Here is a 210,020-nt window from a genome sequence, read left to right as displayed (position 1 = left end):
TACTTCTTCCCCCCTCACGAGAATGAGGGACTTCGAAGGAGAGGCGATTGCGTTTCATAGAGAGGCAAGTCCAGGAATCAAGAAGGGAAAGGAAGAGATGCCCCACCTCGGCTCTAACCAACCCTTAAGCAAGGGCATCATGTCAGAGGTTCCACCAGAAAGGTTTCGTATCCCATCCTTCAAACTTTATGACGGAAGCACAGACCCTTATGATCACGTAGAGTTTTTCTCCTCTCACATGTTGGTGCAATTGGGGTCAGACACGATGTGGTGCCGGGCATTTTCGGCTACTTTGGGAGGTCATGCCCGGACTTGGTACTTCTGTTTTCCCTATCGTTCCATCAACAGTTAGGAAGAGTTGAAGACCTGTTTCTTAGTCCATTACGCTCCCTTGAAGTGCCACCGGAAGTCTTACATGGCTCTAGTGAACATCAAGTAAAACCAGGGTGAATCCCTAAGGAATTTCGTGGCTAGGTTCAATGAGAAGGCATCGAGCATTGACGAGTTCGATCAGCGGATTGCAACGGTGGCTCTCTAGAATAGCTTGAGGGCTGGGCCATTCGCTCAGTCCTTGGCCAAGACTCCACCTCGTATTTTCACAGAGGCCCTTGCCCGGGCTAATAAGTACATCAATGTTGAAGAAGTGATGAAGGTGAAGCGGGCTGAACAACCTGACAGGAAGAAAAGAGAAAATGAGAAGAAAAAGCCAGTGGTGGAGTAGAAGACGGACTATCGCCCTTCCCGAGCTCCAGATCACCCGGGTTTCGGGGGTACGCGTGGAAGCCTAGTAAGTTACACTTCCCTCAACGCCAGTCGAGCAGAAATTCTACTGGCATTGGAGGATAAGGATTATCTGCGGCATCCTCCACTGCTGAGGTCTCCACCCAATACTCGAAGCAAAAAGAAGTATTGTCGATTCCACCGTAACCGCGGCCATGTTACAGAATACTACATCCAATTAAAAGAAGAGATTCAGGAGCTTATCAACCGGGGTTACCTCCGGGATTTCGTTGGCCAAGAAGGCACGAGTTTGGGTAGAGTTGAGTCCAGGTCGGATAATAGGAGAAGGTCTCTTACTCGGGATCACTTCCGAGAGCGAAGTCAGACACCGCCCCGGAGAGAAGGAAAACAGCTCGCCGGTGATGGATGAGCTCCGAGACCTGGAAAAATTCGACAAGACGGGTATAATCAGCGCATTACTAGGTACAATAATCGACGAGTCCACGCTAGGAGTTTCATGCTAGGAGATCTTGTACTATCACAGATCGACGTGAGTCATCATCAGGACGCGAATAAACTAACTCCGAATTGGGAAGGACCGTATCGGGTGGAAGAATCCTTAAGTCCGAGGGGCATATCGACTAGAAGATATGGAAGGCAAACCCTTGAAGCAGACTGGAATGTCCAAAACTTAAGGAAGTCTTATCAATGAGGAAGGGAATTCTCCGAACCTCTTTGTACTCTTTTTTACGACTAATGGCAAGACTTCAGATTCTCTCCATCTAATAGTAATCTCACAAAGGTCGACACTTAGCCAAAGAAAAATCCAAGGGTCACGAGCCCTAGGCCATCTCCAAATGCGGACTAATGACCAAGGAAAATCTTTAGTCTAACAACCCTCATCCATGAGGGAGTGGCTAAAACCCAAGGGTCACGAGCCCTAGGTCGTCCCCAAAGATGGACTAATGGCCATGGAAAAACTCATCCAAGGGTCACAAGCTTTAACCTGTCTCCAAAGGTGGACTAATAGCTCCGAAAAAACTCGTCTAATGGTCATGTGCCCTAGGCCGTCCCCAAAGGTGGATTAAGGGCCAAGGAAAAACTTTCGTCTAACACCCTCCTCGGTGAGGGAGTGGCTAAAATCCAAGGGTCACGTGCCCTAGGCCGTCCCCAAAGGTAGACAAAAGGCCAAGGAAAAACTCTTGTCTAACACTTTCCTCGGCAAGGGAATGGCGACAATTCAGGGGTGAAATGCCCTAAGCCGTTCACAAGCTGAAAATGGACTAATGGCTGGAAGAAACTCAACACTCTCATTCGCGTGGGAGTGGCAACAATCAAAGGGTTAAGTGCCCTAAGTCGTCCCCAAGTTGAATGTGGACTAGAGGCCAGAAGAAACTCAATACCCTCATCGGCGAGGGAGTGGAAAAAATCCAAGGGTCAAGTGCCCTAGGCCGTCCACAAGCCGAATGTGGACTAATGGCCAAGGAAAAATTCTAGCCCAACACCCTCATCCGCGAGCGAGCGACTAAAATCCAAAGGTCATGAGCCCTAGGCCATCCCCAAATGTGGACTAATGGCTAAGGAAAAATTCTAGCCTAACACCCTCCTCCGCGAGGGAGTGGCTAAAATTCAAGGGTCAAGGGTCCTAGGTCGTTCCCAAGCCGATGGTGGACTAACGGCCGGAAAAAATTCAGAGCCCAGCACCCTCTTCTGCGTAGGAGTGACTGAAATTCAAGGGTCAAGAGACCAAGGGATCCCAGCTTGACTAGAGGATATCTCAGCCTAATCAGCTAGACCAAGGGATTCTAGCTTGACTAGAGGATATCCCAACCTGATCATCCAAACCAAAGAATCCCAATCTGACTAAAGGATATCCCAGCCTGACTAAGAGAGGAAAGACAGAGGTCAGAGAAGGAAAATCACAGTTGGACACGAGCCAAAGGGAGCTCAACAGACGCGACTTAGCTTGAGAAATCTTGAACCACACCTGTGACAAAGAAAAGCCAAATAAATTGGTTAGTCGACTTATTTTGTTGTTATTAACAAATATATATATGTATATTAAATAAATAAATAAATAAAATGGGCAAGTGCCCCAAGGTTAGCCATAGCCGACCTTAACATACATATGTATATGCATTTACATTAAAGTACATATATATGTATATACACACATTTTTATTAAAAAACAAAAAATATATATAAAAGGAAGAAAGGGGGGCAAGCGCCCCAAGGAGAGTCGGCCATGGCCGAGAGCTCAGCCTCGCCAAAATCTGGCGAGGCCGAGCTTGGCCAAGAGCCTTGGCCATGTCCGAGAAGCTCGGCCTCACCTAGATCTGGTGAGGTCAAGCTCGACCTTGGCCAAGATTTGGCCAAGCCGAACCTCGGCCAGGCAGAAATATGCCTGGCCGAGGAGAAGATGCATTAATTTAACCAAAAAAAAAAAAGAGACAAAAAACAATCAACAAATAATGAGCAAAATAATATAAATAAAAAAAGCAAATGAAGAAATAAAAAAAGGAAAAAAAGAAAGGAAGGGAGGGAAAAATTAATCTCAAAAAGTTGAGAGCTTAACGGTCTCATACTTAAAAATACTCATGTGCATCTTAGGAAAATCTACAGTCGAATAGTCTCAGAAATTAAGATACTCCTTGACCTATCATGATTTTCAGTTCAGCTCAAGGAGTGAGGGGCAAGTGATGTGGCACCACCTAAAATTACCAGAATACCCTTACGCGCTAATGGTCTCACTTGCCATATGGATCGCTTGAGAGATTGACACGTGGCAAGTCAACAATCTGGAGCGGAGCCCAAGAAATCTGGGTCGGGCCACGAAACTCATTCCAACTTGACCGGAATCATCGGGAGTCGTGCTCACTCATCACAGGTTTTATCTCGGGTACCCCATAACGGGTCCGCCTATAAAAGACAAGAGTCCTCACCAGGTATGACCAACCTCTACAGCTCTTACATTTATTACGACTTGCATTTATTCTACTGATTTGAGCGTTGGAGTCTATCCTAGGGGACCCTAGCCCGCCACTCCGTTGTCTTGCAGGTTCTATCACCGAGGTCCAACATCCCCAAGTTTGAGGTTCAATTCTCGATGTCCATTCACATAAGTGACACGTGGTGGTCGATCTCAAAAATCATCATAAAAAACTAAACCAAAATTTTCGACTGAATTATTTGATTATTTCCAAATGTTGATCACCTTGGGTTGATTGTTTCTTGAAATGCATCTTTGTTATAGAATGTTTGGCAGCATTTAATGCTTCACATTATTGGCATGGAGGCACATTTATATGAATTGATTTTTTTTGTCAATTATTAAATTATTAAACACTTAAATTATTAAAGGATTTATATACTTAAATAATATGAAAAAATGATATTTGAACAATTTTATTTTATAGGTATATTAATGTGTTATATTTTATATTACATTAATATAAATATGTAACACATTAATATATAAACATTATCAAAAGTGTCATGAATAAGTGTTCAAGTAATATTTTTCATAAATATTTAGACAAATGACATTGTAAACTCTTCATTTTATAAGATTAATTAAAAAATGATTATTGTACAATAATTTTATTTTCGGTTATAAATTACATTTATTTTGAATCACATATGAATAATTTTATCTTTTGAATAGTGGGACTTAATAAGGATGAACATTTGATTGGTTTGAAAAATACAAAAATTAAATAGATCAAAATTTTGTAAAAAATCAAATTAAACTGGCTGAACAAACAAAAAGTTTGAAAAAACCAATGAACAACCAAAAAAATAAACTGGCCGAAAAATCGAATCGAATCAAAATAATAAAAATTGCAAAATGTGATAACCTAAACAAATCGATCCAACCTAACTTTTAACTAAAACCAAATCAAATTGACAATTTTAATTGATTTAATTAAGTTATTTGGATTAAATTAAATTTTTACACACTTAGTAACAAGAACTCTTAAGGTGCATTTAATGCATTTTATCTTAAATATTAAAATATTTTTACTAAGTAGTTACAAATACATCTCATTTCAAAATATTTTATAAATTAATAAATGAGTAAAACTAACCATTGCCTAGCATCAATCAAATAATGTATATTTATTACATTTTACTTTTAACATCTAAACAAATGTATTGCCTGATAATAAGCCTATCGTATTTTAAATAATTTAATTACTTAATAAAATTATTTAAATGTAAAAAACAATAATTACTATTAGCCTCAATTAAAAGGATTTAAGTATTGAATTGGAAGAACCTTGGCCTTTAATATTTACATTATTATATTATTATTATTATATGCAGATGAGGATAAAGTAAGCCTAATCTAAAGTATAATGTCTAAGATGTAATGTATAATAATGCTTAATTAATAATGGATTAGTTAATTAATCACCCCCTCAAAAGCATCATTATTACTCAGAGGACCAATAAAAGCAAATTAACGACGCAACGCGGAAGCGGAGATGGAAATGGAAATGGAAAGGCGATCGAGCTAGAGAAGGAAATTGAAGTGGGTTTGTTGGTTCATTGATTGATGGAGGAGTTTCCATCGTTCGTCGAGGAGAAGAACGTGTGGGGGAGAGAGAGGGAACAGGCAGTGTAGTTTGCTAAATGTACGGGACGCGTAAAGCGATAACCGCCTCAATATGTGTTGGTTGCGTGCTTGCTTGCGTGCGTTGAATTCGGGAAGTGTCTTTACCAAGTCTTCCAGTTGAAAGTCGGGGATTGTTTGTTTGTTTGTTTATACCTTCACCGATTTGTTTGTTCCCATCTGGGTTTTCGCCACCGACCAGAGCCCAGGCGGTTCCCAATTCTTCATCTCCGCCTCTTCCCACTTTATTCCTTTATTTTTTGTTCAAACCCAAAAATAAATTAAATAACCCAGACAGATTGGATTGGATTGAACTGGGTTGGATTGCTTTCTTGTTTTGGTTTCTGGGTTCTCTTGATTATGAGACAGTGATGGATCTCGGAAGAAGGGGAAGCATGGCGGTGGCGGTAGGAGCCGTGTTGTTGTTCGGCTGTTTGGCGAATCTGGGATCGGCCAATTTTGTGTTGAACGTGAAACACAAGTTTAAGGAGAGCGAGCGGAGTTTGGCTGCTTTTAAAGCCCACGATGCCCGCCGCCACGGCAGAAGCCTCGCCTCCGTCGATCTCCCTCTCGGCGGCAATGGCAGCCCCACCGATACCGCGTTAGCTCCCTCCCTCCCTCTCTCTCTCTCTCTCTCTCTATATATATATATATATATATATATATGTACATGCTTTTAAAATTTAGTTTGTTCTTTAAGTTTAATGATTAATTTTGGTTTTACTGCTCCTAATGTTATTGGTTTCATAGATTCTTTGAAACTGCTGTAATTTTTCTTTCGTTTTCTTGATTTCCTTTGAAGTCTTTAGGGCGATCCAACTTTACTCTCTATAATATACGCATACATGTTAAACTCTGAAACGGGATTACTGCGAGTGTCGAGCTGTAATTTGTAATTTGTGTTATTCATGTTGCCTTAACAGTATTTTGTATATACATCAATTTGTGTTATTTGTTTGGTTGTGTTTTTGTTTATGTTGCATAAAAAATAATTAGACAGAAAAGAACTGATTTTTTAGTTTGGTTCTCATTAGTGATAACTTTCGTCACTGTATCGCTGCTATTATTATGTTATGTAGCATGTGGCAAAAAGTACATGTCTAAATATATCACGTGATTATTGAAGTTTGGGGTTTACTGATCATTTGGCTGATTGATGTAGGCTATACTTTGCTAAGATTGGGATTGGGAGTCCTCCGAATGACTATTATGTACAAGTAGATACAGGAAGTGACATTATGTGGGTGAATTGTGTTGGCTGTGACAAATGTCCTACAAAAAGTGACCTTGGGGTATGCCCTTCTTTTACAAAAATGTGTTTCATTTTACCAGAGGATTTAGTATTGTATTTGTTTTAAAAATATATTATTGCGGTTATTCGATAACAGGTAGAACTGAAACTTTATAATCCGAGGGCCTCCTCAACTGGAACTTGGGTTACTTGTGACCAAGACTTTTGTGTTGAGACATTCAATCCTACTACATGCAAGGTAGGGGAATATTGTTTATACGGTGTAACTTACGGAGATGGGAGCTCAAGTATGGGATATTTTGCTAAAGATAATGTACAATTGGACCGAGCTTCTGGAAATCTTCAAACCACACCCATGAATGGCAGTGTATCATTTGGGTAAGTTCATCCTTCTACTTTGGGAATGTAATTCAACATTTTATATGAAAACATGGAGATGTACATGGTTGGCTTCGATCTCAAAGAATTGCTATATACATATGCAATCAGTTATTAAACCAACATGTTACTTCAGCACAAGAAACTATAATGACATGGCTGAATGGCAACTTAACCAAAGCAGTTCTTCTGTGAGATTGTTTTGTTGACTGCAGTTTCTATCTGAAATTATAATACAAGATTAATCACAAAAGAAAACCTAAAAGGTCTGCTTAGTTGTGGAAAACGTTTTCCAGTTTTATATCCCAATATTCTATAAAATCTCTAGTTCTTGTCTTCTATAGAAAATTTGAAAAATGCCTTAAAATGTTAGAAGTAGAGAAATTTAATTGCCAATTTAGAACACTGGAACATATGTTCAAAAGCGAGAATGGGAGAGGGATTTTTCTTTTGTGTAACTTGTGTTAGAGAAGGAGATGGAGGTGATTTAGGGGAAATTTTGTGGAGAACCATGTTTTCCAAATCTCCAAATTAGTAAGGAAAATTTGGAAAACTCATTTAGGGGTTTTCCAAGTTTAGTTCAATTTGGGAAGCTGCATTTTCCAAATTTCCATTTTCTAATATTTAGAATTTGTGTGTATTTGAACAAGTTTTCTAATTTTCTTTTTCTGTGGAGTGATTTTCCAAAAAACTGGGGCTGTTTTCGACAATAAAATAGGCCCTAAATGTTTCTAAACAGTTCAGTGATATCTCTCCTTATTTGGAAATTGTTTGCCTAATTATTTGGATTCTACGTTGATTGTAAAATTATCTTGCTATAAGTTCTTATTTTACTGTTCCACACATATAATGCAAGGTTGCATTATATCTCTCACTACCCATTCAGTTTTTTCAGTTACTTTCCTGTAGCTTCTACTACATTATATTGAGAGTTGTGCTCTGAAATAAATATGTCCTATTTAACAACATAAGCTTCTGAATGGTATTAGAGCAGGATGATCACATGTTTGAATCCTGCTGCTAAGTGATGAAAATAATGCTTGCACTTGTTTTTCCCACTTATTTGAGTATAACGCGACACTTGAGATCATAAATAGTATAGATCACTATGACAAATTAAGCTTTTAGCTGAACTAATCATTTAACAAGTTAGTTTTACTTGTAATATTCATATTAACCTGTAACCTTTTTTTTCAACTTCTGAAATAATCATTTAATAAGTTAGTTTTACTGTCTTACTGGGTTCAAATTTGTGCTGATAATAGAATTATTATTTGGGACAATTCATTTATAATGCTGCATCTATCTCTTATAAAAACATATGCTTGTCTAAGATAGGTGTGGACGTAAACAATCTGGGCAGCTAGGTACATCTTCTCAAGCACTTGATGGAATCCTTGGTTTTGGACAAGCAAATTCTTCCATGATATCACAGTTAGCTTCAGCTGGCAAGGTGAAAAAGATGTTTGCACATTGCTTGGATGGTACTAATGGAGGTGGGATCTTTGCTATTGGACAACTTGTACAGCCAAAACTAAAGTCCACACCAATTGTTCCAAATCAGTATGTGGTTATACTTATCTTTCCTAATTTGCAGTGAATAATTGGGATTTTTGAATTGTTCGGTGAGATTTATTTTCATTACAAAATAGACGTTCTTAGAATTTTCCATCCTTTTGGTGAGCCATAGAAGCAGTAAATAACTTTGCCATATTATGTAGTTTTATTGTTGGTCCATGATATTTTTCTCATCCAGGTCCGTTTTCCTATTATGGCATGTGATTCCATTATCTCTAATTCAAGGATATTTTTCTAGTTCTCCTTTGTCATTTAGTCAGTGTTTAAATGTATTTCTTATTTCCCTTTTTTACTATTTTTAATGTGAATAAATTACACAACTCCCACGTTCTTGTCTCAAGAATGGAAAGAGACAGACCTGACATTATTTTTTATCAGTAATAGTTTATATTTAGGGAGTTAACTATTTAAATACTCTACCTTGCTTTCCTATGAAAAAAAATAATATTAAAAGAGATTTTTAGTAGAACTATCATCTGTTTCATTGGGTTCCCTTTCCCTTGCCCCCCCTCTAGTGTTGCCCACATTGTTCATAGTGTTCATTTCTAGTTGGGGCACTTACTGGTCTTCTTTATAATACACCATTTGAACTGAGTTTCTATCATTTTATCATCAATAAATGCTACCACAAGCATTATAAAACAGGGCTAGTTTTATATGATAAGATTTTGTCATTAGTTTCACATGTATGCAAGGGTTCACTCCTTTTTGACTTGGAAGTTCACAGGTTTGAGTAGTGGAACAACCTATTTGCAAAGAAGGGTAAGATCGAGTACAAAAAGGTCGTTATGTGACCCCCACAAAACAGGCCTTGTGCACTATGGATGCCTTTTCTTTTTAGTTTCACATGTAATCATAAATGACAAAAAACACTTGAAACACTTGTTCCCATACTGCCTTAATTCTATTATTCAGATCAACTCCAATCTCTTCATCCTTAAGTAGATGTGATCTCTGCATCCTGACAATATGACTCTTCGGTACAGTTTGCCTTCAGTACTGACTACTGTTTCTCGTTTAGCTTCTATCCCTTTTGTGTCATTGAATAAAACAATTTGTCAACTAATAGCATACTCAAATGGCACCTTATTATGTTCACCTACTACTAGTGCATGAAGATAAAGGGTTTAAACCTATATTATACCAAAAGTATTAGGTTTTTCTATTGCTGATCTCACTGTGATCATACTTCATTATGAACGGGTTACATTACTTAAATATATTTGTACAGGATGCTGCTCTTTCTGAAAGTCTGTTGTATCAAATTGCAATGAACCATGTTGTGTGATACTATTATTGCCCTATGTCTACAAAAACTATATTGGTATCTTCTTCATTTTATGTATATGTCTCTGGTGATATACTTAGTGCACGAATCTCTTACATTGACATCCCAAACATAAACCCAAATTTGTTATCAAAGATTAGGTGGTGTTCTCTTTGTGTTTCAGTTTTGTATTTTGAGTTTTGAATTCATTTTGAGTGTCCGTTTTGAAATTTTTGAAAATGCGTTCTTTTTGTCATTCTAAAAAATTATTTCTCAAAACAGAAAACTAGAAAACGCGTTTACTTTGAAATTTTAAAACGATTTTTTTTTGTTATTATGATATTTTATTTAATAAATTTAATTTAAATAAATAATAAATATTTATTAATAAATTATAAATTTGATTCAAATACTTTAAACTATAAAATAAAATTCAAATAAAAAAAATAAAAAAATCAACAACCTTAGAAATATCATTTAAAAAAATTAATACAAACAAAATATATCACATATTAAGTTTAATAAATAAATAAAATAAATTAAATTAAATAGCACAAAAAAAATCAAATCAACCGCAACCCATCTTCTTCATCTAGGGTTTTCTGGGGAGGGGGGGCATCGCGGTGGCGATGGCAATGGGGGGTGGTGGCGATGGGGGGCACCGGTCGCGGTGGTGGAGGGGGGTGCTGGTCGCGGTGACGGTGGTTGTGGGGTTGAAGGTCGATGATGGTGGTTGCGGTACTGGTCGCGGTGGCGTTGAGGGGCGTTGGTCGCGGTGGCGGTGGAGTTGAAGGTCGACGACGGTGGCAATGGCGATGGCTATCGATGGCCAGAAAAGGAGAGGAGAATAGAGAGAAGATGGGGGGGGGAGAGAGAGAGGGGGGGGAGTGGGTCTGTGCGTGTGCCTGGGGGGGGGGGTGTGGAGCCTGTTTTCCGCGTTTTGCATTTGGTTTGTGTTTTCAGTGTATTTTCACTGAAAACGCCCAAAACAACAAATGTTGTTTTGGGTTTTCTTAACAAAATTTTTAGTTGTTTTTGAAAATGCGTTTTGAAAAATAACAAAGAGAATGCATTTTCAATGTTTTCAAAAACTGAAAACAGAAAACGGCCCAAAAACGGGAAAGAGAACAGGCCCTTAGTGTTTTAAGTTTTTACATATGGTTTATCACTTTTTCCTTATGAACTTTATATTCTTAGGCTGTGTTCATTTCATTAGATAAGGATTAATAAGCAATCTGCATGTTAACTTTTTATTTTTTATTTATCTTGGTACGACTTTGAGAGGTGATATGCCGTGTGATGACTCAACGTCATATAGGATTTTATGTGATATGCATATGCACATGGTAGGGGTTTGGTATACTACCTTCTAGGATAAAGATCCTTGGAGTAAGGTGCATATTACAATTATGAATAAACTTATATCCAAATTGCCTAACTGAGTAATGGTTATTGATCTTCTCATATTTTTGTGTGATGTATTCTATTTTATCTTTCAATGGAAGAAAAAATAAGTTTATTGACTTAGAAACATTTGGATTACGTATAAAAACATCATGGTTCTTACATATCCCTAGGCGCCCCCCATCCCATAAGGAAAAAAAAAAGTCATAGAGATATCAAGGATTTATTGGCAGTGTGGTTATCTTTTCCCTGTTTCTTCTTCCTAATTCCATTACCATGAATAATGGTTTGAATCTCCTTATGTAGTATCATCTTCTTTTATGAAGTTTTATTAGTTGCCGCACCCTTGTGTGATGGGGTAGATGCATATTTGGTTTTATGCTCTAACAATTAGATCATAAATGCCTGATTAGATAGATCAAATAATGGAATATGAACTTTGGCACTATCAGCGGCAGAGTGACAGCTCCTGTTGGATCAACCGAACTCACTGATATATTAGGAAGTATTAGTTAGTTGATCCTGCTAAAATATTTGGAAAAGAATGAAATATGGTAGCATGGATAAATTATAAATGATGAGATTTATAGGTAAGCTTAAGAAAAGTTCCCAGTTTTTTTTTTTCTTCCATTTTTTGTTGGTTATAAGGCTTTTGTTTTTTTCCCTGTTTTATTTTGGTCATTAAGGAAAATAGTTCTCTTATTACCACATGCATAAATTTTCATTTCTTTTGAACTTGTGTTACAATTAGATGCATCAGTGCAAAATTTTTTAATTTGAACATTACATTGCACCATACAAAATTGGAAAGTTGCTCTAATAATAATTGAGGAAAATGTTTGATTCCCAAATTTCTAGAGAGAAATGGAAAAATACAAATAAAAAAGGAGAATTAAAAAAATAAAAGAGAAGAAAACAAGGAGCACGGCATATCTTGCTTTATAAATATCTTTCTTTGAAGATGTTAACATGATTAAGAACATCATAGATCTTAGGTAGTAATTAATAATTATTAATTTTACTTGAAGGAATCAAATAAAAAAGAAAGAATCATGGGTTACTCAAGGAAGTTGTCTATTACCATTAGCAATGAGATCACAAGGTACAATTGACCAGGTGTGTCTATTTTATTTCTTTTATTGATTAAATTTGATTCCCTCTGTTTTTAAATGGGAGAATTACCTTTTACCCCGTATGGTTTGGATAAAAAATACACAACTCTCTAGTACTTAAAGAAGTTGACAGACAACTCCCCTTATTTTAGATTAAAGTGAAGCATGAACTGAATCTATTAAACTTAAGAGCACATATATTCCTTGTGCTAATTTGACCCGTAAAATATTTAAACTGGAGGGGCTTGTGTGTTTCTTATGAAAACTGCAAGGACTTGTTTTTCATTTGTTTACCAAATCCATTAAGAACCGTAAATGGTTGTTAATTTTCTACTTTCCTCTAAAGTAAAAATCCATTATTTTCTGAATTTTAAAGTATATGGAGGTTATGTGTTTTTTGTATTGTAATTATTTATTTTTTAATTGTATTGGTTATTATAATTATTGCGAATTTATATTGTTGGACCTATTTCCTATTAGTTTAAACTTCTAGGACAAGTGGTAACATAATTTTGTATCTGACCTCTAGTTGGAGGATGTCTTGGATTCAAAATCTAGTTGCATGTGTTTGTCCTCCATTATTCATGTGCATGGACACTCTCGCTTTATACATTGGTGTATATAAATGAAGTCTGTCTGCATGCAACTACATAGTTGCACGAGAGGGAAAATGCTAGAAAGTTTGGCGTATACTGTTGGACCATTTTCCCAACAGCTTCAGCTTTTAGTAGCAGTAGTAAATAGCAGTTCCTTTTGTTGATACCATTAAATGAAGAGCCAATTGTTAATTGGTCGCCAGACTTCCTCTCAAGATCTGGCTCCACCACTGTTCACTGTGTTAAGTAGTGCTACTAATCATCTTCAAGTAATATTATGAGGTTTCTGATATCCTTTTCATATCTGTCAAATTTAAATCTGTTTTTAATTGACTTGCTGCTGCATTGCATTTTATTTACATTTTACTTCTGCTTATACTTCCTCTCTCAGATTTGATCATGTCTTAAGAACTCTGTCTAAATTAAAGTACAATTATTATGTTAGGGCACATTACAATGTTGTCCTGAAGGCACTTAAGGTGGGTCATGAAGTTGTGCAACTGCCAACAGGCTTCCTTGGATTGGACGTTGGGAGGTCAATGGTAATTGATAGTGGTACAACCTTGGCATATCTAGAAGATGATTTGTATAACCCACTAATGAAAAAGGTAAGACTAGTATTTCAAAGCATATTCATCAGAATTTGTGTATCACAGGACTCATGGGCTGCGTGCGCGCGCGCATATATATCCTCCTTGTAATCAGATTCTGGATGCACAACCAGATTTGAAACTGCATACTGTTGAGCAGCAGTTCACGTGCTTTCAGTTCACTGGAAAGTAAGGTCTTTTACTGGGAATATTTTCTTCTTTTAGCAAGTCATTTGAAAATTTTATTCAATAATTAGTAGTTTCACCATTATTTAACCTCCCATGGTTAGAGGGTGTGGCATGTATCTTTATCTAACACATGGCTTTTCCAATTGTTTAGCAAGGAAACATTTCAATCATGCTATTTCCTCTTGATTATTGCCCGTCACCACTGTTTCATCTGCTTATGCTGACAATAATAGAATCCTCACCTCATTTCGTGAACACAGTGTGATACCCACTACTTTGCTGAAATTCAAAGCTTAATGCAGTTTTGCAAATGGTTGAGACTGCTTAAGGCCTTATAGAGCTTTCTTGAATTTGCAAAATTTCACTTCTGTCTCCCAACTATCAAACCCTGGATGTCTCTGCATGCATACTTCCTCCTCTAAGTTATCATGAAGAAATGCATTTTTTACATCTAGTTATAAATCCCACACATGGCTTCCTTCCATTTAGGATCAGCTAATGCCTCTTTCCAGTTTTGAGGAATAAGAATAGAAGACAAGGAAGAAACAAAAGGTTTATAGGATGGGTTAAAGAATCATATGAAATATAGGGTGTTGAATATAACAAAAAGAAGATTTAAGTTTATTAATAACAGTAGAAGCATTTTGGAGGGCAGGATTATTTCCTGGAAGAAAAGATTGTTGATGAACTGGTTCTGAGGATTTGTGGTTGGCTATGTGAACATTCGTGATGGTCTTGTCTGCTTCAAATCCTTGTTCTGCTTGTTCTTTCACTTTCTCAACCTCCTCAGTTTGATTTATTATTTATTCAACAACAGGAAAGTTATTGAATTTACATGTTTGTTAACACATTGTTATTTTTGTTGCATCATTTATTTTGTTTAAAATATTCAGTTCGATCTTTGTTTTTCTTGAAAACAAATCATTTAATTTAAGATCGATTATCTCAATATCTTACTTGATTTTTTTTTTCTGCTCTCACAGTGTAGATGATAGTTTTCCAGCTGTCACATTATCGTTTGACAATTCACTTTCCATGACAGTTTATCCTCGTGAATATCTGTTCCGAATTAATGTAAGTTACCTGGGACTCAGATCTTGATGAAATTCTCAACTGTTCTGTGTTCCTTTAACATTATTGATTTTAGAAGTGAACGAATAATTAGTAGCATAATACAAGAGATATCTAATCTTGAGTTCATCCAATATTTCATGATCCATGTCAAAAGTTAAATACTACTTGCCAATTGCGCAAGCTTTAGGATCCTACTTATTTCATCTAGTTTATACCCTAAATTGTAGGAACAAATTTGTTGTCTTTACTTAAATTTATGATATGGGAGCTTAAAGGAATCTAGATTCTTTAAACTGCAGTAGATTGATATCTTTCAAATACATACACACATATATATTTCAAATATATATGCACACACACACACACACACACATATATATATAGCTCTGACAGGATTGACATAAAGTCATTAATATTAGTAGGGCTTTTTTGTTGAAGATGGGAATTAATAAACTACTCAGTAAAATAAACTCATCTGAGATTATGAGGATTCTAATGCAGATTTGAGCAAAACACTAAGGGATATAAGTTTTGGAATGAATTGAGTATATGAGATGATATAGGTAGCATCTCCTGGAGATACAATAGGAGAAAGATGAGATGGTTTTGGCCCATACAGAAAAAAACAAAATGTAGCTTGGTTTAGAAAAGTGACACGTTCTACCTTAAGGATAGCATGATAATGGATGAGGGGGCCAACACTTTCCCTGTTTTAATTGAAGCTTACGCCTTGATAGAATGGAATGGATAAAAACCCCTGTAGTAATTGGATAAATGCTTTGTTGAATTGAGGATCAAAATGGTGGATATTACTAAATTTTGGTTTTGTCATCTTATCTTTTGTGAAAATTGTATCTGTAGATTCTGGCCAGCCCAAATCCCTTTTACGACATTTTTTACATATTTGTTTGGGGTGTCAAACCCACACAACAAGGACCATTCATCTAGACTTGTAAAAGGACTCAAATTTGTATAACGAGATGTTTTATGTTGTCCTCTTCACCTTTATGGACTTTCCATCTAGATTTTGGTTAGTCAAATTTGAGGCACTGCCTGAATCTGGTTCTGTTCTTAATGCTAGCTACAGCATTGCATAGGTATTACAAAGAATTGGGAAGCAAGATTATAGAAACATCAGCTGACACCTGGAAGCAAAAATTAACACGATTTAGTTAGCTAGTGCCTTCTATGGAAACATCAAGCAATGAGACCTACAAAAAAGTAAAAGAAGAAGATAGAAACATACTTAGCCAAGTAGCAAAAGTTATTGGCTATTGTGGGTATCAATAATGAAGTTAGCTAGAAAGTTTCTTTCAGAGATGAGCTTTAGATGTAGGATATTTTGGAGATCCAAGGATACTTTTTCTTAATGTGGTGAGTTATAATTCTATATAACTGGAACGTCTAAGGATAAACATGTTGACAGATCTGGACTAGCAGCCTTAATTTATGGTTATGGAATTATGAAAGCTTAAAAAAAAGGATTGTAATTGATTGGTATGATTTGTGCACATTGATTTGTGTTAATTTATTATTTTCCCCTTTCAGTTTCAGTTGTTTCTATATATAAGGGTGATTGATCAATGAAATTTTTTATTCAGCTTTTTCATCCTGTGTTCATCTAAACAACATGGCACCATGGAGACAACATTCTCAACATAACCTAAAGCTGGATGTGCTTCAAAATTTGAAATTCAACCCCCCAGCACTATATTCTGAGATGTCTTCTTCTGCCATTAAACTGAAACATCTATTTGAGAAACTGATGCTGCCATTATAGTGTCCAATTCTCGTAAGCCCTAAGCCCCCTTGCTGATTGGAAGGGGCATGAACCCCCCAACCCCCCCAACCCCCCCCCCCCCCAAAAAAAAAAAAATACAAAAAAAAAGAAAACCCAGTGATTGAGCCATTTTCAAAACAGGGATTTCTTCCCCTTTCAACTGCACCGTAGCCTATCATATGTACTGCTCACGATTTCTTTGTGGATGTTCATGTATCACACCTATGTGGGCAACCCATGAACCTTTTCCAATATGAATCTAGGACCAGCTTGTGGTATATACCACCACATCCCATTGCCTGACAATAACTGAGAAACCATCCAGCTATGCGTAATAATGGAAAGGGTTTACCCTTGCAGGGGCTGAGAAAAATCACTCATGTTAAGCAGGGATCCTTCTAGCCAATCCCAAATGTACAAAGTTATAAGGCTTGTTAATCTCTTATTTTTCAAAAAAAAAAAAAGAAAAAGAAATGTGGGTTATGCACTTAATACACATCAATGATGTCTGCTTTATTGCAGTCCAGAAATCATGGTCTTCTATTCATTGTGTACTGTTAGAAAGCTTGATTTCGTTGCTGGGCTCCTTTCCTAACAGTTCAAGTTTTTGGGACAAGTGATAACTGAACATGAATGAGATTCCTGGTTCAAGTCTTGCTAGTGTCTGTCCTTCATAATTCATGATTGTTGGGTATAGAGTTCTCTGTCTGTGTTATGCTATTTTTTTTTTTTTTTCCAAATACATTTCCACATGCAAATTGCATGTGAGGTGGAGTATCGGAAAAGTTGATATTCAGGCCTTTTCTTAAAAAATCAAGCTTTTGAGAGAAGTGGTAGCTAATACTTATAATTATTTGAAATGGCAAGACATCACTACCAAAAGACCAAACATATCAAGGCATAAATGCTAAATGGGAAAGGGAAGTGAGGCTGAAGACAAAGCATCCTAAAACATGGGCACCACCCGTCAGTTCAAATCTATGTAACACGAGGCTTGTCGTAACAAGTGTAGCGGAAGATCACTTTTTATTTATATTAATAAATTGTTTTCAGATGTTTGGTCATAATCGTCCTGAAGATATATTTATTCATAATTTCCTCATTAATTTTGCAGGATGATGTGTGGTGTGTTGGCTGGCAGAGTGGTGGGATGCAATCAAAGGATGGGAAGGAACTAAATCTTTTGGGAGGTATCATTCAATTTACTTGTTGAATTGATAATAATTCTAGAATGACGAGGGGCTCTCCTAAATTTGATTGAAAATTTGAATCTTGTCTCTCACAAGTAGAAAAAAAAAAAAGAAACAAAAAGTATTAAGAGTGGTGAGTTGTAGGTATATTATTAATGTGATCCTTCTATCAAAAATGCAGATATGGTGCTTTCGAATAAGCTAGTTTTGTATGATCTCGAAAATCAGACTATTGGGTGGACCGAATACAACTGTGAGTATAACAATATGCTCTGCTTGATAACAAATGAATTAAACACAGTTTCAACTAAAACAATTTACACACCTTCTTGTGGTTGATGATTTCAGGCTCTTCAAGTGTTAAAATGAGGGACCAACAAACCGGTGCCGAGTATCTTGTTGGACCCCACGATCTCTCTTCAGCTTACACTTTGATCCCCGGCTGGACTTCGATGTTACTGTTGCTACTGGCAATATGGCAGAGTTAAGACTGACATCGATTTGTTGGTTTTTGTATACTGTAATTCGGTGAATGAAAATTTGTACTTCATATGATTCTTTGACTGTCCCAATATGCATTGTTCTGTTCGTGTGTACTTGCACTTCCCCTTTTCTTTTTTTTTCTTGTTTTATATTTTTTTGTTAACTTGCTTGTATTTTGGGCTTCTTAGTTTTGCTTTCTTGATGGCTAATTGTATGTAACGAGTTCATTCTTCAGGTTTTCTGTAAGGAACACCATAATAATTCCAATATCCTCAGTTCAAGCTGGAAAATGGGATCGAGATACTTGGCCTGTGGATTCCTAATTTGTAGTTATATGAATTCTTATAATATTTTCTGTATAGATGAGCCAGGTGCCAGATAATATAACAATATAAGGTACAAGAGTTAAAAATATAGAAAACTAGGCCTAGAAGAGTCAAGAAGCCAACAAGAACAATGAGCAAATAAGTGTTTCAATACACAATTCAATACCTTGTAAACCTAAAACAGTTTGCATTTCTGCAGATGTGGGATAGGAAAGTCTTGTAGCTTGCCACCTACATCTCCAGTGGATTTGTGGCAAGAGGGAGCTAAGCTGGCAACTGGCATGGTTCCAACAGAGCCTCACACTTGCAAAAATTAAGATGAATTGGCCCTCTAATTCTATCTTAGCTTCCTCAGTGGCAGTGCTCCTCCAAAGAGTTTCTCCACCTCGGTTGCTTCCATCTTAAGTTCACTCAGAAGATCCATCTCTTCCTTGCTCAGCTCCTTGAAAAAGTTCTCTTCATCTTGTTTTAGCTCTCGAAGCCCTTCAGCCAGCCTCTCTAACAAGGTCATCTCAGCCTTCCCCAACTCCTCCACCTCCTCTTCTATTTCTTCAACCTCCCTTACGATCGTTCTTTCCCCTTCTTCCACAGTCTTCTCCAGTCTCTCTACAAGGGGAGGTTCTGGACCACAAGTATTATCGGTTCTGATAAACTTATTGAAATCGCGTCCTATCCTTTGAGCCGCCTTTTCTAATTCTGGTACAATGCTGTCAGGCAAAACTGCACTTCTAGTGTACACAACAGCCCCGCCATATCCATCCCATGCATCATTCCTGCCCCGGTAATATACAAATACGTAGTCATCCGGTTTATTCTCCACTTTGGAGGACAATATATACCTGCACAGATCATTAAAGTAGATCCCTAAGATATTAAGTTTGGAAGTTGAAAAGGCAGGGGCTAAATTCATGCGAGGAGCAAAAATAGGTGAGAAGTTGAAGCATAACCACGAAAGCACATCAACAGTAGGTTGGACAAATGTTATCTCTTCTTGATATTATCTATATGCAAAATGGTATGCAACTCAAAAGCCTTTTTTCTTTTCTTTTTTTTTTTTGGTCAACATTGTAGGGCTTCTGAATTTCAACAGAAGAAAAAAAAAAGTATTTTTCATGTTTGCATTCTATCTTCTCTGTGCTACAATAATTGGAAGAGAAGTGCTTCACTAAGACAAACTTCAATGAAATATTAATTTTGTAGGATAAAAAAACCGATGCATCATAGTATCATATTTATTTGGGCCAATTTATTAGTTGTCAAGAGTGTTATGGATGTTACTTTTGATTAAATAACTGAGAACTTGCATACATTCAGATGAGGAGAAAGACTGCAGTGAAGATAAGAGGGATACCAGTCGTCTTGGTAGTGAAGATACTCATTGTCATGATTGTAGAGTATCCCTGGTTGTGTAGGATCTTGCACGAATCTCTGAACAGTTGATCGAGTGAAAAAACCACCATCTGGAGTCCGTATTCGCCAGGTCAAGTTCCCAACAAGTTTGTTGGATTCTACATGGAACTCATGTAGTTGGCAATTAAAAGTATCGAAGGTTGGATTTAAGCCACTTGTTATGAACCACTTCCCGCTGAAATCTTTCATATTAAAGTTTCCGACCATACCACTAGGATCAGGGATAGGAAAATCCCCAAGATCAGATTTCCGGGGAACGCATTTCTTCCTTGAAACTGCACATTCATTGAACTCATCAACAACATTGTTTTCAAACAAGTCTCCGCATTTGATCTGCGAAAAGGAGAACCAAGGGATTGCTAAGAACTGAGTTAGTGTCCCTTAAGCACAAAGTGCTCCAAGGAGGACATAAGGGGCATAATTTGTACAGAAAACCTGGCATTCAGTCTCGTCAGGCCGATTGTTGCATGTCTGGAGGCAAGCAACATTAGCTGCACACGATGGGTTTGCAATGCACTTGGCAAGTTCCACTCTGAGAAGATTAATAGGTTCATTAGTGCAGACGAGGATAGCTGTAAAACCTTGGAAAACATAATTCAAAGATACATACAGATAGAATTTCTTACCAAGATATCCGGATCTGCAATACTTTGCCTCCCCTTCTGTTCCATTTTATTTTTATTTATTTACTTTTTTGGGTGGATTATGAGATGCTTCTTCTTGTTCCGCAGATCAAACTTTTTAATGACGCGGACATTTTAAGCATTTCATCCTCCTCCATTTTGGGTGGATGAAGTTGATAGATAAAAGAACTTAACTGAACAAAGAGGAAAGCTTCGATACTCATCAAGAATGCAGTGGGAAGCAACTTCAACACCATCGACGTCACTAGACTTCTTAAAGTGACACGGACTAAATATGAAAGGAAAGATTGTCTGTGAATAACAATAGGCCATCATTTGTATTTGGGGTCAACCTTACAATAGATCGGCAAATCCTACCATATTTCCATCACAATCATCTAATTTTCCTCTGCATGAGCCCATCCATCGTATAGTTGGTTCCTCCAGAGGTCGGGGCAGGGGGAGTTCAAAACCTTAAAAGAAATAACTTACCAAGACAAGTGGCACCAACCTCTTATCTTTTAAGGAGTCCAATAGCAAAAGCATTTCAAAATCAAGTTCTCACAACAATTTCTTTTTTCACTGCTATGATTCTTAAAAGGTGTCCTCAATGAACAAAGCTCCTCACTTTGCAAGGGTTAGGGCAGATCATATTTGTATGTAGCCTTTCTCTTGCTTTTTCACAATGAGGTAGTTTTCACAACTCAAACCGTGACCTTTCGGTCACAAAGAAGGCAACTTTACCATTGCTACTAAGGCTTATCCCTACTAAAATGATCCTCAAAAAATAAATCTAGATGACATTTGGGGCTTTTTTCAACTACATCCAGAAAAGTAGTTATTGCCCCCAGCGCTGCTGTCTTCTGAAGAGTTTGATTAAGACGAAGGCATGTAGCTTGCAGAAGTATAGAACTGGTTCAAAAAAATATGGGGGCCATTTGATATGCATTATGATGTAAATGCAACAAACTGACAAAGTTCTGGATTTTATTTGCACTTTACAGTTTCTGCTAAATCACCAAGATTAAAGGGGCCAAGCATACAACCAAAGTTCCTATCTAATAATTATTTTAGCCAGAATAGGAATAACCGTTGGGTATGGTAGTGGTGTATCTGTAACATTTTTAAGCAATCCTGCTGAAGTAATCGAACACCAGTTAAACTGTTTCAGCAGCACATTAAGCAATTTCAAATAAGTACCTGCACTCTTTCAGTAAGCAAGTACAAGTCTTAAGAGCATCTACAGCATCAGCTGCTGGAATAACCAAGAACAAACAGGCCACCATGGCAGCTATTTTGATGAATTGGCTCTTCAGAAGACTAATTATCATTTCCCTTTGAAATTCAACTATTCCTTTTTCCTAGAAACCAACCAAATAAAGGAACAAATTAAAGAAAGAAGACAAAAGATTCACTTTTTTTGAAAAACTAGAAGAAATGAGAAAGTTAACAGGCAGAAAACAAAGAGCACATACATTGAAGAAGCTACCTCATGTATACTTGCACGGGTCCCCCTAACTGAACAGATCTTCAGAGACCAAGACGAAAGAAGATCTGAAAATCTTGACTCCAACCAGCAAGATATTCTATAAGATCTTAACAAGCCAGGGTATTTTCCAAATCTCCTGTTGGTTTGTGTTTTCACATTGACTAAGCAACAATAAGAATCAACGGCTCTCCTGTTCGACCATCCAACACTACTAACTCGTGGTTTGGAACACAAGCCTATTCTTCCAGCATTACAGAGATAGAGTAAATGCGCTGAAAATGCCATGTTCCAATGTGTAAACTCCTGAATGCGACCTGTGAATTGATAGATATCAGTGGGCGTCTAATCTGCCGTTTCCTTTTTCTTTCCTTGTTTTCTCTCTCTTATGTTACAATGGTCTTATATTACATTCAAGTATAGATCAACCAAAAATCAGCTTAAGCAGACCTCCGTTTTCCACATCTGAACCGCCTCAAATTAAAAAAATATATATTTATAATGTAAATGCCATCGGAATGTTTTCATCATTCCTTCAAGTACAATGATGCACAATATCAGTAACCCATTACTGTGGATTCTGAATTATGGTTTTGGATGCAGGACCCTTAGAAAGATATCATAAACTTGAGCTCCCTATAACTGGTTTAGGTTCAGATCTGAATCCAAACAACAATAAAGGTCCAACTTAAAATCTAACTGTACCGCTTGCTTCTTAGGCTTAACCTCCGGTGTTGATGTCAGTGGCTATCAGTTTCCCAAATTCTGCACAATGAAATTTGTATTCATAAACCAGAATTATAAAAGTACTAAAAAAATAAATCACTACTCCTAGAGAAAAAGTTCCTTCCAAGAAGCTAATGGCATTAAAAGTACGGTTGCACCATGAGTAAATGAGTGGTTTAAAAGCAAATAGATGAGTTCTAATAAAAAATTTACATGGCCGCCTATATGTTCTTCCGAGGACCAACACAACGTGTCCTCAGTCCTCAATGGAAATTTGAGTTATGCTCTTAAAAAAATTGATGGAGCCAATTCTAACGAGAACTTTACTTCTAGACACCTTTCCCCAAACCTAAACACAAGAGACCACTCCATCTTCAAATAGCAACAAATCGATGTTAATTATTGAATGATTCTTCAAGAATCACACAAAGAAACTCGAACAAATTTGAGTATAGTGACACACGCCTGATTCTCAACTCAAGCAATGCGGGAAAGATTGAGCAGGTTTTCTGAAGGTGTCTAACAAGAAATAAAGAAAAAGCAGGTTCGGATAATAAGTAAAAGTCCATAAAAATGGAGACGAAGCAAACCTCGTGAAGATGGTGAAGCACAGGAACGCGCAGATGACGAAAAGGATAGGAATATGCTTTTCATTGCAGCAAATGGTTACAGGGAGAATCTCGAACCAGCGGATGGAGAGAGAGAGTTCATACAAGTCGGATAAGACATCGTGTGGAAACCAGACCGGTAACGTATAACCAAACGCGCCGTTCGTTTTAATGTGTCCCTATTGTCACGGACCGGTCCTGCAGGCCCCCAACCCGTGTGTCCTTATCGTCCGAATTGCTTGAATATACTGAATTTGTGACAAAATTTGAGTTTAACCTAGTAAATACATTCTCAAATTGAATAAATTAAAAAATAGAAAAAAAAATCAAACCTACCACAAAACAAAAAAAATTAAAATAACAAAGTAAAAAAGGACATCATTTTTTTATATTTTGATCATTTCAATTTTTTTTTAATACGAAGATCGAACCGAACTGAAATAATTAAAATTATTAAACTTGAAAATTGAAGTAAACATATCTACAATTTAGATAGAACAAAACTGATAATTTTAACTAATTTAATTTAATTATTTTAATTTAATCAAAATATTATTCACCCTTATATTAAACCAAAAACTCTATTAGAGTCTCTACTCCAAGCTTCTCATAAATTGAAGTCTCGAATTCATTGTCCATCGACTAAAAGGGGTTTTGTCACGTTGAAGTCTAAAAAACAAATTTAATTGAGAGTATTTTGCTCGTAGATGTCAATTGAATTGGGCTGCCCATGGACTGCTACAACTCAATATGCCTACTAAACTAGTCCAACGCAGCCCATTGTTACAACGAGTCGTGTCAACCTACCCCAAGCTTATAGGGTCATGTTGAGCTAAAGGTATATGACTTGTAGCCCCGCGCACCTGCAGGCCAACTCGTGACATAACCCAACATGCCCATTTGGCTAGTTTCAAGAATAATTTTTGAAAAAGTTATCAAAATTAAATAAATCAAATGTTCTTTGCAATATTTAATTATTTAGTAATTATTTATTAAAACTAGTTCTTGACCTGTGTGATGCATGGAATACAATATTCAACAAAAATATGTATAAAATAATAATTTAAAATATAAAATATACATTACAACAAATTTAATATACTATATGAATTAGCAAATAAACAATAATTTTATTTTATTGTGATTAAAATAAATTTGGGAAGACTTATTTGTATACAACATTTATGATCAAAGTTGTTTGTTCAACCTCTTTATCACATATTAGTATCTTCAACCCACTGCATCTTATGCCTCTTGATATTGCAACATACAGTTGCCCATTTATCTGCTTGAAGAATTAACGTTTAAATCATCATTAACCATATTTATCTGTTATTTAATGTGTCTAAGATATATTTTTTTATTTTTTAATTCCTAAATATTTATCTGTTGTATTCAACAAATTAAATAATTTATTTTTGATGCATTTGAACTATTGTATTCAATAAATTAAATAATTCATTTTTTGATACATTGAAACCTGTTGTATTCAATAAATTGAATAATTCATTTTTTAGTACTTTGAAACTTGTTTTATTCAATAAATTGAATGCAGACACATTCGGTAATATTTATCTGCTTGAAGAATTAACATTTAAACCATCATTAATCATATTTATTTGTTATATTCAATAAATTGAATAATTTATTTTTTATTGCATTGGAACTGTAATATTCAATAAATTAAATAGTTTATTTTTGGCTGCATTGGAACTTGTTGTATTTAGGGGTGTTCACGGTGCGGTTTAGAGTATTTTCAACACGCCAAATCGCACATGCAGTTTGGCATTAAACCAAACCACACCGCAACCGTAATTTGCGGTGCGGTCTGGTGCAATTTTTGCGGTCTGATGCAATATTTATCAAAAGCAAGCAACAACCACATATCTAAACCAAATCCATAGCATAGTCATAAAGCCTGAAACTCATAACCCAAAAAAGCATTAAAGGAGATAACTTATAGTGGTAGTGAGGGAAAGCGAGCGCAAAAGAGAGGCATGGGTGATGGGCAGCCCGCATAATAGCGACTGCCGACCATTGAGCGGGATGCAACGAGTCAGCAACCATCGGCTACAGCGTTGTGGATGGCAACAGTAGGAAGGCGGTGGAGCTCGCGGCGATGGGAGGCAGTTGCAGCGACGGAATAGAGGCTATGGGAACAGAGAACGATAGAGATACTGTGAGAGAGAAGTGAGAAATTGAGGCATCACTTGTGCCGAGTAAAGGGAGCGCGAGAGATAATGGTGGGACAAAGAGGTTGTGGGAGCAGAGAGAGAGAAATATGAGGGCGTCAATGTGTCACTTGTGCTACAAGAGAAAGAGAGAAAGGTTGAGTTTGTTAATTCAAAATGGCTTAATGGCATTGGCAGTGGCACCTGCGCAACTTTAATTAATGCAAAGGAGATTAATGGCATTGGCATCCGCGTAAGTATCTTTAATTAATGCTAATGACGGTTCTTTATTAATTTAATAATAATTTATATAATTTTTATTTTTATTATACGCAAAAGTATGAAGAATCCGGCAGTTCGATTTGAAACTGAACTACCAAAGGCCCAAACCGTGTAAATCGCGGTTTAGGCATACGACAACCCGTTTCTGACTACTCTAATGAAAAAATTGACCGGTTCGATGTGGTCTGGTTCAATTTGGCTAGTTTTCGCAGTGTGCTGGTTTTTTTGCACACTCATAATTGTATTCAATAAATTGAATAAATCATTATTGAATAATTTATTTTTTGTTGCACTAAAACCTGTTATATTCAATAAATTGAATGTAAGCACATTGGATAATATTTATCTGTTTGAAGAATTAATGTTGAAACTATCATTAACCATATTTATCTCATGTTTAATGTGTTTAAGATATATTTTTTTACTTTTTAATTCTTAAATATTTATTTTTTGTATTCAATAAATTGAATAATTCAATTTTTTGTGAATTAGAACCTGTTATATTTAATAAATTGAATAAATTATTGCTGAATAATTCATTTTTTAGTGTATTAAAACTTGATGTATTCAATAAATTGAATGTAGACACACTAGGCAATATTTATCCGCTTGAAGAATTAACATTTAAATCATCATTAACCATATTTAAATGTTATTTAATATATCTAAAATATATATTTTTTATATTTTAATTCCTAAATACTTTTTGTTGTGCATTGGAACCTGCTTATTCAATAAATTTAATAATTTATTATTAAATAATTCATTTTTTTTACATTGGAACCTCTTGTATTCAATAAATTGAATGTAGGTAGAGTAATAGTTTGGGGAAAAAAAAAAATTAGCATAGTCAACTTATTAAGTCTCCATCTTCATGGTTTTAATTGATAGTTATACATCCGAAAATATTTATCTACTTGAAGAATTAACGTTAAAACCATCATTAACCATATTTATCTGTTATTTAATGTATCTAAGATATATTTTTTTATTTTTTTATTCCTAAATCTTTATCTATTGTATTAAATAAATTGAACAATTCATTTTTTAGAATATCGTGTATTCAATAAATTGAATAAATTATTATTAAATAATTTATTTTTTGGTGCATTGGAACCTGCTATATTCAATAAATTAAATATTAAGCTTTGGGAAAAAAAAATTAAATTAGCACAATCAACTTATTAAGTCTTCGCCTTCCTAGTTTTAATTGATAGTTATACATTCGATAATATTTATCTACTCGAATAATTAATGCTGAAACTATAATTAACCATATTTATCAAACTGAATAAATTTCAAAAGCTTTTCATCACTGTTTAATGTGTCTAAGATATATATTTTTATTTTTAATTCCTAAATACTTATCTACTGTATTCAATAAATTGAATAATTTATTTTTTAATGCATTGAAGCTGTGTTTAATGTTCTAAGATATATATTTTGTATTTTTTAATTTATAAATATTTATTTGTTGTATTCAATAAATTAAATGTAGGCAGAGTAATAGCTTGTGAAAAAAAAAAAATTAACACAGTTTAAGTGAAAAATTGTATTAACAATGACTATCTTATTTTATATATATAAAGATATTATATATTATTATATTATATAATGATAAGATAATTTTGTGTGACTTAATTAATACTTCAAGTGTCTATTCATATTCTTCATAAATACTATTTATTTTTGATTGATTGACGGATTAATTAAATATTTAATATTATTGAAAAACTCATGATTAGTATTAGAAAACTTATGTATTTAAAATCCATTATTAATTTTAAAGTAATTAGTACTTATTATTTCAAAATAATTAAAAAATTTAAATTATTAATACAAATTACTAAATGCAATAAGTACTAAATGTAAATTATTAATGCAAGTTTTGGGGAGAATTTTTTTTTTTACTATCATACTTTTATATATATAAAGATATTATATATTATTATATTATATAAAGATAAGATAATTTTTTATAACTCAATTAATACTTTAAGTGTCTATTCATATTTATCATAAATAGTATTTATTTTTTATTGATTGACAGATTAATTAAATATTTAATATTCACATAATAATGTATTAAAAAACCCATAATTAATATTGAAAAACTCATATATTTAAAATTTATTATTAATTTTACAATAATTAGTACTTATTATTTCAAAATAATTGAAAATTTTAAATTATTAATGTAAATTACTAAATGCAAATTATTAATAGTATTCTAATAAATTTAAATTATACTTGTAAAATTATGGGTCTAATTCAAGACTTAAAGATACAATCTTGTAAACTTAACGATACATGTCTAAAATTTAGTTTTACTAATATTTGGATAGTTTTATGTCATAAAACTTACAACTTAACTTGTTATTATGTATATAATAAATATTATATTTCTATACGTTTCAAATTGTATGCTACAATGTCGCACGAGTAACCTTGCATACGTGCTTATGTCTTGTTTGTGTGCAATTTTAAGATATCTTTAAAATCTTTCGTGTTTTATCTTATACGTGATTTTAAGCTCATTGTCTTATTTGCCCAAAGTCATTTGTTGCGTTGCATGCCTCATACTTAGTTAAATCTCTCATATCACCTCAATGTGTTGCCTTTCTTGATTGGATTATTGTGTACGATTTGTCTTGAAGTTTAATTATTGATCATCACATTAGCACCTTATGACAATGTGAATTGTTCTATTTCAAAATAATTTATATTTAAAATTTTAAATATTTTTTGATATTTTAAAACCAAAACCAACATATCAACTAAAAAATAATAGATGATCCATAGTCAATATTTAGTTAAGATTTAATTATGTTTGGTCGCTGTCTCTCATAACCGTTATTCCATTTCGTTTATTTCCATTTGTCTATAAGTTCTTTTAATAGAGGGATCTAGTGTCGATGGCATAACGGTGATGAGACGGTGATCAATCACTATTGATATTTTTTTATTTATTTTTAGATTAAAAAAAGATAAAAAGGTATTTTGAACATTTACAATAAATTAATAGCCATTTACTAATAATTTTTTGAATATCAAATAGCGCGGAGTGTGATTTATCTATTTATCTAATATTTGACATTTAGGATGCATTTAATTGTCTATATTTTTCATAAAAATTGACTAATTTTTACTCAAATTTTAATTTTATAGTGTTTATCGCTTTTGCTGGAAATGGCAGCGAATTCACTCACCGCGTGTTGCATCCGTTCACCCAAATTCCATTGCTTCTGTCCACCTCGATTTCTCTAGGGTTCTCCCCTCCCATTCGCGCCGGCTTTGTCCCCTTCCTCTTCGTCGCCATCCACCGCCGAAGTCGAGCCCCGACTTGGGCTTCGTCGCCATCTCCGACTTCCTGTGAGTTGCAATCCACCGCCGAAGACGAGCTCCGTCTTGGTCTTCGTCGCCATCTTCGCAGAGGACCAGCCCCGACTTCGTGTTCGTCGCCATCTCCGATTTCGAGTTTCAGACCACCGGCGCATCTTCATCTTCTTCCACGGTAAGGTTTCCGGCCACGTTCTGTTATTATTTCTGTAGATCCGGCGAGCGATCTTGGTCTTCGTCCACCGATCTTGGTTTTTCTCTCTGTTTCAGCGAGCGATCTTGGTCTTCGACCATCGATCTGGAGTCTTCGTCCACCGGAAGCGATCTTGGTCTCTGTTTCAGCGAGCGATCTTTGTGTTCGCCATCTCCGCCGAAGTCGACCTCCGATTCCGACTTGCAGACCGCCGTTCATCCTCGTCGCCATCTTCGTCCACGGTAAGCTTTCCGGCCCAACCCTATCTGGTTTTCGGCCACCTTCCGATGGACGGCCGGCGGTCTTCTATTTCTGGTTTTGCATTTTGGTTTATCCTTTGTTTTCAATATCTATTTTTACCTTTTCTTTGGGGTTTAATGGTGTAATAATTCAGTCTTTACTATTTAGTTTGTGTAAAATTATGTGAGTTTTTGTTCACTTTTAATGGCGAAAATATTTTGTATGTGTCTTATGTAATTACATTATATAATTTATATGTTGATTTTATTGAATTTTTATTTTATACGTGGTAGTGAGTAACATGCCTTCAACAAGGAATCAATGTTGATGGCAACTACAACGTTTGGGTTTATTTTGGATGATGGTCATGCAAGTGATTGTGATATATAATGATATTAGGCGTCGCAACCAACATCTCCCAAGGGCTTCTCATATAAATTGGGATTTTGAAAGACAAATGACCCTTGCACGAATGTTTGGAATAAGTGATAGAATCCGTCATAACCTACTTAGGATGAAAATAGATTCGTTTCATAGATTATGTGCTCGGTTACCAACATATGGATTGGTTGATAGTAGATCTTTCCTAGTTGAGGAACAAGTGGCTATTTTCCTGAACACGGTCGGGTATGACGAATGTAATCAAGTTGGAAGTTTTACTTTCTTTAGATCTGGACAAACAGTGAGTTATTACTTCCATAGGGTCTTACACGCTCGTCTTGAATTGTATAGAGATGTTGTCAGTAATAACGCCACTGTTCACAATTCACCATACAAGAAAGAAAATGTCAAGCCTTGGTTCACATATTTTTAGGTTAGGGGTCGAAATTATTTCATTATATATTTTGTAAAGATTCGATATTCTAAAGTAATTTTATTATTAAAAGTATATATATATATTTTTTGTTAAAGGATGCTGTAGGGGCAATAGATGGTACACATATTGTTGCGAATGTCCCCTTAGAAGAACAAGCTAGGCATCGCAATAGAAAGCAAGTGATTTTCGAAATGTTTTAGTAGCTTGTACATTTGATATGAAATTTACATATGTGCTTGCCGGTTGGGAGGAATCGTCACATGACAGTCGATTGTTAGGGAGTGCAATATTATGGCAAGGACATAAGCGTTCTTTTGGGTAAGTTGTACCACTGGTTTGATAACATTTTTTTCACAAGGTTACCAATTATTTAATAATGATTATGTAACAAACAATTCTTTGATAGGTAAATATTATCATGTACTATAACTATCACGTCATGAATGAAAGTTAGATTCTCTGGGGAAACTACTGTTTTCCTTTTTGAGAAAAGGTAGAGCGCATATCAATATCAATACAATATGATCTCAACATAGTAAGATCTTATGTCAACTGACTGCACCAAGGCAAACTGCTACCTTTCAAAAGTATTAGACATAGTTCGAGTTTCTCAAAATTTGAAACTATTCTTTAAAAAAGATTAAACAAAATAAAACTTAAACCAAACTATTTGCCAATTCAAAACTCTCACTCACACTCACTATACAATGATCTAATGTTCTAACTCACTAGCCTTGTCAAATATGTAAAGTTTGGCACGACAAAAAAGGAAAAGATGCTGTTGTGGTTTATGTAAAAAATGAAGAAACTGCTTTTGCAGTTTTGTGCAGAAAATGCAGAAAGCAGTATTATGGTTTCTGCACAACATTTGGCAACAGCAAAGAAGTTTTTCTGCAGCAAAGTGGTTTTGCTCTTTCAGTAAAATCGCAAAAGCAGTTTTTCAACATTTCAGCATTACCGCTTTTAGTAGGTTTATCTTTTGCCAAGGAATGGAACTCATTTGTCGGTTTCTGCCCAAGGGCAGAAACCAGAAATCGCACAAAGCAGTTTTGCTCTTTCAGTAAAATCGCAAAAGCAGTTTTTCAACATTTCAGCAATACCGCTTTTAGTAGGAATAATCCCTGCCTAAGGAATGGAACTCATTTGTCGGTTTCTTCTGCCAAGGAATGGAACTCATTTGTCAGTTTCTGCTTAAGGGCAGAAACCAGAAATGTTCCTTTTAAAAATAAAGCACAAGCAGATTATTCCCTTTTAATACCACTTCATCCATTTATATATAAAATGTAAAACTGCTTAACTGGTTTTCCCTAAAAGCATCACGAAAAGTTAAACTGTCAAAACGGTTTATTCTGCAAGGCTAATGATTAATGAGGTCAGAGTTTTAGATTGGGAGTTGGTTTGGTTTGAGTTTTATTGCTATTACAAATATATATACATATACATGGATTTAACTTTTGAAAAACAAAAAAACCTCAACATATTTATTTACTTACATTATTGAACAAGAGAACAAAATATGAGTAACCATGACAAAGGATCAAGTATATCTAGTAATCAAGTAGACTGAGAGACTATATAAACAGACAGAAAAGAACACCAAAACCAATTTTAAGTATAATCAAATAATAGAATTCTCTATTCAATCCTAACACAGAAGCATCAGCATGTAAATAGAGCGCCACAAAATGACTCGAGCACGGAAATGAAATCACCTAAACAGTAAGAGAGAATAATCCTTTAGTTTCTAAACCCGACAACCTATATTCTAGGGTACTAATCGGACAAATTCACCCTCGACTTTCCAAACCCTAGAAAATCTAAATAGAAATACAATCAAACAACCAAATCCATATATGCAATATGCAAGCACATAGAATATACACAGAAAGCAGGGAAGAGGGAGAGACTGAAGATACAACCAGGGAGAGAGAGAGAGATGGACAAAGGAGAAACGACGAACCGAGCGGAGTAGCGTCGCGGCCTCTACAGTACAGATCCAGAAACAATGTTGAACTGCTCATATATATTTCGGATCTGGTTTGATCATTCGAGTAAATATATTTGAAACCAAGTGAAATTACAATTATTATTGTTGTTGCACGGTTACAACAATAAATTTATGTATAGGAAACCACCGATGGAAGAAACCGACAAATGAGTTTCATTCCTTGGCAAAAGAAACCGACAAATGAGTTCCATTCCTTAGGCAGGGATTATTCCTGCTAAAAGCGGTATTGCTAAAATGTTGAAAAACTGCTTTTGCGATTTTACTGAAAGAGCAAAACCGCTTTGTGTGGTTCTTCTTCTTCTTCTTTGCTGTTGCCAAATGTTGTGCAGAAACCACAATACTGTTTTCTGCATTTTCTGCACAAAACTGCAAAAGCAGTTTCTTCATTTTTTACATAAACCACAACAGCATTTTTTCCTTTTTTGTCGTGCCAAACTTTACATATTTGACAAGGCTAGTGAGTTAGAACATTAGATCATTGTATAGTGAGTGTGAGTGAGAGTTTTAAATTGGCAAATAGTTTGGTTTAAGTTTTATTTTGTTTAATCTTTTTTAAAGAATAGTTTCAAATTTTGAAAAACTCGAACTATGTCTAATACTTTTGAAAGGTAGCAGTTTGCCTTGGTGCAGTCAGTTGACATAAGATCTTACTCTGTTGAGATCATATTGTATTGATATTGATATGCGCTCTACCTTTTCTCAAAAAGGAAAACAGTAGTTTCCCCAGAGAATCTAACTTTCATTCATGACTTGATAGTTATAGTATGTGGTTAAGAAAAGCACAGTGATACCCCAAAGCGCTAACAAATGCTATAACTTACAAGATATATTCACTTGAACATCGATGTTATACTGGAAAACAAGGTTATTTGAGAAATTGCAAAGAAACCAACAATCTTGTGAATTATAGAGAAACTAAAATCTGGTCAATTACAAAGAAACTTTCTTTGGGGATGTTTGGGTGATTTCATTTCCTCGGTTGGTGGGAAGTATCCCATTAAGATTCTCGAGTCATTTCCTTGGTTTGTGAGTTGATATTATTGTGTTTGGCCCTGGTGGCCCACTGATGGGCATATTTTGTTATGTGGAGGGATGTCTCAAAGGTTTTGGAGGAGTTTATCAAGTTTGTTGGTTATATAGTTAATAATGGCTCCAGGATAATTTTCACTAGATACTTGAGATCAAACACTTTGTGCAGGATATTTTCAAGATTGTTTTGGTTAACTAGGGGATATGGGGGTGGTGCAGTTGACAGTTCCCTTTTGGCCTTTGATGGTGGTGGGCTCTTTGACTGCATTATTTAACATGTGAAGGGTACCAACATATTAATTAGTGCTTGATGCCTTCTTGTCAAAATCTTAAGAATGCCTTCATAGCAACTCGTCCAATTTTGATGCTATCTTAGTTTCTGATGAGTGCTTGGATTCTCATTAGAAATATCATTTATTCTTATTTGTAAGTTAGGTGTAGAAAACTTATAATCATGTGTTCTGATTTTCTACTTTATGTGGCTAACGAAATGAGGTTTTGTTTCAAGTGACAAGGTTGGGTCAAGTTTTGCAAGTTGACAAACCACCACCAAGTCTTAATCTCATTAAGCTTTGCATATTTACCACTAATGTTTTGATATTGGTTAAATATATTGCTAACGGAATTTTCATGGTTCAAGAGGTTTGAGATAGGTTGACCCCTTCTTTTGTCCTTTTGGTTATGGAGGCATTTAGTCTTCCATTGCTCGAAGGCTAGGATTGGTGGTTTTAAAATTAGCATAAGGGAGGCTATTACTATTTGGGTGTGTCTCTTAAGAAGGATGAATATGCATGGGTACAGATATGGGTATGACACCCAGATTAAAGTGTCTGTGCTTCCTAGGTTTCTGTCAAATGAAAATAATAGTGAAGGTGGGGAACGAGTCTAGTGTGGGTTGCTTCAAATCATGTGCTTATTAAACATCTTTGGGATTCCAAATCTCTGCTTAAAATTCTTGGTTAGAGAGTCAAATTAAAATTTCAAATTGGGGATTTCTAAATCCTTTTTGAAATATTCACTCAGACATATGTTAAGTAGAGTTATTAGTTTTATATCATTTGAGGATGATATAAACATTTTGTTTTTTCCCACCTGCTTCTATCAATCAAATAGCTATGAATTGATTGTAATGGTCAAAACAATATGTAGTAGTTGAGATATGCAATCATTGTAATTTAATCAAGATAGAAGAGGTATGTCCTGCATTCTACTTGATTTTTAGATGTATATTTTTCAACTAAATAGCTATGAATTGATTGTAATGGTCAAACAATATATAGTAGTTGAGATATGCAATCATTGTAATTTAATCAAGATAGAAGAGATGTGTCCTGCATTCTACTTGATTTTTAGATTTATATTTTCAGCTAAATTGCTATGCAAATACAAGATATCAGTTCGCTTAACTTTTTTTTTTTTTATATTCACCATGAAACTTGAAATTAAAATTTGACTTCCATTAGACATTAAATATGTGTAAATGGATTGTATAAGATGCATTTTGGATATTTAAAGAATTTCCAAGAAAGACTCTGGTCATTAATTTTGTCTAGGCTACAGGAAAAAAACTTTCAGTGATGCCCTCCCTCAAGTTTCATCCTCTGTATTTATGACCATCTTTCACAGTTTAAAGTTATTTGTATTCCAGTGAAATTATCTAATGAATTTAATTAATCCTTATTATTGGCTTCCTGATCCTTCTTTTCTTGTCATTGAACAGGTTGGTACATATTAAGTGGGCAAAAATAGGACACATTACTTTGAAGGAATATTGAATAAGCATATGGTTGTGTTTTAGTGACGTAAGAAGAGATGCAAAATCAGGACGGTCCTCTGTCTAACAGAGAAATGGAACCCACAGCACCCATCCAAGCATCAGAAGTTGATGATTGGTCAAAGTTCAAGGATGATGGTGTTATGCAAGAACAATCTGCCAGTTGTTACGAGGATGTGGAGAAAATTCCTTTCGTAGGTGATAAGGCAAGAATATACCATTCCTTATTTCAGTTCTATGTGTTGTCAAAATTTAGATTCTTTTTGGTAGTTTATGGTCTTGTCTAGCCCTAAGTTCAACTATGCTTTGATAACTGCTCTTTTAATGAATTTCACATAGAATAACTTGTGTTTTAAATCTTAAATCACTATGTGAAGTTCTTTGCCTATTTATGTTTATGTTGTTAAACTATAGCTACTTTTTGCTTACAGCTTACTAATGCCACTTTTTTTTTTTTTTTTTTTAATTTCACTTTATTTATTTGCTTACTGTTTTTGGATTAAGTATTATTAGTTTCATTTTTTTTTTCTCATACTAGTTACTAAGGTCTTACTCATGGTAAAAGTTATTGTTAAGTCAGTAGTAGTCCCAAAAGTTTAAGCTATTTTTAGGAAATAGGCATAATTATGTGTATCAAGCTTTTCATGTGCAAACATGTTTTTTGCATGTGGATGGCAGAACCAAGGTACAACCCTCATAGAAGTAGAGTATATAAGAAGTATATCAATAATGAGGACCAGACACACATGCATTAAGTCCACATTTGTCCAAAAGCTTACAGTGGAATAAAAGTGATCTTTTTTGTAAGACTGAATAAAATTGAAGCTAGAAATTTCTTTTGTTGCATATTTCACTGAAGATCATGCTGTGTACTGCACATAAAGTGTCTTCATGCTACAGTTTCACCACAGACCATCATGATGTTACTTTTTGCTTAGTAATGTTTTAGTGTGGCATTCCTTAATACCATTAGGGAACAGTTGATGAGAGTAACGACCCATTACAATACTGTTATACATCACGCCTAAGTTTTAGGTTATAAACTTTGATTTTGCAGAAATTGGTAGTAGTAGTTGCAGCTGTAGTGTTAGGAGATGTGGAAACAAGAAGGATTGAATTGTCACTAGATGAACCAGCTTGCTCGGAAGGTTTTAATTCCTTAGTAGCATAATATTCTATGATTTCGTATTGCTGTAGCTCTTAGTATCTAGCTGTATTTTTCGGTTAAGAGTTAGTTTTAGGCCCCACATACTATGGGCGAATAGGACAAAAAGGTTTGTTGTAACCGCATGAGGGAAGGAATCTGCTAAGGCAGATTTACCCTACCTCTGGCTAGTATATAACCTCCCCAAGGTTCTCTGGAGAGGATATCAATGAATAGAATCTGAATTTCTTCCTGCTTCTCATTTCCTCCCTATTACTCTCCATTTCCCCTCTTCATTTCATTCTGCTATCCTTCTTGCTCTGTTCCTATTTTCTTTTTATTATCACGGAGCTAAAATCAACTTGTCACAAATCAATTCGTGACATGAATAAGAGGAGTTAGAGGTGGATAAAAAACTTGATTTTCTTATGGTTTTAATTTATCTCAATGACTTGAGCTCATTTCTTTGGAATTGGAATGAGGTAGAGATGGCATCTTGGCACGGGGGCTTAGATTTTTCCATTTCATCTCATTCGTCTTGTGTTGAACGAGATGGCATATTGGTGTAAGGGCTGAGAAATTTCTGTAAAGACCTTGGGTGTATACTTACAAGAGAGCAGTGGTTGTAGCAGATTAGTTCTCAGGGGAATAACAATTAGCCGTTATTTTTGTTATAACTGGAAAACTGTATAAGGAGTAGCTATATAAAGCTACTCGAGAACTGTATGGAGGTTGTTGAGAAATAAGAAACTGAATTCTTTTCTCCCTCTTCAATTCTCTCTCTCCATTCTCTCTGTTTCTCCCTAATTTTTATCTTTTTTTTCTCCCTCTTCTCTTTCTTTTCTTCTCTCGTTTACAGTTCTGTTCTTAATAAAACCCTAGGTCAGGACAGGTTCCTGACAATTTCCTCTGCAGAGTTGGAAGAGAAATGTTTGTGTGATTGACTTGGCAGTAAAGTTGTTTGATTGTGTCTTGGGCATCTTGGGTTTTTGAAAATTGAAACAGGGAAACAACCTCCCCATTGTTGCCATCAGGCAAGGCTATAGGCATTTGATGTGTTAACCTTTTTTATATGTTGAGCCTGCCTTCATAGAGTGAGCTAATATTCTTATATGTATCTCTAGGGTTTGATGTGTTAACCTTTTTTATATGTTGACCCTGCCTTCATAGAGTGAGCTAATATTCTTATATGTATCTCTAGGGTTTGTACTTGGTTTGGGTGAAAAATTTTGCTAATTAACTGTAATCTGAAAGGTTGGAAGGAAAACTGAACGGAGACAACAATGCTAGGTTCAAAGTTTTGAATCTCTCTATGATTTTGGAAGCTTGTTATAGCAAGTACTTCCCCAACTTGTTCCAGAATGATTCTCGATTTAGGTTGTGTATCCACAAAAACGGATATATGTATATTTTTGGTTTAGAACTACATTGCTTGGAAGGGAGATCGTATAAGTGGAATGTGAACTGGAAAAGTGGTACACTAGCGTTCTAAAAGCTTTTAAGAGTATAGATCACTATTGGATGTCAGGTGCTTTTAGAGCAATATTCTTTTAACAGCTAGGCTTCCAATAAGGTTAGGTAAAATGATGTTTTCCCCCCTTAAAAGTAATAACGTGAAAAACAAATTCTTGAAACATGGTGGCTAATTTTATTTTACTTTTTAAAAAAAAAAGAAGTATTTGTGTTATCAGAACTCACCTTCTCTTGATTTTAGTTCTTTATATTTGAATGTTTCCTAATATAAAAAAATTGCTAAGGAAATAAATAGGAAAAACCTTTAGGGTTTATTTGGGTCAGTAAGTTCATATTTTGGTGCACCATGTTTTAGAATGACCCCACCAAAATTGTACTTCATTTTTCTGTTTATCATTCTAGTAAGACATAGCATCATTTTTTTTTTTTTTTTGTGAATCCTTACATGCTTGTCACCTTGTGTGATTAATGCTTGATGTTGTTGTCATTGTCATTGACTGATGCCAGGTTCCTTTATATTATATTATATTATGCACACTAACACAATTAAATAAAAGGAATCCTGATGTGTTGTAAAATTTGATAATTTGACTCGTGGTCAAGTCCTTGCTGTTAAGGCATGGTTTTAAAAATATGACCAGGTTCTAAAGAGAGGAGTGGGCTTTAGGGGCTCTATCTCCAATTCTTTCAATTAAAAGATAGTGTTATAGTATGCAATGAGTAAATAAATATATGCGATGAATAATTAGCTTAATTTTTTTTGCTCTTTTTGTTGGGAGATTTTTTTTTTCTTTTTAAATTTTGGAGATCTTATATGAGATGTACAATATCTTATTCTAAGAACACGCGACATCAGAAAAGTTGTGTGTATTTACTTCACCAACTCAACAAACCCTTTAAGAAGATGTGCAACAATAGTATGCACTTATCTTTATGAAATTAGTTCAGCATGTTTCAACTTTCAAGTTTTTTCTAGTTAATATATGTTTTTATGTGTTGATTTTAAATAGTAATGGGTGGATGGTTACTTGAACCATCATTTGAAGTGATGGCACTCAATTTTTAGTAGTAAACTAAAATAGCCTTGATGGTAATTGAACTGCAGGAGCCTATTTCAACATTAGCAGCTGAATATCAGTCAGGAAGCCCTATTTTACAGGACAAAATAAAGGTATCTTGGCATGTTTGCCTTGTAGTTTGCATCCTTGCGTCCCCATATTTCCTCTGGAGTGAATTGCTTTTGACATCATTACAGGTGCTCAATGAACAATTTGCTGCCCTAAGGCGAACAAGGGGTGATGGTAACTGCTTTTTTCGAAGTTTTATGTTCTCATACCTGGTATGCCTTCCACATTTGCATAGTAGACTTATCCTTGGTTTCTGACTTAGTAAAAGAGGGTGAATAATTAAATTTAGCTTCTAAAATTGTTATTATTGGTTGCCAATAGGAGCATGTTTTGGAATCACAAGACCGCGGAGAAGTTAATCGTATTACAATTAATGTGGAACAATGCAGAAAGACACTTCAGAATTTGGGTTATCCAGACTTTACGTTTGAAGATTTCTTTGCGGTAATTTCTAGCTTCCTCCTTCTTCCTCCTGATCAGTACATTCACTTATTTGACATATTGGGTGAGTTTTATGCAAACAAACAAGTCTTGACACTCTGTAAAAATAGTTGATTAAAAGTCTATTGTAAATAGATGCTTGCATGTGTCACTTGCGTTGCTTTCTTGTGCTCTGGGCTCAACTTTAGCTGCTCTATCTGTTCAATTCTAGTTCTTTTACTAGAGAGCTCATATGTAATGTTGCTTCCAAAGTGGAAAAATAGTACGTCCAATTCCTCTGTAAGACAGTTGGATGATACTTTGGAAGCAACAGATTGGCAGGGGGAGCCTGCAAGTCTGTTTGGTACTTCAGTCTTGTATGGATTTTTATAACATGCAATATGTTCTGAGTAGGTATCTCCACAGTTGTCATGCACATGAATGCAAGCTTTCTGCATATTGGAGTACTTTTTTAGTTGGACATTGCTGAAATTACCGACAGTAATGGCCTGAATAAAATTGTTTTAAATTACCAATGGATTAAAAACCTTGCACTTTAAATGCTGTTGATACTCAAACATGCGGAATGTTCTGGTTTGTGATTTATCTAATTGCCAGGCACCAAGTTACTCTTGGACTGACCCAGGATAGGAGATTGACTATTTTCCTCTGAGGATACCCTGACCAACATTCTGGCCAGTTTTCATCTTTTTAGTTCATATTTAAGATTTGTTCACATAAGCTTTTCAGCTCATCCTTTTTATTTCCCCGGCTATACTCGTTAAGATACTGGGATAAGAATGTTGTTAACAGTATCTAAGATAGTATGAGAGAATGGAGCAACATCCTCCCAATTCAGTTAGAAAACCTTTGGTATCTTGTGTCATGTACTAACGAGATGGGGGGGTGCTATTGTAATTACAATATACTAATGGTAGGAAGTAGCATGTTAGAAAGTATGCAGTAGGTGGTATCTTGGTACCTTTGGTATCTTGTTTGTTACCACATTAGGGAGCTGGTACATTCCCAGCAACAGTAAGTGGTTACCGCACACGGGAAGGGATGGGGTCAGCTATATATACGAGCTGATCATTCTCAATCATTATGCAATGAATGAATATTCTCTAAATTTCTAAACTCTCTCTCTCTCCTTCCTATACTCTTCTACTCTCCCTCTCGATCATTCAAGCGATCGAGTAATTTCCAGTTAGACCTTTGGGAGCTAACAATTTGGTATCAGAGCAGGGCTCTTGGGCGTTGATTGAATCGTGAGAAATTATCGCCATGGTCGATGGAATGAGGATGAAGCAAATGGAGTCCCAGCTGTAGCAAGTGACCTCAGTGATGATGAAGATGCAAACAAGAATGGGGACTCTTGAATCCTCTGTTGGAGTAGGGGTTGATGCTCGCATTGATCAGACGATGGAGAGGCAGTGGGGGGAGAATTGGGAACATAGTGCTATGCTTTGGGAGCAGATGCACCAATTCATGAGGATGTTCGCATCCTAGCAACGGTAAGACTCTCACTTGAGTTTCCTCATAGGGAGAGGTTGGAGCCTATTCTTTTCGGAGTGGGAATGGAGCACCGACCAGTGGGGACATCGGGGTTTGAGTTTGAGTTTGAAGTAGAGGTGATAGGAGAAAATATACAGGAGAGGAGGCCAGGAGCTCAAACTAATCGTAACCAATCGAGCTTCCCTGTGCCCCAAATTGGAGATTCCGTTTTTTGACAGAGAAAATCCAAGATGGTGGGTAAAAAGATGTGGGTGGATGTTCGCCCTATGTCAAGTACAGGAACAATAGAAGATTACCTTGCTTTTGCTTACCTGAACGATATGAGTGACGCATGGTTCCAAGGGTGGATTGCGGTGAAGGAAGGAAGTCCATGGAATGTGTTTGCTAATGACTTATGTGATAGATTTGGTGACAGGAGTATGAGGGATATAATTGAGGAGTTCAACAAACTCAAGCAAAATGGTACAATGCAGACCTATTAGCTCAAGTTTGAGGAGCTAAGGTCCTTAATGATGGTGCACAATCCCTAGGGGTGTCAACGGTTCAGATTTGTCCGGTTCTATTAGAATCTAGTTACCGAAGCATTTTTAATGGTTGCGAAAAAATAAGAACTGTAACCGAATCATTACATATATAAAACCAAACCATAACCAATCCGTCGCATTGGACCGATTTTGGTTCAGTTTCGATTCTATCCAATTAACATTTAGCTTCTAAACATTTTCGCAAAATATGAAATTACAAACAAATTTGTTAATTAAAATAAACTCATAACTTCATTAATGCTTCAAATCTTGAAGTAGAACAAAATAATTCATAGACTACCTTATCAAATGATATTAAATCGACTGTTTAGTATAGCAATAGCGCATAAAAGTCTAGAAATAAAAGAGTTTATGAATAATAATAGCCAACAATAAAAAAGAAATAAATAAAAACTAGCAGATTAAAATTGCAAGTAATAATATATTTATGTGTATGTATATATATACCCAAAAAATTATAATATATATACAAGTATAATATGGGTTTTGGTTCGGTTCGAACCACGGTTTGAAAAGGAAAACCAGTAACCAAACCAAATATATCGGTTCTTAATTTTTTAGAATCAGAACCTAATCGTTGAACCATAGAACCAATCCAAAAGGCACGGTTTGGTTCGGTTTAGTCTGGTTCACCGGTTTTCGGATATTTTTTGACACCCTTAACAATCCCCATTTGTCGGAAGAACACTTTGTGTCAAGTTTTATTAGTGGCTTCGAGGATGAAGTGAGGCCCATGGTGAAGATGATGCAACCTGTGACAGTTAAGCAAGTTGCAGAGAGTGCAAGATTGCAAGAAATGACCATGGAGGCATTGTTGAAGAAGCAAAGGAGTCAAGTGAAGGGAGTGATTATCGGGGGTTGGCAGTTAGAAAACAGGGCAGTTCGAAAATAGGGCAATAGGAAAGGAGATAGGGCACAGTGGCAAAGGTGTCCTGGCATTACCCCCTACAACCCCTAATTCAACCGATGGAGGGAGGTTAATAGAACATAGGCGTTAAGTAGCCCTATGCTATAGATGTGGAGATAGATACTCTAGGACATAGGTGCAAGCGCCAACTCTTGTTACTAGAAGGGGAAGATGATGAAGAAGAAGTAGCAAAAGAAAACTCCGAGGTTGAGGGGGAGGATAAAGGAGAGATCTCCCTACACGCATTAAAGAGATTGGCACACAGTAAGATTATTAAGGTGAAAGGAAGAGCCCACAATTGTCCCTTAATGGTACTCATCGATAGTGGGAGTACTTAATAGTTTTTTGAATAAAACCATGGCAAAGAAGTTGGGGTGTGAGATCTCGAATTCTCACCCTCTTTCAGTAACAGTGGCAAACGATAATAAGGTTTTAAGTTAGTCAACATGCTTGGGGTTTTGTTGGGAGATGAATGGAGAAGAATTTGTGGTAGATTTGAGATTGTTGAAGTTGGGGGGATGTGATGTGGTGCTTGGAGTGGACTAGATGAGAGGGGTGAGCCCTATTAGCTTTGATTTCAATAAAATGGAGGTGACCTTTGAGAAAGATGGGAAGAGAAGGATTCTAATTCGCAGCCAAGAATTGGGGGTGTGCAAGATGATATCGGGGAAGAGGCTATAGAGAATGCCCAAAAGCAAGTTCTCCCAAGTGGCATAGTTGTTCTGCATCCATACCTTGGAACCCACTGAGGGAAGGCAAGAGCAAGAAGGAGAATTGGTTGTAACTGTGAGCAGCCACTCACATGATTAGTGGAAGGTACAAGAAACTAACTCTCTCAACATGCTTTTAATTGAGTTTAGGGACTTCTTTTTCGAGCCTAACTCCCTGCCCCCTAAGAGACCTTGTGACCACAGTATCAACCTTAAACCCAACTCTGAGCCAATTAATGTGAGATCCTACCGTTACCCACCTAAACAGAAAATTGAAATCGAAAAGCTCATTAAAGGCATGTTGCAAAAATCGATCATCCAACCTAGTCATAGTCCATTTGCATCATCTGTGTTGCTTGTAAAAAAAAAGAATGGTTCATGGAGATTTTGTGTTGACTATCGTCAACTCAATGCCATAACCATCAAGGACAAGTTTCCCATACCCATTGTGAAAACTTGACGAATTGAAACATGCATCTGTTTTTACTAAGCTAGACCTCTGATCAGGGTATCATCAAATTCGAATGGAGCCCCAAGACATTCTTAAAACAACTTTTAAAACTCACCAAGGGCACTATGAATTCAAGGTAATACCCTTTGGACTCACCAACGCCCCAGCTACCTTTCAGGCGTCGATGAACCAAATCTTTGGACCCTACTTGCGTAAATTTATTCTAGTCTTTTTTGATGATATTCTAATTTACAACCCCTCATTTTCCAAGCACCAAGGCCACTTGAAAACCACCTTTGAGGTCCTTAAACTCAATAAATTGTATTTTAAGGAGTCCAAGTATGCCTTTGCACAAAGACATGTATTTAGGCCATATCATATCTAATGTAGGGGTAAGCACTGACCCTACAAGGTAGCAACAATTGTGAATTGGCCAAGGCCTCGGAATGTTAAGGGTTTTAGGGGATTCTTGGGGTTGATCAGTTACTATCGTTAGTTTGTCAAAGATTACGGAGTAATCAGCTGGCCATTAACAGAACTACTAAAGAAGAATGGGTTTCAGTGGAATGATAAGGTAGAGGAGGCCTTCTGTAAGCTTAAGCAGGCTATGAGTGAGGTGCCAACCTTAGAGCTACCAAATTTCGACAAGCCATTCATTTTGGAGATAGATGCTAGTGCTAATGGAATTGGGGCCGTGTTGGTTCAAGAGGGAAGACCTCTGGCCTTTCTTAGCCAAGCATTAGCTCCTCAACATCTCGGGTTGAGCATATATGAGAAGGAACTTCTTGCAGTGCTGTTGGCTGTAGATAAGTGGAGACATTACTTAGAAGGGAGCAAATTTGTGATCAAAACAGACCACGAGAGTTTGAAGTTTACACTACAACAGAAGTTACATACACGGCTACAGTGCAAGGGGATGACCAAATTAATGGGATTGGATTATGTAATCCAATACCGGAAGGGGAATGAAAATTTGATTGCGGATGCATTATCTAGGTGCTACGGAGAAGGAAACTCTGCTGCCCTCACAATAGTAGTTCCAAATTGGTATCGAGAAGTGGCCTCGAGCTATGAGATCGATGAGAACATTCAGGAGCTTCTACGGCAACTAGTGGTGGATCCTAATGCCAGGAAGGGATATACCTTAACCAATGGCCTTATCAGGTACCAAGGAAGGCTGGTGATAGGGAAGGATGAGAGTTTGAAGAGGAAGATTTTGGAGATGCTGCACAGTTCACCGATAGGACACTCATACATAGTTAATACCTATCACATGTGTTATACCTAGGCACACTTGTAGTCGCTAGATCCCACAAGAAAACCGATCAAGACACACTTAGATGAGAATATTTAGGCAAGAACAATCCTCTCACACGCTCACAAACCCTCTCGGATTTACTTGCCAATCACGCAACAAAAAATTATATGAAACAGAAACAAGAAAAAACGGAATTGAAAAACAGGACAGAAATGCAAACCAACAAGAAGAACAAGCAGATTATCCTGGTTTGGAATGCCTTTGGCAAACCTACATCTAGCCTTCAAACATCCACCAAGAGCAGCATTCTTTATTATCAATAATGATCAATACATCAGCTTGAGTAATTTTTCCTATTCCCAAGTACATCCAACACTCATTCTCCAAGATTATAAAGCTATCTTGCTCACTAGCGTCTCTCTAAAATGAATGTCTGCCCGATACAATAGAATGAGAAATCTACCTCTCTTGCTACTCCTTGCCCTCTATTTATAATAGTGGGCGAATATCCCGATAAAGACTATTAGATATTTACAGTTTAACCCCCCAATATCACTAATTACATATTGAAAAATAAACTTCTATTTAATACTTCATTGGCCCTCAAAATACACTGCTTTCACTAATCTTCTTATCCTATACTCTAAGAGAACTTTTAACAACAGGGTCAAATAGCTCTTCCATTGGCTAGGGTTAAAAAGGTATGTGATGAAATTTGTACTGAGTTGTGATGTTTGTAGAAGGTGCAAATCAGAAACGGTGACCACTCCAGGGTTGTTACAACCCCTGGATGTACCAAGAGGACCTTGGGAAAGTTTCTCAATGGATTTCATTGAGGGCTTACCCAAGTCAGAAGGTCGAGACTGCATTATGGTGATAGTGGATAGGTTTACAACGTACGCCCATTTCATAGGCTTGACCCACCCGTACACAGCTCTAGAGATAGCTAAGGCGTTCTTGAATCAAACGGTAAAATTACATGAGTCCCTAAAGCGATAGTGTCCGACCGGGACAAGATTTTTTAGGAATTGATGAGCTTATTAGGAGTTAAACTCAACATGTCAACGGCCTATCACTCAGAGTCTGATGGCCAAATTAAAAGCGTAAACCAATGCTTGGAGACATATTTGCGTGGTGCTTGTTTCCGACAATATAAGACTTGGCATAAGTGGCTTGCGTTGACTCAGTGGTGGTATAACTCCAACTACCATAGCTCCATCAAGAAATCCCTTTTTGAAGCCCTGTATGGGTATAAACCACCCTTGCTACCAGAATTGGGAAGCTCCTCTATAGTGGCAGCCCTAGATGCCTACCTACAACAAAGGCAACAGGCCTTTCAGGTGCTCAAAACGGAATTGGCCAATTCCAGGAACCGTATGAAACAATTTGCTGATAGAAGGAGAAGTGAGAGAGAATTTTAGGAGGGTGACTTGGTATATTTGAAGCTTAGGCCAGGCCATCTGAAAGCCCTACTTCAAAAGCCTAGCTCAAAGCTCAACCCGAAGTTCTATGGCCCGTTTCCAATTTTAGCACGAGTGGAAAGTGTGGTCTATCGACTACAGATACCGGAAAACTCCAACATACGTCCGGTCTTCCATGTATCACTCCTCAAGAAGGCAGTGGGAGTGCAACCAGGCAGCCTAACTCTACCCTCCTTTCCAAATTCTGATGGCAGTGCAAGGGAGCCTAAGGCTATAATTGATAGAAGGGTCATCTATAGGCAAGGGGCTCCAATCGTTCAAGTTCTCGTTCAATAGTCTAACCTCCATCCCGACAACAACACTTGGGAATATCTCCTAGATATTCTCAAGCAATTTCCTCAAGCAGCAGGTCTTCTCAGCATTTCTTGAGGACAATAAAATTTTGAAGGGAAGGGTAATTGTCATGTACTAAAGAGATAGGGGGGTGCTATTGTAATTACAATATACTAAAGGTAGGAAGTAGCATATTAGAAAGTATGCAGTAGGGAGTTGTATTTTGTTTGTTACCGCATTAGGCAGCTGGTACATTCCCAGCAATGGTAAGTGGTTACTGCACATGGGAAGGGATGGGGTCAGCTATATATACGAGCTGATTGTTCCCAATCATTATGCAATGAATGAATATTCTCTGAATTTCTGAACTCTCTCTCTCTCCTTCCTAAACTCTTCTGCTCTCCCTTGTGGAAGCATCTAAAGTTTTGTTATAGTATTGTTTGCTGTTGCTGTTTTTATTTCTTATGTTTCCTGCTGTTATTTTCTTCTTTGTTATATTAGTTATTGATGTGATGAGGCGGTGCCTCTTTCAAGTGTAATGAGCTGTCTATTTAAGCAGCTCTTATATTCTTTCTCTAGACAATTCATTTTTCTCTCTGCAATTTGATTCACGACGTCTCTCGTTATTTCTTCTCTCCAGTTTTGTTTCTGTCATTTCTTTGTGCCCTAGGGTTTCCTTTACATCCCTCTCGATCATTCAAGCGATCGAGTAATTTCCAGTCAGACCTTCAGGAGCTGACATCTTGTTGGAAGCTCTTCACATGACCACCTCATTTGTTAAAATAGGGTTTAGCAAGGTTGGGCAGATTCAGAAACTGAAGAGAAGGTTTAGCTTGTTTTGTTTGTATCTGGAATCCTTACTCTTTTTTTAAGGATAGGGAAGGATGCATCTCAAGATCAAAAGCAAATTCAGAGAGCGTTCAGGAAGGGCATTGTAGGGATTACTTACAGAAAGATGTTGTCAAAACCCTTTAAAGACCTACAAGGCCGATAAAAGGGTTCAAAACAGTAGTTTGTAAAGTCATGCTGTACCTTTATTACTGGTAGTTTTCATCAAGCATTCTGTCTAAATAAATCTGGAGATAGAAGCATCTTTTCAAGGAAAGGGCCTCTGTGTTGATGCCCGAAGTCTTGGAGGGGTGCTTTTGAATAACGAGACCTTTACAGTTTGGGTTTTCTCTATTCCATTTTTATGGTGTTATTGTTTTGTTTAAAGTAATTGAATGGTGGATTTATTGAAGAAATCAGGAAGAAATAAAGATGTTTTGGCAGCAGTTAGTTAATAGGACATAAATGTAACTAATTGTTTTATTAAGGGTAGATTTGACTTTTATAAAGTTAGTTATTTCCCCTTAGGTATTTCCGCCCCTCTAGTCTATAAATAGAAGGGTGTGGAGGCAAGTCTTTATTATCATTCATTCATATCTTTCATTCCTTGGGTTCGGATACAGTGAGAGGCGAGAGTAAGAGCTGTGCGATATTAGTTCTTGTTGTCTTCATTAGAGTATTGTATTCGAGAGGCAATGTGGAGTGAAAGAGGGGTATTCTTGTACTGGTTTCTGATTTGTTTCTAGTGGATTGGTTGCTTCTTGGATTGCTGGATGTAGTGCCATGTAAATGGCATGAACCAGGGTATATCTTGTGTGCTGCAATCTGGTTTGATTTTCTCTACTTTTAATTCTGTTTTTATTTTCTACTTTCAGTATTCAATGTTGGTTTGAATTCGGTGAGGTTCTTGAGTGATTCTTGAGAGATCATAGTCTCGGTTTTAACATATGGAACTTTCTTTTTTGATCCAGATCTTAGGCAGAAAAATTTTGCTGTATACTTTTAAGAAAATAGGGGCACTATCTTTATGTACTTTTTTGTCAATTATTTTTATTTAAGCCGTTTTAGTTTGTTTTCTTAGCATCTTGTTCTTTCAGATGTGGAGCTGTTTGCAGTAACTTATGTTTATCTGCTTCTGATCTCCTTTTCCACTTGCCACTTGTAATCCTTTTCTTGACATTCATGGTTTGAAAACTTTCAGTTATTTTTCGAGCAGCTGGAGAATGTTCTTCAAGGAAATGAGGTTTCTATAAGGTTTTGGGACTCGCTAATACCTTTAAAGTTTATGTTGATTATACCTTTGAAAATGAAATGACTCCTCAACTTATGGTTTCAGTCATGACGAGCTTCTACAGAGGTGCCGAGATCAGTCTGTGTCAGACTATGGTGAGGATATTATGCATGTTTCTAGCATGTAAAAGAATGAAGACATTGAGCATAATATTTAATGTCCTTTCTTTATTACTTTTTAAACAGTTTCTTGGGTAGTTGTTATGTTCTTCAGATTTGTTACCTCTGGTGAGATTCGAAAACGCTCAGAGTTCTTTGAACCCTTTATTCTGGGATTAACAAATGCAACAGTAGAGCAGGTTCGTTTGATATCTACAACTTGTATGGCTATCTATGTCATGCATTTTTTTTTTCTGAGCAATATTGTTTGCCGTGTAGTGGTTGGTTATTTGAGGTAGCATTCCTTTGTTTCTAGTATATTTTTGCTTATGCTTTGGGTCAAAAAGCAGAGTGTTCGTGGTGACAAATCTTATTACATTGTAATTTGAAGAATGATATTTTTACAAAAATTACGTTTCTAGTGATCTTTACTAAAAACGTAATGAAGATCACTAATGGATGGAATGATTACAAGTATTGAGCAAAACAGTAGTGAAGACCAAGAAAAACTTGGTGGGAGACACTTAGGTTTGGTATTAATTCCAAATGAGCCTTATAAAAAAGATAAGGCCATAGATAGAAATGAACGGAAAATTAGAATTCATGTAGCTGACCAACATAGTCGGAAGGCTTGGTGTGTTGTTAGTTGTCTGTCTCTAGTGATCTTTACAAAAATTATGAATAATTTGTGTGTTTGGGCACAAAATTGTTGGGCGTTATGGTAAGATTTTCAGTGTGGTAGAAATTTTTTACCATGCAAATTCTTATAATGTTGCTGATTTATTATTTTAAACTCCAACAAGCATGTCTAGATCATTATGTTTTGAGATTTTCACATTTACTGGGGATGGTCATTCCTCAAAGCTTATTGGAGATTTCTATCCTCCTAGAAGCATCTAACTTTCTGTTTTCTTATAGTTTTGCAAGTCATCTGTGGAGCCAATGGGTGAAGAGAGTGATCATGTCCACATAACTGCCCTATCAGATGCACTGGGTGTCCCCATCCGTGTTGTATATCTCGACCGCAGTTCATGTGATACTGGTGGTGTCAGCGTAAATCATCACGATTTCATTCCTGCTTCCAATGATCTTCCTGTCGGTACTGGTGGCGGCTCCGAGACTGTCAAACCATTTATCACCTTGCTATACAGACCGGGTCACTATGACATTCTCTATCCCAAATGAAACACTGCCATCTGTAAGTTCTTGCTGTTTCTTTCCTGATTCAGGTGCCAAGCTAAGTTGATAAATTGCTTCTTCAATATCACTTGCAATTAAATGTTGCTCACCAATCAAAATGACGCAACCCATTGTTGATCAGCTTTTCATCTCGCCATCAAAACCTCCTGAAGTTGTGGTTCTGTAATGCATTTTGAAGTTGCCGTTTTGATATTCTGATTGGAGCTTCCGTGATTAGCAGGAGCTGACCAATGTCAGACTTATCTGGAATACTTATTTCTTACAGATGGTTAGACTGTTGCTCGAGTATGCTGATTATCTAGACCGCTTCTGTCTGTTTGCCTGCTTTTGTAATTCATCCATTTGTGGTTCTTGTTGGCTGTGAATATATTCAACAAACTCGGGGGGGTGGGGTAAGTAAAGCTGGCCTTTTTAGCCATATGCATGGTTGGCAGAACTTTGTCATCTGAGAAAATGCTTTAAAACAACTCTCCATCTGTTTTGTACTCTTAACTCTTAAGGGCCAATGACTTTCCAAGATTTTTTGAGTTTGAAATTGCTGGATTGTTCAAATGAGACAATGCCCATATTCTCTCCCCCAGTCTTTACTTCATTTGGACAATTATGAACTTCTGAAATAAAATTCTCCACTCTTAGAAGTTTCCAGAAATTCTCATCTTGTGGTGGTGGGTGTCATTTGTATATATCCCCTTTTTAAGAGAATGGAAGAAGGAAACTAGAGATGAGAGAGATTGTAATTTGTCTGAGTTCACTCCACTCCACTCAACCCCACCCCCACTCCACTCCACTCTCTTAAATGATTTATCTATTAGGAAATTTTATACCCATTAACAAGATTGACAAATAATTTTCACAAATTAAAGTGACTTAAATTTATAATAATTTTATAGTGAGTGCCAGCCCTTCTACCAACTGCAGTTCAACTAACAGCCCTATCATCTTCATCTTCTGACCTTACAGTCAATTGTGCAAAAAAGGCTTTTCCATACAGTGAAAGATCTCTTTGCAGTTTCGCGTAAGATGATTTTTTTTCCTGTAGTTAGCATTTTTAGATGTGCAGGGTTACACTAAATACACAAAAGAAAAGACTTGTTTTAAACATCCTGAGGTCAAACGTAACAATGTGCCTCAAATCATATCCCATCCATTTATCAATACGATATTGCCAATTATATGTACTCTTATTTAGACCATTCAGTTTACTGAATCTTTTCTTAATATTTTGAAAACAAACAAATCCCACATAGTAAGTTCAAAAGCACTAGTTTTAATAGAATTGAATATTGTTACACATATGAGGAGCGCAACGCAATTATCTCAAATTTCTTTTTAACCAAGGTGTGGAGGAGAACCAGAAGCCAGACTTGGACCACCATTTACTAGTCTTGCGTAGTAAGTAGTAGTATCCACATATCCCAGATTGTGACTCGTCCCAACATGCTTTGCATTGCATTAATAGCTCACACCCACATTTCGAGCCAAGCAAAGAGACTAACTTGTGGGAATCAAGACTTGTATCTATCAATGGGAGGATAATTAATAGCTTCACTGCCACGAATTCTTCCACCTTCAAGACCTGATTTATGGCAAAATGTCACGTTCCCTTTACTACTTATAGAAACTAAATTCCACAAGATTTTATGGCAAGACGGACGTCCATATGTTTAAGTAATAGCACAGACTATTTCTGCTAATTCCACGATTTATTACGGCACCAAAATGAAAACAAACATCTTTTTAAAGTTTACACTATTTCTAGTCCAAAAAGAACAAAGAATACGAGAACATGCCTTTCTCCATCTGAACTACTGTTCCTACAAATATCATCCCTCTCACCCACCCTAGAGCTAGAACAAGGCCTGATGCAATGTCAAATGTCATTTCTCACTCAAGTAACATCAACAAAAGATTTCAACAAAATACACGGTCTCAAGCACCACCCATCCATCTTGAATCATTTTCATCAAAGTAAATAATAACCAACAAAATCACTCAATTTAAGCAATAGTTTAAAACAGATATTACTACAAAATTCCAATTTTACTCGCAGAAGAGAAAGGATCATTTCCCAGACACTAATATAGCTGGGCTCACCACTCCTAGTCCTGAAAACATCAAATGGTCAAAAGATTTAATTCCTTTTACAAATTCAAGATCATTAAAAAAAAAAAAGAAAAAAAAAAAGCAAAATAAAACATAGAAAATAACCAGACTGAGGAGCCAGTGAGAGAGGAACTTGAAAATTTAATCAAGAAAATCAATTCCCAAGTAACTACACCATAACTTCAGCGCTTCCGAGCTTTTGTCTCTGAGGAAGCAATCTCTTCTTTACCAGGGATGTACCTCGGCAAAGTCAATAGTGTGTTTACACGAGACACACCTTCCAGTGCAGACCAATCTATCTCCGAGTCCATTTGCATATCTTCCACTTGCTCTTTGTTTTCTTCAAGAAGAACTCCCTCGCCACTTTGAACGGTTCCACGGCCATCAATACCTACTGGGGTGGAAGGATCATCTTTCATGCTGTTAAAGTTGCCTTGCTCCATTGATGAAATATTTTCTTTGGGAAACATATTGAAAGCAGTACTTAAATTGTTTGAGCCTGCATCAAGGTAGAGGCAAACCACAGCACAATCATCAACTTTGGAAGTAGGGTACTTGAACCTCCATGCTCGGACTGCAGACTCGACAAGGGCTCGTGCAGCAGAGGAACGTGCTGGGGCAGAAGCTACAATCTCTACCACTTCTTCATTTGAAAGAACATCCCAAATCTGTGATAATTGTCCAAAAAGAAGAGATTTCTTAGGTTCAATAACTCACTAAAAATTGTGAAAGAAGTTAAATGGGATACTCATACCCCATCTGTTGCCAAGACGACAAACTCATCCTTCTCAGTTAGATATCTATGAGAAATTTCAGGCACAGAGATTAGACCATAATCCTTGAGGCAAAAGTCTCCAAAAGCTCGGGCCATAGCAAGTCCAGGCGAATCATTGTTTGGCAGCCAAACCCGTGCAACTTCAGGCTCATCTTTGAGAGCAAAAACTCGTCCTCTATATTTTCTGATCCTCTCTGCTTCCGCTGAAAGGTAAAAGAGGACAGGTGAAGTTAAGATATGTAAATTAGATTTGTGTCTCTGGAAAAGGTTGAAAACCAAACAAAAAGGTTTAGCTCATAAAAAGCACCCAATTTATTTGGAGTGTCTTTGATTCCTTGGCATCATCACATCATCACATAGATATCAGACCAGCCATTTCTAAAAAACTGCCAGAATACAGGCCCATCCAGTCTCAGTTTCTAGGTTTTCAGAGCTAGGCGTCAGAGTTGGTTAAAAAAATACCTTTCTAGTGGTGAAAGTTGAAACTGTATATATACAGGAAAGTTTGTCTGAAATCCGGTTTCAGAAAAAAAAACCTGGGGTCAAACATTTGGGTGGTGATTTTTTTATTGGAAACCAGTGAAACTGCATTTGGTGAATGGTTCCAAAACCATAGGATAGAGAAAGAATAATATGCAGAACACATGGTCAACACGTCTATGAACCATCCATAGACCTTAGACACTAGATATGGTCCTGCATTGAAACCATGGCAGCATTTCAACCCCCCCCCCCCCTTTTTCTCAAGACAAAAAATAAATATAGACCTTGTAAAAGATAAGGCGCACATGAAAAATTAGGCCAGACACACGTAAGTTTAATATTAATTATATGGGTCTTTCAGAAGATAAGGCCATAGAAAGAAATGAACAAAGAGAGCTAAAATCATGTAGCAACCCAAATAATAGAGTAAAGGATTCGGTATATTCTTGTATGACAAAAATCAATATGATAAATAAATCAATACTTTTGAAGATGTTTCAAGCTTGTGGCATCCAATGATATTCATACTTTGATTAAACAATCTAATGCTTCTCTCAACACAAAAGACTTATCACCAGAAGGAATGCCTGGCTAAGTATCAAAAAAACATCTACAAGAAATATTAAATTAAAATGCTTCTACATAAAAAGCAATACACAGACCTCCAAAGACAATAGCATCACCCTCTCATTCACAAAAATTGCAAGACGATCCATACCCAAAACAAAAACTACAACATTCTACACATCATTTCTTATGTGGGAAGTGTTCAAGGGGTCTAAGTTTGACAAGGCAGAAAAATATATTCCTTTGGGTCACTTCCTTCACTATGATGTGGTAAAAGATGATTAACCAATGACAAAAGGGATGCCGAGTTAGCACGAAGAAGAGGATTTTAGATGTGAGCAGGGAGTAGCAGAAGCAAAGTAATCATGCCGTAGAAGATGCAGACAGGGGAAACTAGTTTTTTTTTTATACAAAGGGTTTGTGAGCCTTGGTGCAATGTAAGGTTACTCCATCGTGACCTGGAGGTGACAGGTTCAAGTCAGGAAATAACCTCTTTGCTAAGTAAGGCAAGGCTGCGAAGAATAGACTTTGCCGAATGCAGGGGCCTAGTGCACTAGGTTCACCTTTTTTTTTTTAAGGGCTTAAGCCTCTGCCTAGTGACTTACAGAAAAAGAAAGGGAAATAAAAAACAAGTGTCCACCTAGTGGGATTAAGGCTTGGTGTGTGTTGTTAGGCTTAAGTGGTATATTGTGTTTCCCATGGTCTGATCAAATGGGTTTGAAAATCACAGAGAACACTTCTTTTGTGCATTTCAAATTGGAGCTCTATTAGGTACTAATTCAGATTCTTTTATAAAAGGATGGCACTTTATTAAAATTCAGACTTCAACAGGTATCCTAAAACAACTATTATATATCAGGCTTGCTCAAATTTGGCACCATGAAATACTAATCTCAGTTTTGCTCTTTTCAGTCATTTAACTGTAAATTGCACCATTCATAGCCACATTAACTTGGCATCCATATCATTGTAAGCATTCTGATCTAACTGATACACACACAAACACGCACCCCACATTTTATTCAAGTAAAAAATCTCCTTAAAGCAAAAAGGAAAGTTAAAACAGCTATAAGATCCTCTCTGGTGCATGGTATAGAATCTTTGACAGGTATGTACCAATGTCAGCAAGATATCGTAAAAGTTAACTAGTTGAGAATGTTTCAGTGAATATACAGCCATAAGATATGAGAAAAGGCAGAATTAAAAATGAGATTATCCATAATGAGGTTAAACTAGAGCCTATTGAAGATAAGGGCAGAATTAAAAATGAGATTATCCATAATGAGGTTAAACTAGAGCCTATTGAAGATAAAACGTGAGAAGCATTTAAGATGGTTTAAACATGTGAGAAGAAGATTAATAGACATGCTTGTGAAAATAATAAATAAAATGAAAAAAAAAATTTGTAGTAAAAGAGGTAGAGGAAGATTAAAACTTGGCAAGAAATTCTTGGGCATGATGACATAAGATATAATGGCCTTACAAAAGATAAAATTATGATACAGTTAATTGATGATTTAAAATCCATGTAACTCAGCCCATACAATGGAATTAAAGTTTGGTATTGTTATGCTTATCCTACCCAGAGCTGCAATGTACTTCACTAGATATGATTATTACGGCATTGTGTTTTCCCAACAAAAGTTCACATAAATCACAGTCAACCCTGTGCATAATATATATTGGTTACACAACAAAATACAGACTCAGCATATCAACTGACAAGAATTCCATAAATGCAGGACTATAAATAGTAAACTAACGAAATTTTCAATACTAGTTCCACCTTCCAAGTCCCAAAAGAGGCCTCTTTGTCATATGAATCAAGAAGACATGAGAATACCAGGGAAAGTGTTTAGATGGCATATCTTTGTCTCAAATCAAAACCTCACAGTAAATACTGGTCCTCATTTCAGAAAGCATGTAGAAATTGTGAATAAGATGGTATGCGTATATCTAGTCACCTTGGCAAGCACACCCACACACAAATGTGCACAAAGAATCATATTGTAGTTCTTAACAGAAACTCCGCAGTCTGGAAGTGTTTCAAGCCCTAGAACATTATTTTTGCATCAAGACAAACCAACATAATTTTTTTTTTTTCCACCTGGAACTGCTTCAGTCCCAGACATTATGTTCACAAAAGTTCATATCAACAGTTGGCATGTAGCTTAAAATCTTACAGCCTATAATGTACAAGCATCATAGCATACCAGGCAGAGAGAGAGAGAGAGAGGACAGACAGACAGACAGACAGACAGAGACATAGACAGAGTGCCATACCAGGAAGATTTGGTTTGAGGTCCACGGTTAACTGAACCGGAACAAGATAACCATTTTTATCTCTTGTGCCCAGTACAGCCCTTGAGTCCCCAACATTTCCAAGCACAAGATACTGACCCTACAAATGCAGTGAAACCATTTCTAAGTTGGAAGAAATTTCTACGTCGGTGTTGGATTGAATTTTATTTTTTTATTTTTGCTGGAAATACCTGTTTCACCAGTGTTACTGCTGTTGTCCCACTGCAAAAGCAGTCAAAATGTGCAAACATTTTTAGTTCCCTGTCCATGATTTTGAATGCTTTTAGAAAGGACTCCTTCAATGTTTGAAAGATCTCTGGCTGTTTTTCTGTTTCTTCAACATCAATGGAGGACCTGGATTCCTCATCAGCAGATACAAGGGAAGTCCCTTCAGAATTAATGCTTCCGGTGGTGTTAGGGCTGATCTCTCTGAGAACTTCATCGTTCTTTATGTTGTCCCATTGCGAACTCAATTTCAAAGGTAGGGAATCTCTCACCCTCTTTGCAACCATGTGACCGTAGGGCCCATGGCCATCAAAAACACCACAGAAGACTGTGTCTGTTCTTGAGCCAAAATTCTAGAAAACGAATTTGGTAAAAGTTAGGTATCCATTAGCATAAAAAAGAAAAGGGAAAAAAAATACAAAGACAGTGCTGTAATGTAATACATGTAATTCAACAGAACTCTATGGAAGATCTTTTCATTTCCTCACCTAATGTATACACATAAAAGACACCATATAGTTGAGGTACCCAAAAAGCATAACCAAATATTGATTTGACAGCCTTGTCCGATTGAAAACATGAAACAAAATCCACACCAGAAACTTATCCAGAACAATAAAATAATATCCAAATCGAGAAATGTGCCCATTATGATCAGAGTGTACATCTTTCACATGTTATCAAAGATGATAACTTTGCTTTTTTATGAACATAATTACCTGATACCTTTGTGCAGCTGCTGCCATGCCAGTCATTTAACTGTTTAGTACATGGCATCCAATTGGACTGAGCACAAGGCTTTGTGAGCTTATGGTACTTGTACAAAGATGCTAAAAGGACGAGCAATCAGAGCAAATATTCATGGTCAATAACTGAGGCTTGAATGGAAAAGGTGTGAAAAATATAATCAGAAATCAACATAAGCACGCAATTATCCTACATGTATACTACATGAAGTACAAGCACAAAAGACTTGTTTGAGTTTTGACATAATCGAGAACAATTTTTTTTTAATGTCAACCTGGAACCATGACAATTAAGGTGGCTTAATTTTTTTGTTGCTGAAACACAAACTCAAAATAATGAAGCAGACTAGAAGAGAATTGTTTGGTGAACCAATTGAAATATTGTATATTTATTCAAAGAATAAAGTAAAAACTGGAACTGATTAATATGAAAATGCTGTTTATTGATCTACAGAAGTAGATTGCCAGTCAGATACATTCCAATGAAATGCAACCACGAAGAAAGAATGCATATAGCATGACAGGTAGAGTAAAGATGGAATTACTTTTCTAATACTAAATAATTCCTATTAAGAGCTAGCCATCTTGATAAATTCAACTTTACCAGCTTTTCGACAACAATCAATGCACAGTAATTTCTGGAAGATCATTTGAACAAAAGGACATTAAACAGAAAAAAAGAAGACGATCCACCAAGTTATATTTAGGTTGCAGCGCCAAAAGCCAATCATATGTTAATATTAATATTCACTAAGAAATGGACGGAGATCTACTTCGACGATTCTAATAAAACAATAAGAAAGTGAAAGAGGAGACAAAAGCCCAACCTCCCAAACAATCATGGCATCTTGATTGGTCCCCTTCTTGCCTTGCTGGGTAAAGAGTGAAGCAACATCGCTGGACCCATTCAAGAACATTCGCCCCGGAATCCTATGCAGCTGCTCTTCCTTCCTATAGTCAGACGAAGAATTTCGAGGGCCAGGCCTCTTCTTGGGGGTCTTCCTCTTCCTAATCCCCAGAGGGGAACTGGGCCGAGGACTCCTGCTTTCAGCGGACAAGCAGGACCCCATCCTCAGGGCCCTGATAATATTGAATATGCAATCCAGACCAGCCAAACAATTGCACCCCCGATTTCCCGTAGAAGGATCCGTTGCAACACCGTCGGAAGAACCCCGTTGATTTTGCAGTTGTCCAATTGTCAGATTGATCCAGAAATTTTTCACCCTTCACTTCTTTCACTCGCTATGCAATCAAATGCCCAATTAACACAATCCTGCTAGACGATGAAGAACACTGGAATCCAATTCCTAAATCTTCCGCCCTTAAAAAGGAAAAGCACTTTCCAAATGGATATACTCTAAATCCAAATGGGTGGAAGCACAGGGCAACACACACAACAGATAACCTTTTCCTTAACGGGGAATCACAAAGATATGCAAAGGCTAAAAAATATATAAACAAAGCAGATCTGCAGGCTCTTTGCCTTGATGCTTTATTCGATACTTTCTGAAAACACAATTCCAATTCCTTCTCCCTCTTCTTTATTCTAGTAGAGCCTCCTTGGAGCGAATGCAAATCCAGATACCCAACAACATCAAATTACGCGAAAACCCCAAAATCAACAGCAATTGCAAAAGAAAGAAGGAAAAAGATCGCACAAATGGCCTAAAATCCTTAAGCGAATCAAAAAACTGATCGCTCGGAAGAACGCCAAAAGCACAGCAGCTAGAAAAAAACCTAGACCTCTCCACCAGATCGAGCACGAATCAGTCCCAGAAAACCCGAGAGCAACGGAATGTATAGAGAGATCCGGAGAGAAAAAGGTGTGAAATGATTGACAGGTTCAGTGAGAGAGAGAGATAGGGGGGGGGGGGGGGGGGGGGGGAGACGGTGGAAAGAGAGAAAAGCGCCAGTAGACACAGAAAAAGGAGATCACAGGAGACGCAACTGACAGCTTTAGAGAGAGAAACCATCGAAGAAACAAACAAACAAATATAAAAAACCCAATACAGCACCGATCGCCACCACCGGCTCAACCCTTTTCCTCCCTATCAAAATCATCCTCCCAGAGATGAAAAGTAAAAAATCAAAACCAAATGGGTTGCACTAAATCATGAACCCCAAATCAGAAAACTAAAAAAAACGTTGAAAATGGGGGGACGCGGAAAGAAGCAGAAACAGAGGAAGCCCCGAAGCTTGCAGGCAGCTAGCTAGCTAGCTAGCTGCAGAGAGAGAGAGAGAGAGAGAGAGAGAGAGAGAGTGGGTTCCATTCATTCCTGTGATCCTAATAATTCCATTTCATTCTCAGCATTTTCCATCTCTCCTTTGGCCTTTGCCTTTTCGGCTTCTTATGTTTATTTTTCTTTCTTTCTTTCACTCTTCTCCCTCTTCTCCTCGCTCTTTGTGTTGTGTGGCTGTCTTAAGTTATACCTTCCTTCCTTTCAATTATATATATATATATATATGTATTCTTAGTTCTTATCTCTTAAAACTCCTCCTCTCCCCCAACCTTTTGTGATAAATTTTATTTTTAAGTGGCTGAGATGTTTGTTGTTTTTCATTACTTTTTATTTTAAATATGTTTCCTCCATCATAGCATAAATATGTTTGTTGTATCTTTATGAGTTTTTAAGTGAGTTTCTATTATTATTATTATTATTATTATTATATATGTCTATTATTAATTCTTAATCTAATAAATAATAATATCTATTCATGATGCCTTTTTTAAAAGATAATAATTTAAATTGAAGTTCTAATTTTTTTTTTTTTTTGCCGCAAGAGAGGGAGTTTTACCTCTAAAATAATATGTCATCGAGGTACAAATTAGATCGATTAGATTTACCTCTAAAATTTGTTAAGTATATATAGGTTCAACAAATTAGGGTTTATCCATCCAAATAATTTATGAGATATAAATTAAAACATGAAAGCCAAGGAATATATATATATCTCTCTCGACCAAGAGAATATGAATAATCTTTCAATTCACTTTCTTAGTTTCAATTCTCTCGCTTTTGCTAAGCATTCCAAGTTTGACTTAATTATTGTAAAAGCATTCTAAAGACTCTTAGGACAATTATTTTTTGTAACAAGAAGGACTTCTAATACTTTTCTTAAAGATATCACCCAACCTTATAAGTTTAGTGAAAAAAGAGTTATTGATGATGTTGTTAGAACTTGATAATATATGGTTGGAGCTAATCATTATCGAGTTTATCTAAAATAGAGTTCATCTAAGTTGTATAAAAATGAAAATGAGAAATAGATACAATACGAAACTGAAATAAAAAAAAATGACATTAAAAAAAAGAAAAAAAGAAAACAGATACATGGAAAAACGTGTAAATAAAAAAATAAAAACGTGTGAGGGGAAACACTTTTCTAAATTGAAAACGCGTTTTTGATATTTTTTGAATACTAAAAAACGGTTTTAAAATGTTTCTAAAATTACAGAAATGACTAAGAAATGCCTTTTGGCATTTTTAAAACGAAAACGTTTTGAGAATGCTGGAATAGGGCTCCCAAGACATTTTTGTGCATCATAGGAGTGTTTTGTTATCTAACCTCGGCCTTGAACTTGTCAAAAAAACTTACTCGACTTGCAAATGAGAGAGTCAGTTCCATAATATATTCTCTGATCAAATTAGTCTCAATACGAGAGATAATACAAGGTAATCACACGGAATAAATAACTAGTCTGTCTCTTGAAATTCATGCCTGTTATGTAAGCGTGTATAATGAGTCGAGGCAAGTTACAAGCGTGTCATGTGAAAGGTCAAATCTAAACCAACGACTCAATCACGATAAATGGAAATTTGAGCCCATATTAGGGCAAATTCAATTATTTAAGTGGAGTCTTTTACAAGGCAAGAACTTAAAGTTCTAATTTAAATATTTTAGAACACATTATTACAATATGCGATGGACCTTTTTGTAGTTTAATCAACAAAAATATTAAATCAATCATATATAAGTACTTAAGGGGTGTTTTTATAAGGGACCCTCACCCTTGAGAAGTTAACCCTTAATTTAGTAAATAAAAAAAGAAAAGAAAATAAGAGAAACATTTCACGTGTAAGTTGATTAAAGTATAATTATGATATGATAACAACCGCAAACTTAAAAAAACATTCGCGTGGAATCCGTTATATATTAAAAAATTCTTATTTTATAAAGTATTTGATGAATCAATCATCACAAAATTTTAAAAAATATGGCTCATTTTGGTGGGCTATTCCTTTTGGATATTTATATATTCTTATTGCTTAATCGTTAGAATCATAAATTTTTGTAATTAAATTGTGCATTAGTTAGAAGAGGAAAAAAAAGAGAGAAAGAAAATAATAATAATGGATCAATAGAAGTCAAGAGCTCTCCAACCTACCCATTAATAATTTAGGTAATGTAATGGCGAGTTATCCATCTAAATGATTAATGATTGAAATTTAAAAACAAACCCACTTTATTATTTGAGTTATGATGTGATTTTTTTGTCATGTTTTTATATTAGGTTATTATAGGAGTAAAAGCACTATTCAAGTATCCCTTGATTTTTAGGTTTGAGCTCATTATTAGGATTTGACTCGATTAAGATAATTTAAAATATAATTTTTTTTTTTTTATGAAGAGTTGTGATTGTAATTGAGAAAAACACTAAATAGGCATGTATATAACATGTCTTATGTTAGACAGTTTTCTTCAAGTGTGAGATAGGCTGCTATTGGGCGTGTTGGAATTTTTGGGTTTGTGAAATTTGATCGATCGTGTTATTTTCTTCCTCTTTTTTTTTTTTGACTTGAGTTGATTTTTCACCACAGATCGTGTTATAGTAATCAGTATTTGGGCAGGGTATAATTCGACTTTACCTAACTTAATAAGCGAATAATTCTCAACTATGTAATGATCCTAGTTTAGTTCAGCCTAGGCTTTGAGCTAAAAAAAAAATCAAAAGAAATCTCTATTTGTTAAAGTAAGAAGAGGGTTGGGGGTGTTGAAATGTGATGGTCTGTGATGAAACACGAGGGAGGCCGAAAGTCAGAGGTTTGATCGCAAGCAAAGCAAGCCACGGAGTGAGTGACAACTAAGCGGCTGGCTAAGGTCTAGAATGTGAATTATGAAAGGGGCCCATGCCTTTAGAAAGAAGATTATCGGGCTGGCCCGTTGGACTATTCGGGCGGGTAGTTGGAGATATTCCATGACGTGGGTTTTTCTTTTTTTTTTTTTTTTTGATTGGGATGTGATTTTGCGAACGTGTCGTCATAATGTGAGAAGATTATCGGGCTAGCCCGTTGGAGTATTCGGGTAATTGAGATATTCCATGACGTGGCCTTTTCGGTTGGGGAAGTGGTTTTGCGAACGTGTCATCATAATGTCGCAGTTTGCGTGTCTAAGTTGGATTTTGATTCGCAGGAGGAGGATTCCTCCTCTTTCGTGTAATTTTATTGGTCTGCATCTTCAGTTCAGTTTGATAGATGATACACAGCTTACCCATCTGATCTGATCTGATCTGATCTCCTCTGGGAAGACAAATGATTAGGTTGATAGAGGTTTATTTTTACAAGTTTTTTTTTTTTTGTTAATGAATAGTCGATCTCAATGCACTAAAAACAAGTGAATTAAACGGATCCCAACGGGTGTCTAATACTAATCATTATCTTAAGAAGGACAATGGAATGGAAATGGTTAAAACTACAATTTGTATTCATTTCATTTGCATCTTATTTTTTATTTTATAAGGATTAATGGGTCTTTGTTAGTCGAGATAAGAGTAAGAAAATGTCATATATAAAAAAGTATTTCAGATACTTGGTCTTTCCAACGTGTTTATTAAGTTTATCTTACCATTTTCAAAAAAGTCATCACATGACTTCTTATTTCTCTATTTCAAGATAAATTTATCCGACCTCCTCATCAAATAAATTTATCTAACTTTTTCAAGATAAGATTCAATTACTTATATGCCCCTTGTAAGATAGTTAATGCCATTTAATACATTTTAAAGATTTAAATTTATTAAAAAATTTATTTATGTAAATCTTATAAAGGAGGAGGGTTGTGTTAGGTAGCCGACAGCCAACGTAAAACTTAGTCGGATCCAAAACATGAACTTTAGACAAATTATGAAAAAAGTTTGGGTGTGGGCGTAACCCTTCATAGCAACGCGCTACACTGCCCACGTGTAGTGTCAAGTGAGCTAGGGCCGTTGCATCGACGCCCGGATGTAGTGACAAATGAGTAAGGGTTCCTGCATTTGCTTGGACGGATGTGGGTAAAGAAGTTAGTCCAACATCAAAATCAAAATAAAAAACAAAATCAAAACCAAAATAAAAAACAAAATCAAAATAAAAAACAAAAGCAAATTCAAAGTCAAAGCCAAAAACAAAATCATAGATTAATGATTGGGTCATGGAACATAGGAACATTAACAGGAAAAACTATGGAAGTGGTAGATGTGATGATTAGGAGAAAGATTAATATTATGTGCCTTCAAGAGACGAGATGGGTAGGGAAAAAAACAAAAACTTTGTCAGAAAATGGATATAAAATATGGTACACAGGAAATGATCGAGCAAAAAATGGAGTAGGGATCATTATGGATAAAAGCTTAGTAGATGAGGTAGTGGATGTAAAGAGAATAGGGGATATGATTATTATGGTGAAGTTTATTCTAGGAAGAATGACTATGAATATCTTTAGTACATATGCACCACAAGCGGGGTTAGGTGAGGAGATAAAAAGTAAAATTCTGGGAGGACCTAGAGGGACTCATACAAATGATACAAAGAGGAGAGAAAGTGATTATAGGAGGTGATTTAAATGGTCACGTGGGTAGAGATGGAAACAACTATAGAGAGGTACATGGAGGGTATGGATTTGGGAAAATTAATAATGAGGGTAAATCTATTCTAGATTTTGCAATGGCATATGGACTCATCATAACCAATACTAGGTTCAAAAAAGAGACGAACACTTAATCACATATAAAAATGTCACATCAAGCACCCAAATAGATTACTTCCTCATGAAACAAGAGGACTGGGTATGTTGTAGGGATTATAAGGTGATACCGGGAGAGTGTTTGACTACTCAACATAGACTTCTAGTACTTGACGTCTAAGTAAGAAATTGGAAGAGAAAAAATCACATAAAACAAAATCCAAGAATCAGGTGGTGGGATTTAAAAGGGGAGAAACAACTAATCTTCAAAGAAAAATTAAGGGGTAGAAGAGAATGGAATGAAGAAGGACAGACAAACCAAATGTGGAGAGAAATGACTAATGCCCTGAGAAACACAACAAATGTAGTGCTTGGAGAAACAAATGGTAGAGCCCATAACCTTAAGGAGTCTTGGTGATGGAATGAAGAAGTGCAATTGAAAATTAAAAATAAGAAAAATTGCTATAAGGCTGTATATCAGTGCAACAATGAAGAAAATCAAAAAAATTATAAAGAATCAAAAAAGGCAGCAAACAAAGCTGTTCGTGAAGAAATGTCAAAAGTATACGAGAATCTATATAAACGACTTGATACAAAAGATGGAGAAAGAGATATATATATATATATAAATTAGCTAAAGCAAGAGAAAGAAAAACAAAGGATTTAAATCAAGTGAAATGAATAAAAGATGAAAATCAAAATGTATTAGTGAATGAGGGAGCGATTAAAGAGAGATGGAAGGAGTATTTCACAAAATTATTCAATGATAATGGCGACACAAGAGTTAGGTTGGGACATCTTAGTAAGTCCGAAGGGAACGTGAGCTATACATTTTATCGACGCATAAGTCCAAATGAAATAAGGCAAGCATTAAAAAAGATAAAAAATCATAAGGCGGTGAGACCGGATAATATACCAATAGAAGCATGAAAATGCATGAGAGAAGAGAGTATCTTCTAGTTAACGAAATTATTTAACGCGATTCTTAAATAAAAAAAGATGCCAGATGAGTGGAGGAAGAGTACTTTGATCCCTATATATAAGAACAAAGGAGATATTCAAAACTGTGAAAATTACAGAGGAATTAAGTTAATGAGCCATACCATGAAACTCTGGGAGAGAGTAATAGAGCAGAGGCTCAGAAAAGAAACAGAGGTCTCAAAAAATCAGTTTGGTTTTATGCCCGGTAGGTCAACAATGGAAGCTATATACCTATTGAGGCGCCTAATAGAAAGGTATCGGGATCATCAGAAGGACCTACATATGGTATTTATAGATCTAGAAAAGGCCTATGATAGGGTCCCTAGAGAAGTATTATGGAGGGTTTTAGAGAAGAAAGGAGTCCGAATAGCTTATATATAAGCCCTTAAGGACATGTATCATGGTGTAGAGACAAGAGTCAGAACATGCGGAGGGGATACTGAACCGTTTAAAATTACAATAGGATTGCATCAAGGTTCTGCACTAAGTCCATATTTATTTATTTTAGTAATGGATGAACTCACTAAAGATATTCAGACAGAGGTGCCATGGTGTATGCTATTTGTAGACGACATAGTGTTGGTGGATGAAACAAAAGAAGGAGTGAACACTAAGCTTGAGTTATGGAGAAACAATTTAGAATCTAAGGGATTTAAATTAAGCAGAAAGAAAACAGAATATATGGAATGTAAATTTAGTAAGAATACAAGAGTGGAAAATATTATAATAAAATTGGAAGACCAAATCTTACAAAGAAAAGACCATTTTCGATATCTGGGATCAGTGATTCAAAAAGATAGAGAAATTTACGAGGATGTCACACATAGAATTAAGGCAGGTTGGCTAAAATGGAGAAATGCATCGGGGTGTTATGTGATGGTAAAATCCCATTAAAATTGAAAGGAAAATTCTATAAGATAGCTATAAGACCAGTTTTGTTGTACGGCTCAGAATGTTGGGCAGTCAAATACCAACATGAGCAAAAGACGAGCGTAGCGAAGATGAGGATGTTAAGATGGATGTGCGGCCATACAAGAAAAGATAAAATTAGAAATGAAATTATTCGTAATAAGATAGAAATAGTGCCAATAGAGGAGAAGATGAGAGAGACTAGACTAAGATAGTTTGGTCATGTGAGAAAGAGACCAAGAGACGCTCCCGTGAAGAGAGTTGATGAAATGGAACAATTAATCAAAAAAGAGGTAGAGACAGACCTAAAAAGACTTTGGGGGAAACATTAAAGTTTGATATGAAGTATATGGATCTCAATGAAGATATGACAAAAGACAGAAATACATGGAAGTCTAGAATTCATGTAGCTAACCCCACATAGTGAGATAAAGGCTAAATATGTTGTTGTTGACAATTTTTAAAATTTAAATGACATTATTCATTTCATTAATTTTTAAAATTTAAATTTCTCTCTCCATATATATTTTATTAACTAATACAATTTCTTACATCAATTTTTAAATTATTTTATTTAATTTTATATTTTATTATCTATTATAAAAATATGTTTGGGCCATTTTTAATTATTTAGGTAGAATTATTGTAATTCTAATAATAATTATTTTTACTTTTTAACTCTTTTTTAATTTATTTTTAACATAAATTTAAAAAATAAAACATTTTTTTATTTTTAATTTTAATTTTAATTTTTTTGACAATTCATATTAATTATAAAATATTATTTTAATCATAAATTTGGTAATAAGAATATTTTAATAAAAAAAAACTCTTATCTTGATACTTATCATATGCATTAACAAACACATAAAAAAAAAAAATATCAGTGAATTTTAAAAAATTTAACACTCTATAAAAATCTTGAAATACTTTCCAGCCTTATCTTGATCATTTTATATCTTGATCCAAAATATATTTCAATCTTATCTTGATACCTCTTATCTTGTCCATTTTAACAAACGCCCCCTAAGTGATTAATGAATAGTTTAAAATAAGATACATTTATTATCTATTAATAATAAAATTATTTAAAATTAATGTGCATTTAATGCTGATTAACTATTTTACAACCTTATCACTTTTTTTTAATTTAATTTAATTTAAAAAATAACAATATAATTTAGTAATCTAAGGTTGGGCTACACCAATATACGCATATTGATTGATTGAATGCTACAGGAGCAATTTGTTTAGTTGGTGAAGACTTCATGGTTGGTTGAACCAAAGGTGGAGAATTCATCCACATCTAACAAAATACAAGATTGCCGCCAAGTGTTGCAAGCAATGTATACATATATATATATATAAATTAAAGAAAGACCCCACTGAACTGATTGATTGAAGTAGAGAATTTAAGTTAGAAGAGCACAGCCAGCCAGCCATTCACTGTCATTCTACATTTTAACACTTTCCAAAACTTAAAACTCTTTTGACTGACTCACTAATTGGTCTCTTTCTAGAAGAAGAGTCTAATTTGCACCTAAACCAAAACCAAAATGGGAGGAGGATCCGGTACCAAACGAAACGGGAAAAATAATATTTAAAAAAAAAAATAAAACACAAAAATGCAAGATAATGCGTAAATAACAAAATATAAAGTGTCTTTTTATAAATATAATTTTTAATAAAAATTATAAAAAATAATTATTTAATTTAAAAATAAACATATATAATGCTTTCAAATAAATTTTAAATACAATTTTAAAAAAAATAAAAAAAATGTATCTCTAATCTTTTCATAGACAGCAAACGTATTTTTAATATTACAAAATAATATTAAAATATTTTTAAAATTACAGAAATGATCCCAAAAACATCTTTTGGTCTTTTTTAACGTTTTAAAAACGAAAATGTTTTGAAAATACTAAAACGTCACTCTCAAGACTTTTTCATGCATCATGGAGTAGAGTTATAGGGTGTTGATTGGCATTGAAGAATGTCTCCCATTAAACCTATGGGGGATTAAAAGATTCTATTTTTGGTCAAGTCTTGTAGGGCAATAAGTTAAACTGGGTTTGATCAGTAGAATTTTTGGGATATTTAAGAGACAATCTTGAATTTTATTAATTTTGGAAGAAAGGACAAATTAAGCGGGGGGGGAGTGGAGGGCCTTGTATGTGGCTGAGAGAGATTAAGAAGGTGGCCTGAACCTGAACCTGAAGAGTGGATTGACACTGGATGGCTTCGAGTACTTGGCGGGTCTAACTGATGGTCTCTTCCTCCATTTTGGAGATGGTGAATGATATCCGTTAATAATTTTTACACAAAAATAGATTTAACCTAATGATTTATGAAAACGAACCAATCGTTCATTATCATATAATTTCTAACTTTTAAATTCTATTTCTTCAACAAGAGGGATGAACCTTCCTGAAGATGTGTTGGTTGAAATTCTATCAAGGTGCCCGGTGAAATCCCTGGTCAGATTCAGGGCTGTGTGCAAATCATGGCACATTCTCGTCAACAACCAGTCTTTCGTCTCCACCCACCTCAACCAGCAGCTCGCCGCCTCTTCCGGAGGCCGTCTCCTGGTGAGCCACCGCGACAATCTTACCAATAAACGCCTCATCTCTTTCTCGGCTGACGACAACCTGGACAACTTCGCCAACCAGCTTGATTTACCGCCGTTTCTGAACCAAAACTTCAGCCATGTAAGACTGATCGGTCCATGCAACGGCTTGGTTTGTTTGTATGGTTTTCCAGACAACATTGCTCTCTGGAACCCGGCAACCAGAGATTGCAAGGTTCTCCCGATGTCCTGGGTTCCGAGACCGGCGATGGCCCGAGTTCTCGGCGGCGACCTCGCCTTTGGTTTTGATTCAAAAACCGGTGATTACAAGGTGGTGCAGATCCTGTTCTGCTCCTCCAACCAGCTCGGAGTGGCTTACCAGGTTGAGATCTACACACTGAGAACTGATTCTTGGAGGAAATACGAAGGAACTCTGCCGGCACACATAATGTATCTCAACGTCTGGAGCATGATATATAGGCCGGAAACTTTCTGCTGGTGGGCTAAGGACAGTGAAAACACGGAGATAGTCCTCTCGTTTGACATGGGAGATGAGACATTTCAGAAGGCTGCGTTGCCATCGGATGCCGGAGATCTTGGGGGAGAGCTCAAGAATATCCGAGCAATTATGCCGATGAACGGAGCCTTAGCCCTGGTGGTGTATAGATTGAAAGAAGTGGAGAAGGTGTTTGATCTGTGGGTGTTGAGAGAAGTTGGTGTGGAGGCGGCTTGGACAAGACTTTCGAGTATTGGGCCTCTTCTGGGAGTGGAGAGACCATTAGGGTTTTGGAAGAATGGAGAGTTTATTCTGGAGAATAGTTGTGGGCAGCTGGTTCTTTATGAGCCTCGTTTCCAGAAGATTAGAAATCTTGGACTTCAGGGAAAAAGGGACAGATTAGAGGTTCTTGTTTACAGGGATAGCCTAGTCTCCCTCACTAACATATGAATATGTGTTAGTTTTGTGCATCAAACTACCTTTTTTTTTTTCATCATTGGTTCTCCCTGATATCATCATTGTCACCACAAGCTGCAATCCTTTTAAGTAGGGTTGATTACATAAATTTTAACACGCCATGTTTGTAAAGCCATTATGAGCTTATTCGATATTGTTGCAATTCTACTATAATTCTATTGTAATGAAATCAATTTGATTGAGGAAATTGTCTACAAAATTTTAATTTATTCTTCTAATTTTGTTTCACAACTCCTAAGTAACAACTTATCAAATATTTATCCCATTATGTAAGGTTGGATACATGCATTCTAGCTAGTCATCTATTTCTATCTATAGCTTTATCCTTTGCAAGGCTCTTATAACCTATATCATATCTATGTGTTTCCAACAACTTTTCCCATCTTCCTTTCCCTCTTTTGCTGGATACTTATTCCATTCCATCCACTCTATTGGTAGAATCATTCTGTTTAATCTAACGAGTTTTATGTTAGCGTTGACTACCTACAGAACCCTCCTTTATTTGAGCTTTGGGGGTTACCTATAGATTGGAATTCACAATGAAGTTTAGCTTCACAGCAGAAGCTTCAGATTTTTACTTCTCCATGACAGAAAAATAGCTTCTACTATTATATAAAAACAAGCTGAATATTACAGTAATTTATCACCACAAAAATGTAATAGAAATACATTTCAATCTAAGCCAGGATTTAACTCATAGGCAGAGATTATTTTAGTGTATCTCAAATGAATTCAGGATTCCATGTTATGCTATTAATCAACACATCTATAACTTATATAGAGGTAAAAATTAGAGTGATGACAAATCAAAAGCTTGGAATTCCAGTAATAATTCAATCGAAGTAACACATTACAAATGACATGCCACGTCTTGTGGGAGAAATCCAAGGCCTTTCTGACTAGGGCTTCAAAATGTGTCACAAGATCACTTCTCACTGCCTCATTCTACAAATGAAACCTGCAGTTATGTATTCCCCCTTCATGACGTAGCGTGTAGCGCGTGTGTGAAAAAACACACCAAAATAAACCCTTGAAAGAACAAACTTCAATAGCCGAAACTTGGCTTTCAAGAAAATGCAAAAACAATACTGTTTTGCTAAGAAAACCCAAATAAATTGTTGAAATTTGATTGAGAAAAATTTGATTACAAACTCTAGATCCTAGGCATATTTATAGTATTTAGCTAATCCAAATCCATCTAATATTTGTAAACAAAATCCAACTAGAATCCTAATAGAAATAAAACTCTAATCAAACATGAAGTAGAATCCTAAATCAAGTAAAAACATGAAATAGAATCCTAAATCAAGTAGAATCTTAAAACATACGAAGTATTAAAATACTATTCTGGCGCTACTATTCTGGTGATATTGTTCCGGTTTGGTTGGGTCGGCCTTGGGCTGAATCTTGATTGGTGATCGCATCATTCACCTCCACTTGAGAAAAAAATTCAACCTCGAATTTTGATTCGGGTAGGACAAATCCACGTCCGGTAAGTACAAAGAGAGACTAGCCACATTATATGTTTGGAAATACCCATATGATTAGGCAAATCCACAACATAAGCATTATCATTGATCTTCTTTGTAATCTTGTAAGGATCATACTTCTTTGGCTTGAGTTTGTTCTGTTGTTCTACTAGAATCCGTTCCTTTTTCAAGAATATCATGACTTCATCTCCAATATCAAATATCTTATGCTTATTATGCTTGTCAGCTGTCGCCTTGTACTTCTTATTTGTGCAACTTTTGCTTGGCATTTTCTTGAATCGCTTGAACTTTTCTACTAAGAGAACATGAGCAAAGACATTCCTCCCCCTCTTGGCCTTATCTTCGTTAGCATGGGTCCAACCATCGCCATGTTTGTTGCCCTCTGCCTCCATTGTATTATTACTGTTAGATTGAGGACGTTGAACATTCCATTTTAAGCGCTTCTCTAATCTGATAGATCTTATCACAGGTTCTTCTCTTTTCATAAGCTTTCTTGATTTTGACTCCTCAACAACTTCCGAATTCATCCGTAGATTTTTCTTGTCTGGAGAAGCATTCTTTTGCAACTGTTTCGAATAAAGGCTTATTCCATGACTACCAACAATCTCTCCATCACTTAAAATATTGATGCTTGAATCTTCTTCTGGTCTAAGCACTTGATTAGCTATAACAGTAGCTGTTACAGCATTCTTAGTTTTGGAATCTAATTTCAGATTAATATCAAAAGCAGTTGCACTACCCAAGTTGACTAGCCTAGGAGATCCAACACCCCTATCCACAAAGAGACCCATGTGACCATCTTGCTTTTGTAATCGCGAAGATGAATATGTTCCTATTGCCTGCGATTCAACAATGCCAGAGCTTGAATAAACTGTAGAAGGATTTGCTACCATAACCTCTATCTCCTTTACAGTTGCAAGCCGATCAGAAGAAACACCACCATCATTGGGTTGCGAAGCCATGCCTGAGCCCTCGGGACTAAAAAATACCCTAATATGAGTCAATAACCTTGGAGTTTCTGTTATGTTAGCAACAAAAATCGGACCTGAGTTTGCAAATGTTGAGATTGCAGGGACGACATAATCTTCAAAATCAAGCTCCAAACTCATCGAAAAGCCATTCTTTAGTTTATACTCATCGTTTCCCTAATGGTTGTGTTGCTGCGCATTCTTCCTAACCCTTTTACTACTAGGGTTGGCTATCATATGACTAAGAGCATTTTCATCGTCGCTATCATCCATCATTGGTCTTCTAGGATTAATGAGGACAAGATTAATGGCTAGTCTTCCTGGTTTAACGTAACTGGCTTGATTCATGCCATTAGTACGGTTCCAATTATCCTTAACTCGTTGTAAAACGCCCAATTGGTTGCGGATTCGCTTCAATTCCTGCTCCATTGTACGAGTTATTTCCCGTTATTCTTCGATTGCTCTCCAAATCGCGGGCAGCCCCCGATCACCGTCACGAGGCTGGTTGCTACCGTTACCTTCAAGATTGGCCATCTGATTGGGTTGATGAACTGCTCTGATACCACTTGACGCAATGTGTAGCGCGTGTGTGAAAAAACACACCAAAATAAACCCTTAAAAGAGCAAACTTCAATGGCTGAAGTTTGGCTTTCAAGAAGACGCAAAAACAAGACTGTTTTGCTAAGAAAACCCAAATAGGTTGTTGAAATTTGATTGAAAAAAACTTAATTACAAACTCTAAATCCTAGGCATATTTATAGTATTTGGCTAATCCAAATCCATCTAATATTTGTAAACAAAATTCAACGAGAATCCTAATAGAAATAAAACCCTAATCAAGCATAAAGTAGATCCTAAATTAAGTAGAATCTTAAAACATATGAAGTATTAAAATACTATTCTCGCTACTATTCTGGTAATACTGATCCGGTTTGGTTGGGTCGGCCTTGGGCCGAGTCTTGATTGGTGATCGCATTACTTCATGAACATTATCATGTTAAAAGCCAGCAACAACACAATCTGTTCTACAAGAATTACTGTCCATTGTTTGTAGGATGATGATGACTCAAGGAACCAAACCAATAATCCTACACAAAAGACTTGGTGCAACCTCAGTAGCAGTTGATGAGATAAGAGTATAATTGTTAAGGGAGAAACTGAAAACTAGGCAAGTAGGGCGAATCTCAATGGATGAGAAACTAAGAAACAGACATCATTACGAGTTAATCAGTATTAGATCCACATACCACATTTCCTGGTCCAGGTCCATTCTGATCAACAAGGGCATTCATCTCTTTCACTGCCTCCCAATTCCTTGGCATAGTGAACAGTTTCAAGGCTCTATGAAATCAAACATCCCTCAGAGAGATTTCCAGTTGCTCTATCCTCTTAGCCAGATCATGCTTCCCGTTGTTCTTCAATCCATCGGTGACCATATCAAAAGTTCGTGACAATGGTGACAAGTTCAGCTCCGTCATCTCCACTAGATAATTTGCAGCCTCTACAAATCTACCTCCACGGCCACACATCTTTATCAACATGGTGTAGAGGGGCCGGTTTGGCGGGTGGCCCTTCACCTTCATATCACTGAAAAAGCTGAATGCATCGTCAAATTGTCCCCTCCGGAAAAGTGCTTTCAGAATCGGAGCATAGAAACTGGGAAATGGCTTCTGCCCTTCTTCTATTGATCTGTGGAGATTTGCAAAAGCCTCGTCCAAACTGCCCACTTTGGAAGCAGCAGTTATCATAATCTTGTAGGTCTCCATGTTTGGGCAAAGCCCTAATCTACAAACATTATGGTAAAGTTCAATGCAAAATTCAACTTCCCCGGATTTACATACAGCTTCTGCCAAGGAATTGAAGGTCTGGATGTCTGGCAAAAAGCCCTCTTTGGTCATCTTCCTAACCAAATTTTTGGCTGCTTCCAGATAGCCGGCATTTAGCAAGCCGTCGACCAGAAGATCGCGGCCGCGAACCGGCGGATTGAAACCCTTCCGGCTCATTTCATCTAGAAATTCTTGAGCCTCCCGGAGCTTCCCTGCCGAGCACCAGCCATTAACGAGAATCGCGTAGGTCCGTTTATCCGGAACTTCGCCTTTGCGAACCATCCGCCGAATCAAGGCGTACGCGGCCTGGAAATTCTTGACCTCGCATAGGGCGAAGAGGAATGAATTGTAGATTGGCGTCTTTTGGGCGCAATTAAAGACCTTTGGTGCTTTATTGAAGAGGTCGACCGCTTGATCAACTAGGCCTCGATTGCCGTACTGTTCAATGATAAACGAAATCAAGTGAGGCGGAATGGCGAGGTTGTGATCGGCGTTCTTCATCTGCTCGAGAACCTTCCACATCGTCTGCCAATGCTGACTCCGAGCTAGGGTTTTAACAAGCTCCTCGAACTCAAGAGCAGTAGGGTTGTACGAAGGGAAGTGGCTTCGCGCCCAATTGAAGAAGCGGAAGGACTCGGCGCCGTTGTGGCAGCAGCTCCGGAGGACGCGGTAGACCAGTTCCGAGTTGACGATGGAAGGGGAGATTCGCATCTTGTTCAGAGTCCGCTCCATGTAGATGTCGCGGCGGACTATGTTGGATATATGGTGGATCGACGCGAAGTAGTCGTCTTTCGACTGGCTTCTGCCGGCGCCGGCGTGGAAGCCATGATCGACGGCGGTGCTTAGGGTTCTGAGGAGGAAGCCGGAGGTGGCTGAGGGTTTATGGAGGGGAAAGAGAAGTGCAGAACGACGGAGCATTTGGCCCAGCCGAGCGACCGGAGAGGGAAGGTTGAGCCGGACTCCCGACTTAACGGCTTAAAGTGAAATTAAGGGTTGGTTTGGCTGCGCGTTTTAGTTTGAAGTTAAAAGTAAAATAAATAACTTTTAAGCTATTTAAGTTATTTAAAATAGTTTTTAAGCTATTTAAAATTTAAAATTAGATAGCATTTAAATTGATAACTTATTTGAATAAATATATTTTTAAATTATTAGTTAAAAGTTATGTGTTTGGTTTGTAAAAACTAATAAATTGTTAAAATTTGATAAAAATATTAAAATAGACATAATATTGAATAATATAAATAAAATTTATAAATTATAATTTTTTAATAAAAAAATTTAAATTGATGTCCAATTGCTAAAATATTTACAATTACATATTGATAAATTATACATAATTTTTAAAAATATATTAATATAATATTTTATTTATAAATTTAAATTTAATTCATAAAAATCTTCAATATTATGTTGAGACATTATATAAAAACATTTATTAATTCATATCAACTATTAATATTTAAATAAAAGTTCATATTTAAATAAATATTAATACTTAAATGTATATTTTTTTTGAACATCTAAAAATTTGATATATATTACAAAATTACAAGATTAGACATGACACAATAATTGATAATCAAATAAATTTGATTACTATAAAATTCAAAATTAGGGTGGCAATGAATGCTTGCAGCGCTGGGCGATGGAGGCTTGTTGCGCTAGCGATGGCGGTGATATGCTAGCAGGGTAATACTAGGCAACGATGGCGACTTGTGGCGATGACAGTTATGGGTGACAGTGTCGGCTTGCGACGTTGGCGATGATGACGATTTGCTAGCAAGGCGGTACTGGGCGGCGACAACAACCATTTATGGAAGAGGCAATGAAAGAGAAGATGAGAAGGGAAGATGGGAGAAAATGAGAGCAATGAGATAGAGAGTCGGGAAGATATAAGGATAGGAGGTGTAAATTTTGATATTGTTGAAAGGTAAAATGGTAATTCAATTGATCAACATAAAAACTCTCGAGAGCTTTTTTGCAAAAGCGAGTGGCTGATAGCTTTTTGAAAATGCTGTTAGATTAGCATTTAAGTTGCATAACTTGTAAACTGTTAATATATCTAAACATGTAAGAAAATAAATTTAATAACTTATAAGCGATCAAACCGTATTGTCAAACTAATTATAAATATACTTTGTCACCTTACCTTACAATCAATTTTTTACATTAACATCCTAAATTTAAAAAAAAAAAAAAACTACAATGTTACAAGTACTTGTGTAATACAACCAATGTGTTCTAAAACGCGGCCAAAGCGATCGCCGCGATTAAGCCCTAACTGACACCCTAGGCGCTGGATTGATTAATCCAGCTTGATCGGTGCCTAGTCGCCTGGGTTGGGCGCTGCATAGGTTGCCTACCTACCTAAGTCGCACGCGGCCTGGCCGCTTCGATTTGTAAGAGCTGTGTAGAACGAAGATGGATGAAGTGTCCTCGCTTTGAAGTTCAAGAACACACCATAATTATTGCTGCTCCATTATGAGATCTTTTGTTAACTTCGTCTAGGAGCAGAGAAGAATATAACTTGTTTGGGACTAGGAGAGGAAGACTAGAGATTTAGGGGGGAAGAATGGAAGATTTAGAAGCAGACTAGAGATTTAAAAGAATTGAACTCGTCTGGAACTGGAAGACGAGATTTAGGAGGGAAGAATGGAAAATTTAGAAGGAGATGAGAGATTTAGAAGAATGGAACTCTTCTGGGGGGAGTAAGTCAGAGCAGTGGTCAAAAAATGGGCAACAGCTGAAAAATTTGAGAGAAATTTACGAAAAAAAAGTTAAGAAAAATATATTTTATAGATTAAATTATTGTTAATATATAATTTAATTGGTGTGTGATTTATTATTAGATGAAAGTACAAAATAATGAGAGAAAGCAACAAATGCTATAAAATAATGCAAGTTTATGTGCTAAAAATAACAATTTTTCTAAACTCCACCTAGGCACCCTAGGCCTCGATCTGACTCCCGACTAACGCCTTTTAAAACACTGAATACAACACAAAATTACTTTATATAAAGTCCTTTTATGTTATTCAATACATCACTTCTATTATACAAAATAACATGTGTACCTTCTGATATCAAAAAAGTCTAAAAGATTTGTGAAAAAACAAAAAAAGTTTGGCCAACTGCACATCCAGTCAAATGTTTAATTTTTATATTTTTATGTATAAAAAAAATAACAAAATATACATTATATTATCACACAAAAAAAGTCAAAAAATAAGAATTAAGTCGAGAAAACAAGTTCAGCAATATAATTAAAATAATAAAAAATTTAAGTGACCACACAAAAAAAAACATGAAAACAATAAAAATATAAGTTTTGCCAACTGCACATCCAGTCAAATGTTTCTTTTCTTGATAAAAAAATATTATATTTGAGACATTGAGCTTGTTAGTCTTAAGAGAAAAAGACAACATCACAGCAACATTGAGAATTGTGGGTCCTCAATGACAAAAATAGGAGTTCAACCAGTAATGCCATATAAATGACAAGGACACAAGTTAACCAGCTCCAACATGTCATACAAATGACAAAAGTAAACGTTAGCAACAATGATAGCTACACCGGTGGAAGGGGAATGCCAAATTGATAGCCTGAGCAGAAAGAGAGAACAAAACAATTGTCTTCAATCCATAACTCACACTAATCCTGATCCCACCACCACCAACTCTGAACATCCGCAGCACCAGAACTCAGCAAGGAGAAAATTTTCTAACCTACTTAACTTAAGCACATAAATAAACTTCCAGTATGATGTCGGGGAAAACAAACCATCGCAGGAAGGTTGATATATATGAAGCAGGACATCACATCCTTCGGGTTTTACTACTGGCTATAGCTCGCTCAAGCCCGGAGATTCAGCCCATCGCATTCATATATGTGAACAAACACATCGAACAAGCATAGTGTGATAGTCGAACAGTTTCTTAAACAAACCAGTGTACAGGTTTTGCTTTTATCTACAGTCCCTTGTGCTGCCCCTCCTACCGATCATAAGGAAAGTCCAAATCATTTTCAGTAACCTTGAAGTGATCTGGTCGGCGGCCTGAGCAATGAAGATTCCACATCTTAAAATATGCTCTCTCCAGGTTCCTCACCTGTGAAATTCAAAGGGACCAGACTCGTGAATCATTCATGCTCAATGCACGACAGAAGATGAACATCGTCCAAGCTTACCCAGCGTGTGGTGTCGAAGAGAGGACAACTCAAACGACAAGCCTTGAGTTTATTTGTGAGAGCCATAAGTTTGGGGCGATCCAGTGCCAAGGATACAGCCAACTCTTCATATTCTCTCATACTGTTTGATAACCAAATATCAAACAAGTGAAGATAATGGCAAAACAAACAAATAAAATTTCAAGAATATGCTAGTGTGCATTCAAGCGCAGACTATAACATCTTAATGGTCTGATTGCTGCATTCTTGTAGACGTAGCACGTGGCAGGCAAGCCTGCTTGAGAAGAGTAAGTTCAACAGGCGGCATCATTGCATGGTTAAAATAGCATCAAGCAGTTGGACAGACAAGAAAATGTGGATTTGTTTAAATAGTATTGTCTATTAAAACAATTTGCACCATGCTGTACTGCAATGCACAAGGGGTTGCGCTTTTTTTGTTTTCAATTCAGTAACATAAACAAATACACTTGTATGGGATCATCTTTTCTTGGTTAATCTTAATTACTAGTTTAGTAGAAAGCTTGCACTTCAAGTAATGGAGCTTGCTTGGATCATTTCAATTTGACAAGGATTAGATATAGCACCTATCCTAAGATACAAAATTTATGCGCTTCCTAATGAAATAAATAGCAGGAGTGCAAAAATGATACCGCACTGCTCAAATTCCTAAAATGGGAAGTGTGGCCCAAAAAACTATCATTTTTTTTTGTGTGGCTAATCTAAGTATCATTGCCATCTCAATAGTGAAGCATACTTTGAAATGTGCAAGCATATATATTCAATTTATGTGGAATCAAATTGAAATGCCTACCTATTGACAACCATGTGTGACCCCAATCCAGTGGCAAAGCAAAGTGATCCAGCAACCCTTGTGGCCATTTTCTCAAGGGGAAGTGTCACCATTGGTAAACCAGCCCATAGAATATCTGTACCAGTCGTGTGTGCATTGCATAGAGGCCTAAAAATAAATAAATAAATAAATAAATAAAGAAGATTAATAAAGTATTAGCACTTAAAAAGCTTCAGCAGCAAGAATAACTACCTGGTAAATAGCAAGGTTCCAAAATAAAAGAAAAGGAGGACCAAAGTGCCAAAAAAGAAATAGTCAAAGCAAATGAACAAGTTAATATACGTGTCAAGGAATAGATCTGCTAAAGCACTTCGTCTAATATGCTCTTTTTTCATGGCAACATCTGTGAAAATAATTCGTTCAGGCTGCACTCCCCTAGCAGTAGCATCTGCAAAAGGCGACAAGCATTAAAATTTTTCACAAAAGAAACTGCAGGGAACAGATTACCAAAAGAGAGTTTACAGTGATCCCCATACATGCACGCACTCTCATCTCGCCTGCAGCTGGGAATCTAAGCAGCCAAAGCACACTATTTGGCACCCGTTTGAGTATGTTACACCTGGTAAAAGATTGAAACATACACAAGTAAATCTGCTACATCATGGGTGCACATCTCCTTGAAGTTAAAAATTTGAAACTGTCCTAAAAGTACCAAGTGTTAAAGATTTCTGGATCCATCTTGTACAACTGGTTGAAGCATGCAAATATAAATTTATCTTCAGGCAACCCATAATCTGATCGCTTGTGATGGCAGTTTGTATCCAATACATCAAGATTTTTCTGACCACAAAAAGCAACAGGAAAAAGAGCAATCACATCTAGTGCACCTCAATATAGATTAGCAGCTACTATCAACGCTCTATTCAAAACGACCAACCTGTTTATAGTCATTCACAAAATAGCAATGGGGTAGGTGGACAAGCTTCTCAGAGTAGTAGTGTGAGAAATTCAAAGGTGAAACAAACTGCAAAGGAAGGTGACAATTAGAGACAAAAATAACAGGTACAAAATTGCACAGAGTTTTCATTAGGTCTATTCATCACCTCATCCGTAACCAAGTAATCGATGTAAGATGCCCCAGTGGTCCCTGGGAAACCCATATAGGAAACTTGAATTGGCGCAGGCTGCATGGCAAATACTTCATTCCTGGCCCCCTGTGCAGTCATGGATGTCATTACCTCAAAAATTGAGACAAATGCACCTTGTAGGAATTCCACATTTACAGAGACAAAGGCAGAGGAAGTCACTATCAAGGGCAACAACACAAACAAAATTTGCCAAAAGGAGCATTTTTTAAGGCCAAGGATAGCCATGTGAATGTAAACCACATGAAAACCTTCTGAATCTAAATTGCCAATCAACAATCTATTATATTCACATATTATACAAAGTACCTTAAATCTATAAAAAGATAATATACCTTGGTATAGCCATTAAGATTGACTAGGATCTGTATTTTGTGCTCATTAATCAATTTAGCAATCATGTCAGATGACATGGCAGAGACATCTATGAAGTGCTCAGCTTCAGATTGTGTTCGCAGCCTCCACTCAGTGCCATCATTTGGACTCAATGCATAACAGAACACCTACAAATGCACTCCCTCAGCAAGTGATATAGCATGAGTGAGAGAGAACAGTACACAAGGCTCTCACACAAGGACAAACATGTCTTCCAAGTTTACTTACCTGGACATTTTCTCTGTTGTGCATGCCAAATACAGAGCCCATAAGATGTGACAGTGGGTGATTACCAAAATCACTGCTAACATACCTGCAAGTTCAGATGTGTGTCAAAATACACACTTCAATTGGTTTGCGCATGCATAATCCATATTAAGGATCTCAAGACTCACCCAACTCTCAGTCTATAATTTCCTCCACTATTAATTGGTATTGGAGAGGGATGAGAAAAGGGGGGAAGCACGTATCGTGAAGCAATTAAGGAGCACTGTGCTGCATATTTACAACTGCAAGACAGAAGGTCAAGTGAATTAGATAAAAGAAAATAAAAATGAAGGACAAGCATTAGCTCATTATTGTTTCTGACATGCCAAGCTAGAGTTCTTACCTAATCTCAAGGGCAAGCAATGGATCAAGTGGATATGCAATTGCATGAAAGGGTTGCACGCTAGGAAGAACTGACATCTGAAATACAAATATCAATGTGCGGTAAAAAAGATGAGTAATGAATTCAATTGAGTAAAAGTTCAATTGTCCTAAGACTTCACAACTATCATATATATACTTGCTATCAAGCATCTGTCCATCCCGAGGCTCAAAGACACAATAATAAGCGTGCACGGGCGCGCGCGCTCGCGCGCGAGAGAGAGAGAAAGAGAGAGAGAGAGAGAGAATAAACCTTAATCTGCCTCTTGATAATCCCTTCAACTTCAGTGAACATTTTTTCTCGATCCTCCCAACTGCAAACACACTGGAATACGTATCTTGATTTCAAGAGTTGTTGCCAAATTTAATTTAGTCCATTTAGAGTACAAAGCCATGCAATTTTTTTTGTCTTGTATATTGGAAATAAAACCAATTAAGAAACACATGCACAACTGACACCCAAATATATCAAAACAACACCATTCAATAGGACAACTCCACCTGGGGATGTTATCCACTACCGGTCCCAAACCCGGATAAATGAGGAGGGTTGTGTTAGGTAGCTGACAACCAACGTAAAACCCAGTCGGATCCAAAACATGAACTCTAGACAAACTATGAAAAATTGTTGGGGCGTAACCCTTCATAGCGATGCGCTACATTGCCCGCGTGTAGTGTCAAATGAGCTAGGGATCTAAACCAAGTGAAATGCATAAAAGATGAAAACCAATATGTATTAGTGAATGAGGGAGCGATTAAGGAGAGATGAAATGAGTATTTTACAAAATTATTCAATGATGGTGGGGACACAAGAGTTAGGTTGGGACATCTTATGTGAGCTATACATTTTATTGATGCATAAGTTCAAAAGAAATAAGACAAGCATTAAAAAAAATGAAAAATCATAAGGCGATAGGATCAAATAATATACCAATGGAAGCATGAAAATGCATGGGAGAAGAGGGCATCTCTTGACTAACGAAATTATTTAATGCGATCCTTAAATCAAAAAAGATGCCAGATGAATGGAGGAAGAGTACTTTGGTTCTTATATACAAGAACAAAGGAGATGTTCAAAACTGTGAAAATTATAGAAGAATTAAGTTAATGAGCTATACCATGAAATTCTGGGAGAGAGTAATAGAGTAGAGACTCAAAAAAAAAAAAACAAACGTCTCGAAAAATTAGTTTGGTTTCATACTTAGTGGGTCAACTATGAAAGCTATATACCTACTGAGATGCCTAATGAAAAGGTATCGGGCTCATCAGAAGGACCTGCATATGGTGTTTATAAATCTAAAAAAAGCCTATGATAGGGTCCCTAGAGAAGTATTATGGAGGGCTTTAGAGAAGAAAGGAGTCTAAATAGCCTATACACAAGCCCTTAAGAAAATGTATCACGGTGCAGAGATGAAGGTCAGAACATGCGGAGGGGATACTGAACCATTTAAAATTACAATAGAACTGTATCAAGATTCTGTACTAAGTCCATACTTATTTGCTTTAGTAATGGATTAACTCACTAAACACATTAAGACAAAGGTGCCATGGTGTATGCTTTTTGCAGATGACATAGTGTTGGTGGATGAAACAAAAGAGGGAGTGAACACTAAACTTGAGTTGTGGAGAAACAATTTAGATTCCAAGGGATTTAAATTAAGTAGAAGGAAAACATAATATATGGAATGTAAATTTAGTAAGAATACAAGAGTAGATGATGTTATAATAAAATTGAAAGACCAAATCATATAAAGAAAAGACCATTTTCGATATTTGGGATCAATGATTCAAAAAGATGGAGAAATTCACAAGAATGTCACGTATAGAATTAAGACAGGTTGGCTAAAATGGAGAAATACATCGGGGGTGTTATGTGATGGTAAAATTCCATTAAAACTGAAAGAAAAATTTTATAAGACAGTTATAAAACTAGTTTTGTTGTCTGGTTCAGAATGTTGGGCAGTCAAATACCAGCATAAGCAAAAGACGAGCGTAGCAGAGATAAAGATGCTAAGATGGATATGCGGCCATACAAGAAAAGATAAAATTAGAAATGAGATTATTCGTAATAAGGTAGGAGTAGTGCCAATCGAGGAAAAGATGAGAGAGACTAGACTAAGATGGTTTGGTCGTGTGAGAAGAAGACCAAGAGATGCTCCTATGAGGAGAGTTGATGAAATAGAACAATTAGTCTAAAAAAGAGGTAGAGGCAAACCCAAAAAGACTTTGGCAGAGACATTAAAGCTTGATATGAAGTGTATGGGCCTAAATGAAGATATGACAAAAGACAAAAGTACATGGAAGTCTAGAATTCATGTAACCGACCCCACATAGTGGGATAAAGTCTGGATATGTTGTTGTTGTAACACCATTCCATAGGACAATATACACAACTCTGAAAGCGAGTGGCATAGAAGTTGCTGATATTCCAAAATTTTTGCATCAAATTCCTGAGAAATAAATACTCATTCTGGTTACATCAGCTCATGTTATAATTGACCATTTCAGTCGATCTAGTCCTTGCTCTCCATGAGAATAGAATTTAAGTTGTACCTAAACTCTTGGTGACAAGAATTTTATATTACCAGCAGATGCAGACAGTTGTCATCTCTGAAACCAAAATGTTTAGAGAACTAAGAACCAAAGGAAAATCTAACAGAGAGAGAATGTTCAAATTTAATGAACCTTAACTCAGGGAGAAAAAGTTCAAAATGCAGCAAAAAAAGGTTGGGAACAAAAATTAAAGAAGGGCAGCAAATTTGGGAGGTATAAGTTAGTTAAGTTAGTATTTATATCAAAATGCTCACCAAAGACAGAGGAGGACACCTTTACTTGAAATATCAGGGTGGATATGTTACATTTATATCCAAAATGTATATATGAAAACTATTACTAATCAGCCACACCTTAACAAGTCTTGGCACCCACATCCACCAAATGAACAAAGAATTTGTTGGTTCCAAGAGGCAAGAAGGTGCCTTCATGCTGACAACTGAGGGAAAGAAAACAGAAGAGAAGAATATGGCATTCCATACAATTCCAGTTGGACACTTGGGCGCATGTATAACTATTACTTCAATTATATAAATCTGAAGTGAATTTTCATTCACAGAATTGCATCCCAGATATTTACTTTCGGTTAACGTCAATAACTTCACAAAGAAGTTTCTTGGATGCATGCTAGTTTAGACCAGAGTGAGCCACCGACAGGATTTTGCATTTGAATCCACCAAAATCTGATGATACCTGTAATGTGTGCAGAAGGTTGCACGTTGCTTCAGGAAAGTCAGAGCGTAAAACCAATGCCTGTCTATAGCATTTTATTGCTTCTTCCACGAGTCCACTGAATCATCCAAGTCCAAATATAGAATTGTTAGAAACGAACATGCATATGTAACCCAAAAGTCATAGCAGTACGATGATTACAATCAATCACACCTATCTTTGTAAGCTGAAGCAAGATTGGCATGTGCTTCAGGCATAGTCGGTCGGATGGTAATTGCACGTATGTAGTCCTGAATTGCTTCACTTACTCTACCAATCTCCTTGTATGTGTTGCCCCTATTGACAAGTCCATCTGCTGCCAGTGGATCAATCTGGAGCACTTCATTGTAGCAAGATATAGCATCCACATAGTTCCCCTATCACGATAAATAAGAATCAGAACCACACAAAGCGCCAACCAAAATTAATCAAAGATGTAAAAAGCCTGCAAAAACAAACAAGGATGCATGGCATCCATTTAGTTGATAAGCTATCCAAAATCAGGCATCTGATCCAGATTGGAAAGAGATCAGGCTGCAGTAACCTGCTGTTTATAAATTATTGCAAGATTATTGAAAGGAGCAGATAAGCCTGTAGTCACGGCCAATACCGCCTTGTAATATGTAGCAGCAGCAGCCATCATATTCCTGCATGTACAGAAACATCTCTTATGAGCTTACCAAGCATCAGAGACCTTACCTAGTCAAATAAACCAGAATCTGTTATCAGTAATCATGACATACCATTCCATGTATATGTTCCCAAGGGTGGTCAGTGCCTGAGGGTGACTAGGCTGTAATGAAAGGCATTGCTTCAGAAAGGAACGATAAAAGACGGAACCCCAGGGGAATAGAGTAGATTAAAGTTAGAACACAAACAGGAACCATAGTAAAACCTAAAAGAAAGGAACCACATAAGAATTGATTACTAACATGATAGCATTGGATGGCTTCATCCACTCTGCCTACATCTTTCAGTGCATTTCCCTTTCAGTGGCATCAAGCAAAAAATAGAATTAGTAAGCATAAGTTTCTCAAACTCTAGACAAAATTATCATGTCAACAGCCTTTCATGGATGAAGAGGACCAACCAAATTATTATAAGCCTCCAGAGATCCAGAATCACATGCAATGGCTCGCTTATAGTGAAAGATTGCCAAATCCAGCTGACCTCGCTCATAGAAAATACTTGCCAAATTACCTGCAACATAATGACATCATAACAACATACAGTTTCAAGAAACATAGTGCAACATCATGTTTATCCTCTTCCAGGATCTATGAGATATGTATGCTGGGCAAAAATTGAGCTAACAAGACAACAATCTAACAAGAGAAAAATTAATCTATGAGATATGTTTAATGATTGGTGTTTTACTTTATTGTACTTGAGAAGTTCTGCTAGAAACAAAATAACATGATAGAAACAGTCTTTTTTTCCTTTTTTTTTTTTTTTTTTTTTTGGGGGGGGGGGGGGGGGGGGGGAGGTTGTTGACTATGGAAAACTTGGTAGGAGACTCTTAGATTATGATATGAATAAAATTTACAGATGACATGACCATAGATAGAAATGATTGGTGATCTAGAATTCATGTAACTTACCCTACTCAGCAGTATAATATCTTCTTCAGTTTTCCTTTCGATTTTGGTTTTTTTTTTTTTTTTTTTTTTTGGGGGGGGGGGGGTGGGTGTGCTTAGTCATGAGGGTAATATTTTGAAGCATCTTATTTGAATGTTGATATGATCAGACCAGTGCAGCACAAAGGTTAAGTTACTATATAATGCGGCGTGCTGACCCAAATAAGCAATGAAAAAGTTGGACATGTCAGAATGCACAAACCCCATCAATAACTCAAGAAGCATATGTGAGGGACGCCAAAAGGAACATCATTAAAAGCTACAAGGGAATCAAATAACAAATACAAGCGCTCAGAAATATACAAGATCAGCAGCAATCTGAGTCTATAGCATATTAGCACTAACCAAAAGCCATAGAATAGTCTGGCCGCATCAGGAGAGCACGTTGGTAGCACAAAATAGCTTCTTGAGGCATTCCCAAAGCCTGAAAAACACAGACGAAATTCTTTGTTTCTCTCCTAAACAAGTTCTGCCACATGCAGCAAACAACATTCATTGGCAGAAGGCATAACAGTTTACCTTATAAACATTTCCAAGGTTTAGATAGGCATCAGGAAATGTCGGTTTAAGTTTTATTGCTTCCTGCAGACATAGGAATTAAATAAGATAAAAATAAAATCAGTTAATTCAGACAACAATCAAGAATGCGGAAAATAGCAACAACTATTACCTACCTTATAATATTGAACAGCTCTGCTAAGATCACCTAAATCCATGAAAAGACCCGCAAGATTTGACCATGCAACGGCAAATGTTGGTTGTATTCGTAGAGCCTCAACATAGCAACTGTATGCCTGCACAAAATGTTAGATGCTGACAATGTTGGGAGTCCTGGACATGGAAGTTACAACAAGACAAACCATCTGAGCCTTGGCTTGTACGTGACAACGTGACATCTGTAGCAAACTGTGATTCAGAGGACCGTGGTTCACCACAGTCCCACGCATGAATTTTTTTCATCAGTAACTAATTGGCAAAGTGAAAAAACACACTGGATAGATGTAAATGTGGAAAAAACCTTCCAGCAAAACAAAACCCAAATTACCATCAAGACCACCTTAGGTCAAAGAGGGCAGGATATGGACTGCAAGGTAGGATTAATTAAAGCAACCGCACAAACAAGACTGCCACAGAAAATTGTGGCATCTTTTTTACATAACATGACATATTGCCCTCACCATAGAAGTCAGGACAAAATCACAAGGTTATGGAAACCATGATAGGAGATATTCATGTTCACTCCCACTTTCTCCCAAGCTCTACTCTTCTGTTGCAGATCTATCCTCTCCTTCACCCCCGCTCTCCCATCACAGATCCCTGCTTCCCCCCACCCCCCCTTTTCTTTTCTCTTTCACTGCTGCTTTCTCTCACAGCGGTGGTAGCCGCTACCTGCCCGCTACCTGCGGAAGATGGATGGTCCAGAAAAATGCTGGGTTTTGGCAGGTTCTGGTCGGTGCCGTACGAAGGAGGTGGAGGAGGTGGTGGTTGTGGTCGTGCTTGCTCTATTGATGATAGGAAAGAGATTGAGAGAGCTAAAGATACATAAAAAAGTTTTTGATTTCATTTTTAACTTTGATCATACTTTATATCGTATAAAATTATACTTGGTGATACTATCATCTATTAACTTATTTATTCTCATTCAATCTCTTTAATTCATTGCAAAGCAGGGAGCCTCATGCACTAGGAACACCCTTTTTAATCTTAATTATCGGGCATGAAATTATTTTACTTAGTAGCTTACTAATTTATTGCATTTGTGTAGATATTAATGTTATTAACCTCAGTCAAATGATATTTGGTTGTATATCAATCCATCAAATTCAAATTGAGGTAAATTTTAACCACTTAAATGGAAATTAACCTTAATAAATTTTATGCGTCTTTAGAACATGATTTTGAGGCTTTCTATATTTTTTGTATGTTACAAAAGCAGCTATTTTGATCACACTTTCTAGTTTCCAAGACAAGAAAACAGTTTTCTGTACTCAATAATATAAATGCGTTTTCTAATTAGAAAAGTGAAAACATATTATGTGGCTATACAGTTGTCTAGATTGTCCAAAAACAATCTGTAAGAAGATACAACAATGGTCCATCAAGGACTCATTACTCACACAAATATCGATCCCCTATAGCCACAAGATAGCAGCTGGAGAGAGCAGCCTATGACAGCCTCCTCCAATATAGGATTTTTTAATCCAGGTATTACTACTTTTTTGGTTCCCCAGTCTATCTAAAACAAATAAGACATGAAGAACAGATAACATTTTGGATAATGAGACTTACTTCTTGTACCAATCCTTGTGCTTTCATCAAGTTTCCAAGGTTGCTATGAGCATCAACCTGTTCCGATATAGAAGTTCAATTAAATGCAAAACGCTTTCTCAGAAACATAAGTGTCTAGCAGCCCAAATGACTTCCCTTAGATGAAAATTTAAATTAAAAAAAAAAAAAGCAACCAACAAAAGAAATGATCAGGATTTGGAATATATTTCTGCATGCAAATGCTTCCTTTCCTTAAACTTAGAGACAACCAATTGATACATGCAAGGAATGAAAGTAAGAAATGGATATAATTTACCAAAAGAGGATTCAATGCAAGCGCCTGACGACAACATTGGGATGCCTCAGTAAGTCTTCCTTTCCGCATGTATGCACTGGCTAAGTTGGACCAGGCATCACCAAAATTTGGTCGAAGCTAATAATAAGGAAGAGAAAATATGAATGGGAACTGATTTGATGGTAAAACTGATCAATTCTAGAGGTGAAAAAAATCCTTCAGAGAACAAACACACACCATATTTATATAAATAGAAGCGTGTGTGGTTAATTGAAGAGGGACCAAGTTTAAGATAACACAAGCAAATCCCCGGCTCAAAACAAAAATGAAATTAAAAAGGGGAAGAAAAAACTATTTCAAGGGAAGGACATTTCCTGAAATACTGGAGCTCAAAAACAAATACATGGGTATATTATAGTCCAAAAGGTTTTAGGTTTTAGGTCACAAACAGATAAACAACATAAAAATTTGTCCAAAGAATGGAGCAAAGTTATGTTGAAAAATAAAGGACAGGCAGCCAAATCAAAAACAATCAAGGTTGGTTTATTTACCAATATGTTTTATCATATAGGTTTTGCAACACCTATATGACAATTTTTTTCAATTAATTACAATTTTATTTTATTCAAATTTTATTTAACATATTTAGCTCAAAAAATGAAAATACTGTTTTCTAATAAATATTCAATAATTACATGATTTTTTTGAATTAAATAACATTTATATAAGATTTTTCAATTTTTATAATGTAAAAGGGCATTCTTGTCAACTGATTCTTTTTTCCATTGCATTATGTTAAAATCAAGGGGTGCCAAACATAACAATTAAATGGAATGGCCATTCCATTCCTGCCCGTACCACTCATGGTGATGGAATGAAATAGCCATTCCAGTCCATTCCCATTGCCATTTCTTTCCGTCCAACCAAACTTGGCCTTAGACTTCATGTTCCCTTAGCCAAGGGGTTGGGATTTATGGCTGGTCATACTCCCAAGGAAGAAGGGGTGACAGATCTGGTGCAGTCTCTTAGTCATAATTCCCAGACAACTTTATCCACACAAAGAAATTAAAAAAAAAAAGAGAAAGGCAGTGTCCAGATATTATATAATTCAACAAATTCACGGTTTCTATCAAAACTGTCTTCAACTATATTTTGTTTAAGCTGCCACAGGATGAATTTTCAATCATTTAAACAAGGAAAACACTCATTGCCCTATGTAACCACTTTGACTTTCAACAAAAGCAATAGGCAATCAATGTAATAACAGGACTAGATTAGCCAGTAAAATTTATCAGAAAAGGACACCCCCCCCCCCCCCCAAAAAAAAAAAAAAAAAACTAAACATCAAACAAAACACTACCTGGGAACAATTATAATACTCTATCTGCATATACTGAATGCAAGAAAGCATCTAAATGCGAACAAATTTATGAGCTACACAAACCTCAATGGCAATCAAATAGTAGCGTATTGCAAGATCAATATCGCCTTTTTCCTGTTTTCAAGAGAAAAGAGTAATCTCCATCAGTTCCTAAAAGGCCTTCCAACTGGTAAATTTATAAGATTGCACACTAGCCGGAGCATAATAGCACTTATATCAGGTCTAATACTACCTTCCAAGCATTCGCCATGTTTCCATAGCACTCTGCAAAGTGTGGCTCAATTCTAAGTGCTTCCTCATTTTTAGCAATGCACATTTCGAAATCACGTAGCTGAAAGAGAAGAAAAACAAAAAATTCAGAGATCAGAAGATTGTCAATTTAATCTTAGGATAGGAATGAATAAAATATTATACTCTCAAAGAATGAATATATAAGAAGTAGTTGTGTGTTAAAATTGAAGATTGACAACAACATTAGTTCTAGTTTTCTTAATTGAGGCTAACTGGTACTTAATGGCCTGCTGCTTTTGTTAGTTAGTTCTCTCCTGAACCCTCCCTCTCCCTCTCTCCATACATAGACATCTGTCCACATAGTGGCTTGCACATATAAGGTTTTCATTTATCCTTCTTCATTATTGAATGAACAATAAATTACATTAGAAACTGTTGTCCCAGCAAACTAAATGGAATATTAAGAAAGAGCCTTGCGTAAAAAGATAGAAAAGAAACTGAAGAAAAGAAGCTGGTCACTTTCTAGAACTTAGGAAACATCATGAAAAGAGGAAATTGGGTTTTTGAAACTAATTAAAAATGCAGAAGGTTAAGAGACCTGATAATATATTGCACCCAGAAGAAGAAGATTATCAGTTCGCAGCGGGTTGCTCTCATAAACAGCATTGCAGTGCTCCAGAGCTTGCTTATAATTTCCAGCCTTGTACATCTGATGTGCAACCCCCAAATGCACATCTTCTTCTGCATCATCAACAACATAATCTCATCTCATCAGCGTAGGGCACATCACATATAAAAACCAAAACTGACAAAAACTAAAAAAACAAAAAGAAGAAGATTATACAATGCCCACGAAAACTGCAATCTCGTTCATAAGGAAACAATCGGTCATTGGGTATTATTTCATTTTTTTAAAATTCAAATACTAAACCTCCTCCAGCCGGCAACAAAAAAGAGAATAATAATCTGATCAAACAATTGATATGACCCAGCAATAAGCTTAATCAGAAAATAAAACGAATATGACTGAAAACAGTGTAAATGACGATCAATCAGAAACAAAGAAAAAGAAACCCTAGAAAAGGGGGCAAAGTAACCTTGAGAATAATCAGGAGCGGACTCCGACTTATTAAAATTCTTAACCAACGGCTTGAGTTGGGAGGCAGCAGAAGAAGAAGAAGAAGAAGACGACTCAGAATTCAGCAGCCCATAATACTTGTGCTGCTGCTGCTTCTGGTCTGAGTGATCGTAACTGCGTCCACCGCCCTCAGCCCGCAAGGCCAGCATCTCCGCTAACCAAATTCAAAACCCTCCCTCTTCTACGAACCAAACGCGCTCACTAATCCAAAACTCTCTCCTTCTCTCGCCCTCTATAAAAGGATAATGATGATGATGCTGATTATGATGATGAAGAAGGTTTGGGGAAAACCCTCGTCTGCTGTGTCAAGTAGTGAGATTTTCCCGTAAGTTTCTTCCTCTTCTGCAATTGGATTCCTGATGATCAGTTCCGTCTATGAGTCTCCCTCTCCTTTATTCGATCGGTACACATGAACATATATATGTATATACAACAGATACATGCGTATATATATATAATATATATATATATAGAGAGAGAGAGAGAGAGAGAGAGGCGTGAGGGTTCATCCGAATCCAAAAAGCTTTGCCACGCTTTGCCCCGACTTACAGCTGTCTTTAGAACCTTTTCCGTTCTGAATAATGATATTTTAGTAATTTAATAATTTTATTCTATAAATTTTTTAATAACATTTATATTAATTTTAGTAATTATCAAATTTATTAAAAAACGATGTAAGTAAATTTAATATATTTTATTTTTAATATTTGAATATTTTTATTAATTAATATATAAATATTTATTATTAAATACACGAATACCGTAAAACTCTTAAATATTAAATTATTAATTCTGGGTATTAATGGAAATAAAATTTCTCTAATTCTTTAAAAATTTAATTATTTTATACACATGTAAGTAATTAAATAAACTCAAATTCGTTAAATGATTTGTTTGAACCCTTCTAAATTATTCGAACAACTATTACAAATTACATTATCAACAAAGAGATACTAATTACATAAAATTTAATATTAAATTTAATATTTTCAATAATTATATAAAATTATATTTTTAAAAGAACATAATAAAATTTACTCTTGTCAAATGCCACGAGATTATACGAACATTCAAATTGACTCTAACAATTAAGCCAAATTGCTCACCAAGCCAAAATCTAGGTAGCCAGACAAAAAATTTCATCTCTAATGCTTTTCACCATCACCAAGATTACTCATCAAATTTTTGGTGAAATCCAAAACCCTCACCAAATTTGGCAAGCAAAATTGGCTAACCCACTCTTGCCATCTTTTCTCTCACAACGTCCATCAATGCTAGAAAATGCTCGACCAGAGATGGTGGAAGACAAAATTGACTGAAAAATGTGAATTACAAACACATCGACCAACAAATGTAAAAAAGAGAAGTTGGATGCGACAGAATAGGAAATTGGGGCGATGGCTACGAGCAACGGAGATACTATTAGCAACGACATATGTTCATCGTCTTGCATAGATTTGGGTTTGTGATTTTAAGAAATTATTTATTTATTTGTGTATTAAACAAGTGAGATTATATATTTAGTTATTGATTTGTATATTTGATTATTAATTTTATATATTATAATATTTATTATTAAATTATAAAATAAATAATAAATGTTATAGTAATGAAAATTATAAGTAAGATAAAATAAATATAATTAAAATTTATTAATAAATAAACGAAATATGAAAACAAATGGAGAGTGTGGTTAGAATAATTATTCAAAAAAAAATTAGAATAAATAGTGAATTATTTATAATATAATAAAAAAATATAATAGGAGCTACATTAGATTCAGCCCAACAAGACTAAAAATTAAACCCCTCTAGTCTTAACTCTAAACTTGTGAAATGATTTTTCTAAATTTTCTTTATCACTAAACATTTAAATCATTCAAACAACTACAAATCATAAACATTATTGAGAAAAGGATATATAATTTAATTATATATAATTCTAATTTTTAAAAGAACACAAGAAAAAAGTTTGCCCCATTTATACCCAACTACAACTTTATAGGCACTAATAATCCCTGCACTTGATGTCGCGAAATCACGTAAACATTAATGAAGTTAAGAATTGAACCCTCGTATTCACATGGTGGTTCTTTTCAAACCCTTCCTTATCAGTACTACAACATCTGAATAGTCAAAACGACTACTACGCATTAACATTATCGACAAAGAGATACTAATCGAAAAACTCAAAACTCCAAGCAAACAAGAGACTTAAAATCCATCATTTTCTTAAAGAGAGTGAAAGCAAGCTCAAATTCAATGCAAATTTGTACATCGGAGTCCCTAACAAAAGTACACATGAATGCAGAGCATTCTTCTACCTATGTGTTGTTACTAGTACCCCTTGTTGGACGGCAAACATGGTTTCTTTTACTGGCATGTTCCTCACTGTGGTGCTGCGTCCTACACGCATATCCATACCAGCAATCTTGCCTCTGAGATGCCTCTGTCGGCAGAAGCTGTAACAAGTTTGATAAACAATGGCAAGCTATCAGTCGGTCAATTATGAAGGTATAATGAAAGACATCATCGTTGAAATAAAGATTTTGTCGTTGAAATAATGCTAGAATAAAGGCGAAATCTATATTTTTTTTCCCTATGCTTTCACGGTTTTTTTGGGTGATTATTCACACTTTTTGTTATTTTGACTACACTCCTACATTTATATTTTTGAGTCAATTTAATCCATGTACTTTGACATTTTTCTTCGTGTGGCATTCCGAACTTTTCATTGTTTCGATTACATTCTTGAATCTGTATTTTTTATTCAATTTAACCCTATACTTTGACGTGAAAAGAGCGTGAGGTAGTTTTTTTTTTTTTTTTTAGTACTTAAAAGTACAAGGGTTCAATCAACTAAAAAATACAGCTCTAGAGGTATAATTGAAAAAATAAAAAATTTGGGTTGTCACACGAGAGAAAGATTAAAGTACACGGGTTAAATTGACTCAAAAATTAGATTCAAAGGTACAATCAAAATAACGAAAAATTTAAGAGGTCACACGAAAAAAAGGTGAAAGTACACTGATAAAAATATAGATTTGGCCCTAGAATCCATGTATACAAACACATATGAGATTAAGGGTTGTGCGATTGTCTAACAACAACAATTACGCAATTATAAACCATGCCATATCTAAGAACTTTCTAGCAAGTTTTCTTAGTCTTCCTCTACTTTTTTTTTACTTCCATCATGAAGGCCTTATCTAACAAACCCCTACAGAAAGGTACAGGACCAATCACATGGTTGTTACTGGGTCGGGGATAGAGAGAGCTTGGACAAGATCAGGATTAAAGAACCAAGCATGATTTAACAGCCCAGTAGATGTAGATTCCTCCCTAAATGAGACACTTAAACTATTTTCAAGGCAAATCATCATCAGGAAAATTTTAAACTTTGTGGTTGTTGAGTTTTGTGGATGTAGTACACCAGAGCTTACCGATATGAGATTTTGGTTTGAGGAACTATTTTAATTATTAAACATTTTCCAATCTAAGTACAGATTTTGATTGATAATCTGTTACTCTGTCCTCGATGAGATTAAAGGCCAGAGATCTGATATCTGAGTGATGTCTAGCAGTTTTCATTCTCACTATGACACTTCTCTTTTCTTTTGGTTATTGCCATAACCCATAAATCCTATACTACAGAGTTCTTTCAAGATTTATGCTTATTTATAAAAAAAAAATTAACTAAAGCTCAAACAATACTTATTGCAAAATAAGATTCTCCTGTCACAATAAAGCCACCTCATCGTCAAACACACACACCAAAAAAAAAAAAAAAAAACCTAATTTGGCATTGAAATCTTTGCTGGCTGACTACTATAATAAGAACACACACAACCACAGGAACAAGGAACTTAATTGAAAGTAGTACTATGTAGCACTGCTCAAAGAGGGAAAATTCGTACATATTTCGGCATTGAAATCCTGAACCAGTACAGCAGGAATGAAACTAGTTTCTCATGGCATTCACTGCAACCAGAAAGGAAAAAGTAGTTATAAGAACAAAAGCTAACTCATTCTTCTTAATGAACGTGTTGCAAAAGTGGGAAAAGTGACTCAAACATGTTCAGCAAAGCATGCTCAAAGCCTGAAACACAAATGAAGATAATTAGGAAAATTACACTCAATCAAAGTTGTTAAAATCATTTCCAAAAGCTGTTTGGCTTCGTTGATAACCAGAGAACTTCAGTTACAGACAACCACTGCTCTCTCCTATGTCAGTTATATATATGTAGGCTAAAGGAACAGAGAGAAGCAATAATAACAAGAGGTCCAATCCCAGACGGTTGAGAGTATCTTGAGCATGTAAAGGAAGGTTAAGGAGCAGAACACATGCTGAGTTGTTCAGGAAGTTCTTCTAGAATTTGAAGAGAGGGGCTCAGAAATTAACATGAACGAGGACCAAATTGGTGTTTTAACACAGCAATGATGGATTGGGACAGACTGCCAGGCTTCCAAAAGTAAGAATGGAGAGAAGCATTACCTCAAGAGAGGAGAACAAGACACCAAGTCTTATTCTCACTAACTCACCTTATTATGGATATTTGATAATGCTCTAGTGATGGAGATAAAAGCCATAGGTTTGAGTTGAGGAAACGGCCTCTTCAGAGAGCAAAGGTACAACTGCATACAAAAAAATGCTCCACCAACCCTTTCAAAGTGAGGAGCTTCATGACTTGGGCATGCATTTTTTTGTATGGTTGTAGACCCACTTGAACATCCTCATATTAATTACACTCATATTTTGCACGTGCTCGTGGTTTATGCCCCACATTCCATGCAAAACAACATTCTCAACAATCTACTTGTGTTTTTAGATAATAGATTAGAGATTTTAGAACTAATATTTAGAATTGACTTGATGTTCAAATCTCACCATAAAATTATCCAAACTTCTAATTTACTAAAATTACGTTCTATACATTCTATTTTTATCTACTCAACTTAAAGCTTTTGAATTCTAATGCGAACTTCCATACCTCAAGCTTTTGAATTCTATTGTCTCATCCACCAATAAAATATCATTTACAAATAAATACAACAAGGCACCTCTTCTTAATGTCTTTGGTGAGTTCATTCAACGGTAGAGCAAAGAGATAATGGTTCAAGGAAATATTTGATATATCGGATTCATAGGTGTTAACATACGTTTCTACTTAATTGTACATATTTCTAATAACCTGTTCATAAGTAACTTTAACTCTGTGCTCTAAAATACTCCATAAGATTTTTTACGGGACTTTGTTACAAGCTTTTTCTACATTTATAAATACATATGTAAATCTATTTACTTATCCCGGGGGAATCTAGTCAGATGCCTCAATAAGCATATAACTTCCAGTTGGCCCTTTTAAAATGAAACTAACTTGATTTTTATTAGTAAACTGATTAAATATTTCAAAGATTTCAAAATTTCTGCTATACCTCCATAAGATTGTCTTGCTTAAATACCTTCCTGGTACACCCCCTCTCCCCCCCCCCCCCCAAAAAAAAAAAGAAAAAAAAAACGCAGTTAAAGGGAAAACATAGGGATTCCCATGATGCACCCTAATGTTATAACTGTTTCCAGCTCAGCCCTTAAAGAAAACTCTTGCTGCTTGCCAGATATATTATGTGAACCACCTGAAGTGCAGGTCTACAAAACAAAACTCACTTGCAAATATGTGTTGCAGCAGTTATCATCTCAGCATGGTTCAACGGCATCCGTGTGCGATCTATAAAGAAAATAAAAAACAGCCTCTGAATAAGATGATATTACTGAAAATTAAGATCAAAGTTAAATTAGTAAGATGGTGCTGCCCATCAACAAGTAATTCATGGAATAAATACCATTTACTCATAATTTATCATTTTTACAAGACACCAGGACAATTATATTATCAGCTTGATGTGTTGCCTTTTGTTAATAAGTAATATATATTGCAATCATATGCAGCACTTTACGGCTTTCACATCACATTTCTGGTTCTAGATAATTCCGACCAGGGAATAAAGCTGAAGACAGACAACTTTAGTAAATGGTTTGTGTAAGATAAAAACAGGTCACAATAGAAATTTTGACAACCACTAAGGATAATGTGGTCCACAAATTAATACAATTCAAAGGGCAAGCAAATGAGCACCGTAAAATATTGATGTCCACAATGCCACAAATTGATTACAACAGGGACCTGAAAGGTAAGTTTCTTGACACTTCACAGATGAGATATTGATATGCTGATCTCCCATGTAAGAACTTAATGCTTCAGTTTCTTATATGCATCCGATTATGCAAGAAGAAGAAGATCATATTTGGAAGTAAAGAACAACATCTTGCTTCTTGCACAGACAGGGAGACAGAAGTCCCAATTCCCACTTAATGACATTTAATTACCAAATATATACCCTACATAATAATGATATATTTGACTTGGCCAGAATGTAGATACAACTCTATATCCTACAGATTTGGACCTTAGGAAAAGCCTTGAGATATGCAAATGCAAAGCACTCAAATGTGAATCAATGTAATACAGATATCAACAGAAGGAACATTGGCAGTGAAAAAGTATATATGCAAATATTGAACTCCAGTTACAGAACATAAAGATATCCTATTACCAATTTCTCGATTGTCCCACTTTGTAATCCAATCAGAGATAACATCCTGCAAGGTTCTTCCCATCTGTCTAATACACCTATCTGTAACCTACAAATTATTGAATTGTCAGTTCCATGATCCTATAATCACTTAATGTTTTCTGCGCATCTGAGACGACAAAATTGAAAAAGAAAAGAAAATCCATACATCTTGTTCATGCTGATTCCTTTCATGTGCCAATGTCGGGATCCTAGTGATGGTACGTTCTGATATCTGCACAGCACACATAATGAAATGTTTCAGCCTGACCAGCAGAACCAATATATATCAAAGAGAACACAAATGATATGCATATGTCCACAACGTTCCCATAGCATGACTAACAAATCACATTTCCCATAGCATGATAAACAGATCAAGAAAACATTTGGGGATAACCACTTCTCAGAATCTCAATATAAGATCATGTCAAAATGCATAGCAATGGATATTGGCAGAAGGTACATAAATCCAGGAATGATAAAACTTCCATATTTTTTTAATGAAGCTGCAAGACTTCTAGAGCTATATGATGACTGTGCATGCATGAAAATTTATGTTCTACAATATCCATGGCCTAGTATCATGTCCTTATTGAACTTCTATGATGCACTGGACATTTGAGATGACACACAATTATGGCTCTATCTGCCCAATTAGAAACTACTACATTTTTGACATTAAGGAGCAGACTCATGTATTCATATGCAGATAAATTCGAACAGGAAAGAAAGTTCTTAAGTAGCTCGAAAATGTTTTACTTTACATATTACAAGAAACTTGAACCGAGTAATTTTATTAGTAGACTGCAGCCAAAGATTCTGAGGTCTGCCCTGCAAATCTTGTAATAAGCTGCACGTTCCTAAGGCAAAAATGAAAAGCAGAATGTGCCCCCAAAGTGATTTCAGTTAATGATAACAGTTCTCTAAGGGAAAAAAAAAAAAAAAAGCTGCTCATCATATTTGCTTCACCAATGTCAAACACAGAGATAGAGATGGGAGTATCAACATGAAGATAGCCTCTTTTGTACTTCAAGGGGTACAATTACCAACCAGTTCAATGGTCTCCTAGTTCACCAGTGAAGAAGATGCTAGCATTCCAATGCCAAGAAATAGATAACAGAAAGGGGGGGGGGGGGGGGGGGGGGAGGAGACAGGGAGGGCGTGTTCAAGAATGAGAGAAAAATCAAATATAAAATAGAAGAGCAAAGCTTACAGGTTTTAAAGTCTCAAGACTACATGTTGGATGAGTGCTTATTCCAACAACCCCCTGGGCATGCCAATAAGCACCACAAAATACACGATCGCATCCTAAACCTGCAAATTGGAAGAAGCTTGAAATCCTTATATATCAAATAGAAAATAGTTACAAACTTCACCGATTACTATATGTTATTAAAACTTCAAAGTTAATTTCCATGTACAGACCAAACAAGTTAAGCATCCAGATCGAGAACTGACAATTACAATATTTCAGGGATTACCATTTAGCATGAGCAATAAAAGTAAGAATATAAGTGTCTTACCATCTAAAATAAAGTCAAGCTTAACTACAATCAATGTACACCAGACCTCGGAGCAACTTTACTGAGCTGTAATATATGCCCTTATTACTCAATTACCCAAGGGTCTTCTAGGATTTTCAAGCAAAAGGTACATAACCACAACCTTTATTGAAAGTGCATACAAGCTATTTATACTTATGACAGTTTTATCCCCACAGGAAGTTCAGAATTAGTTGGGAATCCAATATAAATGAGCAGGGATATTGTATGTTGTATGATTATTACCATTTAGGCGGAAGTAGGGATGGCAATGGGGAGGGAATGGGTAGGGGACCCCTCTACCCATCCCTGAATCTGCATCTCTATTATTGTCCCCAACTACGTACCCATACCCTCAGCATATTTTGTTTAACCTCCACATCTACATTCCTGTAATGTAATGGATACCCAATGGCCACTCATATACCCGATATATACCATTATAACAAATTCATATTCATAATTTAAATAACTTCACAACAACGTGGAAACAAATGAATTTGGCATTTGTGCAAGCAAAAAACAAAAATTTAAAAATTGTAATATTTTAATTTGTTCCAATACATTAATAATAAAAAAAATACCACATTAGTTCGTTAAAAAAAATACCACATTAGTTTGTAAGAATATGTCTGATTTGGGCTTTTTTTGAATATACGAATTATAATATATATAAATATATATATTAGGGTAGGGTATGGGTAGGGGGATCCTATCCTCGCCACCCTACCCGTAACCGGCAAGTATTTTAAATACTTCACTCATACCCTTCCTATGAGTATTTTTTGATACCAAAACCCTCCCCATTAGGGTAAGGTTTTAGTGGGTACCCACAGAGGGTAGGGTACCCATTGTCATCCCTAGAGGGAAGCCATATGTATTTTAAAAGAACCCCCGCCATGTTTCCACAATAAAGATTTTGGTGAAACAATATGATTTCAAATAAAATGATGAAACAATAGGGCCATTCTAGGAATGTCCCTGGCATTTGAAAGGAGCTAAGCATGGTTGAACAGATGCAACATTTAAGATGTAATAAGAAAAAAAGCAGCCACCAGTCATAGAACTTACAATGTTGTGGGACACTTATATTGTTTCTAGAAGGCATCATTCCTCCACAAGCTTGACACTGCAGATGAACAGTAACCCGGCTGCACTGGAATCCTGCAAGCTCAATGCCTGAAGGATGCACATAGAGTTTGTGTGCAAAAAACAGTGAAAAACTACCATATGGCACATAGAGTTTGGTGCAAGGAAATACTCAAATATAATTTAAGCAATTAGTTGATATAAATGGAAATATGGATTACATGAATCTACATCAAATACTAATTGACCCATTAAGACCTTAAAGTGAATGATTATAAGCAATTATTTACCACATTGAGGGCATGAGAGATCTCCAACATCAGTTTCATCATCCGCTGGCAAACGTGCCCTCTTCCGATGAGCCTTTCTTCCAGTGCAAAGGACCTAACGTAAGTTACAAATAGGAAGAAATCATTACTGATTGTAACTATTCTATTTCAAGCAATTTGAACCTGAAGAACCCAAGTGATATGGGGAGCAAAAGAAGATTTCAGAAAGTTGGGAAAGAGGAGAAGACGGAGGAGGAGGAGGAGGAGGGGAAGAGGATAGGGAAAGAATTCAGCAGAAAGAAATCTTCATTATCATTCAAAATCAATCAATCAATTCTTGGCACTTTGATTGCCTCCAGAATGAATATATATCAACTTACTAAACAAATTGTATAAAATTAAAGCTATATCCTCATCAAATCATACTAAAATAAAAAGCTGGAGATCTAAATTCTAAATCATACACCTCCCTTCTTAGGAATAAGGGCAATAAACAAGCCATTGAGACTTTTCATAAAAGTAATAGATTTAAAGACCACTTTACCCACAATACCCCACAATGATGAAAGAACACCAAAGTAAAACCATCTAGGCAGGGGTCTTGTCCCCACTCACACTGTTCAGAGCTCTTACAACCTCATCTTCCAAGAACAGCATTTCAAGTAAAACTCTTGCTTTCATTAGAAAGACTTTGAAATCCAAACCAAAACAGTGAGCCTCACCCATGGTCCCATAAAGGAAGGAATAAAGGTCCACTGTACCATTGGCTACATCAATGTCATTCGCAATTTATTTTCCTTCAACCATAAACCATTGGGACACAAGGATTGGCCATTTTTTGGCAAAATTTTGATGTTCCTATAAGCTTCTTTGATGAAAAAGACCTTGACTTTCATTTCCAGCTTACCTCTTCTAAAATAAATAACTTCTTTAACTCTTTTATTTTCTAATTTACTGAGTTTATTTTTCACGGTGAGAGTCCCATACCCTTTTTAAGATTTAAAGACTTAATATCTTCCAAAAGTCTTTCAATTGCTAGACTAACTTTACCTGGCACCTCCTAACAGTCCAAGGAAATAAAAACAAGCATAAAATAATAAAATTTCACTGCAATACAAAAGGACCAAAATTTTAACTTGTAATTTGACCGTGGACATTAGTTTTGATTTTTTTTTTCTTTACTTTCAATGTTGCATTTTCTGTCAATTGTGATATTTGTGTGATATCATAAAATAATATCATTGGGGGTCAATACACAAATCACTTTCAATAGAAGAAGAGAGTAGACAGGTTACTCTAAGTGGAACGAGAAAATACACAACAAAAGAAATAGTAACATTGCTTAGGGTTCCACTCCTAGTAGTGAGTGAGCATAAACAATTATGACAGAAAAATTTCAGTACAAACTGCACAAGGCAAGGGAAAGTCTCAATTATTTGATCAACTTAAATAGAAAACAAACAACAAATTAATAAGATTGTGAACATTGACATTAATGATAAGATGCAAAAGCATCCATATTGCCAAAGCAATCATCAAAATTCAAACATATTCTAGAGAAACATAATATTAACATATAAAACCCCGTTACCACTGAAATCAACAAGAAAAATGAAAAAAGAACTTTGCTAACTTATATACAGTATTGGGATTATGCCACTCTACTAATATGGAATCAGGAATTATGCTACTCACAAGAGGTGACTTTATTGATGCATGAGAATCCAAATGTGCAATTTCTTCATCAGAACGTTTTAACGAAGAATCAGCCTGCAGAATATCCTGCAAAACAAAGATGAACAACAAAACTCAAGTCAAAACAAGATATTAGAATGACAGTATAAAAAAAAAGTGAGTAAAAAATGCATTAGAGATATGTAAATTGAACTAGAAACTCAAAAAAACTCAAGAAATGGAGGAAAGGAAAGAGCGTATGGATTAAAAATATTAAGGAAACTTTTATTCTGGGAAATAGTTTAAAGGAAATTTTATTTTGGGAATTTTTGAGTGTAGAGTTTTAATTTTGTAAAGAGCTCTTGGCTCCAACCCTGCCTACATGTTTTAATATAAAATGATCCAACCAGAGTAACCAAAGACTGGAAAATTGGCCCAATAAAAGAGCACAAATAGATAAAATCCACAAGAATAGAGAAACCAATATGAAGTTACCCCTTCAATGTTATGCAGAAAATGGTTTCTTGCTACAAATTGCACTGCTGATCGACAATGGGGACAAAGAACAATTGAGTGTTTCTCCTGGGACCTTTTCAGCCACTCTGAGAAACATCCGTTGCTTAAAATGAAAATACAAGCTCTTGTTTAGAAAGGAACAAACTCAAATAATTAGGACAAGATCAAAAACATGACAAGTTACAAACCAGAAGTTGTGAAAGCAGGGAGCAACAGTGACAACATCGTGCCAAATATTTAGACAAATGCTGCATTTTGCATGTTCAGCATCTAAACAGATCTAGAATCAGTAGGCAGAGAATTCCATTCAGCTTTTAAAGACATCTGCAAGATAAAATATAAATATAACTTCAATGGTAAATGACTACTCACCTTCAGCTTGTTTTGGGGAGCTTCCTCGGCCATAATTTCCTACCTGTAATTTAAATACCCGCTAAAATGCATCGCAAGAAGACAGAATGAGAGAGGATAAATGAGAGACCTAACCATGCATGTCAAACAATATTAACCAAGATGAACGAGTTACATTTTCGTGGTAACTTTCAGTAGTGAAAAACTAAACCCTGAAAATGATGAAGTCTGTAGTAAAATTATAAACACTTATCCTAAGAAGGGCAAAAAAGAAATGAAAAAGGTGAGTATGATGGATTTTGTTCAATAAAGAAACAAACATGCATAAATGCTTATTCTCACACAAGAAAAGGTCATCAGTATGATAGCTACTGGTGCTGAACAGTTGAAATTCACAACTCCAACTTAAAAATGTTACAAAGTTCTATCTAACACAAATGTTTACAGAGGCGCAGGTGTGACATGAGGAAATTCATTCTGCTTCAAGCACTAAAAAATGCATGGAACAAACTACTTTAGACATTGTATTGTTATAATGAAACGACAATTAAAATTTTACTTAAGTCTACCAAATGAAGAGTGCAGAATGAAATGAGAAACTGAATGCATAATGCATTAACGGGATTAGTGGAATTTTACCATGGATTTGCAAAGACATCGTATAATATAGCCACACTCTAACAATATATAAAGTATTGAAGATCAACAATAGAACAAAGGAGAGTTCATCACAAATTTTTAATGTCCTTGTCAACAACTTACAGACACCAAATGTAATTTTTAAAGTACAAAAATACAAAAATTCACCTATGATAAAAGGTTTGTAATTGAATTAACATAAATCATCACACAGTTTAAGAACATCATCATCTTCTTCTTTCTTGAAATCAAACATGCAAGGGAATCTAAGTACAAAAAGGAAATCGCAAAGCAAGAAAATTTTAAAATATCGCAAAGCAACATCTGGTCATGCAGGCATATTCCAAGCTGGCATATGTACATAAACTCAAATACTAGCTAAACAATTGACATCATAGAGAGAATTCATTTAAATAGCTAGCAACTGAAGATGATCGAGATGTCAAATTACCCCATATCACTACATCATAAGGACACCTAAAAGAAACCAAAAAACTTCTTGGTTATGCAGTCACTTGACTATAAAATTGCGGATGCAAGAACCTATACATGATTTCCCCTCTCCTATTTTTAACAAGGCAACAGCTAGAAAAACTTCAGGGCTAAAAGGAGATGCACCTCAAGTGCATTAGGTGTATTAGTTCCTTGTTTCTAGGCTCTTGGATTCTCTACATATGACAACATAATGGTACTTTGTTTTCTACATTTTTTTTTTATTAGTGTTCTCTAAATGTCTTTTCTTTTTTTTTTTTCTATGACCTAGGTGTCCCTACTTCGCCCAAATAATCCTGGGGAGAACAGCCTTCCCCCTTATTTCACCCTTTGAGTAAATCCAGATGCAGTCACAACCTACACACACTTGGAGTGGACTTTTGAGAAATGACTACCCTCCCCGTGGACCCTACCTTTATGTCGTGCGGACGAGACTCCCCGGAGGGGTGATATGGCGCACCATGACCCTGCCTCCACATGGGCGACTTGCCTTCCAACCTTAATGTTGCCTTCCAGCAATAATTTTGCCTTCCAAGATGCTACAAGGATTAGAACCTCCAATGCTCCTATTATCCTCCTTGTGTTTTACCGTTGTGCCATGCTCGTGAGGTCTTCTTATTATGAGGATGGTGTGTTTTCCTTTTTACTGTTTAACCACTCTTCACCAGCCTTTAGCTTTACTAATAGATGAAGACCAAGTCTCATTTTGTGACATGGTACATGTAAAAACTTAACTCAATTGAACATTTGGAGTCCCGTCCAAGAAATGGATACAAGAACAAGTAAATTTGACTTGAGCCTTGCCCGAGTCAATCGGGTTCACTCTGAGGAATCTTGTTCTCCGACTTGTGCCACTTAAGTCATGTCCTCGTTGTGAAGAATCTAAGCCAAACCACATTCAATGTAGAAGAACAAAACAAAGAAGAAGAATAAAGAGGAAGAAGACAAGATTACAACAATCCACACTCTAACATTAGGGTTTAGAAAAGGACATTAAAGTATATATACAACAAATAGATAAAAGAGGAAAAGACTAAACTACCCTAATACTAAATACGCTAACATCCCCTCTCAAACTCACGATGCTACAACAAGAAGCAACGAGACTTTGTCAAGCAAGAAATGAAAACAAGGAACTGGATGAGACTTCGTAAAGAAATCCGCAAGCTGCAACGATGAAGATACAAAGGGTAAGGAGATAGTGCCATGTTGAAGATGATGGCGAATAATATGACAATCAATCTCAATATGTTTCGTGCGCTCATGGAATACAGAGTTGTGAGAGATTTGAATAGCACTTTTATTGTCACAATACATAGGGGTTGGAGAGGAAAGAGGAATACCCATATCTGCAAGTAACCAATGCAACCACACAATCTTAGTAGTAGTGGATGCCATAGCACGATACTCTGCTTCAGTAGAAGAACGAGAAACAACGATATGTTTCTTACTTTTCCAAGAGATAAGAGAATCACCCAAAAATTTGCAAAAGCCAGTAGTGGACTTGCAATCAGTGGGGTTACTAGCCCAATCAGCATCAGAGTATGCACGGAGCTCGAAAGAGGATGTTGAGGGGAACAGAAGACTCTGAAAGCAAGTACCACGAAGATAACGCACAATACGAACAACAGTTGCCCAATGAACTGTAGTAGGAGCGGAAACAAATTAACTAACAATGTGAATAGGATAAGCAATATCAGGGCATGTAATGGTGAGATAAACAAGACATCCAACAATAGTGCGATACAAAGTGGGATCTGTCAAGAGTTCACCATTAGAATGTGAGTAGCGAGCATTGGCCTCAAGAGGAGTGGCAACAATTTTTGTATCAGTAAGACAAGCACGCGCAATAACATCTGTAGCATACTTCGATTGAGAGAAAAGATAACCTCTAGGAGAAGAAGCAACTTCGATCCCCAAAAAATAAGATAAAGGACCCAAGTCCTTCATTTCAAAACGAGAAGTCAATTTAGATTTCAAATCAGCAATCCCGTCACCATCATCACCAGTAATAATCATGTCATCAACATATAATAGAAGTAGAATGCGATCGGTTGAAGTGCATCGAAAGAATAAAGCAGAGTCATGATGACTGGGTGTAAATCCGAGAGAGACAACAACAGTGGAAAACCTCTCAAACCAAGCACGAGGTGCCTGTTTGAGACCATAAAGAGCTTTCTTGAGTTTGCAAACATATCCAGGATGATGAGAAACGCCAGGTGGAGGAACCATATAAACGTCTTCTTGAAGATTCCCATTCAAAAATGCATTTTTAACATCCAACTGAGAGAGACTCCATTGATGAATAGATGCAACTGCAATAAGAGTACGAACTGTGGCCATCTTGGCAACAAGAGCAAAGGTCTCCTCATAATCAAGACCATACTGTTGAGCAAACCCCTTAGCAACCAATCTAGCCTTGTAACGTTTAATCGAACCATCAGATTTGGTTTTGATCTTGTAAACCCAACGAGAACCAATAGAATGTTTACCTGGAGGCAACAGAACCAAGTCCCAAGTGTCTGTCTTATGTAGAGCAGAAAGTTCATCAGTCATAGCCTGTTGCCAAAGAGGATCTAATATAGCGTCTTTATAGGAGGAAGGTTCAGAAAATTGGTGAATAGAAGTTAAGAAACAACGAAAGGAATCCGAGTAACAAGAATAAGCAAAATCAGGTAACTGAGTGGACTTATGAAGATGTTGAGGATATCGAGGAGGAGATGGTAGAGGAGTAGCAGAAGGGGCAGGAGCAGGATCAATAATCTCAGACGGTACTTCAGAGGCCATAGAAGGAGTGGGAGCAACCTGAGCCGGCGTATGTGTACCTGAAGTGCATGGAGGACCACCAGTACATGGGGTATGGGAAAGAGAGCTATCAAAATCATCAGAAAATGGGTCAATACGAATGAGATTAGACTCTGTCACGTCATGAGTATTATCAGAAATGGAGGAGAATGGGATATGCTCAAGAAACACAACATGACGGGAAACATATAATTTTTTATTAATGGGATCAAAACAACGATAACCCTTTTGGCCCTCCCCATAACCTAAAAAGACACAGAGAGCAGAACGCGAAGTCAACTTACTACGTTCTACTTTAGGACGAAGGACAAAACAAGTACAACCAAAAACTTTCAATAAGGAATAATCAGGAGGATGACCAAACAATGTTTCAAAAGGAGACAAACCCAAAGTGTGAGAAGAGGGAATCTTATTAATTAAAGAAACAGCAGTGAGAATTGCTTCTCCCCAAAATTCACTAGGAACGTTGGTAGACAAGAGAAGAGAATGGGCAATTTCTACAATGTGCCTATGTTTTCGTTCAGCAATATCATTTTGTTGCGGGGTGTCAGTACAAGAAGTTTGGTGAATTGTCCCATCAGAAGTAAGCAATGTAGAAAAATCAATAGAAGTATACTCTCCACCCAAGTCACACCGAAAGCATTTAATTACAGAAGAATGTTGAGTTTTAACAAGTGCTCTAAACGAACGATAAATAGGAAGAAAATCACTACGACGTTTCATAAGATAAACCCAACAATAACGACTATAATCATCAATAAAAGAGACATAATATCTAGACCCTCCTTTTGTAGCAATTGGAGCAGGTCCCCATACATCAAAATGAATAAGATCAAATGGTGCAACTGAACGAGAGACACTGCGAGCAAAAGGTAAAGCAAAAAATTTAGCTAATTTGCAACCACTACAATCAGAAATGTCATGAGTTTTCAAATCTCCCAAATGACCTTTAGAAGCTAAAAAATTTAAATGACTGGCAAAAACATGTCCAAGGCGAGAATGCCACAAATAAAAACTAGAAGAAGAGGAATTCAAAGAGAAGGATGACAAGTCAACACCAGAGGCTGCAACATGCGATGGCCTCAGATTGTCTAAAACATATAGCCCTCCTTGTCTACGGCCTATCCCAATCACCTTCTGAGATCGAGGATCCTGTACACAACAAGCAGTAGAAGAAAACTGAACCAAGTAACCAGAATCACATAATTGACCAACAGATATAAGATTCAAGGTAAGAGCTAGAACACAATAGACATCTGAAAGCGATAAATTATGTGTATTAACAGAACCAACGCCTGCAAGGGGCAATGGGGTGCCATTGGCAGTCATAACAGACAGAGATGAGTTAGAGGGACACAAGGAATCAAAATATGTTATATAAGGTGACATGTGCTTGGAAGCACCTGAGTCAAAGATCCATGAGGAAGAAATACCTGAGGGAGATTGGGATGACAAATTGGCAGACATAGTACGTGGCTGTGTGGCTAGGAACTTCTAAAACTGTTTTGCTAGATCAGTCAACAAAGGACCAGAGAGGGGCGGTGCTCCAAGTATAGAAGAGTCAGGAAGTGGCACGACATCTACTGTGTTAGCATTGGGACGATAGAATCGTTGTTGTGATTGTTGTTGGCTCTGTGACTGTTGTTGTTTCTTCAACAATTTAGAACATAGGTGAGTGAGAAGGTACAGCCAATACTGAGGTGCTAGATGAAGGAAGAAATATCTCTCCTGCTAGAGATTTCAAATGTGTTTCCTCAACCACAAGTTCACTAACCACTGAATCAACTGAGGGAAGTGGGGTGCGATATAAAATGGAGCCTCTAAGTCCCTCAAAATCACTACGAAGTGCCATCAAAAATTGAACTAATCGCTGCTCTTCTCTATAAGTAATATAATCTTTACATTCTTTCAATCCTGTCGATTCTGTAAGTGCCAATTTATCCCAAATCGAAGTCATAGCATTATAAAACTCCAAGATACTCATATTCTTCTGTTGTAATGTTCGTATATCATTCTCCAATTGATATGTCTTAGCAAAATTAGACTTAGTGAATAACTTTTGCAAGTGATCCCAAACCTCCTTAGCCGTTTCATATTTCACCAATTGTGTACCAATAGAATGCTCAACAGAATTGTGAATCCAAGTAAGAATTTTTGCATCATTGGACTCCCAAACATCTAACTCTGTCACATAATTATTGCCACTACTCGTAGGTTGCACAACTGTTCCACTGACATAGCCCCATAATTTTTTACCTTTAAGAAAATTTTTCATCACAGTGCCCCAATATGAAAAATTCTTTCCATTTAATTTTACACTAATGGATTGAAGGGAATCATCTCTGTCAGTTGCCATTCTAGAGTCAATAAAAGAACACTATTGCCAACCAATAATCCACACAATACACCAAAATTTCAAATAATCTCCAATACTGCCAATATAAAAAATAAAAATCAGATAACAAAATCTCAAGGATCAAGCCAAAATACCAATATGTTGGATGGTCGGATCTATCAGATCTGGATCTAGACCGGATCTATCAGATCTGGATCTAGACCGGATCTGTCAGATCTGGGCCTAGACCAGATCTGGGCAGCAGCTTGGGATTATTTGAGGCTGGGCCTAGACCAGATCCAGCAGCTTGGGAGGGCTCGTTAATGGCGGACAGGGGAAGCGAGGAGGAGGCTGCAACGAACGACGGGGAGGCCGATTTAACGGCGGCAGACGCGCTGGGGAAGAGGCGATGGCAGGCGGTCGAACAAAGGCGGCGACGATGCGTGGGCTATGGCGGTCGAACAGAAGCGGCGACGACGAGGAGGCGACAGCAGGCGACTTCGGCGATGGCGGTCGAACAGAAGCAGCGGTGATGGTCGCGTCCGGCAGCGGCGGTCTGATGCTGATGGCAGTGGCGTCGGTTGGCTGTCATGGGGGTTGGGCAACTTGAAAAGCAGCCAAGGATGAAGAACAGTTGCAGAAGATGAAGAACAATGGCAGATTTAATGCTCTGATACCATGTGAAGAATCTAAGCCAAACCACATTCACACTCTAACATTAGGGTTTAGAAAAGGACATTAAAGTATATATAAAACAAATAGATAAAAGAGGAAAAGACTAAACTACCCTAATACTAAATACGCTAACACTCGTTTCATATAAGTGAATCATGTTCTTTATTGCCACTAATCTTTTACCTCCCTACATTTCTTCAGAACTATTACATGGAACTACATTGCACATAGGCACACTGTGTTAAAAAGGTCCCCACACTTTACCTCTAATTGCTGCCACATTCACCTAGGCTTTCATTTCTTATTCTAATTCTTCATGTACCACCATCTATCCATCACAAGATAACCATTCCAATCAGATACATTTCAGGATCATTTCCTACTAAAATCATTGACAATAGTCAAGACATAAGAAAATTCATAAAATTTGTACCACTTTAGATAAAATTTGTTCCTCCAATCTAATAGGGAAAAAAAGTTATGCAGGAAATCACAACGACGCAGCCATTAAAAAGAATAATTTACTTTTAAATGTTCGACAAGTGCATTCCAAATGATTAGCGTTCATCACACACTCGCTATTAATGGAGCTACGAAAATACCCAATTGAAATCTACAATGTTTGTAATTAAAAGACTTGTGAATTGGATCGGGCGTATGTAATTAAAATCCCCTCAAATCCTAAAACCCACTAATTTTAGGTTTTTTTATTTCCATATCTCCACAACCCTCGTCACACAATTGTCAAATAAACAAACGAAAGCATGTGGAAATAAGTTGAGGGGAAACTCTTACTGCCTGTGATCGACGGTTGAGGCTGTGCGGAGGTCTCTTAGGCTCTTAGCAATGGCGTACGGTGCGCTGTGCGATGAGAAGCGGTGAAATATATGATACGAGTGATAATTAAGATTAGGAAAAATTATTTGTAATTTTTAAATTAAAAATCTTTTCCTCTTAAGCAATATTTGTTAAAATAAGTAACATCAATGATACTGAATAATCAATAAAAGTCTAAGAAGTATCTTTAAATTTTTATCAAATTATTTGTTAAATTTTTTAAAATATACTAAAAAATATGAGTGTTACTTTTTTATTTATAAGAATTAATATATGCTTATTTTAAGAAAAAAAAAAGATAAATATATTTTTAAAAATCTTAATAAATTTAATAAACACATTAAAAATGATAAAAATCTTGAATACTTTTCATATTTTATATTTTTTTATCTATATTTTCATTAATGAATACCATCTTAGTATTAAGAGAATCAAAATTAATTAATTACATATTTTTAAATTAGGGATCTAGTTGTTTTCCACCATTTAACTCCTTAATTCAAATGATTTTCACATGACACGTAGAAAAAACAAAAATTAGAAAAAATTTAGTCGTTTTATAAATATTAAAATAATATCATTTTAAAATTCGATTCTTTCAATTAAAAAATCAGATTGAAAATTAAACTTTTAAGAAAATTTAACAAAAGTGAACCAATATATGGTAAAACTAAATCGAATTGATAGGTTCGGATAAACTAAACTTTTACTCTCCTAAGTATTATGTAATGAAAGAAAAATATAAAAATTAAAATGTAATAATATTTTCTATTTCCATGAAATGAAAATACTTTCTATTCATTTTATGACGTAATTAAGTGGATGTTTAGATGGGCAGGGAGAGGTAAAAAGGGGAAGGGAATATATTTCCCCTTGTTAGATGGGATTTCATAATAGAATATATAGTCCCCCAACTACATGATACTTTTCCTCTCCGTTGGTATTCTCACTTTTGTTAGATGCAAGCAGATGAAAGTAAAAATGTTTATATATATTTCCATAAATAAAATTATACTCACTTCGAAAGTCGACAAAGTGAACACAAATTAAATAATATTAAAAAATATATATCAATAAATTATTATAATTATTCTCAACGTGTTTTCATATTTTGACAATGTCATATAATAACATTATTATCAATTTCATTAAATACATTTTTTTCAATACACATAACTAAACTATCGTTCAATAATTGATCTCCAATTCAACTGCACAGTCGATTCTTGACAAGTTTCATAACAGAAAATACTATTTCTATTATAGCAGTAGCAACGTGAATAATTAATGCTAGCGTCAAAAGTCTATAAACTAATAGATACATATCATTTTTTTTTTTTTTTGCTATCTATTTATGTGCAAGATCACTAAGGCTCCGTAGTCTTTTAAAATTCTTGTCAGTACACACATTAATAATATATGTTTCAAGTATATTATCAAGCGCCAAAAAATCTATTGGTAAAAAATCTTCGGGATAATACTCACCAAGTTGAATTAATTTATTCTTATCAAAAGCAAAGAATGAATCATCTAGACACAAGCATACTATACAAATGCACAATTCACTATTTATCTAAGAAAAATGATCATTCAACTCCTGAAATTTCATATCAATAACTGCTAAGAAAAGTGATGCAAATTCGTCATTTATGGAGTGTTACGACATGAATGATCTAGAGGTTTATAAATATCATCCATGTTGGGAATATTAATACTGTGTTTTTGACAGAAAAAATAAACTATTTCTAAAAAAGAATCTCATTCATCGTCGCTCATTGCTTGAAGCTGTTCTTTACAAATTTTCACTAATCCCATGGTATTGACAATATCTTGATCTTTCTTTTGTAGAGCATTTGATAATTCATTTGACATTTTTAAAATCTTTTTCATGAGATGTAGACTAAATACAAAGTTAAATATTATTATTAAACTCAACAAATTACGTGTTTCACCTCTTTTTCCAAAACTTGGAATATCATTAGCAATTATTTCAATGACATCAATTGTAAATGAAAACATGTGAATCAAGTTCAATAAAGAACCATAGTGAGAGCTCTAACGTGTATCACCGAAACATTTAGGAGTAGTTTGTTGATTAAGACCCCATCCATTTGATATTTCACCATGATTGAGTGCTTCAAGAATTCTGAATCTTTGTTTTTCACTAAGAATATGACACCATTTAGTTGATCCTCCAACAACATTCACAACCAAAACAACAAAGTTAAAGAATGTTTCAATCTCTACATGTTTGTTTGCTATGATTACAAAAGTCAGTGTAAATTGATGAGCAAAACAATGAATATAGTTAAAAAGCACTTAGGTTTTCATTTAAAACAAGTGTTATGAGACCATTAAACTCATATTGCATATTTCTAGTTCCATCATAACCTTTACATCTCAAACTAGATATACTCAATTTGTATCTAGAGAACAAATTATCAATAGCATCCTAAGTGAGAGATATGTGGTACTTAAAATATGCTTGATACCTACAAAATGTTCAACTACACATCCCTTCTTATTCACATAACACAAAACAATAAATATTTGTTCCTTAAGTAAGATGCAATGAGATTCATCAACTAAAATAGAAAATTACCCATCACCAATCTCGTTGATAATGGCATTTATTGTTTCAAAAGCAACAACACTTGTAATATCTTTTTGAATGTTAAATGATGTAAGTAGTAAGATGCAATGAGATTCATCAACTAAAATAGAAAATTACCCATCACCAATCTCGTTGATAATGGCATTTATTGTTTCAAAAGCAACAACACTTGTAATATCTTTTTGAATGTTAAATGATGTAAGCTTGAGATTTTCAAGAACATTCTTGAAACTAACTGCGTTAATCTCATCATTATGATCTACCAAAAAGTTCAACAATTCGAGGAATTTCCTTTGATTATTTGAATATTTAGATTCATCATGTCCATAAAATGCAAGTCTTTGTCATAAAAGAAATCGAATACAATCTTTTTGTTGAGGCAACTTGTTCATATTAATTAAGTTTTGATGATTAACAAAATATTTTTATGATATAAACATATTTCTTTCTCATATAAAAAAAAATATTTTGAATTAAAAGTGGGTACAAAGAGTAAATTTATTTTAAATTAAAGATGGATTATCTTTAGAAATGTTTCCTACATTTGATCATTTATGCTTCAAAAGTTTATGTTTGAATTTTTATTTATTGATAAATATTTTTATTACTTATGTAAAAAGTATATTTATTTTGAATTAAAGGAGAATTACTTTTAGATATGTTTTCTCTTTCTTATACAAAAAGTAAATTTATTTTAAATTAAAGATAATTGATTTTAGACATGTTTTCTCTTACTCATGTAAAAAGTAATTTTTTTTTAATTAAATGAGATTACTTTTATACATATTTTTTTGTTTTAATCATTTATATCTCAAAATCTTATATTTGAATTTTCAAATCTTAATTTCATATGCAAAAAGTAAATTTATTTTGAATTAAAGATAAGACATGTTTTCTTATTTTCTGATAAAGTCAAAATATTTTTTGAATTTCAAATTCATATTAATCATTTTTTTAGTGGCTAAAATGGTTATAAATACCCCCTCAAACTCATTTGTTGAGAATCCATTGCACATATTACACATCCAAAGCTCTCAAGCTAATTTTCAAGCATTCCAAGGCTCTCAAAAATTCATTGTTCATCCACCAAAGAACCACGAGGTAAGAAGAGAAAAGTTCTTCAAGTTTTCTACAATAAATTCGAATTTCTCTATTTGAGGTTACAAATTTATTTATTTATTTAAATATTTTTGTCTTGTATAATTTGTTCTTAATTATTTATTTGTGTCAAAGTGTGGACAAATTATTTGTAAACATTTAAATTATTATTGATGATTATATAAGTTTCCTAGATCCGTTAAAATCTAGGTGAATATAGTTTTCAATATAAGATAGGGAGAAAATTTTGGTATAATGGTTGCCTAGAACCCATTGTAATATAGGTATGTATCTAGTTTCCAATGTGAGTTAGTGTGGAAACCTTGGTGTTTTTGATTTAGTGGAACCCCAAAAGTGATTAGATCTTGGGAGAGTGTACTAGGTGTATGTGAAGATATCAAACCACTATAAATTGTCTTGTCCTCGTTATATTTATTTTTGTTATATCTTGTGGCTTACATTTATTATTAATCTCAAATATAATTTATTATATTTATCAAATATATATTTTTCAATAAAATCATTAATCAATAATATTTATTAAAATTGAGAAAAATTTTAATCACTCAATTCACCCTCTCTTGAGTGGCGATACCCTAAGAGACTAACACTATTGATGCACCCAAACGAATTCGATAGTCATTTCGTGTTTGTTGGGATTTTCTTATTTCTCTTGATTTATAAAAGCTTTGAACTTAATTCAAGCTTTATTGTGTAGACTATTATGACTTCCAACGTGCTCTTGAAGTTTTTCTTTCATTTTTCAATTTGAGAACCCCATTTCAACAAAAGTGTCACTACCTCCTTGTTCCATAATTGGTTGGAAAAGATAATAATAGAAGCAAAATACTGTATCTTTTTTTTATGCTATATTATAACAACTAAGCTTGAAAACGTCTCAATGTTGATTTTTCAATTTTTGTCTATGAAAAATTATGTTTACGAGGTTGACAAGGACCCAATTGTATGCATGCTCTTCAAATTTCATCTCGAACATTAACATCATATTTTATAATTGGAATTCGTAGTCCAGAATCTGTAGGAAGTTGAGTAACATCAATTTTATTATGGATATCTTCATCCCGAACATCCATTTTAACTTGAATATCTCATTTATTATAAATTTTATTTTGATCTTGAGTAACATTATTTTCCATGCAAGTATCACTTTCTTGTTTTCCAATATCAATTTCACTTTGATTCCTACCAATAGTAGATTTCTTTCTATTAATATTTTGTTTTTCAATAGAAAATTGAGTTGTCCTTTCAAAGTATCTCTCAATAATTGTTGACATTAAATTTAAATAAATAATAAAAAATCAACATAGTTTCAAATATGCAATTGGCAAATCTATAACTGAAAAAATTAATCCCTTTAATTTTCGGCCATAATTGAAAAACACACTGACAGTCACCAAACCCAATGTGCGTAAATGCACTGACGCCGCCGATTACTATGGCCCGTGTTTTTCTGCGATCAAAGGCAACCACCTAACACCCTTATCCCCTTCAACCAATATACCCAAAAAACTAACAAAATCCAATGGTTGAAACTTCGTAGATCTAAGATATTAAACTTTCGGCCAAACCCAACGCGTAAACGCACTAGCAGTATTCACCGGGCACTGTGGCCAGTGGTTTGTGGCGATCAGAGGTAGAGATGGGAAATGGGTAGGCCGGATCGACCCGCATCTCGCTTAGCCCACCTATTTGGTAGGCCGGGCCGAATTTGGCCTACGAAGGAGACATGCCGGGCCAAGGAAATGAAAACTTGGGCTTGGCACGACCCTGTGGCCTTTAATAAATGGGCCAAAGTGGGCCGGGCCGAGCCATGGGCCTGTTGGGTAGGGTTGGCGGAGCCATTTATTTTTAATTTTTTTATATATAATTTTTTAAATATATTTTTTTATTTTTTCCAAAATATAACTAATATTTTTTAAAATATGTTTATTAATATTTACTTATAATTTTGATGTTTGTAAAATTATGATGTTTAAGTAAACATTACATTTACAAAAATTACACTAAAATTATGTTTACAAACATAATAAACATTATGTTTACAAACATTACAATAAAATTATGTTTACAAGAAACATAATTTTTAATTATTATGTTTATAATTATTAAATACAAACAGAATTTTTTAAATATTTTTTTATTTTTTTGTGGGCCGAGCTGGGCCATTTTAACACGCCAGTTGGTGGGCCGGCCCATGGGCCATTGTGGTAGGCTGGGCTAGGCTGCGGGCCATATATTGCTAGCCTGGCCTGGCCCTCATTTTGCTAAGCGGGCCAGCTCGGCTCGTTTGCTACAGTAACGGGCCGGGCTATGAGGCGAGCCGGCCCATGGGCCGCCCGACCCATTTCTCATCTCTAATAAGAGGTAACCAACCGACACCTTTTTCCCTACCGACCAACATACCCCAAAACCAACAAAATTCAACGATCGAAACTTCGTAGATCTAAGATTATACTTATGGCCAAACCCAAAACGTAAATGCACTGGTAGTCGCCATCGGCCATCGTGGCCGGTGGTTTCCGACGATTAGAGAAAACCACCAGACACCCTTATCTCCATTGACCAACATACCCAAAAATCAACAAAATCCAATGATCGAAACTTTGTAGATCTAAGATTAAATTTCTGGCCAAACCCAACACCCATGTATATAGATATATATCATGAATCTATAATGAAAAGACTTATCTCCTTATAGATTGGGGACACTTTGATGGTGAAAGTACGGTTGGATCAGATGTCAATTTGTAGCTAGATAGGTTCTTGGTTCTTGCCTTAGTGGAAAAGATGTGGTGGAAAGAGAGAGACAATAGAAAGAGAGATATAGGGAGTAGCTGAGTGGGTGAGGTAGAGGAGGAGACACTGCCAACCGGCGGAAATGGGGGCGTCCAACCTCCAACAGATCGATTGTCTGAGTAGAATAAGTGAGAGAGAGAAAATGAAGGTTGGGCTGTGTGGCTCGGTGCTCAGGAAAAAATAAAAAAAATAAATTACATATGTACGGTAATAATTTTTGAAATTATGGGCATAGCTCCACCCCTGCATCGAACTTTATTTATTTTTTTATAGTTAGGGCTATGACATATCTTAAATATTTTCTTAATAAAATATATCTAAATAAAAAGTTATTATGAACATTTAAAACATTTTATAGTTCCAACTACAAAAAATAATATGTAGGTCAGGCTACAAATAGTCAATCTCTACTTTTATTGTTTTAGTATATAAACTTCGTTATAAAAATATATATTTGCACGTGTCAAATCTAAATTTATTAAACTTAATCCAATTGGAAGAGAATATAAATTTTGTGTTAGTGTTGATTAAATTAAACGGAAATGCTATTTTGATAAATACTTTTAATAATATTTTGTACTAAAATATAATATATTAATTGACGTAATATATATTAATGTAATTCTAAAAATCACTTAATATTAAAATTAACATAAACTCTACCATCAAGTGATTTTGAGGTTTATGGTTTATGTTAAAATTAACATATATGATGTTAGTTTTTGTTAAATAGAATTTGATAAAAATGAAAAGAACTAAATTGTAATAAAAATTAAAATTTAGGGATTGTCATAATAAAAAATTAAAGTATAGTAATTAATTTTTAAATAAATATAATAATATAATTTACCCATTCTAGTAATTATACTTTGGATGCCATTATATAACTCAAAATTTTAAACAAATGAACCTTATTGTTATTATAAGGATAGAATAAACTTTTCATCTATTCTCCTGGTTAAATAGGCTAAAAAAATTCAAAATACTCAATATTATTCATATATATAATTTATCTCATTAAGGTACATGTAAAGCATCAATTATCACATATACACAAGTGCGCTTTGAATTATGCAATAAGGTCACCCTTAACATGCAGGCCGGACCTATTAGTGCAATTATTCAAGAATTCATTGTCTTAGGGTTCACAAATTATGTTAATTTAAAAGGACCTATAAAATTGAGAGAAAATGACTATTTTGTTCTTTTGTCTAAATGACGATTTTACCCTTATATAAATCACTCCCCCTAATCCAAAATCTACATAATGAACTTTCTCTATTCTCTATGTTTAAATAAATATTTATTTATTTTTTACCCTTGTGTCTATATGAATATTTGTAAATCACTATTTTGCTCATGTCTAAATGAATATTTATTTATTTTTTTATATTTTATTATAAAAAATAAAATTTAAATATGATTCAGAGACTCATTTTTACATTTTGACTCAGAACCCCAAAATTTCATGTACCACACTGATAACTCTGTTCTTCTATTTGAGTTCCCATAACCCCAAGCCATGCTATTCAATAATAATATTGAAAAAATGACATCTTAAGGTAACAACTAGTATTGAAAGCTAGCTAGTAGCCTTTAGAAATATGAGTAGGGCACCTAGGTGACGCATCCGTGGAGACAAGCCAAAGGAAGGTTGGGTTCTTGTGGGGCGAGCCCAATCGGCCTCGAATAGTAAAGGCAACGCTCTAGATCACCCCAGCTTGCAAAAATGAATGGATAGCAAGGGGTAAGGCTCTATTTTTAGACCAGACAAGAGATGAAGACTACAAGAAAAGATTGCCCTCTCAGCAAGGAAGATGGGAAAAAGGTGCTCTCATTTATGTCGACCATTTAATATTTTTTGTTATTTAGTATTGAACTCTTTAATTACTTGATAACAGAAACATTTTAATGCTAAAGATAAAATATATTAAATATATATTAACGAGTGTCGGCACACATAACTAAGATCCATAATATGATCCGTAGTAATAATAATAATAATAATAATAATAATAGCAGCAGCAGCAACAGCAGGAGCAACAGATGTTAATTGTCTCATCCTCTGTTGCTGGGCTCTCTTTGAGCATTGAAGTAGACAGCAGCAACGGGCAAGCCTAGATTGTAAAGCAAGGCGAAGTCCCTTGTGCAGAAATTGTGCCTCAATTCAGGAGGGAACACTGTTTGGCGTCCCAACTGTTGAAACAGCACCAAAACAAATCGATGAATCCCAAGATGTGGCAGAGGACTCTCGTACTTAACCACCTCTTGTCCTGCACCACCCCACCATTAGTTATATATATATATTAGAACTTTGAGTCGTGTTATACATTCATACGTTAAAACTAAGAGAGTTTTAGCAAAGATTGATTAAGTAATAACTAACCGTTACAATTTAGTTTTATTGATAAGTTTTCATAACACAGCAGTTGCTCTTTGTAGGACAAGCTGGATGTTTTTAGCCTTGACGGTGGTTCTTTGGTGCTTAGCCTAAGCCATGCCACGGTGCATGTGTGCCCTTGCTTGTAGTTTTCTTAGTGCATACCCACCTTATTTAAGGATAAGTGTATGTCATCGAACACTCGAATGAGTAATAAATCGATATTAATTTGATGGATTATGAGTTTAATTCTCATCTTATGAAAGGGTTAAAGACTCAATCTACGATTTATCTCCCCTATCATAATTAAAGATACGAACACAAAAAATCGAACAAGAACAATGAACCTGAGTATATATCAATTTGTTTATAATTATGATTCTATCCTTAATCGTGTGTAACACATGCTTATGAATTTTTATAATCATGTCACGATGGATTAATCTTCACGATTTTTATTCATAATTGTTTTAATAAATTATATAATTAAATAAAATTTTTAATAACAAATATTTTTTTATTAAATTAAGGAATAGTCAACCAACACACAAAGATACATGTAATTGACAGCTAAAATTGAAAATCCACATTTAAATTAGATTTAAAGTAATGATTACACATATTCAAATTAGCCTCAAAAAATCCAACGGCGAAAGTAAAAATCTTAAAATGATTACGCGTTTTATGAGAAATGATTTTGCTATTTTTTTTGAAAATTTTGTTATAATATATTTTAAGGTAACAATTCTATTTATTGAATATTGTTGTAAATAAATTAAATATTTTATAAATAAATATTATATATAAAACTAATATTATATATATAATTATCAGTTATGGTTGTAGCTTTTGATTATAATTAAGATTTTTGTTACAATAGTTTTAATCGTGTTCGTGTCCATTTTACTCAATTTTTAACAATATTCGCCAGACACAGTTATGGGCTTTTTTTTATTATTATAAATTAACCGATTCATGCACCCATCCATAACCTAAGTGGATTTTAGGGATCGTATTTAGCATAAAAAGAAAAAAAAAAAACTTACATATAGGAGTGGCCCAAAACAAAAAATTTTATTAGGGTTACTTAAAAGGGAATTACTCACCAAAACTTGCCGATGTGGTACCTGGAATATCAGTCACCATCCTGGGTACCATATAAATATAGATAACCTTATTAAATATATCCAAAAATAAAATTAACTATATAAGAATGTATATGTTGGCATGGAGAGAGAGAGAGAGAGGTCACCAATGGAGGTATTCCCTAAGGGAAGGATCATTTGGGCTGGGAGCATCAGGGTCCACCATAATCTGCAATGGGAAGAAGTAAAGAGTCCAAAATATCAAGAACCCTAAAAATTAATAATAATGTCACATTCATTTGGGGACAATTGTCACTATCAATGTGTTAAAAATTATTTTTTTCTTAAATAAAAAGAGAACTTAAACAAAAAATTATTATTTTTTAGATAAAAGGAGAACTTAAACAAACAATAATAAACTATCAATCTTATAAAATTTAATTCAATAAATGAAATAGAAAATTATACTTACATACAACAACAATAACATATCTAGCCGTTATTCCATCATGTGGGATTGACTATATAAATAAGAAAACAATTAAGGGGTAGGGGCGGCGTTACGTGAACTCACAAGGGTGTAGAAGTTCCTTAGATCATCACCCCCAATATCAACCCTAGGACTGTTGGCTACCTGGGAAGGCCTGAGCTCACAACCACTGGTGACTTCCCTGTTGTTATACCTCACCCTAAAAGCGACAGTCCTTACAAAGGGATCCAGGACTTCCCCTATCACCCGGCCTACAGCCAGAGGATCCATGCTGTACCTAGACATCCTCAAACAATTCACTCACAATGTGCAACGTGCAAGCTCTACATAAACACACACACTCACACACACACACACATATATATATATATACTCATACATAGTTACTTATGGCAATACTTTTTACTTTTTATCCCTTATTCCATGAAAGGAACTTATATTTGTAGAGAGCAAATCCTACTTGAACATTTCAATAAGATTTTTACAGTAATATTTGTACATTAGCTTATTATATCTTGTATTTTATCAATACAATTATACAATATATAGATAAAAAATATCACCCAAAATATTTAAAATAAAGCATATATTTCCCTTTCTACAAAGATGTAGCTTTAGCTGAAAATTCATGCAGAATATAATATGATTGTGACAGTTCCTCCTTGAAGTGACTTTTTTGGAAGTTGACTAATGAGTTGTTTTTTTTCTGGGTATAAAATATACTTGTAAATATTGATAAATTATAACATACATAGCAAATTATTTTACAGTGAAAAATATTTTTCAAAAATTGATTAAATATATAGACGTGTATGTGTGTGTGTTGTGTGAACATACGGATCATAAATGCATATGTATATTTAAATATGTATACAACAAAACATCATGCGTTAGACTCTTATAAATACAAAGTCAATGTCTCCCAGAATAGGTTTTGACAATTAAGTTAATTTTCAAAATTTATAAACACGCAGTAAGACAAGATAATAAAAAAACTAATATTGTAAGTCTTTTTACCTCAATAAAAAATTAGTAGAACATTAAGAGTGTGTTTGATTGCATCACCTAAAATTTAATTTTGAGTAATGACTACCTAGAAAATAAAAATCACCCCACCCCATTGAAAAATAAATTTCATAAAAAAAAGTTTTAAATACTTGTATCATACATATTTTTTATAAAAAATTAAGAGTGTTTGATTGATTCTGTAAAAAAATATATGTAATAATTACACATTTTTTATGATAAATGTGTGTGATCAAATATATTCTAAACGTGATTCTCACGAGATTTCTTTTGTAATTTTTGTGTGAGAAGTCACTCGTTCGTTAGCTACTAAGATTGTGGCACGGCATGCATTTTCCAATAAAAGCCACCTTTCATTATGTGATTGGTCAATTGTGGATGGAGAAGCAAATAAAGGACCCCTCAACCAGAGTATATTACAAGGGATAACAAAAATAAAAAAATTGGTGGCTAAAATAGCATAGTATTTTGGTGAGCCCTTGTAACATGAGAATAGGAATATCATTATTCACATGCACCTCTATAAAAGATCTGATGGGACAAATTGGCTTTAGCCTTTAGCTTTTATTGAACCTTCCATATAAGGAAACTGGCTTCTTTATTCGCAAGCTATTAAGCCTGGCCACCAACTCAGATATATCAAGGACTAGTGGCCAAGTAATTGGCTTTAGCCTTTGGCTTTTATTGAACCTTCCATATAAGGAAACTGGCTTCTTTATTCGCAAGCTATTGAGCCTGGCCACCAACTCAAAGATTCTTCTTGGTTAGGTACGTACAAAAGAAATGAAGAATGAACTATGGCTAAGGACAGCCATCGGAGGAGATGGAGCAATCAAGATTTGAATCTTCCTAAAGATGGTGGGGGCACGGGGGATGGGGGTGGGGGTTTCCTAGAAATTTGCTTTTCATGTCGTCCACGAGCAACTCTATACACAATCTTTTCGGACATAACGTATGCTATCTTTTGATGAGAAGGAATGATTCTTGAGAAAAGGATGACCTAGTATATATGGACCATCGGAGTGGAGTGGGGAAGCTCTTAGTTTTAGGTTTGTGGTTGTTGTTTGGCTGCTACTTTATGAGCATCCAACTCTCCCTCCCTCTCTCTCTCTCTCTCTCTTATTGGAAGGTGGTGGGATAACTCATACAAAAAGAGGAGAAAACTTAATTAGAGACTTTAACTCAATTTATAATTGTTGTTTCTTAACTCCAACACCCATGGATTCATTCAAAAACTAGCTATTTGTGCTACTCAAATGGAAGAGTGGCGTAATAACAACAAATAAATTTCACTAAATTTTCAAATTTTCAGACAGCATGACCAGCTTCCACTTAAATAGTTATAACTTTCTTCATAAAACTCCCCTAATTAACTCCTTAAGCCCTCCAAAGTGCAAATGGCCAAATCTCATGTGCCATAGCCCATAATTTCCACGATGAATCTTCCGCACAAGCCTTCACCCCATTTCTTATCATAGACACCTTAGCAATGAGGTTAGCATCACCATCTCTTAGCCAAAGATTACGGCCTTCCATATAGATCAAGAAGTATTTTGTGACTCCTTCAATTTAATTAAAATAATACCTTGGAATTAACACCGATTGTGACATTCCTATTAAAATTGGTGTCGAGCTCCACAAATTTGGTCCTATTAGTCATGTGGTTGCTTGCATCATTGTCAAGGTATCGCGTACTTTTTTTCTCCTTGGACATATTATTTGAAAGCAAGGAGCAAGGTATATCTTCTGCATCTTCTTTGTTCTCAACGAGATTTGTTTCTTCTTTATTTTTTTTTTGCTATAACACTCCCAAGAACAATGACTGATCAGTTTCCCATAAGAATAATAATCAACTTGAGATTTGTCGTACCTCTTTTCATTTTATCTTGTATTGTTGCCCTTTCCTCTTTGTCTTCCTCTTACATGGCCACTTGATGAATTTTGGGAGTTATTCCCATGATCATATTTTTATTCACCTCTTCCTCTTTCTTGGCCTTGACCACTCCTACATCCACATCTGCAACCTCTTCTATATGTTTGATTTCTCCCACCTTTGTCATAAGCATCTCCCTTGTTATTGAGCGAGACTTTTGCTTACAAGACTTTTTTCACATCCTCATGCTTTCCTCTAGTACTAGTGATCCTTTCTTCATGGGCACCTAATGAATCATTCAATTCATCAATTGACATGGTTTCTAAGTCTTTGGATTCCTTTATGGAAGCCACAATATGCTCAAACCTTGAGCTAAGGGAGCACAGATTTTTTTTCAATCACATGAACATCTTGCAAATCTTCACCAAGAGTCATCATTTTGTTGACCACTAAGACTCGAGCAAAATATTTTGAAATGGATTCATTATCTTTCATTTGGAGCCTTTCAAACTCACTTTTCAGAGTTTGAAGTCTCTTCACTTTTTCAACCCTTTTAAAAGTGGTTTCAATCTTTGAATTAGTTGTATTAACAATCTTCTCAAGGATATCATCATCCAACCCTTGATGGATGATGGTGACAGCACGTTGATATTTTTTCCTCTCCTTCTCCAACACTTCCCTTTGAGCTGGATTCGACGCCGGCCCCTCATTTTGAGGCTCATCATATGTACCCATTCTTAGTAAGTTTCCATCCTCTTTGTGAACCAAGAATTGTCTTCATTCTTTGTGCCCATTTATTAAAGTTGTCTTTGGTGAGACGTGGGTATTGAAAGGAAAAGACATTAGTGTATCTGCATCTCTATTATTGTCCCCGACTATGTACCCATACCCTCGCATATTTTGTTTAACCTCCACATCTACATACCTGTAAGGTAATGGATATCTAATGGCCACTCATATACCTGATATATACCCATTATAACAAATTCATACTCATAATTTAAAAAACTTCACAACAATGTGGAAATAAATGAATTTGGCATTTGTGCAAGCAAAAAACTAAAATTTAAAATTGGAAATATTTTAATTTGTTCCAATACATTAATAATAATAAAAAATACCACATTAGTTTGTTGATGGTGAGGGTGAGAGACCAGAGAGATCATAACCATAACTATGTTAGGTTTTAAGTTTGTAAGAGTATGTTTGATTTGGACTTTCTTTAAATATATGAATTATAATATATATAAATATATATATCAGTGTAGGGTATGGGTAGGGGGACCCTATCCCCGCCACCCTACCCGTAACCGGCAAGTATTTTAAATACTTCACTCATACCCTTCCTATGAATATTTTTTGATACCAAAACCCTCCCCATTAGGGTAAGGTTTTAGTGGGTACCCACAGGGTAGGATACCCATTGTCATCCCTAGAGGGAAGCCATATGTATTTTTAAAGAACCCCCGCCATGTTTCCACAATAAGATTTTGGTGAAACAATATGATTTCAAATAAAATGATGAAACAATAGGGCCATTCTAGGAATGTCCCCGGCATTTGAAAGGAGCTAAGCATGGTTGAACAGATGCAACATTTAAGATGTAATAAGAAAAAAAGCAGCCACCAGTCATAGAACTTACAATGTTGTGGGACACTTATATTGTTTCTAGAAGGCATCATTCCTCCACAAGCTTGACAACAGTAACCTGGCTGCACTGGAATCCTGCAAGCTCAGTGCCTGAAGGATGCACATAGAGTTTGACTCCAGAATGAAGATATATCAACTTACTAAACAAATCGTATAAAATTAAAGCTATAACCTCATCAAATCATACTAAAATAAAAAGCTGGAGATCTAAATTCTAAATCATACACCTCCCTTCTTAGGAATAAGGGCAATAAACAAGCCATTGAGACTTTTCATAGAAGTAATAGAGTTAAAGACCACTTTACCCACAATGATGAAAGAACACCAAAGTAAAACCATCTAGGCAGGGGTCTTGTCCCCACTCATACTGTTCAGAGCTCTTACAACCTCATATTCCAAGAACAGCATTACAAGTAAAACTCTGCTTTCATTAGAAAGACTTTGAAATCCAAACCAAAACAGTGAGCCTCACCCTTCGTCCCATAAAGGAAGGAATAAAGGTCCACTGTACCATTGGCTACATCAATGTCATTCGCAATTTATTTTCCTTCAACCATAAACCTTTGCGATTAGATCTTCCACAAGGACTGGCCATTTGTTGGGAAAATTTTGATGTTCCTATAAGCTTCTCTGATGAAAAAGACCTTGACTTTCATTTCCAGCTTACCTCTTCTAAAATAAATAACTTCTTTAACTCTTTTATTTTCTAATTTACAGAGTTTATTTTTCACGGTGAGAGTCCAATACACTTTTTAAGATTTAAAGACTTAATATCTTCCAAAAGTCTTTCAATTGTTAGACTAACTTTACCTGGCACCTCCTAACAGTCCAAGGAAATAAAAACAAGCATGAAATAATAAAATTTCACTGCAATACAAAAGGACCAACATTTTAACTTGTAATTTGACCGTGGACATTAGTTTTGATTTTTGTTTTCTTTACTTTCAATGTTGCATTTTCTGTCAACTGTGATATTTGTGTGATATCATAAAATAATATCATTGGGGTCAATACAAAAATCACTTTCAATAGAAGAAGCAGAGTAGACAGGTTACTCTAAGTGGAAAGAGAAAATACACAACAAAAGAAATAGTAACATTGCTTAGGGTTCCACTCCTAGCAGTGAGTGAGCATAGACAATTTTGACAGAAAAATTTCAGTACAAACTGCACAAGGCAAGGGAAAGTCTCAATTATTTGATCAACTTAAATAGAAAAGAAACAACAAATTAATAAGATCGTGAACATTGACATTAACGATAAGATGCAAAAGCATCCATATTGCCAAAGCAATCATCAAAATTCAAACATATTCTAGAGAAACATAATATTAACATATGAAACCCTGTTATCCACTGAAATCTACAAGAAAAATGAAAATAGAACTTTGCTAACTTACATACAGTATTGGGATTATGCCACTCTACTAATATGGAATCAGGAATTATGCTACTCACAAGAGGTGACTTTATTGATGCATGAGAATCCAAATGTGCAATTTCTTTATCAGAATGTTTTAAGGAAGAATCAGTCTGCAGAATATCCTGCAAAACAAAGATGAACAACAAAACTCAAGTCAAAACAAGATATTAGAATGACATTTTATTAAGAAAAAAAAGAAAAGTGAGTAAAAAATGCATTAGAAATATGGAAATTGAACTAGAAACTCAAAAAAACTCAAGAAATGGAGGAAACGAAAGAGCGTATGGATTAAAAAGATTTAGGAAATTTTTTATTCTGGGAAATAGTTTAAAGGAAATTTTATTTTGGGAATTTTTTGTGTGTAGAGTTTTAATTTTGTAAAGAGCTATTGGCTCCAACCCTGCCTGTATGTTTTAATATAAAATGATCCAACCAGAGTAACCAATGACTGGAAAATTGGCCCATTAAAAGAGCATAAATAGTTAAAATCCACAAGAATAGAGAAACCAATATGGAGTTACCCCTTTGTTAATATTTTAGGTGATTCAAAATGTATTTGATTATTGCATTTTATGTTTGCAATTGGGTTTCATGTGAATTTGCATTTCATTTATATTTGCATCTCATTTGGTTATCTGCTGAATATACATTATGTTGAATATATACATTGGTGGGCCAAGTTTTATTAGTAGCCCAGCCCAAGCTCTCATTTGGCCCATCCCTATTGCTTGGCCCAAGTTTCCAGTGTCCAAGTATTTAAGGGCTTGTTCATGCCCTAACCTACAGAAGTTTACAATCTCTCTCTCTCTCTCTCTCTCGTTTGAAACCTTAAATCTGTAACCAACGGACTCATCGTAAATCCTCTCTGTTCTTGGCAAGAATCGGCTTCAGTTCATAGATTTCTCAACAAGTGGTATCAGAGCCACTCGAGGGCGAATCAGATCCATCGGCGATCAGATCCGAGAACTCGATCTTGAAGGCGATCGGTAAGATTTGAAAGGTCACGTCGTTTTCGGAAGATCGGAGGCCGCAATCGGTTATCCGATTCTATAAGTATTTGGTATCCTTTGATCTCATTGTTCTGTGAGATATCTTGGATTGGTTTTTTGCTATCCTATTATGCTTGCTGATTTCGTTTATGAGATTTGTTCCTTGCTATTGATTTTTTGTTGTTCTTGAACTTAGTTAGGATTGTAACGACCAGGTTTATTTTTGCAGTAATCCTTACTGTGTTCTTGAATTTGTTTTGTAAATCAAGATAGGATTTGGAGAGTCAGTTTTGAAGTTTCTGGATTGGATTATTTCTTTCAATCATTAACTGTTGCTGCTATTCTCTATTGTTGCTATTTCAGTTTACTGTCGTTTCTATTTTACTTCCTGTTGCAAGTGTATATCACTTGATTATTTTCTAAGAAATTAGTTAGGTTGATTGTATTGCTTAGTGTTTTGAAGCTTTGCAATCTGATCCCTATACTGTTCTTGTGGCTATGATTTTCTCCTTGCTGTTTGTGTTCTGTGTGCACTGTCCATCCTGTGTTATTCTTGTTCCATCTTGTGTTGCTGTTGGTTTTTTGTTTTTCCTTGCAAGAATAAAACCAAAGATGGCACCTATGAAGATAGAACTTGAAAAGTTCGATGGTCACAGTGACTTCGGGTTGTGGTAGCAGAAAATGAAGGCCATTTTGGTTCAAAACCGGTGCTCAAAGGCACTGGTTGTGCTAACGAATGGAAAGGATAAGGAAGCTACGCTGCCTTCTGAGGAAAGCCAGGAAATGGATGAATTGGCTTATAGCCTTATCATCCTAAACCTAGCTGACAAGGTACTACGACAGGTAAATGCATGGTATGAACACTGGTATGAACATTGCTGCAAAGGTATGGTCAAAACTTGAGTCTCTTTATATGGTAAAATCTTTGACTAACAAAATTCATTTGAAAAGAAGACTGTTTGGTTTTAAAATGGATTCTTCAAAGTCTTTAGAAGAAAATTTAGATGACTTCAATGTAATTACCATAGGTCTTGCTAACATAGATGAGGTAATATCAGATGAAAATCAAGCAATTATTCTGTTGAATTCTGTGCCAGAATCCTATAGAGATTTAAGAACTGCAATAGAATATGGTAGAACTTCTCTAACTCTAGAAGATGTCCTATCAGCCTTAAGATTAAGAGACATTGAAACTAAGAGTGAACAAAAATCTAGTTTAGGTGAAGGTCTATATGTTAAGGATAAGTCAAATAAGAAATTTTATTCTAGAGGAAAGGGTGAGCCTAAGTCTAAGGGTAAAGAGAATTCTAAATCGGTGACTTGTTGGTTTTGTAAGAAAGGAGGTCATCTTAGGAGGAACTGTCCTTTGAGGCAGAAAGAAAATAAGGAAGAAAATGCAAATCTCTCAGAGGGATGTGAGAGTGGGGACGGGCAGTTTGTCTTTGGATTCTAGGCATGAAAAGGCTAAGGCATATTGGTCATAATAGGGCTGTTAGAGTTAAGCATGTTAAGGTATGGTTGGATTTTGATAGGTTGATAACCTAGTGTTTTAGTGAATCCTGTGGGTTGTGTAAATCCCAATAGATGCCTTGTTTTATGGGTGGATCCCATGGATGCCTAAGGTATGGGTAAATCCCATTGTTGGCATGTTGCTGTCTCTTGTTGTGGGGTTTTCTCAAGTCCTTGTTTTCTGTCAAGGGCCTGATAATTTCCTTTCCTTTGTTGATAAATATTCTGTGAAGATTTTGGGAATTCTTTCTTAGGTGTAAAAATGTTTTTTTTTTAAGTCTAAGAAGTAGAAAGTCTTTGAATATTGAACAAGAAAGAGAATTGAGTTTGAAAAATCTGATGTAGGCCTAGAAGTTGATATGTGCCTAGTCTTGTAGAGTTAGACAAACCTGATCAAACTGATATTGTTTAGTTTGAGGTGGAAATTTGTTAGTCTTAAGGTGGAACCTGATTAGTGGTTAATTTTGTAAAAATTTTGTTATAATTATACCCTTCTTTTGATCTTAAAAATGGTTTAAATTAGATATTAATATATATTTTATAGTTATATGCAAGTTTAAATTGAAAAATGAATTAAATGAAATTTTAAAGTAAAATTTAATAATAATAATAATAATATATAATACATATACATCATTATATGCATGCATGTAATATATATATATATAATATAATCTAATATATATATGTGTCATGTGTAATACATATATATAATATATAATTTATTAATAACATTAAATTATTTTTATTTTATTTTTTAGGCATGAAGAATTCAAGCCCATGAAGACTTAAAGTCCATGAAGAATTCAAGTCCATGAAGAAATCAAACCCATGAAGAAATCAAGCCCATGAAAAATTAAAGTCCATAAAGAATTCAAGCCCATGAAGAATTAAGGCCCAATTTGAGCAACCCATGGAAGATATTATTTAGAGAAGACCCAAGGATTATTTTTAATCCTAATGAAGATTAAAAACCAATTTAAAGAAATCTATTTTTATTTTTTATGTGAGAGCTTTATTAGGTGTGTTTTTTAGCTAAAATCCATTTAACTATTAGGTAGATATTATAGCTAAAATCCATTTAACTTTATGAGTGCTTTATTAGGTATGTATTTTAGCTAAAATCCATTTAATATTAGGTGTGTATTATAGCTAAAATCCATTTAACTTTAAGTGTGTGAGTGCCCATTAGATATAATTATGTCTAATTGAATAATTGAAATTGTGTGGTTTGTATTGTATCTTGTGGCCTATAAATAGCTCACTTGATTGCATTTGTAAGTGTGATTATTATTCTTGAATAAAAGTTTAGTTGTTTCCTTATAATTCTCTCTTTGAGAATTGTTCTTGTTTTTTCTCATTTTCTTTAGTACTTTCTCTTATAATCTTACTTCTTTTTTTTTTTCTTTTAAATTCTTATGTCATTTATTGTCTTTTAATTATTCACCGCCTAAATGGCCGGTTAGTTTATGCCTTTAAATTCCTGCAATTTTAATTCTTGTCTTTTAATTATTCACCGCCTAAATGGCCGGTTAGTTTATGCTTTTAAATTTCTGTAATTTTAATTCTTGTCTTTTAATTATCCACCGCCTAAATGGCCGGTTAGTTTTTACTATTTTAATTCCTGTCATTTAAATTCTGTTATTTAAATTACGTCATTTAAATTTCTGTCAATTAACTTTCAAATAAAAATGAGTAGCTAAATCTAATCTTGGGTTAAGGCAAGGACAGTGTCCAACGCCAATGATTCCCAAAGAAAGCTGCGCTTTAAATAAGTAACATTAATTTAAATTTCAGTATGAGTGTGTATTAATTATTAAAAAATCACTAGGTTTGGATTGGAGCGTAAGCCTAACTTAGAGCTTTCATGCCATGTATGAGAGTTACTAGAATTGGAAACGCTATCATACCTAAACTCAGATGATTAATTTAGTTGTTTTGTGTATTAATTGCCATTGGATTTATGGTGGTTGCTTAAATTAGAATCCCGCATATCATGTATGGGGATTGCTTAACCTAGAACTATTATCATCTCTAATTGCATTTAATAACAAACCCTCATATCTGAAATTAAATTAATGTTGCTAATCTTTTATGCTAAAATTTGGGAATCAACGGGTTGGTACTGAAATTGTCTTAATTCAAGCACTATCCAACTTCATATTTTTACATTTAATGTTTATTTCAATTTCTGCCTTACTTTATTTTCTAGTATCTGTTGTTTAAAAAATCATAAAAAATCTTGTTGCCAATTTGTCCAAATGCGTGTGTGCTTGTGTGACATTCTTTTTCTTTTGTCATAAAATAAATCTCTCAATGGACGACCTGGACTCATCCAGAAAGTATAAATTTAAATTTGGACTACAACTGCACTCGTACACTGACGAGTATAAACCTCTCACCTAAATAAAGAAAAAAATATAAAATTTTTATTGTGTTTTATTTTGTGTTTTAATTGCAGGGTGAGAGTGTAGTCAGAACCTTAGGAAATTTTCAAGTCTAATGAAAGTCTTAGTGTTAGTCCTAATGTCTCGTTCATAGAAGTCTTGATAGAGGTTTCTGTTGTCCTTGGTGAGGTATGTATAAGTCGAGTTGGTCTCATGTCAATAGTTTGAGCAAGCTTGGTCGTTACTCAATGTGCTCCCGTTGTAGTTGGGAGAGTTGCAGGGGTCTTTGGTCAAGTCCACTATCAATCCATTCTTGAATCAAGATGGAATTTGTTAATATTTTAGGTGATTCAAAATGTATTTGATTATTGCATTTATGTTTACAATTGGGTTTCATGTGAATTTGCATTTCATTTATATTTGCATCTCATTTGGTTATCTACTGAATATACATTATGTTGAATATATACATTGGTGGGCCAAGTTTTATTAACAGCCCAGCCCAAGCTCTCATTTGGCCCATCTCTATTGCTTGGCCCAAGTTTTCAGCGCCCAAGTATTTAAGGGCTTGTTCATGCCCTAACCTGCAGAAGTTTACAATCTATCTCTCTCTCGTTTGAAATCCTAAATCTGTAACCGACGGACTCATCGTGAATCCTCTCTGTTCTTGGCAAGAATCGGCTTCAGTTCATAGATTTCTCAACACCCTTCAATGTTATGCAGAAAATGGTTTCTTGCTACAAATTGCACTGCTGATCGACAATGGGGACAAAGAACAGTTGAGTGGTTCTCCTGGGACCTTTTCAGCCACTCTGAGAAACATCCGTTGCTTAAAATGAAAATACAAGCTCTTGTTTAGAAAGGAACAAACTCAAATAATTAGAACAAGATCAAAAACATGACAAGTTACAAACCAGAAGTTGTGAAAGCAGGGAGCAACAGTGACAACATCGAGCCAAATATTTAGACAAATGCTGCATTTTGCATGTTCAGCATCTAAACAGATCTAGAACCAGTAGGAAGAGAATTCTATTCAGCTTTTAAAGACATATGCAAGATAAAATATAAATATAACTTCAATGGTTAATGACTACTCACCTTCAGCTTGTTTTTGGGAGATTCCTCAGCCATAATTTCCTACCTGTAATTTAAATACCTCCTAAATGCATCACAAGAAGACAGAATGAGAAAGGATAAACGAGAGACCATAACCATGCATGTCAAACAATATTAACCAAGATGAATGGAGTTACATTTTCATGGTAACTTTCAGTAGTGACAAACTAAACCCTGAAAATGATGAAGTCCGTAGTAAAATCATAAACATTTATCCTAAGAAGGGCAAAAAAGAAATGAAAAAGGTGAGCATGATGGATTTTGTTCAATAAAGAAACAAACATACGTAAATGCTTATTCTCACACAAGAAAAGGTCATCTGTATGATAGCTACTGGTGCTGAACAGTTGAAATTCACAACTCCAACTTAAAAATATTATAAAGTTCTATCTACCACAAATGTTTACAGAGGCACAGGTGTGCCATGAGGAAATTCATTCTGCTTCAAGCACTAAAAAATGCATGGAACAAACTACTTTAGACATTATATTGTTATAATGAAATGACAATTAAAATTTTACTCAAGTCTACCAAATGAAGAGTGCAGAATGAAATGAGAAACTGAAAGCCTAGTGCACTAACGGGATTAGTGGAATTTTACCATGGATTTGCAAAGACATCATATAATATAGCCACACTCTAACAATATATAAAGTATTGAAGATCAACAATAGAACAAAGGAGAGTTCATCACAAATTTTTAATGCCCTTGTCAAGAACTTACAGACACCAAATTTAATTTTTAAAGTACAAAAATACAAAAAATTCACCTATGATAAAAGGTTTGTAATTGAATTAACATAAATCATCACACAGTTTAAGAACATCTTCTTCTTCTTCTTTCTTGAAATCAAACATGCAAGGGAATCTAAGTACAAAAAGGAAATCGCAAAGCAAGACAAATTCAGAATATCGCAAAGCAACATCTGGTCATGCAGGCATATTCCAAGCTGGTATATGTACATAAACCCAAATACTAGCTAAACAATTGAAATCATAGAAAGAATTCATTTAAATAGCTAGCAACTGAAGATGATCGAGATGTCAAATTACCCCATATCACTACATAAGGAAACCTAACAGAAACCAAAAAACTTCTTGGTTATGCAGTCACTTGACTATAAAATTGCGGATGCAAGAACCTATACAGGATTTCCCCTCTCCTATTTTTAACAAGGGAACAACTAGGAGAACTTCAGGGCTAAAAGGATATGCACCTCAAGTCCATTAGTTCCTTGGTTCTAGGCTCTTGGATTCTCTACATATGACAGCATAATTGTACTTTGTTTTCTACATTTCTTTTTTTGATTAGTGTTCTCTACATGTCTTCTTATTGTGAAGTTAGTGTGTTTTCCTTTTGACTGTTTAACCACTCTTCACCAGCCTTTAGCTTTACTAATAGATGAAGACCAAGTCTCATTTTGTGACATCGTACATGTAAAAACTTAACTCAATTGAACATTTGCGAGTCCCGTCCAAGAAATGGATACAAGAACAAGTAAATTGGACTTGAGCCTTGCCCAAGTCAATTGGGTTCATTCTTATGAATCTTGTTCTCCGATTTGTGCCAATTAAGTCATGTCCTCGTTTCATATAAATGAATCATGTTCTTTATTGCCACTCATTTTTTACCTCCCTACATTTCTTCAGAACTATTACATGGAACTACGTTGCACATAGGCACACTGTGTTAAAAAGGTCTCCACACTTTACCTCTAATTGCGGCCACATTCACCTTCTTTTCAAGGCTTTCATTTCTTATTCTAATTCTTCATGTACCCCCATCTATCCATCACAAGATAATCATTCCAATCAGGTACATTTCAGGATCATTTCCTATTAAAATCATTGACAATAGTCAAGACATAAGAAAATTAGTAAAATTTATACCACTTCAGATAAAAGTTATTGCCTCCAGTCCAATAGGGAAAAAAGTTATGCAGAAAATCACAACAGCGCAGCCATTAAAAAGAACAATTACTTCCATATGTTCGGCAAGTGCACTCTGAATGATTAACGCTCATCACACACTCGCGATTAATGAAACTACGGAAATATCCAATTGAAATCTACAGTATTTGTAACTAAAAGACTGGTGAATCGGATCAGGCGTATGTAATTAAAATCCCCCCAAATCCTAAAACCCACTAATTTTAAGTTTTTTGATTTCCATATCTCCACAACCCTCGTCCCACAATTGTCAAATAAACAAACAAGAGCATGTGGAAATAAGTTGAGGGGAAACTCTTACCGTCGATGATCGACAGCCGAGGCTGTGCGGAGGCCCCTTAGGCTCTTAGCAATGGCGTGCGGTGCGCTGTGCGATGAGAAACGGTGAAATATATGATATGAATGATAATTAAGATTAATTATTTGTAATTTTTAAATAAAAAAATCTTTCATTTCCAAGTAGTCTTTGATAAAATAGTAAGATCGAGACATAAAATAGTAAACAAAAAAAAAGAATTAATTTAAATTTTTTATTAAAATTTTTAAAATATCCTAAAAAATATAAATATTATTTTTTTATAAAAATTAAGATATATTTATCTTGAGAAAGAAAAAAATAAACATATCTTAAAATACTGAGATAAATTTAATAATTATATTGAAAATGATAAAAATTTTAAATGCTTTCCATATTTTATATTTTTTATTTATATCTTAATTAACAAATACTATATTAGTATTAAGAGAATTAAGACTAATTAATTGAATATTTTTAAATTAGAAATTTAGTCGTTTTCCTCCATTAACCTCTTAATTCAAATGATTTTCACATGATACATAAATTACATGATAGATAGATAACACATAAAATCAAAAAAAATTATTATTTTATAAACATCAAAATAATTTCGTTTTAAAATTCAGTTCTTTCAATCAAAAAATCAAATTAAAAATCAAAAATTAAACTTTTGAGAAAATTTAATAGAACCGAATCGATGCAAAAAAATAAATAAATAAATTGAATTGAATGGATAAGTTCGGTTCGATTAATTTGGGTAAATCGAACTTTTACTCTCTTTCAAGTATTATATGTAATTAAAAGAAAAATACAAAAATCAGAATGTAATAATATTTTTCATTCCATGAAATGAAAAGACTTTATATTCATTTTATTTTGTGACGTAATTAAGTGGATGTTTGGATGGGAAGGGAATATATATTTCCCCTTGTTGGATGGGGTTTCATAATAGAATATATTCTCCCAACTATATGATGCCATTCCTCCCTTTTGCTATTTTAACTTTGGTTATACTCAATTTAGTTGAGATAGAGATAAAAGTAAAAATGTTTATATATATTTATATGAAAAAAATTATATTTAGTTCGAATTGTATTTATTTTTTATAATTCGAGTTATGATATGTCTTAATTTTTTTTAATAAAATATATCGATACAGAAAGTTATTATGAATATTTAAAACATTTCAGTTCGAATTACAAAAAATAAAATACAGACCAGATTAAAAATAGTCAATATTTACATTTATTGTATTAGTATATTATCTTTGCTATAAAAATATATATTTGCATGTCTTTAACCTAAAATTATTAAACTTAATCCAATTGGAAGAGAATATAAATTTTGTGTTAGTGTTGATTACGAAAATGCTATTTTGATGAATATTTTTAATAATATTCTTGTACTAATATATAATATATTAACTGACATAATATATATTAATGTAAATCTAAAAATCACTTAATATTAAAATTAACATAAATTCTACGATCAAGTGATTTTGAGATTTATGTTAAAATTAACATATATGATGTTAGTTTTTGTTAAATAGAATTTGATAAAAATGAAAAGAACTAAATTGTAATAAAAATTAAAATTTAGTGATTGTGATGATAAAAAATTAAAGTATAGTAATTAATTTGTAGAGAAGTATAATAATAAATATAATTTATCCATTGTAGCAATTATACTTTGGATGCCATTATATAACTCAAAATGTTAAACAAATGAACGTTATTGTTATTGCAAGAATAGAATAAACTTTGATTTATTCTCCCAGTTAAATAGGACAAAAAAATTTGAATATTATTCATAGGTGATCAGTAATATGAGTATGGCTCCTAGCTAGGTGATGCATTAATTCGTGGAGACAAGCCAAAGGAAAAGCAAAAGGAAGGCTGGGTGCTTGTGGAGTGAGCCCAATCGACCTTGAATAGTAGAGGCAACGCTAGCTCTGGATTGGATCCCCCCTGCTTACAATAGCAGAAATGAATGAATAGGAAGGGGAAAAAATACCCCCTGCTTGGTAAGGAAGAGGGGGACCAAAAAGGGTGCTCTCATCTCATCTATATGTCGTCGACCATTTAATATTTTTTGTTATTTAGTATTGAGTACTACTCTTCATCAATTGGTTGATATCAGAAACATTTTAATATTAAAGATAAAATATATTAAATATATCTTGACGATTGTCGGCACACATAAGTAACTAAGATCCATAATATGATCATATGTAACAACAACAATAACAATATATATATATATATATATGTTAATTGTCTCATCCTCTATTGCTGGGCTCTCTTTGGGCATTGAAGTAGACAGCAGCAACGGGCAAGCCTAGATTGTAAAGCATGGCGAAGTCCCTTGTGCAGAAATTGTGCCTCAACGAAGGAGGGTATACTGTTTGGCGCCCCAACTGTTGAAACAGCACGAAAACAAACCGATGAATCCCTAGATGTGGCAGCGGACTCTCGTACTTAACCACCTCTTGTCCTGCACCAACCCACCATTAGTGTGTTATATATATATATATACAAACGTACGTTAAAAGTAAAAGAGTTTTAGTAAAAAAATGACTTAAGCGATAACTAACAGCTACAATTTTGTTTTATTGATAAATTTTCATAACACAACGGTTGCTCTTTGTAGGGCAAGCTGGATGTTTTTAGCCTTGGCGGTGGTTCTTCTGATGCTTGGCCTAAGCCATGACTCGGTGCATGTGGGTTTTCTTAGTGCATGTCCACCTTATTCAGGGATATGTGTATATCGATTTGTTTATAATTGTGAATTTTTTTTAATCATGTGCGTAACCGGGGCGGATCCAACAATTTGGGGAGGGGTGGGCTGAGCTGGGTTAGGCTGAAATGAATTTAAACTAGATTTTTACATTAAAATTTTAATTTTTTTGTGGGCTTTGTATCCGTCCCTATATGTAACACAAGATTATAAATTTTTATAATTGTGTTCATAACTGATGAATTAATCCTATTCACGATTTTTGTTCATAATTGTTTTAACAAATTGTATAATTAAATAATTTTTTTAATAAAAAATATTTTTTATTAAATCAAGAAATAATCAACCAACACAAAGATACATGTAATTGACAACTAAAATTGAAAGTGCACATTTAAATTACTCACCAAAACTTGTTGATGTAGTTCCTGGAATATCAGTTACCATCCTGAACTCCATATAAATATAGCTAACCTTGTTAGATATATTCAGAAATAAAATTAAGTAACCATATAAGAATGTACATGTTGGCATGAAGAGAGAGAGATAAGTACTCACCAATGGAGGTATTCCCTAAGGGAAGGATCATTTGGGCTGGGAGCATCAGGGTCCACCATAATCTACAATGGGAAGAAGTAATAGTCCAAAGTATCAAGAACCCTAAAAATGCAGGAAAATAATGGACTTTAGGTTATCAATGCTCATGCAATAATGATTAAAAGGATCATTCGGGTTTCATCGCACGCATTACTTAATAATTTTAAATTTCATATAAATTTAAGTAAAAAAAATTAATAATAATGTCACTAATAGGTACGAAGTCACATTTATTTAGGAGATAATTGTCACTATCAATGCGATAAAAATTATTTTTTTATTAAATAAAAAGAAAACTTATACAAACAATAATAAACTATCAATTATAAAAACACCTTATAAAATTTAATTCGATAAATGGAAATGGAAGATTATACCTATATATCCAACAAAAATGAGAAAATAATTAAGGGGTAGGGGCGGGGTTACGTGAACTCACAAGAGTGTAGAAGTTCCTTAGATCATCACCCCCAATATCAACCCTAGGACTGTTGGCTACCTGGGAAGGCCTGAGCTCACAACCACTGGTGACTTCCCTGTTGTTGTACCTCACCCTAAAAGCGACGGTCCTTATAAAGGGATCCAGGACTTCCCCTATCACCCGGCCTACAGCCAGAGGATCCATGCTGTACCTAGACATCCTCAAACAATTCACTCACAATGTGCAACATGCAAGCTCCACATAAACGCACACACATATATATATACTCTACATAGTTACTTATGGCAATACTTTTTACTTTTTATCCCTTATTCCATGAAAAGGAACTTGTATTTGTAGAGAGCAAATGCTATTTGAACATTTCAATAAGATTTTTACAGTAATATTTGTACATTAGCTTATTATATCTTGTATTTTATCAATATAATTATACAATATATAGATATGAAATATTACCCAAAATATTTAAAATAAAGCATATATTTCCCTTTCCACAAAGATGTAGCTTTAGCGGAAAATTCATGCAGAATATAATATGATTGTGACAGTTCCTCCTTGGAGTGATTTTTTTGGTAGTTGACTAATGGGTTGTTTTTTTTTTTTTTTTTTTTACAGTGAAAAATATTTTCCAAAATTTGATTAAATATATAGACATATGTAAGTGTGTGTGTGTGAACGTACGGATCATAAATGCATATATATATATATATATGTAAATATGAATATACATCGGGCTATACATTGAAACACTACATGTTGGACTCTTATAAATATAAAGTCATTGCCTCCCAAAATAGGCTTTGACTATTAAGTTAGTTTTTGAAATTTATAAACAAGCAATAAGACAAGGTAATAACAAGACTAATATTGTAAGTCTTAAATATTTTGTACCTCAACAAAAGATTAGTGGAACATTGAGTGTGATTCTCACGAGAATTTCTTTTGAAATTTTTGTGTGCAACTTCTAGAAAGTACTCAACCTGAGATTCTCGAATTGCTTGGGAGGTCACTTGTTCGATGGTTACTAAGATTGTGACACGGCATGCATTTTCCAATAAAAACCACGTTTCAATATGTGATTGGTCAACTGTGGATGGAGAAGCAAATAAAGGACCCCCCAACCATATATAGTATATATATTACAAGGGATCACAAAAATTAAAAAAAAAAAAAAATTGGTGGCTAGAATAGCATAGTATATTATATCCTTTTTGGTGAGCCCATGTAACATGAGAATAGGAATATATATCATTATTCACATGCACCTTTATAAAGATATGCGATGATCTGATGATGGGACAAATTAAGCTCAATTTTATTGCAGCCATGCATTATTGGATAGGTGCCAGAATCCAACTTTGGAATTGAATCAATTGTCCACACACACAGATATATATATATGTAAAATAAGGACCAGTGATCAAGCAACTGGCTTTAGCCTTTGGCTTGTATTGAATCTTCCATATAAGGAAACTGGCTTCTTTATTCGCAAGCTATTGAGCCTGGCCACCAATTCAAAGATTCTTCTTGGTTAGGTACGTACAAAAGAAATGAAGAATGAACTATGGCTAGGGACAGCCATTGGAGGAGATGGAGCAATCAACATTTGAATCTTCCTAAAGATGGTGGGGGCACGGGGGATGGGGGTGGGGGTTTCCTAGAAATTTGCTTTTCATGTCGTCCACGAGCAACTCTATACACAATCTTTTCGGACATAACGTATGCAATCTTTTGATGAGAAGGAATGATTCTTGAGAAAAGGATGACCTAGTATATATGGACCATCGGAGTGGAGTGGGGAAGCTCTTAGTTTTAGGTTTGTGGTTGTTGTTGCTTGGCTGCTACTTTATGAGCATCCAACTCTCTCTCTCTCTCTCTCTCACTATATATATTTTTTTTCCTCTTTTTTTGTTTGAGTTGTCCCACCACCTTCCAATAGAACTTATATATATATTTTTTTTCCTCTTTTTTGTTTGAGTTGTCCCACCACCTTCCAATAGAACTTATATATATATAAAAATATATATATAAGTTCTATTGGAAGGTGGTGGGACAACTCAAACAAAAAAAGAGGAAAAAATTTAATTAGAGACTTTGACTCAATTTATAATTATTGTTTCCAGGCCAGCTCAGGGGTAGGTTGGTGAGCATATGTCTACGGCCCTAATCCCTAGTCTAATAAATAATTATTTTAATTTTATTATTAAAATAAAATTAATAAATTTTTAATATTTTATTAAGGGATTGGGGCCCTCAATTAATAATCGGAGCCCCAACCCCTTAAGCTTGTCCTAATTGTTTCTTAACTTCAACGTCCATGGATTCATTCAAAAATTAGTTATTTGTACTACTCAAATAAAAAAGTGGCATAATAACAACAAATAAATTTCACTAAATTTTTAAAATTTCAGACAGTGTGACCAGCTTTCACACTTAAATAGTTATAATTTTCTTCATAAAACTCCTCTAATTAACTCCTTAAGCCCTCTAAAGTGCAAATGGCCAAATCTCATGTGCCATAATTTAATTTCCACGATGGATCTTCTGCGCAAGCCTTCTTCCCATTTCTTATCATAGACACCTTAATTAGCAATAAGGTTAGCATCACCATCTCTTAGCCAAAGATATTGACGGCCTTCCATATAGATCAAGAAGTATTTTGCGACTCCTTCAATTTAATTAAAATAATACATTTGCCTTTGATCTCTACCTTGGAATTAACACCGATTGTGACATTCCTGTTAAAATTGGTGTCAAGCCCCACAAATTTGGTCCTATTGCTAGTCATGTGGTTGCTTGCATCATTGTCAAGGTATCGTGTACTTTTTTTCTCCTTGGACATATTATTTGAAAGCAAGGAGCAAGGTATATCTTCTCCATCTTCTTTGTTCTCAATGAGATTTGTTTCTTCTTTATTTTTTATTTTTTTTGCTATAACATTCCCAAGAACAATTAGTGAGTTTCCCACAAGAATAACAATCAACTTGAGATTTGTCGTACCTCCTTTCATTTTATCTTGTATTGTTACTTTTTCTTCTTTCTCTTTCTCTTCCTCTTCTATGGCCACTTGATGAATTTTGGGAGTAATTCCCAAGATCATATTTTTATTCACCTATGCCTCTTTCTTGGCCTTGACCACTCCTACATCCACGTCCACAACCTCTTCTATATGTTTGATATTTTCTCCCACCTTTGTCATAGGCATCTCCCTTATTATTGAGCGAGACTTCTGCTTACAAGACTTTTTCCACATCCTTATGCTTTCCTCTAGTACTAGTGATCCTTTCTTCATGGGTACCTAATGAATCATTCAATTCATCAATTGACATGGTTTTTAGGTCTTTGGATTCCTTTATAGCAGCCACAATATGCTCAAACCTTGAGCTAATTAGGAAGCATAGAATTTTTTTCAATCACACCAACGTCTTACGAATCTTCACCAAGAGTCTTCATTTTGTTGACCACTAAGACTCGAGCAAAATATTTTGAAATGGATTCATTATCTTCCATTTGGAGCCTTTCAAACTCACTTCTCAGAGTTTGAAGTCTTATTTTTTTCATTTTTTCAACCTTTTTAAAAGTGGTTTCAATCTTTGAATTAGTTGCATATAACAATCTTCTCAAGGATATCATCATCCAACCCTTGATGGATGATGGTGAGAGCACTTTGATATTTTTTCCTCTCCTTCTCCAACACTTCCCTTTGAGCTGGATTCGACGTCGGCCCTTTATTTTGAGGCTCATCATACGTACTCATTCTTAGTAAGTTTCCACACTCTTTGTGAACCAAGAATTGGCTTTCACTCTTTGTGCCTATTTGTTAAAGTTGTCTTTGGTGAGACGTGGGTATTGAAAGGAAAAGACATTAGTTTTGAGAGCCATAGTGTAACGGAGCATGCCTGATTCAAACTCAACAACAATGCTCTGATCATCAAGGCTATTCAAAGTTAGCTAAAGATGCACCAATCGTCAAGGCTATCCTTTATTGTAGTTTTAACGTTATTGTATTTTAAATTCAAACTTCAAATGTAATTCTGCTTGTGTATATATTTATCTGTATCCTGTACGTTATTGACAAGTTGAATATAATAAAAAACAAAACCTCTGGTATGTTTCTATATGGTATCAGAGTCTCACCTTTCCAACGAGCATCAATCCATGGCTTCTTTCCCTTCCAAATCTATTACAACCCCTGAGACTCAGTCTACTACTATTTCTCAAACCAAACATGTTCAGTTCTTTCAATCGGGTGCTTAGACCTCCATCAAACTTTCTACCACCAATTTCTTTGCATGATGTCATTAGGTGATCTCTTCTTCATGGTATGAAGCTCTTTGGCTATGTTGACGGTACTTGCCCAGCCCTACCCACACAGATCATTGGTCTAGATGGCACTAGTACTCCAAACCCAGCCTATGACACGACTCAACAACTTTGGAAGGCTCTTGAATCCAAATATGTGAATCCCTCACACTCTCGTGTTATGTCCTTGAAGAACAAACTTCAAGCGAGCAGGAAAGGCTCCATCTCTATCACTGAGTTTTTTTTTTTTCTGTTAAATAAACTGTGGATGAACTTAGTGTTCTTGATAATATTATCTCCAATGATGACATGACTCTTTATGTCCTTAATGGCTTAGGACTTGAATACCGTGACATTGCAGCTTATATTCGTACCAGAGATCTCCTTTTTACTTTTGAAGAACTTCATAGCCATTTGGTATAGCTTATGAAGAGTACCTCAGACGTGATGAGGTGTCATATGAGGTTCATATTCCTACTATAAACTTCTATCAAAGATCTGAACAAACTAACAATTGAGGTTCTCGTCATAATGGTTCTTTCCACAAGTCAAATAATGGTAGTTTTCAATCCAATTTTCGCCTACCTCACCCCACTGGTAATAGAGGCTTCCCAAGTCGTGAACAAAGAAGCTCCAACAAAAAATTACATAGGTTCCCACCACATAGATAGCAATAATCGCCCACCACCGAGATGCCAGTATTGTGATCTTCCAAGCCACATTGCAAAATTTTGCCCATAGCTAATGTAATTACATACTGCATCGTCAACCCATTATGCCTCTGCTTCTTTTACACCTCCTTAGAATTGGATCCCCGATACTGGAGCAAGCCATCATGTCACCGCCAACCTCAACAATCTCACTAAATATATAAAACGTAAAACAATTTTTCAATAATCAAGGTATCTCTCACTATACTAGTCCTCTCTACATTCCGAAACACATTGGTTTTGCTGAATGCAAGCACCGTCAAATAGTTGAAACATCTATTACCCTTCTAAGTCACTCTTCTGTGCCATCACAATTTTGATGTTTTGCCTTCCAAACCATTGTGTTTCTGATCAATCAAATGCCTATGTCACATTTCATCACAAGTCCCCATTTGAGCTTATCTTTCACTATTCCTCCAACTATTCTTTTCTCAAAGTTTTCATATGCTTGTACTGAAGGGAATCATTAATATGATGGTACAAGCAAAAATAAATTTTTTATTGTATATCAGATATATACAGCAAAATATAATATACATGCCATACATAATTTGTGTATTTAATCAACACGCATATTCAATAATTGAATACATAAATAAATCTCATACCTGTTGTCCGATGTAAGAATAGAGTACAGAAATAGTTTCTGTACTAAAACTAAATCCACCTCAAGATGTGATGGTCCTAGTCGATCCACACTTAGTATGCAGAAAAAAATTGTTCCGATCACCTTTCTTGTATTAGACACAGGGAATTTGTATATCACCGGTGCTCGTGTCTTAAAATTATACGTGTAATAATTATATGTATAATTTCTATGATATTTTCAGAGGAAAGAAGAAGAAGAAGAAGAAGCAGAAGCAGAAGAAGAAGAAGAAGAAGAAGAGAGCAGCATGAATAGGAGAGAGAGATTAAGAGAAATCTTCGAGGAAAATTTGAGGGAAAGAGATTAAATTAAGGGAGAAATAATTCTCTCTTTCTCTCTCTCAATAATTCACTCATACTATTTCAATTTTTTTATTAATTAAATTTCTCTCTCTCAATCACTCTCTCTCCACTACAAATTCTTTATTCCTTCTCCAAATTTAATCCAATTTGGAATCCGCCGCCACTCACCAATAATTATACTATGCATAATTATACTATGCATTATGCACTATTACACTATATTGTATACTATGCATTATTACTATGCATTGTGTATTATATATTATTATTATATATTATACACTATTAAAATGGGTCAAATGTCAACTAGATAATTTGATTCTGAGAACAAGATTCTCGAAGATTTATTGATTCATTCATATTATTGATTGGAGAAAATATAAATAAAAAAAATATTATTTTTTATTAATTTATATAAAAATACAATTAATGTATTAAAACAGGATCGCTAGATGTCATTCAAATCTAGTATCAAATCACACAACACTAACATGTTCTATTTTTTTTAATTTTTTTTTTTTTTTGCTATGAAACTATTAAATTGTAGACAATGTAAGGAAACTAAAATTTTTCGCAACAAATATAGTTTTAGTCTACGAAAATTTTATCTACGTTAATATTTTGCTATGAAATTATTAAATCATAAATAATTTAAATTAGTCAAATTTTTTGCTATCAAATATAATTTTTCACTATGAAAGTTTTATCAACAATTCTAAATTGCATAGTCAAAAAATAAGATTTTGCTACAAAATTATTATATTGTAGTTAAAAAATAAGTTTAATTTTTTTTTTCAAATTAGAAATAAAAAAATTAAAAAATATAAAATACAAAATAAGTAAGACATAAAATTAATATTATAATACAAAAATATAAAATATAAAATAAATAAGGCAAATCAATCCATACGCAATTGGAAGGCAAATCAATCTTGTTTTTTTTATCTCCAAATCAATCCCTAAGCAAATCAATCTCTATGCAAATCTACCTACCCAAATCTTCTTCTGACCTACCCAAATCTACCCCGTTCCCGTCAAATCCAAATCGATCCCTACCAAATTAATCCAAATCTGCCTCTTTGTTATTCAAATTTTTCCCTCTTCTTCCCGTCAATCCAAATCCGCCTCTCTTCTTCAGATTTTCCCTCTTTCACTTTGTTTTTTTTTTCATGTTTGTGCGATATCATCTTTCATGCCATCGGCGATCGAAGCCCCAGCATTTCGTTGTTGCCTGCGTTGTCCTCGATCTCAGTTTCATGTAAGTTTCTCTATTGCTCTTCCTAGATTTCTTTGTTTTGGTTCATTGTTGGTGAAGCTCTATTGCGCTAAAATTTAACTGTTACTTTGTACAATTGTGATTTATTTCTATTGTTGTTGCAATCCGTTTTGTGCTTTTCCTCTATTATAATCATCTCTATGTCCAAATTTCCCCTTTTGTTTTTGCTCTAATTTGGTTTTTCCATTATATCCTCGATTCATTGTTTATGTTTTAGTTCCATAAGCGCGCACCATATGTTCGATAAAATGCATAAACTGATGGACTACAAATAAATTCTTAAATTGAATAAATTCCTAAATAGAACTCAGCATTTCATGAGTTCTTCTATATGTACATAAGTTACTTGAATTGCTTCTTCTCAGTATGGTTAATAATAGCGAAACAAAGAGTAGATAATGTTAAAATGTTTTGCTTTTTTGTTGCCCTTTTTTTATTATATGTTGAATCTACAAATTTTACTCAGGTTTACCTAGAGAGAGTCATCAATGGACTGGTTTAGCACAAGTATTTTTAAGCTATAGATACGGGTAGTTCTCTTTATTCAAATTATTGTAAATCTTTCACATTGAAACAAATTATACTAATTTGTCTAATCTTTCGTTTAATTTTGTTTTCCAGATTCTTGGTATACATAAGTAGCAGAGGAAGAAAGTTGCTTGGAATTAAATTTTCATATTATGTTAATTTTTAATTATTTTTGTTTTAAAATTTAATGTTACTATCATTAAATGTATTGTTATTATGTACTTAGTTACACTAAAAAAAGTCGGAGATTTGTGATTGACATTAATTTTATTTTATGTGATTAATTGAATTTTTTTTGAAGTTATATATTGTGTTTTAAATTTCATTTAAATTGTAAGAGTTGGTGCAAGTTTAGAGAAAATATTATTCTCAAAGGGATTTTTTTTTTTTTGTTACAAAATTGAATTTAATGATATCGTAATGGTATATTAGTTGTATATAGACTTAATTATAAAGATTTAACTTTTCATTTAAAAAATATTGGTAAAAAAAAATAATTTATCACAAAAATTGGTATGTGAATCAAATTAGCTATGAAAATTGGTATGTGCAAATCAATTTGTTACGAAAATTAGTATTATTAGTTACGATTTGATGTAGCGAAAAACAAATATTATTTCTATAATTTGACATTTGTAATAAAAAATAGCATAAATATGTTTTTTTTCTTTCCCCTAATTAGTTAGCATTTAGAATAAAAATATCGATTTTATAATAATTTTTTAAATTAAGAATAATAATACATCAAACATGATCAGGATATATATTTCTCTCTCTATATATAATATATATCAATTTTTATATAGTATACATCAAACACGATCTTGATTAATAATATATTTAGTATTATCTTTATGTAATATTTATTCATTCAATTAACTATTTGGTACTTAATTAATTTAAGGATAATGTCAATTATTTTCTTTAGTGCAATTGTTAACTATCAATAAATGCATCATGTTTGATTATTCCTAAATATATGAATTAACTTAAATTCATATGGCTGAGGTGATTTGAAATTTAAAAATATAATATAAATTTATTTTAATATAAATAAGTTAAAATTATTACTATTATTTCTCATACTCCAGTTGTATTGAGTTTTTAATCTATTATATTTTTTTATAATTATTTCAATCGTGAAGAATCTATTCAATCTCTTAAATAACTTTTCAATGATTAATTGAGTTATTATAAAAAATCATCCATCCATTACATTATATTGAATCTCCTCGTTTTATGAGTGTGAAAGAAAATTTTTATTTGTATATAACTTTTTAATAGAATATAATTTTTAAAAATTAAAAAAATATAAAAAATTATTCATTTATAGAAAATAAGGTTAGTTTACGAAATACATAAAACGAATAATTAAGAATAATTTTCTAATGAAAAACAAAAACTACATAGTTTTTTCAAGTTAATATTACAATATCAATAAAAAAAAAACAACATAAACATTAGAATAACTATAGTAATAATAATAGTATTATAACATAAACATTAATATCAAAGATTATTTATTTATGAATAATTTTAAAATTTGTTTATTATTTAAATAAATAATAAACAACTTAAGATTATTTATTTAAATATTTAATTTATAATAAAATGTTAATTTGTTTAATCTAGTATTAGATAATTAGATATTAATATTATTTTTTTAAATAATCTAATATTAAATTATTTGTTTAATTAATTAATTTATTTAAAAATTTAATTAAACAATCTAATATTAATATTTAATATTAAATTTTTGTTTAATTTATAAACAAAGATTATTTAATTTATTTATCATTAAAAAATTTGAATAAAATTAACATTAGCATATGAAAGTAATAATATATATTAATATTATTATTGGTATTACAAGAAAATTGACATAAGACACTAAAAACAAAAGCAGATTTTAAGAATTGAAATTGTTGACTTCATATTTTAGTTTGTTTCCATTAGCTAATAGAATCCTAATTAAGAAAATAATTGCCAACGAGTGCTCTCTCGTTAATGTATATATTTAATACATTTTTAACATATAAATGCCTTTAACATATTTTGTTTCCATTGGCTAACAGAAGAGAAGAGGTTGTTTTACCTGAAACTAAGGGCGCATCCCGTTTCTGCAATTTGATAACTTTTTAATTGATAGGATCATTGACCTTCGTGCTTTGTGGCGAGCGATGCGATGTTGTGCTTCTTTTTTTTTTTTATTTAATTTTTAAATATATATATTCTATTTTATTATACGTGTTTATTTGGAATTCAAATACATGTCTATTCTATTTTACATGTTTAATCTTTTAGTCTCCATTTTCTAAGTCTATCTATTAATCTGTCTGCCTCTTCAAAATTTTACCATCCAAGATATATGAATAGATGTATATTCAATTCAAAGAGTAAATGCAATGGGAGCCACCTCACTCATGGAGACGTAAACCTAACTTTTCTTCCCCAATCCCCAACATCCATATGCTTGCGGCTGCTGCACCTCACTCGTGGAGACGTATACCTAACTCTTCTTCCCCAATCCCCAACATCCATATGCTTGCTCGCTGCTGCACCTCACTCTTGGAGACGTAAACCTAACTCTTCTTCCCCAATCCCCAACATCCATATGCTTGCTCGCTGCTGCAGCTGTTCCAATCCATGCTTTGTTTTTTGTTTTAATCAATAAATACAAGAACCCATCAAATCCTTCGAATCTGACATCCTCTCGAATAGCACCAAAACTTTCCAGTTTGAATTTTGTGCTATATATATATATATGTATGAGTCATCGTTTATTTTGATTAAAATATAAACATATATACACACACACATAAACATTAAAAACAAAAAAGAAAAACACATCATTGGTTAGGGAGATTAGGGAGGGAAAGTGGGGTTGAAAAGTAAGGGATGATGGAGGAGAGAGAGTTGGCTGGGTTGGGTTGGGTTGGCTTTATGGGCGGATTTAGGGAGGGGAGGAGATCTGGCCATTCGAAGGGAGCCAGCCAGCTCTCCTCCCCCGCTCTTGGTTGGCTGGCTTAAAGGAGAAAGCGAAGAAAATTAGAGGCCTCTTATCCCCCAATATCTTCATTGGCGCGCGATCATTTATTTATTTACAAACAAGTCCGGAGAGTCCCATTTTTTGCTTGTCAACAAAGCGATGATTATTGCATTGAATAATTTATAATAAAAACCAAAAGCTTAAATTAATGATCAATGACTTTGATTAAATAAACATGGTAATTTTTTTTATAATTCAGATAATTTGGGAAAAAAATGTATATTGGCAAAAAATTACATGGTAAAAATGTATTTATCATATCTTATTTTTAATATTTAAAAAAAGCGATTAAATATTTTAAAGTATGATATATTTATTATAAATTATTTAAATAATAAAAATAAGGTGCAATAAAGTACGTTGTCTCAAAAAAATATGTATTCATTGCCTAGTACTATTGCCTTGAGCATTATCTTATTATATTTTATTAATTTTTAAATTTTAAAATATTCTTATTAATAATAATGCTAACTATTGTGTTTTATTAAGTTGTAATAAGTGCATCTTATTTTCAAAATTTAATACATACAAGAATATCTAAATTATTAAAATATACAACTTTTAATAGTATTAACTTTGTGATTGATTTAATTGTGTCGGTCGAGCTTTGTTGCTATATGTGTATATAACAACAAATGACCAGTATGTTATATTCATTTTTTGGTTCATAGGTGACATGTATTGCCTTTCATGTTTATTATTGCTCCTATTTAAATTTTATAAATACTTCTCATTCTAGTTACATGTATTGTCTCATTGTGTGGATATTTATTGTAAAGTGTCTTTATTATTGCATGACAAATATTTGATGGAACGTATGAAAAAACCTTGCATTATCTATGTTAGGCTTAATACATAATTTAGTCTCTGAACTAATTAAAAAAATGATTTTAAGAATATTAACTAAATTGTGCTCATTGTTCTTCCCTAAACAAAATAATTTATACACTTTTAGTTCCTGACTTAATCGACGTTAACTGAGACATTAACTTTGCCTTGTTACGCTGCCACGTTATCGACACATCACTCCTCAGCACTGCCACGTCACCACGGCTTAATATATTTTTTAGTCTCTGGACTAATAAAGAAAATGGTTTTAAGGATTTCAACTAAATTGTGCTCATTATTCATCCCTGAACAAAATAATTTTATACACTTTTAGTCCCTAACTTAACCGACATTAACTGAAACGTTAATTTTGCCTCGTCACGCTGCCACGTCACTCATAATATTCACGTCTGCTATCCATATTTTTATTAAAAAAAAAAAAACTTCAACACATACCCAGCCATGGCTACCGGCGGCCATGGAGAGCCATTTTTCCCCCTTCTCCCTCTCTCCTCGTTTTGGACCACTCTTGCCTCTGCACTCGTCGTCGATTCAGCCATTGCCGGTCGCCTTGGAACGACTGGGGGTCAGGGACCCTAAACCCAGCAATCAGGGAACGACTAGGGGTCGGGGACCAAGATTCTGGGGTTCCCCGACCCCCAACAGCTGACGGCCAGTCGCCCGACCATTAGGTTCTCGGTCCTAGCCACGGCTGGGTCGAGGAACCTAGCCTCCCCATGGCCGTGGTCGGGGAGCCCAACTATGGAGATGTTATTTATTTATTTTTTTATATAAAAATATGGACAATAGATGTGGATATTATGAGTGACGTGGTAGCGTGACGAGCCAAAATTAACGTCTCAGTTAACGTCGGTTAAGTCAGGGACTAAAAGTGTATAAAAATTTTTTGTCCAATGATGAATAGTGAGCACAATTTAGTTGATATCCTTAAAGTCATTTTTTTTATTAGTCCAGAGACTAAAAAATGCATTAAGTCGTGGTGATGTGGCAGTACTAAAGAGTGACGTGTAGGTGACGTGATAGCGTGACGTGACAAAGTTAACGTCTCAGTTAATGTCGGTTAAGTCAGGGACTAAAAGTGTATAAATTATTTTGTCCAGGGATGAACAGTGAGCACAATTTAGTTGATATCCTTAAAGACATTTTTTTGATTAGTTTAGGGACTAAATTATGTATTAAGCCTCTATGTTATTATTTTCGAAAGAAGTATAGGAAAAATGGTGGTGGAATAACGATAAATATGTTGCAATAACTCAAAGATTTCAAGGCACGAAAACTCGTTTTCTTTAAGACTTTGTTTGTCCCAAAACACAATGCACAAGTGATCCAAATAAACCTCTAAGATACAATGGAATCAAGAATAATATTTGTTGATGAATGTGCAATTTTCCGAAAACAAACTCGAACATACAGAATTAATAACAAACACAAGAAGCTTTGTATTCTAATTCTGCAATAAAAGAATACAAAGAGTTGGTTTTTGGATGCACAAAAATTATGAAATTTTATGTAAGAATGTAGGAGAAGAACAATGAGAGAGAAACCACAGGAATTCTCAAAATCTATTTATCCAACAACACACTAATCTATTTATAGACAATGTTACAACCCTTCACTAAAGGTACAACCATTCACATGTATTACAATCATTCATAAAAGGATATATCTAATTTTTGTGTGTTACAACCCTTTATCAAATGTACATCCCTTTGCCAAAGGTTGCAATCACTTAAATTAAATTCAAAACAAGTGAGGCACAATTCTTTACTAAAAGTTACAACCATTCATGTGTGTAAATAGAATTTGAAAGGTTACAACCTTTAGTTCCTTGAATTGGATATCTTCCCATACAAGCGAAAGGTTACAACCATTGCTTAGGTACCGACACGTCAATAGGCCATGTGTCCCATATCTTGGTTTTCCTTTCATGAATACCTTGAGTAGTTTGCCAAACCACTTTGGAGACAACACCATCCCCGATATTCATATAGGTAGGCTTATGGACAATGCCAACATATCTAAAGCATTTTATAGATATCTATATAAGCCTATTAAGAGCAAATTAGCTCAACCTCCCATTATCGATACGTTCCCGAACATCTCTATCTTGGGATTAACTTCAATGTTTGCAATCACTCATATGACGTACTTTACTCATTGAACCTAAGATCTTGATGCTTCAAGTGTTAGGTCGAGTTTCCATCACTGATGATTATGAATTGGCCACAATCCCATTCCCTTTGACGTTTTAGAAACTAAATCCCTTGCAAGGCCTTTCGTCAAAGAATCCGCCAAGTTTTGACTTGACTTCACATAGTCCATAGTAATGACTCCATCTGAGATCAATTGTCTAACCATACTATGTCCTAACCCAACGTGTCTAGACTTGCCATTATATATTTGGCAATATGCTCTAGACAACGTAGCTTCACTATCACAATGGATAGAAACTGGAGGCATAGGTTTAGGCCAAATAGGAATTTCAATCAACAAATTCCATAGCCATTCCGCTTCTTTACTATATGAAGCTAATGTTATAAACTCCGCGACCATGGTGGAATCCGCTATACAAGTTTGTTTCTTTGAACCCCATGATATAGCATCTCTACCAAGTGTGAAAATCCATCCACTTGTTGATGCATGATCTTCTCGATCAGTGATCCAACTAGCATCTGTGAATCCTTCTAGAACTAAAGGATAACCAGAGTAATGTATGCCATAATTCATGGTTCCTTTTAGATATTTCAGAATTCTATAGACTCCTTGCCAATGTAATAGACTTGGATTGCTTGTATACCAGCTCATTTTTCCAAAACCGAATGCAATATCCGGTCTTGTAGATGTCATAGCATACATAAGATATCCAATAACACGAGTATACTCTAATTGAGATACCGCTCTACCGGTGTTAAAATACATTCTAACATTTGGATCAAATGGAGTAGATACAGACTTGCAATCAAAATGATCAAACTTTTTCAACACTTTTTCGATATAGTGTGATTGAGTAAGAATGATCTCGGTATCTTCTCTTATGATTTTAATGCCCAAAATGACATCCACAAGTCTCATATCTTTCCTATCAAAGTTGGATGATAACAATGACTTAGTAGTTCTTATGACTTCTAAGTCAGTTCCGAATATTAACATATCATCCACATACAGACAAATAATAACACCCTTGTGCCCATTAAACTTGCTATACACACATTTGTCTGCTTCATGGATTTTAAATCCATTGGCAAGAACAATTTTGTCAAACTGTTCATGCCATTGCTTAGGTGCCCGTTTAAGTCCATACAATGACTTAATTTACTTACACCTTTTGTTTTTGTCCCGGTAAGATAAACCCTTTCGCTTGCTCCATATATATTTCCTCATCCAACTGTTCATTTAGGAAAGCTGTTTTAACATCCATTTGATAGATTTCAAACTTATATATGGATGCCAAAGCAATCAATGTTCTTATAGTAGCCATCCTAGCAACTGGTGTGTAGGTATCAAAATAATCAAGGCCTTCCTTTTGAGTGAAGCCTTTAGCTACTAACTTTGCTTTGAACTTGTCTAAGATTCCATCTAGTTTCATCTTCTTCTTGAAGATCCACTTACAACCAATAGGTCTAGAACTCAGAGGAAGATTTACTAATTTCCAAGTCTTGTTATTCATAATAGATGGCATTTCTTCATCTATTACTTCTTTCCAAAAGGCAGAATCATTAGATTTCATTGCCTTTTCATACGTGAGAGGATTAGACTCATTTGACTGTTTAATTATAGTTTGATTTATGTGTGAGTCCCTAGTACCTTCCACTAGATGCATAATGAAATCAGGTCCAAAGGTTTTCTCTTTTCTAGCCCTTTTACTCCTCAACTCTGGAGGTTCTTCATTAGCATTGTTTTTATTATCCTCTCTTACTACCGGTACAACAACATTCGAATTTGTAGGTTTAGGAATAGTAGTAAAGTAGTTCTCATAGAATATAGCATCTTTAGATTCTATCACAGTGTTAATTTCAACCAAACTATTAGGTTCTATAACTAGAAACCTATACCCTTTACTATGTTCTGCATATCCTAAGAATATGCTTTCTATTCCTTTTTCACCCAATTTTTTAATCTTTGGATCAGGTAACCTAACAATAGCTCTACAAGCCCAAACACGTAGATAAGACAAGTTAGGTTTTCTATTCTTCCAAAGTTCATATGGTGTAACTTTATTTCCCTTACTAGGTACTTGGTTAAGAATATGATAAGCCATTAGCAATGCTTCTCCCCAGTATCCTTTACTTAAACCCGAGTTACTAAGCATAGCATTAACCATTTCCATTAAAGTCCTATTTTTCTTTTCTGCTACACCATTTTGTTGAGGGGTATAAGCAATTGAAGTCTCATGAACAATTCCTTCATCTTCACAAAATTTAGGGAAATGATACTCACCACCTTTATCACTTCTAAGGCATTTAATTTTAGTATTGCACGAGTTTTCTACTTCAGTTGAATATATCTTGAATTTTAGGAAATGGTGTTTTTGTGATTTTAATTTGTAGTTTTATTCATAGTATTGAGTTTGAACATTCCATCACAATAGAATCATTTACCAACAAAGACACCTCCCTTAAACAACACAAACTTATTTGACTCAAATACAAGTTTGAAACCAAACTTATTAAGAAGACCACCAGACACAAGATTCTTTCTAACTTCTGGCACATGGTAAACATCGGTGATAGTGAGAGTCTTCCCAGAAATAAATTCCAATTTGATGTTGCCTTTGCCAAGCACGGCTGCGGTGGTGGAATTTCCCATGTAGAGGGTTTTTCCATCTTCAATAGACTCATAAGTGGTGAATAGGTTTCAATTCTTACATACATGCCTAGTGGCACCCGAATCGATCCACCACTCATTTTCATTCTCCACCACGAACACCTCACTTATCATAGCCATGAAATTGGAGTTTCCATCTTGCTTTTGCTTCTTCAAAAGGCGACATTCCTTTTTTATGTGACCCATCTTACCACAATTATAACATGGCCCATTTTTCTTTTTTGAGTCATTGTCTTTGGAGTCAAATTTTCTCTTCTTGCAATTCTTTGAAGAGTTTTATTTTCCATCCTTCCTTTTGTTGGTACCTTTTTCTTCTTCCACCACATGAATATTAGAATATTGGCCATTGTTCTCATCAGAGTTATTCACTCTAAAGTCCTCTTCTATTCGAAGATGTCGGCCCAACTCCTCAAGGGAAAGATCATTCTTTCTATGCTTGAGATTCTTTTTATAATCTTTCCAACCAGGATGAAGTTTATCAATGATGAATGATACAAAGGATTCATCCATTTTCATGTCATGATGTTGAAATTGGTTATATATGTGAACTATTTCATGAAATTGTTCAATTACCTTTCGATTGTTCGCCATACGATATTGATGAAATTTAGAGATTAGAAATTTCTTACTCATGGCATCCTCAGACATATACTTAGCCTCCAAAGCATCCCAAATCTCCTTTGCACTCTTCTTGCTATGGTATTGGTCAAACAGAGCATTTGACATAGCATTGCAAATGTGTCTTTTGCAAATGTAGTCATCTTAATCCCATTCTTGCCTTGTCCTTGCATTTGCCAAACTTTCTTCCTCGATTTTCTCCGGTCTTGGTGTTATAAGCACATATACCACATTAAGTGTGGTAAGGAGAAAATGTAGTTTATTTTTCCAACGACGGAAATTAGATCCTTCAAATCTCTCTAATTTCACAAAATCAACAGCAAAGTCTCATAGAGAAGAAGTTGATGGAGCTATCACAACTTCAAATCAAAGTCTTAAGATTCTAGGAAAAATGGTGGTGGAATAACGATAAATATGTTGCAATAACTCAAAGATTCCAATGCACGAAAACTCGCTTTCCTTAAAACTTTGTTTGTCCCAAGACATAATGTGCAAGGGATCCAAACAAGCCTCCAAGATACAATGGAATCAATAATAATATTTGTTGACAAATGTGTAGTTTTTTGAAAACAAACCTGTAATATCCCGAAATTTGAAAATAAATAATAATTATTCAAACCGGTGTTTGAGGACATTATTGAATATTTGGGAATTTAAGAGGAAGTATTTATATATGTGGTTTTGAGGAAAATAAGGAATTAAAGGTAATTAATTAAATTATTTAGAAATAGTTAATAATTATTAATTATTGTATTTGTGGTGATTATTGAATATTTGTGGGTTAAAAGGAAATATTAATTTATTTGGGAACATTTATGGAAATAAAGAAAAATTAAACTAAATTAAATTGGCTGATTTCTGAAAATTTCGGGGTGGAAGTGAAATAAAAAATAAAAGAAGTGTAGGGGCGTGAGTGTCAATTTCTAGAAGTTATGGGGTTTTAATGTAATTTTCAGAAACGGTCGAGGGTTCACTTTAAATTTAATGCGCGGTGTCTATAAGTTGAAGGTGAGCACGGGCGCGAGCGGTCGCGCGGGAGGGCGGTGTGCGGCAGGTCACGGGATCGATTCCGCTGGCGTGCGCGCGAGGCTGGGGATTTTGCTGATTTTAATCAGCCAGAGGAGGGCCAAAACGAACAGCCTCTGTTTCTTTTCCAGTGTGTGCGACTGTTGGCTGCGCCACATGCCGCCCTCTCAGTCACCCATTTCTTTTTGCACGAACAACCTCTGTTTTGCTCCGTTTTTAAGGCCAATTTTGGCCATTTTTAAAGCAAAAACATGGAGCAATTTAAGAAGAAGAAGAAGAATCAGCGCATAGGGCCAATTTTTGGGAGAAAATTCAAGATAAAAGGACGTTTAATCGCGGTTTAATTAGCTAGGTAAGTAGGGATTTATGTATTAAACATTCTGTACGGTTAGAATTTTATTTTGGGTCCAATTTTATTAATTTTGGAAGTTTAATCTATTTTACAGTATGTATTAATTTGGTGGTGTTCAAGTGTGGAAATGCTGTAATCAGCTTAAACGAGGCAAGCTCCCTCTATCCTTGCGATCTCTTTCCGTTTTGTGAACCCCTCGTCTTCCCTCAATTCGTTTCGATTTCGCGTATTAATTATACGAAACGAGAATTTTATTAGTGTGATTTAATTTAAATTAAATATGAGACTTGTTGGGGTTTTATTTGCGGTGTGCTTACGTGGGTAAAAATTATTAGAAGCGTTATATGTTAAAAATTTTATACGGTTAAATTATTTATATTACACGATTAGATTTACTTAATGTAAACTATGTTTTATTAATTGTTAGGAATTGTTTTACTTCGTAGCGGAAGTGTAAGAAAAGTAAGAAATGACCATATAAAGGCAAGTTCCCAACCATCTCCTCGTGATCTTTAATTCCCATTAGAAACTTTGTGGTTTCTCGTATTCTATCCCCTTCCTTACTCTAATTCGACGCCTATAATTATTTATTGAGTTATTATTCATTTTTTTTAACTTAAATTAAATCCGGAACTTTTAGAATTTTATTTGTTGTGAGCCTATGGGGTTATGTATCACCCCCACTCTTCTTGGGAATGATGTTGAACCCAACTTGGAGATTAGGTTTTTAGTGTTACGGGTTTATTTATGGATTTCTCGGGTATGGGTCGGGCTAGGGCTATCGAGTAGTGGAGCAAGGGTCGGCTGTCTGGTGACGTTAGAGTAGACTATCGTACGGCCCTAATGTGCACCGTCGGGTAGACACTCCTGGTCATTGACCGTCGACCATTGTCGAACACTACTGACTAACCCTGCCATTATGTGATTTATGTGATTTACAACATGATTTGGTATATTGTATTACCGTTCATGGTTTGATATGCTCATGGGTACGGTTTGCATGATGGGGTATTCATTTATTGAGTATGCTTGGACACGGACATCTTAGCATGGTTAGATTGCATCTGGCACGAGTATATGCATCGCGTGTGGTTTACTATGTGGGCGGAGCATGGCCTGATGCCTAGATGTATGGGCGTCAGTGTATCACGTTGATACTCACTACGCCATTGCAATTTATGTGCATTGCATGGTTACCGACAGATCATAGGTCTCAGACGGGAGGACCGTTTCGAGGAAGCCTACGGCTCGGTTATTCTTTGGCTCGGGTGTCAGGAGTACCGACGCGAGCACACAGCTGACGGGAGTATCGACTCAGGATGGCGCGTCCAGGTTTGTTGGAGATATTTGTTGCCTATCAGGGCAGCGGCATATTAGTATAGGACCTGGGTGCCGTGTGTCTTGTGTGGGGCCTAATGACCGATACTTGCTTTATTTACGCTTTTATACTGTGTTGGGCGTCTCATGACTTGTGTGTGTCTGGGGGTTAGTGTTCTGGGGAGAGTTTATTAGATATGTATAACCTTCAGCCTTTCTTTCTTTTTGCTTACTGAGTTTCTCGACTCACTTTGTTTTTCATCATTCTAGGTAGTGTCAATGTGGGCCATGGGCAAGGGAGCCAGCTTTAGTGGCAGAGTCGGTATGGTGTACAGGCAGTCCCGTAAATCCCTGTCAACTCTGTTGGTTGAGTATGATTTACTCTATTATTTTTATTATGCCAGGTCATTCCTCGAGTCTTGTGTATGTCAGCATAGGAGTCTGTATCTATTTATTTATCTTGTGATCGCTGTGCTAGCGGGGTACCCGTAGTGCATGCATGTATATATGGTTTTGCTTCCTTTGTTTTAAATCTTGTGTATGCATGCTAGGGTAGTTTGTGTCTTATGTTTTATTCTTTCTTCTTCTGTAGGTGCTCCTGTTCGGATAATCTGGGTGGTTGGGATATTCAGGCGGGGGTGCTTACAAAACCCGAATACACGGAATTAATAACAAACACAAGAAGCTTTGTATTCTAATTCTACAGTAAAAGAATACAAAGAGTTGGTTTTTGTATGCATAAAAATTATGAAATTTTATGTAAGAATATAGGAGAAGAACAAGGAGAGGGAAATCACAAGAATTCTCAAAATCTATTTATCCAACAACACACCAATCTATTTATAGACAATGTTACAACCTTTCACCAAAGCTATAACCATTCACATGTATTACAATCCTTCACAAAAGGATATATCTAATTCTTGTGTGTTATAACCCTTTATCAAAGGTACACCCCTTTGTCAAATGTTACAACCACTTAAATTAAATTCAAAACAAGTGAGGCACAATCATTTACTAAAAGTTACAACTATTCATGTGTGTAAATAGAATTTGAAAGGTTACAACCTTTAGTTCCTTAAATTGGATATCTTCCCATACAAGCGAAAGGTTACAACCATTCTTTTGAAAATCTCTCCAATAAGAAGTAGACAAGTTATCATTTAGGGATCTGAACACGTAGTAGAAGACAACTGGAGTGATGTAATTTGAATGAGGTGATATAATAAACTAGAAATAAAATTTTAAAAAGAAAAAGATGCCACATGCACACAAATCTTAGATAGAGCATATCAATGATTTCACACACACACACACACACACACACAAATCTTAGATAGAACATATCAATGATTTTACACACACACGCACAAATCTTAGATACAACATATCAAGATCAAATCATTTTCGCTGTTTTGACTAATTTGTTGGGATTTTTCTTTTTTTTTTTTGTTTGTTATTTTGTTTTGTCAGTAGAGAGGCTAATGAAGGATCAAAGTCGTCTTCTAGTTGTAATTGTAGTTAACTATCTAACAGGTGTAATTGATTAGTTAAGAAATTGTATCAACCATCTAACTATGTTAATAAATTATATATAGCTCATAGAATATATATAATTAACAACCTAACTGACAACTATGTATACATTCTTGATACTCCCCCTCAAGAGGAGCATGCATATTAAGAATGCTCATCTTGAATAATATATATATATATATAGCAAATGAAATTGTCTTGACTGTAATGCTAATTGCTAAGAGGTTGAAACATATTGAGATAGAATTACTCCTGTTAACACATTTTCCTTGACAAAAATAAAATTCTTAATGAACAAGCCTAAGTTTTTATGGGGCTTGGCTCATTTGCAACTTTGTTCACATATTTAGAATAAAATTAAATTTATTAATAATAATATAAATCATGTTAAATATATTTATAAGTTAACTTTATAATCAATGTATCACTTAAAAAATCTATCATCACCATAACTTGACAACACACTTGATTAGTTTGGAACAATAAAGATTTGTTTGGTATGCCCTTTATAATTATCTTCATGATTAAAAAGTCAATAGAGAATATGGATTTTAATTATGTTGAGAAATCTGTGAACTAAACACACAACCAGATTCCACAGTACCAAGCTCCAAAACAAATATCTAAACAAAATCAAAAAGAATACAACACTGCAACACCACGCACACAACAAAAAAATAAAGAACACAGCATATACGTGTTCGGATTCGAAAGAATCCTACTCACGGCAGAGGCTCTGCCTCTAGTTAATCCACTATATGAGTAGGTGATTACACAACCAAGATTACATCTGAATTCCTCAAGAAACAAAGCTATCGGAATCAAAACAGAAGCAAGATACAACGAAAAATACAACTCAATCTCAGAACGAGTAATAGAAACGAAACAAGCTTCTTACCAACCAATCTCACACGCCATAGGCGATTTGCACTGAGATATACATATACCTAAAGTCGATTCTTGCCAAGAACAGAGATGATTCACGATGAGTCCGTCGGTTACAGATTTAGGGTTTCAAACGAGAGAAAGATAGATAGATCGCAAGCTTCTGCAGGTTAGGGCATGAACAAGCCCTTATATACTTGGGCACTAGAGACTTGAGCCAAGCAATAGAGATGGGCCAAATGAGAGCTTGGGCTGGGCTGCTAACAAAACTCGGCCCACCAATGTATATATCCAACATAATGTATATACAATAGATAACCAAATGAGATGCAAATATAAGTGAAATGCAAATTCACATGAAACCCAATTGCAAACATAAAATGCAATAATAAAATACATTTTGAATCACCTAAAATATTAACAAATTCCACCTTGATTCAAGAATGGATTGATAGTGGACTTGACCAAAGACCTTTGCAACTCTCCCAACTACATTGGGAGCACATTGAGCAACGACCAAGCTTGCTCAAACTTTTGACTTGAGACCAACTTGACTAATACATACCTCACCATGGACAACAGAAACCTCTATCAAGACTTCTATGAACAAGACATTAGGACTAACACTAGGACTTTCATTAGATTCGAAAATTTCCTAAGGTTCCACCTTAAGACTAACAAATTTCCACCTCAAACTAAACACTATCAGTTTGTTTAGGTTTGTCTAACTCTACAAGACTAGGCACATATCAACTTCTAGACCTACATCAGCTCTTCAAACTCAATTCTCTTTCCTATTCAATATTCAAAGACTTTCCACTTCTTAGACTTCTCAAAAAAAACATTTTTACACCTAAGAAAGAATTCCCAAAATCTTTACAGAATATTTATCAACAAAGGAAAGACAAATTATTAGGCCCTTGACAGAAAACAAGGACTTGGGAAAACCCCACAATAAGAGAAAGCAACATGCCAACAATGGGATTTACCCATTCCTCAGGCATCCATGGGATCCACCCATAACACAAGGCATCTATTGGGATTTACACAACCCACAGGATTCCAAAAAACACTAGGTTATCAACCTATCCGAATCCAATCATACCTAACATGCTTAACTCTAACAGCCCTCTCATGACCAATGTGCCCTAGCCTTTACATGCCTAGAGTCCAAAAATAAATTGCCCATCCCCACTCTCACATCCCCCTAAGAGATTTACATTTTCTTTCTTATTTTCTTTCTGCCTCGAATGACAGTTTCTCCTAAGATGACCTTCTTTCTTACAAAACCAACAAGTCACCAGTTTAGAATTCTCTTTACTCTTAGACTTAGGCTCACCCTTTCCTCTAGAATAAGATTTCTTATTTGACTTATCCTTAACATATAGATCTTCACCTAAACTAGATTTTTGTTCACTCTTAGTTTCAAGGTCTCTAGATCTTAGGGCTGATAAGACATCTTCTAGAGTTAGAGAAGTTCTACCATATTCTATTGCAGTTCTTAAATCTTTATAGGATTCTGGCACAGAATTTAACAGAACAATTACTTGATTTTCATCTGATATTGTGACGCCCCGGCCCCCACTAACGGGTGCCACCATGACACGCATTATAATATGGGCCCGCACCGAAGGACGACTATTCCCCTGCCAATATAAAACTTTTAAATAATATGGGCGCCTTGGGTGGGGTCCAGGCTTCGTCGCTTTCGACCGGACGAGAACTCGAGAGTCAATTGCTATGACAGCGAAAACTCACCCAAGCCTCGTACCTGATTAGGCCCTTAGAGCATAAATCCAATTTCAAACAAATACCATCAAGTCTCATAAATTACTTCAACCACCAAACATAATTAAACATATCTCAGTTTTCGACTGTAGCCGACAAGTACAAGTTCCCTACCCTACTGGGTTTACTTGTAATACCCGAGAAATTTGGGTTAATTAAAAATAAGCAATTTATTAGAGAAATGGGATTTCAGAGAAAATTGGTATCTGAATAGCCCGAAAAATTGACCAAATCAACTACCGGGAGTGCCCTGGAGCCGAGATGCCAAAATAAAATGATGTGACGTTAATGACCACCCCAAGATAGGATTTATGGTGCTGAAATAAATTGGATCAGGAACAGTTTTCGGTACAGCAAAAATACAGCTGCCATTTAGGCTGCAATACCGAATTATTATAGATGACTTCTCGGAAGTCAACGGAAGCTTGAGGAGGCTTCGGTTTTTCATAACAAACAAACCTTCAGTGGTTTCAGGAAGAAACGAGAAGGTTTGAGACCAAAACGAAGATTCGGGCCTAAGTGTAGTTTTTGAAAATTTCTAGAGGGAGGTCGAAACGATATTTTTTCGGAATCCTCAAGGGTCAAATTGATGTTTCAGGACTTGAGGGTCTTGAAAACATTTATCAAAAGTTCAGGGACTAAGTAGAAAAGGGCCAAAAAGAGAATACCAAAAGTCTAGGAGCCAAAATGCAATTTTTCGAAAATGGCTAGCATGGGCAAATCTGACCGGTCGGCCATGGCCGAAATTGGGCACTGGGCTAGCACAAGGGTGGTCGTAGGACCAACTTTTGTAAAGGCCTGGCTGACAACAACCATCATGGTGGCCGAAAAAGTAAGAAAAGTGGCCGAAAGTTGGCCAAAGTGGTGCACGCCTGTAACTCGCTTTTGTGATCGGATAAGGGCACCTCGAGGTCGATCTAGGGTAGGTAAACCTTCTTAAGACAGTGGGTTGAGTGGCCAAGGGCGTTTGAAGCATCGAAATGGCCTATAAATAGGCATCCATGGTGGCCGAAAGTTGAAGGAAATGGAGCTTCAAATCGACCCAATTATTGAACGAATTGGTCGTCCAAAATAAGGGGCTTTTGAAGCCCATAAGAGGTAGAAGTATTCTGGAATCTTTGAGGCATTTTGGAGCAGTTTTGATGGGGTTTCGGGCCTCGCCGGAGATGGGAGGCGGTGGTTTCGACCGAGGCTTTAAGCCTTCGGTTGGACCCCATCCGGTGGTCCTTTGGGGCATCAAGATAGCCCATGGTGATTGATTCAAGGAGAGGAAGAAGCTGGTAGAAGAAACCAGCATCGCCGATGCCGGAGAAGAAAGCCGACGCGTGACCTTCATGCGTAGAGCCACGCGTTAGCGCGTGGGGGCGCTTGCAAGGGCCTAAAAATCCGTGAAAATCCTAGATATTCGGGAAAATTATTTTATGGAAGTTTGTGCAAAAAGTTTTGAAGTTGGGGTTCCCGATGTCTCGGTTTCTGCACAAAAGAGCCTCGTTTTGCGTGAAAACACAACATCTGGATAAGTCCAGTATTTTTTCTTTGAATTTTATAGCATATTATGAATTGTTGTGAAGATAGATTTGAGGAAATAGTCTCGATATAATTATTGAGATTTTTAGAAGGAAAAATGAAGAAAAATGAAGGAAAATAGGAAATAAAAGGAAATAAATGGAAGATTGAGGATATTTAGTGATTAAATATTATTTTATGGTTGAGGAGATCGAGATGATGTGATTGGTGCAACTTTCGAGAGTTGGCACGAAAATCAAGGCGGGCACGCATGTCGAGACGATGTACACTTTTCGAGAAAATGCAAGTTTATCTCATAAAGTGAGTTGTTCTATCCTAAGTATGATTTGATGAGTGGTTTTCTCACAAAAACTTATAATTGTTTATATGCATGCTATTTATGAATGCAATGTTCATTTTTGTCATATTGCATTGAAAGTCGTGATAATTACATGGCATGATATTATTTGTTATATTGATATCTGTGCATGGGAATGAGATGTCACCCCCAGAGTGAAGCCATAATTCCCCTAGGGCAATGATGGAATAACGTTAGACTTATCCTACAGAGGTTCGGGATTTGCCTAGGATTTCGTGCCGAGTTGGTGGGCCTGAGAAGTTACATTAAGGAGAAATGTTGTTCATGTTATTGCATCATACATTCGTATATATATGTTTTGAACCCTCACTAGAAGTTTCATCTTCTAATGGGTTATGCCCCTGGAACATTCCACGTTCCATTTTTAGACTTGATGTTAGGGCAGGGAGCAGGTTGAGATATGACGGCACGTGATGGCGTGGCTAACGATTCAGCAAGCTGTCTCGGAGATGTTTTAGTTGATGCTTTATTAATGATTAGCCTTGTTAGAATATTATAGATTCTTCATGTATTAAGGCTATTAAAGATATGATGTAATATATGGTACGAATTCTTTATGATATAATATAAGTGAATTGATTATGTACCATATCAGGTTTCGATTATCGCTTCCGCATTTTTAATAATTTGCTGGGGATTTTGTTCGGGACTCGGTACTTAAGGTTTAAGTTATGTACCGGGAAAGAAAGAGAAAAATAAATTATGTATATTTTGGGCCCCAGCATAGTGACACGCTCAGTAAGAGAAAAGCGGGGTGTTACATTACTCATAGTGGGAACCTTAACTAGGTTCCGGTTTACTTCAGGTTAAGCCATATCCGACACTCATAGTTAACACACAGTAGTTACATTACATTATTAACATTTGGGGTTAACCCACACCCCCACGATTAACAGTCGCTGCCAACTGGTGGCTCTTCTATCAACACCGCCTTTCCTTTCTCGGATCTCGAGCCACCTGCTGGGTTAGTGGGAAAATACAGGGGTGAGTCCCGGGGACTCAGTAAGGGTAATATGAGTTGCAGTAAATTAAAATGCATGACAATTATAGAATAATGTGAAGTGTATCATGCATGCAGGCCTGTCCACCTCACCCTAAACTGGATTTTGGTGGCCCCACTGATTTCATTTAGGACCCCATCTCGAGACTCACACGGTCCAAATCTACAGCCCCATGCCTAAACACTTCTCCAACAGTCTAATGCAAGCCATGCCATAATAAATTTACACACAAAGCATATTAAAACCTTTACCACGTGTTAATCTCAAACTGCGTGTCGATTTCACGTCCCAATTCCTAAACAATTATAAAATAAAAATAATTTAATTAAACGCGCAGTCAATTTTTAATTATCACCGACACATCGCTAATTAATTTAGCTAAACATGCGACTAATTCATAAATAGCATTATTAAATAAATTTAAAACATTTTTATACCTCGCGTACACACAATGGCAGAGTTTCGACGCGTTAAAAATTACAGAGCATTTCAGCAGTGAAATCACTGCTATTTATAGGCACCAGGAGGGAGCAATTCGGCCAGGGGAAGAAAAATTGGGCGGCCAAGGGTCTCCCATATGCTGCCACGTGGCAGTAAAGGAGAAGGGGTGGGTGGCGCATGGCCACCCACATGGCATGGCCAAGGGCGCACGCCTGGCGCCCTGGCCATGCGCACAGGCGCACGCATGGGCGCCGCCTAGCGCCAGCTGTTACAGATATTACCTCATCTATGTTATCAAGACCTATGGTAATTACATTGAAGTCATCTAAATTTTCTTCTAAAGACTTTGAAGAATCCATTTTAAAACCAAACAATCTTCTTTTCAAATGAATTTTGTTAGTTAAAGATTTTACCATATAAAGAGACTCATGTTTTGACCATACCTTTGCAGCAGTGTTCATACTAGTGTTCAAACCATTTACCTGTCGTAGTACCTTGTCATCTAGGTTTAGGATGATAAGGCTATAAGCCAATTCATCCATTTCCTGGCTTTCCACAGAGGGAATAGCATCCTTCTTATCCTTTTCATCCTTTGGCACAACCAATGCCTTTGAGCATCGATTTTATACCAAAATGGCCTTCATTTTCTGCTGCCATAGCCCAAAGTCACTGTGACCATCGAACTTTTCAACTTCTATCTTCATAGGTTCCATCTTTGGTTCTGTTCTTGCAAGGAAAACAAAAAAGACCAACAGCAACCCAAAATGGAACAAGAATAACACAGGATGAACAGTGTACACAGAACACAAACAGCAAGGAAGGAAAAACACAGCCACAAGAACAGTATAGGGATCAGATTGCAAAGATTCAAGAATACTAAGCAATACAATCAACCTAACTAATTTCTTAGAAAATAATCAAGAGATATACACTTGCAACAAGAAGTAAACAGAAACGACAACTAGAGTAAATGAAAATAATAGCAACAGAAAACAGCAGCAAAAGGAAACAGCAGCAACAGTTAATGATTGAAAGAAATAATCCAATCCAGAAACTTCAAAACTGTCTCTTCAAAACCTATCTTGATTTAAAAACAAGTTCAAGAACACAATAAGGATTATGACAAAAAATAAACCTGCTTGTTACAATCCTAACTAAGTTCAAGAAATCAACAGCAAGGAACAAATCTCATAAACAAAATTAGCAAGCAGAACAGGATATCAAAAATTCAATCCAAGATATCTCACCGAGCAAAGAAAACAAAGGATACCAAATACTTACAGAATTGGATAATCGATTGCGGCCTCCAATCTTCCGAAAATGACACGACCTTTCAGATCTTACCGATCGCCTTCAAGATCGAGTTCTCGGATCTGATCGCCAATGGATCTGGTTCGCCCTCGAGGGGCTCTGATACCACTTGTTGAGAAATCTGTGAACTAAACACACAACCAGATTCCACAGTACCAAGCTCCAAAACAAATATCTGAACAAAATCAAAAAGAATACAACATCGCAACACCACGCACACAATAACGCACACAATAGAAAAATAAAGAACACAACATATACATGTTCAAATTCGAAAGAATCCTATTCACGGCAGAGGCTTTGCCTCTAGTTAATCCACTATACGAATAGGTGATTACACAACCAAGATTACATTCGAATCCCTGAAGAAACAAAGCTATCGAAATCAAAACAGAAGCAAGATACAACGAAAAATATAACTCGATCTCAGAACGAGTAACAGAAACGAAACAAGCTTCTTACCAACGAATCTCACACGCCATAGGCGATTTGCACCGAGATATACATATACCTGAAGCCGATTCTTGCCAAGAACAGAGATGATTCACGATGAGTCCGTCGGTTACAGATTTAGGGTTTCAAACGAGAAAGAGAGAGATCGCAAGCTTCTGCAGGTTAGGGCATGAACAAGCCCTTATATACTTGGGCGCTAGAGACTTGGGCCAAGCAATAGAGATGGGCCAAATAAGAGCTTGGGCTAGGTTGCTAATAAAACTCAGCCCACCAATGTATATATCCAACATAATGTATATACAGCAGAAAACCAAATGAGATGCAAATATAAGTGAAATGCAAATTCACATGAAACCCAATTGCAAACATAAAATGCAATAATCAAATACATTTTGAATCACCTAAAATATTAACAAATTATTATTTTAAGAATAAGTCAGAAAAGGCCAAGAAAAATAAGGTTTCAAATGTTGAAGATACTATGCACCCATGTTGCTCCATACCTATATCCGACCACATGAGAAGAATGGTAAAATTTGATGTTTTTTATTATTTTCATTTTAATTAATTACTTTTTAAAAATAAGTATGGTTTGCATCAATATATTTTTTTTTCCCCTTCCAAACTATGCAACTTAGTTGCCTACCCACACAGGCCGAGTTATTCCTCGCTATGCATAGAAAAAAGGATAATTCGCGATTCGTCAATAAGAGGTCCGATGATACTTAAGTAAGTATACATTAGTTGTATATTATTATATCTTATTATATTTAACTGGTCTATTAATACAAATTATTCCATGTATCCATGATGACTACAGGCTGACTTTTAGATGCGCTAATATGATGCATCATCACATGTATCGACGGGTGGTCCATCAAAAGGTAGTGACGCTCGTCAACCCTCATAACCAGCTATTGATGAAACATTATTATGGATGGAGATTACAGGTAGGAAGAAAAATGGTCATGTGTATGGGATGGGGTCAGAAGCTCATGTTATCCTTGTTAATCATTCCTATCATGTACTGTTACCATCGCCACCGTCGTCATTCTCATTCCTGGACCAGATTCAACAAGTTGTTAGGGAAGCTGTGGATCCCATATACCAACACTTGTTAGCTGTTAAAGATAGACTCTGGAACCCTTCTTTATCTTGGCCGCCATAGAATCCTTCGGATCATTAGGAGGATATGTTATTATCATGAATAGATTTTTGGTTGTTCAATTACTATTCATGGACGATGTGTATATATTTTATGCATGGATTTATATTGTAATGAATTTATATTTATGTATGATTTCTTATTTAGTTTGTATATTGTGTGTATCAAGTTTAATTTTAAAATTTTGGAAGAAAATATTTTTTTGTTTTTTAAAAATTTGAGACAGATTCTAATTTGTCTCAAAAATCATCTCCAAAACTGGTCTCCGAACCCATCACACAATGGAAAAAATATGTCTCTAAATCTGTCTCCAAATGCATCTCAAAACGCACGTTTTCTTATAGTGACTACACTCAAACATTTAGTCCAGTCATCAAACCATCAAAAGTTAGGTTGGTGCTTTTCATTGCACTACAACATCGCTAGAAGATCTGACAATTTGATGTGAACAACGCCTTTCTTCATGATCACCTTGATGAATAAGTCTACATGCAATAACCTCTTGGATTCATTCATCTAGATTTCCCACATCATGTTTGTCGTCTCAAAAAATCTATTTATGGGCTCAAACAGGCTTCGCGTGCATGGTTTCATACCCTATGCCAGTTCATGCATAGTTATGGTTTTCGCAACTCAAAATCATATTCTTCTCTTTTCATCCTCAGACGCGGGTCCATTATCCTCTAGGCTCTAGTGTATGTAGGGTTGGCAATTCGGGTTTGCGGGTCATAATCGTGTCGTGTCAAAACACACGTATAACACATATCAGGCTAACTCGAACACGACACGTTTAATAATCGTGTCAAATTTCTTAAACCCGAACATGACATGTTTATTAAACGTGTAACACGACACGACCCGTTTAATTAAACGTGTCGTGTCGTGTCACCTGTTAACCTGTTTAACCCATTTAATTAAACGTGTCGTGTCGTGTCATCTGTTAACCTGTTTAACCCGTTTATCACACACGACATGACACAGTAACACACTTATTAAACAGACACGACACGTTAACACGACACAATACGTTATCCCACTTATTAAACAGACACGACACGTTAACACGAATAAAAACCTATTAACACGAATAAAACACGTTTAACCTGTTAAAATATGAATATCCTCAATAATCAACACATAATAAAAGTCATCTAATATGCAAAATAAAATACAATCACCCCAACAATAAAATAAAATACAGTCATCCAACAATAAAATAAAATGTTCTAAATTAGATATTACACAATCTAATCAACAGTGAAAGAATTAGAGCATTGAATTGAAGAAGTGTTTTCCTTAGAAATATCCAATTGAATGATATCTTCAGTCAGTTCCACCATATGTAACTCGAAATTTTCTACAAGAAAAAAATTTATATAAACAATCATCAACCTTTTTCATTCATTAAAAGTAATGAAGAAAATAAAATAATAAATTTTGTAAAACAAACTAGAAAGAAATATCACCAATCTCTCCAAACATCCAATCTCTAGTGCATATGAGTGCCCCCACTATTTCAGGTTTGAGAGAATTGTAATACTGATCAAGGACTCGACCACCAATACTGAAAGTGGACTCAGAAGCAACTGTGGAAACAAGAATACTCAAAATATCTCGAGCCATAAAAGCAAGTTCTAGATACCGATATTGATTTGCTTTCCAATAAGATAAAATATCCTAATTTGCTTCTTTATCAATGCTTGCCTCTTCCAAATATAAGTCCAACTGTGATTTTTGAGTTCGAGTTTGATCTTTACTTCGAAATGAATCAAATTCTTAATAAGTTAAAACATGAAAATAATTAATAATAAGTACTTACAACCACATGTAAACGAAAAGGAATGGAAGCAACCTAATTAATAAGTAGGAAAAATAATATATTACCTTAAACAAACCCTTTTTAAATGATGACTCTTCTTGGTTGGAATCACTATCCTTGCTTTGAGAGGCTGGAGTAGGAGATGGAGACACTTTGTACTCATCATAAATTTCATGCAACTTTGAACTGACATTGTCAAATTATGGTGAGTCAACTCCATACATTTTTTCATAAGCCCAATTCACAAGTTGAAGTTTGTATCGGGGATCTAGTATCACTGTAATGGCTAAAATCATACTAAATTCGGACCAATATTTTTCAAACTTTGCCATCATCAAATTAGCCATATTTTTCAAGTACACATCTTCTGAATCCATGTGCTCTTTCAACATCATGTATGCCGTAAAGACAGAAGGAAAGTACAAGTTAGTAGTAAGATACTTTATCCCCGAAAACACACAAGTAATGTCATAAAAGATACTCAAGAAACTGTTGATTTTCTTAACTTTATCCCATTCAAATTGAGATGGACAACTCTTATAATTTGAATCACTTATTTCTAAGTGGTTGAAGGCCCGTCTGTAGAAAAGAGCGCTCTCAAGCATAAGATAAGTAGAATTCCACCTTATAGGAACATCTTGTCTCAAACCCTTCTTAGCATTCAAAGACAAAAACTTCACACATTCTAAAATTTTTTGTTTTCTCACTTGGGATCCTCTAACATACTTGATACTTTCCCTAACTTTGTGAATAGAATCATTAATTTCTTTCAATCCCTCTTGCACAACCAAATTCAAAACATGAGCACAACATCTAAGATGAAAAAATTCTCCTTTACAGACAAGTGGCTTTTTTAAGTTCAAATTCTTTTTCAATAAGCTAACAAAAACATCATTAGCTGAAGCATTATCCAAAGTAACACAAAATATTTTCTTCTCTATTCCCCAATCTGATTCTAAAATCAAACCAACCTTTTCACTCAAAGCTACACCACTATGTGGAGGTGGCATAAAAGAAAAATTCAATATTTTTTTCTGCAAAACCCAATCATTATCAATAAAATGGACAGTAACAGCAATATACCCATCTGTAGTGATAGAAGTCCACAAATCAGAAGTCAAACACAACCTTCCTAGTGCCTCTTTAAGTACACATTTCAGCTTATCCTTCTCCTTCTTATACATTTTTAGCAAATCAGACTTCAAAGTATTTCTAGAGACAAGTATAGCATTAGGATTAAGGTAAGAACAAAATGCCCTAACACCAACATACTCAACAAAGGACAATGGCAAATCATGCATAACAATGGCAGCCACAACCAGCTCTCTAAACTTATCAGGATCAAATTTAGTGCATCTCATTGACATATCTTTGTTCAACAACAATTGCCCAATATCAGCAATGTCTTTTCTAACACAAGTTTCACTATGGCGTTTAAGATTACCTGTCCCATACTTGCTTTCACAAATAAATATGGCACCGCATTTCTTACATTTGCACCTTTGCTTTCCATCCACTGATTTCTCTATTAGTTTATCAAAAAACATCCACACTTGTGAAGTTAACTTCCTCTTGCGCTTTCCTTTACTATCCATTTTTGAAGTTCCATCAACTTTTGATTCTTCTAGCTCAATCACATTATCATCATCTTCATGTGCACCTAATGAAGAAACAGACTGTGACTCAAGATTAACTTGAATGCCATCGGGATCCATCTGGATATAAACATGACCTCGTATTAAATGTTTCTTTAAAGACATGACCTCATACTAAATGCAAGTACCACTGAAATTTGCTCAAATTTTTTTGAATTCAACCTCTCGAAACAAAAATTATACAAAACAATCACCTAAACAACCCTCAACAGAATGGAAAAACGTCTTATACAGAAAGGAGCTGAACGCAAGCTATCCAAATCTCTGTATGCATTATGCATCATAAACAAAATGAAGTAAAGGAGCAACTAACTGCTGAAAGTAACATCAATAAAATAGATAGGCAAGCTATCCAAATCTCTGAATGCATTATGCATTATAAACAAAACCAAGTGAATGAGCAACTACCCGCTAAGCGAGAGACGAAGCAAGGGGCAGCGAGCCACCGGCCACGAGCACGAGGCGACGCTTGCTGGGCGAGAGACTGAGCAGAGCAGCTAGAGGCGACGCTTGTTGTGCGAGCGACGGAGCATGGAGCCACCGGCCACGAGGGCGAGAGGCGAGAGAGAGAAGGCGAGAGCGAATGGCAACGGAGCAGCAACAGGAAAGAGAGGCAGCGAGGCGAGTGAGCGAGGACGAGCCACCGTTGACCGAGCAACGAGAGGCGAGAGAGAGAGGGCGAGAGCGAAAGGGCTATGGCGAAGGGCGACGGAGCAACAAGAGGAGAGAGAGGCAGCGAGGCGAGCCGGCGAGGACGAGCCACCGCCGACCGAGCAGCGAGAGGCGATGCTTCTAAGGGCGAGAGTGAAAGGGCGATGGCGAAGGTGAGCAGCCGACGACGATGGAGAAGACGAGGCGCAATGGAGCGAGAGAAGTAGGGCTAGGGCAGCGAACGAAAGAGAGGGAGGGAGAAGGCGCCGACAGTTGGGGGGAAGAGTGAGAGAGAAATGAGGGAGTTTAGGGAATTAGGGTTTTAACTTTTAAGTGGATGGGATTTGGGAATAAGGAAATGGGGGGGGGGGGGGGAATTTGGTTTTTATTTTTATTTTTTGAAATATTTATTTGTTAAATATAAATAATATTATTAATTATTTGATTAAAATTTATTAAAATAATTTATAATTATGATAATTAATAAAATAATAATCTAAAATATGGTTTGTTGCAACTTTACTCGTTCTTTGAATTTTGCACGAAAAAAATTTATGAATGGTAGAAAAAATATACATTTTGTGACAAAATTTAATCTATCACGATTATTTTATCATAATAGACTAAAATTCTTATAATGCACTTAGTTTATGAATCTATTTTGTAAAGTTTAGAACTCTTAATATGGTTTTTTTTTTTAATCTTTATACATTTAGTTCTTTTTTAGTTATCATTTATAATTTATAGATGTAATTGAGTTGACTGTTATAAACTAATTAAAAAAATTAATTATTATAAACTTTTTTTTATTAAATTCAAATTGGATTTGATCATAGTGCTAATATCTCATCATTGTTGATTGGAGATCAAATTTAGAGAAATGATATAACATCAATTAATAATTGCCCAAATGAATTTAGTGACTCTTTAATCGAGCGTGATCTTTAACTTGATCCAAACTCAAATTAGAGTTACGAACTTCCCATCATCACAGAGAATGTCTTACTCCCTAGTTTCTCCGAGACTACTTCTCTACCTCACCCTGATGACACTAACAGTAGACAGATGCCACTCCCATATATCATCGATGAGCTAGGATCTATTGTGTTTGGTAACCATTGTCGTCATTAAGCATCGATTACGTTATCAGTTTTATGGTTTGCCTTTTTCTTTTAAAATAATTATATGGCTTGATTTCCTATAACTGTTTTGAATATATGGAATGAATATTATGCTTTTATTTACTTTAACGTTTCATTCCATCGTCTTAAAAAAATAAATTTAATTATTATAAACTTTTTTTTATTAAATCCAAATTGGATTTGACCATAGTGCTAATATCTCATAATTGTTGATTAGAGATCAAATTTAGAGAAATGATATAACATCAATTAATAATTGCCCAAATGAATTTCGTGACTCTTTAATTGAAAAATCTAATAATTTATTAAAAATTCTAATAAAATATATATGTATATTAGATTTATTTAAAAAAAATAACATAGTTAAATTTTAAAACTATTTGGTATTTAAATTTATAACTTAGAGTGAAATTATCTAACAATTTATATTTGTGACTTGATTACACAAATTTTTTAAGAATTGATTCATGTACTACTATAAAGTCATGATCAATCTTACACATTCATATAGGCTATTAAAAGGGAGAAAATTTAATTTTTAATTCTAAAATATTATAAATAACTCTTGATCAAATGTCTATTTCATAGTGTAAGAGATTAATAGTTTGAATATTGTCACCCTCTTCCTCAATTCTCTCTCTCTATATGTATATATATATATCATTTTTATTAATTTTATAACCTTGAGATCCAAAAACTTTAAAATTTACATATTAGATCTACAAATTATAAATATTAAATTATAATCATAAATTTTTTGAATATATAATAGTGTTTTTTAATATTATAATTGTTTTTAATTTATTTTTTATAAATTAGTCTTAAACGTATCATTTCGTGTATAATCGTGTTAACGTGTTCAGATCAACCCATTAACTCTTTTAATTAAACGTGTCATTTCGTAGATAATCGTGTTAACGTGTTCGAATCAACCCGTTAACCCGTTTAATTAAACGTGTCATTACGTGTCTAAACGAGTTAGGCGGGTTAACCTGCCTAAGACACGAAAATAACCGTGTCATAAACGGGTTGACTCGTTTATGACCCGAACCCGATTAGCCTCAACCCTAACCAGCTTAACTCCGTGTCGTGTTGTGTCAAAAATTGCCGGCCCTAAGTGTATGTTGCCAACATACTAATCACAGGCAACACTATCTCCACCATTAATCAGTGCATTCATGCTCTAGCCCGTGCCTTCTCCATCAAGGACTTGGGTAACCTTCACTTTTTTCTTAGTATTGAGGTGGTGCTAACGTCCAAGCGGCTGTTTCTCAAGTAACACAAATATATCAGGGACCTCCTTGAACGAACCAAAATGCATGAAGCTAAGAAAGTTATCACTCCTTCATCCACAAGTCAATTGTTGATGCAACATGACGACACTATTGCGGTTGATCCTAAACTCTTTCGGAGCATCATAGGCGATCTTCAGTATCTTTTTGTGACTCGTCCAGATATCGCCTTCTCTGTCTACAAATTAGCACAGTTCATGCAAAAGCCCAGCATCACCCACATGATAGCTTTGAAATGATTGCTCCGATACCTCAAGGCTACTATTTTCTATTGACTTCACCTTCAGTGACCAATTGGTTCTACACTTTACGCGTACTAGTGAAGCGGATTGGGCAGGGAACAAAGATGACTTCACCTCCACTTCAGCCCATTTGGTGTTCTGTGGCAGTAACTTAATATCTTGGAAATCCTCTAAACAACTAGGAGTGGCTCGTTCTGCAACTGAGGCGGAGTATTGCTCCATTGCTAATACTTCTGCAGAAATCAGCTGGTCTGGTTGCATTATCTTCTCCCATGAATTGACGCACAACCTTGTCATGCATAGTAGAGTGAAGCACATATCCATTGGTGTTCACTTCGTGCAAGACCAAGTGCAACTAGGGAGACTTAAAGTCCAACATGTGTCCACGGAAGATCAGTTAGCCGACCGTCTCACCAAGCCTCTGCCCAAGCGACGCCTAATTCAAACTCAACAACAAATGCTCTAATCATCAAGGCTATTCAAACTTAGCTAAAGATGCTCCAATTGTCAAGGCTGTCATTTATTGTAGTTTTAACATTATTGTATTTTAAATTCAAACTTCAAATGTAATTCTTCTGGTGTATATATTTATCTGTATCTTATACATTATTGACAAGTTGAATATAATAAAAAACAGAACCTCTGAAGGTAGGTTTCTATACATAGCTCAGAAACCATTTTGTTGGGAGGTGGTGGGATAACTTACACAAAAATAGGAGAAAAGTTAGAGATTTTGACTCAACTCACAATTATTGTTTTTCATCTCACACCTATGGATTCCTTCAAAAACTAGCTATTGTATTTTGTACTACTCAAATCAAAAATCACATAGCAATAACAACATAAATACAATAAATCTCACTAAATGCATAAAAGCTATTAAATTCTTGGAATTTCAGGCTGTTGACCAGCTTCCACTTAAGATAACATTTGTTAACCAAGATATAGATAAAAAAAGGTGTAGGATATATATGCAAAGTATTCTGAACAAAAATATTTTTCATTGTATTTGTTAAATTTTCTAGAAAGAAGTCACATGACTTCTTATCATGAACTTTCAAAATAAATTTATCCCTTCCCCTCTTTCGAATAATTTATCTTGAATTATACAGATAAGTTATCTTGATAGAGTTTTATTTTACTCATTTTAACAAACACTATCTGCCAATTGCATTTGAAACCGGACACCTGTAGCTTTCTGTAGATATAAAGTTTGTCTAGCTAGATTTATTGAGCATTCACTACTGAGATACGAAACTGAAAAATCAGTCTTCAGAATTTGGACAGATGATATAGCTAGATTATTACAAGTCATGTTTATTTTCTAACAAGTTCAAGTTGATAAAGTACTAATGAAAAATTCATATATAATTCTCCTAGCTAGCTAGCTAGCTAGTTATTTTTCTAATTTAGGTAGAAATAGGCAATTAATTAAAATGCCCGTTTTTGTCTTGTTATATAGTTGACCCGACAAACTCATTATTCAGCATTAGTATTAGCATCCCTTATTTTTTGTTTTTTGGGTCGCAAGGACAATCAACAATAGTATTAGCTAGTAATTCTTTCATTTGTTTTTGTTTATTTATGTAGAAAAATTAAAAAATAATAAAACAGAAGGAAGTGAGAATTAATCCTACAACTAGATTGGAGACACTTATATATATAGCAGCTGTGAACATTTAAGGACCTGTCTTTTATTTTAAACTTCCTATTGCAGTACTGCTACTTCAAAATGAAACTTGATGATATGCATGCATGGAAGCTAACCCTTACACATACACATTGATGAATTGATATATATATATCATCTACCAATCGAGAAATAGGTAAGAAAGTTAATAGGTAGGTAAGAAAGTTAATAGGTAAGAAAGTTAATTCACATATCATATATTGATTTTGATATATATATATATATATATAGAGAGAGAGAGAGAGAGAGAGAGGAAGCAAGAGCACACAGATACATCTGCATTCATGCATGCATGCATGAATGCTATCCCATGCCCCCCAAGCCAGCACTGAAGCCTTCAATTAATGCTGGATTAACCTACTTTGGCAGGCATACCTTATCAATACCCCCCAATCCATTCCTTCTTACAAGAAACCAAACATCGAGTTGACACACTTAAAGTTATCACAGACAGACAGACAGAGAGACGACAGATAAAGAGAGAGAGAGATATGGGGTTTGATTAGTTAATTAATGAATCAATTTTCCAAGAGGAGGAACTTGTGGAAGAAGGTTTTGAAAAGCTCCATCTCCTTGGCCGGTAGTGCCACCAGAACATTTACTCCATCATCATCCATGTCCGGGAAGAGCAATATTATGTCCTTCCTGTGGTACACCACCGGGCAGCTGTACCTCGGCTTCCCCCATGGGTACTCCACCGCTCCGAACCCTAATCTCCACCACGACGATATCAGGAACTCGCCGCGCGGGAAACCCTTGTGCATCTCTCCCCAGTCTATGGCCGACCTCGCGTACTCGTCCGTCATCCTCGCTGCTCCCCCCGCCACCATCTCCACCAGCCTCCCCAGCGGCCCTGCCTCCAGCTCCCTGCATGCCGCCGTTGCGTACGCCGTCAGCACCGCGTTGCCCGTGTACGACCTCGGCAGAGCCGGAACCAGCCTCTGCCGAATGTCCACTGCGTAAAGCACGGTCGACTCCCGGTCGAGATTCCCCGTGTCGCACGACAATGCCTTGCACCGCCAGAGGTGTGCCGTCACCACGTTGAAGCCGGTGACTTTGACGCCCGTTGCAGAACTGCCTGCTACAATATTTTTCAAATATTAATAAAATATTTTCCTGAAATTATTAAGTAAATTTCAAATCATCATTTATTAAGTAACGCTCAATATAACTTTAAACAAAATGAGATTTAATTTAATAATAATAATAACAATAATAAAAAAAAGTGGGTTTTCACCCAATGGGTTTATATTAATTGTGCATTGTATTATTTAAATTAAATTAAATATATATATATAAGACTCTTAGTAACCATGCATGAATAATTGATCTAAATAAATTAAGTTAATACTCTAAGTTTTATATGTCGTGGCCTATATATAGAGTCTATTAAGTTAGCCACAGGAAAGTAATGGAACTTTATATAAAGGGAGGACTAAGTTTCCTCTGTCGTCTATCAAAAAATGAGTCTGAGTCGTCATTGTTTCCCCCCATTTGAGAATTAAGAGCTCATAAAGAGAAAAGACGGCGAAATTTTTAGTGTGAAATTAATCGTTTGTAGATTTTGCTGCTTTAAGTAAAATTGGATGCCAAATTAAGTACTTTGTCTACACATTCAAATTTATATATTCAGTATTTAAAGTAACATGTATGCGATCTGATATATATATATATATATGTAATGTTAAATATTTACCTTTGGCCTTTTCCTTCATGGAAGAGATTTCGCCGGAGCTCAGCCGGAAAATTTGAAAGTCGAGATCGTCCTCTTGGCAATCGAAGGCCGGAGGGGCTTGGTCTTGGCCGACTGGGAGTTTTAGTTTGAGGAGCTCAGGGTGTGGGAAGGTGACGCGCGGCGGCGATCTGGCGGCGAGGAGGTGGCGGTCGTTGAACGGCGGAATGGGCAAGGGCTTGTCGGCGGCTTGGGCGGCCAGATTCTCCAAGAACATCTTGAAGCTTAAGCCATCAAAGGTGGAGTGATTGGTTGATATTCCCATTGCAAAGCCACCACACCTAAACGCTGTTACCTGCCAATTCATGAGATAATTAATTACATATTATATAGTTTGGTAGTGTTTATTAAAATGCTTAAGATAAAATTTTATTAAGATAATTTACTTATAAAGTTCAATATAAGTTATTAGAAGGCATAAATTTATCTTGAAAATTCAAAGTAAAATATTATTCTAAAAAAATTAATAAATATAATAAAAAATATTTTTGTCCGAAATATTTTCTATATCTTATTTTTTTAAGTTTATATCTTGATTAACAAACGCTATCTTAACAAACACATATATCACTCACATAATTTTGCTGGTATTTTAATATTTAGAAATATAATTTTGAGCCAATTTAGGCATGAAAAAACTAAACAAATTTGATATAAATTCTAAAAGAAACAACCATTTGTCTACCGACTCATACTTTTAGGACAGATGACAATTTAACAATGTAATATAGTGTTAAAGTAGACAAAAATTTTATAATCTTGTTCATGAGGATAGGGTGAGCATTTAATAAGTTTGATTAATTGAACTGAACTGAAACACTCAAATTTGGAACAAAATCGAATCGTCTATAATTTCAGCTAAACAAAAATGATAATTTTGATTAATTTAATTTAATTATTATTTATTTAATCAAAATGTTTCTCGTTATAAAAAAATGTGTTAAACATAAAATAATAATATTAAAAATAAAACATTTAGATAGAAGGGTGAAAGTGGTTATAAAATCGAAGGCCTTTTTGATGGAAGACCCACAAAATGAAGGGTGGGTGGGGGCGGATGCAGGTGCAGGTGCAGGTTGCAGGACCTACACGCCGATCAGAATTTATTAACAATTATTATATAAGCAACAATATTGAAAGTGATTTTATTAAAGTCTTATCAGTCGAATCCATCGGCAAATGCGGCTGCGTAAATGATCCTCATAATCATAAAAGAATTATATAAAAATTAACTCTCATTATTATTTTGGTTAAATTTTATGAAAATATTATTTAGGCATTTAATTTTGATATTTAGATAATATTTTGTATTAATATATTATATATTTATATTAATATAATATATCAATACATTAATATCGTATTAAGTGTTAAAATTGACTATATAAAAATAATATTTATGTAAATATTAAAAAAGATAATACTAACCGTTGTCCTAAATTTTAATAAAGACTTTAATATATCATCTCTTCAGCCATTTCATAAATACACCTTATTTAAGTGTTATGCTCAAAATTCTGATATTATCGAAATTCTATTTGTTTTCATGCATGGGACATATTTTATATATTGTGCTCTTAATCGATTTTTTTCTTACAAGTCTTCTATTAGGAGGTTACTCGTGAAAAAATGTCACTCGATCGCCACTTCATTCGAGGCACTTTTCTCCACTATATAAATAAATTTATATAGTTGACAAATACAAATGTACAATAAATTACTGCCAAATATCATCAATACCTGGAAAATGCAGAGAGGTTGATCGTGTTGCCCTAATTTATCCAAGCGCTGGACGATAAGTTGGCGAAATGCAGGATTAGGGTAAACCAAGTCGCCGATCTCGTCGAGCGAATGCTGGCAGGAAGCCACGACGAATCCGGCACCGGCGGAGTTACAGTCGATCTCCAGCCGACCGAGCTCCTTGTTCAGGCTCAGCCGGCCGGCCAAGAAGCTGTACGGCACCAGCACCTCGCTGAGCGCGTTCTGGAGTTTGCGTGCAACAACAGAGGGAGGAAAGTCCGGGTGGGGCGGGAAGAAGTGGACGGTTTGGACGTCGAAATTCAGGACTTGATCTATGTTGGAGAGGAATATGGATTTTCTCTCGGTTTCTTGGGAAGGAAAGACGAGGAAAGTGTCTTCCAGGGTTACCCTGAGGTCGGGGAGGGGGAGGGGCTCTTGATGCAGGATTCCCATGTTCACAAACGATCTGGGGGGAGGGGGCTATCCTATCAGCTTAATTCTGTGACGAATGACGATGGGTGGGTTCTTTTTGCAAGGCTCCCATGTATATTTATAGTGGCTTTTAGACTACAATGGTGACCTGTAGATTTAGGGTAATTATATAAGGATACCTTAAACGTAGCTGATAATATATACGAGACTAGTAGACGTAGATTCATATGCCGTATTAATTACAGTTACAAATATATATATATATATATAATCAATCAGTATTCTTCGAACCCTAATTAGCTTCTTTTTTGTTTCTTGGGTGCAAAGATGAAATCCCTCACCTTAAGGCCCTCGCACACTGTCCCACGGACGTGGAAAGGGTTAATCACGATACACAGCGGCCCCCAAGCTAGGAGGTACAGTGCTCACAAGGAGCCACCCTCACAAGAGAATGAAACTCTTACACTGCGACTGTCATGACTCGAACCTGCATCATTGAATGTAATTTTCTAATGGTCCTAGCTAGGGATGTAATACTCCGAGAGCCCAGAGAGATTAGTATATATCGAGGATAGTGTAAGAAAGGAAACAACACCAGTTGGATACCTTTTAGGCTGAATGTTGGCAAAGAACTCACAAGTTAAGCGTGCTTAACCTGGGGTAATTCAGGGATGGGTGACCTCCCTGGGAAGTTCGTGTAGGCCCATCAGGGTAAGTTGTTCCAGTCCTTCCTATCGCTCGAACGGGATGTTACAGGTGGTATCAGAGCCGACCCCCGAGCCTCTAAGCACGATGGTGGGGCAAACCTCAGCGAGGAGGCTGAGTCCCTGAGGGGGGTGAGTGAAGGCACCTTAGGCGAATCCCACATCGGCTATGCATCGGGGGGAGATCTGGGACCGGTTGTAAGGTCGCATGACGAGGACGTCATGTGCTTAAGGGAGGGAGAATGTAATACCCCGAGAGCCCAGAGAGATTAGTATATATTGAGGATAGTGTAAGAAAAGAAACAACACCAGCTGGATACCTTTTGGGCTGAATGTTGGTAAAAAACTCCAAAGTTAAGTGTGCTTAACCTGGGGTAATCCAGGGATGGGTGAGCCCCCTGGGAAGTTCGTGTAGGTCCATCAGGGTAAGTTGTTTCGGTCCTTCCTATCATTCGAACGGGATGTTACAAGGGATTTGAATAGTTATATATATATATATATATATGTTGCAATTTGTAAAGTGGTTTGGATCGAGTAGGTTGAAGAGATAATAAAGGGGCGGATGGGCTGCAATTGAACTGCTAGACATATATATGGTTGGTTGGTTGGCTATTTGGGAAAATATGTGGCCCGGATTTGCACTCGTAGAGCTGCTGCTGGACTATATATATATATATATATATTAACAACCCCATGGCATGCGATGCCATGCCGATTAAAACCAATCCAATCCAATCCCACCATGTCCATGTGGTGCAGCTTTGACTTTCCTTTTCAGGTTAGGTATACAGAGAAGGCTTCAAAAGATGTTGCGACTAGACTTCATCCTCGATCTCTCTTAATTGGCATAATTAATTTATACCTAAGTTTTTATATATATTTAATTAGAGACGATATATATATATATATGTGCCCTTTTATCAATTAATTAATTCCCGAATCAAGTAGTCAAAAGACCCATAGAAAATGAATATGATATTATTTAAAAATTAAATTATAATAAAAATAAAAATTTAGTGTTTGTGATAACAAAAAAAAAAAAAGAAAAAACGTATTCATGTCATATATAGTCACTCAAAAAAAATTCTTATTTTATTAAGAACATGTAACATTGTATATTTTTTTATTATTATTAAATTTGGTCATATAATTTTGAATCTTCAAATCACTTTATCTTTGATTTTTTTTGTAAATTAATATGATTTTAAATATAAAAAAATACAAAATATAGTTATTCAATATAAAAATAAGCATAAATTCTATAATGGATTTAAACAAATTTCATAAAGGGTTCTCAAATCAGAAATATAATTTTGATATTTTTAAAATAATTTTAAAATTACTCAAAAACGTCAAAACAGGTGACTCAAGACATCCCATTCATCATGGCGTTAAAATAAATTAATTGTATATTTTTAGGATCAAATGGTTATTATGATGCCAAAAGCTAGCTAGCTATAATTGTCCGCCAAAGCACAACTTTATATTTTTATAATAATATTAGTAGCACAGAGGGCACTAACATGAGTGTCATTAATAGATAGATAGATAGATCAGGTGGTGTTTAAGCCTGGAGTGGAGTGGAGGCGGTTAGTCCCGCGAGCGGCGAAAAGGATGCTACGTACGTATGATCACATATTTTAACGTTAATAATAATAATAATAATAATAATAATAATAATAATTAGGTTCCATCAAAAGACTTACTTAGGTAGTTAATCACTTAATGCTATGTATGCATGATCACATATTTTAACGTTAATAATTAATTAATTAGGTGTAGCATCCAATCAAATTAATTACACACGGACAGACAGCTCTCCTATCTTTTCCTAATTAATACATTTCCACATCATCGATCATTAAACTAAGCAACAGTCTAATCGGTCTGATCTGGCACAATCTAATTGCTTTAAATATTTTACTTTTTTTTTTTTTATCAAATTCAAGCCGTTGAAATGCAATTTAGTCATTTGAGTTTTTTTCTTTCAATATTTTTTAAGTTTTTTTTTTTTTCTTAACATGTAATATTTGGACTCTCAATTCAACTAATTAGTGGTGAACGTAATTTCACTTAAAAGATAATGATTATGAATTATTATCAATTGAAAAAGGTAAAAAAAGAAAGAATTCTGGATAATAATTTATAAGTCGATGAATTTACACTTCATAATAAATTGATCACTATATTTTAATTTTTATAATCATAGTCAATAAACTTTATTTTTTGTTGCAATCCAATCTCTCTTTTTATCTTTCATCAAATTTTGTTAAAGAAAATTAATTAATGTGATATATTTTAATATAAACCTCAAAATTGCTTGACTGTGGAGTTTATATTAATTTTAATATTTAATGATTTTTGGATTTATATTATTCTATATCATGTTGGTTTTCTTTACGAGAATTTGATAAAAAAAAATTAAAAGAGAAACTGAATTATAACAAAAATTAATTTTTTTTAAATGAGAATTCCATTTAATAGAAAATGAGGAAACACAACAGCCAAGTTAGTACTGCACTGAACAACAACACAGGACAAGAAAAAAAAATATTATCAAAATAAGGAAACTACAAAGACACTAAGCCAACTAACAAGAAGACTAACCAAAATGTTCTTTGGGGTTACTCCAGTAGTCAGCAGCGAGTAGTGTGGACTGTCTGAATTTTTAAATTCAAATTTACTCTTTGTACAATCATAATAGATAGATCAGAGTCAATTTTTTTTTTTTTGTGTGTGGTAATAAAAAAAATAAAATATAATAATGTAATTATTTATGATTTATAAAACAAAGAACCCCGCAAAATAAATGAAGAGTACGGGCAGGGGAGTTGAGGGAAAGCAGTGTCACGTGGCAGATGGGTACTCACTCTTCCAAACTTGAAGAAGCGGTTGGTGCTGGTGGTCCTGTCCTGTCCTGCCTTCCCTAAGCTGCCACACCCACATGACCGAGTAGTTGCTTAGCATTGATTTCCACAGTGACTTAAGGTATTATATAGTCCTTAAAACCTCAAAATCCAATATATTTTTTTCATACCATTTACTTCACAAAATATCTCAAAAAAAAAGCCTTACATATCTTTATATATTGACGGTTTCGAGTTTTATTTATATTCTCATCAAGTATATCTAAGTGAGCAACCGCGTATTTGCATCACAAATATTAGTATTTACATTAAAAGCCTTCAAATACTTGGAGAGATTTGACGTGTATCCTTTTGAAGACTTCTTTTGATGTTATTTATTTTTATATTTGTTTCTTGTTTTTTTGGTTCTTTTGCTATGAGGCTTAGGGTATACTCTGTCTTTAAACAGTAGACAATTTGTATTTTTGTTTCAATGAAATCATCATTTACCAAAAAAAAAAAAAAAGAGTTATATTAGTGTAGGAGATCATCATGTCAATTTATGGAGTTTCGCGAGAACAATAGGTTTTTTGTTACTCGTAGGCCATTTTTAACGTTGTTCTCTATCTCACTCTCTATTATATTATAAATAATTCATTTCATATTCTAATTTTGACTCGAAAATTATGCGTGCTCCAACCACACTCTTTATTCTCCTTTCTATTTTATTTATTTATGTTAATAAATTTTAATTCTATTTATTTTACAATATCTATAATTTTCACACATACACAAAATCAATAATCAAATATACAAATTAATAACCAAATACACTCACAAACAAAATTAACAATTAAATACACAAAATAATCAAATATACACATACACAAAATTAATAATTAAATATATAAATTAATAACTAAATACACAATATCAATCATCTAATACAAAAATAAACAAAATATTTTTTCAAAATCTCACAAACCCACATTTTGCTTGACTTGCTCCTCACCGAAGAAGACATTGTCGCCATTCTACTCATCGCCGCCACCTTCGCTAGTTGTCATCACCATCAGATCTGATGTCTGCAACTCTTCTGTTGAGCCTGCAACTCGTCTTCTCCGGCCATCTTCGTCGGATCTATTGTTGTTGCCTCTTCAGTGTCTCTTTTTTGGCAAATTTTGGCTTCGTCTTCACCTGCAATTGTTTTTTCTCTTCTTGCGTTGATGGCCGTTGGGGGATGGGAAAGAGATGGCGAGGACAAGGCTGCCATTTTTTTGTTTTGCGAGGGAAATTGGCAATGGCGAGGACTGTTGGAGCTCTAAATCTTGATTTGACTTCTCAATTTTTATCTTGGCAAGCAGAATTTGCTATCATTGGAGATGGTCTTAACTCTTACTCTTACTCTTACTCTTACTCTTATTTTGTAAAGAAACTATTTTTATAAGTCAAAAAATAAAGTAAAAAAATCAAAAGAATAATAAATTGATTTAGCCATAAAAAAAGGAAACCCTTCATTTTGGATCCAAATTCCATTTATACTTGCTTGTAGAACTTGATTTCTCGTCAAAGATTAAGGCTGTGTTCTCTTTACTTTTCAATTTTCAGTTTTGAGTTTTGAATTCATTTTTAATTTTCTGTTTTGGTAGTCTGTTTTTAGAAAATTGAAAATGCGTTCTCTTTGTCATTTTGAAAAATTATTTCTCAAAACAGAAAATTAGAAAACGCATTCTCTTTGAAATTTTGAAAATATTTTTTTAATGATATTTTATTCAATAAATTTGATTATTTAGTAAATTAGAAATATTTAATGTTAATATATTATTAAAAAAATATACATTTTAAAGTTAATGAATTTTGTAAAAAATTCTTCTATTATAATAACAAAATATGAATAAATAAATGTGTTTTGAGTTTAGAGTTTGTTTTGAATGAAAACACTCAAAACAACTTTTTGTTACTTTGAGTTTTCTTTATAATTTATTTTTAAAAATAATAAAGAGAACGTATTTTTATTATTTTAAAAAATTAAAAATTAAAAATAAATTAAAAACAACAAAAAAGAACGCAGCCTAAGTGATTGAAGATAGGGCTCCAAATAAGAGTTGCATGTGTGAAGTTTTGTTGGGGATAATAAGCGAGAAAGTAATCTTTTTACATGATTAAAGTAGAATTAAATACACTATTATGGTGGTAGCTAGTTTAGTGGTTTAGAACTACTTTTGTATTCTTTAGATTTGGGGTTTAAATCTTAAACTTATTTCCTAAACAAATTGATTCAAACCTATGATGCCAAAAAGAACGATGGATATAAGGTTTGGCTTAGTGAATTATTATAGAATTAGGGTACCGATGGATCGTTTTCTCAACAAATAATTATATATGACTTAAAATAAATATTTTCTAATAAATAATATTTTTTATAGTCACGTCCAAAAAGAGTTATTACAATGGTTATTCTATTTTTCTTTTTTACTATTAAAAAAGAAAAATAAATTAAAACTAAATAGAAACCACAAAATAAATAAAATGAGATCCACCAGCCTCTTTATCTTTTGTATTCTAAAGTTAGTTTTTTCTTTTTAATTTTTCATATTTTTTAGCCCACTTTTTTGTCTTTAATTAAAAGAATAAAAACTAATTAATTTGCCTGAAACTCCATAGACGCTTCTAAACTAACTTTGGAACTCATTAATAATTAGATGACTCCCAAATTGCTCTAAGAGTTGGCGAACTTCCTAAATTACTTTCAATTTGGGAGTCATTAGAAACTCCCAAGTTGCTCTTGTTGCTAGTCTTCTTTGGCAACTCTTTCAAGAGTCGTTTGTAATTCTTGGCAAGTTTCAAAAAAGAAATAAATAAATCAAAATGAAAATGAAAACGTACGTCTTTCATAGTTTTCATTTTATTTTTATTTTTTTTCAAAAATTGTCAATGTCCAAGATTTGAGAACACAACTTAATTGTCATTACTTTCCTAGGCAAGTGTAGTTGAGGATGGCAATCACCAGTCCCATGGGGGGCACCATTAGCATTAACCAATTCAATTAATGCTGTCAAAAATCACGAGCATCCTAAGCCCAACATTGGCTGGAAGTTTGATAAAAAAAAAAAAGGTCCCAATTCAAGGCGCAGTTGAGTGTGTCTTTATCTGTAATTTATTATCCAAATTTGTTATTTAGACATTTAGTTTTAATATTTTTTATGACATTTATATATTAATATATTACGACACATCACTATATAAATGTTATAAAAATATTATAATTAATTTGTGTTCAAAAAACATTTTTATTTAGGACACAAAGTTTGGGGTTAGATCCACTAAGTGTTAATATTTTATTATTAGTTAGAATTACCATTTCACATGTAACCCAATTAAAATTTGACACCTCACCCAAATTATCGTTTCTTTTATATATTATTACATTGAAATCATAATATTCTAATTAATTCTCCAACTACTTGTAAGTCACCAAACCACTTTTTTTCTCTTGGAAATGACCCTAACGATGAATGCCCATGTTGATGTCTATGAAGCCCCAATCCCTCTTTGAATTTCCTTAATAGTCTCTAAGAAATAAGGTTGGACATGACTTAAACTTGGAATTATATATGTTAATGATATATATATACGGTAATGGGGATTAACTTTTGTCATTATCAAGCATGCATATAGGGAATATACGTTGCCCTAATTATATATTTAATTAGAAATACATAATCATATATATGTATGGACAAAAAATTAGATATCGTGTTTTCATGTCAAATGAGATCGAGGTTGCTATTAGTATTTAAAAGTGTTATGGTTGCGTGATTATATATTATAAATCTAAGGGATCAAATGTCAATCATTCTCAAATCTCATTCCTTATTTATGATATTAAATATATATACACATAAAAAAAATTAGATTTTGTGTAATTTATTTATTTTTATTTTTATATGAAATATAGTTGTACAAATCTCAAGTTGTCGTAGTGTAAAGAATGAATCATGCTCGACCCCTCTTCCACCTGTGAGTCATATGTAAACAATAACTAAACTTGAAATCTTTAATCTTCATTTTAATTTAACTTTGTTAAAGACACTCATTGTAGTTTTTTACTCACTAAACCCTATTTAATTTTTTTTTAAGTAATCCCTATTAGATCTAGTTGGGAAGTTTGACAAATTAAGTATTTTTATTTGTGAAATTAATATTTTTTAACCCAATAACATTCTTCAAAATATGAATTCTTTTGAAATAGTCTCGAATAATTAAACTAGTATTTGAAAAAAAGTTAAAATAATACTAGAAAACTTGTGTAAAGTAAAATATTGAAAAATTATCTATTTAGACTTTACTTTTTATACAGGTCGAACTTTCAACATTTACGACGATATTCAATACGATCATCTTCTTAAATTTTCATACTATAAAGCCCAATATCTTGAGCACGAGTCACTTTTCTAAGTAGCAAATTAAAGAATGAATATGCCACATATCACTTTATGGCAATTAAGAGACGCACGACATGAGGTAATTTACTCTTAAAATAAGTATTAGAAATGAATTTCTCAATAAATATAATGTCAAATCTTCTCCACAAAAATGCTTTATTATGTTGATATATATGATTAAGCTCGTGAATCTGAAAATATCTTATTTTCTCATGAGATAATTGAGATTCAAATTCTATCAGCAAGCTCAAGCTCCAAAAAAATATTTTTTTGTTAAAATTAAGTGGTATTTCAAATGATCTATCATGTTTTTTTGTCCCACATTGGTTGAATAGAAATATTTATATATATATATATATATATATTGAGTCTACTTTAACTTATAAAAGTTAGATGAGAGTTGTACCTTGTGTACATGAGATTGGGTCCACCTATAAAAGCGTACTATTCTACTTTACTAGGTTCATTTCCAGCTTCTTGTTGCTCATCTTTGTCCTCAAATCTCGTGAGTTTTGGAAGAGATTTTTATATCTTGATGGATAACCATCTTAACCTATGCACTATTTTTTAAGAGGTGAAAATTATTTTTAAATTCGATAACATTTATTGTCACGTCTTTAAGTTTAGTACATTTACTTCACACCATTGTCGAGTTCTTCCAACAATTTTTGGGTGTTTGGGTGCTAGGAAAATAAGAGAAATCAGCATTGGGCCAAGAGTCTTTTTAAATTTTAAACTTAGATTTGGGGCAAGAATTTGATGAATTGGGAGGAAAAATAATTGTCAAAACAATTGCAGACATATGACCAAATGTTGTAATTTAAACTTTGATTCACTTATTAGCTTCCGCCAGTTTTTTTTTTATTTGGTCTGGTCCCAGATCAAAACCGATTGAAGTAAATAAATAATATTATTTATTTATTAATGATATACATACAATATATTATTAAAATTTAAAAATTGCCAAGCCCTTACACTTTCTTTCAATCTCTCCCTCATTCATCTCATCTCTCTCTCTCTCTCTTCTCATCATTCGTCATCTTCATCTGGGCCAAAGTTTTATGTTAACTCCTCTACTTTTATATTTTTTTAATAGATATTTAATTTTTTTTATTATTTCAATTTCACTTCTATATTTGTATTCTCAATTAAATTTAACCCTTATACTTTAATTATTTTTTTGTGTGTGACAATTCAAACTTTTCATTATATCCTTATACATTTATTTTCGAGTTAATTTAATTCTTGTACTTTAAGGTGTAAAAAAAAGATTAAATTAACTTATTTTACTATACTTTTTTTTACATATTAAAGTATATTGGTTAAATTGATTCGAAAATAAAAATATATAAGTATAATCGAAACAACAAAAAAATTATATTACTACATAAAAAAATACCAAAATAAAAGAATTAAATTGATTCAAAATGTAGATTTAAGAGTATAATTGAAATAATAAAAAAAATTAAATAATTACATAAAAAATATAAAATATAAGAACAAAAATATGAGGTTGGCCACTTCTCTTGGCTTTGGTCAGCCTCTACTGCCATTTGAACCAAAATTGTCGCTTGCATGCCCGTGCTCACCATTGTTGTTGTCGTCGCCTAGTCATTTCCCTTCGCATGTCAGCCTGCCCGCTCTTCGTCGTTGTAGTCTCCCCTCGCCTGGTAAGCTGCCACTGTTGTAAGTGAAGCTTCAAAAATGGCACCGTTTCTGGCAGGGGCAGGAGGGTCATTTTGGCAACCCCTATGGCTACCCAAAACGGCAGCGTTTTGGGCCCAAGGTGGAGGGCCAAAACGGCAACCTCCCTGCCGTTTCATTTGGCGTGCTGGTTCTTGTCTTTTAGCCTGCCTCTCTCCCGATCGTCGATACTCTGCTCTTTCCTTTATACGACTCGATCTCCACCGCTTGAGTCGCCTTTATATCAGCTACAGTCTCCTCGGGATCGGGAGAGCGACGGCCTCCGATTATCTGCTGCATTAGGGTTTGTTCTGATTATTCTTCTGTTCTCACTCTCTTAGTTTTTGGATGTTCTCTGTTTTTGCTCTAATCTATAAGTTGTAAGCCTCTAACCTTAGATTGTGGTTATGGGGTCGAGTTAATTTTCAGAGGGTTTTTCCTTGTACAGTGAGATCAGAGAGTTGTTGTTTTGGTTTTGTAATCGGTGACTCGCTGGCTGTAAACTTTTATCCCTATAGTGCAGTGAGCTCCCTTTGTCGGAACTCAACGTGGACGTAGCCCTCTTTAATGGGTGAACCACGGTAAATCTCTTGTGTTTATATTGTGTTCATTATTTTATGCTTGTTTATGGTTCTCTGCCCATTCTTTTGTATATGTTTTTGGTCGCTGTTATTTGAGTTTAAAGGGGGTTGATTAGGGTTGAGCTTTCGACTCCTCCCAACAGTGGTATCAGAGCCTTTTATACTCGTTGTACCTTCGACTGAGTTGTTGTCTCGGTTAGGGTTTATTGGTGTGGTGTTGTCTTTTTTGGGATTCCTAGGGTTTACTGTAAGTCTCTCGTCGGTCTATTATTTTTACTGAGTGAGTCTGGTCAGTGTCTAGGGTTTCCTAGGGTACCTTCGTGCAAAGCGAAGATGACATCAACCCGATTTGAAATCGGTACATTCGATGGCAAAAGCGATTTCGATAGTTGGAAGAAAAAGATGAGAGTCGTACTCTCTCATCATAAAGTGCTTATTGCACTTGAATCCAACGAAGAGAAATGGACAGCAAAACAGCTCTCAAGAGCTGATGAGGTAAGGGAAGAAGCATTCGATCTTATTTTTTTGCATCTTGGTGATAGTGTTATACGTAAAGTAGATGGCATGAATACCCCTCTTGAACTGTGGAATAAACTTAATTCATTATACTCTGTTTTATCTGCTCCAAATTTAGTTTATTTAAAGGGTATACTATTTAACTTTAAGATGAATGTTTCTAAATCTATGGATGAAAACATAGATGAGTTTACCAAACTTAGCTTACTGTTAAGAGGAACTGATCAAGCCCTTGGTGATACCAGTGAGGCTATGATCCTTTTAAATTCTTCGCCTGATGAATACAATGTGGTTAAACATGCTTTACAGTATACAGGTATTGTGCCTAGCTTAGATCTTGTTATATCAGGAATTAAGGCAAGAGAATTAGAATTAAATGCATCTAAGAAACCAGCTAACAATCTGTTTGTTAAAGGTAAATCTGATAAGAGAAATAACATAGGAAACAGTAACCAAATTGTAGGTTCAGGTTTTAAGGGTAAAGGTAAAAAGGGTAAGCAAAAGCCTAAATGGAAATGTTACCATTGTGGGAAAGAGGGTCACATAAAGAAATATTGTTATGACTTGCTAAAGAAACAAAAACAAGGGGGGAATGCATCGGTAACTGCAAGCAGCTCCAATAACCTAGCTGAAGTTCTTACTGTTTCTAGCTCAACTGTTGATAATGAATGGATAATGAACTCGGGTTGTTCATTTCACATGTGTCCAAACATTGAGTGGTTTCAAAATTTTAGTAACAAAGAAACAGGAACTGTTTATATGGGTAATAATCAAACTTGTTGTGTTCAAGGCATGGGTGATATATCTATGAAAGTGCATGATAACAAGATTAAGATTCTTACAAATGTTAGATATGTGCCTAGATTAAAAAGAAATCTTATATCTCTTGGAACCTTAGATGAATTAGGTTATTCTTATAAAGCAGAAAAAGGGAATATACATGTCTTTAAGAATAAACAACTAATTCTCACTGGTACTAAAAAACATGGCCTATATGTTTTAAATGGTTACTCATTACCCTCTGTTAATTTTTCAACTGCATGCATGGCTAAAGCTGATAAGACAGATCTCTGGCACTTGAGACTTGGTCACATGAGCCAGAAAGGTCTGAAGGCTCTGTCAAACCAAGGTTACCTTGGTTCAGTGCCTACATATCCTTTGAACTTTTGTGAGTCATGTATCCTAAGCAAGCAACACATGATGAGTTTCCATTCAGGAACTCACCTGGCGAAGGTATGCTTAGAGTATGTGCATGCTGATCTATGGGGTCCCTCTCAAAAGCCTACTCTCGGTGGGAACAGATATTTTCTATCCATTGTGGATGATTTTACAAGGAATGTTTGGATTTTTCCTCTTAGAACTAAGGATCAGACTTTAGACAAATTTAAAATTTGGAAAGCCTTAGTAGAAAACCAATCAGACAAAAGGGTTAAAACCCTAAGAACTGACAATGGCTTAGAGTTCTGTAATAGAGACTTTGATGAGTTTTGTGACTCACATGGCATTGTTAGGCATAAAACCATGAGGAATACACCCCAACAAAATAGGGTGGCTAAGAGAATGAACAGGACCTTGTTAGAAAATGTTAGATGCCTCCTCTTTACAGCTGGCCTACCTAAAACCTTCTGGGGATAGGCTCTCTCCACTGCTGCCCATTTAATAAATCGCAGCCCTTCCACTGTTTTGAACTTAAGGTGTCCAGAAGAAAAATGGACAGGCAGAAAATTAAATCTCAATTATCTTAAGGTTTTTGGTTGTGAGGCATATGCCCACCAATCAGTGGGAAAATTGGATCCTAGATCCATAAAATGTGTCTTTGTGGGGTACCAAGATGGAACAAAAGGATATAGATTGTGAGATAGAAGTTCAGGTGGAGTCAAGATAATAATTAGCAAAGATGTTATATTTAATGAATCTATCTTCTCTTGTAAATCAAAAAATTTGGAAGAGTATCCCACACCTGGCACCCCAGATAACTTCCCTATAACTGGTAATACCCAGAATGAGGTGGAGCAGCCGGCAGATGTTCCTGATCTGCCAGCTACTTCCTCCTCGGATGTTTCAAACCCTGAAGTTGACTTACCCTCTGATCATGAAAGTGATCATGAAGAGCCATCTGTAGCTCCTAAAGGTGAGGAAGAGCAATATGACTCTCCACACCAGAACCTAAGGGACTACCAGCTGGCAAGAGATAGAAGCAGGAGGACTATAAGGCCTCCTGCAAGATATTCTTACTCAGATTTAGTTTATTGTGCCTTAGTGGCAGGTTTGGAGATGAGGAGTAGTGAGCCTACCTCCTATGAGGAGGCTGTCAACTCCCATGACTGTTTGAAATGGCAGCAAGCTATGGATGAAGAGATGAACTCTTTGATGACAAACAACACTTGGGAACTGGTCCCAAGACCTCAGAAGCAGAAGCTGATAAAATGTAAGTGGCTGTTCAAAGTTAAAGAATGTATGTTACCCTCTGTCTGATCCCTTAAGGTTTAAAGCTAGATTAGTAGCTAAAGGGTTTACCCAGAGGGAAGGTATTGATTACACTGAAATATTTTCTCCTGTTGTTAAATTTAAAACTATTCGAATGATGCTTGCAATAGTTGTTCAGTATAATTTAGAATTAGAACAGCTGGATGTTAAAACTGCTTTCTTACATGGGGACTTAGAAGAATTAATTTATATGGATCAGCCAGTAGGCTATGTTAACAAAAAACATCATGATCATGTTTGTTTGTTAAAGAAGTCCTTGTATGGGTTAAAACAATCTCCACGTCAATGGTATAAAAAATTTGACAATTTTGTAACTGGAATTGGTTTTAACAGAAGTGAATATGATAACTGTTTCTACTTCATCTTATCTGAGACTCCTGTTTATTTGCTGTTGTATGTCGATGACATTCTATTAATTAGCAAGTCTAAGTTTAAAATTTGTGAGTTAAAATCTTTGTTAAATACCAACTTTGATATCAAAGACTTAGGACCTGCTAGAAGAATTTTAGGAATGATTATCGAAAGAGATAGGAATAATTATTGTCTGAAAATTCATCAACATGATTATTTGTTAAAAGCTGTTCAAAAGTTTGGCATGTCTGGTTGTAAACCAGTAAATGTTCCATTGGTTGGTCACTTCATCTTATCTAAAAAACAGTGTCCAATGTCTGACTCTGAAATACTTAAAATGGAAAACATCCCATATGCTAATGTCATTGGAACAATAATGTACTCAATGATTAGTACCAGGCCTGATTTAGCTTTTTCAATTTCTCTACTTAGTAGATTCATGTCTAATCCTGGTAAAATTCATTGGGAAGATTTAAAGTATGTGTTAAGGTACATTAATGGCTCTGCTGATATTGGGTTAAGTTATAAAAAGAATTGTGATGTTTTTAATCTTGTTGGATATGTGGACTCTGACTTTGCTGGTGACAAGAACTCTTGAAAATCTACAACTTCTTTCTTCTTTACCCTAGGAGGGAACTGCATCAGCTGGAAGTCTCAGTTACAGCCTTTGGTTACACTGTCTTCCACTGAGGCAGAATATGTGGCTGTCACAGATGCCTTCAAAGAAGCCATCTGGCTCCAAGGTTTGTTAGAGGAAATTCATATGTTACAAGGTAAGGTTGTAGTATTTTCTGATAGTCAGAGTGTCATACATTTATGTAAAAACCCTGTATATCATGAGAGAACCAAACATGTAGATGTAAAGTTTCATTTTGTAAATGACCAAGTAGCCAAAGAGAATGTAATTATTCAAAAGGTCCCAACAGAAAACAACCCAGCTGATATGGGGACAAAGATTGTGACTGCAGCCAAGTTCAAACACTGTTTGGACTTGCTGCATGTCATAGTTGGTTGAAAGACCAAACATCCTGAGTGATGATGACATAGGTTATAGCTTGCTGCACTTTTTTAGTGGATTGTCCCTCTAATGTTTGAAGCTTCAAGGTGGAGATTGTTGTAAGTGAAGCTTCAAAAACGGCACCGTTTCTGGCAGAGGCAGGAGGGTCATTTTGGCAACCCCTATGGCTGCCCAAAACGGTAGCGTTTTGGGCCCAAGGTGGAGGGCCAAAATGGTAACCTCCCTGCCGTTTCATTTGGCTTGCTGGTTCTTGTCTTTTAGCCTGCCTCTCTTCCGATCGTCGATGCTCTGCTCTTTCCTTTATACGACTCGATCTCCACCGCTTGAGTTGCCTTTATATCAGCTACAGTCTCCTCGGGATCGGGAGAGCGACGGCCTCCGATTATCTGCTGCATTAGGGTTTGTTCTGATTATTCTTTTGTTCTCACTCTCTTAGTTTTTGGATGTTCTTTGTTTTTGCTCTAATCTCTAAGTTGTAAGCCTCTAACCTTAGATTGTGGTTATGGGGTCGAGTTAATTTTCAGAGGGTTTTTCCTTGTACAGTGAGATCAGAGAGTTGTTGTTTTGGTTTTGTAATCGGTGACTCGCTGGCTGTAAACTTTTATCCCTATAGTGCAGTGAGCTCTCTTTGTCAGAGCTCAACGTGGACGTAGCCCTCTTTAATGGGTGAACCACGGTAAATCTCTTGTGTTTATATTGTGTTCATTATTTTATGCTTGTTTATGGTTCTCTGCCCATTCTTTTATATATGTTTTTGGTCGCTGCTATTTGAGTTTAAAGGGGGTTGATTAGGGTTGAGCTTTCGACTCCTCCCAACAGCCACCTTCCTTGCAAACTACAGCACCACCACCGACATGGGTTTCTATTGTCGTTCCCACTTACTGTCGCCGCGATGTCTCGCTCTTCCGTCGACAACCTTGTTGATTGTGAGCTTTTATTGTCAGTTAGACTTGGCCAAACTTATATTTTTAGTTATGTATTTTTATGTTTTTTTATGTGATTATTCAAAATTTTTGTGGTTTCATTACATATTCAAATTTATATTTTCGAATCAATTTAACTCTTGTATTTTAATATCTTTTTTCGTGTGATAGTTTGAATTTTTTATTATTTCGATTACACACCCCTGAACTTGTATTTTTTAATCAATTTAATCATTATATTTTGATATGAATAAAATATAACATTTACTTTATTATCTCATTTTTTTATTACACATAAAAGTACATAAATTAAATTAACTAAAAAACACAACTCGATATGAATTAAACCTTAAACTTATTTTGTAAACAAAATGATTCAAAAGGAACGATGGACATAGGGCCTGGCATTGTGAATTAATGTTTTAGGGTTAAGAGTGGTGGGTTGTCTTCTCAGCAATAGATATGGCAAAAGAAATATTTCCTAACAAATAAGGATTCTCATAGTCACATGCAAAAAGGGTTATTTCGGTGGTTACCCCATTTTCCTCTTTTACTAATCACAAAGAAAGAAAAAATAAAATTAAATAGAAACCACAAACTAAAGAAAATGAAGTAGGTGTTATTCTTTGGTACTTAAATTTAGTGTTCAAGCACTGCTCAAAAAGAGAAGCTCAACAGTCAAAACGATCTTAAAAATTGAAAATTGTTTATCCCCCTCACATTTGCAACGAGACTAGGGATCAAATACCTCTGAGTCCTCTTATTAACATCTTTTGCTGATATCGTGAGACCGAACAGTAGAGGTGCTCGTGATAGTGCATTAATAAAAAAAATATTAAAAAAATAAAAATAAAAATATCTTTCGTTGGTCTTTTTTCTTTTTTTTTTTCAATTAAGAGTTGGGAACACAACTTAATTGGAATTACTACTTTCCTAGGCAAGTGTAGTTGAACATGGCAATCACTAGCCCATAGGGGGCACCATTGGCATTAATCAATTCAATTAATGCTGTCAAAAATCACGAGCATCCTAAGCCCAACATTGGCTGGAAGTTTGAAAAAAAGGTCCCAATTCAAGGTGCAGTTGAGCGTGTCTTTATCTCTAATTTATTATTCAAAATGATTATTTAGATATTTACTTTTGATATTTTTTTATAATATTTATATATTGATATATTACAACAGGTTACTATATAAATGTTATAAAAATATCTGAGTGCTCCGATAACATTTTCGTTTTAGAGGCGTTTGTTAAAATAAGTAAAATAAGATACATCAAGATAAATTTGAAATAGTTTTCAAACTAAGATATAAAATGATTAAGATTAAACTGTGAAACATTCTAAAATTTCTATCAAATTGTTTGTTAAATTTTTTAAAATTTACTGATAATTATATTTTTTTTTATTTTTATGTGTTTGTTAATGCATATGATAAGTACCAAGATAAGAGTTTTTTTATCAAAATATCGCTATTACCAAATTCATTCAAAATTATTTGTTAACATCAATAATAAATTTATAATTAAAATAGTATTTTATAATTAATATGAATTGTCAAAAAATTAAAATTAAAATTAATATTTAATTTTTTAAATTCATGTTGAAAAATAGATTTAAAAAGAGTTGAAAAATAGAAATAACTATTGTTAGAATTAAAATAATTTCATTAAAATTTGCCAAAACATATTTTTATAATAGATAATAAAATATAAAATTAAATAAAATAATTTAAAAATTGGTGAAAAGAATTATATTAGTTAATAAAATATATAGAGAGAGACTGGAATAATGTCATTTAAATTTTAAAAATTGTTAAAATATATGACAATTTAAAAATATATTAAATAATATTAATTATAAAGCTTAAATAAATAGTTTTTTTTAATAAATTTAAATTTTTAAAATGTATTAAATGATATTAATTATACTACAAGGGGTATATAAGTAATTAAAACTCATTTACAAAATGTCATGTAAATTTATCTGAGTGGAGATCAGATAAATTTATCTTAAAAGAAAGAAATAAGAGATCATGTGAGAACTTTTTTAAAAATGGTCAAATAAGTTTAACAAATATTTTGAAAGTGCGAAACATCTGGAATGCCTCTCATATATGATATTTTCTTCCTTTTATCTTGGTTACCAAACACCCTCTTCGGACAAAGTTTGGGGCTAAACCCTAATTGTTAATATTTTGCCAAATACATACTTTTGCCCCTAGACTTTCATGTTTTTTTTTTTTTTATGTGACTATTTGAATTTTTTGTTATTTCCATTATATTACTGTAACTACATTTTTAAGTTAATTTAACCACTATACTTTGATATTTTTTTTGTATGGTAAAGTGAATTTATCGTTGTTTCGATTATACTCATATATTTATATTTTTGAATTAATTTAACTTATATATTTTAATATGTAAAAAAATGAGTTAAATTAACTAATCTTACTTTACTTTTTTTTAATACATTTAAGTATAAGGGTTAAATTGACTCAAAAATATAAATATATGTGTGCAATCAAAATAACGAAAAGTACATATTATTACATGAGAAATAGTAAAAGTATAGGAGTTAAATTGACACAAAAATATAAATTCAGAGCTATAATTGAAATAATAAAAAATTTAAATTATTACAAAAAAAAAAAACATAAAAATATAGATTTGGTTGTTAATATTTTATTAATCAAAGTTATCCGCAACATATAACCCAATTAAAATTTGACACCTCGTCCAAATTTGAAAACCACTGAATTCCCCCATCACTATCATTTCGTTTATTATTACATTGAAATCATAATATTCTAATTAATTCTCCAACTACTTGTATGTCGCCTAGCCACTTTTTGTCCCCTGGAAATGACCCTAATGCTGAAGGCTCATGTTGATGTCTATGAAGCCCCAATCCCACGTTGAATTTCCTTAATAGTCTCTTAAGAAATAAAGTTGCACATGACTTAAACTTGTTATCAAGCATAAAGGAATATACGTTGCCCTAATAATATTTGCCCTAATTATTATTTAGAAATACATAATCATATATATATGGACAAAAAAATAGATATCAAGTTTACATATCAAATGAGAGGTCACTTTTAGTATCTAAAAATGTTATGGTCAAGTCGTTATATATTAAAAATTTTAAAAATTAAATGTCCATCATTCTCAAATCTCATTTCTTATTTATGAAATTATATATATATACATACAACACAAGAGATTTTGGATTTTTTATAATATATATATTATTTTTTTTATAAAATATGCATGATTGTATAAATCTCAAGTCGTCTTAGGGTAAAGAATGAATCATGCTAGACCCCTCTTTCACTTGTGAAGCAAAATTTTGTGAACTTAAATTAATATTTTATTATTCATGTTAGGACTCAAAAATAATTTAGGGCACCAAAAAAATTCATAAGAGAGTATCATTAATCCTTTTACATTTATACTTAATTTAAGCATGATTAGTGGCAACCCGAGCCACATGTAGACCACAACTAGTACTTTTTAAGTATTCCCTGTTTGGTTTAGTTGAGAAGTTTGACAAATTATGTAATTTTACTTGTGAAATTAATATTTTTTAACCCAATAACATTCTTCAAAATATGAAGTTTATAGCGGAGTTTAAAAAAAAATGAAGCCTTTAATTAACTTTAAATTCTATTCTCTTCAAAAATACAATCATCAACATTAAGTAAGAAAAGTTGTTGATGGGAGGATCATCAAATATCTCAAGCATTCAGACTTCTCTAAGGTTGGAAATTTTTATCATTCAGTATAATCTCCAATAATCAAATTAGCATTTGAGAAAAAGTGAATATAAATACTGTTGGGATGAAAGCGCTACAAATCAAGGTTAGTGCATAATAATAATTGAACCAGAAAACTGAGACAATACACAAAATACTGATAACAATAATAAGAAGATTAACACGAAGTAAAACTCCATGTTTCGGCCAACGAATGACAGTCACGAAGACGGTATCAAGGCTCAAATTTGGGCTCGTCTAATCACCACTTAGGCAACAATCAAGAATATAGACACCAAGCCGCAAAGAAGCCCAAAAAACTTACCTGAAAAGAGAACCACCGATCGGCTAAATAAAGGACACAAGCCTCGACGAATGATCAACCAAGAATCCACAAGGAAAGGGGCAGCCTCCAACATGAAAATAAGCGTCTGACTGAGATGGAAAGAAACCCCAAGAGGATCAGCCATCAATGAAAAGGAGAATCGACTGAGAAAAGGAACAAGAAAGAGGACAAACGGCCGCCACATACTAAGGCTCAAAAAAAGAAACAAATCCCTTAAATATGAAGGGATTAGGGCACGAGAGAAATGGGCTAAGGGGTAATGGGGTTGGGCTTCCTCCTTCCTTCCCTTGAACAAATGGGTCAAGGCACATTTTTCCTCCAAAAAGAGGACTAAGGGCTTATGGCCCGACTTAATTTTAGGATGTCAATAAGAGTGTTTAAACCATCTCTTCAATTTCAGGCCAAAGCCTATAAAGCTAACCTGAACCATTGTCATCGCCTTGGCCTCATTAAGAAACACAAAACCCAACAAATACTCTAGAACTTGCGTAGATTAAAATGTCGAAAAAAAAAAAACTACTTATTTAGGCTTTACCCTTTATAGAGAATGAACTTCCAACATAGAGCAAGATCTTCACTAAGATCAATTTCTTAGATTTTCAAAGTATAGAGCCAGATATCTTGAGCATGAGTTGCTTCCCTGGGTAGCAAAAGAACGAGGATGCTAGATATCACTTTATGGCAATTGAGAGATGCACTTGCGATAATTCATGATATGTGATAATTCACTCTTAAAAGAGATATTAAAAATAAATTTATCAATAAATATAATGTCAAATCTCATCATAAAAAATGCTTTATCATGTTCATATGATTAACTTCGTGAATCCAAAAACGTCTTATTATTGGCATTCAAATTCTATCTGCAAGCTCAACCTTCAAAGAGGGAATTTTGGGGTGTCTTGGCGGAAATTAATGCATCTGTTTGGTTGCTGGGAAAATTAGAGAAATCAGCATTGGGCCAAGATTCCTTTATAGATTTAAACTTAGATTTGGGGCAAGAGTTTGATGAATTGGGAAGGAAAAATAATTTTCAAAACAATTAGAGACTTATGACCAAATGTTGTAATTTAAACTTTGGTTCACTTATTAGCTTCAATCGATTTTTGATTCGGTCTGGTCCAAGATTAAAAATTGATTAAAGTAAATAAATAATATTATCTCTTTATTAATAGTATACATACAATATATTATTAAAATTTAAAAATTGTCAAACCCTTCCTCTTTCTCTCAATCTCTCCCACATTATGGCATCTCTTTCTCTTATGTCCTGAGTCATCATCTTCATCTATTTCTCTTGGGTCAAATTCATATTTTTAAATAAAATGTTATTTGTACAAATAACTGGGTTACTGAAAGAATGATCGAATGTACCAAAATTTAAAAATATCCTCATCTAATTTGTCATTGTCTCATCTCGATGAAGCCCCGAACTTCATGAAGCAAGTTCAGTCGAGCTTCATCCGAGCTTGATCGGGCTCCATCCCATGATGAAGTCCGATGATTGATAATAAAGTCTGATTTGATCATCGGGCTTGTACATCTCGTCGGTACATGTAGCACGATCATATTTTTAATCTTATACTTTCGCATTTTCTTTTAATAGCCAATTAAATTTTTTGTTATTTTGATTAATCTTTTACTTTGATCTTTTTTTCGCGTGGCAATCTAAATTTTTCGTTATTTCGATTATACTCATGTAGTTACATTTTTTAGTCAATTTAACTCTTATATTTTGACATGTAAAAAAAAGTTAAATTGACTCATCTCACTTTATCTTTTTTTTTTATTAAAGTAAATAATTTAAATTGACTTAAAAATACAAGTACATAGATGTAATCAAAATAACGAAAAGTTCAAGTTATCACAAAAAAAAAATCAAAATTTAGAGGTTAAATTGACTCAAAAATATAAATTCAAAAATATAATTAAAACAACATAAAATTTAAGTGGTCACACCAAAAAAATATAAAAATATTAGAATAAAAGTATGAATTTGACCATTAATATTTTATTAGTAAGAGTTACCATTTAACATGTAACCCAATTAAAATTTTATACCACATGAATTTGAAAACCTACTGAATTTACCAATCACTATCATTTCGTTAATTATTAAATTGACATCATATTCTAATTAATTCTCCAACTACTTATACGTCACCTAACCACTTTTTTTTTTCTCTTGGAAATGACCCTAAAGATGCATGCCCATGTTGATGTCTATGGAGGCCCAATCCCACTTTGAATTTCCTTTCTAAGAAATAAAGTTGGAGATGACTTAAACTTGTTATATATGTTAATGATATATTTGGCAATTGGGATTAACTTTTGTCATTATCAAGCGAATCTACGTTGCCCTAATTATTATTTTTATTAGATATCAAGTTTTCATATCAAATGAGAGGTCACCATAAGCATCTAAAAATGTTATGGTTACGTCATTATATATATAACGTGTTTTTAAAAATTTAAGGGATCAAATGTCAATCATTCTTGGACTACCCGATCCTAACCTAACCTTTACCCAATTTTGGTCTTACACCAACCTACAATAGTATCATTGTAGTCGTATGCTGGGTACTCCCGCGTCCGCTCAAAATCTCATCTTTATTAATAGCAGATCTCATCCATATTAATAAGGGTCTCATCGACACCATGACACCGTAAGGGAGTTTCGTCAACGCTAGATATCTAGTCACATCATCTTGCAAATGCATAACACATGCATCCAAGAGGTCATTTCCTTCTTCTATATAGACTAGCTCTCCTCAGAATTAAGGTATTTTCTTTTCTAACATACTGATACTCTGTCCACTTATTCTCTCACTTACTTGAACGTCGGAGTGCTTACAAGTGTCAGTCATCCCCAGACAAATTGATCGCTAGAGCTCACCCTCTATTGTTGCAAGCTCATGCACAACCATCCCTTTTTTGAGAACAATTCTCAAATCTCATTCCTTATTTAATTATAAGATTATATATTTATATACATAAGAAATTTTGGATTTTGTATAATTCATTTATTTTTATATTTTCATGAAATATGGTTGTCTAAATCTCAAGTCCTAGCATAAAGAAGAATCATGCTCGAACCCTTTCTTTCGAGTGTAATTTTGTTCACCCCCTTTAACGGGGTGAACGTAACCCCCGACAGTGGGGGTTAAAAAAATAATTATGTTTTAAAAAAAAATATTTTAAATTATTTTTTTAAAAAAATCATTTTCAGTCACTCAAATAAATTAATTGCTGAAAACAGTCACTTTCTAGTTTTAACCCTGTCAATTATTTTTGTAAGTCTGTTATTTTTTTGTAAGTTCTAATCTATCTAATTTTGATCCTGTCATATTTTCAGTTAAATTTTAAAAGTAATCTTTTTTTAAACATAATTAATTTTTTTTAAAATAATTTTGTAATTTTTTTTAATTAAGGGGTTATTTTTTTAACTCCCACTGACGGGGGTTATGTTCAACCCCGTGAAAGGGGTGAACAAAATCGCACTCCTTTCTACCGCATGTGAAGCGAAACTTTGTGGGCCTAATATTTGATTATTCACACTGAAGATGATTTCTAAGGGAGTATCAGCAAAGCATAATTAGGGACAATTCAAGTCACATGTAGATCACAACAATTGAACTTGAAATCTTTAATCCTCGTCATAAGTTGACTCTTGTCATCACCTTAAAGACACTCATTGTAGTTTTTTACTCCTTAATCCTTATTTGATTTAGTCAAGAAGTTTGACAAACTATATATCTAATTTTACTTGGGAAATTAATATTTTTTAACCCAATAACATGGGGAAAAAAATGAAGCCTTTAATTTTAATTAACTTTAAAATCTATTCTCTTTAAAACATACAATCATCAACATCCATCAAGAATGAATATCATGCTTTGATTAAATAAGAAATATTGTTGTTGGGGGAGGATCATCAAATATCTAGAGCATTCAAACTTTTTAAGGGTGGAATATTTGTCCTTCCTATGTAATCTCCAAGTTAATATTTAAAAAAAAAAATGAAGATGAACACTATAGAACTTGTGTAGATTAAAATGTCAAAAAGATAAACTTTACCCATTATATAAGTTGAACTTACATAGATAAGCCAGATTTTCAATAACATCATTTTCTTATATTTTTAAATTATAGAACTAAATATTTTGAGCATGAATCGCTTCACTAAGTAGCAAAAGAACGAGTATGTCGCCTCTATGGGCATGGCTAAGCAATAAAGCATATAGAGTTTTATCGAGAGTTTCAGGAATCAAATCCTTATTGTTGTATTTGTCCCATATGAAGGTATGAACTGAATGTCTTTCTTTATGTGTATATAGATTGTAATCGTATTCGGATTTACTCAACGAACGAATTCAGGGAAAAGATTATCTATCCTCAAGATTAATCGGGCAAAACTTAGAATCTCTATTATAAAAAAAAAAGAAAAGTGTGACACACGTCACTTTATGATAATTGAGAGACGAATGACGTGTGATAATTTACCTTTAAAAATAGATATTAGAGATGAATGTATCAATTAATATAATGTCAAATCTTCTCGTAGAAATGCTTTATCATGGTGATATGATTAACTCCGTAGATCTGAAAACGTCTTATTTTTCCAGGAGATAATTGGGATTCAAATTCTGTCTGCAAGCTCGAGCACCAAAGAGGGAATTTTTGGGCGGAAATGCGTGTGTTTGGGTGCTAGGAAAATAAGAGAAATCAGCATTGTGCCATGAGTCCTTTTAAATTTTAAACTTAGATTTGGGGCAAGAATTTGATGAATTGGGAGGAAAAATAATTGTCAAAACAATTGCAGACATATGACCAAATGTTGTAATTTAAACTTTGATTCACTTATTAGCTTCCACCAGTTTTTTTTATTTGGTCTGGTCCCAGATCGAAAACCGATTGAAGTAAATAAATAATATTTTTTATATATTAATGATATACATACAATATATTATTAAAATATTATTTATATTTTTTAGTCAATTTAATCTATATATTTTAATATAAACATAGTATAATACGTATTTGTCACCTCATTTTATTTTTTTTATATATAAAAATATAAAAATTAAATTAATCTAAAAATATAAATCTAAGAGTATAATTAAAATAATAAAAAATTAAATTATCACATAAAAAAAAGTTAATTTATAAAAATTAAATTAACTTAAAATTTAAATTGAGGGTCTAATCAATTTGACCATGATGGATCAAAATATCAAAATTAAAAGGAATATTTTGTTTGAATTGTGAAGAAAAAAGAGGGCAGGCATGCGTGAATGATAGTGCTTCCCACATGGATTGCCGTTTACCATGATTTCCTTATCCTCTAAGCTTCCATCATATCACATGCTTCTTAATTTTGAGACCCCACCCCACCCCACCCCACCCACAGCCACACTTCCCCCTCCCCCACTATTACTCACTATTTCATCCTATCCCATCAAATCATTCTCCTTTGGACTTAGTTTTTTTATTCTAACTTTTTCTATTTCAAAATAAGTCTCTTATATAAGTTGGATATTTTATTAGTAATTGCCAAAAAAATAATTTATATGGCATAAATTCAAGTGTCAACATAATAGCAAGGCATTATCCAAATGCTATTTACACATTTAGTTGTAATAATTTTTATAACATTAGCTTTGTTGTAAAGTTAGATCGAATACAAATTATGATCCAACCGTTAACTATACAAACAAATGCAGAATTTAACGAAAAAAATCTAAATTAAGAAAAACTATAGCAGAAATAATAAAATATCACTAAGTAAATATTACTACAATAAAAGTGATATTGTCACATCAAAGTATCACTAAGATGATGTCGACGTTCAAAATTAGCCGATTGTGATTTGTAGGCCCGCAATGAGAAAATAAGACAATACGCAAAGAGAAAAAAAATAGCAAAACGTACCTGAGAAGTTTTTACGTGGTTCAACTAAAACGATACCTACTCCACGACTGTTCTCTGGGTATTCCGACAGAGTAACAGTATATCATTTCTTTCCCTCATTTTTTACAATAGTTTTTGAACCCTATTTATAGGTCAGGGTATTTACAATTTACATAAAATCCAAAATAATAGGATAATATTACGGAGACAATATGTCATTATCGATTCTATAAAATCAGAAATGGGATCAGCATTACCAGGGATTTGGTTCTCTTAGATAAAGTAGGTAGGTCTCGACCTCCGGTTGTTCAGCAATTTTGTTGTTATACGAGCTAAAAGACTAGGCCAGCGAGCTGGAAGTGTTGCTAAGAGCTTGCTCAATTAGGCTAGCGAGCTGGGAGCATCGCTGGGATCTCGCTTGATTCCTCAGTCTAAGCTCGGGTCTCGACAATGTGTGACCTTATTCTGACGAGCTCGTCCTTGGACCTATTAGATTTCAGGCAATTGGATCAACTTACCTGGTCGAGTTCAACCCATAAAAAGTGGTGCGAGAAATACTCATAATAGATGATATAACTACAACTAATTCTAGACTATTGGACACCTATTTATAAATATAAAATCTTCTATAAATATAAACATGAAATCATATTTTGATCAGAAAATAATTCATGAAAATATTCTTCTGAGATAAATTCCAGTCAAACTTGTATTTAACAACATTCTAATCATAATTAAATTAAAAAACTCAATCACAGATAAATTTAAATTTTGGGTCAAAATTATAACAAGTTTATTCATGTATTATATAGTTATATTAATATTACACAAAATATGATATGAGGTAGTTGATCGAAGGCCTAAATATCTTATAAGAAAATCATTTCTTTAGTAGAGGCAAATTCACAATTAAAAACAAAGTTAGATTCTAGAAAAAATAATAATAATAACGCTTTAATGAATCCAAATTAATTAAACACAATTTTAGTTTTACAAATCAATTAAATATAAGATTATCAAATTTACCTTTAAGAGGAAGAAAGCGTTAAAATTACTAAAAACAATAAGAAAATATGACCGTTAACTCTAAAAAAACAAGAGATTCTTTTAGTGATTGAGATTAGTTGACGGATTTTATTTCAACAATTTTATTGTAAATAGTGCGCCGAACCTATATTTTTTGTCTTTGTACTTTTATGATTTTTTTTTTATAATTACTTAATTTTTTTATTATTTTGATTATTTCTCTGAACTTATATTTTTAAGTTAATTTATCCCCTTATATTTTGATATTTTTTTCATGTAATAACTTAAATTTTTTATTATTTTAATTATATCTTTAAATCTATATTTTTAAGTCAATTTAACTTTTGTATTTTGACATAAATAGAGTGTAACATTTATTTTATCATTTTACTTTTTTCTTTCTTTTTACATATAAAAGTACAAAGGCTAAATTAACTCAAAAATATAAGTATAAGAGTATAATCGAAATAAAAAAAAATTAGATTGTCATACGAAAAAAATAGTCAAAGTATAAAAATTAATTTGACTTAAAAATTAACTCCATGAATTTCGAAATAATAAAAAATTTAGGTATTCACACAAAAAAATATAAAAATACAATAATAAAAATATGAATTTGACCTAAATAGTGATACCAAACCACTTAAACTTTTTTTTTTATGTTATTTATTAAAGCAATTCTTGATTTTAAGCATTTGTAATTGTAACATTTATTTTGTAAGATTTATGAAGTTAATTCATTCTTATTCTTAGGTAACGATTTAATTTTAAGATTATAAATTTAGATTGTCATTGCATTGCTTTTCTTTTAAGAGTTAATATGGAGGCCTTACGGAGTATTATTGGTTGTGCGTCTAAATCGATCAAATAAATATTTAAATCAAAAAAATTAAAAATTAAAAAAAAGGAACCAACTGAAAATTTGGTCAAACGGCATCGTTTTCTACATTTATTATTTTAAATTTTTTTAATACAAAAATTAAATTAAATTGAAATAATCAAAATAATTAAATTTAAAAATTAAACAAAAAATACAGATTAAATCAAATAAAATCATCAATTTTCACCGATTCAATTCAATTATATCGATTTAATAGAAATGTTATCCGCTCTCAAGTGTGGGTCAATTTTAATTGTTGAGCAATATTATTCTAATTTCTAAATTTTAAACGCTAAATTAAATCTAAACAAATAATTGAACTGATCATAATGTATGATCATCATGCGAAGCTGACAGCAT

The 210,020-nt window shown here is 34.6% G+C and overlaps 11 protein-coding genes and 2 long non-coding RNA genes across 41 annotated transcripts; 5 read left to right on the top strand and 8 right to left on the bottom strand.

Annotated features, from left to right (window-relative positions):
- The first annotated feature begins 5,191 nt into the window (after positions 1-5,191).
- LOC127799415 (aspartic proteinase 36-like) lies at positions 5,192-18,341 on the top strand. The gene is made up of 10 exons (XM_052333438.1): positions 5,192-5,936; positions 6,498-6,627; positions 6,724-6,965; positions 8,304-8,528; positions 13,368-13,530; positions 13,628-13,701; positions 14,685-14,775; positions 17,670-17,745; positions 17,927-17,998; positions 18,094-18,341. The coding sequence occupies exons 1-10, from the start codon at positions 5,707-5,709 to the stop codon at positions 18,231-18,233; spliced, it is 1,443 nt and encodes a 480-aa protein (XP_052189398.1). The 5' UTR covers positions 5,192-5,706; the 3' UTR covers positions 18,234-18,341.
- A 226-nt stretch (positions 18,342-18,567) lies between these two features.
- On the bottom strand, positions 18,568-23,557 carry LOC127799405 (violaxanthin de-epoxidase, chloroplastic). Of its 2 annotated transcripts, XM_052333424.1 has the most exons (7): positions 23,390-23,539; positions 22,779-22,838; positions 22,077-22,390; positions 21,788-21,948; positions 20,400-20,496; positions 19,906-20,297; positions 18,568-19,393 (listed from the first exon to the last, which is right to left on the bottom strand). In XM_052333424.1, exons 3-7 carry the CDS (start codon positions 22,359-22,361, stop codon positions 18,892-18,894), a joined length of 1,437 nt encoding a protein of 478 aa, XP_052189384.1. In that variant the 5' UTR covers positions 22,362-22,390; positions 22,779-22,838; positions 23,390-23,539; the 3' UTR covers positions 18,568-18,891. The 2 variants fall into 2 exon arrangements, with proteins under 2 accessions (XP_052189384.1, XP_052189376.1); XM_052333416.1 differs by lacking the exon at positions 22,779-22,838 and having other exon boundaries at positions 23,390-23,557.
- A 5,481-nt stretch (positions 23,558-29,038) lies between these two features.
- On the top strand, positions 29,039-52,176 carry LOC127791324 (OVARIAN TUMOR DOMAIN-containing deubiquitinating enzyme 1). Of its 5 annotated transcripts, none has more exons than XM_052321148.1 (11): positions 29,039-29,374; positions 29,470-29,634; positions 35,207-35,466; positions 38,983-39,048; positions 39,133-39,216; positions 39,326-39,448; positions 48,594-48,646; positions 48,729-48,778; positions 48,869-48,981; positions 49,700-49,979; positions 50,247-52,176. In XM_052321148.1, the coding sequence occupies exons 3-10, from the start codon at positions 35,299-35,301 to the stop codon at positions 49,964-49,966; spliced, it is 924 nt and encodes a 307-aa protein (XP_052177108.1). In that variant the 5' UTR covers positions 29,039-29,374; positions 29,470-29,634; positions 35,207-35,298; the 3' UTR covers positions 49,967-49,979; positions 50,247-52,176. The 5 variants fall into 5 exon arrangements, with proteins under 5 accessions (XP_052177108.1, XP_052177100.1, XP_052177093.1 ...); XM_052321140.1 differs by having other exon boundaries at positions 50,202-52,176; XM_052321125.1 differs by having other exon boundaries at positions 29,040-29,374; positions 50,103-52,176.
- Positions 51,951-59,603, bottom strand: LOC127791314 (probable protein phosphatase 2C 33). Its single transcript, XM_052321114.1, has 5 exons — positions 58,009-59,603; positions 56,402-56,788; positions 56,193-56,310; positions 52,839-53,062; positions 51,951-52,752 (listed from the first exon to the last, which is right to left on the bottom strand). The coding sequence occupies exons 1-5, from the start codon at positions 58,249-58,251 to the stop codon at positions 52,267-52,269; spliced, it is 1,458 nt and encodes a 485-aa protein (XP_052177074.1). The 5' UTR covers positions 58,252-59,603; the 3' UTR covers positions 51,951-52,266.
- An 8,617-nt stretch (positions 59,604-68,220) lies between these two features.
- Positions 68,221-69,899, top strand: LOC127795542 (F-box/kelch-repeat protein At3g06240-like). Its single transcript, XM_052327340.1, has 2 exons — positions 68,221-68,305; positions 68,427-69,899. The coding sequence occupies exon 2, from the start codon at positions 68,431-68,433 to the stop codon at positions 69,523-69,525; it is 1,095 nt and encodes a 364-aa protein (XP_052183300.1). The 5' UTR covers positions 68,221-68,305; positions 68,427-68,430; the 3' UTR covers positions 69,526-69,899.
- Positions 69,900-70,171: 272 nt separating this feature from the next.
- On the bottom strand, positions 70,172-74,833 carry LOC127795379 (pentatricopeptide repeat-containing protein At5g18390, mitochondrial). 3 transcript variants are annotated; one of them, XM_052327062.1, is made up of 2 exons: positions 73,258-74,833; positions 70,172-70,510 (listed from the first exon to the last, which is right to left on the bottom strand). In XM_052327062.1, exon 1 carries the CDS (start codon positions 74,752-74,754, stop codon positions 73,360-73,362), a length of 1,395 nt encoding a protein of 464 aa, XP_052183022.1. In that variant the 5' UTR covers positions 74,755-74,833; the 3' UTR covers positions 70,172-70,510; positions 73,258-73,359. The 3 variants fall into 3 exon arrangements, with proteins under 3 accessions (XP_052183022.1, XP_052183097.1, XP_052183183.1); XM_052327137.1 differs by having other exon boundaries at positions 70,173-70,497; XM_052327223.1 differs by lacking the exon at positions 70,172-70,510 and adding an exon at positions 70,563-70,581.
- A 2,439-nt stretch (positions 74,834-77,272) lies between these two features.
- On the bottom strand, positions 77,273-91,706 carry LOC127795117 (probable UDP-N-acetylglucosamine--peptide N-acetylglucosaminyltransferase SEC). 5 transcript variants are annotated; one of them, XM_052326780.1, is made up of 28 exons: positions 91,154-91,706; positions 90,655-90,797; positions 90,058-90,156; positions 89,889-89,939; positions 88,466-88,582; positions 88,171-88,227; positions 86,556-86,675; positions 86,401-86,463; positions 86,227-86,305; positions 85,335-85,444; positions 85,177-85,230; positions 84,988-85,055; positions 84,855-84,891; positions 84,419-84,621; positions 84,227-84,323; positions 81,234-81,305; positions 80,943-81,019; positions 80,728-80,841; positions 80,561-80,645; positions 80,293-80,460; positions 79,916-80,026; positions 79,750-79,836; positions 79,525-79,652; positions 79,349-79,431; positions 79,065-79,260; positions 78,834-78,980; positions 78,023-78,143; positions 77,273-77,943 (listed from the first exon to the last, which is right to left on the bottom strand). In XM_052326780.1, exons 1-28 carry the CDS (start codon positions 91,341-91,343, stop codon positions 77,830-77,832), a joined length of 2,991 nt encoding a protein of 996 aa, XP_052182740.1. In that variant the 5' UTR covers positions 91,344-91,706; the 3' UTR covers positions 77,273-77,829. The 5 variants fall into 5 exon arrangements, with proteins under 5 accessions (XP_052182740.1, XP_052182661.1, XP_052182820.1 ...); XM_052326701.1 differs by having other exon boundaries at positions 84,789-84,891; positions 84,988-85,037; XM_052326860.1 differs by having other exon boundaries at positions 84,988-85,037.
- Positions 91,707-93,224: 1,518 nt separating this feature from the next.
- On the bottom strand, positions 93,225-133,549 carry LOC127794568 (uncharacterized). Of its 16 annotated transcripts, none has more exons than XM_052325778.1 (14): positions 109,693-110,262; positions 108,261-108,354; positions 103,288-103,348; positions 103,104-103,185; positions 102,895-103,018; positions 102,421-102,507; positions 100,747-100,840; positions 100,439-100,531; positions 99,040-99,140; positions 97,993-98,058; positions 97,806-97,893; positions 96,859-96,919; positions 95,111-95,174; positions 93,225-93,655 (listed from the first exon to the last, which is right to left on the bottom strand). In XM_052325778.1, exons 2-14 carry the CDS (start codon positions 108,273-108,275, stop codon positions 93,518-93,520), a joined length of 1,074 nt encoding a protein of 357 aa, XP_052181738.1. In that variant the 5' UTR covers positions 108,276-108,354; positions 109,693-110,262; the 3' UTR covers positions 93,225-93,517. The 16 variants fall into 16 exon arrangements, with proteins under 16 accessions (XP_052181738.1, XP_052181809.1, XP_052181730.1 ...); XM_052325770.1 differs by having other exon boundaries at positions 93,229-93,655; positions 100,439-100,546; positions 109,693-110,261; XM_052325789.1 differs by having other exon boundaries at positions 93,229-93,655; positions 100,439-100,546; positions 103,288-103,330; positions 109,693-110,261.
- LOC127794634 (protein HEADING DATE 3A-like) lies at positions 119,485-145,453 on the bottom strand. Of its 2 annotated transcripts, XM_052325892.1 has the most exons (5): positions 145,151-145,453; positions 121,618-121,810; positions 121,211-121,272; positions 121,065-121,105; positions 119,485-119,851 (listed from the first exon to the last, which is right to left on the bottom strand). In XM_052325892.1, exons 2-5 carry the CDS (start codon positions 121,801-121,803, stop codon positions 119,637-119,639), a joined length of 504 nt encoding a protein of 167 aa, XP_052181852.1. In that variant the 5' UTR covers positions 121,804-121,810; positions 145,151-145,453; the 3' UTR covers positions 119,485-119,636. The 2 variants fall into 2 exon arrangements, with proteins under 2 accessions (XP_052181852.1, XP_052181846.1); XM_052325886.1 differs by lacking the exon at positions 145,151-145,453 and having other exon boundaries at positions 121,618-121,884.
- Positions 137,890-139,728, bottom strand: LOC127794646 (protein HEADING DATE 3A-like). Its single transcript, XM_052325900.1, has 4 exons — positions 139,528-139,728; positions 139,050-139,111; positions 138,899-138,939; positions 137,890-138,248 (listed from the first exon to the last, which is right to left on the bottom strand). Exons 1-4 carry the CDS (start codon positions 139,726-139,728, stop codon positions 138,034-138,036), a joined length of 519 nt encoding a protein of 172 aa, XP_052181860.1. The 3' UTR covers positions 137,890-138,033.
- A 959-nt stretch (positions 145,454-146,412) lies between the features above and the next one.
- LOC127812043 (uncharacterized) lies at positions 146,413-147,594 on the top strand. Its single transcript, XR_008025810.1, has 2 exons — positions 146,413-146,748; positions 147,388-147,594. It is a non-coding gene; the product is annotated as an uncharacterized LOC127812043 (long non-coding RNA).
- Positions 147,595-167,664: 20,070 nt separating this feature from the next.
- On the top strand, positions 167,665-169,896 carry LOC127788636 (uncharacterized). Its single transcript, XR_008020438.1, has 3 exons — positions 167,665-169,158; positions 169,284-169,358; positions 169,450-169,896. It is a non-coding gene; the product is annotated as an uncharacterized LOC127788636 (long non-coding RNA).
- Positions 169,897-178,460: 8,564 nt separating this feature from the next.
- LOC127793565 (acyltransferase GLAUCE) lies at positions 178,461-182,316 on the bottom strand. Of its 2 annotated transcripts, none has more exons than XM_052324327.1 (3): positions 181,758-182,316; positions 179,982-180,312; positions 178,461-179,366 (listed from the first exon to the last, which is right to left on the bottom strand). In XM_052324327.1, exons 1-3 carry the CDS (start codon positions 182,208-182,210, stop codon positions 178,804-178,806), a joined length of 1,347 nt encoding a protein of 448 aa, XP_052180287.1. In that variant the 5' UTR covers positions 182,211-182,316; the 3' UTR covers positions 178,461-178,803. The 2 variants fall into 2 exon arrangements, with proteins under 2 accessions (XP_052180287.1, XP_052180288.1); XM_052324328.1 differs by having other exon boundaries at positions 178,462-179,363.
- Between the last annotated feature and the right edge of the window lie 27,704 nt (positions 182,317-210,020).

The sequence above is a fragment of the Diospyros lotus genome, chromosome 1, assembly GCF_014633365.1.
Source record: "Diospyros lotus cultivar Yz01 chromosome 1, ASM1463336v1, whole genome shotgun sequence".
In the NCBI taxonomy this organism is placed as follows: domain Eukaryota; kingdom Viridiplantae; phylum Streptophyta; class Magnoliopsida; order Ericales; family Ebenaceae; genus Diospyros; species Diospyros lotus.
This window is presented reverse-complemented; position numbering and strand designations above follow the sequence as displayed.

What these genes read in the sequence shown, in the direction of transcription:
- LOC127799415 (XM_052333438.1), top strand. Translation starts at nt 5,707, where the DNA reads ATGGATCTCGGAAGAAGGGGAAGCATGGCGGTGGCGGTAGGAGCCGTG. An exon ending in AATGGCAGTGTATCATTTGG is followed by an intron (nt 6,966 to 8,303) that starts GTAAGTTCATCC and finishes TGTCTAAGATAG; the next exon opens with GTGTGGACGTAAACAATCTG. An exon ending in TGGGTGGACCGAATACAACT is followed by an intron (nt 17,999 to 18,093) that starts GTGAGTATAACA and finishes TGATGATTTCAG; the next exon opens with GCTCTTCAAGTGTTAAAATG.
- LOC127799405 (XM_052333416.1), bottom strand. Translation starts at nt 23,453, where the DNA reads ATGAAAAGCATATTCCTATCCTTTTCGTCATCTGCGCGTTCCTGTGCT. An exon ending in TGCTTACTGAAAGAGTGCAG is followed by an intron (nt 20,497 to 21,787) that starts GTACTTATTTGA and finishes TAATCTTCTCAG; the next exon opens with AGTGGAACTTGCCAAGTGCA. An exon ending in CTTCACTACCAAGACGACTG is followed by an intron (nt 19,394 to 19,905) that starts GTATCCCTCTTA and finishes TGATCTGTGCAG; the next exon opens with GTATATATTGTCCTCCAAAG.
- LOC127791324 (XM_052321148.1), top strand. Translation starts at nt 35,299, where the DNA reads ATGCAAAATCAGGACGGTCCTCTGTCTAACAGAGAAATGGAACCCACA. An exon ending in GGAAATGAGGTTTCTATAAG is followed by an intron (nt 48,647 to 48,728) that starts GTTTTGGGACTC and finishes TTATGGTTTCAG; the next exon opens with TCATGACGAGCTTCTACAGA. An exon ending in TCAGTCTGTGTCAGACTATG is followed by an intron (nt 48,779 to 48,868) that starts GTGAGGATATTA and finishes CTTTTTAAACAG; the next exon opens with TTTCTTGGGTAGTTGTTATG.
- LOC127791314 (XM_052321114.1), bottom strand. Translation starts at nt 58,251, where the DNA reads ATGGGGTCCTGCTTGTCCGCTGAAAGCAGGAGTCCTCGGCCCAGTTCC. An exon ending in ATGCCATGATTGTTTGGGAG is followed by an intron (nt 56,789 to 58,008) that starts GTTGGGCTTTTG and finishes TTCGTTTTCTAG; the next exon opens with AATTTTGGCTCAAGAACAGA. An exon ending in CAGTAACACTGGTGAAACAG is followed by an intron (nt 56,311 to 56,401) that starts GTATTTCCAGCA and finishes CTGCATTTGTAG; the next exon opens with GGTCAGTATCTTGTGCTTGG.
- LOC127795542 (XM_052327340.1), top strand. Translation starts at nt 68,431, where the DNA reads ATGAACCTTCCTGAAGATGTGTTGGTTGAAATTCTATCAAGGTGCCCG.
- LOC127795379 (XM_052327062.1), bottom strand. Translation starts at nt 74,754, where the DNA reads ATGCTCCGTCGTTCTGCACTTCTCTTTCCCCTCCATAAACCCTCAGCC.
- LOC127795117 (XM_052326617.1), bottom strand. Translation starts at nt 91,343, where the DNA reads ATGCTGGCCTTGCGGGCTGAGGGCGGTGGACGCAGTTACGATCACTCA. An exon ending in GAGCTGTTCAATATTATAAG is followed by an intron (nt 86,464 to 86,555) that starts GTAGGTAATAGT and finishes CTATGTCTGCAG; the next exon opens with GAAGCAATAAAACTTAAACC. An exon ending in TCTTCGACACCACACGCTGG is followed by an intron (nt 77,944 to 78,022) that starts GTAAGCTTGGAC and finishes TGAATTTCACAG; the next exon opens with GTGAGGAACCTGGAGAGAGC.
- LOC127794568 (XM_052325770.1), bottom strand. An exon ending in CCCTGCTTTCACAACTTCTG is followed by an intron (nt 103,019 to 103,103) that starts GTTTGTAACTTG and finishes TTTCATTTTAAG; the next exon opens with CAACGGATGTTTCTCAGAGT. An exon ending in TTCTGCATAACATTGAAGGG is followed by an intron (nt 102,508 to 102,894) that starts GTAACTTCATAT and finishes TTTGTTTTGCAG; the next exon opens with GATATTCTGCAGGCTGATTC.
- LOC127794634 (XM_052325886.1), bottom strand. Translation starts at nt 121,818, where the DNA reads ATGTCTAGGTACAGCATGGATCCTCTGGCTGTAGGCCGGGTGATAGGG. An exon ending in TAAGGAACTTCTACACCCTT is followed by an intron (nt 121,273 to 121,617) that starts GTGAGTTCACGT and finishes TTCCCATTGCAG; the next exon opens with ATTATGGTGGACCCTGATGC. An exon ending in CTTAGGGAATACCTCCATTG is followed by an intron (nt 121,106 to 121,210) that starts GTGACCTCTCTC and finishes TATGGTACCCAG; the next exon opens with GATGGTGACTGATATTCCAG.
- LOC127794646 (XM_052325900.1), bottom strand. Translation starts at nt 139,728, where the DNA reads ATGTCTAGGTACAGCATGGATCCTCTGGCTGTAGGCCGGGTGATAGGG. An exon ending in TAAGGAACTTCTACACTCTT is followed by an intron (nt 139,112 to 139,527) that starts GTGAGTTCACGT and finishes TTCCCATTGTAG; the next exon opens with ATTATGGTGGACCCTGATGC. An exon ending in AACTACATCAACAAGTTTTG is followed by an intron (nt 138,249 to 138,898) that starts GTGAGTAATTTA and finishes GGGTTGGTGCAG; the next exon opens with GACAAGAGGTGGTTAAGTAC.
- LOC127793565 (XM_052324327.1), bottom strand. Translation starts at nt 182,210, where the DNA reads ATGGGAATCCTGCATCAAGAGCCCCTCCCCCTCCCCGACCTCAGGGTA. An exon ending in AACCTCTCTGCATTTTCCAG is followed by an intron (nt 180,313 to 181,757) that starts GTATTGATGATA and finishes ATGAATTGGCAG; the next exon opens with GTAACAGCGTTTAGGTGTGG. An exon ending in CATGAAGGAAAAGGCCAAAG is followed by an intron (nt 179,367 to 179,981) that starts GTAAATATTTAA and finishes AAAATATTGTAG; the next exon opens with CAGGCAGTTCTGCAACGGGC.